The following is a 233,667-nucleotide window of genomic DNA, read 5'->3' as shown; positions in this document are numbered from 1 at the left end:
TAAAAAATATGATGAGTTTGGTACGTGTCTTCCGATTTTGTAGCCTTTCTGCAAGTGAAGGTCCTGAAAAAAGTGTTTAATTTGAAATTTAATTTTAAATAAATTACATAATGAATTTATAACTCTATTAGAAAAAAATAGTTTTAATGGATCTACTTTTATTTTTATTTCGTTATTTTGCTACATAGGCATTTAATTTGAAATTTAATTTTAAATACATTACATAATGAATTTAAAACTCTATAAGGAAAATATAGTTTTAATGGATCTACTTTTATTTTTATTTCGTTATTTTGCTACATAGGCATAGGTACAAATAAAAAAACTTAAAATAGTTCCCAATTACTTATTGCATTAAGCCCTCCTTTTGTAAACTTATTTCTAATATTTGTGCAATAAAGAATTCTTCTTCTTCTTCTTCCTTGCCTTATCCTTATTTAGGGTCGGCTTTGTTGGTCATAGGGTGCAATAAATAATTAAATCAATTAAATAAATAAATATTGCCGCAAAAGCTTCGCTCCGCTTTAAATGTTTCCTGAGAGAATTCCGGGATGAAAAAAGCCTATTTGTTAATCCAGATAAATAAGTCAGCAACCTATATCACAAAATTTCATGAAAATCCGTTCAGTAGTGTACGCGAAAGAAAATGCATGACACGATGCGAAAATCGTCTGTCATAAAAAATGCACCGAGACTCCACCAGGCATTGCCTAGTATGGGGGTCAGTATATCACCATCTCTTGTATATTTTTAAAGGAAATAATCATTTTTACTTTACTTTACTTCACGAACTAATACAGGAAAGCAAGAATTTGTGCACGTATGTACGTAAGTACCTACCGTTATTTACCGGTAGGTACTTACGTACATAGACGACGCAAACTCAGACTGCCGAGGTGATGAGAAATTAATATAAGTATCTAATTATTAGCTTATAATGAATGATATACTTGTCTCTGTGGCCGGTCCAGGTACTTGATCTGCCTCACTCATTATTCAGTTTCAAATTTTAATTTTCCTACAGAACTCAAATTCCCAGATAGGTAGATCGATAATTTGAACTGAAAAATACAAATCTACCTTTAGTTTACTCTTTTATAAATCTACGTATTGCTAACTTTGATCGAAGATAGCTAAGCATAAAATGTAATAAAAAATGTAAGTACTTACGTCATATAATACTGTTGATCCCTTTCTAGTAGGTTATGATTTGTTTGTGATTGGTTCAAACATAATCAAAACCAACCGGAATCGTTATTAATTTCAATCAACTAAAAAAATAAAACATATACGGCGTCAATAAGGGTAAACCAGCACAGCATCGCTTTGTTCTTCCTTATATAAGTTCCGGGCCGTATCTTTCTATATTATTATCACTTTTTAGAAATCGAAATTTTACTTACCAATTTCCAACGTTAGAGAATGAATTTTACCAGAAAAACACAGTTATAAAAAATGGCACATTTAATTTAACAGTCTAAAGTCTACACTACTACGAGTAAATCTGAGCACAACTCTTATTGTAGTACCTATCCTTATCATAATGTGGCCACGTCAGCATCACACGCAGTAGGTTTTCGCCTGGGCTTTCGCCGTCGTTGAAGTCCCGGGCGCCGACCACCACGAAGTCAGGGTCGAGGAAGCCGCGCCGGATGCCGTCCTGCATCAGCGCGTGGAACCTGGCCGCCTGTAGAGCCGTCACCACTGTGTTGCCGAAGTCTGGACGGTAGTCACCTGGGAAATAGGAGGAGTTTCTTTCACCATTTCTTTCCTCCTTAATGACGGGGCCTTTGTGAAATGGTGGTAGTGTAATATTATATTATGGCAATGGACAAATAATTGTAAAATTTTACGTCCAATTAACAATATCTCATTTTATTTCAAATAAAATAACAAACATCATCATCACAAGCCATCACGTCTCCACTCCACTGCTGGAGCACGGGTCTCCTTCTAATGAAGGGATGGTTAGGTCTAGCGAGGTGACTCACCCGCTTTTCGCTATACTTACCTACATTTGTAATACTCTCGTGATAGGTCGCGAGCCGTATCGCCGTTTTCGATTAAGTACAATGCGCTCCGAGTACACATCTGGAATCTAGATGTGAAGGTTTCCACGATGTTTTCCTATACAAGTGATAAGTAATTATATGCTAGATCGGGTGACGACTTGCGAAAGGTGACTGGTTATGATTGGATGCGGAAAGCTAAAGATCGCTTTCAGTGGCATGTTTTGGGAGAGACCTACGTCCAGCAGTGGACTGCTATAGGCTGATGATGATGATGAAGTATATGATAATACCTATAAACCCGACGCCCAAGCTGCAGGAGTTGAGTCCGTAATGGTGAGCCCCCGCGATGGCCCACCCCCTCCCCTCGTACACCCGCCCGTCGTTGCCGATCACGAAGTTGTAACTGCGAATTAGATCATAATTCCGTTTTATAATATGTTTTTTACCCTTTTAAAAAATAAGTTTAGTAACATTGTCCAAGGGGTACCTATAGTTTGTGAAAAGTACCTAGTAAGTAAGCAACTGGGTAGTGCACGAGTACCTATGTAATATGATCATTTACATGCCACGAAAACAATGGTTCCTATAAGTTTATCTAGATAGGAGCTTTGAATAAACATTTCTGGCATAAATCACAACCAATACGCTATGAACCAGCGACTCAAAACAAACTTTTTATGTTAATTTATAGAGATTTTAGTAGGTCTGTGCTGTTTATAAATTTTCAATCTTTAATGTAGACTTAATATCAATAAAATATTGACTGATTTGACTCACGGCAAATCCCATCCCTTGTGATTGAGGAAGTAGTCCTGAAGGTTGCGCATCTCCACGGCGCAGCGCACGAAGGAGTGGCACTCCGGGGACACGGAGTGGTTGATGATCACCAGCCGCAGCGGACGGAACTGAGGAAAGAAAGAAAGAATAGAAAGAAAGACTTTATTGGACGCAGACAGCATTTTTTTGAACATCCTAGATTGTGTCTCACTCAGTCTCACTGCTGAGCAAAGGCGTTCTTATGTTTGGTCCAGACAGCAATACTGATACCTACATTAATAGAGAGACGTAAACATCATCATCATCAGCCTATAGCAGTTAACTGTTGGACGTAGGCCTCTCGTAATGCACGGAACTGTAAGCGATCCATAGCCTTAAGAATTCAATCTACCAGCAACATTTCGCAAGACGTAAAAGTAATAATTAGAAATCATATGCATATAGGTAATAAATTTATTGTCATCGTCAAAAAGGTCCACTCAGCTAATGCAGCGCCTTTGTCTAGCTCAAAGGATAATGCTCTGGTATTTCAATGGAAGCCTTTTTAATGACGCACTACGTGTAGGTAGTTATGAAAAAAACATGAAACCTTCACGGGGTCGTTGACGACGTCCATGCCGAGCCACATCTCCCGAGTTATGTTCCAAGGATGGGGGGCTGCGAACAAGAATGAGATACTATTGGTGGCAGTGAATGGTGAAGTGTTTCTATAATTCATTAGACAATTTTTTTTTAAGTAGCCACTTCAGTGTCCCACTGCTGTGCAAAGGCCTCCCCATGTTTATTCCACACGTTTATTAGACAATAATAATTAAAAAAAATAAAAACCGACTTCAAAAATTACTAAAAAGTAAGACATAATAATAGCAGGAACTGTACTGCTACTCTTGATACGCAAGACGGTTATTCATATTACGTTAATATTGAGCTCGAGTCAGAACCAATTTCAAGTTAGATTTGGTACTCTTGACGACTATTTGGTTACAATTTGGTTTCACTTAAAATTTGGTTACGATTGTTTGAAACTTTTTTACTTGTCAGTGAATTCTGACAGCTACTTTGTGATAGAATGAATGAAAGAGAAAAAAAACAAAAAACTGTCGTGAATAGTGTCAAGTTGACACTATCGAAGAGTCTGTAGTCGAGCGGGCTTCAGTGATCGTAACTGATCACTGAGGTTAAGCAACAACTGGCACGGTCAGCCATTGGATGGGTGACCAATTTCAAGTGGTTCTTTTCTGGAGCAGTCCTTTATCCTAGTCAGAGGCCTGTACTGTATTTTATTTATGTAGCCTTGATGTATGTAACAAGTGTATCATTTGTTGGTCTTCAAATAAATAAATAAACTCTCTCAGCACAAGCTTGCTTGTGTTGGGGTCCACCAACCCGCACTATGAAGGGCTCTATGTCTCCACATAGTTCATCAAAAAGTTCTTTTGTGAGTCGGTAATTATCGACGAACTCCGCCTGTCCCATTTCCACTGCTTCGTCCAAATATCTCACCATTCACCGCTGATTTTTGCGCCTCCGAATATCTCTTCGCTGCGCATTGCGCAAAATCGCTATTCGTAGTGCTAAATAAGCCATAACACAGCACCTTTAGTCTCAAATACCAGTACCACACAAAACCACACAAAATCGCCACTCACAAGTACAAATACAAGTAATAAAGTTACTTTTTTCTTCTTGCCTTAGCGATTGCGTATATCCAGTATGTTCAATATTGACAACTGTCAAAATGGCGGTCAAGAGTACCAACTTGCGATCGTAACCGAATTTAGACTAGTTCACCCGAAAACCACCAAATACGGTAGGCAACTAGGCAAGGTGGCGCTACCATCGTGTTCCAGAGTGCCAAATGACTCGAAGGCAAGCGTGACATAATCGATTGCGCGTCGAGTGTACCACTACTGTTCTTTTTTTATGTTGGTGCGGTGACAAAGGAATCTGAAGAAATATGGCACCAACTTAAAAAAAAGAACAGTTCCTGCTATTATTATTTCTTACTTTTTAGTAATTTTTGAAGTCGGTTTTTTATTTTTTTAAATTATTATTTTATTTTATTGTTTTTAGTTTATTTGCAATTATAAATTGTCCCTCAAAAGTAAGATGGAAATGATACCATTACGTCCTACTAGTCAATACGAATCATTCAAGCCTAAGCACGAGGTAGTTGCTATACACCGTTGAGGAGTTTCCTTGACTGCCTTCCGTTTACATCATCAGATCAGGTCAAGGTCACCATCATATTTTTTAATTATAAGAACTATATTTACGTTCTAAATGTCATTAAAATGGAAATTCATACCCTGTTTTCACCCCTTTACCCACCCTTGGGGGTGAAACAAAATTCTGAAAAAGAAATGGGACCACCTGGGAGCTCATCCCAATAGATAAAAAAATAATTTTCGAAATCGGTCCATAAACGGCGGAGTAATCGGTGAACATACATAAATATATAAAAAAAAAGATCCCGACGAATTGAGAACCTCCTCCTTTTTTTGAAGTCGGTTAAAATAACTTATTAGGTACCCATATCTCTGCGCCTAGGTAACAGACGATTTATAGGTACTTAAAGGGTGTCTGTGAAAGTCTTGGTCGAAGGTGAAAGTATGGAATATGGATAAAACGAAAAAAAGTACCTAAGTTTAGGACTTCGGAAAAGTATTTTTGTGAATGTCCACCTAAATCATGACATCGTTAGGTACATTAATAAGTATACCATCGCAGATTAGCACGTCTGCATAGGATAAATTGCAATATGTACTCGCTGACTAAGTCTGATAACAATGTTGGCCAACTTATCATTATCTGATAAAGAAGGTCATTGGATTACAAATTGGTAACAAACAATTAGTTCGCACTATTCTAAATCTAAAAATAGTTTTTTTTTTTGTTAGAGAAATTAACACGTGTAAAGCCGTGTAGGTAAATTCATTATCAGCTTATAGCAGTCCATCGCTCTGGACGGAGACCTCACAGAGTACATTATTGGTAGGCCTCTTCTAAAGCATGCCATTGCATGCGATCTATAGCTTGCAAATTTCGGAAGTTGCGATTTAGCAGTATATTAATTACCTAGTTACGAAATAAATGCCTATGTAATGTAACACATCAAGTTACATGAGCCCTGTAATATGTCTCCGTATGTTTCTGGAAAGCTTAGGCCCGGTTTCGCGATACTCGGTTAGATGATAACAAGGGATTAGTATATTCAATTCTTGACAGATGTGTCAAAAGACCACAACTCATCCCTGGTTATGATCTAACCAAGTATCGCAAAACCGGGCCTAAGAGTACTTTAGACCTCATAATTAAGATATTACAATATCTTGAGAGAAAAGTTATGAGATGAAAAGTTGTTATTCTGACCAGCATCAGGCTCCACCGCCTCTTCCCTGCTATGGAAGACGGTGAAGTAGACGACGACGGCCGCAGCCCCGAGAAGCACCAGCGCCGACGCCCCGCACGCCACCCGCTCCGCTCTACTCGAGCTCTTCACTTGCTGGATCACGTACTTCCAGAACGGCACCTCTGGAACAGTGGACAAAGTCTGTTTGACGAGGAGTCATGGCATGCTTTTGCTTATTTCTAACACACGCCTGGAGGGTTACTCTATAGTGACGAAAAACGATCAAAGGAGAGCTGTCGTTTAATACAATGAGATAGAGTCGTGGCTCTGAAACTACGTTTTTTGTCATATAAAGTGACCCCCCTAGCGCTTTGTGGCCGTCGACGTTGGCATCATGGAGGATATCATCATCTTTGCGGATTGTTTGTATGTATTTCTTACTTAATACTCGTACTATGAGAAAGACTCTCTTTGTCATCAGAAAACACATTGAGCAATATGATCATACTAGCAGTTCCCGCGAGCTTCGCTTCGCCTTAAAAAGTTTTCCCGTGGGAATTCCGGGATAAAAAGTAGCCTATGTTCTTTCTCAGGGTCTAGACCATAGGTATACCAAATTTCATTCAAATCCGTTCAGTAGTTTTGGCGTGAAAGAGTAACAGACAGACAGACAGACACAGTTACTTTCGCATTTATAATATTAGTTAGGATTTATAAATTCGTGGCACAGTCGCAGTCATGTAAAGGCTATGGTGTCTGGCAATATCAGGCGCTTCGTAGTAGATCAGACAGCTAGACAATATTACCAGTAGTAAATTATTGGGCATTCTACTCCACCGAAATCAGCCAGGCCTCACTCCGTTCGGGGCTCCCTGCGGTCGCCCTCCGCCTGGCTGATTTCGTTGAGTAGAATGCCCAATAATTTATTTTAATAGGTAATATTTTGATTATGCATTTCTACTAATTTGCTCGGGAACTAAACTTCATACTTTAAATAATTTGCCTAAAATTTAATTAAACACTGACTTACATGAGTGCTTCCAACTGTGAATTAATTATTAAAGATCACACAAATATAAACTATCTGCACAAATGAATCTAACGAACCAACAAGTTTTTGTTTTACGGTTTAAGTCGTATATATCAGTTTTTGTTAAAATAATCATACAGCGTCAAGATCCGAAGACACTTAGTCCTCGTTTAAATCTAGACTGATCCCGGAATCGCTGAGTTTCCGCATAAGATCTAGCTCCTTAGTCCCGAAAACGCTGAGTTCTCGCTTAAGACTGTGGAACCTGTTTGATTATTTATACATAACTGATACCTCCGGACTAAACCATACTTGGGTTTGGCACGATCCCGGGAGCGCTGAGTTCCCGCGTAAGATCTAGCTTCTAAGTCCCGAAAACGCAGAGTTCTCGCTTAAGACTTAGGAGCCGCCACTCAACTCCGAAGACGCAGAGTCCTCGCTTCAAGTCGAGATATGCTTAACCCCAAAGACCTGCATGTGGTATGAGTCTAAAAACCATAATGAATAAAATGTCTGTTTCAATGTACGTAACGTGATTCGGGGTTCTCAACTTTGGGTATCATTTTGATCGTGATATCACTTTCTAAAACATAGCGTAAGAAATGAACAATCTAAAGAAACTACCGTTTCATAAGAAATGAGTATGATAAAATATCATAATTATATTTACCTAATAGGTACTTGAAGCCCAAATGGTCAGCGAATACGTTTTGAAATTCTTTTATGACAAGTAGGTATCAAGTTATAAACATACTACACTCGCGAGCAACCAAATCGACTCAAGCCTTGACGGCGCAAACATACATTAATACAAGTAAAATTATGAATAGAAATAATAAAAATGATATGTCATTTAAAAGCTTAAGATGTCAGCTTTAATTTGATATCATTATTATTGAAATCCATTCATCATTTTTGAAATAAATGATGTCTGAACGCAATTGTAGGAAAAACGGGAATTTAGGAAAAAAGGGTATGGGTATCGTATTATACAAATTAAACAAAAAATGTTAAGATAAAAATTTATTTATTTAAATCAATACTTTGTATTGCCCCCTCTTGCCCTAATTACAGCCTGCAGCCTGTTTCTCATAGACCTTATCAACTTTTTGACAGTTTCCTGAGGAATGCCGTCCCACTCCTCTAATAAAGCTGTCTTCAGCTCGTCCACGCTTGCAGGGACTGGATTCCTGGCCCGAACTCTTCTTTTGAGCTCGTCCCATAAGTGTTCGATGGGATTCAGGTCAGGACTGAGCGCAGGCCAGTCCATCGTGCGCAATTCCTTCTCTCTCAGAAACTGCCGACTGACTCGTGCCGTGTGGCAGCGGGCATTGTCGTGCATTAGCACGAAGTCTTCACCGACAAATTCTGCATAGGGCACAACATGACCGAGTAGAATGTCGGTGATGTACCGATCAGCTGTTAACCCGCCTCCTCGGCCGCCTCCAGGCACGAAAACAAGTGCGGTTTTTCCCTCTAGAGAAATACCAGCCCACATCATGCAGGAACCGCCGCCATATGCTACTGTTTCAGCGAAACAACATTGGGCAAATCGTTCCCCCGGACGCCGGTAGACCCGGCCTCTCCTGTCACTGCCATGCAGACACACTCTGCACTCATCAGTAAACAGGACCGACCGCCATTGCGCAATGCTCCAATCGAGATGCTCTCGAGCAAACTGAAGACGCGCTTGTCGGTGGCCTGCAGTCAATTTGGGGCCTGATGCAGGTCTTTTTGGTGTCAAGTTGGCTTCCTTCAAGCGTCTTCTCACTGTCCACTCGCTGACAGCCACTTGTCGTACACGTCTCAGTTCTTGCTGCACATCAACGCCCGTAAGGTGTCGATTGCGCAGCGAGGTTGAGACAATGAAGCGGTCGTCTCTCTCTGAAGTGCAGCGGTGGCGGCCCGTTCTTGGTCTTCGATTGAAGGCACCAGTCTCTTGGAACCGTCTGTATACTCGGGATACAGCAGACTGGCTCAAGTGGAGCTGGGCAGCGACTGCTCGCTGACTTAACCCTTGTTGCAGCAAGGCAACAACTTGAGCAGCTTCTTCTGGTGTGGTATCCATGGGTTTGCGAAAACAAGGAATACAATGCAACGAGATGTGTACCGGTCAACTTGCAACAAGCGACTGATAAGGTACACCGGATGTGGAAAGGTTTTATAGCGGGATCAGGTAGCGCAAGGCGTGGATTCCTAATGAGGTAATTAACACTGACGGGCAATTAAAATGCGTCATTAAATCTGCGCTTAGTTTTTTTTTATGGTATTGATCTTAATTGAAAGCCTAATTCTTCAGCTTTCGAATGACATATCACTTTTATATTTACCATTTATCGTTTTAGGAAAATCAATGTATATGTGCGCCGTGAAGGCTTGAGTCGATTTGGTTGCTCGCGAGTGTAGTTTGATATAAGTTAGTATGTCTTCAATATAAGTACTTATATCTAAATAGTTTTTTTTACATAAAATATGTTTTCTATAAAATGCATCTTATTTATTTAACTCAGATTATTTCAAATAAAATGTTACGTACTCCTTACCATGTTTTACCAAGCCTAATAGACCAGGAGCTAACAATATGAATATGTATGAGATATAATGTATATTTGAAAACACCGTGTCGTGGCTGTTTACCTGTGGTGTAGCGGTTAAGATGGTGGTTTTCATTCACAGGTTGTTGGTTCAATATAAACTTAAAGTTATAAATAAGTTCATTACACACTACATACCTACATTAAACGTTCCTTTACGAAAAAAGCTTGTGACTCAGCTTAAGGTCTTAATATTGGCGAAATTATACCTAGGTATGTTTAATATTAAAAACTATTGAACTCGCGCCCGGCCTATCGACTTTTCCACGGTTTTGCTTACGCTGCATCACGAGGCAGCGCGGCTGCGGCCAGTTCTTGATATATGATATTATTGTTTGTCCATATTCTATTCATTTATGCGATGGTTTAGTGGTTAATGAATTAGGAAGTACTAGATTCTATTTTAAAATAGGTTCATAAAATAAAATTACTTTCTATACTTTGGGTGTTAATAAACTTTGTTATTCAAGTAAATTTATATACCTACCTAGATATACGTATTTACAGCGAACAAAGTTGAGTTTTTTAAAGTAAGAAACCCATTTATTTAACTACCACATAAGTGGTAATAATAACGAATCGCATCATGCACTATTCGTGTTTGTGACATGCGAGTACCTAAGAACAGATCCTAGTATGGTTCTATGTATTCTTATCTGTTAACACTTGTACGAGTATAACCGTTCTTAGCTATAAGCTATAAGGTCTCATGTTGTACCCATAACAGTCAATATTATGTAGTCTGAGCCTATCTGAAACCTAGTTAAACATTGTGAGATATGGCGTTTCGACTTTCTCCGTGTTCGGCATCATAAGGGTCACAGTGATAGTTAAATAAAGTCCATTTTTCTCTCCACCTTTAGTTTGCAAGGTGCGGGTGCCTATATAAATAGAGTGAGTCGCCCGCGCGCCTCAGTTGGTTTTTGATTTTTGAAGTGAACACTTCGGCAAAATGGCTCAATGTAGCCACGGTTCTCGTCGGCTTCGCTCCGACGGGGAAAAATATAATATTGAATTTGCGGAGTCCTCGCTGCCGGGAGCTGTAGCGTGATGCGGACCAGGCGGCGCGGGGCCTGCCGGCTGCTACGCACGCAGCCATTGCTGAGGATTTCGCAACGAAGGTTTGAGTTGATAAGCCGTGAGTAAAATGCTATTATTTACTGCTTTTAAAAGCTCAGCCACTGGTCATAATGCTCCGGCGCTTGGGGTTTTTATCCCACGCAGTAGGGTCCGATTCAATAGTCGTGGTGATGATTGATCACATATTCCGGTCCTACTAGTGGCGCTTGAGCTAGATACTTACATTAATGACCGCTTTAAGTAAAGCATATGTTAATTTTATACAGGAAAAAATAATAAAAATATATTTTTCTACCCTCAATTTCTAATATTTTTAGAAAACAGTTGATAAAAACTTTGCTATTACAATAATGCACTTGATTATAGCTTATGTAAGGCTTTACAAAGAGGAGCTTTCCAGGACCGTCATAGGATTTTTTACAGGAAGCACGTGGCTCCGAGTTTCAGTATGTTGGGACATTGTGGCATGTGCGGCGAGTAATGTGATCCGCCGGTACCTACCCGCTGAGGGTAGGCAGGCCGATTCGGTGAAATTGAAGTTTCGTGTAACCTGCACCCGGCCCTGTGCTCCCGCGCTGGCCGCCGTCTCGTGGCACCTGCATCGCAGCGTACACCCGGCCCTGCGCTCCTGCCCTGGCCACCGGTTCGTGCCACCTGCATCGCAGCATACACCCGGCCCTGTGCTCCTGCGCTGGCCGCCGTCTCGTGCCACCTGCATCGCAGCGTACACCCGGTCCTGGCCCTGGCCACCGGTTTGTGGTACCTGCATCGCTGCATAGACCCAGCCATGCACTCCTGCCCTGGCGGCTGTACACCCGGTCCTGGCCCTGGCCACCGTTTTGTGCCACCTGCATCGCAGCGTACACCTGGTCCTGGCCCTGGCCACCGGTTTGTGCTACCTGCATCGCTGCATAGACCCAGCCATGTACTCCTGCCCTGGCGGCTGTGTTGTCCCACCTGCATCGCTGCGCACACCTGGCACTCCTGTTCTGGTTGCCAGATCCAAACGCCCCCTGTCTGGGAAGAAATTTTATGCTCAGCGGAAACGCCTGCACTATTGCTAGCACGGTCATCATCATCATCAGCCATCATTATGAGTGACTTATTTAGAAGGTATCGAGTAACGTGCGCTATTCATCAGTGATTTTGGCATATGCAGACGAACGTTTACTGCCAAGGTTGGTCATGTTAGCCATACAAGGGCACACCAACGAAGCCTGAGTAACCACCTGCAGTCGCCGTAGCCACATCGGCATGGATGACGACAAATCGGGTAACGTGCACCGCTTCTAAAAGTGTTATAGCACTTCAATTTGATGCCTCCGCTGAGGTAGGGTATTATATTAAAGCAGCCTTCTTCTGAACTGCCCAAAGTGACCTGTAGACTGCTCCTGGGGATAGTTGTGCAATCAATTTTTTATTTCGATGTCTCTGCTGAAGAAACTGTCTAATGCAGCTTTTGTTCTAAACTGCCTAAAGATCATTGGACTGCTCATGGGAATGGTGACGCACGGTAAGTACAGGAGCGTTACTCTATACTGATGAGAAACGAACGAATGAGAGCTGTCGTGCAATCGGCACGTTTAATACATACAAACAGATAGAGCGGCTCGCGCCGCAGTGCACTGAAAGTTCGTTTTTCGTCATATAAAGTGACCCCCCAGACACTATCTTAAGTGTCATGACACATCGGCAGATTCCAGCTTTGAGTCTTTTCTTTTCTCGGCTGTGAGCAAAGTGAATCCCACCGGCGAGTGTTCAACCTAAAAGCACTGAGCTAATTCCTGATTTCGTGAAAGTCGCTGTTGCTATACCATACCGCTTCACAAGTTACCGAATTTATTATGATCCTACTGTCGGGTGATCATGATCGGAGTGTCATCGCGGTTTCTGAGTGGCACCATATTAGCTGTCTTCCTTATGTCCCAGTGGATTGTGAGTGTGTATCCGAGCTCTTTGTTGAAAAATGCGTGAACCTCCTACGCAGCAGCTGTCTACTAGTTGTGTATCGAATAAATCGAGTAGGTAACGGTGCTCTTGCACGAGACGACTACCTTTTGGTAAAATTATAACTTCCACTATTCTGGGAACATGCATATATCTACTGTGTACTGTGTATCACATCACGTGTAGCCGCAGCCCTACTCAATGTACGGAGCTAGATAATAAACAATGGCAGTCGTCATTAAATTTCTATGAATTTCGAAGGTCATCATTTGGAGCACAATCCAAACCTATTCATGCCTAAACGGCTTCTCTAATATAAATGTATTTTTAATTCGATTCTGGCGCAAACGTTTCATAACTATTTTTCAACACTGTATCTGCTGAAACTACTTAGACTGACTGGTTAAGATGCAGACGTGCCGTTTTCACAATTCCATTTTGAGTAATCCTCAACTGTTTTATGGATCTTTCAGTTAGTTACGTAACTAGTTACCAAGTAAAAAATTACTTGTGTCATGCTCGTACTCGCGTCTCATTTAGGAGCTCTCTGGCCTCTAGCTGAAGGCTAGAACTGGTATATATATCTACTAAGCTAGTACAGAGTTATAACCGGGCAGCGGTGACGTGGCAGCTGCTTGATTTATTAGAGTTTGCTGAAAACTTTCTAAATAAGTAATAATTATTAGTCATAATATTAACTCTTTGCAGTTCTTTCAGAATGCAATACCAGGTCGCTGAAGTAGGTAACCTTCCTTAGCTGGACAACAACAACAACAAGCCTATTTGTTTTGAAGAATGTCACAGTTATTCGCCGTTCCACTGTCATATCGATGTCCAAGGACTTTTTCTTGGGTTTACCTATAGATAGCCGCAAGCTATCTGCTGTTGGCGAACTGTCAGTTCTGATTGATAAGTCAGGCTCGAGGTGGCTCGTCCAATTGTCCATGTTCCCGCCACCATGATTGTTGCTTCCACAGATTAGAGAGTCTATGTTGGCTGTCGTTGCATCAGGTCTGATCAGGTACAACTAACATCTTTACGTACCATCTTTATTTAATCGAGCTATTTTATTTTGTTTTATCTAGGTTGACTTAATGGTTTCAAAATCGAACCTACAACAATGTAAGTAGGTACCTACCTACGTACCTTTGAAGTTGCAACAAGGCGAAGCCTTAAGGTTTTAGCCGAGACCTGCCCTTAGTGTTGACGAACATACCTAAAGGTGACCTTGTTAATGTTTTTCATATGAAGTACTGAACATTTTACTTATCCTGGTGGCATGACTGATCATTTACTTACCCAGTTAAGACATGTTAGCCGGGTTTCATTTATCAACAACTATTATAATTGTTATTGTTGTGTTAATCAATCTTTATTAATTGATGTCATCTACCAAGGAATGCTGCCAGAGCTCATAATATTCACACATGATGATACAGAATGATAGTAGCCCACAAAATGGGTGCAAAGGCTTATAAAATAACTTTCCTTCCTAGTAGGACTGCACAGGAACTCGTTAACCGCCGAGTTAGTTAGAATACAAAATTAGACTGTGTGTTACTTGTCAATCTAGAATATGAATATAGTGACCTGCATCATGTTTTGAAAAACTGAATACTTAGTTATCCGCCAGTGTCACAGCCTTCATCTAATATTTTCCAGTAGCTGATGAGGCTGAGATATTTAGTAAAATTATCTTCCCTTCAAGCACCACTCCTCGTTCCAAGGACTAGATGCCGCGCCAGGTGTTGCAGGCCGTGTCGTCGTACAGGGCTGACTGAGCAGGTCCACGAGGCTCCAGGGTCGGCTACTGCATTTCTGAGGTCAGTCCAGAATTACATACCCTAGTCACCATGTGCTGACCTGAGCCCCAGCGGCCTGGACCGATATTCTACATTTTACAGCTTTTAAATATTGTTGCAAAGTATTTCACTGGTTCCATCCATTCGGCTAGTGTATGTTAAAAATATTGCCTTGACAATAACAAGATTTTGATCAATAATTACTTATAAGTATTGCTTTCGAAGAGGCACTGTGTGTATCCATATGTATAAATACCTACCTATATCTATAGGTACATACCTTCCATAACTTTCTGACAAGTCAGGAATAATAAGGAAGTACTTAAGTCTTATGTATACTTATACCTTTCTTTTTAGTATATCTATTACCTAGAAATCTATGCATTATAAATTTATAGATTCAAATATTTATCTACTGATATACTCATCAGTAGCTTATGGGTCACAGTTGGTTTTCTCTCCACCATGCGATAATAAACACATCTCACAATGTTTAACTAGGTTTCAGATAGGCTCAGACTACATAATAGACGCATTTTTCCTGAAATAAAAATGACATATTATGTATCTAGCCTATCTGAAACCTAGTCATTTCTGCATGGTGATATTACAACTGAGGCGCGCGGGCGACTCACTCTATTTATATAGGCACCCGCACCTTGCAAACTAAAGGTGGAGAGAAAAATGGACTTTATTTAACTATCACTGTGACCCTTATGATGCCGAACACGGAGAAAGTCGAAACGCCATATCTCACAATGTTTAACTAGGTTTCAGATAGGCTAGATACATAATATGTCATTTTTATTTCAGGAAAAATGCGTCTATTATTTATTTTAGAAAGAAGTATAACGACCGAATAGCGCACTGGTTAGTAACTCTAATTGTTATGCTGAGGGTTCGGGGTTCGATCCCCGGTCGGGGCAGAACACTTAATTGCACAACTGTTAGAGTTACTAACCAGCGCGCTATTCGGTCGTTTATTTCTTCCTTCATTAAATAATATCAAACACAACACTTCACCTATACAGATGTCAAACGTATAACACCTCTCTTTCCAATTGTGGGTAATGGTTGCACAAATGCATTTCAATAAACGTGTTCCGGTGTTATATTTCATTATTGCAAAATATGTCGGTTTACCTACTCGAAAACATCTATTTTGCAGAGATTGCAATTTTCACACACTGACACACATCTACATTGCACAGTTCACAATGTCATATGACTAACTCAATGAATACTTAAGTAAGCCTTAAAGTGCAGTGTTAAGGTTGAAAATTTAATATTATTAAGTAAGACTTATTATTTTATATAATACAAGCATAATGGTTTTTAAATAATTAATTATTTTTTGGCTGTCCTTTCTTCGCTCAGCCATCACCGTGCCTGTCTGTGCGCTCTGTAAAACCCTTCAGTTTTTCTTCAGTCATTCCTTAAGTGCTGTTCGTGGTTCCTGTGAAAATCTATCAACATCCTGAAACAATGTTAGTATTCGTGAGTACTTTTTTATCTTACAGTTAAGTTTCTTTGTTTTTCCTCGTGTGTGCTCCTAAATTAAACTTTAATGTTATAATGAAGTAAATTTCTATTTTAATATGTTGATTTATTATAACACATCAAGTAGTAAATTATCTGTAAAGTATCTCAAGTTAGTTATAAATGAATGATTTAATATAGATAGTTTAATCTTCCAATTATCTAGTGCAGATAATTTGATATGGAAATGCTAAAAATAAATATGTTTTACAGGTCTGACTCAGAATACGAAAGTGTCGTCTCGCTGCCGCACACATCCAAAAGCAAAACTGCAGTCGCGGCCCCGAACAAACGGAAGAATAACTCAGCAGAACCCCAAAGGTATGTACTCATATCCCTATTTTATTATAAAATTAGGTACATGATTCCAAATTTCACTTAATTTAATACCATAACCCTCTATTTTCGCTGTACTGTATAAAAATTTAGTAAGATAATGCATGATGCGATGGCTGTGTGAGCAGCGATGGTTCATGTACCGGGATCGACGCCTATACAGACTGATTAATTTTGGTTGTGAGGTCTTGAGGTCTACATGTTAGTTATAATTGTGTTGTGTGACCATTAAAGTGTTAGTTATTCTCTATATCTACAAAACTCGCCATTTACTGAACATACTTAAGGTCTAAGTCCACTTACACAACTCTTTTCTACCCAACAGAGAAATATAAATTAAAATTATGCATTTTATATTTTTTTAATATACTTTACATTGATTACATAAATAAGTAGACAGCTCGCTTGGTGAGTGGGTACAGAGATGTGTAAGTGGGCTAAGACCTTTATAAATTATATATTGTGTTACATCAAAAATCACTTTATCCTTTCAATATTTTAACAGTCGTGCCGTTTAATATACCTACACCACTGCTACTTATAAATTTAAACCTATATTTTATGTTTATTTAATTATAAATATATTGTTTACAGGTCTAATAAGAAGAAGAAGACCAGTGGCACAAGCAAACTGGACATATTCGGGATTTTGGATGAAGCTGAAAACCTAGCAAGCAGAGCAGCGCCGGACAACTACCCTATATCGTCTAGCTTCGTGTCTCGCGTGGCCAACGGCTCCGTACGAAAGAGCTTAATTAACGACGGTGAATTTTATGTTGAGCTAAAAGTGTACAACACACTTGACGCTAAAACCTCTAAGCCTGAGGAACGGTGGAAAAAAGCCCTGTTCAATCTGAAACTGCTGACTGAGCAGGACGGCGAGCCGTGGCAGGCGCTGCAGAAGTTTGTCAGGGAAGCGCACTCCGTGTTCGGAGACTGCGAACCTGTTTACTATAGCGAAAAAATTCATATTAAGTAAATTCATCAACTTACCACCGTTTTTTAACTATTGAAGTTTTTTAATAAATATTATACTTATTTCATTTAATTTTTATAATTTTTATTTTTTCCATTTTTTAATTAGGTAGGTTTTTCCATTTCCATTTTACTATAGTGATTTTTTATAAAGTAATTAACTTAACTCAACTGTTGAATATTATTTCATTTAATCAATATAATATTTCAGTCATCGTTTAACCATAAGTATATCGAAAATACATATTAAGTATTTATCAACTTAACTTTGAAGTACCTAATTTAAAAATATTACTTATTTCATTTAATTTGAATAATTATTTCCTTTAAATATTTCAGTTAGCTAGGTACCTATTTCCATTTTTTATTTCAAGCCGTTACCCAATAATGCCGTACTGTACCGTTTGTCGTTCATCGATTGATAGGAAAAAATGGATAGGGCATTTACGTAGTACTTTACATAAAAACATCGCTGCGATATCTGTATGCGATGGTGTCGAGATGATCAATTCAGCTTTCAAGTCCCGTATAGCCACATATAGGATTACAGCTACCAGCGAGTTTGAACAAAACTCTGTAGATAACTTTTTTGATTCAATTCGAGCCAAGATAAAGGACCTTTTTGATAAATGTTTACAACTGCATACTTGTATTAAAGTAAATATAGAACTCTTCTCATTGTTTTTAATGTTCAAAAATGATTGTCAGGAAATAAAATCATTTGGAACAAAAAATCAAATTTTATATCTTAATTATGACTTTGATTCGAAGTATTTAAACTTGGTAAATGAAGTTAAGAAAAAAATTGAAGAATTTCAAGAAAGGGATAGTGGTTGGACATTTCTTAGTAACTCGCATCTCGAGATTAATATCAACAAATATCAACCGCTGCGAGGTGCTAGCTACATAAATTTGCCTAAGTTTATAAAAAATAAAAAGGCATGTTTAAATATCGAGAACAATGACCCTTACTGTTTTCTTTGGAGTGTGGTGGCAGCCCTATTTCCCGCTCAGAAACATCCTGAACGAGTATCGTCTTACCCTGATTTTAGAAAAGTTTTCAATATTGAGGGGATGTCTTTTCCAGTAGGATTTTCGGATATAACTATATTCGAAAAAAACAACCCTACCATTGCGGTAGTTGTGTATGGACTGAAAGATGGGAAGACTATTTCAGGCCCCTTGTATAGATCAGAGACATTAACGGGTAAGACCGTAATCCATCTATTATATATTGAGAACGACAAAACATCTCATTATTGTCTTATCAAAAATTTAACTCGTCTAGTGAGAAGTCAAATAACTAAACACCATCAAAAGTTACACATTTGCGAAAGTTGTTTATTATTTTTTTCCACCCCTGAACAAGCTAACACTCACTTATGCAGTGGAGTAGCTACCGAAATACCAAAAGAAGGGAGTTTTTTGCAGTTTAAAAACTATGAGCGAAAACAAAACATGCCTTTTGTGATTTATGCCGACTTAGAAACAATGCTAGTCAAATATGAGGGCTGTGAGAATGACCCTAACATCGCTAGTACATCCACGTTGCAACGTCACGTGCCGATAGCGTTTGCGTACCAGATAGTTTGCACTCTTGATGACTCATATGACAAGTTTGTTAGTTACCGCGGTGTTGACTGTATTGCAAGGTTTATCGAATGTTTAAATCGTGATGTACGTAAAATTCATAAAGTGTTGAAAAAAACTGTAAGCATGATATTTACGGAAAAAGATCAAAAAGACTTTGAAAGTGCCACTCGATGTTATATCTGTAAAAACTTCTTATTTTTAGATCGTGTTCGTGATCATTGCCATATCACCGGGAAATATCGCGGTGCAGCACATACCCATTGTAATTTACAGTTTAAACAACCTATGTTCGTTCCCGTAGTATTTCATAATTTAGCGGGGTACGACTGCCACTTGTTTATAAAAGAGCTAGCTTTATCACCTGGCCCTGTAAAACTTATACCTAAAACGAAGGAAAACTATATTTCGTTTACGAAATACGTGCCGATATCCCAAGATGAGAGCATTCAAGTTCGTTTTATCGATTCCTTTAAATTTCTGGGGACCAGTTTAGATCAATTGGCGAAATCATTAACGAAAACTCAATTTCATCATTTGAGAAAACATTTTCATGACGATAGTGCATTTGATTTGCTGGTACGTAAAGGTGTTTATCCTTATTGCTATATGTCAAATATGGAACGCTATGAGATTACATCATTGCCTCCAAAGGAAGATTTTTTCAACTCACTTACGGGTGAAGATATAAGCGATGCCGATTATGAGCATGCGCAAGCGGTATGGTCAAAATTCGCTGTAAAAGATTTGGGTGAATACACCGATCTGTATTTAAAAACTGATGTTTTATTACTTACAGACATATTTGAAAATTTTAGAAAAACCTGTAAAAAGTATTACGAGCTTGATAGCTTATTCTATCTTACTATCAGTGCCCTATCGTTTGACAGCATGCTTCTCAAAACTCAAATAAAACTAGAGCTCCTCACTGATTTAGAGATGATTCGAATGATACAGAGTGGAATCAGAGGTGGTGTGTGTATGTGCTCTAAGCGTTATGCTAAAGCGAATAACAAGTACTTATCCGACTATGACTCATCTGAACCTGATTCATTTATTGTGTACATAGATGCTAATAATTTATACGGATATTGTATGTCACAGACGTTACCTCTTAGTAATTTTAGATTTCTAACGGAAGAGGAAATTGATAATTTAGATATTTCAAGTATTTCTGATAGTGCAGATACTGGTTTTATTTTGGAAGTAGACCTATTGTATCCTGAAATTTTACACCATGAGCATAATGACCTTCCTTTTTGTCCTGAAAAATGCATTCCACCCGGCGGCCGAAATCATAAACTTGTGCCTAATCTCTATGATAAATATAGATATGTCATCCATTATGTTCACTTGAAGCAGTGTCTAAAGCATGGCTTAAAACTAACCAAAGTTTTATTTATTTATTTATTTATTTATTTATTATTAAAGATACACCAACAGCATACATATTATTACAGTCTTTAAAAGATATGTTTATAAGGTCTTACATCTAATACGATATGCCAGTTATAGGCGTATACAACATTATTAAAATCAACAAACCTTAAAAGTAATAAAATTAAAATTTTATAACAAAATTAAAATATTGACAATAGAATTCAAATGTAGATATTAACAAATATTGTAAATTCGTTAATTAAAATTACTAATACTGAAATTAACTTATACTGAAAATAGTTGCAGTATTCCACTTTGGAACTTGGGTAAACTGTCACTAAAGATATCTATGTTCGGAAGCTTAGTACTAATTTCATTGTACTCCTGGCAGATTCTGTTCATTGGGGCGTGCAGACCAGTGTTTGTTTTGGACGTATGGATATGAAATATTTTGTTGATTGGTTTTCTAGGAAGATTATAAGGCACTGATAGATGAATTTTTTCGGAAAGATGAATACAGCTAATTTGATTTGAAATAAGTTTGTGTAAAAATACTAAATCCTGTAAAATACGGCGGTTACGCAGCGTGTTCATGTTGAAGAAGTTTAGACGCTGGTCATAGGTGTTCCTGTGCGATATCCCAGTAGAAGTGAATGCCAAGTATCTGGTGAATGCCCTTTGTATACTTTCAATCCTCTGAGAGTGTACCGTATACTGAGGGCTCCACGCCGCGCTGGCGAACTCCAGGTGACTGCGGACTAGCGCGTTGTACAGAAGTATTTTAGTTGTGCTATTATGGAAGTCCCTTGAATTTCTCTTTAGAAACCCTAGCATTTGAGCGGCTTTCTTAACAATATTATCATAATGAGAAATGAAACTAAGTTTGCTATCAATGATGACACCGAGATCTCTAATTTCATTTGTTTCTGTTAGTTGACTATTGCCTATAGTGTAAGAAGATGTAAGAGGACATTTCTTTTTTGTAAATTTGATGAAGTAGCATTTACTAACGTTTATTGACATATGGTTAAGATCGCACCAGTCTTTAATATTGTTTAGATCTTCTTGAATAAGTTTGACATCTGTGATGGAGTTAACGGCTTTATAAATTTTTAGATCGTCAGCAAAAAAGGAGAAATGACAATGTTTTATGTTAGTGGTAAGATCGTTTATAAATATTAGGAATAAAAAAGGGGCCCAAGTGCGATCCTTGAGGAACACCCGATTTAGCATGATAAGGTTTAGAGTCGAAGCCATTCACTGACACTATTTGAGGTCTGTTTGATAGGTAGGACTCAAACCACCTCAGTAACTTTCCGCTAAAGCCGACAGATTTTAACTTACGAATTAGTAATGTGTGATCCACCATGTCAAACGCCTTGGAAAAGTCAGTATAAATGGCGTCTACCTCTTTGCCTTTATCAATTTCATACGATATATCTGTAATAAAGTTAACAAGATTAGTTTGTACAGAGCGGCCTTTTATAAATCCATGCTGATAATCGGACAATATTTTAGTTATCTGAGGAGAAAAAACATCGAGTAACAGGGATTCGAAGAGCTTAGAGAAACAAGATAAAATAGAAATAGGGCGATAGTTCTTAACTTCTGCATCATTACCGTTTTTAAAAATTGGTACAATTCTTGCATTCTTCCACTCGTCTGGAAATTTCCCATCCAAAAGAGAGCGGTTAATAATCAGGACCAGTGGTAAGGCAAGCAAAAATCCACAACGTTTAATAAAAATAGGTGGTACACCATCAGGACCCGCGCCTTTATAAATATTAAGCATTTTTATTTTTTTGCATATATCTGACTCTCTGAAACTGATGCGGTTGAAGCATATTGAGTTATTATCAGGATTTGATGATATATAATTGATGATACTTGAATTTCTGGCACTACCGGTTACTTCACTATAGATAGATGAGAATTGATCTGCAAATAAGTTAGCGATTTCTGGTCCTGTGTTGGCAGATGTGTTATTCATTTTCATTTCAGAGGGGAGGGTCGATTTATTTTTACGTTTATCTTTTATGAACTTCCAAAAGGTTTTGGGATTGTAGGAAATAGCTTTCTCTATTCGCATTTTATATCTATTGTAGTCATTTTCTAATAATTCGTGACTCCGTTCCCTTAAAATATTGTACTCAAATTTATCACGTGGGTTTTGATAACGACGATACTTCTTCCGAATTTTTTCCTTTTCTGCAAGTAGTTTTATTAAAGCTATGCTGAACCAGCTGGGGTATTTACTTTTACGTGGGATGCGTTTCGGAACATATTTATCAATAATATTGTGAATAATCTTGTAGAATACTGAAACCATTTCATTAATATCATTACAGTTATTTAGCTCAGTGTGCCAGTCTATAGTACTTAAATGAGATCTTATGTTAACGTAATCAGCCTTATAGTAGTTGTAATCACTACGAACATTTGGACGGAGATACATGATATTTGTAGAAGGAAAAGATACTAGTAAATTAGGGTGTTTAGGATCAATTTTACTAATAATATCTAAGGGCTTAGAAATATTAATATCAGGTAATGTACATAAATCAAGATCTAATATACGATCGTCTTTGTTACATATATTGTTGCTTTGGTATAAATTATTTAAACTCATAAAATCTATTAATGCATAGCCTAAATTACAATTGTAGTTAGTAGGAACTGTATAGTTACAATCAGATGATGTCTTTGACCACTTAATAAAACCAAGATTAAAATCTCCTAGTATCATAACGTTATCGCTATTATTTATAACAATATCAACATTTTCCATGAATGTTTCCAAAGATTTTAATTTTACTGGTGGAGGTAGGTAGACAGCACACAGTGAGAGCTTTTTTATGTCATTGTTGATAGTGATTTGGACTGATACCCATAAATCTTCACATTCAGTTTCCCAGTTCTGTATACGGATGGAAGGAATGTCACGAGAAACAGCAATTAGAACTCCGCCTCCATCTAGTTTAGTATCTTTGGAACAAACACGGTCACGACGATATACTATGTATCGAGAGTCAAAAAGTTCACTATTGGCAATACTAGCATTTAACCATGTTTCTGTAAAAACTAAAATTTTGTAGTTACTTTGGAGTATATTCTGATAGAAATTTTTAACTTTGGTTTTTATTCCGTTTAAATTTTGGTAGTAAATATCGAATTTTGAAATAATAACTTATAATAATATATCACATAAATTTATATGGTAACCTAGACAATAAGATCTATAGACTCGAGATTGCGTATTTGCAGTGCTGGGCTAAATTCGTCCTTCCTAACAAAAATTCGCCCTCCGCGGACCCACACGAACTTGTATGAAGCTTCTTTAGCTTTGATGCGGGCAGCTGCGTGAAGAGCCTTGTTAGTAGGGGTCAGGTGCTCTGTGACGAAAACTGCAGACACGTCACCTCCGTAACCAAGGTGGTGGGAGTTTAATTTTTCTTTCGGATTCTTTTTGTTAAAATTAGATACTGCTGCGATGACTAAGTCACGTTGATATGAACTCCGGAGTTTCACTATAACGGCTCGTGGTCTGCTACTCTCTTTGTTCATCTTAGCAACTCGTGTCACGTGTAATACGTCATTCTGCGTTAATGGTTGCTCTATGATTTTACCAAGTTGGGCTACCGTCTGGGTCAAGTTTTCGGACCGATTCTCTGGTATACCATTTATCTCGAGATTGCTTTCCCTCAGATGCTGTTCAACCAGATGTAGTCTCCCGGATAGATCTTTGACAGTTGTTTTGAGGTTATCATTGTCTACTTGAAGATCCTTAATGATGGAATTCTTCTCCGCCAGATTTGTTTTCATGACTTCAAATTGCTCATTGAAGAAGGACATAGACTCGCGGAACTCACTTATAAGTGCATTCATTGATTTAAGCTCGGCTGACAGAGTTGCCTTCATAATATCTTTCAGAGCACCGTTTAGTTCTTCTTTTAATATATCCCGTAGTTTGCCCTCTGTCACAAAGTTATCATTGTTGTCTTCAACTTGGCGCGCTAGCTTGGCTCGAGTAGTGATATTGTTGTTACTCGGTGAGTTGGTTGTCGCGCTCGATTCCTTAGCAACAGATGGCGGTGGCGCAGTAGTTGGGGAAGGATGGGCTGGTGTGCTCGTATGGGCTATTTTAATTTTCTTAGAGATACACTCGTCACATCTCCAATTACGCTTGTGGTCTTGGTTCATTAATTGAAATCTTTTTTCGGATACATTGCCGCACTGTATATCGTAAGTCAGACCACAGGTTGCACATTTTATGTATTCCTTATTGAGTATTACTGTGCTACAACTGGTACATTTAATAGGTGGCATTTTCCAAAATAATTTATATCGTTGTTATTGTCGAAGCAGCAAAAACGTTCAGTAGGCGCCGCTAGACGCTAAAGCGCTGCAGCGGCTGTTGGAGCGCTGGGCGAAGTGCGTGTGTGTGCGTGAGACGCGCGACGGTTAGCGCCCGCGAATATTTTAACCGTTAGAAAATATTTTTGCTTCTTACTCACGAATTACAATGTTTTGGCGGAAACCACTTATATCACTGAAAAGCTTAGTTCACAGGCTTTTTAACGGTATAACTTTTACTGTAGAAATCACAAAAATTACTACTATTTTGATTTTTTATTGACAGAGCAAACTAACAAGGTGTTGTTGAGAAGAGGTCGCGCGCGCAAGTTCACAGAGTTATATCCTTTAGACAAAGTGCCTATTTAAAAAAATATATTGATCTTAATACAAAACTACGACAAAAAGCAAAGTCAAAGTTTGAGCAAGACTTTTTTAAACTGTTGAACAACAGTATTTTTGGAAAGACATTAGAAAATACTGAACGACGTACAAACGTGCAGTTAGTGAAAAAATGGAACGATTCTAATAACAAAACCAAACAGGTAACTTGTGCACAAAAACTAATCGCTCGACCAAATTTCCAAACTGTATCAGTACTATCAGACGATTTAGTTGCGATACAAATGAAACCTGAATGCGTACGGTTGGATAAACCAATCTACATTGGTTTCACAGTGTTAGAGTTATCTAAGAGTCATATGTATGACTATTACTACTCTGTAATAAAACCAGTGTATCAAAATAACGTGTCTATCCTTTATTTAGATACGGATTCGTACATACTAATGTTACAGACCAAAAACTTTTATAAAGATTTAAAAAATATATTTTTAGATAATTTTGATACGAGTAACTACGACGCCGACAATCTTCACGGTATACCGTTACAGAATAAAAAAATACCGGGCCTGTTTAAAGATGAAATGGGTGGAAAGATTATATCCGAATTCGTAGGCCTACGATCGAAATTATATTGCATTCGCACTGATGACAGGTCCATAAAAAAGGCAAAAGGAGTAAAGTCGGCTGTAATAAAGAAACTAAATATTTCAGATTACAAAAAATCATTGTTTGAAAAACAAATAATCCGAAGAAAGAATATTTTGTTTCGTTCGATTAAGCATGAAATATTTACTCAGACTGTTAACAAAATTGCTCTGTCGAGCAACGATGATAAGCGTCTATTGCAGCGCGACAACATCTCCACGTTAGCTTGGGGTAATTTGTCCATTATATTAGGGTAACGGCTTGTCTTTATTACTATTGTATATAAATTCGTTAGTTTAAACATTAAGCGCCTTTCATGAATGTATTAGCAATTATTGTACAAAAAATATTTAGCTAAATTAGTTTATTATGATTTATATATGATGGTTATACCTAATTGTATTGATGTACTTTATTTAATATTATATTCCTGACTAAACTTCACTCCACGCTGTAATATTATGGTGTTGTGTATGGTATCGGTAGTTTTTAATTTAGTTAAGTATTGAGTACACACTGTATTTCTGAAATAAATATGAATATTTAATTAATACTTACAAATTTATTTTATTTCATATACCCTACCACTCGTACTTATTTCATAAACAAATATATTTATTTCCACTTGTTCTCATAACTATTTGAGTTTATTCTTACTGACTTATTTTACCTATAATTTCAGCATACAGAAATAAATATTAGGTATTCATGAAATAAGCAACTAAGCAAAAACAGCTTATTGATACAAATTTTATTTAAGTACTTATTTTAAATTCTGTTGGTATGTAGGTCTTAGGTAGGTGGGGAGGGGAGGTAACGTGCCATGTGCAGTCAAATACGATTTACAGGCGAACTGCGGCGGTTGTTGACATTATAGTTACTACGAAGTTATTTCAAAAATGTCCCTATCGGTATGTACCTACCTACTTATATTTATTGAAATTATTTTATTGCAAGTTTATTTTATACAGGCGTTCCTAATTACATTTTTATTGTTACAGATCCTAGACGACACTCATGACCCCAATGATCCCTATTACTACGCCCAAAATATGTTGGAAGGATTAGATAGTGACGTTGAACTGGTAAGACCAGTTCCACAGCCGCAGAACATTGTGAAAAAACGACTGAAGACCTCAAGGAAAAGAACGGCTAAGGAAATGATGACATCATCCTTTGTAAAATGCAACACGATGCGAAAGGGTAATAGGGTCATTAAGATTGAGGTGTATGATCTCAACGAGTGCCAGGACACAACCAGTGAAAGTGCTGTAGTGAGTTGTCAGTGGGTTTGTGAAGATCCTATGGACGAAATATTGGACTTAACTGAAAATTTAATTAAAAAAATAACAAAAAAAATGTGTGATAATAATTTTTAAAAATAATATTTTAAGTAATTAGGTAGTTCTTAATTTTTTAATATAAGATATATTTTTAAGTTGTATATTTTTTTAATTTTAAATTTTGTACTTAGTAGTTAATTATCTTGTAAATACCTCAATAAATGTTAATAATTTAAAAATACTCTTTTTTTTGCTCACAATCTTATAGATAAGTATCGAATGAAACCAATAGGTATTTTAGGTATTTTTTTTATTCATTTCTGTAAATAGTTAACAAATAAAAATATATATTCAGTAGGTAATTAATTACTCATAAAAAATAAAATTATATAATAAAAATAAAAACGGTAAAAATATTCATCGTAATGCGATTTCATTACACAAAGCAAGATATTTTTCATAATTCAAGTAATTTTTTTCACAATATTTGAAAGAGGTTTATATTCAACAATACAATCGTTTAGTATGAGACAGTATGCAGATGTTTGATCGGGAATCTCTGAGTCACTTTCTAACTCTACACGGACGTCCACGGGACCCGTTTTCAAAGTTTCGTTTTGTCTGCTGCAATTAATCACCACCAAAGGACATAAGTCCTTAAATTCTTTTAAACTCAACAATGGTGCACAACGGTGTCCATAATAAGACTGTTGAAATTTAGCATACAATTCGTATAGTAGTAAGTATTTATCATCAGCAAAGTTAATATTGAGGCTTTCGTATGGAAAGTATGTTGAATTAAGAAAAACTTTTACGTCACGTAAATGACAATGATCAAACTGTGACATATCCCCGCTTCCAATGTTCTTTCTATGTGTTTGCAAACCTATTATTATGAACCGGGGTTTTTCTAATTGCGATGAAGTTTTCACTGACCAGGTATGTTTAGTGGTTCTTGGTAACATAGGGTATTCATAGAGATCCCAATTCCTAAACGCTAAGCTTATAGCTCTATCTTTTTCCAAATATCTAAGCAAGTTGACTCTTTCCCGATCTGATACTTTTATATGCGGTACTCTCCATACTATTTTATTTATGCTAATATCTTCTAACACTTCATTGGTATTTAATTTTACAGCATTTAGGTTCGTATTGCTACGTAGTAGTATCAACTCATGCTTACAATTCATTATGATTTTATTGTAATCCTCTGCAAAACCAAGTACTTTATTCAATGGTATACAAACAGAAAAAAAACCTTTTGTATTTTTTATTCCATCAGTGTCCCATCCCCACAAACGAGACATTTTTGTTTCATTTTCATTCATCGATATCAAAGATTTTATAGTGGTTGTTATACCGGCATTTTTTATTCTATCTACTTCTACACCGTTTAATTCATAACGAATGTCTTGAAATAGATACAAAATTGCATTGTTTACAAACTCTACAGCACTAACTCTTTCTTTTTTGTCTCCGTTTGGTCGATACACTTTTACTGAACCTTCTATGTATATTGTACTCGCTGAAGGCAATACGTAAAGGTCTTGTTGATTAATAGGAATACGAATTTCATCATTTGTGTTAAAACTGTTTATGTAAGGTTTATACGAATGAACTTGATAGCTTTCGATACTATTATCTTGCGTGATAGGATCTATGATGTTTAACATATTCATTTTAGAAGTTTAAGGTATTTTAAAAATTGCTTGTTTTCTTTCGTAAGCTTTTTCTTTTTAGTAGGTACTTTCTGCTGCACTGTAGGTGTTGTACTGACATCGTTACTTTTGGGTTCCAATCTTTTATTTATGAAATCTAGCATTTTCGCCTTAAATGTAAATATAAGTGCAGTTGTTCGTTTCGTAAATTTAACAAATTATTATTTTCATCTAATATTCTTACATTAATTTCACTAACTGTATTTTGATTTACTGGAAAATATATTAAATTTTTCGGAATCTCTATGATCCGATACCCTGGTGGTACATTAGGTGCGAATTCATAAATTATATGGCTAGGTTTTCCATTTATATATGATCCGCTCACTATATCACATTCGATTCGAATGATGGTTGAAGGTAGAATGCTTACAGGGAAGAGAGATTCGTGTAATATATTTGCTTTAAGTATTTCACTTCCGAAACCCAATATTCTACCGATAGAACCAATTTTCTCAAAATGAATATCCTTAGAACAAAATATATTTGTGTTCAAAGTATTATTATTGCACGTTAACTTAAACGTGCAATCTTTCAAATTATTTTTTAAATAGTCATTAATATCCGATAACTCATAAGATCCTTCGGGTATTTCTATTACTCCGTTATCACCATAAAAAAACTTATTATTGTTGTGGTCGATGTTAGGTATTGAGTTAAAGGTTGACAGAAAGATAAGTCCACATTCATATTCACCGTCAAGCTGAAGCGCTGGCGAATAATATGTTGATAACGCTGATTTACAACCAGTTACTGATAGTGTGAATGCCATCATATTAATGAGAAAATTTACTACTACATCTTATTTTAAATGCTTTATCCAGAATTTTTTTAGAAATTTAATACATAAATGACCACAATTAAATGGATTATTTTTTTGATAGTTTATGTAATTATAGTAAATATCAGTTTTTGTTGTTAAGTATTTAATCAGTTCAATTGGTGGTTTTAAATCTCCATAGCTATCAAAGTATTCACAATAGTTATTTATTTTGCAATAGGCTACCCAATGAGTTCCAGGATTCTCTGAACTGTCTAAATTTAAAATAGCACACTCAATGTTTTTGGACTTTGTCGGCAAAGTGTTTCTCATGTAAACACCTCGAAAGTATGGTATGTCATGAGTAAATTTTACTATATCAATATTAGTAAGTGCTCGCCTGGGTAACCTAGTAATTAGTTTTTTGAAGAACGCACACATAATCCTTTCCCCTTCTTGTATGGTTTAATGTATAAACCTTTACCTATAGCTATAGATTCCATCATTTTGTTGTGCCGCTCAGATTCAGCAAGATTTTTTTGAGCTGACTTATAATCACTGACTGCTTTGGCTATTCCACCAATACCTCCAGCTAAAGAGCCTAATGCGGATAGACCAGCGAAGATAGGAATTAGTGGAAGTATACCTCCTGTTTTCGGAATAGGAATAATTCTTGGAAGTTTTATGTTATTATTTTTATGAAATATTTTTTTTGCTGCTAAATATGCAAACTGTATAGCTTCTTTGTTATTACTCGGTTTAATTTTTTTCATAAGCGATTTTAACTTTCCTATTGAGGCCTTAAATGACTTAATACCAGATCCAGTTTTTAGTTTTGCTTTCATAACTTTGTTAACCAACCACGATGCAACCCTTTCACCTCTACTCGCATCTAATGATTTCAATCGGCGTTTTGCCATATTCTTTAACTCTAAGTCAGCCTTATGACGGTCTTCTAAATTAGAGTTCTTAGAATAAGCTATATCGTGTTGCATGCACGCACTGTCTAAAGGATTAATTCCTTTATCACCTCTATTCAATCGTTCTTGCAAGCGAGTGCCAGGACCACAGTAGTTGTACCCCGGTAAATGTAACTCAATTGGTAAATGATTGATGAAAGTATTTATTAGTCCTCTTCCTTTCATAACTAAGTAGATAATGAATAAAAGATAGGATAAACGTTTATTATATGCTTTATTTTTTAACAATATCAGTTTTATCAATCCAGCTGTTTTCTTTTTGACTTAGACCAAGCCATTTAACTAATAACTTATTGCCGCGCTTTCTTATAACCTTTTCCACCAAATAAATTTGAGGACACTTAGTTTTTTGAAGTTCTTGTTCATAAAAACTTCCTTTTATTGGAATACTATGTTGGTCTTTAATATGATAGGTGATAGGGACACTCTTGTTTACTTTAAAAATGGTAAACAACTCAGTTGACCAATTTGGTGTATAGCCTTTTTTAAAATCCCCTTTGTACTTGCTGATCCGAACGATATCACCTACGTGAAACTTTATTTTCTTTGATGTTGTAGAATTTTGAGATTTTTGTATATTCTTTGCAACAATTGATTCATTTGTTGAATTAATTGCAGATGGATTGAATTTAGTGGTACGGTGTACAGTATTATTATATTTATCACCTAAATCATACAATGGCAATCCAACCCACTTGTAGTTTCCAACCAAACTAAAATGTTTGAACATCTTTCCTTTTAAAGTTCTTATTAATCTTTCAACAATTGAAGCTTTTTTTGTGGAGTATGTTGAATAATGATTTATTTTATATTTATTCATAAGTTTTTGAAAAATATCATTATAAAATTCAGTGCCCATATCAGTTTGTAAATTTTTAGGTCTACGACCTATTTTTAAAATCTTTTCAAAAGCGAGACACACTTCAATTTTTGTTTTAGTCTTTAATGGAGCTACCCATGCATATTTTGAAAAAGCATCGATTACAACTAAAATGAACTTATAGCCCTTGTTAACTTTCTGATATTTTTGTATGTCTATCAAATCAGATTGCCATAAATCATCAATACCCTTTATAATTACTGATCGACGAGGAAAATTCCTTCTAGCTCCTTTATGGATTTCATCAACAACATTTTGTTTGCTCATAGTGTCCTTGTATTATCTCTCAGTGCCACAATGTGATCTTTTATCATATTACTGACATCTGTACTCGAGCACTTATCACCTAACTGTTTCTGTAACTGTTGTATTTGCGCCTTTATACTTTTAAGTTCAGTAAGACAATTATGCTTTTTGCAAAATAGTTTATTGTTTTGGTCAACGTATTCTTTATTTACAGCTTCATCTGCAGCAACCGCTAATTGTAATCCTTTCAATCTACTTTGTCTCAAATCATAATCACCAGATTCATTTTGAACTAGCACTTTATTTGAAAGAGTGAATTCAAATGAGTCCATCGCACGCAACCTTTTATGAACGTGATGACCAAATTTATCAATATTCATATTGCAATCAAACGAAGGTTAGGGATGAAATAAAAAAATATATAGTTTACATTTGTATTTATTCAATTTAATGCTCCACATTCTTTTAGTTCTTCTAAGATAGAAATGATTTCATTGTCCAATCCAGTGTTACCAGCATCTTTCGAAGCTATTAATAATTTCAATCTCTCAACTAATTCATTTGGATCGTCCCAATAAACATAGTCAATTTTTGGATTAACTTTTTTTAACAATGGTAATCCTTTTCCTTTAGTAGTCTTAACAGAACTTACTGTTTTATATTGAGAGAATAACGGTTTTATAATATGTAAGTACTTAAAACCCCTGCTGCTCATTATTTGTTGATCGGGCTCAAACCCACGCCGGTGAGCATTTGTGTTTATTAATATAGTCTTGTAGTTTTGTTTATCATTTTCAGTAACTATGCTTAAATCGGGCTCTTTTTTGTACAGTAATTCAACAAGTCCAGATGTTTTTTCGTACACATGACCCGCAATTTTGATTTTATTATCAAAATCTGAAACAAGTGACGTTCCCACCATTGGCTTACCTTTTACTAATCTAATTCCAAAGGGCACATCTTTAAAGATTTCTGATGATAATGACCATGAAGATACAGAATTTTTATTCGGAGTTGAACGAGCATCGGAAAGCGTTTCGAAAAATATATCATCTTTCGAATTTTGTGGAAATTCCAATTCACTTTGAGTACCATCATCAATTTCATTCCATGCCTCTTGGGATGTGTTAATTGGAGATACACTCGGGTCAGATAATTTTCTTTTTCGCGTAGGAGTCAATTCCTGATCTAAATTGACTTTTCCGCTATTAAAATATTCCGAGTTAGCTTCTTCATTTTCTCCAGCACCGCCAATATGAGTACTAGACAGTAGCTTAAGTGGATCCGTCACTGGTTTAAACATTGTTTCTAATGCTAATTCAGAATCAAGTTTATTATTTTTCATATTCTTGACCTTCTGTTTAACGGCTTCAGCAGATTTAATTATTTGCTGTTTTATAGATTTTTCACTCATTTTAACAAATTTCACAACTTCTCACACTAAAAGAATATATTAAAATGTTTATATGTGAAAGGCCTAATTTATTTATATCAATTGTCGAAACGAACGAAAGTGTCAAATTTCATTCTATAGCATCCATCGTTTTTATGACAGTCTTTGTTTATAACTAAATAGTTATATGTGTCTTTCCAAATTTGTGAACACATTTCGCGGAATTGGAGCCATGTCATATCACTGTTTACGTGTTCATCATACACGTGACGTAAATTGATGTCATCTTGTTTAAATACGATGAGCATATTAGCATTATCACGAATCAGCTGTTTTGGAATTTTGCTATACGTTTGGTTCAAATAAAAACAATCTATATTTTTGTGCCTGCCCATAGCAAAGTAATCACGAATATTATTTTGATTTTCACACGCAACATCATCAAAAATTATAACTGAATTTGGCGAAGCATTATCAGGACTTAAAACTTCTTCGTTATCACGGTATTTAAAGTAGCTTACACCAGGGACCAGACTTAATACTTTTTCTAAAAATAGGTACTTTGGTTGATGCAACGTTTTTGAGTAAACATAAATATTATGAAAATTTAATCCGTTAGGATGTAAAATCAGGCCAACAACTACATTTGTCTTTCCACAGTTTGATGGTCCACAAACTAAACAACGAATAGTCGTGGGCAGAAGTTTACCATGACGAAGTGGTAATTTGTCAGAACCGAAATCGATTTTTGTAAGATGTAATGTACTAGATTGTTTAACAAATTTCATTTTGCACAAAGTGTTAACAGTAGCGTTTCTTATGGTATAATGTTGAAAGCGTAACCCATCATCACTATTTATCTAATGAAGTTTGTTTTAGGAACACCAAACACAAAAAATAAATTATTGGGCATTCTACTCAACGAAATCAGCCAGGCGGAGGGCGACCGCAGGGAGCCCCGAACGGAGTGAGGCCTGGCTGATTTCGTTGAGTAGAATGCCCAATAATTTATTTTAATAGGTAATATTTTGATTATGCATTTCTACTAATTTGCTCGGGAACTAAACTTCATACTTAAAATAATTTGCCTAAAATTTAATTAAACACTGACTTACATGAGTGCTTCCAACTGTGAATTAATTATTAAAGATCACACAAATATAAACTATCTGCACAAATGAATCTAACGAACCAACAAGTTTTTGTTTTACGGTTTAAGTCGTATATATCAGTTTTTGTTAAAATAATCATACAGCGTCAAGATCCGAAGACACTTAGTCCTCGTTTAAATCTAGACTGATCCCGGAATCGCTGAGTTTCCGCATAAGATCTAGCTCCTTAGTCCCGAAAACGCTGAGTTCTCGCTTAAGACTGTGGAACCTGTTTGATTATTTATACATAACTGATACCTCCGGACTAAACCATACTTGGGTTTGGCACGATCCCGGGAGCGCTGAGTTCCCGCGTAAGATCTAGCTTCTAAGTCCCGAAAACGCAGAGTTCTCGCTTAAGACTTAGGAGCCGCCACTCAACTCCGAAGACGCAGAGTCCTCGCTTCAAGTCGAGATATGCTTAACCCCAAAGACCTGCATGTGGTATGAGTCTAAAAACCATAATGAATAAAATGTCTGTTTCAATGTACGTAACGTGATTCGGGGTTCTCAACTTTGGGTATCATTTTGATCGTGATATCACTTTCTAAAACATAGCGTAAGAAATGAACAATCTAAAGAAACTACCGTTTCATAAGAAATAAGTATGATAAAATATCATAATTATATTTACCTAATAGGTACTTGAAGCCCAAATGGTCAGCGAATACGTTTTGAAATTCTTTTATGACAAGTAGGTATCAAGTTATAAACATACTAGTTTGATATAAGTTAGTATGTCTTCAATATAAGTACTTATATCTAAATAGTTTTTTTAATTAAAATATGTTTTCTATAAAATGCATCTTATTTATTTAACTCAGATTATTTCAAATAAAATGTTACGTACTCCTTACCATGTTTTGCCAAGCCTCATAGACCAGGAGCTAACAATATCAATATGTATGAGATATAATATATATTTGAAAACACCGTCGTGGCTGTTTACCTGTGGTGTAGCGGTTAAGATGGTGGTTTTCATTCCACAGGTTGTTGGTTCAATATAAACTTAAAGTTATAAATAAGTTCATTACACACTACATACATTAAACGTTCCTTTACGAAAAAAGCTTGTGACTCAGCTTAAGGTCTTAATATTGGCCAAATTATACCTAGGTATGTTTAATATTAAAAACTATTGAACTCGCGCCCGGCCTATCGACTTTTCCACGGTTTTGCTTACGCTGCATCACGAGGCAGCGCGGCTGCGGCCAGTTCTTGATATATGATATTATTGTTTGTCCATATTCTATTCATTTATGCGATGGTTTAGTGGTTAATGAATTAGGAAGTACTAGATTCTATTTTAAAATAGGTTCATAAAATAAAATTACTTTCTGTACTTTGGGTGTTAATAAACTTAGTTATTAAAGTAAATTTATATACCTACCTAGATATACATATTTACAGCGAACAAAGTTGAGTTTTTTTAAGTAAGAAACCCATTTATTTAACTACCACATAAGTGGTAATAATAACGAATCGCATCATGCACTATTCGTGTTTGTGACATGCGAGTACCTAAGAACAGATCCTAGTATGGTTCTATGTATTCTTATCTGTTAACACTTGTATAACCGTTCTTAGCTATAAGCTATAAGGTCTCATGTTGTACCCATAACAGTCAATATTATTTATTTTAGAAAGAAGTATAACGACCGAATAGCGCACTGGTTAGTAACTCTAATTGTTATGCTGAGGGTTCGGGGTTCGATCCCCGGCCGGGGCAGAACACTTAATTGCACAACTGTTAGAGTTACTAACCAGCGCGCTATTCGGTCGTTTATTTCTTCCTTCATTGAATAATATCAAACACAACACTTCACCTATACAGATGTCAAACGTATAACACCTCTCTTTCCAATTGTGGGTAATGGTTGCACAAATGCATTTCAGAAAACATCTATTTTGCAGAGATTGCAATTTTCACACACTGACACACATCTACATTGCACAGTTCACAATGTCATATGACTAACTCAATGAATACCTAAGTAAGCCTTAAAGTGCAGTGTTAAGGTTGAAAATTTAATATTATTAAGTAAGACTTATTATTTTATATAATACAACCATAATGGTTTTTAAATAATTAATAATTTTTTGGCTGTCCTTTCTTCGCTCAGCCATCACCGTGCCTGTCTGTGCGCTCTGTAAAACCCTTCAGTTTTTCTTCAGTCATTCCTTAAGTGCTGTTCGTGGTTCCTGTGAAAATCTATCAACATCCTGAAACAATGTTAGTATTCGTGAGTACTTTTTTATCTTACAGTTAAGTTTCTTTGTTTTTCCTCGTGTGTGCTCCTAAATTAAACTTTAATGTTATAATGAAGTAAATTTCTATTTTAATATGTTGATTTATTATAACACATCAAGTAGTAAATTATCTGTAAAGTATCTCAAGTTATTTATAAATGAATGATTTAAAATAGATAGTTTAATCTCCCAATTATCTAGTGCAGATAATTTAATATGGAAATGCTAAAAATAAATATGTTTTACAGGTCTGACTCAGAATACGAAAGTGTCGTCTCGCTGCCGCACACATCCAAAAGCAAAACTGCAGTCGCGGCCCCGAACAAACGGAAGAATAACTCAGCAGAACCCCAAAGGTATGTACTCATATCCCTATTTTATTATAAAATTAGGTACATGATTCCAAATTTCACTTAATTTAATACCATAACCCTCTATTTTCGCTGTACTGTATAAAATTTAGTAAGATAATGCATGATGCGATGGCTGTGTGAGCAGCGATGGTTCATGTACCGGGATCGACGCCTATACAGACTGATTAATTTTGGTTGTGAGGTCTTGAGGTCTACATGTTAGTTATAATTGTGTTGTGTGACCATTAAAGTGTTAGTTATTCTCTATATATATCTACAAAACTCGCCATTTACTGAACATACTTAAGGTCTAAGTCCACTTACACAACTCTTTTCTACCCAACAGAGAAATATAAATTAAAATTATGCATTTTATATTTTTTTAATATACTTTACATTGATTACATAAATAAGTAGACAGCTCGCTTGGTGAGTGGGTACAGAGATGTGTAAGTGGGCTAAGACCTTTATAAATTATATATTGTGTTACATCAAAAATCACTTTATCCTTTCAATATTTTAACAGTCGTGCCGTTTAATATACCTACACCACTGCTACTTATAAATTTAAACCTATATTTTATGTTTATTTAATTATAAATATATTGTTTACAGGACTAATAAGAAGAAGAAGACCAGTGGCACAAGCAAACTGGACATATTCGGGATTTTGGATGAAGCTGAAAACCTAGCAAGCAGAGCAGCGCCGGACAACTACCCTATATCGTCTAGCTTCGTGTCTCGCGTGGCCAACGGCTCCGTACGAAAGAGCTTAATTAACGACGGTGAATTTTATGTTGAGCTAAAAGTGTACAACACACTTGACGCTAAAACCTCTAAGCCTGAGGAACGGTGGAAAAAAGCCCTGTTCAATCTGAAACTGCTGACTGAGCAGGACGGCGAGCCGTGGCAGGCGCTGCAGAAGTTTGTCAGGGAAGCGCACTCCGTGTTCGGAGACTGCGAACCTGTTTACTATAGCGAAAAAATTCATATTAAGTAAATTCATCAACTTACCGCCGTTTTTTAACTATTGAAGTTTTTTAATAAATATTATACTTATTTCATTTAAATTTTTATAATTTTTATTTTTTCCATTTTTTAATTAGGTAGGTTTTTCCATTTCCATTTTACTATAGCGATTTTTTTATAAAGTAATTAACTTAACTCAACTGTTGAATATTATTTCATTTAATCAATATAATATTTCAGCCATCGTTTAACCATAAGTATATCGAAAATTCATATTAAGTATTTATCAACTTAACTTAACTTTGAAGTACCTAATTTAAAAATATTACTTATTTCATTTAATTTGAATAATTATTTCCTTTAAATATTTCAGTTAGCTAGGTACCTATTTCCATTTTTTATTTCAAGCCGTTACCCAATAATGCCGTACTGTACCGTTTGTCGTTCATCAATTGATAGGAAAAAATGGATAGGGCATTTACGTAGTACTTTACATAAAAACATCGCTGCGATATCTGTATGCGATGGTGTCGAGATGATCAATTCAGCTTTCAAGTCCCGTATAGCCACATATAGGATTACAGCTACCAGCGAGTTTGAACAAAACTCTGTAGATAACTTTTTTGATTCAATTCGAGCCAAGATAAAGGACCTTTTTGATAAATGTTTACAACTGCATACTTGTATTAAAGTAAATATAGAACTCTTCTCATTGTTTTTAATGTTCAAAAATGATTGTCAGGAAATAAAATCATTTGGAACAAAAAATCAAATTTTATATCTTAATTATGACTTTGATTCGAAGTATTTAAACTTGGTAAATGAAGTTAAGAAAAAAATTGAAGAATTTCAAGAAAGGGATAGTGGTTGGACATTTCTTAGTAACTCGCATCTCGAGATTAATATCAACAAATATCAACCGCTGCGAGGTGCTAGCTATATAAATTTGCCTAAGTTTATAAAAAATAAAAAGGCATGTTTAAATATCGAGAACAATGACCCTTACTGTTTTCTTTGGAGTGTGGTGGCAGCCCTATTTCCCGCTCAGAAACATCCTGAACGAGTATCGTCTTACCCTGATTTTAGAAAAGTTTTCAATATTGAGGGGATGTCTTTTCCAGTAGGATTTTCGGATATAACTATATTCGAAAAAAACAACCCTACCATTGCGGTAGTTGTGTATGGACTGAAAGATGGGAAGACTATTTCAGGCCCCTTGTATAGATCAGAGACATTAACGGGTAAGACCGTAATCCATCTATTATATATTGAGAACGACAAAACATCTCATTATTGTCTTATCAAAAATTTAACTCGTCTAGTGAGAAGTCAAATAACTAAACACCATCAAAAGTTACACATTTGCGAAAGTTGTTTATTATTTTTTTCCACCCCTGAACAAGCTAACACTCACTTATGCAGTGGAGTAGCTACCGAAATACCAAAAGAAGGGAGTTTTTTGCAGTTTAAAAACTATGAGCGAAAACAAAACATGCCTTTTGTGATTTATGCCGACTTAGAAACAATGCTAGTCAAATATGAGGGCTGTGAGAATGACCCTAACATCGCTAGTACATCCACGTTGCAACGTCACGTGCCGATAGCGTTTGCGTACCAGATAGTTTGCACACTTGATGACTCATATGACAAGTTTGTTAGTTACCGCGGTGTTGACTGTATTGCAAGGTTTATCGAATGTTTAAATCGTGATGTACGTAAAATTCATAAAGTGTTGAAAAAAACTGTAAGCATGATATTTACGGAAAAAGATCAAAAAGACTTTGAAAGTGCCACTCGATGTTATATCTGTAAAAACTTCTTATTTTTAGATCGTGTTCGTGATCATTGCCATATCACCGGGAAATATCGCGGTGCAGCACATACCCATTGTAATTTACAGTTTAAACAACCTATGTTCGTTCCCGTAGTATTTCATAATTTAGCGGGGTACGACTGCCACTTGTTTATAAAAGAGCTAGCTTTATCACCTGGCCCTGTAAAACTTATACCTAAAACGAAGGAAAACTATATTTCGTTTACGAAATACGTGCCGATATCCCAAGATGAGAGCATTCAAGTTCGTTTTATCGATTCCTTTAAATTTCTGGGGACCAGTTTAGATCAATTGGCGAAATCATTAACGAAAACTCAATTTCATCATTTGAGAAAACATTTTCATGACGATAGTGCATTTGATTTGCTGGTACGTAAAGGTGTTTATCCTTATTGCTATATGTCAAATATGGAACGCTATGAGATTACGTCATTGCCTCCAAAGGAAGATTTTTTCAACTCACTTACGGGTGAAGATATAAGCGATGCCGATTATGAGCATGCGCAAGCGGTATGGTCAAAATTCGCTGTAAAAGATTTGGGTGAATACACCGATCTGTATTTAAAAACTGATGTTTTATTACTTACAGACATATTTGAAAATTTTAGAAAAACCTGTAAAAAGTATTACGAGCTTGATAGCTTATTCTATCTTACTATCAGTGCCCTATCGTTTGACAGCATGCTTCTCAAAACTCAAATAAAACTAGAGCTCCTCACTGATTTAGAGATGATTCGAATGATACAGAGTGGAATCAGAGGTGGTGTGTGTATGTGCTCTAAGCGTTATGCTAAAGCGAATAACAAGTACTTATCCGACTATGACTCATCTGAACCTGATTCATTTATTGTGTACATAGATGCTAATAATTTATACGGATATTGTATGTCGCAGACGTTACCTCTTAGTAATTTTAGATTTCTAACGGAAGAGGAAATTGATAATTTAGATATTTCAAGTATTTCTGATAGTGCAGATACTGGTTTTATTTTGGAAGTAGACCTATTGTATCCTGAAATTTTACACCATGAGCATAATGACCTTCCTTTTTGTCCTGAAAAATGCATTCCACCCGGCGGCCGAAATCATAAACTTGTGCCTAATCTCTATGATAAATATAGATATGTCATCCATTATGTTCACTTGAAGCAGTGTCTAAAGCATGGCTTAAAACTAACCAAGGTTCACAGAGTTATATCCTTTAGACAAAGTGCCTATTTAAAAAAATATATTGATCTTAATACAAAACTACGACAAAAAGCAAAGTCAAAGTTTGAGCAAGACTTTTTTAAACTGTTGAACAACAGTATTTTTGGAAAGACATTAGAAAATACTGAACGACGTACAAACGTGCAGTTAGTGAAAAAATGGAACGATTCTAATAACAAAACCAAACAGGTAACTTGTGCACAAAAACTAATCGCTCGACCAAATTTCCAAACTGTATCAGTACTATCAGACGATTTAGTTGCGATACAAATGAAACCTGAATGCGTACGGTTGGATAAACCAATCTACATTGGTTTCACAGTGTTAGAGTTATCTAAGAGTCATATGTATGACTATTACTACTCTGTAATAAAACCAGTGTATCAAAATAATGTGTCTATCCTTTATTTAGATACGGATTCGTACATACTAATGTTACAGACCAAAAACTTTTATAAAGATTTAAAAAATATATTTTTAGATAATTTTGATACGAGTAACTACGACGCCGACAATCTTCACGGTATACCGTTACAGAATAAAAAAATACCGGGCCTGTTTAAAGATGAAATGGGTGGAAAGATTATATCCGAATTCGTAGGCCTACGATCGAAATTATATTGCATTCGCACTGATGACAGGTCCATAAAAAAGGCAAAAGGAGTAAAGTCGGCTGTAATAAAGAAACTAAATATTTCAGATTACAAAAAATCATTGTTTGAAAAACAAATAATCCGAAGAAAGAATATTTTGTTTCGTTCGATTAAGCATGAAATATTTACTCAGACTGTTAACAAAATTGCTCTGTCGAGCAACGATGATAAGCGTCTATTGCAGCGCGACAACATCTCCACGTTAGCTTGGGGTAATTTGTCCATTATATTAGGGTAACGGCTTGTCTTTATTACTATTGTACATAAATTCGTTAGTTTAAACATTAAGCGCCTTTCATGAATGTATTAGCAATTATTGTACAAAAAATATTTAGCTAAATTAGTTTACTCGTATTATGATTTATATAATAATATTATGATGGTTCTATGGTGGTATGATGGTACCTAGCTGTATTGATGTACTTTATTTAATATTATATTCCTGAATAATTTTTTCACTCCACGCTGTAATATTATGGTGTTGTGTATGGTATCGGTAGTTTTTAATTTAGTTAAGTATTGTGTACACACTGTATTTCTGAAATAAATATGAATATTTAATTAATACTTACAAATTTATTTTATTTCATATACCCTACCACTCGTACTTATTTCATAAACAAATATATTTATTTCCACTTGTTCTCATAACTATTTGAGTTTATTCTTACTTACTTATTTTACCTATAATTTCAGCATACAGAAATAAATATTAGGTATTCATGAAACAAGCAACTAAGCAAAAACAGCTTATTGATACAAATTTTATTTAAGTACTTATTTTAAATTCTGTTGGTATGTAGGTCTTAGGTAGGTGGGGGAGGGGAGGTAACGTGCCATGTGCAGTCAAATACGATTTACAGGCGAACTGCGGCGGTTGTTGACATTATAGTTACTACGAAGTTATTTCAAAAATGTCCCTATCGGTATGTACCTACCTACTTATATTTATTGAAATTATTTTATTGCAAGTTTATTTTATATAGGCGTTCCTAATTACATTTTTATTGTTACAGATCCTAGACGACACTCATGACCCCAATGATCCCTATTACTACGCTCAAAATATGTTGGAAGGATTAGATAGTGACGTTGAACTGGTAAGACCAGTTCCACAGCCGCAGAACATTGTGAAAAAACGATTGAAGACCTCAAGGAAAAGAACGGCTAAGGAAATGATGACATCATCCTTTGTAAAATGCAACACGATGCGAAAGGGTAATAGGGTCATTAAGATTGAGGTGTATGATCTCAACGAGTGCCAGGACACAACCAGTGAAAGTGCTGTAGTGAGTTGTCAGTGGGTTTGTGAAGATCCTATGGACGAAATATTGGACTTAACTGAAAATTTAATTAAAAAAATAACAAAAAAAATGTGTGATAATAATTTTTAAAAATAATATTTTAAGTAATTAGGTAGTTCTTAGTTTTTTAATATAAGATATATTTTTAAGTTGCATATTTTTTTAATTTTAAATTTTGTACTTAATAGTTAATTATCTTGTAAATACCTCAATAAATGTTAATAATTTAAAAATACTCTTTTTTTTGCTCACAATCTTATAGATAAGTATCGGAATGAAACCAATAGGTATTTTAGGTATTTTTTTATTCATTTCTGTAAATAGTTAACAAATAAAAATATATATTCAGTAGGTAATTACTCATAAAAAATAAAATTATATAATAAAAATAAAAACGGTAAAAATATTCATCGTAATGCGATTTCATTACACAAAGCAAGATATTTTTCAGAATTCAAGTAATTTTTTTCACAATATTTGAAAGAGGTTTATATTCAACAATACAATCGTTAAGTATGAGACAGTATGCAGATGTTTGATCGGGAATCTCTGAGTCACTTTCTAACTCTACACGGACGTCCACGGGACCCGTTTTCAAAGTTTCGTTTTGTCTGCTGCAATTAATCACCACCAAAGGACATAAGTCCTTAAATTCTTTTAAACTCAACAATGGTGCACAACGGTGTCCATAATAAGACTGTTGAAATTTAGCATACAATTCGTATAGTAGTAAGTATTTATCATCAGCAAAGTTAATATTGAGGCTTTCGTATGGAAAGTATGTTGAATTAAGAAAAACTTTTACGTCACGTAAATGACAATGATCAAACTGTGACATATCCCCGCTTCCAATGTTCTTTCTATGTGTTTGCAAACCTATTATTATGAACCGGGGTTTTTCTAATTGCGATGAAGTTTTCACTGACCAGGTATGTTTAGTGGTTCTTGGTAACATAGGGTATTCATAGAGATCCCAATTCCTAAACGCTAAGCTTATAGCTCTATCTTTTTCCAAATATCTAAGCAAGTTGACTCTTTCCCGATCTGATACTTTTATATGCGGTACTCTCCATACTATTTTATTTATGCTAATATCTTCTAACACTTCATTGGTATTTAATTTTACAGCATTTAGGTTCGTATTGCTACGTAGTAGTATCAACTCATGCTTACAATTCATTATGATTTTATTGTAATCCTCTGCAAAACCAAGTACTTTATTCAATGGTATACAAACAGAAAAAAAACCTGTTGTATTTTTTATTCCATTAGTGTCCCATCCCCACAAACGAGACATTTTTGTTTCATTTTCATTCATCGATATCAAAGATTTTATAGTGGTTGTTATACCGGCATTTTTTATTCTATCTACTTCTACACCGTTTAATTCATAACGAATGTCTTGAAATAGATACAAAATTGCATTGTTTACAAACTCTACAACACTAACTCTTTCTTTTTTGTCTCCGTTTGGTCGATACACTTTTACTGAACCTTCTATGTATATTGTACTCGCTGAAGGCAATACGTAAAGGTCTTGTTGATTAATAGGAATACGAATTTCATCATTTGTGTTAAAACTGTTTATGTAAGGTTTATACGAATGAACTTGATAGCTTTCGATACTATTATCTTGCGCGATAGGATCTATGATGTTTAACATATTCATTTTAGAAGTTTAAGGTATTTTAAAAATTGCTTGTTTTCTTTCGTAAGCTTTTTCTTTTTAGTAGGTACTTTCTGCTGCACTGTAGGTGTTGTACTGACATCGTTACTTTTGGGTTCCAATCTTTTATTTATGAAATCTAGCATTTTCGCCTTAAATGTAAATATAAGTGCAGTTGTTCGTTTCGTAAATTTAACAAATTATTATTTTCATCTAATATTCTTACATTAATTTCACTTACTGTATTTTGATTTACTGGAAAATATATTAAATTTTTCGGAATCTCTATGATCCGATACCCTGGTGGTACATTAGGTGCGAATTCATAAATTATATGGCTAGGTTTTCCATTTATATATGATCCGCTCACTATATCACATTCGATTCGAATGATGGTTGAAGGTAGAATGCTTACAGGGAAGAGAGATTCGTGTAATATATTTGCTTTAAGTATTTCACTTCCGAAACCCAATATTCTACCGATAGAACCAATTTTCTCAAAATGAATATCCTTAGAACAAAATATATTTGTGTTCAAAGTATTATTATTGCACGTTAACTTAAACGTACAATCTTTCAAATTATTTTTTAAATAGTCATTAATATCCGATAACTCATAAGATCCTTCGGGTATTTCTATTACTCCGTTATCACCATAAAAAAACTTATTATTGTTGTGGTCGATGTTAGGTATTGAGTTAAAGGTTGACAGAAAGATAAGTCCACATTCATATTCACCGTCAAGCTGAAGCGCTGGCGAATAATATGTTGATAACGCTGATTTACAACCAGTTACTGATAGTGTGAATGCCATCATATTAATGAGAAAATTTACTACTACATCTTATTTTAAATGCTTTATCCAGAATTTTTTTAGAAATTTAATACATAAATGACCACAATTAAATGGATTATTTTTTTGATAGTTTATGTAATTATAGTAAATATCAGTTTTTGTTGTTAAGTATTTAATCAGTTCAATTGGTGGTTTTAAATCTCCATAGCTATCAAAGTATTCACAATAGTTATTTATTTTGCAATAGGCTACCCAATGAGTTCCAGGATTCTCTGAACTGTCTAAATTTAAAATAGCACACTCAATGTTTTTGGACTTTGTCGGCAAAGTGTTTCTCATGTAAACACCTCGAAAGTATGGTATGTCATGAGTAAATTTTACTATATCAATATTTGTAAGTGCTCGCCTGGGTAACCTAGTAATTAGTTTTTTGAAGAACGCACACATAATCCTTTCCCCTTCTTGTATGGTTTAATGTATAAACCTTTACCTATAGCTGTAGATTCCATCATTTTGTTGTGCCGCTCAGATTCAGCAAGATTTTTTTGAGCTGACTTATAATCACTGACTGCTTTGGCTATTCCACCAATACCTCCAGCTAAAGAGCCTAATGCGGATAGACCAGCGAAGATAGGAATTAGTGGAAGTATGCCTCCTGTTTTCGGAATAGGAATAATTCTTGGAAGTTTTATGTTATTATTTTTATGAAATATTTTTTTTGCTGCTAAATATGCAAACTGTATAGCTTCTTTGTTATTACTTGGTTTAATTTTTTTCATAAGCGATTTTAACTTTCCTATTGAGGCCTTAAATGACTTAATACCAGATCCAGTTTTTAGTTTTGCTTTCATAACTTTGTTAACCAACCACGATGCAACCCTTTCACCTCTACTCGCATCTAATGATTTCAATCGGCGTTTTGCCATATTCTTTAACTCTAAGTCAGCCTTATGACGGTCTTCTAAATTAGAGTTCTTAGAATAAGCTATATCGTGTTGCATGCACGCACTGTCTAAAGGATTAATTCCTTTATCACCTCTATTCAATCGTTCTTGCAAGCGAGTGCCAGGACCACAGTAGTTGTACCCCGGTAAATGTAACTCAATTGGTAAATGATTGATGAAAGTATTTATTAGTCCTCTTCCTTTCATAACTAAGTAGATAATGAATAAAAGATAGGATAAACGTTTATTATATGCTTTATTTTTTAACAATATCAGTTTTATCAATCCAGCTGTTTTCTTTTTGACTTAGACCAAGCCATTTAACTAATAACTTATTGCCGCGCTTTCTTATAACCTTTTCCACCAAATAAATTTGAGGACACTTAGTTTTTTGAAGTTCTTGTTCATAAAAACATCCTTTTATTGGAATACTATGTTGGTCTTTAATATGATAGGTGATAGGGACACTCTTGTTTACTTTAAAAATGGTAAACAACTCAGTTGACCAATTTGGTGTATAGCCTTTTTTAAAATCCCCTTTGTACTTGCTGATCCGAACGATATCACCTACGTGAAACTTTATTTTCTTTGATGTTGTAGAATTTTGAGATTTTTGTATATTCTTTGCAACAATTGATTCATTTGTTGAATTAATTGCAGATGGATTGAATTTAGTGGTACGGTGTACAGTATTATTATATTTATCAACTAAATCATACAATGGCAATCCAACCCACTTGTAGTTTCCAACCAAACTAAAATGTTTGAACATCTTTCCTTTTAAAGTTCTTATTAATCTTTCAACAATTGAAGCTTTTTTTGTGGAGTATGTTGAATAATGATTTATTTTATATTTATTCATAAGTTTTTGAAAAATATCATTATAAAATTCAGTGCCCATATCAGTTTGTAAATTTTTAGGTCTACGACCTATTTTTAAAATCTTTTCAAAAGCGAGACACACTTCAGTTTTTGTTTTAGTCTTTAATGGAGCTACCCATGCATATTTTGAAAAAGCATCGATAACAACTAAAATGAACTTATAGCCCTTGTTAACTTTCTGATATTTTTGTATGTCTATCAAATCAGATTGCCATAAATCATCAATACCCTTTATAATTACTGATCGACGAGGAAAATTCCTTCTAGCTCCTTTATGGATTTCATCAACAACATTTTGTTTGCTCATAGTGTCCTTGTATTATCTCTCAGTGCCACAATGTGATCTTTTATCATATTACTGACATCTGTACTCGAGCACTTATCACCTAACTGTTTCTGTAACTGTTGTATTTGCGCCTTTATACTTTTAAGTTCAGTAAGACAATTATGCTTTTTGCAAAATAGTTTATTGTTTTGGTCAACGTATTCTTTATTTACAGCTTCATCTGCAGCCACCGCTAATTGTAATCCTTTCAATCTACTTTGTCTCAAATCATAATCACCAGATTCATTTTGAACTAGCACTTTATTTGAAAGAGTGAATTCAAATGAGTCCATCGCACGCAACCTTTTATGAACGTGATGACCAAATTTATCAATATTCATATTGCAATCAAACGAAGGTTAGGGATGAAATAAAAAAATATATAGTTTACATTTGTATTTATTCAATTTAATGCTCCACATTCTTTTAGTTCTTCTAAGATAGAAATGATTTCATTGTCCAATCCAGTGTTACCAGCATCTTTCGAAGCTATTAATAATTTCAATCTCTCAACTAATTCATTTGGATCGTCCCAATAAACATAGTCAATTTTTGGATTAACTTTTTTTAACAATGGTAATCCTTTTCCTTTAGTAGTCTTAACAGAACTTACTGTTTTATATTGAGAGAATAACGGTTTTATAATATGTAAGTACTTAAAACCCCTGCTGCTCATTATTTGTTGATCGGGCTCAAACCCACGCCGGTGAGCATTTGTGTTTATTAATATAGACTTGTAGTTTTGTTTATCATTTTCAGTAACTATGCTTAAATCGGGCTCTTTTTTGTACAGTAATTCAACAAGTCCAGATGTTTTTTCGTACACATGACCCGCAATTTTGATTTTATTATCAAAATCTGAAACAAGTGACGTTCCCACCATTGGCTTACCTTTTACTAATCTAATTCCAAAGGGCACATCTTTAAAGATTTCTGATGATAATGACCATGAAGATACAGAATTTTTATTCGGAGTTGAACGAGCATCGGAAAGCGTTTCGAAAAATATATCATCTTTCGAATTTTGTGGAAATTCCAATTCACTTTGAGTACCATCATCAATTTCATTCCATGCCTCTTGGGATGTGTTAATTGGAGATACACTCGGGTCAGATAATTTTCTTTTTCGCGTAGGAGTCAATTCCTGATCTAAATTGACTTTTCCGCTATTAAAATATTCCGAGTTAGCTTCTTCATTTTCTCCAGCACCGCCAATATGAGTACTAGACAGTAGCTTAAGTGGATCCGTCACTGGTTTAAACATTGTTTCTAATGCTAATTCAGAATCAAGTTTATTATTTTTCATATTCTTGACCTTCTGTTTAACGGCTTCAGCAGATTTAATTATTTGCTGTTTTATAGATTTTTCACTCATTTTAACAAATTTCACAACTTCTCACACTAAAAGAATATATTAAAATGTTTATATGTGAAAGGCTTAATTTATTTATATCAATTGTCGAAACGAACGAAAGTGTCAAATTTCATTCTATAGCATCCATTGTTTTTATGACAGTCTTTGTTTATAACTAAATAGTTATATGTGTCTTTCCAAATTTGTGAACACATTTCGCGGAATTGGAGCCATGTCATATCACTGTTTACGTGTTCATCATACACGTGACGTAAATTGATGTCATCTTGTTTAAATACGATGAGCATATTAGCATTATCACGAATCAGCTGTTTTGGAATTTTGCTATACGTTTGGTTCAAATAAAAACAATCTATATTTTTGTGCCTGCCCATAGCAAAGTAATCACGAATATTATTTTGATTTTCACACGCAACATCATCAAAAATTATAACTGAATTTGGCGAAGCATTATCAGGACTTAAAACTTCTTCGTTATCACGGTATTTAAAGTAGCTTACACCAGGGACCAGACTTAATACTTTTTCTAAAAATAGGTACTTTGGTTGATGCAACGTTTTTGAGTAAACATAAATATTATGAAAATTTAATCCGTTAGGATGTAAAATCAGGCCAACAACTACATTTGTCTTTCCACAGTTTGATGGTCCACAAACTAAACAACGAATAGTCGTAGGCAGAAGTTTACCATGACGAAGTGGTAATTTGTCAGAACCGAAATCGATTTTTGTAAGATGTAATGTACTAGATTGTTTAACAAATTTCATTTTGCACAAAGTGTTAACAGTAGCGTTTCTTATGGTATAATGTTGAAAGCGTAACCCATCATCACTATTTATCTAATGAAGTTTGTTTTAGGAACACCAAACACAAAAAATAAATTATTGGGCATTCTACTCAACGAAATCAGCCAGGCGGAGGGCGACCGCAGGGAGCCCCGAACGGAGTGAGGCCTGGCTGATTTCGGTGGAGTAGAATGCCCAATAATTTACTACTATTACCTATACCTACATCGGTAGAAAATTATTATTCTTATTTAAATTAATTCAACATCAGTGATTTTATATTTCTTATTGGCTTTTTATATGTATTATGTCGCCTAGAGAAATGGTCATCTGAATAGATAGGTACACGGCAAATCAGTCAATCCAAATGGGAAGCCGATGGGAATCACGTTGTATGGACCCTTCGCCCGTGAAACTACATATAATAGTTATTATTTTCTAATATTATTTAACATATTGATAACAATGGTTAGTTTTGATTGTTCGGATTGCGGTGAAACTTACACTACTTACACACTGGTTTTTTATTAGTTCGCATTCAATATGAGGAAAATCATGCCAAGGTCTTACCGATCGATGTGCCATTGTTAGGTGTGTGTGTGAATAACAAACTTCGAGCCAACATTATTATAATCATTATAAAGAAATATATTTTTATGTGATTCATTGGCTTATAATTATGCAGGTATCTCTGTTAGCATAATTCTATTAGAGGCTTCATTTTCTCTTCAAAATAATATAAATTATTCATTACTCGTCTACAGCTGCACTTAGGAATTCCTGGAAATAGTGTATGAAATTCAATTCAAAATGAAACACTGGTTACAGACAGTATCGTTTAATAATATGAACTACTATCACATGCTTCTTCGAATTAAATCTTTAATTGCATCTTAAAATCCAAGACCAAGACCAGCACAACTATTGCTGATTATTTCATTCATTCTTTGTCATACTGGCTCTTTGGCCCGTTTCTCACTTGGGTAAATTTAACTTAGACTGAAATTAAAACCTACTCAACAACAATTATGCCAATCACAGCGCAGCATTCCATACTTCTGCTCTTGAAGTTCTCAGGAGTACAACTGATAGAATTCTTACCTTTTCTTCTACTATTTCTGTTGTTTGGTGGGTTTATCACCATGTTTTTGACTATGTGCAGTTTAAAGTGGTGCCTAAAGTTTAAAACTAACAAATATTCAGATGTTAGGTGATAAGTCTGTTTGGGGTAGCTTCAAAATAATAAGTCTAATATAATCAAAGAAGTCTACATGATATGTACGATAATACAATGTTCACTAAGTCTACTATAGTATAAAACCTTTATCGCACGTTAATGTCATATTATTATAGGTAAAGTATGTTTTTTAATACATAATATATTACCCATATACTACTTCTAAGTTTGTGTTGTATAGGCGACAATATAAATTAACAACAACATTTAGTCAAAATACAATGAGAGTATTTTTTTTAATCAGTAACAGACTGTAACTTGGTACTCGTAAGTACCTACATAATATTATGTAGTAAAAATATCCCATGTCAGTATTATAATAAGTCAATGCCCATGTCTATTTTAATGTAAGTATATGTAATACTTAGAATCAATCGAGACAATTTGAATCGAATATTTTACTCTTTATAACTCTTTCCAATATTCTATTTATGTTTAGGGTGGTCTTTAGATGACTGCACCTAGTTCTATTCTTCTATTTGTCTTTCTTTTCATTCATATAATAATTGAGATAGCTCAACAATAATGTAGCAATTACTTTACAATCACATAGTTTTATTTTATCCGTGAAGGTTTCAAGATGCTATACAACCTGATGCATTCATAGGGTTCCAGTGGGGGAATCTGTGCATCATTTTCATTATATTGGGACCAGGCGGTGATGTCTGACCCTGAAGTTGGCACATACCCATTATTTCGTAATCCTGAACCAAAACCCCTACTTTCGTTAAAGTATCCAATAGAGTTTTAACATTTTCAATTTGCTGTTCATCCAGCTCATCAATATTATAATCTCCTATGAACATTATACTGATAATCCTGCTGTTGCAACATCCGACCATGGCACCAACAATATTGGCTCCTCGGCCTTCAAACACGAGTCCTGACCCCCCAACCAGGAAGTTGGGTCCTATGTCTAGAAAGTCTCTTCTTAGATGTTGTTGCTGTATGTTCAACACGTGTTCGATGCACTGGCGCTTGTACGTGCACTTGGTCTCGGCGGAGTGGCCGAACACGACCAGTCGCACAGGAATGTTCAAGTGGGTCATCGTGTACGGCTGCATCGCCTGCCAGTCTCCTCGCCGAAGGTACCAGAAGACATTCAAACCTAAAACAAATACTCGTGAAAATTTCGGATGTGTTAAGATAAAATTATATCATACCAGCGGATTTTACACGGGTTTGTTATCGACGTTGATAAACAACGTTAAGATTTATGGTGCATTGCGATAATGTGACGTTTATCTACGACGGTAACGAACCCGTGTAGCGGCAGCAAGCGATCCCACAGACGATGCACATGATTCGATCGGCATGAAGATTTTGTGGATACACGCTCCATGCCGCGCTATCGCATCGCATGGATCGTCTGATGTGGATTCGGCATTAGTCACGGTATTTACCAATATCAAGGCGTTTGATGCTCGGCGTGATGAAGTACATCAACAGGCCGCTGAGACAGCAGGCGACCAGGAGGGTCCAGCAGGTGAACACGGCCACGCTGGCGCGGCACCGGCGAGGCGCCCGCGACGACTCCAGGTCCAGGCCGAGAATACGGCCTGCAACACCAAACACTGCACTCACTATACACTTCTGTGGTAGATAGAAAAACGCGGACTCGAGTGGACGAGTGGTGTTACCGCGGCAATGGTCTGTTTTATCGGGTTTAACGCTGTATTAACTAGGTTTGATTGACATAATGTTAAACGTGTATATTTTTTGTTGTACTTCACAATAGCCGCAAACCCTTTAAAATATTTTCCATGAATTCTTCACCATCGTCGAACAAATACCGCAAGAGTAACGCATCGCAAAGTATTTGCAAGAAAATGTTAAGCATTTTATACCTGTAGAAGAATTTGAATAGGTACATATTGATCTATAAATCATACTTGTAGTTACATAAAAGACATACGAGCGTTCTTGTATGTTGCCATGTAGAAACAAATGATAGTTATTCCATTAGCATGGTTATGGCAAAATAATCTACATAAAAACAAAAGTTTCAGATTTCGTGCTGATGATAATCAGACAGATTCTGCCGTCGCTTCAGCTTTAAACAATTATTTGCTGTTAGTCAATTATACCTATACTTACTTAACATAAATAATACTATTCTAGGATGATGTAGACGATGCACTGGTACATATTGATATTAAGTAAGTTTTATACGCCAGCTCGCAATCGCAAGTAAATATAAGAAATATGTATATGAAAACTTCTCAAGAAACAGAAAATAACAGTGTTCATTGCAACATCAAATAAGTAGATACTTTAGGTACTAAGAATTCTAATGTAAACAAAGTAGATAAACCGGCCGGAGTTATCAGATCAAGAATACTAAAATAACGCGACGGGCATCGAGCAAGTCGATACACAGGTATACATGTAGTCGCCTGTAACTAACCTTTAACAACTTCATTGTTAGTGATGTGTTGCGTTACTGAGATGAACTTGGGTCCCACTTGCACTCTCGAGGACTTGGTCACCGTGAGCTGCTCCACGCGAGGGCATTGGCTGAACACTTCGGCAGGAAACACTGCAGGAGCACAGTCAGCCCTGTCCACAGCATTGTTTGATTGCACCAAGTTAAAGTCTCCTTTGTTTTCAGAATCTGGCATCGCAAACACTGACTCTATGTGAACACCAAACTACAACAAGATAAGTAGGTACCTTATACTAAGGCCAGTGGAAAGTATTTACATGCTAAGGTATCAGATGTTTTTTAGTTTACTATGTTGTTAACTTGACTCGAGTGACACAATGGTAAATGTGGGATTTCCACGTCGATCGGCGCGCGCGCGCGACTAGCGTCGTCTTTTGACAGTAATTGACTGATATGAACATAGCCACATAACAATTATTGCTAATGTCGTTGTCCGAACGATTCCTGATAATCTAGACAGATACCTACTTCAGTCTAAATCTAGGTTACGGCCCCAGAAAGTCCGCATGAATTTTGAGAATTCACCGATAGGAACTACTCGTAACTCACCTAATTTGTTATCAATGAACTAGAGTAACTAATCAAATCTTATATACTTAATACTCACATAATTTAATGATACCTACATCATAATTATTTTCTATGCATCCGGTCCACTTGATAAAAAAGTTGAACGTATCAATACGAAGCACAGACCTATAAGAAGGAATAAATGTACTTTCAAATTTTATTCGTCACGAATGAATTAAATCAAAATAATATATTTACCTATCCATGGACATTTTTATTCGTACTCGTACATAGTCATGACAACTAAGAACTCACAAAGGACCCTTGTTCGTATAACTGTTGTAGTACATATATGTTAGTACTATTAGTCTATTTAGTACCAGAAGTCTATGGTTAGTATCGTAGTCGCCCTGGGTACCTAACGGATGAACACGGAATAGGCAGGTCAGTTGGTACCTAGGTACTTTCTGTTATTTTATTGCTACTAAAATTCATCGTGAACGTGTAGTATACAAGTAGTAAACAAAGTCCATAATACCTATACTCGTATCATACGTTGGAGGTTTGTCACGTTTTGGACATTACATATTGTTTATACTTAAAGTTTTTCCAACTCAGGTGCCCATATAAATATGTTCTGTTTGTCCTACAGCGTGCCAAATGGTAAGTGGCATATGGTTGATACGAGTTCAATACTGGAGATGAAAAGATAGGTAAGAAAGTTTGCCGTGGGACACCTTGAATATAATGATATGAATTTGATTATGTATCTTTTTGTGTGATACTCATAAAATTAAAACTAGGATGCCATAAAATATTAATTCTAAAATTAAATTCAACAATTGAATCAGATCACTTTATTTAATCCTCGAAATATAAACATTCAAAGACAAAACAGTTTTAAAATTTATTTCAATTAAGTGATAAAGGCTTAATTTAATTATTTATAATATTACATAAATTTATTGATAGAAATAATGTGTTATGTCTAAAAATAGAACAATTTTATTTACCTATTTATAATTCTAAATATATTCATCACTTAAAATCAACACTAAACTCGTAATAAAATAAATTCTAGTAATTAAACATTTTTAATGATTATTATCACGTAGTTCTATTTGTATTACCAATTAGTACTAAGTACCTTGTCAAAGTATTACAATCGTAAAGGCACGTACACTAATGCACCTTTACGCAATATTACAATTAAAAATTTATGACACAGTTTCACCAAACCTAAGATATCACTTAGCTTGGGCAGACCTTGAGATTCTACGGCGTTCGGATGTACAGTAAAAGTATCAGATATTGAAAAAGAAATGAAATTATATATTCATCTAAAAGACCTAAAACACCCAATCCACCCTGCTCAAAATAAGTATCAGAAAACATAGTTAACAAATAGCAAATTACTGATTGATGATGGCTCCATGAACAGAGTGAATTAATAATTAAAAATACGTATCTTAAATCGAAATGGAATAATTAAAGTGATATTATATATAATTTATTTTGATCTACTTAAATAAAAATTAGTACATTTGGTACTCAGATGTCAGTGTGCAAATCAATCACGAGTAAATTTCCTCTTTTACAAATTATCTACATTTCAAAAGTCGTATCACAATGGTGGAACTACTGATTAAATCTTTGTATTGAGATATAAAATTATGACGACATTAAAATTAATTTAATAATTCTAGTGCTAGATCACAGACCATATAACCTAGACAGCGCTTGTGAAGGGATATGCATTCACATAGGCACCTATATTCTACGGGGCTGAAACGTGGACACTTACAGTGGGAATGGTTCACAAACTGAAAGTCACTCAGCGAGCTATGGAAAAAGCTATGAAAGATCCCATCCACAACGAGGTCATGTGACAGAGAACTAAAGGTAGCGTTAGGTATAGCTCGAATTAGTACCTAAGCTGGGCTGTTGGTCTGGTAGCGATGGTAGGTATTAAGAAATCATTACAAAATAGACCATGAAAAGAAAACTACCGTGCCCAGCTATCTTTAAGCAATTTGGTATTCATACTGAAGTTTGCTTGTGCGTAGTCTTGGTCATATGGTATGTGGGCTAGATTGACCAAAAGCAGAGAAGTATAATAGATAAAATATTTTATACATGTGACCCTGCTTCATAGATAATTCAATTTAATAAGAATGTGAACAGTAACTACAAAATACATAGGTACATGTACTTATATAAAATCATAGAAAATTATACCTTTGTAGACAATTAATTCATCTGAATGGAGTTACTAATTTAATTATGCTTCATGGTTGCCTTTGCCTACTGGTAATATACTCTCCAATACTACGAGAATAAGTGGGGTTTAGACATGTTATTCATTAATTTAATAGGTTTCCATACCATAAATACTGACACCTATGACCCTTGATTGGGTATGCAGAGAAGCATGCACGATTCAATATCTTACTGACTACATAAATAAACAAATAAGTACGCATTATTCACTTCACAGATATTCGGGTATAATTAGGCCCCTGAGAAGTTTTACTAAAAATCAAGTATCATAATAAATAAATTTAGTTTTAGGCTGTTAGGTATCTGAAAAGTTATCAAAAGACAATAACATTAATATAACCCGGCGATAGCATAAAATACTCGGTACTCAAATATAGATTTTTCACTTTACTACAAAAAATACTATACAAAAGTAACTACGATATCGATTAGAATTGTTTTGTAAAATTATACATAATTGAGATTTCCGAAATCACCGAACGTTAACGTTTAAAATATGCCTCATTCTGAAAGGCTGTAATCGCAATAAAAACCTGTCATCACGACTATTAAGTTAATCAAATAAAAATATTTTTTTGTATAAGTACAAATTATATTCTTTTTTATTTAATTTGTAACACAAAAAGATCAGATTGCAATACTGTAATGAGAACATTTTCAAGATAAAACATTGATAAAACAATACGTAAGTATATTATGTTTACACAAAAGGGCATTATCTTACTGGTAAAGAACATCCATAAACCGAAGAAGAATATAGTTAAAGCTTAAGCTTTATTAATAAGATTTTAATACACTCGAACGCGAATAGTATACCTACGTAGTTGGGTGTTTGTTTCAACAGCTAGCAACAGCGGGAACCGGACACTGCAGTATGACAATGCCCCGGTGTCTTATACCGGTAGACACGCAGGAAGCCAACCGTCCATAGGCACTAAACATTTGTACTTGCAAGTCATCTAATTAACATGCGCTTCGAAAACATTCTCGAAGCAAATCTTAACTAAAATTTATTCAATTTGTAACCGTACCTATGTTTGACGGTTTGATCTCTGTGTTTGTACCAACAGGATATTTATGGCAAATGATAGTTGAATTGTTAGGTCAGGCTGTTTGCGGCCGAGCGAGCGGCGGGGCTCTCTACAGATGCGTGATGATGATTTCGTCATCGATCTCATCCTTCTCGTCGTCTTCTTCGGGGGGCTGCTTGGCTGCCTCGGCGGCGATCGCCGGGTCCTCCGCGATGGCCTTGAGCCGGCGAGCCTGAAATTTCATGGAAAATATATTTAAATTTTCTGCTTATGTTTTCCGTCACGTGACCGATACTAAATGAGACTAATATTGATTCGGATGTTCCTTAAATTAAAATCAGAGCTAGATTACAGTTTATGTCCGTGTAGATAGATTTGGGAAGTGTGAGCCCCTTCGACACGACTCACAACTAACACGAATGCCGGGTGGTACGAATTCAAAGAAAACACCAGTATTAATTTTCACTATTCACCTCGAGTGTCTCTGGAGAATTTCACTGTTCGAGCTTTCTATTAGAACTGAACTGTTCGACTGTTACTATTAAACTGAACTTAATGTGCACCGGACACCTCGCTTTATATAGGCCGGCGAGCGATCTTCCCGAAAGTTCCAGAGATGCTCGAGGTCACACTATTTATTATTATTATTACTAAGAAGGAAGAAACATTCCATTCTTATCTAGTAACTATAAGTACCTAACTTAGCATCTAGAAAGTTCGCGGACGTTGTGGAACATTCCCTAGCTATTGTTCTAGAAGCTTCCAGACTATTGTAGATCTATTAAATCCATACTTATCCTTCTAGAACATTATCGAAACTTCAGGAAAGTGATTGAATGTTCCAGAACGTTCACGAATGATCTACTCGATCTCTCGATTGTCGCGAACATTACTCCCGCCGCAGCTCTTGTAGCTGAACTATCCGCGGTCGCGACATCTTCATCGAATGGCAGCTCCTCGGTCATCTCCATGGTAGGCGCCCGCAGGATTCATGACGTCTCGTTGCTGCTGAGAATCTCGCACATACTTCTCCATCCATCGTGCCCAATACTTGTCCGTTAATCTCTTGTCTATGAGATCCAGTCTTCTAACTGCCAAGTCACACTTGCTGTTGGACACTACTTTCCGCAGCAGTTCGTTCTCTCCCGCCGGTAATACCTTAATTTTATCCTCCAGTAACGGCAGCGCATGCCGATCTAACACACTATCTGTCGGACTATCTATTTTTTCGGAGAGACGAACCATTTTTATGACACTCACACTCATCTCACGATTCTCTAGACTACGATCTTTGATCGTGTCTATGGATGGTGTGAGTGATCCGACGACTACAGCTGGGGGCGGCAGTGTAGGACCCTCACTTTCAGCACTGACTGGCTCACTTGTCGATGTTACACTATTTTCAGGAGCCACTCTATTTCCCTGCAGCGGTTTGTTCCGCTGTGGCTCCCGCCGGTTTTCACCGGCGATTATGTCTTCCGCAGGTTCAGGCGGCACATGCACCTGGCAAACTGCGACTTCTTTCGCAGGTTCAGGCGGGAGAAGGCAGGGCAAGGCTTCCACCACAGGTTGGCTGACGACGACATTTCCCGCAGAATCAGGCGGGACTTGGCACATGGCGACGTTTTGCGATGCTCGTGCGAGTGTACTTCTCCGAACCGGTGCTTGTTTAAACTCTTCTTCTAGTGCGGCGACCTTGGCTTCAGCCAATTTAGCTTTTAATTCTTCTTCCTCAGCTTTAGCTTTAGCTGCAGCTAATGCCACCAGAGCGTCAGCATTAGCCATCTCTTTTTGTCGCTCAAGAAGTTCCAAGCGGGCTTGTAATTCTCTGCGACATGTTCGAGAATCAATGTGGCGCGATAAATTTGGTGGATGTGAAGTTCCGTTCTTCGACGATCTAGACTCGTAGACACTTCTTCTATTTGCTCCTCTTCCGAGTCCTTCTCTAGCGCGGCGACCTTGGCTGCAGCCAATTCAACATCAAGCATAGCTGCCTCCGTTTTAGCTATGGCCGCCTCTTTTCGTCGCTCGAGAAGTTCCAAGCGAGCCTGGGCCAATTCTCTTCGCCGTGCACGAGAAGCAGTGGAGCGCGACGAACATGGAAGACATGATCTTCCCTGATTTGTCGATGTTGACTCGACACTATCTAATACTATTGCAGCGCTGACTGCGGCGGCGGGGGCAACGGCAGTTGTGACACCGGCAACGACTATAGGGCAGGGTGGCAACAATGGAGGGGACAGCGTCTCCGTCGTCGGCTCTGACGGCGGTTGTGGACCTGGTGTACCTCCTGTGGTTGCACCCAATGCCGATGCGTACTCCGTTGCATCTACAGATCTCTTCGTGGAGACGGCAGATTTCACGTCCGTAGTCCTCTTCACTGCGTACGACTTCTGAGACCTCGTTACAGGCATCTTCTTTTCTTCCAATCCGGATGTACGAAGGACCATAAATGTAAGGTCACTTCACGAACTAATACGAATGCCGGCTCGACTATAACTATCCGGCTCGAAGGACCATAAATGTGAGCCCCTTCGACACGACTCACAACTAACACGAATGCCGGGTGGTACGAATTCAAAGAAAACACCAGTATTAATTTTCACTATTCACCTCGAGTGTCTCTGGAGAATTTCACTGTTCGAGCTTTCTATTAGAACTGAACTGTTCGACTGTTACTATTAAACTGAACTTAATGTGCACCGGACACCTCGCTTTATATAGGCCGGCGAGCGATCTTCCCGAAAGTTCCAGAGATGCTCGAGGTCACACTATTTATTATTATTATTACTAAGAAGGAAGAAACATTCCATTCTTATCTAGTAACTATAAGTACCTAACTTAGCATCTAGAAAGTTCGCGGACGTTGTGGAACATTCCCTAGCTATTGTTCTAGAAGCTTCCAGACTATTGTAGATCTATTAAATCCATACTTATCCTTCTAGAACATTATCGAAACTTCAGGAAAGTGATGGAATGTTCCAGAACGTTCACGAATGATCTACTCGATCTCTCGATTGTCGCGAACAGGAAGTCAGATTAGCTTCAGTCGCAGATGCTGGTAACACGTCACCCGAGGAGGCTCGTGGTAATCAAACCACACGCAGCAAGTCTATACGCTCAAGCTCCGCCTAGCGCCATCTAGCGAAATCAGTACTCAAACCCACCTTTCTCTTGTGCAGTATCTCGACGATGACGTATCCGACGACGCCGACGAGCAGCACCACCATCATGACGTAGAGCTTCATACGCGCGCACAGGTGCGTGGAGTATGCATACGCCACCACAAACCCGGCGCTCTCCCACAGGCGGAAGTTGGAGAATGCGGCCTCCTTGTTGCGACGGAATAGCACCCCGTACAACCCTGCCGAGTTGGGATGGTAAGTGTGAACTTGGAAGACTCAATGTTTTGAATCAGAAGCTGGAGGTGTTATTGAGCAAGATACGTGAACCAAACACTTATGTGCGTTGCATTTCTAATCTATAATGTACCTAGATAAGTACTGAGAAAAATCAGATGGAACTTCCATATATATTTTGGAATTAAAGGTTAAAGGAGATTCTTTTACATAAAAAACCACATTCTCTTTTGTATGCAACTCACCGTTAACCTGCGTCTGCCAGACGGCATCACCGACGCCCCACAGGCCAGAGATGATGAAGAAAGTGGTCGGCGACTCAGCGCTGGGCCTCCAGATGAGGAGCCAGACGATCAGCCCCAAGTGCAGGGCCGCCCCCATGACCAGGATGGGGAACCTTCCGATGTACTTCATGGCCGAACCGAAGAGAAGGGAGCAGAGCGCGTTCACCACGCCGAAGCAGATCATCACGTACCCGATCGATCTTATGCCGAGCGCGCAAGATACGTAGGCCTGGAAAGGTGTTAAAGACTTTTTAGATGCCGTGGAATGGAAAAACGTTGAATTGTCTGCATCAGAAAGAATACAGTTTTATTTAGAAACACAAAAGGTTGCAAAAGTGGTAAGTAATGTAAGTCTAAAGCCTCTCAGCTCGTCATTCTGAATAATTTTATGAATTGGATTTGTTGAGTTGCTCATGTTCATAATCTTATAGTGATTGACCAAAGCGAACGATTTCAGGAAGTTATCATCTTAAACCGTGTTACTTCATTTATTTCTTAGTAACTATGAAAATAATTGCTACGTTTCCATGTAGTTCAAGTACAGTTTTTACCTAGGTAATTGTCTTCATTAAATCTTATTAAGTATGAAGTTACTATGACTAGTAGTAGTAGAGTAACCGTACCCTTCCGCATTCGCAATTTCATAACATTAGTTATAATGACAAAAAAGTCAATGTATATGTGTATACCTACAGCAACCAGCATGAAATATACCTGCGTGTAATCAGCTCCAATGAAGGCTTGCTCCATTCCGATCCACAGTGTGATAGGAATTAGGAGTTGTTGGTTCGGTTTCTTGAGCTGATACGCCGTGGCCGAGAGCAGTTGAATACCTGACAGCTCCTTTGATGGATCTGTCTGTCTTTGTTTCTCTCCGTACCTAAGTAGGTACAACAAAAAAACTCAATATATTAACAATCCAAACAAACCCATCATCGTTTTGGAACAAAAACAGTGTGACGGTAAAAAAATCGAAGAAAAAACTCGTGGGGATTTCTCGAATCGTCGTCACATCCGGTCATCAGTCTCATTGTGAATTGTGATACTAATAAGGAAAATTGGTGCTAATTTAAATTTTGGATTCATTCAACTTGTTGAAAAACTTCCAAGTACCTACGTATAAAGACAATTTTGTTATTGTGATACCTAACTATTTCGATATTCCTTGGTTACATCTTTGTGCAATCTCTGACAGACATTTCATGTGAAAAAAATTATTGCTACAAAGTACCTTACATTGTACCTGAGTGAAGTTTATTTATTTTCTTAGTTATTCTTAGATACTTAAGTGCCTAATTGCTGCTGTTCACGGCAGGATAATTTTATTAATCAGAGGAAATTCTGTCTGAGTCTGATTCTGATTACGTATGATGTAGAGGGGGAAATTAGTAGTAGGTATCCGACATTCATTACATTACAGAAAGTTCTTGTTTTTTTTTATTTCGTAATTTTTATGAACATTATTATTCCACACCTTCATTAGCCTCCCCACAAAAACCTGTCAAGTTCATCCCGCCAATATTTTTATATTTTTAACCGACTTCAAAACAAGGAGGAGGTTCTCGATTCGTCGGGATCTTTTTTTTTCATTGCTTTTTGCCGCATATTTTTTAAACACCTTATATTAGGTATAAATAAGCAACATAAATAGATTATCTCACCTAGACAGCGGGTCAACCAGTAGCGCGACCATAAGCACAGCCACAAACACGCACGACAGATAGATGGCGCTGATCTCGTAGATCTCCTCATCCGGGGGCCGGTGGAGGTTCTGGTTGTCGTGATGGCCGCCGCCGATCATGCAGAAGTTGGCGCCACATGCCGGCACCGAGCTGCTGGAGTTGTCCTTGGCAGCGCCGCCGGCATGCACGCCCGATGAGAATACTGGTGAGGGTAAGTTAATGTTATTAGCGAGTTTGGGGGCAGTGTTTTGAATTTAAAAATATTCGATGGTTTGATATGTGATCTTTTATATGATGTGATAGGTACGAATTAACACACTACAAGATCAGATAAACCAAAAAAATACTCGACAAACTCACCTAAACTAGAAATAAGATTTCCCCAGAGCTCAGCCGTTTGCCAAGCGAGGAAGAAGAAGCCGAAGAACCGCACGATGATGCCATCGACCGCTTGGTCCGTGAGCTTGGCGTAGACGCTACCCGCCTGCGTGAGGTAGGTGGCCTTGGAGGCCCACATGGGCGCGGCACCCAGCCCCGCCACCACGCCGGCCGGCACCAGCGTGTAGAACGCGGGGTGGAACTGCGCCGCGATGTACGGCGCGTAGCACATCATGGACAGACACAGCGTCCACTTCACCGTCAGCCTCTTGATTAGGAACGTGGGCACGAAGATGCAGGAGACCACGAGGGCCGCATAGATGGAGCTGAGCGACACGGTGCCCAGCCCGTCGCGCGCGTTGATCGACGACTGCAGGTTGGCCGTGCCCTGGAACGCCGTAAACTGAACCATGAACGCGCAGCTTACTGCCGCCACGTTTTTTAATATTCTCCATTTTTCGTTTCTGGGTAGTTTGACTTTGCCTGTGGGGTAGGTTTCCTCCTCGGCTATGGGCGGCGGTTTGACGATGTCGCTGTTGAGGTCCAGGTCGTGTTGGTAGGCATCGTTCTTGTAGCCGGTCTTCACGGAGTACACGGTGTCCTTGTCGGGACGGTCGTCTTCACGCCCGCCACCTTGAGTAGCAGTCATGCCGTGGTTGCTCTTTCTCGCCCTGGAAATAAAGATACGCTGTATGTTAATACATTTTCCTTTAAGATTCACGTTTGACACGTGTGATTCATTTTATACTACGTACCGTAAATGTATAATTATATTTATATTCTAATTATATATATTCTACTAATTATGTACTCTATATACTGTTCTATAACTATAGCTTTCCTGAGCTGGAACCTTCTTGCATGTTTCCTTTTTGCTCGTAATAACTTGCTGCAAGCCTCAATGTTTTAACATCTGAGATATGTTTTTTTGTTTAATGGATCCCTGTGTTGGGCCATCTCATCTAACTATTTGTCTTTTAGGTAAGTATTATCTTGTATATAAATTCAAGTCATCACAGGTAAAACAAGCAATTGTTTTGTAAACTGTGAAAGAATGCGTCGTTTCAGGAATGATACTCTGGGATGTAAAAACGAACCATAAAGAGCTGTTAAGCAATCGGTACGTTTAATACAACGATATAGAGTTGTGATTAACATAGTAGTATCCAGAGTGACCCCCAGTGCTCAACGGAAGCGAGGTTATGTTCAAGAAGACAGAATTCGATTCGCAAATGTGTCGCTAAACGACAGCGGCTGAACACACAACAACTAATGGGCTATTGTGTCTTATGACAACTCTCTCATCGCCCTGGAAATAAATACGGGTTACGATAAAACCTGTGTTTATGATGTGACATAAGGAGGCCTTTGCCCAGCAGTGGGACACAAATCAGGCTATTTAAAAAAAGTATGATGTGATAGGCATAATATAATAATATTATGTGTTGACATCTAAAACATGGCAATATTGGCCATCCGACCCCAAACCAGGCAGAACCTGAAATATTGGTATCTGACAGCTGATATAATGTACCTCCGCAAATAGCTCTACTTCCACAACACTTTGTCTGCGGTCTTCTTCATCCAACCACTACCTACTTAGTTAGCTATACATATAAATAAACTAAAAAATATAAACTTAGGTACCTAAGAAACAATAATTTTTGCACCATATCTAGTTCACAATGTATGTTTCTACACATTTATATTTATACGTACAAAACACCTTACTTTTTCTGATTAAAAATACAAGATAATCATTGCATAAAAGGTCATAATATATCTGCAAGCATAATTTTAAATTATGACGGTTCATTAAAAATAGAGGTGACATTTAATTAACTAATTAGGCCTAATTGGAAACCCCAACATGTCTAAATATGCGTGGCTAAAACTACAATGAATCCATAAATTAATATCGCATGTCTTATTTTTCTTTGTTAAATCATCAGGTGTCCACGTACATTATTGCAAAATGCACAAGTACGGTCTCTTTTATATTATAATAGGTATATTTTTTTTAATGTAGCCTGGATAGTGTCCCACCACTGGGCAATGGCCTTCTCAGAAATTAAATTATATATTGTATAAAAGAATAAAAAATGCGGTGTATAGAATATCCTGTTACACAACTTAAGGATTATCGTTACCTATGGGATAAAAATAATTCCGACCATTTAGAGTGTGCCGACTGGTCTCCTTTTTTTAGTTTTAGGCAATGATAACATGAATTTTATCACCACACAGATAACTTTATGAGACTCTTAATAGAAAAAACTATAATGTTGGCCTGATGCACAGGTGGACGGGAAAAAACACTGTTTTTCTCACCATGTAATATGGGCTACGATTACTTTATCAGGCAAAGGACATCGTTAATTGGTCATTAAAATTATGAGACTGCAGTTTTTTAAATAGTTGTTACACCTGTGTGCGTAATAGCTGGATTACTGAAGGCATCCTCCAACCAAGTACTTAATGTTTTAATGTACTTCATTTGAAACCACTTCCCACGTATATGACTGTGTAATCGCTACAAATTAAATTGCCTGCTTAGAATTAAAACTTTATGAAAAATAATTATAGGTACTTTATTACCTACATAAATTATGGTAGGGTACTTGGCCAAAGAAAAGTATATAAGTAATATAACTTATTATAAGAGTAAGCTTATGTATAATTCTGACGTAGATTGATACAGGATAGCCGTATCCCAAAGGAAGTAAAACAGATAAACTTTATGTCTGCCTGGCGGATAACACTAACTAGTATTTTACGGAACAATCTTAATATAATAATATCCTTTTCAATTACATCTTTGTTCGGAAGATAACGTATCTTCCCACACTTTACGTCTTATGTATTTATGGATCTTGATTTTATAAAACCACCGCTGTTTTGCATAAACGACATGTGACTAAACATAAATATATGGGTCTTGCATCTTTACACCGAAAGGGGGTGACTCAAGGGATCATCCTAAACAACTTTAGCTCTACAAATTTTGGAAATTCCCATAAAATATTCTAATCTCCATATTTTGACGTGCGTTCCCTACAAAGTTTCAATAGTTTTTATTTTTATTAAGTACGAGTTGTTGAATGAGTATGAGTAGTTTAGTGGTTATCAGATTACTACATTTACCTATTTGTTACCCTTCAGAAATGCGAGATACAATTTAACGAGACAGATATTCTTTTCTATTGTAATACAATCTTCTAATAATAATAGAATAGAGATAGATATAACTGATATGTTTTATTCCAAAAATATTATGTGTTATATCTACCTTTAGCAAAGAAGCTAGGCCAAGTCTAAAGACGAATGACACACTCAGTATATATTTTCCGCTATCAGCTATAACGTCATAGAAAACTAGGCTAAGTTATAGCTTATAACTTAGCCTAGCTTTTTATAAATTATTTATTCGTACATTTGTAAGTACTTATCTACAAAGTGCGTAATATGGATTATGTGAGAAAACATTATATAATGTATCTGTAGTTTCTATTAATGACATATTTAAACCAGATCTTGGTGTTATTACGGATGTAATTTAACAAATGGCATTAAAAATATTGCTTATTTTCATTTTGAAATCCGGATTTCTTTATTATTGATGTTGATGGATATTTAATAGTATTGTTTGCAAACATTTAATCCTAATACCTTTTTACAAATAATTAATGAAATTAAATTTACTTATATCTACAAATTCTATCTTAAGTTTTAGATCATAGAGATATGAAAGTTTTCACATCAGAACGCCCGTGCGGTTTCCGTAACTCCGCCCGCCACCCCGTCCACGATTTCAATCTGAATAAAGTTATTGAACTTTTTTGTCACTCTCTGTCAGAGAACGATTTGTACTTCCAATAACTTTTTTATGAATAAGGGTGAATTCGTCCAAACATCACGTTACACGAGAATAACTATACCGGAATTAAAATTATACGCGAGTAAATATCTAGGATAAGTACATTTGCATTCTACCAAGTTATACCATGATTAAATTGAATGAAATGAAAAATGAAATGAAAATGTTTTATTAAAACGAATGAACGAGGAACGAAACTGTAATGCAACTAAAATAAAAATAGCTGCGTTTCAAAGTATGCAATAGAAATGACATGCCAACTTAGTTTGAATGGATTATAAAAGTATGAAATTGTTTATGTTTTAATATTTTATTCGCTGTTGTTATTCTGAGACTTTGCCTTTTAACGTACTTTTGTTTATGTTTTGACAGATGTGTTTATATGTCATTATGACGGTTTTCTAATCAGCTGATGTGCTGCCGCCATTACAAAATTACTCTCGGATAAGCTCGTTACACGGTCAATTTTGGCGGTATAACATTTTATTCTTGGGATAAGCTAGTTATCTTGGTTTCAGGTTTGGTAGAATGCAAAATCTGCTTACTCGCGAGTAACTGGTACTTTACTCGTGAGTAAAAAGTTACTCGACGTTGGCCGAATCCGCCCTAAGGAGGCAAGTCAATGGCGACTTCGTCATTGAGGCAAGTGTATTAAATCTGACAGGTCCTGAAAGATTTAAAACGATAGTACGCGCATTTGTCAATTACAGCCCTATTATACCAAGTTCCTTCACAATGTTTTCCTTCACCGTGAACCAAGTGGTGTAATTGTACAAAACAATCAAAGGCGTAATAATAAGGCTGTGCTAATGTAATCTCCCATATACACAGTTACAGCCACATAGTGATTTCCGTATGTGATGCTATGTATGATGTTGTATTAATTTGAAGACAAGGTCACACAACAATGGGGGCAGAGGATGGCTAAACAATCGCACATGTACAGATACATGGTACCTAAATATAAGAGTTACACGTTTTCGCAATTCAGTTAACTATATGGCACTTGGTGGTAAACACAGTACTCAAATATTACTTTAGTTTGAAAAATTACTGAAGAATACAGTCATTATACAGAAGAACACGTGACTAAGGCTGCGTTTACCAGGAATGACCACGGGAAATCCTTTTGAAGGCAAATAAAAGTGCACTGGTAAAAAGTTAAAAGGAATAAAATAAATAATCATCAAAGATGAAGTTATGATACGTATCGGTGACCAGGAAGCTCAGTGTGTCAGTACCGGATCAAATCATCCCTGAAAAGGTGGTCAGAGGTCACGCGCAAACAACTGACAGTGGAGACCATAGAACTATATTATTCGTAGCCATAGAACAACGCGCGCTTGGGTATTCATACTAAATGGTGGATACCGTGAACTTTTTACTTAAAACTTTTGTTTTTATACGCTGGAAAATATTTTTAAAGTAACCGCAACTACAGACCGTCGTAGTCAACGTAGTGACCGTCTCAGTTAGAGGAACTCACGCTTTTCACTGTCGTCATTATACTGTGACCAGCCTCCGTCATCATATCACTCCAAACTCAATGAGGGCATTAAGTTGTCATCATTCTGCTCAACATCACGGCCTCCAGGCTAATGATCATTAGGACAATAGTATAAATTACTGACAACAACACATATTTAAGTAGATTTTCATTATGAAAATCGCTCACATATGTATATTGTACCTAGGTATAAATCGGAGTAAACTTGGTTTTATTTAGATTTTTATAAAGTGAGTGCATTTTTTAAAATAATAAATATAACACAATATACTGTATTAGTCTGTCTCTTTCTGTCCGTATACTGTCAAAGCAAGGCAGCAATTCATTTATGGCCGTTATTGGCAGTTCCTTTGTGCAACTCCGCGTTATTCTGCATACGGGAATCAAATACTGTACAGAATGAAAACACTAATCAGTGCTTCTTGTCGGAAATGCCGATATGCTGCGGAACTATGGAACTAGGGTTTACAAATTCTCGAGTGAAGACCACAAACTGGCAGACGTAGCGTGGGATGCCTTTCGGCCCGCTGGACCGACGACGGCTTTTAGGCATGAAGAGGGCCGAGAACAGAGTGTTGTGGCGCTATAGGGAAAGGTGGATTACAGGCTGATGATGATGATGATGCATAAACATCTCAAACATAAACGTTTGTATGAAAAAGCATGATTTTTTTCATTCCTCAACATCATAGAAGCAGATAGGTTGATTATAATTATAATAATGTTTCTAGCCAAGGTCCGTGGCCATTAGTGCGAAGATGTTCTTACTGATTGTAATTCATAGAAGTAAACTACAGCCGACACCGACCGATTTTAATAAAATTTATCACGCGAATCGCTAATCTACAATGTTTCTTACTAGGTGAAATATGGTTTATGTTAAGATTATGTAACTAACTATTATGATTCATGAAATTTTGACCTAAATAGTAACACAATATTCATAAAAGAAAAGAAATACACAGTAACAACCCGTACTATAAAAAGTCAACTAGTTACTGGTCCTCCTGTTGGCTACTGAAAGGCTTAAAGAATCTGATTACAGCTTCGGTACACAACACAGGCTAGAAACATAAACATACTTAATTACCTACGTTACACTATAATACTTCTTATTTATTCACAATTGTTTGATCTAAACCTCTGTGCACACGATGTTCGGAGCCCTAATTTTGAATTTTGAATATACCTACACTTCGTCATTTTATCAGTCGTGAAACTGAAAGTATAATGCCTATTAATAGAAGAGGCTGAATACTCTAGATGTGATCTCCATTTACATCGTATTTTGCTCCAACGAGAACTAGAACCTGCGCAAAAAGCGCAAAGCTGAAAACGAGTTAGAACGCCGCAAACTAGTCTAACGCCGCAAAGTATGAATTCAATTGAAAATAAAACGATGTGTCTCAGTGTGCGCGAGCGCAGCGGTAAAAAACAAAGGTTTCCGCGGACACCACGCCATGTGTCTTAATTCTTAGAAGCAATTACTGCACCGCTCCTAATAGGTCACAACCAGATCCGCCCGGCCTGAACTAAAGCGATCTCATTTATGTTTTCATATGGCGTTCGCGAAATTGCCATTTATTTTTAACATCGCACAGTCATCAGATTTTGAACAGCAGCAGTTTCAGCCGCGGCGTTTGTGACTTCATCATAGTTAATTTGAGTATGTAGGTACGTACATACCTAGATTCCTTCAATGAAATTGCATATTCGCAAAGTTTCATTGCATTAGATTAGATGATCAAAAACCATTTTGCGGCGACAAACTACTCAAGACTGACGGCGAAACGATAAATCTATTCATGTAGAGTACATGGTCTAACAATGCTCCGTTTGAATTTCAAAAGAATACCAAATGATTTGTTTAACCTAGGCACACGTAAACACTGTCTTGTGAATATTCCGTCTTTTATTTGTAACAAACGTCTATTACCATGAACAAAACTTACGTAGGTACGAAAAATATGCTTTAACACTGAAGCAACTGTCGAGGGTAACAAATTTCCGCATCGGCCGGTGTAAATGATCCCACTTAATGCTAGCTGTGATGAATTGATTGAGTTTTAATTCGGCCCGGAAGCAGGCACTTCCCGTGTGATGCGACAACGTGACTTGTTCACATTTAACTTTATTACAATAGCTTTACTTGTTCCGCCAGGTAAGTAACGTACCTACCTACATAGTACGTGACGTGAGCAACTAGCTAATGCTAAGGCTAAATCCTTTTAAACATTACATGTAAATGCGACTAACTATAACTTTTCCCTTGATAGTTTTCTCACAGGCACCACCGTGGTGGAAGTGGGCCACGTCACTCAGTATGATTTTTCGAAGTAATTCCGGATTTGGTTTTGGAAAATTACATGAAAAGCTTGAAGCGTGGTCGCGGTGGTCATTTGCCTGCTGATTTTTATAATGGAATAAACATAAATTATCATTTATATGTATTTTAAAAATGCATTTATCTTTGAATTTCCAAATGACACCTCTTATCTTTTTAATTTTACAGATATCCTCGTTAGTTATGAACCGATTTAAACCCAAAAGGGGCTAGCTCAGGGGTTCTATTCTATGTGTAATTAATGTGTCTAATTAATTTGAGAAGATTCCTGATTGATCGGCCATTCTGGTTGCTGAGAATATTACATTTCAAGAATGACATGAAAAGTGAACACGGAATTTCTTCAATCTGAGCCTCGCCTAGCGGCTGCCTCAGCCGTTAAATTTTCATCAATTTAAGATACTTTGAGTAACGATATCAGAGTCGCGAGCACAAGTTTCGAACCTCTGTTAACGTTGCGTATCCTCAACTGTCACTGTAAAAATGTAAGGCAAAGTTAGTTCCAAAAGTGACATTTGTTTTTTCCATATGTTAGGTGGAATTTCACCAAACGCTAAAAGTATTTAGTAACCTGTCATACGTCTGTCAATTAGTACAAAATGTATTTAAAATTTGATTTAAATACGTTTAGCGTTTGGTAAAAGTGGCCCTTCGTGTAGATTCGAAAATAGTATCGAATCCTGTGCTCGTTGCACAGTAAGCTTTTACCTTATGCACGAGACATACCATGATTAACTCGGTAGAAATCATCACTCCAAATCGACCAATCAAGAGCTCCATGATTACATAAATATATGTGAGATTGTGATTTTTATAATTAAATTCGTATATCAAATAAACTGTTTTCTTCCAAACCTAAGTCGGTCTAAGCTTAACTAGATAATATGTAGTTAGTGTAGTTATTTAGATAAGTTATTTGCAAATTAACACACGACAAAAGACGTAGAGTGTTCTGATCTTTGTGGAAAAAGCTTTTCTTGTAATCTTTGGTGCCTTGCGTAGATATAATCTCACTAGAATCTCACTCTCAATTCTTATTGTGTATTGTTTATAACGTACACCAACAACTTGTACCTCCCTTGTACCTATATTTTAAAAAACAGTAAGTGGATTTATAAATTAATAAATATTATAAATTAAATTAAGCGAGAAGAGACTATCTATACTTCTAGTAATCTAATCTATGTCATATAGAAAAGGCACTAAAGATTACATGAAAAGCTTCTATGCGAAGAATACCCATAAAGTAAAGTCATCGAAATCATATCCAAATAAACTTATGCTTTTTAATTTTACGATACAAAACACAGAAGCTCCTAAGGTTAAGAGCCACCAGGCACTCGGATGAGTCATCGTCAGCAGCCCGCCAGCTGACCGCTTGGAAGCGGTTCTAACTGGTTATCTTCGGACATACCAGAATGGTCAGAATCGCATCGGCCAATACAGGCTTGAATCGGCCCTTCAGCAGCCTGAGCCCGATGTTATGATTAAGTCCTCATGACTTATTGCAGCACAGGGTTGGGCGCAATTGTTTCAATAAATTCTTCATTGATACGGGTTTGTTCGGAGGATGTACTATGTACATAATTATTATGCACACTTACCAATAAGTGCAATGAGCGATAGTACAGCTATTTAACTAACATGAATCCTTTACTGTTCAAATATAAACATAAGTGCACAAAGGGTGTGAGGGAAACGTAGGTAAATCTCTGATATGAGTGCCGGAGAGAAATTGGAATATAGACTTAAGATGGTATTTGGCTAGCGGATGCTAGAGAAGAGAAGACATACGATGCTCAGGTTCTTACGGCCACGGATGAGGAGGCATTTAAAATTGAATTGAGAATTCGATCAAAACGCAAGAAATAAAATAGGTAAGTACTTAGACTAGGCTAGCCCAGACATAAACAAGACAGGCATAATGATGTGCTAACACAGCGCGCGCGGAGAAGCGCCGGCAAAAAGCCCGTTTACGCACAATCAGGTCATCGACATGGGGATGCATCAGGAAAGTGGAACCGCCTTGTGGGAGACTGGATCCAGGTCGGCCTTTAAATACCGCTATGTACACTATGGAGGTCGGTGGCTTGCCGCTTTAGGCTGTGGCTAAATATACCCAGTTGACATGAGAATGTGTGCCTAAAGATAGATGTCAGGCAGAACGGAGATGCCTACTTGATCGCAGAGTTGATTTGCCTCCGCTGGAGCCCGTCAGATGGGGTCAGACAGGTAATGGTGTGTCTTTCAAGCTGCTAAGATTGTGAGCGGTGTCAGAGGTTACCATTGATAGAATTATTTTTTCTTGTAATCATTTTCCTACGTCCATCTGTTAGATGTAGGTGTATAAAAGATTGATTGTATTTGTTGGACATTTATTTCATAGTTGTTTTGTTTCGCTCTTTTTATTAAATAGGAAGAAATAAGGTTAAATAGAAAGAAATAAGGTTAGCTGGTATACTTACCGCCCAATAGTAAAAAAATATAATTTAAAATAAATGGTTATTTGTTGGTTTTAGATTCTCAGCATCTATAAACGGGTCATCAGATTTTACGCAAATACGTACTATAGACATTAGTTCTTACAGCAGGACTAAGTAAAACCCTAATATAACAGGAAAAACTACTATGAACCGACAAGTTTCGCAAAATGTTGCAAAATATTTGCCGTTCATTGGTCAAATAGCTTTTAAGCCAATCATGTCCTTGACATGACACCAGTTATTTTATAAGATAGCCAGCATTCCGATCACTATTATTATATATTTATTAGTGCCCCAGTTTTTAAGATTTCTGATTTCTTCGGGGTGAAGAGGGAAAGCAACAGTCCAGTCGGCTGCGGCCCCTAAGGTGATGATGATCCTACAGAGGATGTGCAAATTTAATTCTTCACGAGTTTGCACGATGCCATCACGAATTCACGACTGTTAGAGGCCAAGGTGGTGGTTTCGAGAAACGTCGCAAGCTTCACTAGCTATAACATAATTTATACCCGTAGCATATTTCCTAATACATAGGTATATACAGCGACTTCTCTTATTTAAGATGTTCCTTTGTCAATCAGTCCTTCTACAGGCCACATATACGATACGTGTCATATAACAGTTTGCGGCTTTTTAGTATATAAGACTATAATTTATATTTGATGATTTGATGACAATTTAGGTATTTGATAAAGATATCCCATCAAAAACAATACTTGTCAAAAAAACCAAGTCTCGTAACTCAGTTGTTCTACGGTAAAAAGTTGTGAGATCCATGTAATACCAAGTCTAATCCACGCACGCATCTCAATCTTAAAAATCTTTAATCCTAATCCTAACTAATATTATAAATGCGAAAGTAACTGTGTCTGTCTGTCTGTCTGTCTGTCTGTTACTCTTTCACGCCAAAACTACTGAACGGATTTGAATGAAATTTGGTATACATACGGTCTAGACCCTGGGAAAGAACATAGGCTACTTTTTATCCCGGAATTCCCACGGGAAAACTTTTTAAGGCGAAGCGAAGCGCGCGGGAACAGCTAGTGTTTTATATAAATATATAGACTCGGCCATCGCATGGAAACACGTGTTAATTAAATTATTTAGTGCGATGACCAAGTCAAGTACATTAAGAAAATTTTACTATATGTAGTAGCCTGATGTGCTTTGTCCGTAGGTAGGTAATCCATCCTTTGCGGATTTAATTTGCATGACAGGAATTTTTGCTTGATTTGGCAGGGGCACTGCCGTGCGCCTATATTTACTTGGTGGGGGCACTGCCGTGCCCCCAGATATGTGATTATGAAATTATTTAAGCAGTTATGTACCTATCTAGAAAACTGGACCAAAATTTAAAAAAATTACACGAGTTGGTGCTACCGTGCCCCCAAATATTTTAGTTTTTCCTGGATTCATACACCAAACACTACTTATATTCCAAATTTTAAGCTTCTAGGTCTGCCAGATTACAAGTAGGTATATCGAATAAGCGCGTTATCGACTAAGAAATAACATAATGTAAATACAAGGCATAACAATAAATTGAGAGATTTATACAATATAGCTGTTCCCGCGCGCTTCGCTTCGCCTTAAACAGTTTTCCCGTGGGAATTCCGGGATAAAAAGTAGCCTATGTTCTTTCCCAGGGTCTTTACCGTATGTATACCAAATTTCATTTAAATCCGTTCAGTAGTTTTGGCGTGAAAGAGTAACAGACAGACAGACAGACAGACAGACAGACAGAAAGACAGACACAGTTACTTTCGCATTTATAATATTAGTTAGGATAATGACGGTAATTTAGTTTCAGAAAGCACATAATTCAACAGAACTGTTCCTTATGTTTCAATGTTCAACCGGGCACCCTAAGCAGGCAGAAGCTAGAGCGTAACGCTAAATCATTTCACACCGAGGTGACTGACAACCCCTGATCCAAATTTTATATTCAATACAGGATGATACAGGGTGTTGCAAAAATGGTACACTAAGCCGAAACCTACATGTACAGCATGTTATATCTTAGTCCAAAAATAAAATTACAATTTTTAAATTCGCGAAAAAAGAGAGAGAAGATTTTGTTTTCTCGCGAATTTTGAATTTCTGATTTTATTTTCTGACCTAGATATAATTGGCTGCACATGTAGTTTACCCTTTTAGCAACACCCTGTATACCCGCGCGTCCATTAGGCGTCCATAATATAAGATACAATATAATGATCTGATTCAAAATATTTTTTTGTAGGTCGTTGCTCTAGTCGGTGGCTCTGATGCTAAATTAAGGTTGATTGGAGTATTTGCGAGAGATGGATTCATTTATGTTTACTTTTTCATAGTCGCTTTATGCCTTAAGTATTTACAGTGGCGCATGTTTGAAAGATTTTTACCTTTGCATTACTGTCGAACACAATAAAAATTAAATATTTGACTCGTGTGATAATAAAAACGTAGGTTGCGTGAGCACTGAGTTCCTTCGGTGATTGTTAATGTACAAATTGCTGCAATTAAAAAAAACAATAGTCTTGCTTGGGAGCCTGGGACGCGGATCAGAGCTAGTTCGTAGCGATAGAACCGCGTTATTAAGGTACCATGTAGTTTTGATTACCAGACGACCATTGCACACGAAACTGGGAGTGCGATGATAAATTAAAGGGTTGACAATTTTGTTAAATAGAAATCGGTATACTCATTGTATTTGCTATTCGCGCAATCTTTTAGCTTAATCTGGCAGTGAGCCGGCTATACCGGGTCGGGACTCAAGAGGTTATTGTGAAAAACTTTTGTTCCACTAGGTAATTTTGAAAATTCGCGAAGATTCACTGGAGAAACTTCGTTAATCACGTGACTGTTAACTGTGGAAAAGGTTTTTTTTTTCTTTTTTCAAACATCCTTTATTAGTAGAAGAACCCATGCCGTCTGGTAAATGAGTTCTAGAGTGATACTATCCGATAATAGCCAGGGACGTCCTCCTCCAGACGTGGACAAACAACCAGTGGCCACACCAGCAGGAAGACCAAGGGCAGAAAGTTGTGGCGCTCCTTAGAAAAGCACTACTACGTTCGACTGACACATTTATTAAGTACAGTTTGTGGCACATAACGCTGGGTGTTTATAGATTTGAAATTCGTCGAAGGATACACGCCATTCATCATGAATAGCCGACCGCACTGATACAATACAAAATAATTCGCCGAACAATACAACTGTGCGTTGCCTTGCACAATTTAGATAATGACGTGTTGGCCTTTCAATGAATCTCTGTCCCATCATACCACCTTTAATTTAACATGGGCCCTACGTGATGATGATGACATCCTGTAGCGATTTGAGTTGAAAAAGTGTAACTACATTTTCTTCTGTCATCATCATACGTTATAATCCTTTAAAAAAATCATGATAAGTAATGTGATAGTATCTACCACAGTACGAATGGGAAAGGATAGGAAAAATTAGGGATAACGTAATTTTTCAGTTTACACGAGCTATTACAAACTGCGCTAGGCAGGCAAGGCCTGATTAGAGAAATGTTTGCGTTTACATCAAATATGTCATAGCATATAGTGACCGCTAGAGGCGCTACAATGATATCGATTCTGAAGGCAGAAATTCTAATTTTAACGCTGTCAAACTAAAGAATTTGCTAGCATAAAATGACATTTACGGAAACAATCATAGAGTCGAATTTTAAACAAAGAAATTAAGGTTTTGATAGCTCTAAATTTAGAATTTCTGCCTTCAGAATCGACATCATTGTGTGCATAAATACTACCTACGTACTCATTTTCGTCTGCGAAAATTATAAAGCCTTATAGGTAAGTAAGTAAAAACTATGGGGCCAGACTTATTGTGGGTGGATTATTATTCGTCCCAATTTTCCTAATTCAGTTTCTACAATTTTTTTACCTACCTATACGAGGACAAATGATATGTAGGTATATCTGATTTCAAGCAACTACGAACGCCAACATAATAGTGTTCTAGATTTTGGAAAACCGTGAAGCAAGTGTTTTTTTACAATGCATAATATAACTTACAGATACCTTTTATTTAAATATTTTAAAGTAGACTCAGGCAAGCACCATATTCACTCATTCATGAAAAAAAGATAATATTCATGGTTCGGGTGAATTAAAGTACTTATTACGAATAAGTTATAAATAACTAATAACTATATTTAATTTTAATTTATTATCTCGGCGTTATCTTCATGTTAATCATAACTTGTTTGCTAACCGACATCGCTCATTGGGAGAATAAGACAATAAACCTGTCAACAAAACAGTTAGTCATGGATTGTGAAAATAGCTAAATTGATGTGATACAGTCAAAACAAGTGCTAACAACTTTTCATCTGCTAATCTCGCATTCAGATCACGGAAATGTTTCTTAAAGTATTTTTCCTATAGCCTACTTCGGCAAACGTACAGGATTTGTTTGTGCCTTACACTTTCGCCATTAGCATACGCGATAAGTATGACTTACTATTTATGTTCTTACTAGCATAATTACGTGTTACGTTGACAACTCTAATGATCTTTTATGGAACTTACTGCCAGTAAGCAATGTATTAGCTGAGATTAGACAAGTAAGTAATTAAGTTCTTGCCACCAGATAGTTAAACATAGTAAATACTTATTGTTAGTTCTTCTTAATGCAAACATAACTTTATATCTCATTGAACCGATAACCACTTAATACCCACTTCAGTTATGTAATAGCTAAACTTAAGTATGCTGGCATAAAAACTATTAATAATGTAATCATTAAAATATAAATAGGTAAGTACTATCAGGGAATCTGTGGCCAACCTCTACCGTGTTCATTGCAAACACGCACGCACGGCGAGTTGCGCGCAGGATATTGGTTTTCAAATCAGCCTCAGCCCTCCCCGATGGTACAAACCTACATACGTGTATTAGTCAGGTATGCTTACTACGTGGTGGTGGTGGTGGTGAAGAGGGAGGCAGGCGGCGCCGTGGCGCGAGTCCGGGAGAGTGGCAGGCCAGGCCGCGGGCACTACAAGTAGACCAGACCACGATCAGCACTGGTTCTGGACGCGCAGCCATTCGCAATGCATGTCGCCAGCAGTCACAAGCCCACAAGCTACGTAATCTAACCGCGGAACTCCTCAGCTCCTAAGGGGTCACTCTCTAAGACGAAAAACGAACTTCCGGAGCGCTGTTGCGCGAGCCACGGCTGTATCATGTTGTTTTAAACTTGCCGATTGCAGTACTTATCTCGTTCCTTCGTATTTCGTCAGTACAGAGTAACCCTCCAGCTCCATTTTTCTTATGCAATCGTAATCAGTAATTACACGACTCAAATTGGAATCCGAAATAAACGTCGTGGTAGATATGGTCACAAAAAATTGTACCTAACTAATAATTTATTGGTTAGATCAATTAATAATACTACTTTATGTTGGGACAGGACAAAGAAGTATGAAGTGTATATTAGGAATTTCAAAGCACCGCACGGCGATAATGTATTATAAGGAACATTTGCATATGGTTATATGATGGGTGTGGTTATAAAAGGTATCAAATCTAAGTATAACTAGTAAAAACTTTATGAAAAAATAAAAACTGTATAAGAAAGTTACTTTCCAGTTTTGTAAGTACCTTACAAACACATAAATTCTATACTTATTAAGTAATTCTTTCGAACATTAACGGTTTGTTATTTTGAGTCCCATTATGTAGGTACAAACAATATACGGGGAAAGAGCGGTGGTAGCTCAGTCGGGTAAGCGCCCGCTTCTCACGCAAGAGATGCGGGTTCGAATCCCGGCGCTGACATGTACCAATGAGTTCTTTTAACTTAAGTACAATGTATACCATCGCTCTTACGGTGAAGGAAAACATCGTGAGGAAACCTGCATATCTAGATTTAGCACATCAATCTAGATATGTGAACCCACCAACCCGCAGTGGACCAGCGTGGTGGGTAATGGTCCAAGCTTAGGAAGGCAGTTTAGACCTTGGGGATATGCACAAAGGTTCCACTCGAGAGAGCCAGGTGCAGGTACTTACACCCCCACAGAGAATAGAATAGAATAGAATATACGGGGAATTTCAAAAGTGGTATACTAAGCCGAAAAAGGGGTGACTCGTAGGGTCATTATGAACAATTTTTAATCTAAGACTTATGAAAAATTCGGTTCTCCGTAGCTCGTAGTAAAAAGTGTCGTGATCGTCAAAGTTACAAAAAATTTTCATATGGACCCGATGAGTCTCCCCCTTTCGGCCACTTGGCAACATCCTGTATATACAAAAACATAATAGTGTCTATATATTTTATTATTGCAATACGCACAGCCAATAATCATCGAACAGATTAATATTATATAAAAATGTTCAAAACGTAAGGAAGCATCACTTATACAATTGTAACCGCTCAAGAAAGGGGGCATTTTCTCGCTTGCCCTAAAATCTCTAGACCAGCGGCAGCACGTGGGGGACTTTTCCTTTAGGTACTACCTATAAATAATGTTCTGACGGGCGCATACTTAGAAGCCTTTGCGGTGTAGTAAGAAAAAATGGTAGCTATTTTTAAAAGACTGGTTAATTTATTGACACCATATAGGCTAGGTACAACACCAGAGGACGGGCCGCCATAAAACAATAATAAAAACAACAAAACAATACATATTTCCTAATTGTAGTGTTTTTTGATGATAACGAAGATGTTGTTATTATGAAGAATCTTCTATTGGAATTATCTTGCATTATTATACACTAATTATGCCCATCAATTTTCCTCAATTATCCAAGAACCAGCCACAGATTTTGTATTGATACAATTAAATATGTTATTAAGATATTTTTTTGTTTTTTTACTTTACTTATAAATTGGTATTTGTATAGGTACTAAACCTATCATTTAAATTTTTCAAAGTTTTTTACAGACCTCTCATTTCAGGTAGGTACTTACTAAAGGCCACTAGCATAAACATATTAAATTTATATGGACTGACATTTCTTGAATCGAGATTAGACACTAAACCTAGATTTAACACTTTGGTGTATATCACCCTATGTAGTACCTATATTATTGGTGTTAGATTACCTTATGCAAATACATACGTATATTAGGTAAGAAAATGGATACAGCGTTTTTACTGTATTTAAGTAATTTGGGGCGCATTAAAATTATTATGGTATCGTTAGTTTTATGCAAAGTTAATTTTAACGTTTCGCCAACATATCTGTGGTTATAACATTAATTGATTTTTAATTAAAGGTAGTTTCCAGATACTGTTAATCATACGTCAGATTTCCTATTTTAATTAGATCAATCACTCTTAAAATTTGAAATAAACTTGAGTCATTCATTATATTTTTGTAAGTAAGTATATTTATACTCATATCGTACATATACACCGATACTATGTATTAATTTCAGATTATAAATATTAAAGTAATATTTTTTATTAAGTGGAGATCTCGGCTCGTTAAATACCTCTAAAGAACCCGGATACACGCGCTTGTCAATGCCCAATCAGCAGCCTAAAACTCACAGGCATGCAACAAATAAAGTAATTATTTTAATGTCTCTATAGATAGTTTATTTACAAAAATACATACTCAATTTAGCATTTGTGATGGTTATAATTCTATACAAGTTTACGATCATGTGTTGCGTTGTAAGTATACAGATTGAAAAAGTCGTATGGTATACATAAGCCGAAAAGGGGGTGACTCAGGGGGTCAATCTGAACCACTTCTGTCCTGAGAGTCCTGAGTCTCATCCCTTTCAGCTCAGTATACCACTTATAGAACAACCTGTTTATTTTTTCATATATAACGATGTTAAGAATATTATATTTCAAATCATTTATTTATTTACAATCCCACATGAATGAACTGGTCGATGAATTTCTTTCAGAATCGCCTATCTGTTTGCTTATATGCTTGCAAGACAAGGCTAAATACATAAAAAAATGTCACCATCATGCGACAGAAGTATAGGAAGAGCAGACAATGCGTTCATGTAATGATCAACTATGTTATAAATATAAACTGGCAGGATATCTCTGATACAATCGCGCGGATCTCCTACTACCGTGTTCTATTTACGTCGAAATACTCAACGTAATAAATAAGCTTGTCAAAGCATGCGTGACACTCTTAACGAAATCATAAAAAAACAATGAGGAACGGGCGAATACCAAGGATTTAATGTTTGTAAGGTGTTACCTAGTTGACAGTTAAAGCACAGAATAATAACTAGTACCAGGTACAGAAGTCCATCTTCGCAATGGCTATCAAAGAAATATGACTCCATCCCATAAGCAATAAGATCTAATTTAGATCGCGCTCCAGCCGCACACGTTTTTATTTACTTACCTACCAATTTATTTTTGAGGGAATATGCGCCTTATTTCACTGGACTACGGTGCATAATAAGTTATACGTGGTTATACGCATTGAAAAAGAAGCCACCTTAGGGTTGCCTCAGCACCACAGACTACAACGTTTACTACGCAACGGACTGAGTTTGTAAAAAGAATGTCATGATATTAAAATAAAATAATTTGAATTTAGAATACAAAGCTATTCCAAACTTTTTTTCTATTGGAAATAACCAGTAAAAACAATGACAATTTCATAGTTAAGATATTTTGAAGTACATAAAATATGTATGAATCTAAGTAGGTACCTAAAACATTTAATTTTGTGAAAACATGTTTTTTTTCGTTATATTTTATATTATGGATATAATTTATATTATGATACAGAACGTGTTAGTTTCGTTAAGCACTAATCCCACTCAGCGCACATTTTATAATCGATTCATTAATACATTTTGAAGGTAGTTGTGTCTGTAAATTTAATACTTTAACGAAAAAAAAATTGGAATAGACTTTGTTCAACATGGAGAAAAAAAGGGTTTGTAGTTCGGATTAATTTCATTTGAAATAAGGAACGTAGAAGAAATCAATAAAATACTTCGATTAGTTTTACCTGTCAGCATCTTTTGGTAATCAAAAAAAAATTAAATTTAGATCACGATCCGTATTTAAGCAATTAAATACGGCACAGTATTTTTTTGCTGCTTTTTTTTTTAATGTCCATTTTTCTATTCATAAATTTTAATAAATATGTACCTAAATACGACATTTATAAACTAGTACGAAATAAGAACAAATAGCGCGCGCGTGTATCGTCTTCCGCTTGCGGCAGCCGACTAGATTCGCCCCCTCGAGGCGGCAGGCGCCAGGCTGGCGCCTGCGCCGCCCACGCGCGGAGTGACACAGGCCTGGTTAAAGTATTTAAATTTAGAGAAACAAAAAATGAGTTAATTAGGATATCATATCACTTAAAAGTGCTAACAATTTAATATAACAATGGAAAAAACACACACACGCACTCGCGCCTTGTACTAATGTACTCCCTTGCGGGGTAGGCAGAGGTGCATTGCTGCACCCACTTTTCGCCAGAGTGTTATGTTAGTCCCAATGTAATAGGGGGCGGGCCTATTGCCATTTTACGGGCACATCCAAGACCCGAGAACAAATATCTGTGTTTAAACAAATATCTGCCCCAGCCGGGAATCGAACCCGGGACCATCGGCTCAGTAGTCAGGTCACTAACCACTACGCCATTCGGTCGTCAACAATGATAATTGATAAATGATAATTGATATAACAATGAAATAATTCCTTATAGCAAACATATATAAAACGTATCCTACAATGAAAAAAAACCGGCCAAGTGCGAGTCGGGCTCGCGCACAAAGGGTTCCGTAGCAGCAAATATAATATTACAGTTAAATCAACCTATCTCAAAAACTATAAGAGATACTTTGATCAAACCAAAAATCGTTGAAAGAGTTAATTAGCATGCATCACCTCTATTTTTTTTAGAATTTTATACCCCGTAGTTATAAAAATAGAGGGGGGGGGACATACTTTTTACGACTTTGAGAGCTGATATCTCAAAAACCGTTCACTTTAAGAAAAATGTTTTTTAGAAAACTTTATATCATTTTAAAAGACCTTTCCATTGATACCCCACACGGGTATGTACATCGAAAAAAAAAATTTCATCCCTCAGTTACATGTATGGGGGGCCCCACCCCCAATTCTTTTTTTTACTATTTAGTGTCATATTTTTGTAGCGGTTCATACAACACATATTCCCATCAAATTTCATCACTGTAGTACTTATAGTTTCCGAGTAAATCGGCTGTGACAGACGGACAGACGGACAGACGGACAGACGGACATGACGAAACTATAAGGGTTCCGTTTTTGCCATTTTGGCTACGGAACCCTAAAAAGTGATTCGCTAAATACTGAAAGCGCCATGATAGTTTTCCACCTATCGTTATCGATATGTTTATGAGTATAATATAAAGTGTTGTATCTGTGTGTCATGTTATGTGTTTCAGTGGTATTATTTACTTAGGTATATGAAGCTTTAATTCAAAGCTCATAAGCGATTTATTATTGATTTTACATGACATTGTGTCAGTCATTAGTTCATTATATATTTCCGTCAAGCCCTTCTCTAATTTAATATAAATAATCATTATTATTAAATCGAAGTTTATCGGATAAGATAGATTTAATGACGGGAAAATAAGACACATTTGCGCTAGTTAAACAAATGTGTCTCGTGTCAAATAAATAAAGCTATTTAACCCTTACAAGTAATTAAACTATTATACAGCCTACATGCCTGCTTTTGTAATTAACTATGTTAATTATAATAAAATTCATCAGTTCAAATGAATAATATAATAGTAGTATCTATGTGGGCACCGCTCAGACACGGCCATCGGATCCCGGGCCAACCGCTGCTTTGAGAACTTTGGACGTATTTTTTCCCACTTTTCTTATATGAATGCAGTGTGCACCGGGCGAAGATCGTTACACCTCTTTATATACTTTTAAATAAAACCGCAAGCTACCGAGAAAAATTTAAATGATGGTGTGTCCTAACGATTAGATTACATTTATTCCTTCCAACCGTAAATACAAAAATTGAGCTCTTGTAAGTTGTTAATATCTAAAAAAGGAGATCTCAGCAGCACTGAAGAAATATAATACAATAATGTCATTGCGATTATTCAAATATTTGCGACTCTCCCAGCCGTAAAGCACCTGCTAGACAAGACGGAATGTTTACCCCGATAGTACATAATATATATTCAAGTCGAGGTTATGCTGTATTCAAATGACGCGTGCCGTTCACTAACCTAGTCTTTTGTGGCGTACGCAGGCAGCAGCCTCGCAAAATACATAACTCATACCCGTTTCTCTATTTGCAACAAGTCCTAGTGGACTTACCGAAGTTGTTCTACGAATTGGGGGTTTAAATCTAAGTTGAAAAACATTCATTTCACTTAAAACCCGGATTTAAAGTAATCCCTTTTCCCTTGTAGTCAAGTGTACAACTGTACACCCGAAAACTGAGCAACGGCACCCTATACATAACTGGGTAGTGGTCCTCATATTTACAATAGTGGACAATTTAAATAAGCGATACATAACTATCGTCGTACATTATTTATAAAATCATGGGGCATCCCAAAGATTTATCTTGATCACTATCTTGGTCCGGTGAAACCCGCACGAAGTTTTAGTGTATACGGTATATGTATAATTGTATATACCTACCTACCTACGTTGATTAACACCAATACTCAGTGAAGTAAAGCCTCCTTGTGGCCGCGCCATCGCCATTGCAAAACCCGTTCCAGGAACAAAACTGGTTATTTTGGGTTTCTGAGCCAATAAAGTTTTTTTAATCGCAATATAATAATTTGTTACATTTTTTAAGTAATAAAGTTAGGTATTAGTTTTATTACTTCACTTGATCCTATTCGGAAAAGTTTTTGTAACACTTTATAAGTTTTTGATAATGAAGTCATCCATGGTTCCTTGGCCTACACTCAGGCAGAGGAACCTCTGAAAATCTAAATTTTCAGTGTAAAAAATGTTTTGTCATCTTACTTCTTGCAAGTATTTTGATTGGAAATATTTAAAAGTGCTATGCTCAGGCAGCAGGCCCGTCATGACGTCACCGGTCCCAAGCGGTATTGTATAGTTTTTGCGACGGCGCGCGTGTCGCCGCAACTTGTGAGCTTTTTGCGCCAGTTCCGGCAATAAATGCTGTGTCTTAACTCTTGGTGTGTTGTCTTACATTGAAAAATAATATAAGTAAATAACTATCCTATATGTAGATATTTTGGACGCTTTATTCTACAGGGTTTTGCTAAAAGGGTATACTAAGCCGAAAACCACATGTGCAGTATGTTATATCTAATCCCGAAAATCGAATCAGAATTTCGGCATAGTATGCCCTTTTTGCAACACCCTGTATATACTTATACCTATATACATATATTTTTTACTCTTTCCTATTTGTACCAAATTAAAATTTTCGGGTAAAAAGAAGCCATCGAGGTCTATAGCGCAGTAATTTTTTAAGTACTTACAATAAATTTTATTTGTAATGAAGTCGTAGGACCATTCTACATTCGAAACGACTAAATTTAATATGCATAAAATATTATTTACAGAACTACAAGTAGGGAGTTGATCTGGTCATAAAACTCGTCCTTGTTGATAAACCACTATCGACATAAATGTACTTAGCAGCTTTCACTACTTTGACTTACGTTCGCAAGGTATTTCAAATCTATTGTTTGTTTTACTAAAAACCAGATAACAGGAAGGTCTGAAAGCGGAAATAGGTTTTTTTTACGTTGACGTGATACGAAATTCATCTAATATAAATAATATACATAAGTATAACGATATCTCACTGAATATAGGAAGGACGGAAGGTACTCACACACGTTTGACTTTGACTAATAATTCGTTACAATCTGCCAAATTTTATGAAATTAACGAGAAGTCATCAAGGCAAGGATAGTTCTTGAAACTGGCCACAGATAAATAAATAAGAAATAAAATGAACACTGAAATACTTCAACATTAAAACATACATACATAATTATGTACAACAACTAATTGGCTCTGACGTCATTCAGTACCCCTTTCAGTACTTTTGAAATGTGTTGCGTCTGTACGAGTTATCTTCAAAAGCGTTTTACCAAAAAGTATACCTAAATACAAATATTATGTTCATGTAGTTAATGCCTACTTTGAGAACCTAGAAACATTGTTCTTGTTCTGCCTACAATTTAGAAGTTACTTTGAAAAAAAGCCGCAATAGGTTGTTTTTGGCGGAAACTAAAGAAAATTCTACCTCTTCATTCTGGGAACATGTTCTTGTAGCTTGGTTCTAAAATAGGCTAATAAGATAACTATATACTAATTTATCTTGATGAACATTTTAGTAAGTTTATTTTTTTATTTAACTCTTTATTGTACAAATATTACAATGTTTACTATTTGTAAAAACTCTTTCGAAGACAAGTTATTACCTACTGTTTCAATGTTGACAACGCCAGACAGAATAGATGCAATACATTGCCTTTCAAGAGTAGAGGGGTACAGGCTGAGTGGCTGACGAGAAAATTGAAAAATGCCCACCAGGTTCTGATTATCTTGACGGCAATCATAATAATTAGCTGGTCGGTGTAGTGAATTGAAGGAAATAGTCAGACAGGACGTGTCGGCCGCACAATGATGAGACGAAGCTAAACAATCGCCGTAATATGCATGCGCTCCACCGTACGTTTATAAATAAGTATAGTAAAGTTGTTCAGTTTTAAACACTACATTAATTGAGCATTCTTATGCACTACTTTTGGGACACATTTTGGGCGAATGAACCGAACTTTTTAACTGAATTAACGACCAGAGTATGCGATTTCAGAGCTAACCCTATCTGGCATGACATTATGGCAATACGCCGCTATTAGTCCTTTTCTAGGGTTTGGTAAAGCCAACCTCCAGTAGTGGAGAGGCACTAGAAGAAGAAGAAGGGCTTGGTACCGATAGTAGTAGGTACACTAGTGATGATTATAGAAAATCAAGCCGTTATGTTAGAATTATTAACCACTTTAATCTATCCCGGGCCTTCCATATCCCATCCCACCGCTACGTTACCGCGCTTCGCTACCATGGCCGTCCTACGTTTGTCTGTTATTTAAATTAAATTAATTTAATTGCTTAGTGAATATAGCGATACGAGTACGACATGATGTCACAAGGCGGAACTTCAGTGCTGGTCAGAATGATAATAAGCATTTCCGTGATTATCTGAACGCAGGACAGCAGGACAGGTGAACAATGCAACGCAAATTTTTCAAGTTTAATTACAGATTTTTCTATATTTGTGTAATCATATTGTGGAATACACAGGCGTCTACTCTAAGTATAGTTAAATGTGAGATATATTATGACTGGGTACTATCATGCTGTATTGTGTGTTGTGTATACGACGACGCTACGATACCCTCGTTTCAGCTAGGATGAATCCTGTAAAGAGTGTAAAGTGTAATGTTATTATGTGTTATGGAGTCTTGCGTTTTAGAGATTTCCCATAACGTAATTCTATGAATTTTTTATCGACTTATTGTACGAGACGTATTACATATAGCGTTCCGATGAAATGCAATAATTTATAAATACATATTTTGCCATGATATTTGTTCGTAATTCGGAAAATTGTTAACTGTCACAGGAACCATCTTAGATAAAAAAAGTAATTAGACGCACTCTAGTGTTTTTCACCCGACAAAAATTTAACGTATTAATTGATAAATTCGTATTCCAATTTGTCAGGTTTAAAAAAAAATGCAATAACTCTTATCGCCTCTTGAAACAACAGCGTGTAACTTTACTGTGTGACATAATAAAACAAACCATAACTGCAATTTACTGTTTTGTATTACCCGTGCGTGTAATATTAAGGCTACGCTACATTAGTACTTACAGTATATTTACTGGTCATAAATATATAATAATATTTAGACCCGAACCGGTTAAATCTTCCTTTATAGGGAGAAGCTTCGTTTGATCTACATTAAGAGAAGATATTAAAGAATGTTGAATATACTAACTATACCTATGTAAATGGGTAATTCAATACATATAACAGATACACAAATTTAATGTACTTTACCTACAGATAATTCAGTCACTTCGAAGATTATCGTCTAGCAATTGAGACCACTACACACACAATATTAGTCTATGATTGAGACGGACTGACGCTAGAGCAACAACTAACAACAAATAGTTATTAGAAAGAGTCATTTACTACGTGTATTGTTGGCATCGTTATGTGATAATGGGTATTCTGCAAGGCGATTATAAATTCTGCGCACGCGGCGATCAGCCGAAACAGCCTTGCAGCGAGGCTGGCGGTCGCGCTACATTCGGCCATGTGAGAGACATTCCACTTCCGATGATGGACATCGCGCCGCTGATCCCCCATTGTGCCGCTCAATCACCGCCGTAATCACATCCACTCTCCATACCGCTGTGGAGCAGTGTCTCGATACAGGAAAACTTTAACACTTCGAAACAACAATGACTTTTATGACAAACTGAATAGAGACAGAGTAGGTTCTAGAAAACGATAAAATTTTAACAATAAACTCTGTAGGTAAGTGTTGTTAATTTTGCGCCTATGTTAATCAATTGATCGATAAGTTTTAACTTGAACCTTCTTAAATATAGTTATTATAATCTTCAAAATAACATTATAAATTACAAGTAGGTTATCTATATCAAGGTCACCTCCACCTTCCTATTAAAAATGACATAATGCAAGGACTATTTAGATAAAATTCATAAAATGCATAGTGTCACGTAAGCTGGAGTTGCTAAAGACAGGCCACAACAAATAGTTCACTTTACTGATAAAATGAATAATATGTACAAAGAAATAGACACAAATAATTACAAGTTATCAGTGGTTGGCGCTATCCGAAACGTGGCCACTAGACACGTTTGTACAATATTTCGTTTTAAATGAAATATGGTGATGGCATTTATTGCACATGCTGGTAGATAGGCATTTAACAAACACCAATAAATCTTACGTATTTCTAACTGTAAATTGACAAAACGTTAAGTGTAGAACTTTAACAATCTTGAGACAACGTATTGTATGAGTAAGTACTTACTTACCTGAAATTACATAATGATAAAATATTACACTCACAAGCAATGAAAATGTTCCAGTCACATTATCGAACTTCAATGGCAGGTCTCTCTCTCTTTCCTTGCTCGCGAGAGTATTATTGTAATAATCACCGAAACGAGAAATATTAACAATCCTGAAATTAAATAAGCGATTGTTTGATTTTAAATGAATTCAAATTAATGATTTATGTATTTCCTATGATATATTATATACATACTTAACTATAACCTATGTATTTCTTTCATGTAAACAAATCATACTTACAGGAAATACACATGAAAAATAAAATGTCGTAAATTCAAATATAAAATGTGTGTAACTACCTAAGACATGATAGGACTTTTATTATGGAAACTGCATGACTAACTGTAGAATAATATTCGATTGAAACAGTGTATCGTTTACTATTATAGGTAGTGTATAAATTTGGTTAAAGTGCAACTTTAACGGTTCTACCTTTTTTGGTCTAAGATTTATTTGCCTAATCTCGTATTGCATAGTAACGTTTGGTCAAAATCTCGTTTCGCCAAAAATCGTATTGCATAAATCTCTTTTAGTAAAAATTTATTTCGCATAATCTTGTTTAGCCTAATAATGGTATAGCCAAATCTTGAATAGCCTAATTATGCTATGGGATAGGTTATATATAAAGTAATAATATTCGTTTGGCCTTAACTTTGATGGAGCGTCTCCCTACATAGCGCAAACTGGTGCCTTGTATTGTGGCCGCTAAGTGGGAAACGCTCCGCTCCGCTTCGCTGCGCTCCGCTGTGCTTTTGACGAAAATGTGCACCTAACACGCTCCTCCTCGCTTTGCTCGTCGTCGCACACTATCATTAGGTTTCGATCCCATGGGGTTTAATGGCGTTTGTAATAATTATAATGGTCATTCACTTTCGATATTTTAATCATTTCATATCGTGATTTTTGGGATGTAGGAGAAAAATACCACAATTTGTACATTTAAAACATACTTAATATAGTATTCATTAACATAATATTAGGAGAAACAAGATTATACCAATACGAACAATTAGAGCAAACGAGACTTAGGTGTTTCAAGTTTGTGCCAAAAGAGTTTTAGACGAAACGAGCCTTATGCCACATAAGACTTGGCGAAGTGATGATTCTACCAAAAAAGTTTAGACGTGACATGTGACATGTGAGTTAAGTTTCTATAAGAGAAAACATTTTTTTACCAAAAAATCTTTGTTTTAAGTCATTGTTTTTTTTTGTTAGAATGTCAAGTTGCATGATAACTTATGTATTGGAGACACCATCTACACATAACCCTATGTAAGTAGTTTCAGGGTATAAAGTTTATAGGATGAGGACATATTCTTTAAGAGCTTATGAGTTTTCAAAGAAATAGTTATATTTTACGATCTGTAACATAAATTGACAAGGAGGGTATCGTGTGGGTAGCTCCTGTGATTCAGTATAAATTCCTCCTACACGATAGCAGAAGTGAAGCTCTTTTTGCAACACTAGCGCTACGGTAGGCAATGGAACTGACTGAATACTTTTCTTTGCTCTTATCCTCGTATTCGGCAGTTTTATGTATAATTTACGCATCGTGTATACCAAAAACGTGAAAATACCGACAGTTTCTTATTAAAACCATTTCAAAAAACAGTAATAAAAATAAAAACAATATCTTTGAGGAAAAGACTTTTTTAACAAAGACAGATCTGCGAGTAACTTTTGATCCTATAAGGTTTTCGTTTTTTTATTTGTGTACGGATCCCTAATATAATTATATACTAAATATACTTAGTAGCTGATTGTACGTATATGTATATAAAAGTACATTAAAAAATATATTGTTTTTCAGGAAAGTGTCGTGATAATGATGGTGACTCAAAGGTGACACATAAAGTGATTTACGTACCTACTATAATAATATATTTAATGTACCGTTATACTATCATATACAAGGTAAGTCGTAGAGCGAAGTGGTCCAGATTGACCCCCTGAGTCACCTCACCCCCCTTCGGCACTTTTGCAAAATTCTGTATACGTACCTACAAATTAAACTATCGTATATCAGTATACCACTTTTGCAACACCCTGTAGGTATGTAGGAAGGTAGGTAGGAAGCGTCCGTAGTCGAGCGGGCCCCAGTAATCGTAACTGATCGCTGAGGTTAAGCAACAACTGACACGGTCAGCCATTGGATGGGTGACCAATTTCAAGTGGTGCTTTTCTGGACGCTTCCGTGCTTCGGACGACACGTTAAGCCGTGGGTCCCGGTTGCTGCTTCGGCAGCAGTCGTTAAGCCTAGTCAGAGGCCTTCGGGCGGCTTGAAAACATCTGACAGTCAGGTTGCCCACTTACCCGACAACTCTCTCAGCACAAGCTTGCTTGTGTTGGGGTCCACCAACCCGCACTTGGCCAGCGTGGTGGACTAGGCCTAAACCCTTCCTTCATTGGAAGGAGACCTGTGCCCCAGCAGTGGGGACGTAATGGGTCGTGATGATAATGTCGGTATACGTACATACAAATTAAACTATCAAATATCTGGAATCTAAGTTTGTACGTATTTCATAATAGTGTTATTAACTTAATAGTAACTAGCTGTTCCTGCGCGCTTCGCTTCGCCTTATAAAGTTTTCCGTGGGAATTCCGGGATAAAAAGTAGCCTATGTTCTTTCCCAGGGTCTAGACCGTATGTATACCAAATTTCATTCAAATCCGTTCAGTAGTTTTGGCGTGAAGGAGTAACAGACAGACAGACACAGTTACTTTCGCATTTATAATATTACACTGAGAGAAATTTTATTGTAGAAATAAAAAAATCGATTTGCAATGCCCGTTAATACTATTTTAAAATAAATCCAACAGAACTTTACTTTAAAATAATAGTGAAACATAATTATTAAAAACTTTTGTTATTTCCATATTGTAATATCTATAACATGACTTTTGTTTTTGAGGGTATTATTAAAAAATCATATGATTTACAATGCCTATTGATTTCAATACAGTATTAATTATTTTCACAAAGGCTTGTTTAATTACTATAAAACATCCAAATGTAATAACAACAAAAAACGTTTTAAAATTATGGCATTACTACATTAAATAAAATTTACAGTTCCCTCATAATACCAAGTGTATCGATTTGTGAAGTTGAGTGTCGTTGCTTTGTAATTTCTTCTCTGTGTATTTTCTAACGTACAATGATAATTCCGAGTATTTCTTAATACTAAAAATTAATGTAGCCCTGATGAAAAACATACATTTGTGAAATCTAACAAAGTTTGTAATGCCAAATGAATATTTTGTTTTTACAAGTGACCACAATGATTATTCCGAGTATTTCATAATACTAAAAATTAATGTAGCCTTTGTTAGTGTTTAGTTCAAATGCCCGCTAACAGATGTCACTATGCAATAGTCTACATCGCGGTATTAAGTTTTCTTGTGTAATAATGACTTTCTGGTACGTACTTCTACGCTGAACAGTGCTCAGATTAGGACTTTTACAATTATCATATCGTACTTTGGTTCACAGTTCGTAGTGAGATCCTAAGTACGTATAGAGCAGAGACTAGTATTGTTTGTGGTATAGAGACGGTAGCTTCGACTCCTTTCTTACGCTTCATTCCCGGTGTGGCCTGCGCTATGGCTATTGAGATCACAAAAACGAGTACTTGAAATTACAAAACACCCACAATATATTTAACTTCATCAATGTATTTCCTAGTCAAGACAATACTAAAGGATTATTAGAAATTACAAATTTTATGTATAATTATCACAACACAAATGTAGAATATATAAAATAGTTAGCTGAAATTACTAAACACACTACTGAATCTCAGTATGCTATGGTATTCCCTAGTCTACACATTACAAAACGAAAAATATGTTCAGTAATAATAAAAACACAAACACTAGTATCACAAAACAACGTCTGTAAGTAACACAAAGTTTAGTAATATTTACAGAGGTACTACTAAAAGACACTATTTTGTTAAACTTAAAATGACAAAGTTTTATAAAATTCGCTATATCTATTGTGTAATGTCTACACATATTATTTACTTATTTATACAAAACTGAATTTACAAAAGTCCGATTGTAACAGTAACAGTAAATTTGTTGTCCTGGGAATAACACCCATTTTAGTAACTTCAACACTATTTTTGTACTTTTTTCTCTCAGTGTAGTTAGGATTAGATCTATAATGTAGTTGTAGAAATATCTTCCGGCTTTCAATGACGGTTCGTGGCAAAGGCGTTCTAAAAAAATCACTTAATTAAAATCACCTCGCATGTATAACTATTAGTTAATACTATTATGTATGAAATATAGGTGAAGAAAGGTAATTAAACATAGATATAACATAATATATCGTGATGGAGCGTCTAGTTCATAATTTAAATAGAAATATACAGAAGCGTCTATGTGTTCAAATATGTATCATATTATTTCATACAATCATTTTTACCAACACCGAAACATGTACTAAACCGAAAATTTAATAATTTGACAAGCAGAGCCATGTAGCACCGGAAACAGAGAATCGGACAGATTATAGGTTACTCTGAACCACAATAATTGGTAAGGCCTCGGTGTCGTATGTTGGTACATGTACAATATGTAGAGTACATCGAGGAGTTTCTATATACAGGCTGATCACGGCTGATGCAGAAATGGCATGGTGAGCGGAAAACGGGTCTTATAGTTGGACATTCCGAAGATCTTTTTCGTCGTTTTGTGAAAACTAAGTTATTATTGTATATGATCACTTTGTTATCCGTCCGTCCATTCATCTGCACTGGGCTTCAAAAATAAGGAGGTTAGTACTAAGCTTTTAAATTGACTTTATCTCGTTGTTACTAAAGAGGCATTGTACGCCGAAAGGGGGTGAACCAACGATTCAGTAAAGAGAAAGCTATTGAAACTGGCCATTAGTTTGTTGTACATAAGTTACTTTTTGTGAATGGTGTGAAAAATAGGAAGGAATTTTCTGTTATTTATGCAGTAGGTATTATTTATTATTGTAGAAATTTCAACACGCTGTATACAAAGGTACTCACTGGGCACATAGCCATCTATTTCAATGTCGGTTGCACGGATTCTGAAAAATTTTAACTTCCAGCACTACGATACAAAAGCGAAATTACAGGTAAAATAAAACATAATAAGGTATAGATTACTTGGAAGGTCTTCGTCCTAATGAATGGGAAACCCGTTAAGGTAAAGATTAAAAATATTAAAACAATTTTTAACAAGTTTAGTGACACAAGCAAAAGAGAATGAAATTACTTAAAGCGATTCAGAAACTCACTTTATGCAGGGTTAGTCATGGTATGTATAAGTAGGTACGTAGGTACACAGATTGGCTCAAGGATTTTAGAAGAAAGTGGACGAATATCCAGGACAATGGCAAACATGATTACACTACAAACATGGCCATAGAATACATTACATAACTGTGCTTTACTGAGATTTGCATATTAAAGTGTCAATGATCATTCAATGAGGTATTTTCCTATTGTATTGATGGTGTAAGTACCAGAATTTTTGTGTATGTTTTAAAGGCAGACTGATAGGTATTCCTTATGAAGTATTTACACGTATTTTAACACAAATATTATGGCCCAAGAGCGGTGTGACAGTGCTCCGCTGTTGCACGAGCGCATTCGTGACGTCACTGCTAAAAACAATAGCCCCCCTGACGCAGAGAGAGAGCAACAACTGTAAATTACAGCAATTATGCCACGAGAAACACTTGTTCCAATCAATAAAGCAGCGCCCATGTCTTTGTGACGATTTTAACATGTTATACACAAGCCTTAATTGTGACTAGGGTTTCTGATTTCTCGACCTATTTTCGTTCTCGAGCTTCGAGAATTCTCGAGCCCAAATTCTCGAATCTTCTCGAGTCTCGAGCCTTTCTAAGAAATCCTTTAGAAAAAAGCCTTATTTTAAAAAAAACCCTCTCCCTTTTTTTATACTTTGTCAACTTAAACACAAAGAAAATACTTTACTAATACTCATAATTAGCTGTCTAGCTGGCTACTAATCACTAGTACAAGGTTGGCCAAAAGTAATCACCCTATTGGAAGATGCTCTCATTTGTGGAAGCCCTTAAGGACAACATTCGACACGAGTGCTAGAATCTCTCGCCAAAAGTTCTCACTGAAGTGATGAGAAATGCCATTAAACGAGCCCGTATGGCAATCAATTGTGACGGCGCCCATTTGGCCGTTATTATCTTCTCGACTTAACAATAATATTGTAAACGTTCAAATAAACATAATCGAAAAACAGAATCGAAATTTTTCATTTACAAAAAAAATAGAGGCAAACACCATCGGATGACTTCTTTTGGTCCACCTGAACTAAGAAACAGTACGTAACTATTACTACGTTATCATTTAATCATTCATTGGTATTATCAGTACAGCACTAGCTTTCTGTAAATGGAGATGAAACATAATAAATCATAATACACGCGCATGGTATGATTGGTAGGTATGCGTCTGTGTTGTTAAGCGGCGGCGCAGGAAAATAAGAATTGAAAATTCTTAATTTTTATCTCAAGGCTCGAGAAATTCTCGAGTCTTCAGATTTTTTTCTCGTCTCGAACCAAGGCGAATTTCTCGAATCTTCTCGAGCTCGAGAATTCTCGACCAGAAACCCTAATTGTGACGCAACAAAAACTCTTTTCCTCGGACTATTATTAAAACGGCCATGGGTATGGAATGGACTGCAAGAATGACCGATGGAAATCGCTTTTTTCCTATTATATACTTAACTCTCATCAATAATTCATTGTACTTTTTATTCAACACGCGATCAAGTTGATTGCTAAATTAAAAGGTCACAAGCGCCCGAGCAAAATCGAAATGTACAATGTACATGTTGTTGGCTGTACGAGGTTTGAGCAGCGCCGTGGAGCCTCGGCGGCGGCGGCGGCGGCGCGGCGCAGGCGCAGGGGGCATCGCACCAACTGATCGGCGTTACTAATTCTGTGCCACTGATAAAGGCCAAGAACCTAACACTGTTGCTCATCACATGCCTACAGCTTAACCAGTTTCGCGCCATCTTGATAATACCAAGTGGAAAATAATTGTAATCACTATTTTTTACCACTGAATTGAGCACAATTATTTTTAGAAATAGGATTCTACAACGATGTGTTTATTACAGGCAATCACAATAAAACGACACGGCAGGTTATTTATGGCAGCGCGATATCTTTGTGATGGTTTCCTATTCATAACTATAAAGTAGAGATCAATGCAAGCCTTTTTATGACAAGCTGATGTTATTGTTCAGGGCATTCTGTCTGTCTACCACGAAACTATCTCCACTGAAATCACCATATCCTTACTAATATTGTAAACTGTGTCTGTCTGTCTGTCTGTCTGTTACTCTTTCACGCCAAAACTACAGGACGGATTTGAATGAAATTTGGTATACATATGGTCTAGACTAGAGATGCCACGAATATTCGGCAAGTATTCGGTATTCGGCCTATTCGGCCACTTTTTTCACTATTCGGTATTCGGCCGAATAGTAAGTAATATTCGGCCGAATACCGAATACTTAAAAATGGAATAAAAAAAAAACAATTTAATCGAAACATTTAACTATCAAACAACAATTAATTACGAAAACCTGAATACAACATCGCGCTTGCGACGATTGCGCTTCTTCATAAAATATACAATACCTGCAACTGATACACGGGAATTTTTAACAAAATATATAAGGTTTGGCTACTGATTCGAGTTGGTTGACCACCGGTTGTACGGATCTCCCGTAAGATTAAGAAAAACACTCTTTAAATAAAACTTCAACTTATTGAATTATACTAGATCACTTGCCGAATATTCGGTGGCCGAATATTCGGTATTCGGCTGAGAGCACCGGCCGAATATTCGGTATTCGGTATTCGGCCAAATCACTATTCGTGGCATCACTAGTCTAGACTCTGAGAAAGAACATAGGCTACTTTTTATCCCGGAATTCCCACGGGAAAACTTTTTAAGGCGAAGCGAAGCTCGCGGGAACAGCTAGTGTACCATACAGCAAGGTCAATAATTTATTAATAAACATAATTGTTTTTGAAATAATTTGGAAGAATTAAGAAAACATAATTGTTTAGAATAAATGGAAGGCATCTAATTGCTCTAAGATGAACCGACTATAACTGGAAGAAGCGGTTATTTGTTATTGTGTCAACACGCCGCCCAGTGAAGATTGTGCTACCAATTGCTATCAAAATAGCTCCTCAAAATTTATTTTTAAACTGGCAGGTACATAAATTACTAAACTAATATAAATATTATAACCTTCTATAATACATAATATTATACAGTCGATCGTGGCTGTGACCGACAAAGGCTGTTGGTGTAACGTACCCTACGTAGCTGGCGTAACGTATACTATCTTACAAAGATTCATGAAAATTCTAGACTTTAGGAACATACAAGCCCAAGCACGCATGGAAATTTACCTCATTTAAGGAAGTCCTTTTTCGTTACATTGCCTGCATCTTAATATGAAAGGAAGGAAAATATAGACATTATTCTTATCAGCTACTGATAGACCTATTGGTTATACGAGCCATGTGCTATATTTATAAGGACCCTTATTCTTTCCTTTGGATGTACCTGCGCAGTAAATAAATATAATTTACTTCGAGATGATGTTCATTTCATCTTGATTGTCATCAGTCATCAACATCAACCCTCCATAGCTTAGGGACTAATGTAAACAAAAAAAACATACATCACACGGTAATAGAACCAGTCGCCGCCGCGCCGGTACCAACACCCCCACAGAGAATAGAATAGATTAAAATATACTAAGTACAGTAAGTACGTCTACAAATTATAAGCTGCATTGTAAGATTCTAAGAAAAATACTTAGGCGTGTCTCACCTATGTGTTTTATCGTCTTCCAGACGTTTAATTTTATTGAAAACAAACAATAAAGTTCAATCGATTTTGCCGTTAACACTCTATTTTCCTCATTTAGTTTGTATGTTTAATTGCATTCAAGTATGAATAATATCTGGGTGGTAAAATTGAGGCTCATTCATGATTTTGTTTGTTTATTATTAACAGTCGTAGTTTTAGATGGAAAATCCAAACGTTAACTTTTATACATCTTCCCTGAATATGCAATCTTATCAACATACACAAGCTATAAAGTTAAAGGCACATGCACGCATGAACCTACAACCAAACCGAAAAGACATGAAACAAATTTTAATTCGAAAGCAAAATATACTACGAGTCCTATGAAAAATAATAAATATGAATAAAGATGTTATTGTTATTGATTAAGTAGACTGGGAAAGTGTGCGCAATAAAAACAAATAAGTTAGTTCCTCAGTACCACTGAAAGTAAGACATACCTATACATATTACTCGTATGTGTTCGGATACCCATCGAGTTTTAAAGATCAAGATAAACAATCTCTCATGTGTCAAAGTAGCATTAATGGCGTCCGGCTCATCAGAATCCGTCATCCAACTAAACGATGTCACCGTCTACATACAAATGTGTGCCAACGTAACGGTGCCACAAGCTCCTTCCTCACTAATTTCGTCCATTGAAAATGAATCAACACATGTCGTTTACATGTTTGGGTAGAACATTAGCACCTCCGTTGTGAATGTGAATGACATGAAAAGCTAAATATTGAATACTACGATTTGGCGACGCTTTTTTGCCTTGCCGTTTTCTGTTTCACGTAACTTTAGTAACTATGATGTTTTTTGTGGACGGAAGTTAGATAGTACTGTGTGATCTGGTATTTATCAGTTTGGCTAGACTCAATTAAAAAGGCATGTGCTTAAATAATAAAGTAAGGCAGCGAAAAATTAATCTGAGAATATATTTTTTAAAACTATATCTATTCGGTAACAATAATAATAATGTTGGTTGGCGGCTTGCCATAATATCTCGTCACCCTTATATCTAGGCTTAATCTATATTTTGAAAGGGCAAGTTTTTATACAATTATTAATAAATTTCAGCAGCCTCAGAGTGTAGATATTTAGCTTATGTAAGTATACATGTTAACCGTTTAACTAGACCAGTGGACGTCGAATCATTCTGCTTTCGAACTTTCCAAGTGTTCACCCACACCTTCCATATAACAAATCCTTCCGTATTACCTTTAACCAAAATTAAGCATATTTTTTAGTTCGTGTTTATTATTATTATAAATTCTCTATTGCACATAAAAACATTGTACAAAGGCGAACTTAATGCTAGTAGCATTCTCTACCAGTTAACCTTTGTTGGTGTCGAGAAAGTGGTTGGTAGTGCGATAGGCTGAGAGGAGAGAACTTTATTTACTGAAATTGAGACACAGAGATATACTTACTTATACATAATAACTATACAAATTATATATATAGTTTAGTGATTCACTTCTATAAGGATGCGTTGCCTTAGGTAGTTACGACACGAAGAATTTACGTGGTTTGACAGCATTTAATTTTGTTACCTACCAAGTTTTTATTTTTTGATGAAAATATGAAGCTAAGATAGCAGCACGGGTCGGAATACGATGCCAACTTTAGAATCACATTATCTCACATAATTCATCAACTTGAGCAGCACTGCCGATCTGCCCGATCTGGGGTTCCCCTTATCTGACCTAATCTTTATTGTCCAAAACTCATTTCGCATAACTCGTATAGCCTAAACTTTTTTGGTCGAATTATCACATACCGATCTGACATAACGTGTAGATCGGCAACACATTTTTTATTTATTTACTCAGCCATGTTTATGAAACTGACTTCATGTACCCCCATTAAAATACAGCACAGAAGGCTAGGCTGACTGAGATTATAAACGCTATAAAACTCAGAGTGGAGTACATTAAAAAGTGCCGCACACCTGACACTGACTCTGCTTCCCGTTAATTAGGATTAAGATTATTTCTAGAAGAGTTGACGTTTACGATGCGACAGCCGGCTAATAACTTCATTTAGGTATTAGTTATGTATTATAGTTATTTCTTGGAAGCAGGAAGTACTTGTTCAGATTATATTAGAACGACAGACGTTGACCTCAGTCAGTGCAGAAGATTCAAAGGATAGATGCAAAGTAGCACAATATCCTTAATGTAAAATAGGTAAACGACATTGTCGATATTCAACTAAGAATAGCTATAAATTATGTCGTTTATCAAGAAACAATCTGACCGGTAACTGTTAAATGAAAAGACACGAATTAATTTAATTTGCCAATGTTGCGTCTAATATACGTCTGGGTAACGAGCGGGTAAACCCAATAATAATATAAGGACCACGAAAAAGAAAATTTAAAAAAGATGTATATAAATCCTAAACCACGTCATATTTTTTCCTCATTTCTCCACCGTACCTATATAATACAACCTGCGCACATGTCGACCTGAACTAACGAAAACTACACATACCTACACATATTATAAAAAATTTAGTTGGGTCTTCTTTAATTTTTTATTATTATAATATTACATATTTCAGTGTTAATTCGGTTCAACAGTGAGTTTTCAAACTAAACAGTCCATCATTAAATAAACTTATTTGTTACATTAAATTGCGATAAGATAAGAAGAGAATTACCGCTACGCCTGACTTTCCCAAGTCAGAGCGATAAATCGTACAGTTTCAGCTCATTGCTCACAATATTTACAGAAGCCCGATGAATGAAATGACTAAGAAAATTATGACTAAGTTTAGTCATGGTTACATTATAATGAAAAACAATTCACGGAGGTGTTTTATAAGGTACTGTTCAAATACTGGAATATAAATATGGGCCGAAGACCTCGTGTTAAACGGGTGAACAACCGAACTTTATTTATTTCAATCATGTATATTATGTATGTAGTGAGTACGAGCGCAGAATATTAGCCGGTTTCGAGTGAATTTCGCGAGAGCAGCGGCGAGAGCGAGACTGCCCGCAGCGGCCATCGCTGACACTTGCGAGTGTGGCGCCAGGCATGCGTCTGCGCAAGGTTACCGATATAAACTACAATAAAAGATTTACTTACTAATCTACAAATAATTGTGTTATGATTCGGACTTGTGTTTACTACAAAAATAAAAAACCGGCCAAGTGCGAGTCGGGCTCGCGCACAAAGGGTTCCGTAGCAGCAAAATTACAGTTAAATCAACCTATCTCAAAAACTATAAGAGATACTTTGATCAAACCAAAAATCGTTGAAAGAGTTAATTAGCATGCATCACCTCTATTTTTTTTAGAATTTTATACCCCGTAGTTATAAAAATAGAGGGGGGGGGACATACTTTTTACGACTTTGAGAGCTGATATCTCAAAAACCGTTCACTTTAAGAAAAATGTTTTTTAGAAAACTTTATATCATTTTAAAAGACCTTTCCATTGATACCCCACACGGGTATGTACATCGAAAAAAAAAATTTCATCCCTCAGTTACATGTATGGGGGGCCCCACCCCCAATTCTTTTTTTTACTATTTAGTGTCATATTTTTGTAACGGTTCATACAACACATATTCCCATCAAATTTCATCACTGTAGTACTTATAGTTTCCGAGTAAATCGGCTGTGACAGACGGACAGACGGACAGACGGACAGACGGACAGACGGACAGACGGACATGACGAAACTATAAGGGTTCCGTTTTTGCCATTTTGGCTACGGAACCCTAAAAATGAACTTTTTAGAGTTTTTAGCAAAGAACAACGCGGACTCGAGGACTATTCATACTCAATGCTTTTTAGTGATTTTGAAAGTCGGTTTTATAACTAGTTGATAATTAGTAGAAAATTGGAAGGTAGTTCTGAAATAGCAACGTTTTCAATTGTTTTTTCATCGATATGGATGTAGGTATGTATTAATAATGATAAATGCTGCATAAGTACTAGGTGCTAGCCTTCCCTAAAACTGGCAAAATTCCACCTAGGCTTGCATATTTTGTTGAAATCCTAGTCTGCAGTAAAGTTGTTCCTGCTACTTTCTCAGATTGAACGTCTTCGATGAGTTACCGTCACAATAATTGACATTGATTGACATATACATCTATAACTCATCGATTAATTTCAGAATCACCTAGCTGAACTTATAGACAGTCAAGTCCGTACATAATAATACAAACGGCTGTTCAAAGAAAGGAAATTTACAAAACGCGAGCTATATTTGCTTCACATACAAGCAACGACTACACATGTGTGTAAACTTCTATGCAATTTCTTACCCTTTCATACCTAAGTAGGTAGTTAGTATAAAAAACGGAGACACTACGTGATAGCCACAATGAACGCTGATTCGCTAACAGTGGAATACAAAGTTTGTTGGTAGGAGTCGCGGGCTCAGCTGGCACCAAGATTTCACTTGACCCACATAGAAATTGACCAAGTATTTTTGCGCGCACTTACATAGGTGCCTACACACATACTCGTAACAACATCTCTTCGCTAAATTGCGTATGCTTCCCTGTGCCTAAGGCCCAGTTGCTCAATTTCAACAAAGCTTACTATTAACCATGAACTTAACTCCTGATCAATGACCAATCAGCTAATACAACGCACCATTGTCTAAGTTAAGCTAGACATTTTTATTTGTAAAACGACCGTGAGTTTTCTTTTAGATTCATATTAACTTGGATGACCCGAACATTAAACTGAATTGTGGAGACTGCTTCCGAGGCAGAGCATTGCATTGATATCGTTAATTTTAACACAGTACTTTACTTTAGAATCATTCAATAAATGTTACCTACTTGAGAGGGCTTAACCACTTTCTTAATTCCGCCACTTCAAACACAAGAATATTTTGTGATAGCACAGTATATGTGAGGTCAAAAAGCCCAGATAGATATGCTAATACACTCGCGAGCAACCAAATCGACTCAAGCCTTGACGGCGCAAACATACATTAATACAAGTAAAATTATGAATAGAAATAATAAAAATGATATGTCATTTAAAAGCTTAAGATGTCAGCTTTAATTTGATATCATTATTATTGAAATCCATTCATCATTTTTGAAATAAATGATGTCTGAACGCAATTGTAGGAAAAACGGGAATTTAGGAAAAAAGGGTATGGGTATCGTATTATACAAATTAAACAAAAAATGTTAAGATAAAAATTTATTTATTTAAATCAATACTTTGTATTGCCCCCTCTTGCCCTAATTACAGCCTGCAGCCTGTTTCTCATAGACCTTATCAACTTTTTGACAGTTTCCTGAGGAATGCCGTCCCACTCCTCTAATAAAGCTGTCTTCAGCTCGTCCACGCTTGCAGGGACTGGATTCCTGGCCCGAACTCTTCTTTTGAGCTCGTCCCATAAGTGTTCGATGGGATTCAGGTCAGGACTGAGCGCAGGCCAGTCCATCGTGCGCAATTCCTTCTCTCTCAGAAACTGCCGACTGACTCGTGCCGTGTGGCAGCGGGCATTGTCGTGCATTAGCACGAAGTCTTCACCGACAAATTCTGCATAGGGCACAACATGACCGAGTAGAATGTCGGTGATGTACCGATCAGCTGTTAACCCGCCTCCTCGGCCGCCTCCAGGCACGAAAACAAGTGCGGTTTTTCCCTCTAGAGAAATACCAGCCCACATCATGCAGGAACCGCCGCCATATGCTACTGTTTCAGCGAAACAACATTGGGCAAATCGTTCCCCCGGACGCCGGTAGACCCGGCCTCTCCTGTCACTGCCATGCAGACACACTCTGCACTCATCAGTAAACAGGACCGACCGCCATTGCGCAATGCTCCAATCGAGATGCTCTCGAGCAAACTGAAGACGCGCTTGTCGGTGGCCTGCAGTCAATTTGGGGCCTGATGCAGGTCTTTTTGGTGTCAAGTTGGCTTCCTTCAAGCGTCTTCTCACTGTCCACTCGCTGACAGCCACTTGTCGTACACGTCTCAGTTCTTGCTGCACATCAACGCCCGTAAGGTGTCGATTGCGCAGCGAGGTTGAGACAATGAAGCGGTCGTCTCTCTCTGAAGTGCAGCGGTGGCGGCCCGTTCTTGGTCTTCGATTGAAGGCACCAGTCTCTTGGAACCGTCTGTATACTCGGGATACAGCAGACTGGCTCAAGTGGAGCTGGGCAGCGACTGCTCGCTGACTTAACCCTTGTTGCAGCAAGGCAACAACTTGAGCAGCTTCTTCTGGTGTGGTATCCATGGGTTTGCGAAAACAAGGAATACAATGCAACGAGATGTGTACCGGTCAACTTGCAACAAGCGACTGATAAGGTACACCGGATGTGGAAAGGTTTTATAGCGGGATCAGGTAGCGCAAGGCGTGGATTCCTAATGAGGTAATTAACACTGACGGGCAATTAAAATGCGTCATTAAATCTGCGCTTAGTTTTTTTTTATGGTATTGATCTTAATTGAAAGCCTAATTCTTCAGCTTTCGAATGACATATCACTTTTATATTTACCATTTATCGTTTTAGGAAAATCAATGTATATGTGCGCCGTGAAGGCTTGAGTCGATTTGGTTGCTCGCGAGTGTAGTAAAACAGGTTGTATTACTTACTACGTGATTAATCCGTTAAGTTCATTAGACAAATAAAAGCGTATATATTATTATTTCCACTTTTACTACCCATGCACTACATATGGGTGAAATATTATTAGTGACAGGGCCAATGATAAGCACATAATTATATACGTAACCAGCAGTGAATAAATATATTATTTGCAAAATATACTGTTTTACTTATTGAAATACTTAGGTGGTATACGTTTATACTAAACCGAAAGGTTTTGGCACTACATTAACGCCTAAAAGCACAGGTAATTTTTGAGAATCAATATCTTCGTAAAGTATTTTACTATCGTGTAGGATATTTCCAAAATTTTTCTTATATGTTTTAAATTGATACTTTTTTATTTGTCCATCCATACTTTTCCTTATGACTTGGGAATCCTGGGGTCTAATAAATACCAACAAAGTCGCGTTATTTTCTTATATTATGCCAATTATTTTTCCTTTAATAAATATATTAAATAATTATCGAATAGTTATTCAGATAAAAGTTTTCAATTTATTAAGTTAAGGGTGTTATATAATAACGGTTAAGGTAAGCTGAAACGCGGGTAGATCATTATATCATTATAGTACACAACTTTAGTTGTATTTTAGAAGTAGGTAAGTAAGTTAGTTTTGGAGAACGGTTGCTATAATAATGACTTATCATATTAATTATTATTATTTTCTACACCATACTTCCTGAAAAAGACTATACCCTGTAACATAATTATTATATACTACCTACCTATACAGGATGTTGCAAAAAGGGTACTTATAAGTACTAAGCCGAAACCTACATGTGCAGCATATTGTATCATTGTGTCTAAGCCCGAAAATGAAATCACAATTTCGAAATTCGCGAAATCGTTTATCGCTTTTCATAACTAGTTGCCAAGCTTTATTGTTATTTTTTACAACTGTTCTTTGTACAGAATACAGAAGGATAACACCGAAAATATCAGTAATTGCACCGCCATCGCCAGCGACATGCCTCGCTAAGCGCGCCTTCGCCATTTTCATTTCTCCTCAAGGTCGTTGAAAGAAGTTTACCTAAAAGCGAGGTCAATCGCCCAGCGGCGGTGTCAATGTAACATTTAATTTGTCGCGATGAGACTGAACCGGAAAAGCGTGCAAGTAACAGTAGTGGTCCCACAGCGTCCCTCCGTGGACCGGCGCGCCTGCCGCTGCAATAAAACGAGTCTGGCGCCGCGGGCTCGGCCTGGCGGGTCGGGGCTCCGGGCTCGCGGCGTGCAGACGTACATACATATTGCACAGCCTCCGCCTGCCCAACTGCTGACTGCGACGCCCGCCGCCGCCGCCGCCGCCGCCGCAGTGATGCTAAAATCGCTCGAGGGCGGTCAGCTGCTCCAAACTGGTTCCTTGCTTATCTTGGAATCCGTTTTCAAAACCGGTTATTGGCAGTTCTTGGTTCTCGCTTAAGACTATTTATAAGCTGAAAAAATAAACAACAAGCAGCGCAAAAACTCCTCTAAAATAGTTACCGGATCAGCAATGGCAATCGAGCGTTTAAAGCGGAGAGTCACCGGCGGTCCACTGTTTACCCACCCATCAATGGCATCAATATTGCTCTGAATGCTTAAGTACTTTCCGAAGTTTTCGAGGTCAACAAACAATGTCAAGTATCGCGAGAAATCATCGTGGGCACAAAACATGCTGCAAAATTGCGAAGATATGGAGTCTCGTTATCCTCCGGCGCGACGGCGACACGGCGAGGTAGCATGTACCAGCTACGTACGAACGAACATGAATCCGAATTTCACGGTAACATTCAGACTGAATCCCGAAGATAATGGGCTTGACAAGACAGATGGCCGGTAGACAACTGCAGGCATAAAATAACTTTTTGAGTTTTCGACATGTATTTTGTTTGTCGCAAACTAATTTACCGTAAACTTTACTGCTACTTGAGTGTTTTTTTAATGATGCTGTATTGGATTAGATTTCAGTAACGCACGGAGCACGGAGTAACGCGTTGACTGTTGGACCTACGCAGCTGCACGTAAGCCCATGTATAAATAGGGTAGGTATATAAAACAAATCGACTTTCATTCTCCGACGAATACAAAATTAAGTGTTATTTAAACACAGTTTGAACGTCCCCGGTGAGTTATGCAATGCTTCGTCCACCGTCCACGTTTCTCCATACCACCTGAGAACCGATGCTGACTAGATCAAACTAGTTATACCAGTAAAGCCAATATTAACACTACACACGGACTATGCACCACTACCAAAGTTTTCATTTACTTTTCTCAATATTAATATGTGTTGCATTTTTCAATATTAAGTAAGTAAATGTTATTGTGCTTTCGGCCAACATCTGACCCTCGGTGCATCGTCTCTTAATTAAGTATTCCTTTTACCTGATAAAATTATAGCCAACTACAGAACTGACTAGCAAATACAACCTTGTGCACCAATATGCTTAAATGTTATTGCTGGATTTACATAAATATGTGATACGTAATTTAGGATTGCAGACGCTTATTGACGAAGAATTATTTTGTTAAATAGCTGTATTCATGAGTCCCCAAGTAAATGTCAGCCAAATATTAATTAATCTACCAATGTACGTATACCTGAAAGTGTTTGTTAAAGCATGTTGAATATAATTTACTTCAACTAAAATGTGTTCCGAAAAATCCGGATAACACCACTTCGTTCTGGTTTTCGGTCGCATAGGTACTTAGATTTATTCTGTAAGAAATTCATCGAAGAGTTTGTCGTCAAAAACTACCTCAGATCGAAAGAAAAACTTAACTACGCGCCTCGACTCTTGCTACTGATGTGATCTGGGCGCACAGACCGCGAAGCTGAAGTGGGCCTGGAGTCTGGAGGGTTACTCTATCTATACTGACGAAAAACGACCGAACGAGATCAACGAGAGCTGTATAATCGGCACGTTTAATGCAACGAGATAGAGCCTTGGCACTCCAAAACTTCGTTTTTCGTCTTAGAGAGAGGGCAGGCCACGTCTGACGCATGCACCTAGACCAGTGGGCTATTAGAATCACCACCGAGTGGATGCCCAGAGATGGACGTCGGCGGTGCGGAAGACCCAGACGGGGATAGCGCTACTACACCGAAAGATTTTTGCGTGAATGGACATAAGAGGCCCAGGATCGGGAACCGTAAGGGCAGTTTATAAGGAGGCCTTTCCCAGCAGTGGGACAACCACAGGCAACATAAGAAATAACAATAATAATAATGTAAAAGTCGCATTTCGACATAGATATGATTGACGTCCACAGTGTGAATGTGAACTGGTTCGTGAATTTAATACAGAATCAGTCAGTAGATAAAAAAATATCATAATTACTCAGTAATACTTACAAAGTAATACATTAAACATTAACATAAAATATTTCCTATCCTTTTTTATATTTACATTTTAAATATTTTTCCTCAATAAACCCAGAAAGTAGACACCTGTTAGTAAGTGCCACTCCGTGCGTAAGTAAACGAACTAAGTTGCAGAACAAGAAATGTTTAGGTACCTATACAAAATGACTGACATTTAAAACTTCATACGAAACGGTTTTTTACAGTAGGTGCTACACGTGACTTACTTTTGGGGTTCGATAGTAGCAGGAGTTTTTACGAATTTTGCATCATGTGATTCGTGTCATAAATACATAAATTATACTTCACCACTATAAAGAAGGATGTATATATTGTATATAAGTTTGTATTTGACGAAAACACTAAAAACCTACTGGACCAATAATTGAAAAAAAACTTATAGCCTAGTTCATGCAAAGCTCGCGCGAAAATGCTAGTTTATTATTTTTATTAAATATTTATGTTAGCACTAAATACCAACGACCTCCAGCGATTGGTGAGAAGCGAGCTTGTCTACAGGTAGAGTATAGACCTCCACAAATTATAAGGAGATTGCGAGAGGATGAGAAAAATTGGCTTAGAAAAACTGACCGACAAACTGACATAGGCTCAGTTTTGCACTTGAGTTTATCTACCTACGAGCTTCGCAAGAACTTAAGACCTACCCAACAGACAGCTTATCTAAAAATGTCGATGTAAGGTTTTATCGGAACTCAATAGTACCAGACGTATGAAGCATTATCCAGTCGAAGTTTCCCTTGTTCTACCTCGAAATGCAGTTTTTGATTCTAAGAACTTACTCTCAATATCTTATCGACCTCTAGTTCCATTTTGGACTGTTAGCCTCAAAAAACACTTAAGTACCATTGTTTGGATTCAATAAAATTAAAACATCTGTAGCTAAGCTTTCTTGTGCTTTATAAAACATAAAATACCTAGTTTTGTGTAAATTTTGAATTTATAGTGACCTATGAAAATAGTATGTACTACATCTACTTTTTCTTTTCTTCTTTATCATCTGTGGTTCTCTGTTCAAATACCGGTAATATCTCTGACTGGACCTATTTACCACACCATCCAAGCTTAGCAGTTTTGGAGATAAAGACAAACAACACCGGTAGTCAATAATAAAACGTTACCGTCACAGAGCTCCGATAATTTGAATGAACGAAACGAACGGGCACGAAGCAATCAGCAAATTGTGGTGCATTACTCACCGGTCACATATTCATTTTAACTTACAAATACAAAGGTTTGAGTAGATAAAAGTTGTGTAAACAGTAATTATCGTAAATGTGTTACTGTTAATGGTAGCAGGCGGCCTATCCGTCCCTGTCTAGCACGTGCCTGGCCGTTTTCTGACCACTACAATGTACCTTAACAGATGCAGTTGAAATGGCAGTGTCTTTACTATCTACGCAAAATAATAAAAATAAAGTTCATAAAATATAAATCAAAATATTTACTACTTATGTTTTTGTTCCTTGCCTGTAAACTCGGGTGTTAATTAATACTGTGGATAAAATGGGTGAAAAACTTTTTTTTTTCGAATATAAAAATTACGTTAAAAAAAACAAAGTTACAAATATTTTACCATCCCGCTATTAAAGTTTCCGAATAACGAAAATGATAGGTAAATGAAATATGTAGTTCATACGAAGATTCAGACAATAGATTTTCTGAACATTATAATTTCAATACTGAGATAATCCAGAATCTAGAAGTGCTATAATATTCCTAACTAGTGGCATATTTCACATGGAATGGTCAATTTGGTTTTGGCGAATTGGAAAATGACTGTTTAGGAAAATTATATCCCCTATCACACTTTTTATTTTCCGTTGATCCATACGTTTACGGATGCCCTATATATAAATATAAAAACCAAAATAACTCTCTGGTTTCGGTCTCTTCAAGGATAAACTATTCACAACAATAAACGTAAGCAACAACCTTTTGTGCCAAGTAAGAACGAATGCAGTAAATATAGGGTACGTACTCGTACAAGTAGGGTAGAAAGAAACGTTTGATTCTCAAAACAGATCTTAAATTTAGAACTGAAAGAAGAACGAATGTAGTATGCAGTATAGTTGGATCTGCTTCAAGCCTGCCGCAGTTAAAATGTCGGGAGGTTGGTAGAGTGCAAATTAATACTCAATAGATCAAGTACAACTATTATAGGCCAATTAAAACGTCGCAAAGCTGTCAGATTTAACTAGCCTAATTACCTGCATATTTATAACCGAATATTTATTGGTGGGTAGGTATATCGAATTACCGGTTAACTTGTAAAGATTTCATTATACTAGCTTCGATTATTCATTCTTACAGAGTATCTATCCCGCTTACGTACCTACGTACGTACGTACGTTAAGTTAGTCAAATATACATATTGGTCCGCAATAATTATGTTTTAATAATATATTTTTTCATTTAAATTGGATATGCCTAATATGCAATATTAGAGGTACCTAAATTAAGTTGTTTTAGACTGAGGAACCGATCACATCCGCATCAAAACCGCCTTTGCCTCAACCAGTAAGTATAGTTTATTGAAAACTATGGTACATAGGTAGGTATCTTATTTCAGCACTCTTTTTATTTATATTGTAGGTATAAGTATGTTAAATTTATAATGTATTTTATAAGTTTTAATTACAGACTAATTCATTGTTTTCGTACTAAGTGGTTGAAGAAATTTTACGGTTTTTTATTGCATTTGCTGCTAGGATATGATTTTAGACATCAACTGCATTACATTTCAGAGTACTGAAAAACTGTATCTACTTACTTACTTAAATAAAAAAAACTAGGTACTTATTTAAAATAAAAAAAAATACCTTAAAAAATATTTTACTGATTATTAAAAATACAGACGATTTGAGAACCTCCTCCTTTCTTCGAAGCCGGTTAAAAGCCAAAGGAAGCAAGCACCTTTCTGTTTATTAAAATGAGCTTTCTTTTGTTGTTGAGGTATATAATACCTCAACAACTTATAATAGGTATAATAGGTCATTAGTATCAGAGAAGATTCATATAGAATTATTTAAAAACTCGTACTTTATATTAAGTAATTATGGCGATAATGTGTTACAGTTGCCAAAAAATAATAGTGAAATCAATGTTTTATTATATTTTATCCTATATTCCTTTATGTTTAAATTCTGTACATATAATACATGAATTATATTAAAAGTGGAATATTTTTGAGCTAGTTTTTACCAGTTTCTAGGTAAGTAATCTAAGTTTTACCAGTATGCTACCTATTTATTTATTTATTTAAACTCTTTATTGCTATATGTACATAGTTCCTGCTCCTACCTAACTATGCTGCAGTATGCACGATTTTACAGTAAAAAGTTACACATAGTGAGGTATTCAGTATTATTGTTTTTTTGTTGTTTGTGGTTCAGAGTAAAAATGTTAAAATCATTGGATATTTTAAAGTAATTCGACGGTACGAGAAACGGGAAATTAAACCGGTTAATAAAATTGCGTTTAAATAAACTAATCAGACTAATCACTTGTTGGTTGGTCATTTGCTAAATGTAAAAAATATGTCAGCCCCTATACCTAAAATACCTATGCATTATGTGGTAGGAAAGAATTATTTAAGTTATCATTATCAGTCGGTAAATGTTTATTATTCTTGGTTTGGTTTTGTTTAGGTAATAGGTAGGTAGTTACACTATAATTTTATGTTATTTTAAATTTCACTCCTTCAATAGTGTGAAATCGCCTTTTTACATATTACTCAACTATTTTACGGCGTTCGTAGGTGATATTGGGTTTTTGTGTTCCATAACAGTCGGTGCTGAATAACTTACGAACAAAAGAACCAAACACACGCGTCGAATCGACACATACTCGTCGACAACCTAAGTACTTGAAAGATATGTTAAATACGTTCATTACCGATCCTGAAAATATCATAGAAGCCCCAAGGAGGCACGGGCAGCCTTCACCGCCGCGGCGCCGGCCACCCAATATTTACAAATACCCTCTCATTAAACTGTTAAACATGGTTCTCGCTCGCGGCACTCCAATGTGGTATCGACGGCGACAGTTCTGCGAAGTTACAGCCCCGACAGCCTAGTCCGAGCCTCCACCACCGCCGCCGCCTGGAAGGACCACTGTTTGGAAAGTAACCGTCACTGTGTCATCGGCCAGAACTCGTCTCGACACCAGCTAAATCGACGGCAACTGTCATCTGGTACGCTCTTGCAAAATTCGCTGGGCATAATAATAAAATGATTCTCAATGCTCACCTGTCGAAAAGTTTGAATGGTCCAAACGGCTGCGTACTGCTGGCTGTGTAGTGTTAAGAGAGTAGGGGAACCCGGGGTAAGACGGGGTCGCTAAGGGAAAATCAAAAAAACAACAGGTATTTATAACCACAACGTTATCAATTATTTATGGCTCATTAGGAACTTAATGACGAACACTTTGGCACAGCTTTTGCCAAAAAAGTAATCATTACAATTGACTTATTTTAAGAAATGTAAAAAATGGGAAATAAACCATCTTGCCCCATGTACGGGGTAAGATGGGGTAAGTATACTATGTGGGGCACAAAACAGACAAACAATACTTTTTCTGTGATGTTATCGTCAACACCAGCACCTTCAGTGTGAGCCCAACGCCTGCACCTTTGAAATCCGACCCACTTTTCCTTAGATTTAAAGTAGGACTGTTGATATCCTCACAGTAGAGGTAGACACAGTCATCTTCGCTCTTATTCTTCTTCGTAGGCAGTATTTGCTTGGTCTTTTAGCCAACTTCCCTGTAGCCCTTTTAGAGCCCTTCTACAATGTCAATTATCGAGTTGGAGAAAAAAAAATCTTAACTAAGCTAGATCCGTACCCTATCTTGCCCCTCCAAAAATACCCCGTCTTGCCCCACGTTATATTTTTTATAAAAATAATTCATAAAAAAAATATTTTCAATGTTAAAGTGATTTTGCACATATTTAAACAAAGCGTACCAAACCTTAAATAAAATACACAATTACCAAAAATGCCACTGTTTTACTTACTGTGTTGTGACGTTGTTTCTACCGGTCAAAAATAACATGGACACTACGCAAAAACAAACAATTGAGCTTACACAAAAAACGCATGCGCTCACACCTGCTGACACTGGCGCACTAAAGGTCAATCATTTAAGCCTTTCTATTGGCTCATTACTCAGATTCCTAAGATGTATAGTTTTGCATATAAGTGGGGGGTCCCGTCTTACCCCGCGACCCCATCTTACCCCGGGTTCCCCTAGTCCGGTTTTGCATTCACGAACGCGGCACGAACACTGCGCGTGAGAGAAAGGGCGCACGCTCACTAGTGGACACAATCGCGTGTTGAGAGTCGTGGAGTGTGCGCGGTGGCGGAGCGGCGAGTGGCGCGACGTGTCGGCGGGTGCCCGGCTCGTGGTGGACTGAAGGCCGCGCGCGCGGGGGCCGCTATATGCCGCGCTGCACCCCGCCGGCGCACGCGCAGCACCAGAAGCATCCTCATCATCAACCCCCGCAGGAATCCCCTGTTGGATATGAGCTGTGGAGCATTGGAAAGCTTTTACCACCACGTATAGATCGTGTGCGATGTACTTACCTTACAGTATTTCGGTTTACTGGTAAATTTCCGCACAGGGATCACTCGAGTGGAATATGCAACCTTTGCACGTATTCGATCTAAGTACCTAAATCCCGTCCTCCAAAGCTTAGACCATTTCCCAAATTGGTTTGCTGCGTTTGTACATATTTTTTTTCTGATACGTTCATGATACTTGTCTGTATACAATACAACTAAACATTGTACATCACGTATAGTCCAAGCAACTCATTGGCAATAAATATCACTGAATTCAGAACGACATGACATCTCTCTAATTTGCGTTGCTAAAGCTCGATGACCCTTCCGTCCAGTGGACAAAGCGCTGGCCTCTAGTGCTAAAAGCCCTCTCCAGTTAGTTCCAAAGGACTAGGTATTATGGAGTTGCAGTTTTGATGATTATGACGTGCAACACTAACCAAAAACTATCATTCCGTGTACAACAGATGTTTTTTTTTTAATTTTATAAATATTCTGAAAAACATAAGTAGGTAACCTAACCTTATTAAATAGTTAGCAATAGCTCCCCAGTTTGAGACCTGGAAGTCTTCAAATAATTAAAACGTTTATTTGTAATCGGCAATGAGTAAGACGTCTCGTATATTTGGATTGGTGCTTAGACAAACAATCGAACAATCATACCATTTTTATCGACGGGGGAGCAGTTACTTTGTTTATTTATAAAGCAGGGCTTAACTGCTAGAGGTAACTGGTACAATTTAGCATTCAAACACAATCATAATTAGTCGCTATGCTAGACCTCCCGTCCATTCCCTAGCACTGAGATAGGTATACAGGGTATAAAATAATGCGAAATAACATTTTAAGTTCAACCTTATGATAACCATTGTACCAATAAGCTCGCTTGGAAAGTGAGATGTTATTAAATTTGTCGAGACGTGTTTTTTGCTCTGACACTCCTTCTTGTTTGTATATTGTTTATCAAAGAAATACTAATACATGTTTAGTAATATTTTGTAACTATACTTATAATAGCTATTTCTAAGTCAATTTCGTACCTACCGCAGACACAACCAAGCATTTTAAGCGCAATGCTGAGCAACAGCTAATTCGCAATACCGATATCCTTATCCATTATTTATATTGGATAGCCCTCGGTATGCATCGGAGGAGATAGTACCTGTTCTAAGAATAACTTTTACAAGAAACTTAATCAGTAATGCAAATATTACCCGCATGCTTTGGTGAATGTAATTGATAGCCTAATAATTATTACCCGCCCACCACATTTTCTAATAAAATATGCTATTTAGTTGTAAAAGTTACGAAGTAAGGAATTAAAAATTATGTGACAATATGTTATTTTGTGCTTGGGGACGTTGGGGTCCACCAACCCACACTAAAAGCCTTCCTTCATTGGCAGGAGACCCGTGCCCCAGCAGTGGAGTCCTGCAGATGTGTTGTTTTGGTGCTTCTGAATCATTCTTAGGTGTTAAATCATGCTTTCGTCTACGACTACAACAATTAACACTATGGCATACCCTACCAATTGGTAAAAGATGCAAGCTTTCATATAATATCGAATTCGCAGCGCTACTAATGCCCGTTAACCCTTTTTTAATGGGTAGCAATAAAACGAGTGACTGTAAATTACAGTTCTAAGTGTCAAAATTAATTAATTTGGGTTATAGAATTACTAAGTGAGCGACTGACTGCGAGTGACGAGAAATCAACAGAACAGCAACTTACAAACATTAATTTGAGTTACTTAAAATAAAAAATGAGCTTCATAATATTTGAGCGACCTAATATTTGTTTGAGTGTCAACGTTACGTCCTGCATTTTTTTCAATATTTGGCAAATGTATTTTTTATACTGAGCGGCATTTTATCTTAAAATGAAGTGTTTCCAATACAAAAACCACTTTGAAAAATACACTAATGAGCAGAGTATAATGAGCTCACATTTAAAAAATAAAAATAATATGAAATAACTATTTGAAGAAACACTATTCTATTAGTTGAGAAATTTTATTATTGAAATATAAGGGTAATTAAATAAAACAATGTACTCCATAAAAATAAAGTAATATGCATGCATTTATTTCAATAAAATGAACAAAAATTTAAATAAGACGCTTCAGTCAACTAAAAAAAAAACTTGTTATAAATACTAAGAAACATTGATAGGTATGAGGAGCCCTACTACTCATCGTCACTGGTAAATAAGTGCGGGCTTGGACTATTGGGCCGGCCTCGTTTTCTTTTTTGTCCAATGGGTATCATTTTGCTTCCAGTGGTGGTGTTGTTAGTTTGAGCCGAATTGATAGCCCCAAAACGTGTTTGCATACATATCTATTGAAAAATCCGGGACAGTCGCACGATCCTTTTTGCCAGTGCATTTAAAAATCTGTAGTTTTCATTAAAAAGCGTATCAAAATAAAAAACATACGCCCTCAAATAGAATATCAGTATCCAATAATAATTAATAAAGCAGCATACAAAACTTTGCTCAAAGTGAACTTTTTAGTAGTTCGCTAAGTATAACCTCACTTAGAAAAATCGAATATATCTTAATATTGAAGTTGCCCTCTCTGTATTTCCAGTCGCTCACTTAGTAATTAAGTCGCTCGGATAAAATTTTAATATCTGAAATGGATTTATCACAGTCCACTTTTTGTAAGCTCGTTCTGGATTTTATTATAAATCAATATTCGTCGTCAGTTTAGTTAATTTTTCGCTTACTCAAATTCATACCGCTCAAGTTATTAAAACAGTATGTCATCATCAGTCGCAAAGTTTTTTTTTGTTCGCTCGTTTTATAATTCCCCTTTTTTAATCATAAAAAATATAGTCTTTTAAAAAAAAAACATTTGTTTAACTTTTACTATATAATCTAGGGATTTATAATATATTTTTTAATTAATTATAATAAAATGTATTTGAAATTTCATCTATGGCAACTTACCATCATAGAGGATTCAGCAGCCAATCTAATTGCTAAAGTAAATTATACCTGTGCAAGCAATACCTACGTACTAAATTTTACTTACTCCTTCCTCTTGTTTGTCCAGTATACATGTGCTCCATCATCCAATGCGATGCGACAGACACCGATGACTGAAAGCACCACGCAGACAGTCGACCAATGATAAGTATGCATGGACTGACTGTTTTATATGTATGCTCATTCACATCAGCAGCACAGGCGAATCTTCATTATATAGTATTCTAAAGGTCACAGCTCATCCAAGCCACCCAGCACCCAGCACCAACCCCGCGACCGAGCTAATTGTTGAGTTTGTGGAGTTTTGACCGAGTGGTCCACCGGCCGACTGCCCGTCCGATGACCTAGGCGTTCCGGTGATGCTACGGAGTCGATATAGTGAGTGTATACAGTCCATTATTATAAAGAATTCTAGCCACAGGAGGCGAGACGGTTCTGAGTAGCTGCCGGGTTCTGACTCTTCTAACTGTCCGGACGTCAGGTAATTAGTTTTGTTATGTGCTAACCAAACACGGTTCACGGTAAGCAATAGTATGCAACAAACATGAAAAAACAATAAAGTTATGTTGACCTCTGCAATTAAATGAGGTGAGGTTCATCATCGTACCTTTATCCTTCTTTATTTAATTTATTATTTTGCGAAGTCGATCGCTGACATTGACCACGGCCGTGGCCACAAACATCTATGCAAATATGTAGGTACATTTTGATAACATAGAGCTGCCGTAGCTGTAATGTATATTATTATTCTTAAACACATCATAAAATGGTAAATATTAAATTAAAAAAATAAGTTGAAGGTTGTTAGAATATTTCGTGGTCTTCTGCTTCTATCTCTAGTCTAGCTAATGCGGTGGTCGTATAACCAAAACAATAATAAATCCTTGGAGTTGGTCAAGAGTGGTTTGAATGAACATCGACTGAAACAATTTAATACTTAAAGTACCTTAGGTATACAATACATATATGTAAATAACTAAACCCGGGGCTCCAATGAATGAAGGGTTTTAGGCGTTGTTAGTATACCACGCGGACTAGGCCCGCGGGTTGGTAGACCGTAACATGAGCAAGCTGGTGCTGAGATAATTATTTGTCTGGTAAGTGGTAAATCCGTCTGAAACAACAACCGGGATCCACGACGGCTTTATGTACGGTTAGGTGCAGAGAAACCTGACCCCCCTCTCATAGTAACAATGCTTCTGAGAGGGATCAGGTTTTTCTGCCCCTTACTGTACCTACCATCCGAACCATGGAAGCGTTGCTTAACTTTAATTATCAGCCCTTTATTACTTTATTCTTTGATGATCAGCTACGATCACTGAAGTGACTGAAGTTAGCTCGACTAAGATGCTTAATTAATACTGCTTAAATTATAAATATATAAACAAACCCACATGCGGTATAGGTACGTCGGTACATTCTAAGAATGCCTAAAACGAGTCAAGAAATTGGTTAGTTCAAAGCAGCTAATATCTAAAATACCGACACTTTTAATGAGAAGATTTGATAAATTTTAATGTTTCTGCGAAATTCCATAAAATAAATTGTTGCTAATTAAACAGGACCAGTAAAAAATGCTTAGGAAGTTTTTATGTGAGATGCGGCGTAACTTGTTGTGCGTAGGTAGGCAGATACACTCGTATACAGGGTTATTGGTAAGTAGACCAAATCCTTTCAGTATCACAGGAAGGCATTTCCAGTCGATTGAACTCAATAATGCATTAACCGAAACTTAACCATTTCTAAGATATTTAATATTTAAGTTTTTCCATATCTTGGTGATACCTAAACTGGCCATTTTTTTAGGGTTCCGTAGCCAAAATGGCAAAAACGGAACCCTTATAGTTTCGTCATGTCCGTCTGTCCGTCTGTCCGTCTGTTCGTCTGTCACAGCCGATTTACTCGGAAACTATAAGTACTACAGTGATGAAATTTGATGGGAATATGTGTTGTATGAACCGCTACAAAAATATGACACTAAATAGTAAAAAAAAGAATTGGGGGTGGGGCCCCCCATACATGTAACTGAGGGATGAAATTTTTTTTTTCGATGTACATACCCGTGTGGGGTATCAATGGAAAGGTCTTTTAAAATGATATAAAGTTTTCTAAAAAACATTTTTTAAAGTGAACGGTTTTTGAGATATCAGCTCTCAAAGTCGTAAAAAGTATGTCCCCCCCCCCTCTATTTTTATAACTACGGGGTATAAAATTCTAAAAAAAATAGAGGTGATGCATGCTAATTAACTCTTTCAACGATTTTTGGTTTGATCAAAGTATCTCTTATAGTTTTTGAGATAGGTTGATTTAACTGTAAATTATATTTGCTGCTACGGAACCCTTTGTGCGCGAGCCCGACTCGCACTTGGCCGGTTTTTTATTTAGAACTCAAAACGGGACGTCCATAAACCATAGATACAATACCTATGTATTATTATAAATCTAATATATACCAATATTCCCAGTGGGAAGGTTAACAATAAAAATAAACAGAACTTTTTAACCTTATTTATTTTGTGCTCAAATAAAATATTTTTTAGTATTATAAGTAGTTATGAAAAATAAGAAGCAATCACCAGCTTCATTAAAACACCATTTATATGACAGTAATTATCAAATTATATGCAACTTACATTTATGTGCGACTTATTTTTAGTCGTATTTATATTTCTGGGAGGAACAAATTTGCTTTAATAAAGATGGTGATGATTTTAAATAAGAGTGAAATTCTTGTCACGTTTTGTTTATATTAACCTTCGTTATCAACAGAACCCTGCCATCAGAACTGAAACCAGCAAGTGATTTTTTTCAGACGTCCACAATTTATTCATTAACGAAAATATTCTCTCTACTGGAGCATTTGTACCAGGTAGACATAAAATATCTACTATTCAATTAAAATACAAATATTTTCATGTTGCAGATTGTTGGTGTGACAGTGTTTGAATACTCGTACTTCCACCCAACGAGTTTCTGTGTAAACTTTTAAATTACGCCAATCCATATATTTTTGTAGATTGACGTAGTTTACAATTAATGAAAATTCGTAAAATACTTCCGTATCTTTAGTACTGTAAATATACTGAAAACAGGACTATATTGAGACTCTGATCATTATTTAGGGACAACGGGACTTGTGGTCGAATAAAGGGACAGTCCCGTTCAAAACGGGACGTCTGGTTACTTTAGTGATACCTTAATTGATTTGATATTGAATTATCTTGTTTGAAAGCTTATTAGTTGACCATGTTTTTATGCTAAAGTGCACAAAAAAATGTCATATGAAATTCTTTTTTAATTTATTTTTTTGTTTTTGCGTTTTGAATATTTTTTTCAAAATGTTTAACTATTTTGAGGTATTATGTCTAATTTAAGTCCAATAATGCACATTTGATTATTTTAATTAGTTTATTAAGGTGTTACTTATGCAAAACAACCAAAAATATTGAAATAAGGCCAGTTTTTTTATTTTCGGTTTTAAGCATAAAATTTTGATTTTTTTTAAAACCTTAAATATTAAATTATCTTAGAAATGGTTAAGTTTCGGATAACGCATTATTGGGTGCAATCGACTGGAAATGCCTTCCTCTATCACCTCCTGAAAGGATCTGGTCTACTTACCAATAACCCTGTATAAAGTGATACACTTCTAAATTATAACAAGTTTATATATTTCTTATTTAACTACAATTATTATTCACATGCGCTGTTGGGATGCGTATTGAAATGTTTAAGTACTTACTTAAATAAAAAGAATAAAATTTGAGTAAGTACCTAGTTTTCATGGTTAATTAAAATGTTAGCCCACGACGCCACAGTAGGGTAATATTGACCATCGAATGCCATCGAAATAGAATCGATGGTTATTCACATAAAAAATAGTGATGTAGCACAAGGAGGGAAGGAAAGAGAAGATATCTGTGTTTAAACAAATATCTGCCCCCGCCGGGAATCGAACCCGGGACCTTTGGCTCAGTAGTCAGGGTCACTAACCACTACGCCATTCGGTCGTCTTGCTTGTGAACAACATGTCCTTAAATACGGGCAATACTGGCAATATACTTAAACATTTGGCGACTTTTAACTGTGACATGTGAGTGTTATTACTTAAAGGCCGTATATCAGTCTCGTAGAAATTACCTTATGCTGTGTGTACTTAGGTACATATTTCTTTTTATAATTTATGTACATCATCATCACGACCCATCACGTCCCCACTACTGGGGCACGGGTCTCCTTCCAATGAAGGTAGGGTTTAGGCCTAGTCCACACCACGCTGGCCTAGTGCGGGTTGGTGGACCCCAACACTAGCAAGCTTGTGCTGAGAGAGTTGTCGAGTAAGTGGGCAACCCGACTGTCAGATGTTTTCAAGCCGCCCGAAGGCCTCTGACTAGGCTTAACGACTGCTGCCGAAGCAGCAACCGGGACCCACGGCTTAACGTGCAGTCCGAAGCACGGAAGCGTCCAGAAAAGAACCACTTGAAATCGGTCACCCATCCAATGACTGACCGTGCCAGTTGTGGCTTAACCTCAGTGATCAGTTACGAACATGAAGCCCGTTCGACTACGGACGCTTCTATAATTTATGTGTTTGTGTGCAATAAAGAATTATATATCTACCAGTTCTACACCTGTATTTCATTATGAACCGACAGTGGGTACTTTTTATTTTCAATCACGTGGCAAGCCCGTGCTGAAACTACAAATAGGATTAACTATATTAGGTACACAAATGAGGGGTACATACCTACAAATGAGTCAAATGACAGTCAAAATGTATTCAATTATATTGTCTCCCAGGCTTGGTGGGAAATTTCCGCCTAGCTGCACAACACAATACCTACTAGTTTTGTAGCTTAGCACAGTCGTCCGTCATTATTTTGTATCTATTGTTAATCCTAGCACATTTTTCCTGTTCGTTTCATAGTTTCTTTGGTTCTCCAACAGTGATATGTTGCAGCTTAATAAAAATAAATTCCATGTGGGGGTTTTCAGCAATATTTTTTTATTTTATAAGTTAATTCGGTTCTTGTATACTTATTAAAGTTTAAATACCTGCCTACTAAATTGATCCCTGTAGTGAAGTACTTCAGCTTTCGGTAGATTTACCTGCCGAGGACTGGATCATAGACAAAAAAACACTAAGTACATTGACTGGATGTTCACGGAGATAAATCTACTATATATAGGTTGTACTTATTTATGTTCCTTGGGTATTGGGTAAGTACCACAAATTTGGTAATATCCCACAAAATTGGATCCAAAATAGCAGGTTAGGGTGCTTACATAAAGAATCGGGTTCCCTGTATCTACGTGTACCGGTAACTTGATTAGGTATCGCTCACTGAGAGATCCGGGAAATGCTCTAGCGCACTGGGAGAAAGATAAACAGCAGGTTACCGGTACGGGTACATACAGGGAACCTACTCTCTCTATGTAAGCACCCTTATGGAGACAATTTTTTCATTTAAAAGAAACCATTTAAATAGTTCTAATGATAGGTACTTTATTAAAATATTTATTTTAACAAAATATTTCCATAACAGTAAATAAAAATTAACGTAACGACTTCTGGTCATTAAAATATGACCCACCTATATGTACACAAAATAAAAAAGATTGCATCCTAGTACCTAATTGCATCTATAGGCAAGGTACTTTTACATAATATATTCAGGGTAAATTGTGGTACCTATCACTGTTTTTAGTTTTGTGCAATGTCATATTATGGCTAAAAGTACCAGACAATTACCTGAAATGCAACCTTTTTTATTGTGATTACACACCTTACTATACATAGTAAAAATACACTATCAAAAGGAAAACGATACACTTTACTAAACAACATCATAGTTTTGCGAAAATATATTATATCATACATTATTGTTTCGACAAAAAGCACTAGAATGGGTATGTTATGTGATATTCCCAACAAAATCCAGAAAATTATTTTACCCAAGCACTTGAGTCATGTAAATATTTACGACTAAATCTAATACGATAAAGTATTTAATCAAAATGTATACAATCGCAATGTTTTATACATAACAAACAGACGTAAGTAGGTAAGGTAATATCTAAAAAGATAAATATTATTTCTTCCGACAATAAATAACAATTTTAAATTACAAAAGAATATAGAACTTCCGACTAGGCACTTGGTAAATTATTATTTTCGCATAGGTTAGGTTGGTTCAGTATTTCAGTCGGCAGTTTACTACATAGAACAACGCGGACTCGGGTGTACCCTTGGGAAGCGTCATAGCGATCTTTCTTGATACAAAAAAGTCTGCCAATTTTTGCGGGGGGAAATTTTACCGTTTACCATGATTATGTCTCATGGGACATATCATTATGAGTTTTAATTCAGAGCAATATAGGGTTACGTGAAGTGACATTTAATAATGAACACAGTGTCTTCATTTTTCTTGCCAATGGATGTAACAATTATCGATAAGTGTTATCGATGAATTCGAGAACATAGGTTAGAAATACTAATTTCAAATTAATTAGGTATAGTTAAATTTAATAAGGAATGATTAATAAACTAAGTCACCCGCTTTTCGCTGTACATTTATACTCACGTGATAGGTCGCGAGCCGTATCGCCGTTTTTGAATGAGTACAATGCACTGAAGTTGTCGAGTAAGTGGGCAACCCGACGGTCAGATGCTTTCAAGCCGCCCCTTCGGGTGGCCTCTGACTAGGCTTAACGACTGCTGCCGAAGCAGCAACCGGGACCCAACGGCTTAACGTCCCGTCCGAAGCACGGAAGTGTCCAGAAAAGAACCATTTGAAATCGGTAACTCATGCTGTACCTACCAATGGCTGACCGTGTCAGTTGTTGCTTAACCTCAGTGATCAGTTACGATTACTGAAGCCAATTCGACTACGGACGCTTCCCAACTATGACCTTTTTTGTCGATTAATACATATCTATATACCGGTACATCACTATTGCATTTTTTTCACATTGGTTGCTAGGAAACAGCTAATAATAATAAACCATGACCAAATCTGTGATCAAATCCGGAATCCGGATATTCTATGAATTGAAGCTGTCATTTTAGTATGTAAACAAATCATTTTCTATGAAACGAACGCTTTGCCAACTAGATTGAGTCTAGTGAAAATTGAGACTGCAACTAGTTTTTATAAATCGGTGGGCCTTTTTGGCCTACCACCCCGCCAGAGGGGAACGTCTGCCTATTTCGTCTCCAGACCATTCATACTCAATGGTTTACTATTTTAGTCGGGACTTACTGTCCCATCTGAAATTCAAACTAATACAGATAAGAACATTGAGTACCTTTTAAATGTAACTAACATAATAAATCACATTATACTTACTTTTTGGTTTTAAGTAGTTTATATTTGAAATTTAATACACATCAAATATCTATTTAAATGCCCAACACAAAACTATCTGTACGCAAAATGCACATAAGTATTACGTGTATAAGTACGTAAAATATCTCTTTTAAATTTAAATAACTTTTCCGCGCAAGCTTTGCATCGCCTTTCTGAACCCTTTTGCATATTTCCACTCATCTATTTCCACAAAGAACCCTAATAAAATATCTGTACCGATTTATTAGCTGGACCAAAATAAACATTAAAATTTATAAGTACTACAGTTATGTAGGAATCGCTATTACATCATTTACAACTGTGTTCAAAAGGCACCTACTATGTTTCAAAATAGATACTACAAAATATATTTTAATCTCTCGGTTTTTAATTTATCGTCACAGAATACGTAACACTAATATGTATAATATTGCCACTGAATATTTTAAGTTGCAAAGTTTTGTTAACTAACCACAACACATCGTGGTAAGTAATACTATATTTTGGTTAAATTTAACTGTTAACAATAATAAAAACATGTCTACAATCTATTCAAAACTGATCAACAATACAATATAATATATTTAACAAGTTATTGCAGTATCAATTCCTTACGTTTGCTAGTGCACATACAGCCAAATTTATGATACGCCTCAGCCCGTCAAACTTCAACTTATCTATCGTTTAATTCTACCATAGACAATTTGTCTATGCTTCTACTATGTAAAGGATACTTGACACATTGATTAGAGCGAGTAGAGTACCTACGTAGCTTCAAAAGTTACGCAAATATTATAAAGAATGCTGAGAATGCCTGCAATGTAATCTACTAAACATTATAATAATCTCTCGCTCTCGTGTTCTCTACACACACAGGCATGCACGAGTTGTGCATGGGATAGTTTTAGTTTAGATTTGAAATTAGAATGCATGATTTTATTCCTCGATAGTACTTACATTTTATAGCATAAACTAAGCCTATTTATTTGGCGACTAGAAGTTTCACGGGCACCACGACCATAAGCCAAAATATAATTAAACAAGTATTTGTGTAATTTAATAGTGTTAAACACCTGCTAAATATGGTTTCAACGATTAACATTCAAATAACGATTTTGTGATATTAAAACAAACTTTTAGTTTAAAAGACATACCTAAACTGTCTTGCCATATTGTAAACGTATTGCACCATGTAACATAGAGTTGTATTAACATTGACAGCTACAGTGAACAGAACACGTAACAATTGGAATGTGGGCAAGGAAGGCTGACATCAGATACGTATATTTTTCTGGATTTTGTCGCAGTCTTCACTGCAGATGTAGTAAGCGTATGCGTATTGCGTAGTCTATGTTGGTGTTGAGAAGTCAGCAGTGTCCTGCACTAGCTAGCGCCGCAGCGGGGTCGCTGGGCGCTTGGTCTTCTCTTTCAGGATCTGTTTTTGACTCGGTGATCTGAAACAATAGGCTTCCGTAATACATGCACTCTCAACAACGTCAGCTATTACTATTATGTGATGCTTCAGCGCCGGCGCAGTTCAGTGATAATTATTCTTTCGTACCTTCTTTCATAAGTGTGAATACGTTCAATGTTCATAGATAATGTATGAAAGAACCGGTACTGAAGCATCATTGAGTGAATGGGTCTTATGAACAACACTTGTTACTTATTGTACACTTCATAGGACGATTTTTGCACATTTTTTGATAGCCCGGTGGATAGGCAGCCCCTTCTCCCACTACGCGACTGCATCGCAAGCCTTGTTCACATATTATGTAAGTCAACGACGCGTCGAAGACTCGTTTTTTATAGGCGATCATGGGTTGCGACGCTTGAGAGTCGCGTAGTGGGAGAAGGGGCTTACAGATTCTGTCTTATTTGGGGTCAGATGGTGAGATGTCCTCACATTTATTTATTGAATATCCAAGGCTTCCAGGGTGTACTCACTATTCCTGGGCAGGATCAGCGGCTGGGTGTCAGCCACCGTGCACGAGTGTAGGCTGTTGTGGAACATGTAGCTGATGCTCAGGTGTTTCTCGTCGCCCATGCACGGGTCGTAGAAGCCTGGCAGCTCCGACTGTGGACGGGGAAATCAGTTGTTAAGCGAGAACATTAGTTTATACAGGGGGTTGCAAAATTGGTATACTAACCTGAAAGGGGAGGACTCAGGCGGTAATTCTGAGCACAAACCCCCTATGTCTCCTCCTTTCGGCTTACTATACAAATTTTGCAACACCCTGTACAAAGTAAACTCTTATTACTATTTACCACATACGCTGATTTATTGGTAGTATGGATGCTTGCTCACGTAACTAATGACTGGAAGGATGGATAGACACAAGGGCCGTAACAGGTAACTCCCTACCAGGTGCTACATACGGATCGGCTGGATCGACGACCTTAGATAGGATACCGGTACTGTCTGCACGGCTAGTATGGCCATAATAAGACAACATGTGAAGTGACTGATTAAATTGAGTCACTTTTTGATATCAGTCTTAAATGCTAGCATAGGGTGTACATGGGACTCGTTTTATTTGTGTGATTCGGCATTAGTCCCAGTGACACTGTAACTTTTCTGCTCTGTGCAAATAAGTTTTTCAAATGTTATTTTTTTCCGAAAACCTCTCATTTGTGGTTGTTGTTTGTATTGTCTATGGTTTTTTGACAATTAAAATGTCACCAAACGTCAAACTTGAAGAAAATTTTGACTGTTTGGTGCTTTCGAGAGTTTCGAGTGTATTATTTTGGTAATATTACTTTGCTTTGCGCTACCCCATGGATTCATATTGGCTCATTAAACTACTTTATTGAGTTTCTTGGACATCGTCTCATCAAATGATATACGACCAAGCTTGCTCCCGACCAAGCACGCTCAGATTCCTTGGGAGCTCCTGCTATCGGCAGCCGTCGATGCATCGGATCCCTGAGACGAAGAACAAAAACAGCATGCCACCTGACTGATGACCCACCCACTGTCTACCCGGACCCAGGAGCTAGAAGGCCTTGAGAAAAAAGCCCGGGCAGGATCCTGACGGGCGCAGAATATCATCTTCGATGCTTGTCCCACGGTCTGACTAAATAATATTTATATAATCAATGGAAGGAAAAAAACAGTAGGTAAGTGCCAGTACCCGTGACATGTTATTATTATTGGGCATATGCACACAAAACAACTCAAAAAACTTTTTTCACATGGCACTACTTGGTCGGCTAGGCCTAAACCCTTCCTTCATTGGAAGGAAACCCCTACCCCAGCAGTGGGGACGTGATGGGTTATGATGATGATGAAGCGGACAATAGGAGTCATAATCTTAGTTCATAAGTATAACTAAAATCTAATGAAACATTTTTGTTTGTTACAGAACATTGAAATTGGTTTGTAGGCAAGACGGAAGATGGTCAAAACCGGTCAGAAATTGATGCCCTAGACACGGTTGGAGAGCTCTTGTTGACAGAAACCACCTGAATGGTGAATGGTGGTGCTGAATGATGGTCAGATGACATTAGCAACCTTGTGGTGAAACAATGAACTGGAGCGGCACCGAACTGAAAAAGTTGAAAAACTTGGCATTCATACTATGAGACCCATTTGATGACTGATATAAGCAAAGTTCAGACTGATTATTGTGATAGTTGATAACTAAGAATACCTAATATGCTTTTATGGTGTGTGAAATAGTATACTTTTTATAATTTATTAATTAAAAGTTTAATAAATGTTTTACTTACCAAAAGAAAATATTATATTTTTATAACCATTTAAAATAGTTGTAAGTACATGCTAGCACACCCACTTATTTTTTTATAGTTAGTGTGTAGTTGATAAATAATAAAGCCTGACTAGGGTTTGTCACTGTGGTGAAAGGATTAGTCGCTGACTACCCGGTGTGCTGGATGTATTCAATGTACAGTTTATATGATTTACACTTCATGAACTCCACATTTCAAACTATTCAATTAGCCACTTCATCTCAGTTAGTGTGTTGTTGATAAATCATAAAGCCTGACTAGGGTTTGTCGCTGTGGTGAAGGATTAGAATGAGTCGCTGACTGCCCGGTGTGCCAGATGTATTCAATGTACAGTTTATATTATTTACATTTCGTGAACTCTATATTTAGCATTCAAACTATTCAATTAGCCACTTCATTACCTACATACTTTGACGTGAATAGGCAAACTTAAAGTATAAGTATGGGAGACAACTGAAAATCTGTGGTTTGTTCCTAAGGGCAAATATATGCGCTGCGTTGCTTCCCTTTTGGTCTGCTTCAACACACACTTTTCGCTTCTTAATTTAAGTGTACAAATGTTTAAGTGGAGCAAATTAATGTCTATCTATCTAACTTATTAGCACATGTCAGCGACAGGATTTGAATCCACATCTCTTCCGTGAGGGGCGGGCGCTTACCCGTCTGAGCTAACACCGCTACATATAAGTAATATGATATATAATTTTAGTCAAATAAAAAGAGGATGTGTGTTTTGACAAATGTTGTTTTTAAAGCATTTTCAACGGGTTATTAGAGTCCCGGGTCATCCTCCTTATAAGTATTATAGTAATTTTCCTTTCCTGCATCTCTTCTTGTAGAGCAAGGATGAAATTAACAAAAACTAAACAAATAATAATTTGTGTCCACAGGGGTATAATCGTGACAGTTCTGACATTGCGAAAAAGAGACGCTTAGCTACATTAAGCGTAAGAAAGAAACGTTAAGCTGTAAATGTTTTTTGTCCTTTTTGCTGTGGCGCCTGTTTACGTCAGTTCTCTGTGCCAAACAATGAAACAAATGAAAAATCTGTGCCAAACAAAGGCTGACAGTTACAACAAAATTTTCTAAATGCTATTTATTTTTGATTTGCTAGTGATTTGTGGGTGTTTATTAAGTTTATTAGACTATTATCATCACTTAACGAGTGTGTGACATGGGTGGGTGGATTTTGTTCGGTTGTACAGAGTATATTGAACGAAAACACGATGGAATGATGGATGAGATATATTTTCACATGTAAGTAGATACTATCAAGTTTAACAAGCTTACATTCATCATAGTACTATCTATTGGCTCGATTTTAATATAAAACGATACTAATTTTAATACTGTAAGGTCTTTTAGTATCAGTTTTAAGTAAAAATTACGAGGTACCATATCATAACAAATCACATGGGGTTGCAAGTTATTGAAAATTTATTTTACCCACAAATATTATAGTATGCAAAGAAAATACTAGAAATTGTAACGGACTCGGGTTGGGTTTACAAATGGGGCGCACGAATTCGGTTTTTGTGAAGATTGTATTTTGTAGAAGTCATTCTCCTCTTTCAAATGAGGTGCCTCTCATTGTGAGGAATCGTTCGTTTCTTTTTTTTTCTTCCATGTGTGATTTCTTCTGTATAATATAAAGTTTATTGTATTGATACGAAATACGTGTTTCCTTTAAAAAAAACCCCATCACATATTTGGCCCACGATTATAATGCTCATGCTCATCCATTTATCTCTTTCATAGGTTTCCGACAGAAAAAAAAATATCAAGAAAATGGATAGACATTACCGGTCGCCAAAATTGTGTTCGGCACATTTTGAAGAGGATTGTTTCGATTGGACGAAGACAATGAATTATACAATCCACTCAGTTTGTGTATATTAAATAATTATATTGAAATCAAATAAGTATGAGTAAAGTTTTTTTTCTTATATCGTCGGTTGACAGGAAAAACTCACTAAGGCTGATTTTTCAATATTCAGATAAATGTTATCTGGGTAATACAAACATTGAGAAACATTGAGACGCAACAGCATCAAAATTATTTCCCAGCAAAACTTTTGTCTGGCTATTGAAAAATTAGCCTTTAGTGTCTTTTTCCTATCAACCGACGATATACTCAAGTTTTGTTTTTGTTATTATGATAAGTTAAATTTCCCCATATTTAGGTTTTATTTTTTTGTCGGCAACATCTATGGTTTGAGTGAGAAAGAGAATAGTGCACACGGCGATTGCGAATCTATTTGTAGTTGATCTGCGTTTGTGTCACATGTTATCACCACCTTCGAATTTGAGTGATAAAATGCTACCTAAACAAATGTCAAACTGAGACAAGTGTGGACAAATTGGTACACCCGTGTTAGGAAATAAGACAAATCTTCCAATCTCGCTGTCAAAATTGTAACTCACATCTTGTAGTGATTATTTCGTGTTGGCCATGTTAGCGTTTGTGAGGACAACTGGTATCACACAATTTGTTGCAACTAGCTGTCATTTATATCTTGTCGCAGCCATACTGTGCTACGCGTGCTGGATGAGAAAGGCCCAGGACACAGTATTGAGGCGCCTCTTTCGTGAGTTCTATGTCCAGCTGTGGACTATTACTCTAAAGCAATATTCCAATAATAGCTTAAGCCCGCGAGCTACGTATCGCCTTAAAAATATCCTATGAGTTAATGAAGGGTTTAAGCTTCCGCTATACGAAATTTCATACAAAAAACCTTGTCGTTGTCTTGTGAAAGAGTAACCAACATCCATGCTCACATACATTTCGCGTTTATAACATTAGTAGTAATACCCTAATTACACCTACAGAGTAGAGTGGCCGACATAGTATCCTCGGCCGAGTCGAGTCGGTCAATTGCTCGCCGTTCATTGGTCGACGATCGGCCTATACTGGGCCTCTACGGTACGAGATTTGCTATTTTTGAGAACTAAAAAGGTTTACGTTTTCTCCTGTCATCTGCATACATTATCTGTCAAAAGTTTCATGATAGTTTCCGCTAGAGGCGCCACTTAGTATGCGAGAAAACGTAAACGTTTGTAGTTTTCGCCAAACTATCAAACCTGTACTAGACCCCCTGTACTCAGTAGGTGTAACAAGGGTACAAGGATTACCTTGCTAGCCTCAAGCAGCTCGAGCCTGGAGTCCTTGACGAGACACTGCACGGGGATGGTCACGTCGATGACCTCGCACGGGCCGCCGGGCGACAGCGGCGGGCTGCCGTCGCCGACTGTCTCTGACGACATGTCGTGACTTGTCGCGCCTGGAATACGGGGTGTGGTTTAGATAGAGAGATAAGTCTTTACTGCACACAAATCATCATCATCATCATGACGATAAGTCATTATTGCACGCTCATCATCACGACCCATCACGTCCCCACTGCTGAGACACGGGTCTCCTTCCAATGAAGGAAGGTATTTAGGCCTAGTCCACCACGCTGGCCTAGTGCGGGTTGGTGGACCCCAACACAAGCAAGCTTGTGCTGAGAGAGTGTGGTCGCGTAAGTGGGCAACCTGACTGTCTGATATTTTCAAGCCGCCCGTAGGCCTCTGACTAGGCTTAACGACTGCTGCTGAAACAGCAACCGGGGCCCACGGCTTAACGTGCCGTCCAAACCACGGTACAATTTGCACGGATTGCAAACACAATAGAAATGAAATCCAATGCGGGTTGGCGAGTCGCCAGCGCCCATCCGTTGAGCAGAAGGGTGCATTGGAGGTTGGCTTGGACCCGATGATGTTATTGATTATCTTTTTACGATAATGACTGTACTTATACCTACATACGCAGGATTAAGGTATATGATATACCTTGAGGTAATTTTCCATAAAGTGCCTTCAGAATTACGAGCCCTTTCTTCTTTTCTTCGTCACTTTTGATTCTAGAATGTGTTTCCCTCATTAACTCTATTGTAGCCAACGCTTGTCGCTGCATCTCTTGTATTCTGGAATGAATCATACAATTTTAATTAAATTATTTATGGGGGACATAGAAATGGCAGTAAGGGTAGTCCCGTACCTAATATACCTACTTGGTAGTGATTTGGACATTCGAAATTGTTTTAAGCTTTACCGTTATATCTAAAGGTTAGCGTTACATTCAGGTAAGTTGTTTTTTTTTCCTTTTCAACAGCAGACACATGAATAAAAGTAATATTTCATGAACTAACAGCTTGCATCGTCAATCATAATATACTGTAGTACTTAAAATATACCTGTGCTACCACAAACTTTAAACACTGTTTAACAAGTGTTTAAAACAAAATTTGACAGATTTTGAAGGCGTTTGACAGCGCTAAACACCTGTTAAATATTGTCTAAGTTTTTGTGGTAAGGCTACGTGTCTAAGGTCCTATAACAGACAGACAATCATCTTCTTTCGGCTCATCCTTCAATTTGAAATCATTGGATGTAATGTACTGACCGTTCAAAGTTAGCCTCCATAGACCGCTGCCGCTCGCGGTCCACCCGCTCTCGTTTGATCGGCTCCAGAATGAGTTTCTTCAGCACCAGCCACGACACCAGCGGCACCACCGTCGCGTAGAACACGGGGGAGGGCATCACCTCCTCGCAGAGATGGATGGGGAGAACGATGGTTTGTGATGCACATGTCCATCTATGTGGGAGGGAGGGAGATGGTATAATAATTATACTAGACAATGGTAGCTATTCTGAAGGCAGAAATTCAAATTTTAACGCTGTCGAACTAATACATTTTACAGGTTTTGACAGCTCTAAAAATAGAATTTCTGCCTTCAGAATCGACATCATTCTATGGTCAAAGAAGTGTCGGGATAGAATGCATGGTGTGTACGAGGGCGATACCGAAATGATCGGGAATAGAAAAAAGTACAAAGATATCATAATATTATTTACTTTTATTGTTTTTCAAAGTAGTCTCCGTGACATTCAATGCACTTTTTCATTCGATTAAACCAATCATTGAAACAGTAATTCCAGTCTGAAGTGGATACTGTCAAAACAGCTGATTTGTAAGCTTCGACCGCCTTTTCTGGGCCGCTAAACCGTTGACCACGTAGCATATCTTTAATTCTTGGGAATGTAAAATAATCATTGGGGCTCAGATCAGGGCTATACGGAGGATGGTCCATCAACTCCACGTTTTCCATATTTAAAAACGTTCTTGTTTTGCGAGCGGTATGAGAGCATGCATTATCGTGGTGAAGGATTATATGACGATTCGGGTTAGTTTTACGAAGTTCTCTTACGACTTTCGGCAAACAAACTGTTGTGTATCAATCAGCAGTAACCGTCCTTTGTTCTTGTAATGGAATCGTAGCCACATGGCCAGTTTTCGATACAAACGAAGCGACCATTTTTTTCGACACGCTGCGTGAGCGAATAACTTTTGTTGGCTTGACCTCACCTTCGAAGACCCAAACTGCCGATTGATGTTTTCTTTCGGGCTCATATGAATAAATCCTCGATTCATCACCAGAGACGATATTGTAGACAGCATTTGAACTGCCTCCATTGAACCGTTGCAGAGCAGATCGACACCAATTAACACGAGCCGACTTTTGTTCCTCGGTCAAACGGTGGGGCACCCAGCGCGAAACTAACTTCTTGACACCCAGTTCTTCATGTAAAATGGTTTGAATGGCTGTCATACCAATGCTGAGAGAAGCCCGAATCTGCTCGTATGTCACATGTCTATCTTCTTTTATTAACTGGCGTACAGCATCGATGTTATCTTGTGTTACCGCTGTTTTTGGCCGACCAGTAGAAGGGACTGTGGTAAGAGAGGAACGTCCACGGCGAAAGTCAGAATACCAACGATATATAGTCGTTTTACTTGGTGCTTCAAGTTTATAAATAGAAACAAGCTCGGCGAGACATTGTTCTTGAGATAAACCTCGACGAAAGTTGTGAAAAATTATTGCACGGAAATGTTCCCGCGTAAGCTCCATTTTTTACACCGACTTGTCAAATTCAAATGGTCAATACTCTTTTATTTTTTACTTTTTTTAAAATTCGAAAATGGAATTATGTTTGAAAAAACACTACATTTGATACACCAAAAAGGTTTCACTCTAATTTATTCCTAAGTATTCTATTCCCGATCTTTTCGGTGTAGCCCTCGTAATCGCAGTGGCTTCTTCTTACTGTTATAGATAAATTTAACTAATGTAAGGCCAAGACATTGGTGAGTTGCGTCGATGCAGCGTCGTCCCTGCCATATTTTATGACCGTTTCTTCGTTACGCAGCGCAATGTACCAATGAGGTTACCCTAACGTTAAATTTTGACGACGTTTGGACCAACAATGTGTATATTTTGCGTGGGTATAGTGAGATCACTCTTTCCCGGACACCGGAGAAACTTCAAACGCAAAGCTCGCGGGCACATCAAGAAAATAATAACAAAAATGCAATGCAGTAATAGAATAAGTAGATATATTCAATCGCTTGAGTCGCTATAGCTGTAGTGCAATAATAAGTTATTAAATATGTCTTTTTTTGTAATTTTCATAATATTATGCACCTGCAGGAAACTCAGGGGGACGTTTTACTATGAGAATATATTTTTTTTTATTCTGAGGAGACTTTTGGACTTGAATTACTATGTCTATGAGGACTTGAATTTTATTAAGACCATCAAAAATTCGTAGAACAACATTTCTTTAGAATGACTTCGAGATTTCCTTTTTACAACACCCTCTATACGTGCTCATATTAAGAAAACCGCACTTACTTGAGTTTGAGCATGACGCCGGTGGGCACGCCGACCATCACCGCCGCCGATATGTTGCTGTGCTGGGACACCTTCTTCTCCGCGCCGTACTCCACTATCGCACCGAACGTGCCGGCTCTGTGAATAGAGAAACAAAAGAGCAAGTGAAAAATGTGTTTTAAAAATTGCACTGCATTCAAGTTAATGCACTTGTAACAGTTCGCTTTAGTATTTGATAGGTAGTCTATTAAAATGACGGGTTTTACAAGGCCTACTTATATTCCTGTCCGTACGGGTCGGGTACGTAATCTACATAGATAAACACAACTATACTGAGATTTGCTATAAATAAGGCGCTGTGATTAGTTTCACATTCACGACCTGCGCCGCCGTGTTGGTGTGAGTGTGCCGGCCGGGGGTCGAACCCGGGCCGCCTGTTGCACAAGCCAGAGAGACACTCACTTGAGCGCGAGACGCAGCTTCATATCGTGCTGGGGCATCTTGTACATGAGGCTGAAGGAGAGGAACGAGTGGGGCGAGCCGAGCTGCGCCGCCGTATTGGTGTGGAAGCGCTCCGAGTGTGCCGGCCGGGGGTCGAACCCGGGCCGCCTGTTGTATAGTATAAGGCAGAGACATCTGGCCCCTCTCAGAAGCATTGTTACTATGAGAGAGGGGTCAGGTTTCTCTGCACATGACAGAGCGACTTACTTGAGCGCGAGGCGCAGCTTCATATCCTGCTGCGGCATCTTGTACATGAGGCTGAAGGACAGGAACGAGTGGGGCGAGCCGAGCTGCGCCGCCGTGTTGGTGTGGAAGCGCTCCGAGTCGCGTACGTAGGTTGTCGTCATAGACGAGCCGCCTTGTGCGCCGGCGCGGTAGGTTAGGTAGCCAACGGAGTGGGCGTCTAGTTGAAGTGCCATTGCTGCGGGTTGGAATAGAATAGAATAAATGTTTATTCAAGAAAACAACTTTTGAAAAAAACGTACAGTCAGCTGCATAAGTAGCTATACACTTTTGTACCTTGTCAATCTGAAACCGTCTATCCATTCATTGAAATGTTGACGGTTCGTCAGTTTGACATGGTACAGAAGTGTATAACGACTTATGCAGCTGACCGTACATCCCATAAAACCAAATGTTAATATGGTTTAAATGGTAAGGAGTCACACTACACAACAGAGGGTGTGTTATAGATGCTGTTAAGTGCTCAAAAGTGATATAAGTATAGTAGAAAGAGATGAGGGCGAAGGAAAACATCGTGAGGTAACCTGCATATCTAGATTTAGCCACCAAATCGCATTGGACCAGCGCTGGTGGGAAATTATCCAAGCTTAGGAAGGCAGTTTAACATGTACAAAGGCTCCATACGAGAGAGCCAGGTGCAGGTACTTGTGATGAGTGCTTAAATGTAATTAAGGTAAAGCATAAAGATACGAAGTTTTCTTATATGCAACTATTAAAAAGGAAACAGTACTCACTAGAAATAAAACTCGGCGAGACCCCTCTTGGCGTAAACTGCAGTACAGTTCCACAATTCAGGAACATAAGTCGGGACAACGTCCTGAACAGTTTGAAACCTAACAGGGGCCCATTGCCGATACCTAGTTCGACCTCAGTCCAACCCTTTTCAGAACTAAGGTGACGGTTCGATAAATTGACTGCTCCGGTTCCTGAAATACAAAGAAATGAAAACCTTAATAAATGTCGATAGACTCTGCTGGAAAGTTGATCAATCAATTCAAAGTTTGTCAGTGTTATTACCATTTCAATAGCAATCAATAGTGAAAGATGCAAAAATATTTCGTAAGAAACATGATAGAAAGTCCATACCTATTCCATTCTGTGTAGAAATATTCCCAGACAGCGTCATAGTATCTCGTAGGGTTATAGGCGCATCTATGGACTGCTGGATGGTCATTCCCGAAACTTCTATTGTTGGTAATATGGACGGTTCCTCCCTAAAATAGTAAAATAAGACTTGAGACCTTTTTTGCTGATTTACAAAAACGTTACGTGAATCATTAGAAATTAAGTGTAATGATAATGACGTAAATCTTTTGTGTAATAATTATACTTACGGTCGGGATAACCTTTTTGGATTGCGAGGAAAACATACCGAGATTATAGAGAGTATAAAAGTTGTGGAGAGTAAAAACTAAAAAATGAGGCACAGCAATGGCGGCGACATGAGAGAGTTTGGGTGCGTAGGTGCGTCGTGATTGGCACGCGGCGGCGGACTGACTTACTTTTAGTGTGAATGGCTCGTCGCAACAATGAAATCTACTTACTTTTGGTGCCTCACTTTTTAGTAAGCGAGATTCCCTCCGTCTTTTTTTCTACTTCCATGCTTGTATTGTACTTAATTGTGTTTGATTACGTAAATAAATAAATAAAAATACTCACAAGATATCATACTCATCGTAGTATTTCATGAACATGTCCGTAGCATTGATATTGAGGGTGATGGTGCCGCGCGGGTTCGCACTCTGCTGCAGTCGGCGGTCTTCTCTCTCTCTTTTTAACCTGAAGTTTATTACAAAACATTTAACAGAAACACACAATAGGGAAGAAAACCAAGTGAAACTTTGGCAGCACAATCGAGTGTGCCTTTCAGTTTCTGACCAATTAGATCTGGGGAATCGCGCACAGTCGCCTAAGGAGCCATCTGTAATTAGCTTTTATATTTTCTCCCCATTAGAGCAGAGTAGATTATGACAGATTAGACATAGTCCATGAACGTATGCGAGAGCAGAATCTGTTTGATACTGTGCTGCGCGACCTGGGTCCGAGCATTAGCCTAGGCTTAAGGGATGATTTAAGGGCTTAAGGGCCGTGTCCGAGCCGGGGCACTTTTGTATGATGTTTGGCACGAGCGAGCCACGTCACGCATGAAACTTCATACAAAAGTGCCCCGACCCGTACACGGCCCGGCCGGTCTAATATAAATCATCCCAAACCCATGACGCAATCGAACAACATTGTGTTAATCGCATAGTGAAACAAACATATTCTAAAAAAACGTGTGATAATAAGTATTCAAATTATTTCACAATAAGGTTATTTATCAAACTATAAGAAATAAATGATATGAGGGGGTAATTACCTTTCGTATTCTTCCCTTATCTCTCGGGGAGTACGTGTTCTGAATATGACCTCCCATCCGTCTACTTCTAGGCCTCGTTTTCCTGAATTATTCAAATTCTAGTTTAATAACAATGCATTGCAATACTTATATTTATTTATACTTTTAATGCAAAATTTATAAAAGTAATGATTACAATCAAGGTGAACTTAATAATCATAGCATTTCCACCAGTCAAAGTATAAAAAGGTTTTTTCTTCTTGTAAAAAAAAAACACTAGAAAAGACCTTACAAATAACGTTTTTGATACTGTAGTTAAAACTTTTAATATCACAGGAGTAACATAAGTAGCATGAAATTGCAATTCACCTACCCAAAGTATCGTAAATGGCTCTTTTATGCTGATCAGACAAGACTTCGTAAGCCTCCTTGACCTTATTAAATATTTGTTCTGCCCATTTTAGTTTGGTAGGGTCGGTACTATGCTTGTCAGGATGGAACATGCGCGAGAATCGACGGTAGGCACTGTTGATTTCTTCTGGAGTCGCCTAAAACATATAATGTTATGAATATAAAGAATTAGAAGTGGTTGTGCACCACTATTTTAATAGGCAATGAAATGCAGTAAGTCTGAATGGTTAGCAAGCCCAGAAAAGTTCATAGTTTTAATATGAGTGATGTGGTATCTGATTCTAGATTTCAAAATCCTTTACAGAAGGTATCATTTTACATCTAATCTGAGCCCCTAGTAAAAAAAATTTTAATTAAAATACATCCTCATAATACAGAATCACATCAAAACTAAAATTTTCATTGTGACAACAACAGTTGACCTGTATCGTACACCCGAGTCTGCGATGTTCTATGCCTGTATTGCATAATTAATGAGCAGCAGTTTTATTGGAACTAACAATACAATTAAAAGTATATTTGTGTTAATTTAGAGTCATAAAGTAAAAATAAGTGCAATTCATAAAAAATTCAATATGATGAATAAAAGTATTTGAGTTGAATTTCATTCAATATAGTCTGGTTTCATTGACTCCCACCATGGTGGGTGGTCAGCCCCTGTATTCTGTAACTCCAGTGGCACTGGTTCAAAACCAATGGCTGTCAATAATAACTTTTTAATGACTAACGTAACTTTAAAAATGTTTGTGTTAAATTTAAGCATTTATCATTAAGTTTCTTTAATATTTTTTTCATTAAGATTGGTTTTTGGTTAATTTGTTGCTATGTTGATTTCAATTATCATTGGTACCACCAAAAAGCTACAGAATAGGTACAGGGGCTAACCACCCAGTGTTTATCACCAACCAAAAAGAATGAAGACTACTCTCCGTCCGTATCAAAAAATGAACATAGAACATGCAGTTGTTACAGCCCAACATAAGAGATGTGAATAAAATTATTTTTTATCACTACTTATATTCCATTCCACGGAGAAAGACATCTGATACGGACCAAAACTACCCTTATTCGAATGTAATAAGGGTTCTGTCAAATGTCTTTCCCCATGGAATGGGATATAACCGATTAATTTTACTCAACAATGATAAAAATTGAATAATGATCTTCTGTAATGAAAAGTTCATCACCTAAATTGCGAAGCTACTAATTAAATCTACTATCACCCTATTAAGTTTGGATCTTATCTCACAGGGCCAACCAGTATAAGTAATAATAGAACACCGGCTAAAATCATTAGACTAGGATCCAGCCATTACATTTGCATCTCTTTTATGTTGGGCTGTACTTGGGCTGTGTAACTATTGGTATAAAATGGGTACCTAGTTATATACAATTTTAGATTCATAAAAAAGTAACCTAAAAATCATATCTTTTCATTTTATTACCAACAATGGCCTATGAAGAATAAACCAATGGTTATATCAAAATTCAATCTTTTTCTTATCATTACCGCAAAAAATACATGAAAATCCTATGCCGTTATATAATAATCATGCACAATACAAAATGATGAAATGAGTGTGACTAGACTTACTGATTTGGACACATTTAAGAGCTGATAGTAATTATCTTCTAGCAAAATAGCATCCCCTTCTTCTTCCATTTTATCTCATTAATTTAGCTCCAAATTTATTAAATAAAACCGACGGTTTTGGCAAAATAAAGATAAATTAAATTTTCTTCTTTACCGCGGCTGCGTTTCAAAAGTTATAACATGGCTGCGTTCCAAAAGTTGGTAGGTATGTACAGATCAAACGACAGTTTGCGAGACTGTTTTTCGAGTTTTCGAATGCACACTATACAGCCTGGCAAATAAGTTTAGATTTGTGCATTTGCATTTGGCTAAAGCTGCGTACACACCGGGCCAACGAAGGCCAACGAACGGGTTTCGTTGGCCTTCGTTGGTTCAATCTGGACGACTTAGCGAATGCCAACGATCGCTCGTTGGCCTGTGCCAGCGATCCGACGCGTGGCGGCAACATCAAAGAAATCGAGCTATTTGAACAAACTCTGTTTGGACGGTCGCCGAAGGCCAACGAACGAACGCTCAGTTGAAGCAAGTGAGCGTAGTGTGTAGACGTCCAATTGGATACCTAATTACTTGGATATTTCCCACCAAATCATGGAGAAAAACAAAGAATGGAGCAACGACAAAATGTTTTTATTAATATGTCGATTAATATTGATGTCGTCGTCGGCCATGATTAAATTGCGAATGAAAGAGAAAAAGAACCGGAATCCAGTGCCAACGAACGTTCGTTCGAGCACTCATTGTATTTGGACGTATTAACGAACTCCAACGAACATGCGGAGCCAATGCTAGCGAACGATAAATATCCTTCGTTGGCCGTTCGTTGGCCCGGTGTGTACGCAGCTTAAAGCAAGGAACAGTTTCGGCATCGGACCGAAACGGATGCCTTGGCACCCGACCCGAACGCAAACCATTCTTACTATAGGTTATAGATACAGTGAAACTATAAAGTCCTGAAATTAAATGAGGGCACTGCTATCTTTCATGTAGCAACCCTATATAGCGAAACATAACTGACTTTGATACTTGAAATTTTGCCTGTTAACTTCCTACCTATTTATGTATTTTAAAAACAACTTACCATCCACAAAAAAGCTCTTATACAAGCTAGAAGGTGTTAATATGGAGGCTAATAGTGAAACCAATAAATATTTATTTAGATAACGTTATTACAACTGTATAAAAAAACTGGATCTGTTGACGAAGGGCACACATAGTAAAGACATCAATTTCTCTTTTTGGACGACCAGTTCTGTTTCTTCCAGGAGTTAGAAATATTCCATATTTTGCCCTCTTTGGCACGCTGGTCCGATATAACTATAAAATAAAATAAAAATCTTTTTGAGTTACACAATGCCCCCCAAATTCACACAATGTGAATTTAGTAAGTAAACAAACATATATCTTCAAGTATCAAAATGTTAAGGTTTGACTAAACTGAAACCAGATGAAACCTACAATCAGTGGTATGTAAACAATGTTCGACTTGGGCTCTAAACCTAGGTTTATCGATAAATGAAGCGTTGGTACTAATAAAAAATGAGTTATTACAATTTGTACAATGCTACATACCCGTCATAGACGCTGTACGAGCGTAAACATCCTCCAAATTCGACAAAATGTGTCCAGCTTGATGTTCCGCTAAACATAGTATTAAAACTCGATAAATAACTTCACTAGCTTGACTACGTATATTTTTCTTCATCTTCCTAATTGCAACCAAGCGTAAATTGTTGCTTTTATCTTGATTATCCTTATAATTCTGAGTTATAATTAATAAGAAAATTCAAAAAAACAGCCAACCGCCTATTGACATAAACAATTGTTATGACTTTTATGTTTCTTTTCTAATGGTGCCAGGCTCCTGAAAATTTTAGTTCCTCTAACATTAATTTCAGGACTTTATAGTTTCACTGTACCTTACATTACATTATGCGTTGCGTCGTCGCTGCCATACATTTTGGACGATCGTTCCATTGTGGCGACGCAACGCAACGCAGCGCAACGTACTAATGTGGCCTCGCTCTAAAATGTTTGGTTACTGCAGAAGTTTCGCGGCTAACGCGGAGCCGCGGATAAAAGCAAGTTATCAGCAGACGACCGATGTCTCAAGCCCTCAGAATAATAGTTTTGGTCTCTTCTGTCAGACTGTCATACTTAACAGTTTGACAGTTAATTTACGAACGCACGTCTGTATTATTTGTGTGCGTGTGTGTAGTCGCCATCGCCAAATTTTTCGATTATTTCGGATTTTTCTTTGCCAGCTGGGCGGCACCTTTTCTTTTACTTGTTATACCGTGTGTTTAACCTTATCAGTAAATGTAACTAAGTAAGCTGTGCCCACCAAGCGTTATTTCCCTGTGTTTTATGAAATCGAAATCATGTAAGTTGTGTTCAAGTTACTTTGTTTGCTACGTGGAAAGTTGAATGCTCGTATCTATCTTTCAAATCAATATTTTACAGCCTATCCATTATTGTTTATATGAAAACTAAATATTTTAGCTATCCAATTAGAATCCAAATCTTATTGATAACATGTTGGGAAAAATAAGTAAGAACTTAATTGTGCTGGCAAAGTGGAGCAATATTAGCCCCCACATTTATTTATTTACGTACCTGCGTACTGTTTATAACAGTATCTTAACAAAACGACTGGTCTACAAATGTTACTCAATGTTTAGTGTAGTTTTATTTAGAGTCATAGTCAATTTAAAATAGTTGGATCTGCAACCTCATTTCACCTTATTTCCTGCAAATATTATGTACCTACCACCAGATTATGTTGAAGCGAAATGATTTATGCATGAATGTTTGTTTTATTCACAAAAAAACATAAATTGGTAATCTGGCTTTATACTTCTACAAGATACTTCACTGAAGAGTGTTTCTAATCTCTAAAAATCATGATTATTACAGTTCAAATGTTGCTGTTATGTTATGTTAGCTATCTGTTAAAACAGAGAGAAGTTGACTGGATGTTGATCATTAGGAGAGTCCTATGTCCAACAAAACCAGGCTAAGTTGAGAATCAACGAGTAATCAATGATGACTGTATGGTTTATTATTAGATTAAGGCATATAATATTAATAGCTATGCGAATGAAATATTTATTGGTATCAATGCACTAACAACATGTAATATTAGATAAATTACTAACAAACAGCACTGCTACATAATAAAACTTATAGCAAAATTATGATTTCAGCTGTTGCGAGTTACACTTGTCTTTATTGCATTAATATTGTTTTAATATTATGTTAGTCTTACAGTACAAAAGAAAATTAGTACTAGTATAATTTTGGTTTGTTAACAATCTCCAGTCCTACTTACTCTAGTTTTTCATTTGAGTTTGATATTTTATACAGTAATCTGCATTTGAATTTAATTTAAAACTTTTTAAATTAAAGCTTATTTTTGCCAATGTAATATTTTCAAGCAAACTTCTTCTTAGTGTATTGGTGACAAACAATAAAACTGATCTAGGGTCTCTCATCATACGAGGGCTACACCGAAAAGATCGGGAATAGAATACTTAGGAATAAATTAGAGTGAAACCTTTTTGGTGTATCAAATGTAGTGTTTTTTCAAACATAATTCCATTTTCGAATTTTAAAAAAAGTAATAAATAAAAGAGTATTGACCATTTGAATTTGACAAGTCGGTGTAAAAAATGGAGCTTACATGGGAACATTTCTGTGCAATAATTTTTCACAACTTTCGTCGAGGTTTATCTCAAGAACAATGTCTCGCCGAGCTTGTTTCTATTTATAAACTTGAAGCACCAAGTAAAACGACTATATATTGTTGGTATTCTGAGTTTCGCCGTGGACGTTCCTCTCTTACCACAGTCCCTTCTACTGGTCGGCCAAAAACAGCGGTAACACAAGATAACATCGATGCTGTACGCCAGTTAATAAAAGAAGATAGACATGTGACATACGAGCAGATTTGGGCTTCTCTCAACATTGGTATGACAGCCATTCAAACCATTTTACATGAAGAACTGGGTGTCAAGAAGTTAGTTTCGCGCTGGGTGCCCCACCGTTTGACCGAGGAACAAAAGTCGGCTCGTGTTAATTGGTGTCGATCTGCTCTGCAACGGTTCAATGGAGGCAGTTCAAATGCTGTCTACAATATCGTCTCTGGTGATGAATCGTGGATTTATTCATATGAGCCCGAAAGAAAACATCAATCAGCAGTTTGGGTCATCGAAGGTGAGGTCAAGCCAACAAAAGTTATTCGCTCACGCAGCGTGTCGAAAAAAATGGTCGCTTCGTTTGTATCGAAAACTGGCCATGTGGCTACGATTCCATTACAAGAACAAAGGACGGTTACTGCTGATTGGTACACAACAGTTTGTTTGCCGGAAGTCGTAAGAGAACTTCGTAAAACTAACCCGAATCGTCGTATAATCCTTCACCACGATAATGCAAGCTCTCATACCGCTCGCAAAACAAGAACGTTCTTAAATATGGAAAACGTGGAGTTGATGGACCATCCTCCGTATAGCCCTGATCTGAGCCCCAATGATTATTTTACATTGCCAAGAATTAAAGATATGCTACGTGGTCAACGGTTTAGCGGCCCAGAAGAGGCGGTCGAAGCTTACAAATCAGCTGTTTTGACAGTATCCACTTCAGACTGGAATTACTGTTTCAATGATTGGTTTAATCGAATGAAAAAGTGCATTGAATGTCACGGAGACTACTTTGAAAAACAATAAAAGTAAATAATATTATGATATCTTTGTACTTTTTTCTATTCCCGATCATTTCGGTATCGCCCTCGTATTGATGGATTAACCAGTCACAATCATGTCTCTCAATAACTTGATAACTTCATAAGTTTAGTGTTCTACAAGTGTAAAACTATTTTTTTTTTTACAAAACTTGAATAGCCTAATGTTTTTAAGTATAAAATTATAAACTCAAACTCAAATGCCTTTATTCATCTTTTATAAAAACAATATTTTCTGATTAACATATATTTTTACTAATTACTCTCCACTCTGTGTCTATTATGCCTGTTTTTTTTTGTATTTCAGCTTTTACTTCTTATTATTAAAGTGTTTTGGTTTTTTATTTAAACCTTCAATTAATAACACTATAACTATAAGTACAATATGTAGATCTAGATTAAGATTATTGCATTCTAATATTGGTAATCAATTCTTTACAGTTAATGTTTGAGCCAGCTACAGCAATTTCAACTTATCATTTATCAAAAGGTATGTGTTATTATATTTTAATTCACAAATTAGGTAAAAAATCACATTTTTATTTGCCAAACTATACTATACCTAAATGAATACTTTTTGAATCTGCAATTTTAGCCTTGTTTCAGTAATCTTATAAATATGTAGTATTGGAAGTTATATTGAATGGAATTTGCAATTGTTATTATTAGTTTAAGCTAGATCATAAAAACAAACTACTGGTCGAATAACCACTATTTCTGCAATACTTGGCTGTAGCTATAATTTACCTACCTAGATGATAATGTTTGTAACAAAAAGGCCTGACTCAGACACATACACAAGTGGCAATAAGAGTTGTTAGATGAAAATGGCCATAACTTTAGATCAACAACTTATAATTTTAATTTTAAACAGTCATGATCGATGAGAGCAACATGCAGTTAAACACCTATAAAATCTCATTTATTTTTAAATGAATAAGAGAAGGAAAATGGACTGGGAAAGGGAATAATACAGGGGATATATTAGAAAAAATATGTTTTAAAATATCAAAAATATGTAAGTGATATACAGAACACTTATTATATACAATTATTTTGTACAGTAATCAACTTCAAGTTGACCAGACAGTGCATTGGTTAGTAATGCTTTCAAGAACCCCATTTTTAATCCCTGTTATAGAACTTATTGTATCTGGAAAAAAACATAGGCAGTACCAATTATTACAATGATTTTGGAAAAACGCAACCCCTACAAATCATCAAAGTTGTTGAAGCGGTGCACCATTGCCTGGTATATATTAGAAGGTGTGTTATCGTTATCACAAGATCTTATATTTCGCCCACTGATCTACTTTATTACTAATAAAAAAATAAAACCAAAATGATAGATCGTATCTGGTGTCCAGTAATCTTTTAACGATAACAGCAGCTCAACAATCATTGCGAACATACATATCGTGCACCAAAAACGTGCGTTAGTCGAGTTTAGATTAGTGTGATGAGTGGATGAGCGCCTGCGCCGTCTGTATAGTGCCTGGTGTGTGTTCGTATGTGCGGCCTTCATGCTTCGTGGGCGGATGAGCGCCGCCGCACCAACTTTCACTTAATTATACTCACCAGTCATGAAATCGACCACAAATAAAGTAATCCAGCGGCTAAATACGTTTAAACACCTAACGCGGATGGAAAATTAGGTCACGTTCAGTAATTTTTAAGATTTATATCGCGTTGATCAGTTGAACTTGGAATCGGCTTTTTCATTGTCACTGTGTATGTATCGACATCAGCCATGGACACGGTCATTGTGTATCTCCCATTATCATAGATGTGTATTAGTGGCTATTGTGTTGTTGTTATTTACGTGCTAAATCAAATGTGATGTGATGAAAACCAAGGATATGAAGCAATAGTGTGTAGTATTTACATTAAACTCAATGGTAGTAACTCAATCTTATCCCATTTTACTTATACGCAATGTGTATTGTGTACATGTCGTGTTGTTATTTTTGTAAGCTAGGAAGTATAATAATTACATGTATTTATAGGTGAGGTTCGGTCATTGAACATTTATTTATATCAACTCATGCATGTGCGGTGTGGAACGCCCACTATTTAAGCTGTCATCATGCGTGTCGATTTTCGTCACCTGCTCTGCATGGTTCAATGCGTTATTGACTTGAACATAATAGTGATTCCTATTAATAAACTTTAAACCGAACATGACATTAAACGCATGTAGATTACCTAGCTAAACATCTGAATACCCTTTCCATAGAGTCCAGTTGTTAGTTTAAGAGGTGGTAATGGCGGGTTGTTCTGGAGGCCGGTGTCTGTGAGTGCGTGCTTGATGCAGAGAGGAGCGAGGCGCTGCGCGGGCGTCCATGGAGGATCCTGACTCACCATGAAGGTGGACGCTGACCCACGAGCTTCGACCCCGGCGGCCAGCGAACCCAACGCACCCACTAGTAATACAGAATCACCTGTCTCATCTCTCGACGGTTTGTTTTGGTTTAACAACTAATAAACTAATGCTGCACTGTGTATAACAATCGTCCGACACAATCATTTACCTCCCGTACCTATACATTTTTTACTAACGATCTGTGCTATATGTATAGCATTGTGTACAGTTTAACGTTTAACACTCACTGCCATTCTAACATACCTAATTGGTTTAGGTGGGACGATTACAAATGCAATAGTCCAGTACGAAGGTACACATATAATACCTTCATTAAACAGTACTACGACTAAACTTTAATTTCTTTTTCATATTGCATTTGTAGTTTGCCCAGATTCCATTTTCGAAACAGAAATTACGTAATAATTTTTTAATACGTAAATGACGTAAGTAAGTTAAAGAAAGCTCTGATATAAAACACTTTATAGTACTTATTATTTTTTTCATGATCCTATCGAATTTCAAATGTATAAATGCCCTCGATAAAGATACTTCAATCCATAATTTATGATTAAGTCGTCGTAGGCTACGAAATTTCACTTCCGATTTGCCCTCTACATCTGCTAGCTAGCTACTGATGGTGTTCAAGTAATCAAGACTAATGGATGATAAAATATCTATAAATAAACAGTGAGTGCACTCAGGCCCTTTGAAGTCTTTACGGTTGCACTCCATCGTCTCTGCTAAAGGAATGTTACTAATGGTGATCGTATTATTATTAAGAAAATACTTAAGTAGGGCCTTTACTCGCTTATGTGCACCTAGATATCTAGGTTTATGTATTATGTAGCAATATTTTCTCTATAACGATACGATTACTTTAATCCCATTTAACTGGCTCGCTGTCTTATGGTTTACAATACCTACGTAATTAAACTAAGATTAAACTACAAGTAGAGCCAAGGCATCACTGCATACAGTCTCATTAGTTCAGAAACTGCTGTGCCATGAGAGTTACCCTATACCTATATACTGACGAAAAACGAAAGAACGAGAGCTGTCATGCAGGTTTAACACGGTGAGATGCAGTCGTGGCTCGCGCAGCAGCTCTTCGAAACTTCGTTTTTCGTCATAATGATAGAGTGAACTCCCACGTTCAGCGCAGTCGACTCGGTCGAACGAGTGTGTAGGTTCCCTAATTCTCAGTACATAATGTAGATCAAAAGGGCTAGTAAGGGGCGCATTTAAGACGTGACAAAAGTTTAGCATCGCGTTCACTCACCTTTCACGACCTTTACACGCAGCATCAAGAGCGAGCGCGACCGAGAACTTTTGTCACGTCTTAATAGCGTCTCGTGCTACATGGCCAGCGGCTTGCTTGCAGGTTGCCCGGTGCTGCAAGCGGCAGAGATCCCGACGCCCGAGCGGGCGCTACTCGCCAAGCTGGAGGAGGCTAACCGACTGATCGAGGCGGACGCCAAGTGCCCCTCGCTGCCGACCGTACATAGCCGCAAGAACTCGGATACTTCGCAGATATCGCTCGCCTCAGGTAACTATAAGAGAGATATACCTAGGGTTTTCTAGAGGGTTGGTGACAAAAGCTAATGTTTGGACTAGGGTTTGTCCTTGTGGTGATATGAAGGGCATGTGAAATTACTGAAATTAGCGCTCGCCTCAGGTAACTATAGAGGTTTATCTTAGAGTTGGTGGCAAAAGCTTGAGGCTGTACTAAGGTGGGTCTTTGTCGTAAACGGGATATAAGATTGACGTCAATTGTCAATCGCCTAGAAAATGCGTCGTACGTATTTTATGAGTCACAGTAGGTCACTTGGTGAGGATCTTTTGAGCATTCCAGGTAACAATAACAAATCTGCAATTCACAGTCGTTAGTACTTTTGCGTCATTGAGCAGAAACTAATGCTGACGCGTTCATTCTGAAAGTAAAGTCCAATAGACAATAAGATGCTGGTGGAAGCGCCATATAAGCGTTTTTTTGTACAACATAAATTAATGAGCCATCAAATCTTACGTTGTTTGAAAAATATTGGAAGAAGGGTATTGAGCACGTACTTAACTAGTCCCAAACCATAATATTTTTACAATTAGTTTATCACAATTCATAATATCATATTCTAAATTCAATCTCTTATCGCAACCAAATACCTAACTAGAAACCACCATCCAACCAGCAGCCTCCAGCTTGTCACAACACCCAACAAAAGCAGCTATTACAATTTATACCGTATTATTCCCCATTTAATTAAAAAAAACTTCCAATTTATGAATAGCCCTATTGCTTAAATAAGTATCTACCAGACAACCTTTGGTTGGAAGACACACTTTTAACATAACTTATGCCATTAGTGATAAAAAGATTTACCACTACTGTTCCTCACAATGACTTCCATCACCAGCGACCAGCTCCAGCCGTGAGACTGAGGCAAAGACCATCCAACCAGTAGCCACCAGCGTCCAAACCACGTTGCTCATAATAATTAAACTTCCTTCACCAGCGACCAGCTCCAGCCATGAGACCGAAACCCGCACTACCAGTTCCGCCGGTGGCGAGGAGGACCTGTGGGTGCTCTGGGGCCGGCTGGTCAGCAACTGGGAGACAGAGTGGAAGCGCCGCAACCAGTTCATACGAGACCTGGTGAGGCAGGGCGTGCCGCACCACTTCCGCGGCATCGTTTGGCAGCTACTCGCTGGGGTCGACTGCTCGCCTGAGAAGAAGTTGTATGCGTCGTATATTAAGGTTGGTTTTGGGTACGGTGTGGGTGGGGATGTAGTCATTTGGTTTATGGTCTTTTTAAAGAATTAGGCAGTAAGATTAATGAGAGTTGAACAAAATTGTGGCGTGTACAATAAAACTATAAAAGTTCACATCATAAGTATAGCTCATGAACGAATGACAAAGGTCAGTGAGCGTTAACGCGCTATTGTTGAATAGTCTGCGAGCGGCATAAAGAGCATCAATGGCGTGGTTCAAACTTACTACTCCATTCCACCCACGCTTATCCCTTGCAGTTTTGAGGATACTTAGAACTACTTTAATACCAACTTCATCAGAGTCGCGAGCACAAGTTTCGATCCTCCGTTAACGTTGCGTATCGTCAACTGTCAAAATGTAAGGCAAAGTTAGTTCCAAAAGTGACATTTATGTTTTTTCCTATGTTAGGTGGAATTACACCAAACGCTAAACGTATTAGTAGCCTGTCATAGGTCTGTCAGTTAGTACAAAATGTATTTAAAATTTATTTAAATACGTTTAGCGTTTGGTAAAAGTGACCCTTCGTGTAGATTCGAAAATAGTATCGAATCCAGTGCTTGCGGCTCAGCAAAACTACAGCGGCAACTAGTAACCCACCACTCAATTCACAGGCAAAATCAGCATGCGAGAAGGTGATCCGGCGCGACATCGCTCGCACCTACCCCGAGCACGAGTTCTTCAAGGAGAAGGACGGTTTGGGCCAGGAGTCGCTGTTCAACGTCATGAAGGCGTATTCGCTTCACGACCGGGAGGTGGGCTACTGCCAGGGGTCAGGGTTCATTGTCGGGCTGCTGCTTATGCAGGTGTGTATGGTTTATGTGGTACGGATAGTTGGGTCCTTTAATACAATTATGAAAACATAATTAAGTTAAGCTAGGTATCTGTAGGTATACAACAAAGTCTTAAGTCCTTATACATCATCATTTGTAATCATCATCATCATCATCGTTTTTACAAAATCTCTTTTCAATAGTAATAATACCATTATCTTGGATTGGCTATTAGCTAAATATTATTGTGCAAGTAAAAAAAAACCTTGCAGAAAACAAAAGCTATCATATTAACTAATTCATTATAACGACTTGCCTAAAGTACAAAAATATTTTGCGATTAAAACATCACATAGAAAGCACAGTTTTCGCAGTGAAAGTCAGGGATCCTCATTATTCGGACTGTCTTCGACTAAACCTAAATATCTCCATAATGCCAGGGATTTCGGTAAACACGACCATAGTTATTTTGTAAAAGGCCAGAGACAATTGTAGAATTTGACCTAGGGAACACCTCCCATAGAAAATACCGTTACGAACCACCAATTTTTTAAGCCACAAACTAAAAACCTATATGCTATCAAAGAAAAAATGCACTCTATCTTGTATTACAAGACTACATTCAAGTATACTTCATTTTCTACAGAAGAATTCAAACAAATAAAATTGATTTTACAATTATTTCCCAGATGCCCGAAGAAGAAGCGTTCGCCGTGCTTGTGAAGATAATGCAACAGCATCGAATGCGGGACATGTTCAAGCCGAGCATGGCAGAGCTGGGTCTCTGCATGTTTCAACTGGAGAACCTGGTACAAGAACTGCTGCCTGACCTGCATATTCACTTCCAGTCTCAGGTAAGGACGCTTAGGGTGCTAAGTGGGAGTTTAGATAGTTTGCGCGAGTTTGTGTACTCTTATACGTTTATTAATTATTATTTGGGTTCTAACATTCTGATACGAGCCGTAGTATAAGCATTTTAGCGTCCCTAACGGCACACTTATTATGGAAACGCTTTATTTCTCTCTGTGTAACATATCCAATCTTATAATTAATTTCATTTATTTATAGGTAATTTTTTTTTTCTGAAATTAAGGTTTTTAGGAAGTATTTATTTATTATCTGCACATGTCTTGGCTCAGACCAATGGTAATAAACAATCGGCGATAATCAGCGTACAATGCAATTACATTATTTACGTTACTGTTTCAAAACAAACTGACTCACCAATAACGGGCTGTGGTGAAATCATATAAGAATAAATTGAGTCATATTCCGTTATCATATTTTTAGCCAAAAACAATCGTAACAAAACAAGTAAATCTTGGGTCACCACGCTGTCATGTTACGACAAAGCATTCTTCTTCTTAGCGTGTCGGTGACAAAAACTACAGCTGTACCTACTAGGGTTGTCACCGTGGTGAAAGTAATCTCTGTGATTTTTGTGATGCAATGTTATAATTAATCAATAATTCTGTAAAATAATTTGATAAATAAACAATAACAATAAAAAAAATAGATACTTAGATTTTTTGTTAGTCGATGACTGCCTAGACTTCACCGGACTTATGTAAGGTACAGTTAATACGTCACTAGAAGAGGTTCGTTTCATGCAACCCTAAAGGCTGAAACTGCATTACGCGGACATCCGTACTCACGCTAGACACTACGTGTCTACAACATGTCTTTCACGTTTTCCCACTGAACTCAGTTTCCAGCCTAAAAACCACTAACCTCTCCCTTCCCCACCCCAGGGCTTCAGCACCTCAATATACGCGAGCAGCTGGTTCCTCACCCTCTTCACCACGACCCTGACGCTGCCGCTGGCCTGCCGCATCATGGACGTGTTCCTCTCGGAGGGCATCGAGATTGTGTTCAAGGTCGCCCTGGCTCTGCTCACGCTGGGCAAGGATGATCTGCTGTCTTTGGACATGGAGAGCATTTTGAAGGTGAGCTGTATGATGGTTTGTTTTGATAGTTGGCGAAAGGATATCGAAACTTCTTGTGTTATTTATGTTGTTGAGTCTGGTACTGGTGCTGCAAGCTATGGAAGAAAACGGTCATAAACTCGACTTTTATGAGTCACGAATACTGTCACAAGTGCCTAAACTGGCCTGAACTTTACACGTGAAAAGTAATTTGAATAGTTTCTGCCTTTTCTAGTGAATTATACCACAGTTTGTTTAATACAAGTACAATAATAGCTAAGCTAGTGTTTACATATATTATAACAACTGTTTAACTGTCTATATAATTAAACTATGACCTAATAGTGCGGTTACTTCTGCGGTGACATTCTAGGTCCGGCGTTTAGCACTAGACCGCAAGCATTGCAGAGTATACCTACTATGTGATGTAAACAGTTTGCAACCTATATCCGCTGTCATGTCGTATACTACCCTAATTAATGCGGTTATGAGGTATAACAATATCTTTTAAATCATATCTATAGAAATTTGAAAAAGATGTCCCACAACTCATCACTCTGATACACTTAACATATTTGGCCGTTTATCGGTGTCTAAATTTCTATGAATGTCATTTCTTATGAGTAAGGTATAATAACTCCAAAGTTTTTGTTTACAGTACATACAAAAGGAGCTGCCTCTGAAAGCCGAAGCGGACCCGGATGCCTTCATGAACCTCGCATACTCCATCAAAGTAAATCCTAAGAAGATGAAGAAATTGGAGAAGGAATACACTGTTATTAAAACTAAGGAGCAAGGCGACATTGCTGTTTTACGGGTGAGTGTGTATAAATAGTGCTCGCAAGACACGGCGAAAGTTGAAAATACCTATCTATGTAGGTACTTTTAACCTAACACAAATATTTTTATGATGTACCTACCGCCTCGCAATACTTTTCTCGCCAGACCCTAATAAAGCAGAATAAAATTATCATAATAAAACACAACGTTCCAATATCCTCCTATGCTGTGAAAATTGTATAGTAACTCCCTATTATTCAACAGCCTAGTCACAAGCTTATATATTTGAATCTTAATAACAATGTGTTGTCTCTACCCCAATCCCCAGTGCATCCGGCAAGAGAACCGCCTTCTCAAACAGCGAGTGGAGTTACTTGAGAAGGAGTCTTCAGCTCTCGCCGAGCGTCTGGTCCGAGGTCAAGTGGACAGAGCTGAGGGGGAAGAGGACAAGTTTGCACTAGCACGTGAGGTGCAACAGCTGAGGAAGGCGCATATTGACGCGCAACAACGGCTGGCGTTGGCCCAAGATGAGATCCGGTCGCTGGAGATGACTATTGCTGAGGTTTGTTACTGTTTTTGTTGAGGTGGATTAAGTTGAATGAAGAAGGCATATTTAGAAAGCAATGCTAAGGTTTCCGACTTCAGAAGTCAATTAATGTATCAGCAAATAACATGAATGATAATTACGCTGCAGCTCGAAGCAGTTCAAGTATGAATTTATAACAGCCCGCTTATAATAAAACCCGGTTTGGTTGGCTGTTACTTAAAAGCATTCCATTTTAACATAAATTTGCTATCTTAATAATTTCATCACGATTTAACATATTCTTCGCACAAGTCATTAACTTATGTGCCTAAAGCAATTATAGGTGTCTTCGGAAAGAATTTCCTACGGGTCTGGGAGTGGTGTTCTTACGCGTAAGAAACAGACCGACAGAGGTCAAAGAACGCCCTATAATCCAATGTTCACCCCACTTACCCCTACCCACAATACAACCCCTCATTGTAAAACCCCATTCACACTAAAACCTAACCTCAAAACAGAACAACTCGCGGCAGTCGTCGCTAGAGGGCGCTGACACCAGCGGTCCCAAGGGCGAGGAGCTGGCGCGATGTCTTCAACGCGAGCTGGTTCGGGCTAGACTCCATGCGGCTGAAAGGGAAGCGGCTGAACGGGAGCTCACGGCCAGGATCACTGAGTTGGAGAACGAGAACAAGAGCCTTAGGAGGCAGCGGGTGGATAACAATGTGGCGCATTTGCAGGTTTGTAGTAGTTCTGCTTATAATTTGTAAAATATAGCAAGAAATCTACGACGTTTGATTGACAGATGCTTATGCCTGGTGGAATAGGTCTCATTCCATATTTTACAATGTATTATCTAAAGTAACAAAAGCAATTTCCATATCGTGGTTTAACTGTGCCTGCAGTGTAATGTTGATTTTTTATCCAAATAAATAGTCATTTGCAGACGCCGTAATTGACGTAATTAGAGTGACCTGTGGAGACGCTGGTTTCAATCTGATAACTAAACTTGCCGGTCGGGCAGTGGGCACTGGAAAATGTATGCTTTATCATGTCGGGGTTACCACTGAATTGCGCTGGCGTTACAGTAGCTATAGATAAATAAAAGCCTGCGCGCGAGCTTACTACAAAGTTCACCAAACACATGGACAATAACATAGTTGTATGCACGTTTCTAATCGGTGTACAATTTATCACGTCACATGGAATAAAATTTTAATCGAATATAATTTCGTCAGGATGAGCTGATAGCGGTGAAGCTTCGCGAGGCGGAGGCCAACCTGTCTCTGAAGGATCTTCGCTCCCGCGTCACTGAACTGTCAGAGTCGTGGCAAAGACATCTGCAGGTAAACAAATCATCCAATAGATATTCCTTATTTTTTGTATGCTGTGCGTAAGTAACTGCGATTTCTATAGCACGATAGTTGTTCTTATAGAAATTGGCCTGTAGTTTTTTTTGTGTTGTTAATCTACTGGGAATAACAAAACCTATAGTTCTACTGGTAAGACGATGCGGTCATATAACTGGAATTCTCATTTCCACCCTTTTCTGTTGCTGCAGGATTACATTACATTGTTAAAGACTCTGCAAATCTGGGAACAACAAACCATTTTATATTGAATATTCAAATATCTATTTTTCTTATTTTCAAATCTAAATTATTCTATTCAACCAACACACTATCCACACAGGAGCACAGGCAGGAAGCGGCCCCATCACCCGTGCCTTCAAACGTGGTGTCAGACATCATGGCGACGCCCAAGAAGCTACTCCGGGCGTGGGAAAGCCGCTCCGGTGATGTCCAGAAACTGGACGAAGAGCTCATGTCAACTAGGATACGGGAGGTGGAAGCGCTGACCGAACTGAAGGAGCTGAGACTGAAGGTTATGGAGCTGGAGACTCAAGTGCAGGTGAGGATGTTAGGCTTTTGCTAAAGGGGTTTGATGAAAAGTGTTTCAAGCTTTCAACGACAGTTTTCCACCACTGTGGCAGCAGCCAACTTTCATCATCATCCTCTGCCTATAGCAGTCCAGTGCTGGACGTAGGCCTCTCCCAAAGCACGCCACTGGCTGCGATCAGCTTTCCGCCAACTTTACATCAGACCAATTCATTCCAACTTCCCGCATCTCCGTATCGATAGAGCGGCGCCGAATCTTAGGCTTTTGCTTAAGGGGCGTGATTAAGACGAGTGTTTTAAGCTTTCAACGACAGTTTTCCACTCATGTCTGCTGGCAGCAGCCAGCTTTACATCGGTCCTAGTCATTCCAACTTCCCGCGCCTCTGTATCGACTATCGATAGAGCAGCGTCGCTAATTTAGTAAATTACAAAAAAGTCACATAACCACCAATTTTTCCACCCAGGTGTCGACGAACCAGCTGCGCCGCCAGGACGAGGAGACGCGGCAGCTGCGCGAGGAGCACGACGCGGCGCTGCAGCGGGAGCGGGCGCTGCAGGCGCGCCAGCGGGAGTTCCAGCACAAGTACTGCGACCTGGAGAGCAAGGTGACGTGTAGCACGAGCTGTCCCCGCTGCACGGGTGTGTTATCGACGTCGATGAACTCGTTTGATGTACGTTCCAGCGTCGTATTTATGGCGAATATGTGTCTTGCACATTTCCGCCAGAACAACCCCAGTGCACCAACCTGGAGAGCAAGGTGACGTATAGTTCACAGACGACGCATTGTCACTAACTAGCTGAGCCGCCAGGACAATACCAGTACACTGGGACCAGACATGGAGATAAAATGTTCACCTGCTAATTAATGTAGTCTTGCTTGCTAATAATTTTAAATACACTGCTAACAGGACCTTCGAATACGTTTAACAGCGCTTTGATCCCACGATAATGTTTAAGGACTTTTGTTTTAAATATTTATTCTATCGTGTTTCAGACCAAATTCGCGTCTATGCAAGCGAACATAAGAAGCATGGAAGATGCGCAGAGAATAGCCGAACTGGAAACGGAAGTGTCGGAGTATAAATTAAAGGTACGAGCCTAAATTTATTGTAAAAAAAGATTTTTTTATAGAGAATTCTGGATTAATAATTATTGAGTTAGCTGAAATTGACAAACTGAATATAATTGCCATTGCCACTTTATTAATTCAACCTTCTTTTTATAGATTTAGCTATGAAATACTTAAAACATGTTTATAATAACAACAGCACGAGGTGATGGCCACCGAGGGAGAGCTTCGTAACAACATCTCCGACGATTCGGAGAAAGTGCGCGAGCTGCAGGAACAAGCCGCCGAAATGAAGGCCGAGGTGAATATCCCACTTTACTATAGAGTGGCCATTAGTGCTGTGAACTCCCTTAGGCATGCGCGGTGAGGTGCGGGGAGTAGAGATCGCCACGCGCGTGTCAGAGACAGAGATAGAGACGTGACAGAGGCAGAGATAGAGACGTGACAGAGACAGAGATAGAAATGTGACAGAGCGCAACAACCGATTCTCCCCCCCGTCTTGCCGAATCTATACCTCAGGGCGTGCACAGCAGTTATGGTCACACACCAACAAGATACATCATTGGCACATATTGGTATTTAGTCTGTGGATTGGTCTCTTGAAAAATATTTTTTATAATCAATAAAAAAATCAAAAGAAAAGGTGCGATCCATATTCATACTGCCTTATGACGGTTAAGCTTTTTATATTCTTATTATTGAGTTGCACAAAGGAACTTTAAGCTTATGACGGTATTAAATCTATTGCTGCCTTTCTTTGACAGAGACAGACATAGATTTAATGCCGACATTAGCTTAATGTTCGTTTCTCCAACTCGGCATTAGTAAACTTAATGAACAATTATTACTCATATGAAACCAATCCGTAGATACGATATAAGTATGTGCCATATTACTTCAATGTTATCTAAACAGATCTCCCTAAAAAACAGTTAGGAAGAGAACTATATCATCATACAGTACTAAAAATAGTTTTTTTTATTAATACAACTTATCTACGAATATGACAGAACTAACATAGTACTACGTACATATCCTAAAAGAAAGCGTCTCTAAGTACTTATAGGTTACATATCGTCATAATATTAGTATGAGGGTTTGCACTCTGAAATAGTATCACAACACAAATCACAAACCGCTTAGCTTCGTCTAACACTATTTTGTGTGTGGAAGCATTGCTCACCTAACACCCTGACTAAAATATTGTACAAACATGTATTGTATATGACGCAACTGATATGGGCTTATAAATATTGATTATTTACTGAATGGTTATTGTGGCATTCTATTGTGATCATCTTTGATACTAACTGTGTTATCATCATCCGTTCATTGCTTAGCCTTTCAACATTTAAAATATTAACAGCCATGCTGTCCATGCCTGTCCAACATAATCAAACCAATGAAATGCCATATCATTTGTAAGAAATCCCGCACAGCTCATTTCATCACCGTGTGATTACTAACAGATATAAAATATAACAATACAATCCTTAGCACAAGTCATTTAAAATTTCACATGATTTCACTGCGATTGCTTTCTAACTAAACAACACTTGTGTGAAAAGGGTGAAAATACCTTTGATTTCTAATATTGCTTTGTACATAGCGAAAGCTTTATGTAAAGTGCATTACTGCCGCTGCGTTTAAGAAGATAATAATATTTTGAAGAATACATAACAGTTCAACGAAAGCCAGCTCCAAGTCCTATAAAAATATTGCCAAAAGCTTTCGCTGTGTACACAAAATATAATATACACCGCATTTCACATAAACAGTCCCCTGTCAAGACCCTTATATGGGGGCAAAAGTTTTGCGTCTCGCTCACTCTTGTCACGAGGATTCGAGAACGACTGCGACGGAAAACTATTGTCGCATCTTGCGCCCCGTGCATCTTCTGTTGATATCAAATGTGGTAATGGCTCAGCACAGGGGCCTTTTCATGTGATATAATGATGAATCTATGACTGTGTTTGACTGAGTTTGTTGGCACCTCGCAGTTGCCCACACCCATCATCACCCCGGACACTGAGCCCTGGAAATGGCTCGAGTAAGTGCAACATTCATATCGAAAATTGAAAATTTCGCTCATTCCCTTTTGTGGACATAACGCACGGTCAGCTGAGATTTTAATGGAACTTGCTTGTAAAAAACTTACCCCCTTATTCATAAAAAACTTACAGGACGCTTTAGCTATTGAGAAAGAACAAATTATTCTCGGTCAGAGAGTGACAAAACAGTTCAATAGCTAAAGCGTCCTGTAACTTTTTTTATGAATAAGGGGGTTATTGTGTAAATTGTACTCAAAGTTAACGAAATAAAATTGCTAGTATTTTTTAATCTCACCTAACCTAGGTTATATGTTATATGTTTTCTTTATGTGTGTGTGTGATTTCTTTTAATGATTTTTACAGATATTTATTAACGTGTAGGTAATAATAATTTATTTGGTCAATGTTTTTTATACAACAATCTATTAAAACTGCCCGAAAGCTATTTACAAGGTTATGTTTTAAGTAGTTTACTACGACGTATATAATTATAAGGTGAAAGTATACTTAGTTTATTGCATGGCGTGATTGGTGTCGCTTAGATAATATACAGGATGCTGAGAAAGGTTTAGTAATCTGAAAGGAAGTCACATTACATAACCATAGTTTTTAATCTTTCCAAAAACATTACATTATGTTGGTTTTTTGTTGCTACTATGATGGTGATTAGTGAACTTCTTTCAGATTATGTACTTTACTTTTTATGTATCTCTATATATTCGCTTTGTTTATAAGTATGTAAATATGGACCTACTTACTAATAACTAATCCAGACATACGAAGTGACTGTCTTTTCCATTTTCCTAATCTATAAGTGTAAAACATGGTAGATAACATTTTCTGCTATTTGTAAAATGTAATAAAGTGATAAACTATTTATTAAATTTTAAAAATATTTTAAAAAAAACTAGGTGAATACGTACGTAATTTCTTGCATGATAATGTTTATTCGCTAATACTGTTGTAGACGTAGAAAGTCCTACGTTATATTCTGCTAGATCCCTATTTGAAAATGCTTAATCCACCGTAGTAGGTGGATAAAGGCGACTTGCATTAATATCACTAATGTATTTCGACGATAACATATTTATTACCCTCACCGAATTAATTAACCACGCATTACCATTACCAATACCTGAATTTAATAGGCAGGTAACGTTTAAAACCTCTAAACTATTAATATTAGTGCAAGTCGCCCATACCGTACGCTCGTCGACGTAATAATGACCACAAACAACCTCACACAGATCATGAGGCTAGAGGCGTGGAAGTCCCGCGCGCTCGGCCACACCGCCATGAGCCGAGCCATCTCGATCGAGGATGACCTGTTGGAGGAAGATGAGAAGCTCAAACTGACCTTCCGCCGGGAGTCGTCCGCATCCCTCGACTTGCCGGCTGATAAGCGCCCCCTCACGTAGCGAACGATAAGTGGCTAATATCATCCCCGATCAGACATTTTTAGGTACCCCCTTCTTGCACTCAAACGCCCTGCGCACCAACCCCCAAATTCATAGAGCTTTTTGACACTTTACAATAGGTTTAAAATTGACGTTGTGACATACGAATTCTAACTTTCTGTCTGACGTAAAGAGAAACTCGTGTGTTTCAAAGTCAATTTTAATTTTAACTTTGTTGTGAATTTACAATACGGTCTATGAATTTGAGTGCAAGTCTCTATCGTCTGTTTTTTGTAAATTGGGACTGGTCAACTCATCTGTTTAAATGTCGAGGCGTTACGATTGATGGAAAGGTAAAAGACATTCGTATTATAATATTTAAAAAGTACACATTTTCATACTAGGTCGTTGTCACGTGTCGTGGATATGTCAATAAAGTTGCCGAACTATCTGAACACAGATGTTATTCTATAGGCATAGCCTGGTTCTACGAAATCTGAATTCAACAATCTTAAATATAAATTAAAATGAATGTTGCGTTAGTTTTAAAAATCCTTAGGAGTTCGCTTCGCGAGGGAATAATTTATATCAACGACATTATGTTTTGTTTATTTCGTAAAAAATATAGTAAATACATACAAATACTGGGTAGATTAATTATGTCCTAGACTTAATTTATACAAATAGTTCACTCTTAGTAACATGTATTGTATATAGGACTTCGTTATGAGCGAACTATAACTTATTAATTTATTATATTATTATTCTCTGGGAAAATTGGATTTAGATTTCTGCATCCAAAAACAATTATAATATTACTATATTTGTGCAGGATAACATCTTGAAATCATTATCTTGCAAGTTATTAATCCTCATCGAAATATATTAGTAGTTGATTAAATGGGTACAGTACCTCCATTAGAAAATTCAATAATAGCTGATTTATGGCCGGTCTTAACATTATATCTTTACCGATATGTATACCATAAGAATCTATAATTTGCTTTTATGCATTTTTAAAACGGATAGCTGACCCCTTTGTAGAGGACTCCTATTTCCTGCTGACATCTAAATGACTACAGTTCTTTTATTTGGAAAGCGTACGAAATCTTTTTTCACTCAGAATTAATGAGCTTCTCAGCTCAATAGTAGATTAATTTGTAGACAATTCTTGATATCTTTGTAGCCTTCTTCATATTTATACAACCTCCTACAATATTAGGCCATAGATTGGTAGTTTTCATAGAATATTAGGCCTTAATCTTAGTAACTAGGTATACTTAGATTTTTATAGAAGAATTGGGGCGGACATCCTCTTAACATAACATATTTAAATGTAAGTTTTGTACGTTTATTGTGCCTATTTGGTCTAAAGATATGTATCACCTTAGAAAAGCAAAATTTCACACTTTTGATATATTTTGTACCGTATATTTGCACCTACATATTTGCATCTATTGTGCTTATCTTAGGTGATGCTTGACTTTAGTGCAATTTAGCATAATTATGTAGAGTCGCTGTAGGATTTGATGTTAGCTAGAGTAGTACGAAGTTGCTCGAAATGTTATACAACGTTTTTTAATGATTTGTAGGATAAAAGTTAGAAAACGTAGTTTAAAATATTCGTTGCTTTTTATCGATTTTATGATCACATTCGATTCTTGTCTTTGAACTGTCACAACATTAGTAACAATAAAAAATTTGTGCTATCTTTTGGATTACTTCGCACAAAAATATCTGTTATATAATTATGTTTGGATTCAGTTGGTCACCACAACTTTTTATAACTCTCCTTCCTTGATCTGACCATCAACTTACTAAGTTTCTGTTCAGTGCATCAATTATACGTTATCTTCGTATAAATTCTTGACAGATGAGTCAAAAGACTCAAAACTCAAGCAATAATCCCTGGTTATGCTCAAACCCACTATGGCGAAATTGGCACTAAGTCTGCCATTGTCAGATCGGTGCATAGACTTGTGATAGAAAAGTGCTTTTTAAATAAAAGTACGTCGAATCACACTTTGAAAAAGAAAATCTATAAGCATCGCTCGAGAAGTTTTTGGTATTATTGTACAGTGTCCGTGATCGCGATTGCGTTGGTACCACATAGTGATTATACATAAAGGATCTTTAAGCTAATGTCGTCATTAAATATATTTGTGCCTTGCTTTGACATTATACCGACAGAAAGAGACAAACATAGATTTTATACCGACATAAACTTAATTTTCCTTTCTGCAACTGGACATAAGACTTAAATACAAATAGTGCCAATTTTGTCTAAAACGCCCCAATCAATAGTTTGCCATAAACTACATATTCATGGTCAGAATTGTATATTGATGGCACTTTATGACATTTATTGACACCCCGCTTATAAATGTGGCTGGTCACGTAGTATAAATCTTACTTTATGAACTTGGTACCTAGATATTGACAACTACAGTAAGGACCGATTGGGATTAACCAAGTGGGATGAACCCATTTCTGTATCCGTTGTTATCACTGTGCTACTTAAAAAATAGTATAATAAAATAACCTCTTTTAATGAATGCTTAGTGCATTACAACAAGTGGAATATAATTATTAGGTCAAATAAAACAAAAAAAAATTTATACTACCTATACCTATGCATGCCAAAAATATGTGATGATCAAATCGTTATAAAATATTCTTACACCTTTTACATTCCATATAGGTATTACGTTCAGTTTTAAAATCAGAAATATTTTCTCGAGAACCCTAACAAATAAGTATAATAAATATACATACTTATCTTACCTAGTATAACTACGTGTTCTGTCGATTTACCTGATTTTGTAAACTTAATGGTGTTAGACCTGAATTTTATTAATTTAAATTTTATTAATTTATAACGACTGCTTGATAACGTTTTATATTTTGTTCCAAATAGCTATAGAAATAAAATATCATATTCTGGCGTGAAAGACTCTAAAACATTGACATATATATTACTGCGTATTTTGAAATCATTGCTCTAAAACGGTATCGTCCAAAAGTGACAAATTCACATTTTACTTGCCTAATTTGATCTTTATATTCCCTATTTGGAACTCAATTTTGTAGAATAATATTAATAAAAATCTAAGTACTGTTTGACTTTGTTATAGTTTAAAACTCGGATTTAATTTTGATGTTTTACGTTCAGTAAATCTACTTGTATTATTTTAGCCGCTGCTAGCAAGGCTGAGCTTTGCCTAGTATTCAATTTAGCAAACTCATTTTAGAAAAAGTAGCTTTATTTTACATTAATATAAGTTTCCGTATTGTACTGACTAATGCATCTATGCACTTGAAATACCTATTTCATTAAAACAACACAAAGCTATTTGCAGATGGCGCCACCAGTGCATAAATAAAGCCTCTTGGTATTTAGCATATTCACTGAAATCTTATGTTTTATAAATTAGTTTCGCCGAAATTAGTATAAAAATATTATTTACGAAAAAATATTTAGCTATATTTTGATAACTATTTAAAATCAGTGGTCTTCAATTTTGTTTGTTTATTGTTTTTAGTTCATAATTGGACACTCAAAATATAAAATCAGTTGAAGTAAATAGGTTTGTCTAACCATTTCTGAATGAACTTTAATGTTATGTAGGTATAAACATTCCATTGTATTTCCGTAAGTATTATTTTTATCAATGTGATTAGTTGTATTTCATAAACCTTATTTAGTAAATGATTATGATTATTAAGTATCATTAAGTATTATGATTATTTTATTTTGGTTGCTTGCTCACTTATGGGTTAGGAAGATTCATTTCAATGTATCTCGTTAAGAGCATACCTACATGATCTGAATCTACTATTGTGCGTACTTATAAAATAATATTTATTAGGTTTCTAAGAACAATATTTTTTAAATAGGTTACTGATTACCCGTTTTTTAGACGTCGAATTTACTGTGTGCAGTCCAACTAGGCTATTATTATTACCTTTATGTTAAATATTAAAAGTTATTATTGCTTTATTGAAAATATGTAATATTTGTTAATTTATATAATATTAATTTTGCGTTAATTTGTCATGCTCTTGTACATATTATATTACTATGCTTTGCACATTACATTTTAAATATATTTATAATAATTTATAAATCAAAAGGTGTTTATTTTAAATTATTGCGACTATACAAATCGAGTAGGTATATCCAAAAAATGCTGATATTTTGTAAACATATGCAAATACGTGCTTATCTATACCTTGTGCATAAAATGATGTTCATTAACTTCGTATCAATAAAATAGGAATATGTAGGGTGTTTCAGGACAAATGCCCTTTTTAAATTTAAAATAAAGTTAATAATTTGTTGTTTTACAGCAATATTTATTTGTGTATTTTAAAATAAGAATGTGCACTCGTACTGGGATACCCTACATCTATTTGTAAAAATAAATACTTGAGTCAACCCGATTGTATAAGCCTTTCAACATAACTACTGCTATGGCATATTAATTGGTACACAAAACTAATTTTTACATAAATTATACTTATGTCAGCTCATGGCCACACATGTCGAGTCAGTTATTGTTTTTAAAATTGGTTCATTCCTACATGTAATTTAACCTTGTACTTACCTACTATTTAACTGATAATTACTATTTTGATATTAATAATTATTACTTATACTTACAGAGTGATAAAATCAATAATCATATTTTCCTTTAAGAAACTAAATTTTGTGCGATGTAAAAGGTTATATTAGGTACGTTTAACACCCTATACTTATTTGTACGTAATTTATTATGCAGGTATTTTTAAAATAAACAAATCTAATGATTTATATTTTCATTGTTTCTTTTCTGTAACACCTACCGACCTATATAAAGTTTGTTAGACGCCTAAACTTTTTTTATTTCCTTTTTAAACACTGATAATTTTAGGCTGAAACTCATAACTTCGGTTTGAAAGCGTTTTCCTCAAAACTTCCTTCACTAAACAGAGTTTCACGCCCTCTTCATGATAATTATTAATTTTAAAACCTACCTTCCAATACCAAGTAAGTACCTACATAATATTTATACTACTCTGTGCCCAGTACCAATATAGAAATTTAAGTAAAAAACCCCAAAACATTGCCGTTTCTGGTGGAAACAACACACGCAAACTGCTTACTGTTATCTGATATTGACTGGTACTTACCTATTTGTCTTCAGGATTCGGTACTTTACATAAATCACAATGGCAAGCAAGAGTCAAATCCAGGGACGGTCATCAATGAAATAAAATGCTGTGCTGTTTGTATGAAGGATTTACTCCATCTATCGTCGGTTTTTAGTAAGAACAGCTTCTTACTAAAAACCGACGATAGATGGAAAAAAAATCCCTAATTTCCATATAGTTAGGTACTTTACTATTCTATTCTCTGTGGGGATGTAGGCACCTGCACCTGGCTCTCTCGAATGGAACCTTTGTGCATACCTCCTAGGTCTAAACTGCCTTCCAAAGCTTGTAGTTACCATTTCCTACGACGCTGGTCCAATGCGGGTTGGTGGTGGGTTCACATATCTAGATTGATGTGCTAAATCTCTATATATAATGCAGGTTTCCTCGCGATATACCACCAGCCCCATGCTAGGCCAGCGTGGTGGACTAGACCTAAACCATTCCTTCATTGGAAGGAGACCTGTGCCCCAGAAGTGGGGTCGTGATGATCATGATGCTTTTTAACGGATTTGTCCTAAACTAAATATAATGGATCGATTAAATACAGTGTTAAACAATTAGTTATAATCCACTCCCGTTTTCAGGACTTAGTTGTACTGTGCGCCATCACATTTTTTTTAACGCTGTTTCTAGATTTGTGTTTAGTACTCGCGGCGAATATTTTTTGTCTTCTATCGATTGTTAGTTAAAGTCGTATTGACTGTTTTCTTTGACTATGCACTCGGAATTGACAACATTTCAAATAAAATGCTCACCGATTTTATTTTATTTTCGACGAGATATCACAAATTTAGATGACCCGTATTTTTTTATTTCTTAATATTTCTATGTTTTAATATATTTTTTTAATTTCAAAGTTCAAAATATTTATAGTATGAGTGACGTCACGTCGAGGCTTTGGATAAAAATATTTTCGTTGCCTGCCTAACCCAGGCCATGGAAGTAATAATACAACAGGAATGCGCACTCACCAAAATGATGCAAACAAAAATAGACCTAACGAATTCACCTTAAGATTTATATTTGAAGTGAAAGAGGCCGCGAGCCGATAGAGAGGGTTACCACAGAGCCCTTCCTCTCTTTCTAACAATTGCCAGGATTTAGTTGTGTAAACTTTAGTAGATTTTGTTCGAAGAGAGCTATGCAAAAAAATATGAAATTAACTCATAGACTACTGTATATCATATCATTTTCAAAAACAAATTTATAATAAATCATTATAAACATGTAATTTTAATGAAATATTTGGTATTTGTATGAATAATAATTTCATAAAAAATATTGGTAGTTTTACTAAATATAGTGCCACAATCTTATCTGTTCCGGTGGCGACATCGCTGTGATCGAATCCAGTGTTGCTTTCGATTAAATTTTGCCTATTTCTGGTTTAAACGACAATGCATTTCTGCTATTACCTATTGTAATAATTAGGTACATTCATAATTGGCCATGCTACCAATTTATGATATGTATTTTTTATAATTTATTTTGAAAATATAGACCATTTTAAGATACTAATTTTGTTATTTTTGATTTTTATTCATTACAACTATTTTTAATATAATTTTAAAATTTGGTCGGCTGAATGGATGTATGACGTCACAGAACGTACTAAAATTTTGGTGCCTTTGCCTGCGCCACAAAAAAAGCAAGTGTCACTTAACGTCAGTGAGGTAGAATGTCATTGTCATCTGTCATCTAACTCTTAACCTACAAATAATACTCTGTGAAGCAATAATACTCACTGAAGAAATACTATTTCTGTTCTTGTTGTCATCGTAGTATCCACTGGTTATTATTTATTCGTAGTAGAGATTCAAAACAAGGTAGAAAATAAATAAATTAAATCAATAAAGAGAAATAAACACACGGGCACCTACTCTCTGCACACTGGTGACACGGGCTGTGAGGTTCACAGAGTACATGAGGTTTGCGTTTATTGACGTTTGACTTTTACTTTTGTTTTGTAGGCAAATGCATTCTGTGCATATATCCTAATCAGTATGTATATTATACTCTATGATCCTAATGTGACGTCATAGAAAGGACAAATGAAGGTTATTAGTTTTTATTCAATAATTAAAAAAATAGAGACCTAATTTAAAATCTGATGACCAGAAATTGTACTGGAAGCATATTCCTCGAAACGGTTTTAAGCATTTAATTCTTGTTCAAAAAGTTAGCATGGCCAATTATAGTACTATAGATAAATCAAAATATAGGGTCGATAGTAAATGAAAGTGGATATAATATATCAAACGACATTTGTTTCAGTGTAGTTCTGATTATGTTCTGCTTCTGATATAGGAGATTAAATCTAGATTACAATGCTATAGGTAATATATGTGGGTCGTGGGAATAACGAGATAGATAGACTTAAAAAAAAACAATTAATTAAGTATTATTATTATTTTTGAACACTTTATTTTACATTTTCTAAAGTAACAAGAAACAATAGCATACAATTAAAATAAATTCAGACAGTGTGCAAAGGCTAATACATCATCGTCATCATCATCTTGACCCATCACGTCCCCACTGCTGGGGCACGGGTCTCCTTCCAAAGGCTAATTGCCAAAAAGCAATTTCTTTCAGCCAACTCTTGATTGGTTGGGAAAACAATGACATGTCATAAATCATCATTATTTCGTCTAAAATCGCTGCAGGTGCGCGAAATTCTTCTTGGTATACTGCCTAAGATTTAAAGTATCATGTCATGTCATCACACCTGTAATCAAAGAAAAATAAAGATTATATAATTTTCATCACGAGTATCATCACGACTCATCCCGTCCCCACTGCTGGGGCACGGGCCTCTCTGGAAAATATTACATAAAATTACATGGAGTATATGGGTAAAATTATTCGTCATATTTGGCAACACTAACCTGTAGCCGCTGCAACTCGTTCTTCCAATTTTTCAAACGGAATTAAAGGCGCCTGAATACGTTATTCTTCCTGCATAAAAGCCAATATATATAGTACTACTTTTCTTGCATTACATTACAGCGCTTTTGGTAGTATTTCACCCAGAAAATCACAAAACAAATTAAATAACAACAATTGAAATTGACAACTCAAATAACGCACAGAGTATGAAATGATGTTTGACAATGACGTTTCGTTAGTTGCACATTTTGACCACCGGAACAGATAAGATTGTGGCACTATACTTTACGACAAGACCGAAGTTGTCAAGATGACGGATGACGTTTATACTGTTGTGAGAGACGTTATGGTTAGGGTGACCATTCATTCGTACTTTTGAATCACTTTCCATTAATTAGGACCTGTTTCATTCAACTTTTTGTTTTATTTTATACCTAAGTATCATTATGTATTATTGTGGCTGTTATCTTATAAGGCTGGTAAAGAGTTATGAGCTGTTGATTTTTTTGGTATAGATATGAGTATTATAAGATAATTTATCGAGCTTAAAACCGGCGGAAGCACTTGAGATTTTTTTTTGAAATCTTATGATTTTCATCAACTAGACTAGACTATGTAAACGGAACACCCACAGAGTAAACACGTTTTAGGAACATTACATAGAGTTGCGTTTAATGTTTACCTGTTTTGACACTTTCTTGTCAACACTACACCCAACTTAATTTTATTTACTTAAAATTATATTTTCCCAAATTTCAGCTTTCCTTCCAATGAAGAAACATATGTAGCAAAGGTGGTTCCAAGTAATTCCCACAAATTTTCATCATTTTAAACCCGATGATAAATCCCGATTCATCGCAAGTATTTATTATCGTTACAGTCGAACTATAAAGTCCTGACAATAAAGAGTGCGATTTTGCTAAGACTTTTTATCATTGTCAGTTATTTAATTACCTGTACATCAATTTTAAAAATTAAATACCGATTGATAATGGCTTTTTAACGGATTTATCTTTTAATAAATATAATAGATCGATTAAATACGGTCTTCAACAATTAGTTAGGATCCACTTCCGTTCCACACACTTGTATTATACTTATTATAAAAATGTGTGTTGTTTGATTTCACTCATCTTATTATTTACGTCAATCCTAACTCTCTAATTAAAATCAGTCCATCTTAGTAGAATTTGGTAAAAAGACAGATTGTTGTTGCTAGTTCAAACCTTGGGAATATCTAATTGATATGGAAAAAAAACATATCAATATTACAGTGCAGTTTGCGCTGCAACAACACATCTATACAAATTTTACCTTCACCCCATTTGTTTACTCAATTGTCATATCACCAAAATACATTCGTACCTACATTGCAATCGAATTAAGCTGCGTACACACTGGGCCAACGAACGCCCAACGAACGCCAACGGTTATCCCAACGATGGATATTTATCATACATAATACAGGGCAGATTGCAGCAACGAAGGCCAACGAAACCCGTTCGTTGGCCTTCGTTGGGCCGGTGTGTACGCAGCTTTATTCGAATAATAGGTGACTTTGAGACCATCGACACCTATTCGCGAGATGATAGATTAGAAGTGATGTCTCATGAATTACCTAAAATTATGGTCACCAAAAATAGAAAGAGATGGAGGGCTCCGTGCTGACTATCTCTGTCGGCTCGTTTTTTTGGTGCAGTGCGCATTCCTGTTGTATTATTACTTCCATGGCCTAACCTAAAAAAAAAAGTTGGATGACATTAACTTGACATGAACAAAGGACCAATCAACATCAACTTCAACTTTATTTTGTGGCAAGGACCAATCACAAACTTCCGTTATTGACAAGGACACATAAAAGTGACAGTCATTTCAGTGACGTTTGTCATTGTCATTGTCAAAGTGACATAACATGTTTTTTTTTGTTCATGTTTTAGAAGTAAAAGCGCGTTTAATTTTTATGCCACATCGTGATGTCACGAATGATAATTTAGATTTTTATGTTTTTCTCTGAAATAAATCAATAGAAAAATCGGAAACATTTTTTTTTGTGAATATTAGAGCCATATCTCTAAATGGTTTTCGAATTTCAAGTGTATAAAATTTTGAAATGTTGTCAATTCTTGCTAGAAAGTCAAACGGTAGGAAAATATTATTTGCGGGTTATGTAGAATTTAATACAGCAAATTCGACGGAGATGTGTGGAAAAAAAATCGAGAAAAGATTTTGCACTACGATATTGCGCCTTTCGCCCAAGGATCATCATTGTAAATTATTTTTTGTGCAAACACTCAACAAATACCACCGAGCATCCACCATATTAACCAGATATGACTGCAGCTCACGGGTCTAGCTTTTTTTTTTTCCTAAACTCAAATTCGACGTTGAAAGGGTTAACAAATTCACTTACCTGGGGGGAGTAGTAGATCCAACAGGTGGGACAGACTTGGACATAGAGAGTCGTCTGAACAAGGCAAGAGGCGCGTTTGCCCAGTTGAAACCAGTGTGGAGCTCCAGCGTCATCACCCGGCGAACAAAAGTGAGGATTTTCGAGTCTAACGTGAAGTCAGTCCTGTTATACGGTTGCGAGACATGGTTCGTTCGGAAAGACCTATCCAGCAAGCTACAAGTATTTGTCAACAAATGCTTAAGGCGAATCCTGCGGATTTACTGGCCACGAACCATTTCGAACGCGGAACTGTGGAGACTGACCAAGCAGAAACCTATCGACCAAGAAATCCTCATTAGAAAATGGAGGTGGCTGGGGCATACCCTTAGAAGACCTGGAGAAACTCCTTCGAAGCGCATACTCACCTGGCAGCCACCTGGAAGCCGTAAAAGAGGCCGCCCAAAAACAACCTGGCGACGTTCTGTGGAGAGTGAGGCAAAGGTTATGAGGATGGAGTGGGAGGATCTCGCAGCCGCTGCCCAAGATCGAGTCAGATGGAGAAATCGTCTCAAAGCCCTTTGTCCCTGCTGAGGGACGTCAGGATGGATGTATGTATGTATGTATGTAAACTCAAATTACCACTTCGAGGCACTGTTTTCAATCGATAGAAGACAATAAGGATAAATCGCCGCGAGTACAAAACACAACTGTGAAAACAGCGTTTAAAAAAATGTTGTGATGATTGGATAATTCGTTGGCGTATGTGTATCGTTTCTGAAGGAGTACTTCGAAGGTGATAAAATAAATTTGGATGAATAACAATATTTTTTTGTTTTATGGATATAATCCCGATACTTTTTACACATAATGTATATTATCTATTATCTCTCATGGCACGCGGGCCACTGATAAAGGCCCGGCGGCGGCGGGCCACATGCGGCCCGCGGGCCGCAGTTTGAGTATAGCTGTTTTAGAGAAACGTTATACCCCATTTACACTCTCGCACGAGTGGCGAGGCGAGCGACAAGGCGAGGGGCGAGGCGCGAGTGTGAACAGACGCTCGTGGCTCGCCTCCTCGCTCGCCTCGCCACTCGCGGCGCTCGCGTCCGGAGCGGTTTTTGGGGCACGAGTCAAAGGAGCTCGTGTCGAGCTCGCGTCGCACGCGAGCGGGTGTTTACACTCTCGCGTCCGCTTCATTCTGGCTTCTACATCGTGCCGCGCAGGTTGTGTTCGTCGTCGTATAATTATAAAGTAGTGTTTTTTCCTCAGTTGTATAATGGATTGGTCGCAAGACGAAACATTTAATTTCATATAAGTAAATATTTCAATAAAATAATAATAATAAAAAAACACTAAAACGTAAGAAATAAAAGCAGTACTTACCTGCTTAGATATATTAGTACTGTCACATAGAATAGGTCTAAAGTCTAAACCATGTCTAAACCTTAAATTATTTCTTACGTTTTAGTGGTTTTTTGAAGTCGTTTTTTTTATCATTATTTTATTACTTATTTATACTTAGTTTATTTGCAATAATTGACAATCAAAATTAAGAAGCAAATGATATCTATAAGTCCTACTAGTCAGTAGTAAACATGAAGTAGTTGCTATATACCTACCGTTGAGGAGTTCCCTTGACTACCTTCCGTTTTCATCATCAGATCAGCTCAAGGTCACCATCATATTTTTTTAAATGTTAAAAATATAGGTATGTACCTATGTACTTTCTAAATTTCATTAACTGCAATCGGTTAATAGGTACCCAAAATGGAAATTAATAGCCTGTTTTTAACCCTTTACCCACCCTTGGAGGTGGAATCAAAATTTGAAAAAAATGGGATCTCAACCCAATACATAAAAAAAAGAATTTTCAAAATCGGTCCATAAACGGCGAAGTAATCGGTGATCATACATAAATTCTTTATTGTTGCGGCTAAAACTTCGGACTGGACCGCTAAACAGGAGCTGCAGGCTACACACCAATTCGTATGGTATAAGAAAGGCAAAATACTAGCTCGGAACAACATCAGTAATAAAGTATCCAATATTAGATCTATGGAAGATATAAAAAAACTAACAAATAGCTCTTCTTAAATCATAATACTCGTATTGTTATACTATACCCATTATATGTACTAATTTAACAGAGATATCCAATGGCGGTTGTCAATAACTCAATCACAGAAGTATTTAATTGTCCTAACACCAATACTTTTCTTCACCATAATCTATCAAAAAACAAAGATAATTTAACTTGTATGCACATAAACATACGATCATTAATAAAAAACTTCGCAAAGTTAGAACAATGTTTGTCTAACTGTAAACAACTAATAGATATAATTGTACTAACTGAAGTCGGAATATCAAATTGTATTAGCTCGTTTTATTCACTAGAAGGTTATACGATGCAAACTAACCTGCGTGCAAATAGAAAGGGAGGTGGTATAATCGTCTATGTAAAAAATAAACACAAATTCAACTTAATTACCATCACTTTGTTACACGCAGAAAGCTTGTTTCTAAAAATAACCACTTCATCCAACTATTGTTTATACCTTTGCGCACTTTATAGACCACCTAAACTAAGTAAACACTTATTTATACAGGAAATTAAAAAAACTTTGCAGCATCTAGCTAACTCGTCTGATATATGTTTTCTAGGGGACATAAACATTGATCTGAAAACTAATAACTCAATAAGGGACCAGTATCTAAACATGATGTCGGCGAGTGGGCTCGAGTGCGGGATAACTGATTACACTAGGATCGAAATGAGGAAGAACAAAGTTACAAAAAGTTGTATAGACCATATTTTTATCAGATCACGCACACGAGTTACCACCACGGCGGCATTAGGAACCGTACTGGCTGATCATCGCATGACGGTATTTACTTGCTCCGGGCAATCGACTGTACAGGATGTTCCAATATACAAAACCATTATCGATAGCAAAAAAATGATCCAGTATCTTCATAAAATCGAATGGGATACAACAAATAGTATGAACTGTCCAAATGAAATATATAATTATATAACAGATAATTTTACCAACTGCTATAATTCATCTAAAAAAACAATCAAAGTACCAAACTCAAAGAGAGGACATGAACCATGGGTCACATTAAAAATAGTTAATTCTTGTAAAAAAAGGGACGAAACCTTTATAAAATGGAAAAAAGATTGCAATAATTTATCTCTTAGACTAGAATATAATAAAATAAGAAATAATGTGAATAAAATCATAGATAAAGCTAAAAATGAATATTATAAAAATGAAATTAAAACTAATAATAACAATCCAAAAAAAATGTGGGAAATATTAAACAGGATATCCGGTAAAATCATGACATCCATTGATGAAACAATACAAAAAGCATTTCATGACCAATCTGAGCAAGTAATAGCAGATAGTTTTGCTAAATTTTTCGATGAGAATGTAAAAACAATTGTGCCAAACTGCAACGTACCCCTTATCAATAAAGATAAATATGTAAGACCAGCAAATGTATCAATATACTTTAAAAAGGCATTTAAATCTGACATCCAGAAAATCATAAGAACCCTCAGCATAAAGAAAGCACCAGGAGTTGATGGCATTCGATCAATAGATATAAAAAAAATAAGTGATAAAATATCCTCGGCTATAGCAAGATTAGTAAACTGTAGTGTAAAAGAGGGCATTTACCCAAAAATGCTTAAATCGGGTGTAGTGAGGCCTATACATAAAAAAGGTTCCCTCAAACAGCTCGATAAATATAGACCAATTACTATTTTACCAATAATCGATAAAATAGTCGAAAAATTTATATGTCGCCAAATACACGAGTTCTTCCGGAAAAATCAGATACTTACAACTAACCAGTATGGATTCCAAGAAAATAAAAGCACTACTTTGCTTCTATCAAAATTCACCGATAAGATTAATACATTGTTGAACGAAAAGAAACACATATTTGTTGTATTCATTGACTACAGTAAAGCATTCGACACCCTGCAACATGACATCCTAATAGAAAAGCTACATGATAATGGCATAAGGGGTAACTTGCTAGACTGGTGTAGAAACTACCTACAAGAAAGGAGCTTTTCTGTCAAAATAGGCAGACAATTTAGTGACAAGATACCAGCTACGGTTGGCACTGCACAGGGTTCTGTGTTAGGCCCGTTGCACTATCTCACTTACGAGTACGTTAATGATATGACTAACATGGTAGATGATTGCGAAGTGTATTTGTTTGCGGATGACACTTGCCTTGTATCGTCCGACGTAAATGCTGACGCTGCTATGCATAAACTTCAAAACGATTTCACAAAAATATGCAAATGGTCACATGATGCGGGGCTCGTACTCAACGCCGATAAAACTAACCTTTTACATATCCACTCTTGTCACAATAACTCGGGAAAGGCACATACTGGACTACTAGCTCACATCCACCACTGTCTACACAGCGCCCACGTAACTTGCGATTGTCCAACAATCAAAGAAACTGATAAGCAAGTCTATCTGGGTCTTACTATAGACAATCGTTTTAACTGGGATCCCCATATTGAAAACATATGCACAAAGTTACGCGCATTACTGGCAAAACTATACTTAATTAAGAATAAGGTACACTTTCCGGTCCTCTTACAAGTATATAAATCATTAGCAGAATCGATTATAACATACGGATTAAGCAGCTATGGCCGAACATATGTAACTTACTTAGATAAAATACATGCATTACAGTTGCGTATGCTTAAATTAATAGTGCCTATAAACATCAAAGAAAAATATAGTAATAACCCCATTTCATTATTCAAATACTGCAAAACCTTACCAATCCACCTTCAAGTGAAATACATGCTCCTTAAGGAACAATTCTTCCGTACTGACATTCAATCACAAACAGACCACAAAATTAAAACAAGAAAGATTACCAATAAAAAACTAAATATTCCAAAAGAAAAAAATTTATACGGCCGGAGAACGTCGGAATACTTAATCCCAAAATTAATTAATAACCTTCCTATAGACCTCCGGGACTCATTAAATATAAAAAATATAAAATACAAGCTGAAATCATATCTTCTAAGCACACTATAGTTTTATTATTCCCTAGATACGAATCAACTTTCCAAATTTACATAACATACCTACATATACTACTTATATATATATTTTTTACAGAATAGATAAATAGGTTTTTATTTTCAACAAGTTATACCTACTACACTACCTCTAAAATATGTTCACATTCACACCCTGTAGATCTAACACACAAATATTGTTTACGCTTATCGCTATACCTACACTGTTATTAGTAATCTTACGGAATTCTGACAGTTATCAATTTTAGACAAATCAGAGATCACAAACCTTTTTGGGCTGGGCACTTTTTCAATACGAGTCTGGACATCTGAGACTATAAAATATTTTTTTTAGTCCCTGTATCCATTTTATTAAGTGCGGCGCTCCAAATTAAAAGGGGATTTACCTACGGTGAGAAATAATTACCGTACCTACCTAAATATATTACAAACAGTGAAAAATACAATTAACGATAATCTCAATTATCTTATATAATTATCGCTGTCGTAGAAAATATATCTAAAAACAACTAGTTAGTAATTATTTTTGAAACGGTAGCCGCGCCGATGTCAGGGCGATGTTGCGTTCGTATTTGAATAGAGGTAAAAAAAAGAGATGTCGCTCTATAAAATTGTTAGGTTATACAAAGTAATAATATTCGTTTGGCTTTAACTTTGACGGAGCGTCTCCCTAGTTACATAGCGCAAACTGGTGCCTTGTATTGTTTCCGCTGTTTGGAAAACGCTCCGCTCCGCTTCGCTACGCTCCGCTTTGGTTTTGATGAACATGTGCACCTAACACGCTACTCCTCGCTTTGCTCGTCGTCGCACCTATTTTTAGGCTTCGATCTCATGGGGTTTGTAATAATTATATTGGTCGTTAACTTTCGATTTTTTTATCATACAATATCGTGATTTTCGGGATGTAGGAGAAAAATACCACAATTTGTACATTTACTACATACTTAATATATTATTTATTAAGATAACATTAGGAGAAACAAGATTATACATAGGTATAGACGAACATAAATTTGAGCAAACGAAACTTAGGTGTTTAAAGATTGTGCCTAAAGAGTTTTAGACGAAACGAGCCTTATGCCACATAAGTCTTGGCAAAGTGATGGTTCGACCAAAAAAGTTTAGACCATACGAGTTATGCGAAATGAGTTTTGGTCAATAAAGATTATGCCAGATGAGCGGAACCCGCCTCCAGCATCTCCATACTGCCTTCCTAAGCTTGGACCATTTCCCACCACGCTGGTCCACTACGGTGTTGGTGGGTTCACATATGATCACAGATGTTTTCCTTCTCCGTAAGAGCGATGGTATACATTGTACTTAAATTCAAAGAACTCATTGTTACCTACATGTCAGCGCCGAGATTCGAACCCGCATCTCTTGCTTGAGAAGCGGGCGCTTACCCGACTGAGCCAGTTGGACTCGCGTAGTGAGTGTTCCGTACAAGTATACTTAATTACCTGAGGTAGTTTTCCTTTTAATTTCATCATAATTATGTACATCTATACGAAATATCAGCTTGATATCTTTACCCGATTCCGAGAAAAAAGGTGGTGACAACAAAGTGTGATCTTATAAGGGTTCCTTTTTTTCCTTTTGAGGTACGGAACCCTCAAAAAGAATAGTGACAATCGGATCAATCGTTTCGGAGATATGCGTGGACAAACATACATACCAACAAGCATAGAAACGTACATAGGTACATAAACATTTATAAAATTTTGAATATTTGTTTATTAGCCCTAATACTTGTATATTGTCATATGTCAATATGGTGCAGTTCCAATAATCTTACATACATACCGAACATATTATATGTACTTACTAGGGCATGCAATACCGCAATACCGGTATTCGTAATACCGGTATTAGGGACAAAATTCACGCATTTTTCAATACCGGTACTGAAAGTTAATACCGGTATTGAAGTAATACCGGAATCGGACTTTTTTAGACTATAATAAAGCGATTAAGATATAGTATTCCTATGTACTGTGAAAGCGCACTTGTTTCCAACCGTTTGATGCAGTTTTCGGCCGTTTGATATCTGCTGTTGTCCATGCGTAAACGGACACTGGATGTAAAAAAAATAATTTATTGTAAAATTTAAACTACTACTCAATTCTCTTAAAAATCTATTACAAAAAACTGAATTTCATTGCTTTTTCTCGTTTTATTTTGACCTATACGACCTTTAATCACAATATATGCCATTTATTACAAGGAAATCTAATACCGGTATTAATACCGGGATCCCGGTATTGAGTTGCAATACCGGAACTCAATACCGGTATTGAAAATAGTTCCGGTATTGCATGCCCTAGTACTTACCGAATAGACAATCTTTTTTTGAAATTGATTAAAAAGGTTTATTATCCCTGAATTTAGTAGGAAGTGATGCCATGCTAAAGAATAAAATAAAGCAATTAAAATTAATTCGATACATGGGTCGTGAGTCGTGATCCTACTTCATATTATAAATGCCAAAGTTTGTAAGTGTATATGTGTATGTATGTATGTATGTATGTGTGTATGTTTGTTATTTCTTCACGTCAAAACGGCTGAACCGATTTTAATGAAATTTGGAATGAAGTTAGCTGACACCCTGGATTAACACATATGTTACTTTTTATCGCGGAATTCCCACGGGAAAACTTATTAAGGCGAAGCGAAGCTCGCGGGAACAGCTATTATATTGAAATATTTGTTATTTTTGTATTAGTTTACTTGAGCAAGTAAATATTTAGATTTATCTTTTTGTATAAAAATATTAAGAAAAAATTATTGCCCAGAAATGGATCGCAATTTTTCATTTTTTCGGTAAAGAACTTTTTTAGTAGCATCACTTATAAAATGTCAGAATTCTTTCCAATTAAAAATCAGAGAGTACACCCAGTGTACCGTAATTAATACCTGTTTTTTACATTCGCGCCTCCGCACGAGTGACGAGGCGAGCGAGGAGGCGAGGGCCGAGGCGAGAGTGTAAATGGGGTATTAAAATTCTCTACTTACATAGAAATAGCAATTTAGGAGAAAGGATCCAAGTGCATATTTTTTATTAATAAATGCAATAATAAAACTAAATAGTATAGGTACCTACTAAATAATAATAGTAACTACAATAGCAATAAATATGCATAATATAAGATAATAATATGTAATTTCCACAAATAAGATTTTTTTTAAACCGATAGATTGAGACCGAGATATTGAAAAATACCGATTAGAACTTTAAACGTGTATAGGTATCTCAGATGCGTAACTACGTCCAAGTAATTTCCTGTATAACTGTATAAAGTGTAATATTAGGTCCTTACATATGAAATTGGCGTTTTGTCGTACTGGCCACTTTGATCTCAAATATTACCTTTATGGTTAGGAATTCCAAATTCAAATTCATACAGCTATTTACTCATGCATTTGTGTTTCAAACCCCCTAATTCATTTGTTTTTTCTTCTTTTGTTTTTTTTCTTTGTGTCACTCTGTTTACAAAATGGAAAACTTGAAATATCGCGTTATTTACGAGTATGAGTTCCACCGTGGCACCAGTGCTGCAGAAACGGCTCGAAGGATTAATGATGTGTATGGTGACGGTGTCGCAAAAGAAAACACAGTGCGTTTTTGGTTCCAACGTTTTCGTTCTGGAAAGTTCGACCTGCAGAACAAGCCTCGTGGACGGCCGGAGACCAAAGTTGATAATGAAGAATTTAAGGCTATTGTGGAAGCGGATCCATCGCAAACCACGTCCGAGTTAGCTGCAGGCTCCGGTGTTAGTGATAAAACTATTCTAATCCACTTGAAGCAAATTGGGAAGGTGAAAAAGCTTGAAAGGTGGGTACCTCATGAATTGAGTGAAGCAAACCGACAAACGCGCGTCGACTGCTGCGTTACGTTACTCAACCGGCACAATAATTAAGGAATTTTAAATCGAATCATTGCCTGTGATGAAAAGTGGATCCTCTACGATAATCGGAAGCGCTCATCGCAATGGCTGAACCCTGGCGAACGAGCCAAATCCTGCCCTAAGCGAAAATTGACTAAAAAAAAGTTGCTTGTAAGTGTTTGGTGGACTAGTGCCGGTGTCGTTCACTACAGCTTTCTTAAATTTGGCCAGACGATTACGGCAGATATCTATTGTCAGCAACTGCAAACCATGATGGAAAAGCTAGCTGCTAATCAACCGAGGCTGGTCAATCGCTCTAGGCCACTGCTGCTTCAGGACAACGCTAGACCACACACTGCACAACAGACGGCTACAAAATTAGAGGAGCTTCAATTAAAATGTTTTAGACATCCATCGTACTCTCCGGACCTTGCTCCAACAGATTACCATTTTTTTCGCAATTTGGATAACTACTTGCAAGGAAAAAAATTAAACTCCGATGGGGCAGTCCAAACCGCCTTCAAAGATTTTATTGATTCCCGCCCGAATGGTTTTTTTAGTAATGGGATCAATGAACTACCTATGAGATGGCAAAAGTGCATACATAGCAATGGTACTTACATACTTTGATTAATTTAATATATTTCATTTAAAAAAAAAAGACTTTATGTTCCTCCTATAGAAAACGCCAATTTCATATGTAAGGACCTAATATAATAGTTATTATAATTTAATGTAGTTATCTGGTGATATAATTATTATTATTTATAGTTTTATTCTGGCGAACGAATCTGAGTTTGTACCTACGTACGCGCTGCGCACGCGGCACCAACTGTCGCATAGACGCCAGTCCTCTCCCAATGTACTGAAGCGACACCATTCCAACCGGTCCTATTTATATTATTCACGTTTTCACGCAATATCCTTCTGGATATTACAGCTTAACCACCATAAACCGCTTCATTGCGATTCTTTTGAATTGTTTTATATCACTTACGAGGGCTACACCGAAAAGATCGGGAATAGAATACTTAGGAATAAATTAGAGTGAAACCTTTTTGGTGTATCAAATGTGGTGTTTTTTCAAACATAATTCCATTTTCGAATTTAAAAAAAAGTAAAAAATAAAAGAGTATTGACATGGAAGTATAATAATACAACGTATTATTACTTCCATAATACGTTGTATTATTTATTATTATATTAATACGTTGTATTATTACTTCCATGAGTATTGACCATTTGAATTTGAAAAGTCGGTGTAAAAAATGGAGCTTACGCGGGAACATTTCCGTGCAATGATTTTTCACAACTTTCGTCGAGGTTTATCTCAAGCACAATGTCTCGCCGAGCTTGTTTCTATTTATAAACTTGAAGCACCAAGTAAAACGACTATATATCGTTGGTATTCTGAGTTTCGCCGTGGACGTTCCTCTCTTACCACAGTCCCTTCTACTGGTCGGCCAAAAACAGCGGTAACACAAGATAACATCGATGCTGTACGCCAGTTAATAAAAGAAGATAGACATGTGACATACGAGCAGATTCGGGCTTCTCTCAGCATTGGTATGACAGCCATTCAAACCATTTTACATGAAGAACTGGGTGTCAAGAAGTTAGTTTCGCGCTGGGTGCCCCACCGTTTGACCGAGGAACAAAAGTCGGCTCGTGTTAATTGGTGTCGATCTGCTCTGCAACGGTTCAATGGAGGCAGTTCACATGCTGTCTACAATATCGTCTCTGGTGATGAATCGTGGATTTATTCATATGAGCCCGAAAGAAAACATCAATCGGCAGTTTGGGTCTTCGAAGGTGAGGTCAAGCCAACAAAAGTTATTCGCTCACGCAGCGTGTCGAAAAAAATGGTCGCTTCGTTTGTATCGAAAACTGGCCATGTGGCTACGATTCCATTACAAGAACAAAGGACGGTTACTGCTGATTGGTACACAACAGTTTGTTTGCCGGAAGTCGTAAGAGAACTTCGTAAAACTAACCCGAATCGTCGTATAATCCTTCACCACGATAATGCAAGCTCTCATACCGCTCGCAAAACAAGAACGTTTTTAAATATGGAAAACGTGGAGTTGATGGACCATCCTCCGTATCGCCCTGATCTGAGCCCCAATGATTATTTTACATTCCCAAGAATTAAAGATATGCTACGTGGTCAACGGTTTAGCGGCCCAGAAGCCCGGTCGAAGCTTACAAATCAGCTGTTTTGACAGTATCCACTTCAGACTGGAATTACTGTTTCAATGATTGGTTTAATCGAATGAAAAAGTGCATTGAATGTCACGGAGACTACTCTGAAAAACAATAAAAGTAAATAATATTATGATATCTTTGTACTTTTTTCTATTCCCGATCATTTCGGTATCGCCCTCGTATATCAATTATCTACAAATCGCAAAAGTCGCTTAAGTGCCAATTGTACCATTAAACAGATTCAGGTAAAGATGTATTAACCGCCAAACTCCGCGAGTAAGACTGACCGGTAAAATGGTTTAAGTGCCAGTGCAGTGAGGCTTAAATTACAAACACGTCAAATATATTAAGTGCTTTTATGTTATTTTTGACAAGAAGGCATTTTGTTTTATAACCATTATTTTTATTACGCAATCAGGTAAGTAGGTCTCTTAAGTAACTAATGATACAATTTCACATTCATTCAAAATGAATTTAGTCACAGTATTTTACTGTTTTAGTAAGGGTAAAATGTTTAATATAACTTTTTTATTGATCATGTATGTTTGAAAATACAAATGACTAAAAAGTGGCTATTAAAACAAGAAAAAATATTACGATTTCCAAAATTACCGGTGCCTTAAGCGCCATAAAAGTGCTCAGATCGAAACGAGACCCGCACCATTCGATTCGAAAGAGAAAAATCAGGCGATTCCAACGATGTATATAACTCATATTCGCCAAAAGTGGCGGATCAAACATTCTGTCTTTCCACCGTCGAATTATGTGATATGTCTTCAATATTTTATTGTTTGCTTGGTTGTTGTAACTATAATATTGTTCTTTTCTAATAATTTATGAATAATAATGACATAAATAATTATTTTAAACATGTGTTACAGAATTGCGAATTAATTCCGCGCGGAAAAATATTCGAGGTGCGGAGACGGCCTAAACTAAAAGTATGTACTTCGCGGTGAAAATCATAGACAATATTATAAACGAAAACGGGAAGCATGGAACATGGAAATAGTACCTTATCTCTATTCTATTTAGTCTATGCTGTGTGCTGTTGGCTGTTGCTGTGCTCTAAAGTTTAACGAAAATGGAAAAGTAACTGGAAAAGTTTAGTTTATTTCTCTCTTTAAATTTATTTTATTGTTAATGACTTGGATGAGTAAGTTTCTTTCATTCTTTTATTTATTATTATTGTAGGTACTTAGATAATTTGAGTAGTAGTAACCGGTAGGATCTGGTTCTTGTCGGCCAGGATCACAGTTTATTCGTACGTATTCGTAATACTTAGTTGAATTTCATAATGGCCTGGCCATTATGGAAAACAACGTGTAATGCCCATTATTAAAATGATCGTCGATAAGTGACTAGCACTGAGGGTGTTTTTTTAAATATGGTGCAGATTTCATCAAGCATGCGGTCGTACGCCATTTTCCCACGTCCGCGTTGGTTTTACAAGTAAGTTTTTGCCGAGTAGTTTTGATAGGAAAGTGGGCGAAGACTTAGGCCTATAGTTAGAAGGGTTCTCTTTATCACTGGCTTTATGTATTGGTGTAACAGCTGCAATTTTCCAGATCTTTGGGAATATTCCAGATGAAAATCTGAGATTACAGATGTGTTCAAAAGGTATAAAGTTGTCAAGATCAGTGCACTGTCCGCAGTACTTTCATCAGTAGGGAGCATGAAGAAAGAATATGATGGTGTAATGTGTGATTTGGCTATATAGCATGGTTAATTTCTGTTCTTGTGACGACCGAATGGCGTAGTGACGACCGAATGGCGTAGTGGTTAGTGACCCTGACTACTGAGCCGATGGTCCCGGGTTCAATTCCCGGCTGGGGCAGATATTTGTTTAAACACAGATATTTGTTCCCGGGTCTTGGATGTGCCCGTTAAATGGCAATAGGCCCGCCCCCTATTACATTGGGACTAACATAACACTCTGGCGAAAAGTGGGTGCAGCAATGCACCTCTGCCTACCCCGCAAGGGAGTACATTAGTACAAGGCGTGAGTGCGTGTGTGTGTGTGTTAATTTCTGTTTCATTTTGTTTTTCTACGATATTGTTTGCTAACTTGGTAAAACTTTTACAGCGTGCTACCTTAAGGGGGGTTTAGGGGTAGGTGGGGGGAGTGTAGGGGGGTTTACTGTACCCCCCTATTGCATTAAAACATGCCGGAGATGCGTAATTTTTTTAAAAAATCTAAAAATAAAAAAACTAACCTCAAAATGTATGTAAGTCATCCAAAATTTTGTGTCGCAACAGGAAGGCTTTCTAAACTTATATAAAAAAAAATACCTAACACCCGAATTCGAACCTATTTTTTGAATTTGAGGTTATTACTGTGTTTACGTATTTGGCGTCGTCGTCCCAAGACTCATAAAAAAACACAATTAATAAACAAATAACGAATAATTATCAAAATAGGTTAACATTATCTAGAATGGAACGCAAATATAACGTGTTTACTCTGTAAGTGTGCCATTTTCATACTATGGTTGACGAAAATCGTAGATTTCAAAAATTTATTTAAAATACTGTGTGTGTCGCCGGCAAATAAAAATGATTGTAAAGGTATCAGAAAGACATCCCCTAATACCCTAAATGGTCAGCACACTCAATTTAAGGTAGCACTCTGTAAAAGCCAACCCGGTAGTTCGGTTGAAGAGGTGGCTTTGGCTTTTTGAGAAGTCATAAACTTCACGAATAAAATTCCAAAGTTTCTTTGTATCATTCTGATGATGTCTTCTGTTTGTGATGATGTGCAGATTTCCTCACAAAATCTTTGTTCACTGTAAGAGTGTTGGTATAAAATTGTACAAATTCTAAAGCATTCATTCGTCATCGGCTTGAGAAGCGGTTTATGTTGACGGGTACCACTGTTTTAAAGATCAATTATTTATTATTAATTAATTTTGCATGCTATTAAGGTTTCATTAAAATTAAATGGCAACTAATAGCAAGGTAAATAGTAACAGAGATAGAGTAAATTTTTGGATAGGTACGGTCAGCTGCATAAGTACTTAGCTATACACTTTTGTACCTTGTCAAATTGACTACATAACAAACCGTCAACAAAATTATCTATTCTTGGACCAACAGAGCGCCTACCTCAGCTATTGCAACACCCAGGCTTGCTACTCCAGTTTACTCGGGAGCTAGGCTGGCTGAGCTGAAATCAAGGGAATATGTACAAAGGTTCCACTCGAGAGAGCCACGTACAGGAACTTCACCCCCTATCAGAATAGAATAGAATAGAAACCGGCAATGTTTGAATATGCAGTTAGTGAGTTTAACAAGGTACAAAAGTGTACAGCTACTTATGCAGCTGACTGTACTTGATTCTACTTGAGTATATTTACCATATTGACTGATAGCCACTTGCATAGAGTATAATATACATATATACTGAAAAGCAACTGAAAAGCCACTTGTCACATGCAATAAAATTGTGATTTCAGTGCTTTAAAGTTTAAGGAGGTGAGGTGTTTTATATATATACACTCACGGGCAATGAAAAGGTTCCACTGAGAAAAGCACCAAAATATTTCTAAACGGAAAAGGTGAGCTTAATGACGACTTCTGCAACATTGAAGTACATTTAACAGAGCATCAGGATATTACCAACTGAAATAGAAAGTATTTTGTTACAATTTTAAATTAAATATTTGAAAAAAATGGGGTCGTTTAGTGTCGGCATTTTGTGAGTGGAACTTTTTCATTGCCCGGCAGTGTATTATAGTCAAATTATTGGTGTATTTGATGATTTTGTAGTATAATTGTGTTTATAATTGTATGATTTGTACTTTAAAATTTCTTTTTGTTATTGCATAATATTCCACTAGAGTTTCAAAGAAAGTAAGTGTATACTATGTAAGTCTATGGTACTTACCACTGTAAGATTATGATCACAATGGCTATTGGGTCATTGCTACCTGGCTAACCCTTCCTCTTTCTTTCTTTCATTCATATAACTAGTTATTTACGGCATCACCGGTGCAGTAGCCGCCGCCGCAGCTGCCCGGGTGTGTACAAAGTACCTTAACACTTCATTTCTCACATCCACATGTTTGGATGACAAACAATTTCACAATCACGCAGCAAATTGCTGGCTAACCGCTTGCGTTATATGGGTTTACAGGGCCATGCCTCGGCTGCCCAGTATGCCCAGCCACGACGACGCCGCCGGTGGTGCCGCCGCCGCCGGGTGGCCAGCCAGCAACGGCGCCGCCGTTAGTGCCCCCGCCGCCACAGCCCCGTTTACCACACAGGTAGCTAACTAACTAGACATTGTGAAACAGGGCCTAAATGTGACTACCAGTCATCGGTAGATAGTACAGTTTTATACCTACTGGCAGTGGCAAGACAAGTATAGTGGATATAATTATGTCAAATTAATCCGTATCATAATTAATTATAATCATATATTTTTTATTAAATTTCAGATATCAGTACCGGTATGTTCCGGTGCCGGCACGGGCGCCGCACCCCCCGTGGCCGCCGCCGCCATATGCGGTGCCGCTGCCGGCGCCGTATGCGCCGTGGCCGACCACGGAGGTGGCGCCGCCGTTCGCCGCGGCTTGGTATGTACTGTACTAACTTTAACCAACTCACTGCTATCGGGATCTCGGTGTCTTTAAAGAGCGTGCCTCCGCTCTTTAAAGACACCAATATCCCGATTAGCACTAGTATTATTTATTACGGAGAATTGGTCATAAACTTGGTTTTTTTTTTAAGAAATTTCAGCTATACGGATCCGCCTGCGCCGCAGCCGGCTCATCCGCCTCATCCGCCTCATCCGCCGCAGCCTGAAGTTTGAAAATACGTTATTTTAAAACAATTTCGTAAATGTAATGCTTATGATCAATTTTACAAGTTCTCACTTTACTATGGCACACGTCCGATTACAAATTTGTTATTTTTCTACAGTATAAAAGTAGTTAGAATTTGCCCTTTTTAAATCATTTTACCACTGCAAACTCCTCTGATGTGATTTAAAACGGAATTTTCTTGTTTTCAGTTCGTAGAGAGCCCGCGGTGGTGGCAAGGGCCGCTCGTGGCGTGGTCGGGGCGCGGCGGGCGCCATGGCCGCGGGGCGGGGCGGGGGGGGGCTCGCTCGCAGTCGTGGGCGCAGTCGCGGCCGCGGCACCTTTGGTCGGTAGGTTTACTTAACCTTTCCTATGCTGAGAACCGCGCACACATGTAAAATATGTATTATACTATTTATTATTATGTATTATATTATTATTACTATTCATAATGGTAAGGTGATTATAATGTAAAAAATCCCCATATGTGTATGTGTATCTGGATCGTAACATTTACAATTTTAATTTATATTCCCCTTTTTGTGACGCAATAGATATTAGTAGGTAATTCAATAAGTTATAACGATATACCGATCAGAACGGTATTTATTTCCTATACAAATGAATAATATATATCTAAATTAATTGTGTTATAGTAATCACATATTTCTGTAAGTAATATGTGCTTATTTGAGGGTAAATGTAACATTAGCCCTGAATAAGTAACTTGTTTTATGCCGTGTATCGTATTAGTTACGTATATCGTTACGTTATAAGTATTATTATAGCCCTTCAGCACAAAATATGTTTTAGTATTGATTTTATTGATTATTTATGAATTGTTAAATTTCAGATATCAGTACCGGTATGTTCCGGTGGCACCGGCGCGTACCCCCCGTGGCCGCCGCCGCCATGTGCGGTGCCGCTGCCGGCGCCGTATGCGCCGTGGCCGACCACGGAGGTGGCGCCGCCGTTCGCCGCGGCTTGGTATGTACTGTACTAACTTTAACCAACTCACTGCTATCGGGATCTCGGTGTCTTTAAAGAGCGGAGGCACAATCTTTAAAGACACCGAGATCCCGATTAGCACTAGTATTATTTATTACGGAGAATTGGTCATAACCTTGGTTTTTTTTTAAAGAAATTTCAGCTACACGGATCCGCCTGCGCCGCAGCCGGCTCATCCGCCTCAGCCGCCGCAGCCGGCAGCCGCTCCGATAATATGTGTAAGTTTGAAAATACGTTATTTTAAAACAATTACGTAAATTTAATGCTTATGATCAATTTTACAAGTTCTCACTTTACTATGGCACACGTCCGATTACAAATTTGTTATTTTTCTACAGTATAAAAGTAGGGGAGACCGGGGACAAAAGTAACAGTTTGTACTTTCTGTCTGATTTATCGTTATTAATAACATTTACGATAAAATAAATATAGTCACATAAAACTTTCGTCTATAGTCTACCAATATCCATTATTGCTTTACTTAATGCATCTCGAATTTTAGCAATTGTGAAGCCTCAAAAAAAAAGGGAATTCGTTACTTTCGACCCCATGGTCAGGACGAAAGTAACAAGGTATGGGTCGAAAGTAACAACCCATAAATTCTGCCCAATGTTATAAATACGATTCAAAAGAAAGAACAGAAAAAACAATCAAATTATTTAGTTTAGAAAACTTCTTAAAAAACTATCGAAACTAAAAAAATCTTATGACTTATTGACAAAACTAAAAAAAACTTCTTAATATAAACTGTAAATGAGATCCATCATTTAAACTGACTAACTGATAAGAAGTTGAAATATCAGGCGATATAATTTTAAAACAGCCCGTGTTATTCGAAAACCTTTTATGACATGCTACAGACAATCTTATAATGAATCAATGAAAAAATAGTCATATGGTTCTTGGAATCTTAATTCTACGTAAACACTAAATGAATAAATACCAAAAAACTTACTTTTGGTGTGTAAAATCACGAAATGCTCACTAAAACAACCTTGCACCGCGGCACGGGCGTGGAAAATGATATCAAGCACGGAGGGCATCGCATGCTGACAACCAGCGGTCGCTTGGGACGTTAAGGCTATTGGGGAAGTCCACAGAGTCTTTGTTACTTTCTACCCGCTGTTACTTTTGTCCCCGGTCTCCCCTAGTTAGAATTTGACCTTTTTAAATCATTTTACCACTGCAAACTCCTCTGATGTGATTTAAAACGGAATTTTGTTGATTTCAGTTCGTAGAGAGCCCGCGGTGGTGGCAAGGGCCGCTCGTCGCGTGGTCGGGGTGCGGCGGGCGCCATGGCCGCGGGAGCGGCGGGGGGGGGGGGGGTGGGCGGCGCTCGCTGTCGTGGGCGCAGTCGCGGCCGCGGCACCTTTGCCGTGCCGCCGCCGCCGGGTGGCCAGCCAGCAACGGCGCCGCCGTTAGTGCCCCCGCCGCCCCAGCCCCGTTTACCACACAGGTAACTAACTAGACATTGTGAAACAGGGCCTAAATGTGACTACCAGTCATCGGTAGATAGTAAAGTTTTATACTGGCAGTGGCATGACAAGTATAGTGGATATAATTATGTCAAATAAATCCGTATCATAATTAATTATAATCATATTTTTTTCATAAAATTTCAGATATCAGTACCGGTATGTTACGGTGCCGGCACCGCCGCCGCCGCCATATGCGGTGCCGCTGCCGGCGCCGTGTGCGCCGTGGCCGACCACGGAGGTGGCGCCGCCGTTCGCCGCGGCTTGGTATGTACTGTACTAACTTTAACCAACTCACTGCTATCGGGGTCTCGGTGTCTTTAAAGAGCGTGCCTTCGCTCTTTAAAGACACCGATATCCCGATTAGCACTAGTATTATTTATTACGGAGAATTGGTCATAACCTTGGTTTTTTTTAAAAGAAATTTCAGCTACACGGATCCGCCTGCGCCGCATTCGGCTCATCCGCCTCAGCCGCCGCAGCCGGCAGCCACTCCGGTTATATGTGTAAGTTTGAAAATACGTTATTTTAAAACAATTACGTAAATTTAATGCTTATGATAAATTTTACAAATTTGTAATTTTTATACAGTATAAAATTTGCCACTTTACCACTGCAAACTCCTCTGATGTGATTTAAAACGGAATTTTCTTGTTTTCAGTTCGTAGAGAGCCCGCGGTGGTGGCAAGGGCCGCTCGTGGCGTGGTCGGGGCGCGGCGGGCGCCATGGCCGCGGGGCGGGGCGGGGGGGGGGGGCTCGCTCGCGGTCGTGGGCGCAGTCGCGGCCGCGGCACCTTTGGTCGGTGGGTTTACTTAACCTTTCCTATGCAGCCGCGCACTCATGTAAAATATGTATTATACTATTTATTATTATGTATTATATCATTATTACTATTTATAATGGTAACGTTATTATAATGTAGAAAATCCCCATATGTGTGTGTGTATCTGGATCGTACCATTTACAATTTTAATTTATATTCCTCTTTTTGTGACGCAATAGATATTAGTAGGTAATTCAATAAGTTATAACGATGTACCGATCAGAACGGTATTTATTTCCTATACAAATGAATAATATATACCTACCTATATACAGTGAAACTATAAAGTCCTGAAATTAAATGAGGGCGCAGCTATCTTTCAAGTAGCAACCCTATATAGCGAAACAAGACTGACTTTGGTACTTGAAATTTTGCCTGTGACTACCTACCTTATTTCTGTATTTAAAAACAACTTACCATCCACAAAAAAGCTAATTATTCAAGCTAGAAGGTAGTTATTAATATGTAGGCTAATAGTGAAACCAATAAACATTTATTAAGATAACGTTATTACTACTGTATAAAATATACGGATTTGTTGACAAAGGGCACACATAGTAAAAACATCAATTTCTCTTTTTAGACGGCCTGTTCTGTTTCTTCCAGGAGTTAGAAATATTCCATTATAGAGCCCTCTTTTGCAATATGCCAGACGGTACTGTCCGATACTCCTATAAAATAAAATAAAAAATTCTTATTTGAAACTACCCTTAAGTTAAGAAAAACAGAGTTACAGAATGAGAATTTAGTAAGTAGTTAAATAAACAACAAATATAACTTCAAGTATCAAAATGTTATGGTTTGACTCAACTTAAACCACCTCAAACCTACAACCAGCGGTATGTAAACAATGTTCGACTTGGGCTCTAAACCTAGGTTTATTGATAAATGAAGCGTTGGTACTAATAAAATATGAATTATTACAATTAATACAATGTTACATACCCGTCATAGACGCTGTACGAGCGTAAACATCCTCCGAATTCGACAAAATGTGTCCAGCTTCATGTTCCGCTAAACATTGTATATAAACTCGATGAATAACTTCCCTAGCTTTTGACTACGAATATTTTTCTTCTTCTTCCTAATTGCAAACAAGCGTAAATAGTTGTTTTTATCTAGATTATGCTAATAATTAATAAGAAAATTGAAAAAACAGCCAACCGCCAACTGCCATAAACAATTGTTATGACTTTTATGTTTCTTTTCTAATGGTGCCAGGCTCCTGAAAATTTTAGTTCCTCAAACATTAATTTCATGAATTAATAGTTTCACTGTACCTAAATTTTTGTACCTTGTCAAATTGACTACATAACAAACCGTCAACAAGATTATCTATTCTTGGACCAACAGAGCGCCTACCTCAGCTATTGCAACACCCAGGCTTGCTACTCCAGTTTACTCGGGAGCTAGGCTGGCTGAGCTGAAATCAAGGGAATATGTACAAAGGTTCCACTCGAGAGAGCCACGTACAGGAACTTCACCCCCTATCAGAATAGAAAAGAATAGAAACCGACAATGTTTGAATAGGCAGTTAGTGAGTTTAACAAGGTACAAAAGTGTACAGCTACTTATGCAGCTGACTGTACTTGATTCTACTTGAGTATATTGACTGATAGCCACACGGTGTTTTATATATATATATATATATATATATATATATATATTCCTTAAACTTTAAAGCACTGAAATCACAATTTTATTGCATGTGACAAGTGGCTTTTCAGTATAATTATATGTGAGATATATATGTATATATATTATACTCTATGCAAATATATATATAGTCAAATGATTGGTGTATTTGATGATTTTGTAGTATAATTGTGTTTATAATTGAATTATTTGTACTCTAAAATTTCTTTTTGTTATTACATATTCCACTAGAGTTTCAAAGAAACCTTAATTTTTTTACTTACTATGCACTATACTTTGATTATATACAACCCTAGATTCCCCATAGAAGAAGCAATTGCTGCCATACATAAACTGGGGCACTACTGCCCCACTACAAATTTCGCTCTAGCAGTGTCTATTGTGTCATCGCCGGTGCAACACATATTTGACAGTTAGCATTAATTTCAGTTTTGTCCTTTTAAAATGCGTGTATGTGCTTTAAAAGTGTGCAGAAACTACAAAAGTCGACTAAAAACGCCATACAAGGTCACCTACCATCTGTAAATAATGTATTAATATAAATAATTTAATAAAGTAAATATTGATATAATTTTCGTCGGTGTTGCCAGTTTTTTCTTGAAAATAAATACCAAAAAGTGATGATAATTTATATGAACCGCTTGAATGACCTGTCGACACCTGGTCGACATGTACCATAAATTGTTTCGTGATTGGATTCTTAAAATTGGAATTAGGTACTTACCTTGAATTCATTTAATATAAATTTTCTTTAATGGTGCAAAATAAATAGTATTCTATTCTATTCGGCGACTGGTGTAGTGTAGTGGTTAGTGACCCTGACTGCTATGCCCAAGGTCCCGGGTTCGATTCCCGGCTGGGGCAGATATTTATTTAATGGCAGAATATATTTGTGCTCGGGTCTTGTATATTTTTATTTAGTATGTATCTATCTATGTATTTGTGTATGATATATTAGCTGTTCGACACCCATAACACAGGTTCTGCCTAGCTTGGGGTCGGATGGCCGTGTGTGAGATGTCCCCACATATTTATTTATTTAGTATTTATTCTATTCTATATCGCCTTCAATAAAGGATGGAATTTGCAAATCCTACGCATTTATTAAAATATTTTATCTATGGTTGTTGGTTTTTCAATTTACGAAAACGAAATAAGTTTCGGTATTCTTTTGTCAACTGTATAATAAAGTACCTAGATCATCTGTTAAAATATTCGTGATAGTTTCCGCTGAGGCGAAATTGTATTCGAGAAAACGTAAACATTTACACAACTAAATCTAACATAATTTATTATAGGTACAAAAGGTAATTTTATCACTGACAGCTTAAATTCTAATATACATGTATTATCAGGATACCGAATGATCCTATTATACGAAGCAAATGGATAGAAATAATTAGAAAAACCCGCGGAGAGGACTACTGGAAACGTATTTTAACTAATTGAAATTTCCTTAAAAATATCACCACATTAGATAGATAGATAAATCATTTATTTGTTCCACATAAACATAACACATAAGTACAACAAATAAGTACCACATTATTATACTGTTTCCATTTTCTACCAACTTAGTAACAATTTACTTACGTTGCCACATTTTTTCATGCACTCGATGACATGACAGGAGGGAATGACAGTACAGTCACGCAAAAAAGTAATAAAATATTGGCCTGTTTACAATGTAGGCAATGTATGAGATGAGTCCGTCTAGGGTTGTAAATGGTCTAAGGCACTATACTAATCTTTATTTGTCTCAACAAACTAATGTATATTTCACATACATTTATCATCTACAAAATCAAAGTTACCTACCTACCTAAAAGAACAAAATTGAGGTTAATAACAAAATAAAATAATGGTACAGTGCGATAAACTTATCTGTTCCGGTGAGAGCGAACTAAATTGATCCATATCTCATTATTTACTAATGAATTATATATTGATATAGATTAGTTGGGTTTATTGAAACCACAAGAGCGAATTACCACTACTGGCAAACATAAAATCTTATAGAATGAAGAAATATTACACATTTACGTGAGCTGTCACCGGAACAGATAAGTTTGTGGCACTGTACTTACTTTGACAGTGCCAGTTGACACTGACCATTGAAAGAATAGTCTATGTGAAGGCTCCAGTACACACAGTGGCCGGTGATGTGCCATTCTTGGCAATGTACTTACCACTGTAAGATTATGATCACAATGGCTATTGGGTCATTGCTACCTGGCTAACCCTTCCTCTTTCTTTCTTTCATTTATATAACTAGTTATTTACGGCATCACCGGTGCAGTCGCCGCCGCCGCAGCTGCCCGGGTGTGTACAAAGTACCTTAACACTTCATTTCTCACATCCACATGTTTGGACGACAAACAATTTCACAATCACGCAGCAAATTGCTGGCTAACCACTTGCGATATATGGGTTTACAGGCTCATGCCTCCGGCTGCCCAGCTTGCCCAGCCACGACGACGCCGCCTAAGGTGCCGCCGCCGCCGGGTGGCCAGCCAGCAACGGCGCCGCCGTTAGTGCCCCCGCCGCCCCAGCCCCAACCACACAGGTAGCTAACTAACTAGACATTGTGAAACAGGGCCTAAATGCGACTACCAGTCATCGGTAGATAGTAAAGTTTTATACTGGCAGTGGCAAGACAAGTATAGTGGATATAATTATGTCAAATTAATCCGTATCATAATTAATTATAATCATGTTTTTTTATTAAATTTCAGATATCAGTACCGGTATGTTCCGGTACCCCCCGTGGCCGCCGTCGCCATATGCGGTGCCGCTGCCGGCGCCGTGTGCGCCGTGGCCGACCACGGAGGTGGCGCCGTCGTTCGCCGCGGCTTGGTATGTACTGTACTAACTTTAACCAACTCACTGCTATCGGAGAGCGGAGGCACGCTCTTTAAAGACACCGAGATCCCGATTAGCACTAGTATTATTTATTACGGAGAATTGGTCATAACCTTGGTTTTTTTTAAAAGAAATTTCAGCTACACGGATCCGCCTGCGCCGCAGCCGGCTCATCCGCCTCAGCCGCCGCAGCCGGCAGCCGCTCAGATATTATGTGTAAGTTTGAAAATAGGTAATTTTAAAACAATGACGTAAATTTAATGCTTATGATCAATTTTACAAGTTCTCACTTTACTATGGCACACGTCCGATTACAAATTTGTTATTTTTCTACAGTATAAAAGTAGTTAGAATTTGCCCTTTTTATATCATTTTACCACTGCAAACTCCTCTGATGTGATTTAAAACGGAATTTTCTTGTTTTCAGTTCGTAGAGAGCCCGCGGTCGTGGCAAGGGCCGCTCGTGGCGTGGTCGGGGGCGCGGCGGGCGCCATGGCCGCGGGAGCGGCGGGGAGGGGGGGGCTGTCGCGGCCGCGGCACCTTTGGTCGGTGGGTTTACTTAACCTTTACTATGCTGTATTATTATAGCCCTTCAGCACAAAATATGTTTTAGTATTGATTTTATTCATTATTTATGAATTGTTAAATTATAAAGGTATAACGTACAAATTCCAAACATACTCTTGTGTTTCTAATCAGTAATATTTCTAATATGCCGGCTTCCGATTTATCGTATGTTTTTGAGGTTATGTTTTTGTTTACAATAAACACGCCAGTGTTTGACGTAATGCTATCAGAACGTAGGGTTGACAAAAACGATACAGAATAAAATGTGGATTATATTTTGTATGGGATGATAAAAATGTCGTGCGCCTGATTTCAACATCGAAAACGTTATCTCCGGGACTAGTTGTGTGGACCCTTTTCGGCTTAGTATACCAATATTGCAACACCCTGTATATATATTATAGTCAAATGATTGGTGTATTTGATGATTTTGAAGAATAATTGTATAATTTGTACTTTGAAATTTCTTTTTGTTATTGCATATTCCACTAGAGTTTCAAAGAAACTTTAATTTTGTTACTTACTATGCACTATACTAATCTTTATTTGTCTCAACAAACTAATGTAGATTTCACATACATTTATCATCTGCAAAATCATCAAAGTTACCTACCTACCTAAAAGGACAAAATTGAGATTAATAACAAAATAAAATAATGGTACTTACTTTGACAGTGCCAGTTGACACTGATAATTGAAAGAATAGTCTATGTGAAGGCTCCAGCACACACAGTGGCCGGTGATATGCCATTCTTGGCAATGTACTTACCACTGTAAGATTACGATCACAATGGCTATTGGGTCATTGCTACCTGGCTAAGCCTTCCTCTTTCTTTCTTTCATTCATATAACTAGTTATATATTTTTTGCAGTAACGAAGATTCGTGCACGGCCCCGGCATCACCGGTGCAGTCGCCGCCGCCGCAGCTGCCCGGGTGTGTACAAAGTACCTTAACACTTCATTTCTCACATCCACATGTTTGGACGACAAACAATTTCACAATCACGCAGCAAATTGCTGGCTAACCACTTGCGATATATGGGTTTACAGGCTCATGCCTCCGGCTGCCCAGTGTGCCCAGCCACGACGACGCCGCCGGTGGTGCCGCCGCCGCCGGGTGGCCAGCCAGCAACGGCGCCGCCGTTAGTGCCCCCGCCGCCCCAGCCCCAACCACACAGGTAGCTAACTAACTAGACATTGTGAAACAGGGCCTAAATGTGACTACCAGTCATCGGTAGATAGTAAAGTTTTATACTGGCAGTGGCAGGACAAGTATAGTGGATATAATTATGTCAAATTAATCCGTATCATAATTAATTATAATCATATTTTTTTTTATTAATTTTCAGATATCAGTACCGGTATGTTCCGGTGCCGCTGCCTCCGACACCGAGATCCCGATTAGCACTAGTATTATTTATTACGGAGAATTGGTCATAACCTTGGTTTTTTTTAACGAAACAGCTACACTATGGCTACACGGATCCGCCTGCGCCGCAGCCGGCCATTCCGCCTCAGCCGCCGCAGCCGGCAGCCGCAGCCGCTCCGATAATATGTGTAAGTTTGAAAATTCGTTATTTTAAAACAATTACGTAAATGTATTAAAATAACGTATTTTCAAATAATTGCGGCGCTCGCGGTCGGGGGCGCAGTCGCGGCCGCGGCACCTTTGGTCGGTGGGTTTACTTAACCTTTACTATGCCGAGCAGCCGCGCACGTTACGTTATTATTATTATTTTATCTTTTTTCTTTATAAGTATTATTATAGCTCTTCAGCACAAAATATGTTTTAGTATTGATTTTATTGATTATTTATGAATTGTTAAATCGCTTATTTTTTTTTTATAATCTAATTTATTTTATAAGCCATACATCTTAAGATTAAGTCGGCTAAATCGCTTATTTTATTTAATAGAATAAATAAAAGCTTGTTACTGCAGTGTTTCTTTTACTGGTTTATCCGCAAACATCGGCAGGGTAAGACAAGGATTGAAAATTTAAATGACGACCGGATGGCGCAGCGGTTAGCAGCGCTGACTCTTGTGCCGAAGGTCCCGGGTTCGATTCCCGGCTGGGGCAGATATTTGTTTAAACACAGATATTTGTTCTCGGGTCTTGGATGTGCCAGGCGTGCACAAGAGTAATACAAGGCGTGAGTGCGTGTTTTTTTTTTCTTTTTTTTATTAAGAGACTGATCATGTATATGTCGCAGGCAACTAGTTTAATCTCCTGTTTGATTGAACCACTAGCCCGTTCATTGGATGGCGCTGTTCAGTTGTATGACTAGGCCGAACGTTGATTGTACAAGCGTCACAAAACGTCCAACTAGTTCCAGTCCCATAGTAACTTATTCTAAGACTTAACTTACGCTTACAATGTAAAATCTAATCTTAAGGGCAAGAGCACACGATGAGTTACGGTGGCGGTGCGGCGCCGCAGCGGTATCGCTGCGTCGTTTTACTTAGAAATATCTGTGGCGTGCACACGATGCGCTCCGGCGCCGCACTGGACTTGCAACCACCAAGACGAGACGGGTGAATGCGTTGCGATGTCGGAGCGGCACCGCTCAGTTCTTTTCCTCACGAGGAAGGATACACGGGGCGGCATAAGAACGTTGCGACGCCGCTGCGGCTAAACAACGTTGCGGTGCCGCACCGCTCGTGTGCCCACTGCGACACCGCACCGGCGACGCACGCCCCGTGTGCTCTTGCTCTAAGGGCCGCGGCACCGCAACGTTGCTATGTTGGATAGCAGTGTCCTTCCTTGTGCGGCAACACAACTGAGCGGTGCCGCTCCGACGTCGCAACGCATTCACCCGCTCCCCCCGCTTCGTCTTGGTGGTTGCAAGTCCGGAGCGCATATTGTGCACGCCACAGATATTTCTATGTGAAACGACGCAGCGACACCGCTCAGGCGACGCACCGCTGCCGCAACGCATCGTGTGCTCTTGCCCTAAGGATGTACAGTGTTTAACATATTTATACACGTACATTGCTTCACTACTGCTAGGCTCAGTGACAACTACCTATTTAAAATGAAAGTTAGAGCAGTTATTTATTTTGGTTTTCGTATTTTTTATTCATTACCAATATGCTACGACCACGTAGATACCCTACTAAACTAAACTAGTATTTATTACACGCAGCAAGAGACGTAGATGAGGGGGGTAGCCCAGAGGCAAAATTTACAAAAATTCATGGGAAATGTAGGGTTGTGATGTGTGTGATTGAAAATCGATGGCGCTGTCTGGAGCAAGACCATTATACAACTGTTCAGTATCATTGACATATATATTACTATTGTTCAGTATGCAAAATCTATTAAGTACAGCGTGCCGTATGTTGCATTACGTGACCCTCGATTAGATATAGATATGTCTGCAGCTCACGGCTCTAGTTTCGTTTTTTCCCTCAACTCAAATTACCACTTCCAAGCACTATTTTCAATCGGTAGAAGACAAATGACAATAAGGAAAAAACGTAGGTAGTTTTTGCCAATACCTCAGTATAATAACGGGCTACTCCATGATTTCGATATATCACACTCACAGAGTAAATGTTTTCTGTGACACTCACAGAGTACTATCAACATTGTTGTTTATTGACGTCAATGTCAACTCAAGTTGAGTGAAAATATTACGAGAACGAACACGAAGAATAAAGAAAAGTAACAAAATTAAAATTCATCTCTTTCCTCGAATAGTTCGTACCCATATCGCTGGATACAACTAAATACTAGCTTACCTGGATTCAATCAGTTTTCCCAAATCCCAAGGTGAAATACGATCAACAAACTCTAGTATTGATTTTGTTTAAAGTAATTAATTTTCAGCGGAGATTGCGTAGTAAATAGTATCGTTTGCTGCGTTCATTATTATTGTGAAATTTACTAAGTTATAACGTTACTTGTTTCAATATTCTCATTAGCCATGTCAACACCAGCCGGTGGAACGTATAATTTCAAAGTGGTCTTGTTAGGAGAAGGATGTGTCGGCAAAACATCCCTCCTACTGCGTTACATTGAAGATAAATTCAATGAAAAACATCTGAGCACTCTCCAAGTAAGTACACATTTTAAATAACAAACATTGTTTGATTTTCTCACTTCTAAATAATATCTGATCATAAGCTGTTGGTAAGATAGAAACCTATAAATAATTTTGAGTTATAGAAATTTTAAAGCAAGGTCACCTATACATTTCTGTAAACTTGTATAACTGTTTTAGGAGTGCAGGTTATTATCATTGACTATTGTTTACCTAAATGATAAGACATAATAAATCTTTCAGGCCACATTTCTGAACAAGAAGCTAAACTTTGATGGAAAGCGAATCAACTTAGCAATTTGGGACACAGCTGGACAAGAGAAGTTCCATGCCCTCGGGCCCATCTACTACAGAAACTCCAACGGTGCCATTCTTGTGTATGACATCACTGATGAAGATTCTTTTGTAAAGGTATCATGTTATTCTGATTTTTATCTGTGTCTTTTGTTCTGCATAAAATATTGAAGTCATTGAGATTCAATTAAGTAAGATAATTTTATTAGTTTACTACATATGAAACACAAATATACTATTTGTAATGTTTTTATGATGACTTGTTTTGTTCTTCTTCAACTTTATTTGTAATTAAAATTTACCCTATACAGCTAAACTATGCAATAATATTTCTAATCTTGTTGTTTTGGCCTGCCCAGAAATCAATGGACAACATTTCAAAAAACTAAAGCTGCTATAAATCGAAAACCATTTCGAGATTTAGCTCTAAAGGCCACAAAAAAAATGTTTTTGTATTTTTTGGATGTATCATTTTCGAGAAAATCATGAAATAGTAAAAAAGTGCTGATGACGTCATGCATCAGGTGCGATGCATTTTGATGATCAAGTCTATAGATTTAAAAACAAAGTAACTGTCACTTTCATTTTTGATTGACGTTGACGTTTTATCGTGAAGTTTTTGTTTATTTGGGTCATTTTCATAAATTCTGTTCTGACACTTTCTGACTATTTGTTTATTTATTATATATAATGGTTAGTATGTATTAAGAGATGACCTCTATATAATATGTCCCAGAGCATGCCACCGCCTACACAGCTGAAAAAATGCTTCTGAAAAATGCTTCTGGTTATTTTTTTACATGATAAGTACTTTGTATCATCAATGTCATTTGAAAATGACCCATTTATTGGTTGGCATGTAAACAAAGTTTAAATGTCACTTGTCAGTGTCATTTATGTTTTTTTTCGAGACTAAGGCAATAGACAAAATTAAAAATTGAACCTAATATGTGACGATACTTCCGGTTTTAAAATAATTAACTTTAAAGTTAAAAATAACATGCAAAAATTAATGTATATACAAAATAAAAAAATACGGGTCCTCTAATTTTCTATAAATTTTCCGAATAGCTAATAAAAATATAGGGTAAAGAAAATGAAATGTTGTCCATTAAGTTTAAATAATTGAGACATTATTTACAGGTTAAGAATTGGGTAAAGGAGTTAAAAAAAATGCTTGGGTCAGACATCTGCCTCATGATTGCTGGGAACAAAATAGATTTAGAACATGAAAGGACAGTCCCACTGGAAGAAGCAGAGAAGTAAGGCACAACACTGCTACATTCTATATTGAAGTTTCTTGAATTTTATTAATAGATTACATAATCCTAATTATAAATGTACATATTCATTACAACATTTAAAAAAAGCATTGTGTCATAGAAACTGGTTTCTATTAAATTACATTAATAGCACTGATAGAATAATAATACTAACCATTAAAAAATCATGTTTTTTAATTAGACACCTTTGGGTTTCTGTTTGCAGCTATGCAAAGATGGTTGGCGCCAAGCATGTCTACTCGTCAGCGAAACTGAACCAGGGAGTAGAGGATCTATTTCTGGAGCTGACCAGGGAAATGATGGAGAAGTATGATGATAACTCACAGAAAGATGTAAACAGGACTTCCCGCGTCCTGGTTGTTGATGACGAAGCTACTACACCTTCTTCATGTTGTTCAGGCTTCAGGAGTAATTAAATATTTCCTATTTTTCTAACTGAATTCATCCGGCTCCTACGTAGCATCGAAACTCAGTGCTTGTTTGTTGTCATGCTTAATATTTGTCTGTACCTACCTGTTGCAGTTTTAAACAAGTCATAAATCAGTTTTAGCAAATGAAATATTAGAGAGCATTAATGAGTGTTATAGTTTATTTACAATAGTAGCAAATTAATTGTTAAAATTATTTTCTATATGTTTTAAGTGATGATTGTGATACCTGCTTTTTCGGTGTTGTGAACTCATAAATTTATTGATGTTAGGGAAACCAGACCCATGCATTTGCGAAAGGTATTGTCTGATGTTCGTATTATAAATGTGCATTCTTTAATTTGTTACAGTTTCCAGAACTTACATTATGATTGATGTTAACATTACAATACATGTTCTCATTTGTTATTCATTTTGCATTTACAGGAGTGAAGGGTATGTTAATGAGTATCAGTATAAAATTATCTCATGCAGTAATATTTGAAATACTTACCTAAATAACAAACAACGTTCGTATTTAGACTTTGCTCTTCACTAACCTGCTTACTAATCTTCTCATTTACATCTAAGCGTCAGCGCACACCGAACTGCAAAATGCTCGCGCATGGTCGAGCAAAATGTAGAACGCATACTCGAACATTTACTAGAAAGCTCGAGCATGGTCGAGCATCAAGTTGGGACGTGTATTCAATTTTGAAATGTATGGAATTATCATAAGATTAATTTTTCAATGATTTCACAATATGCTCTGCTCTGCTCTGCTCTTGGTGTGCGCTGAGCCTAAATGAATAAATCTCTAGTCCTGGAATAACGAATAAATACGACAACCAGGCATAGGTACTAAGTTTTAAAACACGGTCAACTTAACACCCCACTTTTTACGTCGGGGGTTAATCATACAGCCCAGTCGTTATGAATTTTATTATGTGTAACTTTAGTAATTATTGTTTTAATTGACTTAATTTTTAAGAGCCCTATTGTATGATTTATGTCGCAAAACAAGGAAGTATTAAAATGGGAAACTATTTCGTCCATCATTATTTTATTAGTGACGTCATTTTGCTGTTTTATTTGCCAACTGCTCATTTATTGTAACTGTTTTTAAGATTAAATTTAGGTCAAGGGCGTTTATTGAAATGTAACATGAACGTGTCTCAAAAAAGAGATCTCAGTACGACATTTTATGCAGGGAAATTAAAGACATTGTTATTAATTATAACAGCTATTATTGGGCTACAACTAATGTATGACAAACACAACAATAAACAACATTTTGATGACTTATAAAAAAACTAAGAGAAATATTTTCTGAACAAAATACGATATATTATTGTGCTTTATAAAGGAACCAATGAAGTGTTTTACCATGATATTGTTATCGTCTATGTTCCCAAGATGGATAGACAGACGCCAATCAAATGGTAAACCACCTTAGTGGCCGATAGTATAACATGTGTAAATGAAATGTATAAACTGTTATAGGTAAAATTTTATTATATTAATCATTTTGATTGTAATAAATGTTTATCACCTATAACTGGTTTTATTATCATACCATTGTGTATCCAGATAATCCACACACAAAATGCTGTTGAATTAAAGATTTACTTTAATCAATTATATTTTTAACTAAACACTAGTTTGGATAGACATGTTTTGGTTTAGGATGTTCTGAAAAATAATATAATTTAACTCTAGAGTTAAAAATTACCGCTTAGGTCAGCTTCAATAGTTGCTCTACACTTATGTAACTTTTTGAAACTGACAAACCTATAGACCCCCCGCAGACGGCAGACTTTTAGTCGGCCGATAGTTTGGTCGGGCTCTTAATCAGTATGGAGATGTATGGTAGTGCGCACATTCAACGATTATGTGTCGGCCGATACTCCATACTGATTAAGAGCCCTACCAAACTATCGGCCGACTAAAAGTCTGCAGTCTGCGGGGGGTCTAATCTTTAAATGAATAGGCCAAAGGCGGATTGTTAGTTTGACAAGGTACTTATAAAGCTGACTACATCTTAATAATAAATCTATCCATCCATTCTCTTATGGCTTAAATTTACAAACTGGAACTATCAACACAGCCAAATACATACACGATACAATGCTTTTAGCATTAAGTCCACCTAATTGTACATAATTACTTTTATATATTGTGCAATGAAGAATAAATAAATAAAAAATAAACCTTGGTAAAGTATTCATGCGTCAGTCATTGAAAATAATCTATATTATGTAAGGTGCAGGTTGGTTATTCCGAAAGGTTTTTGGGTGAGTGGGTTACATGTTCGTATTTTGTCAATTTATGAGGACTGGTTGGGTCATTTTATTCATGTAAGGACGCTTTGTATACTTGAATATACTACCTAAAACTCTGTTTAACAGACTTCTCTAAATACCCACAGAATTCGTAAATATTTTAGTTTCAAAAGCTGATATTTTTTTCTTTGCACGAGTGTAATTCCGAATTAATGCGAGTTATTCCGAAAACATTTAAAATGAGTTTTAGGTAATTTAATCTAAAGAACCATATGTATTTTTCGATCAGCTATAACCTCGCAAAAACTTATTTCTAAATATTGCCTAGAACTGCCCAGAAGTACTTATACACATTTATATGATATTTATAATTCGGAATTGCCCGATCCACAGAATTTCATAGTAAAATGTTCCAACATTCGGAATTACCCTAGTTCGCTCATTCCGGAAAATACAGCTTTTAGAAGAATCGTAAATATTGGCTGGTATTGTTAGTTCCTCATTCTTATTAATAAAAACACTCCAAATAGGCCAGCTATCATCTAAAACAGTCATTAACCATAATTCACATTCATACAACAATTATGTATTTCTCATACATAACTATGTATTTTAGGAGGCAGTGTATTGCAATCAGCCATAAGCTGATAATTACATATAAAATACATACATAAATGCAGCACATACAGCCTGAACCCAATTAAGGGGTCTGAGTTAGTTTTTTTACAAGTTATAGTGCGAAGCATAACTGAAGAATTCCAATTTTTGTTAAGTGTATTGTTTTACATATATCTTGAGCGTGTAAAATTACGAGATATTGCATGTATGGCTTCCATATCGCGGTCCGACAAAGTTATCATATTTTTCTTAGGTTTTTCCACTTTTAAGTCATACACAATCTGTTGTTTAGTATCACAGTTAGAATTTGTGTTGTCTGAACATGTACTATTATAATTTGTTACTTTATAAAGTTGTATAGTTTCTGTTTCTGGTACATCATTAATTACCCGGGGTCACTTTTCTAACTCAATTTCCTTGGTAACCTTCTTTTTGGGCTGAGATTTGGTGGTGGGGACTTCCTCTTTGGTCTCAATCTCTGTGATTTTCACCTGGCCTGGCTTTTTTTCCATGCTCGGCAAGTCTAGCAGATAAGGCATCATACTTCTTGACTTTTCTTCGTTGGACAGCCATTCCATCTGTAAATAAAGTTGAGAGTTAGTACTATCTGGTACAATTTCTTCTTCACTAGAACTTCGATAGCTGCATGTTAGTTGTAAGGGTATGATTATTGTTATGTTTCGGGCATAAATCCAAAATCTGTGTAGCAATAAACAGTCAAGTATTTTTTAATACTTTATTGCACAAATAGTATCTTGGATGGAATCAAACCCAATGATAAATGCGTCAATTATTTGGGATACGATAGTAGCTATCAGAAGCTCTGCCTGTTGGGTATTTTATATAAAATTATAGGCAATTATAAAACATGATAATTAAGACATCAGTATCATATCCAGAACAAACACTAGGTTGTCTAGACTTTTGTGTTATTTCAACCATTTGTCTGTCTTGGTGCGCATTTTTCAGCGCAGACTCGCAGATTCGCGCTCGCTGATTGGTTGTTGGTGGCGCTGATCTCAGCGCAGTCTTGCCAACCTCGACGATCGAAATTGCACCTTCCGCTGCGTTCTTGTTGCACACCACGATGGATAATTTGCGTGGAGCTGCAAGATGGCGCCCTTTTTGAACTTGTATGGCGCGAAGCTCGAAAATAGTTCGCACGGATTTTGCGTTTGTCGTACTTCCCAGCTTACCCCTCGATCCGAGAAGGACCATGGAGCGGAGTGGACTGTATGTGGTTGGTTTGTAGGCCCTGGGGGTGCTTGAAGCTCGTGGGAGTAATAATAAACGGGAATTGTGATTGATCCGTGTATTTTCGTGTGAAGAGCAGAAACGGAAGAGGAAGTTGAACATAGACAATGATATGAAATATAGAAATCATAGATAGATAATAATCATAGACAATTAATGTTGCTAGCCAACACATTACAAAACAACATCAATCGTACCTTCTGCTGGTGATCGAGCACAGCGTCATCACAGATCTCTATGCACATCTGCTCGGTGAGGCGGCCGTCATCCGAGGCGTAGGCGGCGGCCTGCCACGCCACGCCCAGCTTGCTCAGCGCGCGCCCCGACATGCCCGCTGTGCGCGCCGCCAGCTTCGAACACAGGGCGCCGTAGTCGAACTGGTCCACGGATAGACGCCTGCAGAGAGGTTAGCTTGTAGCACATGGTTGGTGATAGATGTGACTATGAATCGACACAGAGTAACAGCTGGAACCATTGATTTATTTCCTGTCATGCGTATTTTCGCCCTTTCTCAGGGCCATACTCGTGCTACCCTCAAGATATGAAAATAGGGTGCGAGCAGCTCTGAGTGCAAAATTAAAAAAAAAACCCTTGGAATACTGACGAAGTGGGAGCTGGTCCAGCCAGAAATAACTAACAGTCGATGCCAAAAGAAACGTCTTGGATTTAGATTAAAGATATATACCAGACAAATACATTATTGAAGTTTTCACATATTATTTACCTCTTGCCTTCCGACGCCGGTTGCAGCACAAACTTGTCGAAGTACAAACGGATCAGCCTCTCGCGCTCCTCCAGGCCGGGGAGGCCAAACTCGATCATTTTGTCCAACCGATCGTTGATGGCCGAGTCGAACTGCTGCGGCGTGTTGGACGCCAACACCAGCATGATCCTGCTGCTCTGGTCCGACGTCCTGTATAAGAAAGCATTGAGGGCGGCGCGCAAGTCTTCGCTAATCCGTTCCGAAGAACGCTTTCGTAGGAACGCGTCGGCTTCGTCGATGAACAGTAGCACTCCCTTCTTGCTGGTGTTGGCCCAGTCGAACACCTTGTGTATGGCGGCCACGGCGTCCTTGCCCATCGGAGCCACGTCTCCACCCGTCAGGATGGCGTATTCCATGCCAGAATGTTTCGCCAGTTTCTGGAAATGGGAATGATTCTCATAGACTTCGCAAGGAATACTCATGATCGTCTAAAATTATGAGATTCAGCGCGCTAGCGCGAATTAAAGGATATGTAATGCAATTAGTAATAAAACATCATAACTCTATACATACCTTAGAGAACAAGGTCTTTCCGGTACCAGGAGGCCCGTACATAAGCAAATTCCTGTAGAATCCTTTGTTGATGCGGGTGTTCTTGGTCGCGATGGCGATGTCTCGGAGCCTGTTCTCGAGGGTTGGGGCCAGCACCACTCCCGCTAGAGCATCAGTCGGCTTCCTGAACGCCTGGATGGCCTTCGACACGGTCAGTATCGGGTGCTTTGCCGCCTCCAGTAGCGAGAATCTTGATGTCTCGTTGACGAGTGTCGGCTTTCCTGTGGTAGGCAAGTGATGGAGATTTATTGATGTGGTAGTTAGTCAAGTAATTTTGTTTGCAGCGAAATGATGAAGGTGAGATAATTATGGTGTTGTGGCGCTCCTCGGAGGTTCAGAGGTCTATGTCCAGCAGTAGACGATTGCGAGATGATGAAGACGGTAAACTGGAGTGCTGATGTTCTATGTATGGCTGATTATAAGTATTAGCGATTAACATAACTACCATGCTTATCACAGTACAATTTACTTCACGAACTATGAAGCATTCAAAGTACTAACAAAAATATATTCATTTTTCTTATAATGATTTTGAGGACAGTCCCGTAAATAGACTCTGAATCTGCTGAAACTACATGTACGGAAACTCTGATCTGCAGACATTATTATTCCTTCAACTCACCAATCCTGGCCTCAATGAACCGTGCGGCCACCGACGTGGCTCCCTTGGCGGTGTAGACCCCGAGCGCCAGCAGCGACAGTCCTCCGGCGGCCGCCAGCGTCTTGTCCCAGTCTGTCACCAGCGCGTTGAGCCCCGTACCGAGCACGCTGCCCGCTGTCCTGGGGAAGAAGACAACAATTAGCAGGTTATCAATGAGTGTTTGTGTGAATATCTTCACAGGAATTCGTAAAAATTTGCCGTGTGGATCAGGCAATAAGAAAACTACAACAAACAACCATTCCAATGGTAAAGGAAGAATTGTTTTAGTTTCCAATTTGAATTTTTATAAGTTGTAAATTGCGTTATGCACTGTGCTGACGTACGAGTTATTGAGTGAAAATGTTGAAAATTTTTTTTCTTGAACATGGCAGATATGTAGCAAGATTACTCAATAAGTGTAATGAGATTTTACTTACTTGATTCCCTCTAAGATCGTGGTCCTGTTCTCAGCAGCCTTCAACCGGATTTGTTCCAGGGTGATGTCTCTGTTCTCTCGGTCAGCTTTGGCCCTGGCTCTCGCTTCGGCTTCTATTGTCTTCAACTTATTCTTCTCCCGGAGTTCCATCTCATGTTCAATAGTTTGCCGACGAAGAGCCTCTTGTTTGGCCACACTCTCTTCTTGTCTGATGAAGAAATCAATGTACATATTTATTAATACTTTAGATATAATGGTTTTGTCCTTAATTGTGTCTACAGTCATGTACTTCTCATATAAATAAAGTCTTGTGTAAATCCATCCAGCAAAGGACTGTTACAATATTCCATCAACAAATTATTTCTCACTCACACAGCATACTACTGTTTACTTACTTCTTCAGTATTTCTTCTTGTGATCTCTGCTGCTGCACCAGCTGCTCCTCGTACCTCTTCTTGGCAAGCTGGTCCTGGTATTGGGCCCTCATTTGGTGTTGCTTGGTTTCCTCCTAATGAATGGGATCAGACAAATTTAATTTTAGAAATAATAAAAGGTAAGTATGAATTTTTGTTCAAAATAGATCTTTTGTCTGTCTGATTTACCAATCTTCAGTGCATAATAACTTCAATACATAGTTTTGTTAAATCTTAGTAAGTATAATTACTTAAGTTTAAGGCAAATCTTTAAACATTGCTAACTTTGCAAAAGATCAAATAAGTAAGTTTTTAAAGTCCAGTATTTACAATATTAGATGGTATTTATATAGATGGTACCTGCAATGTTTTCCGTCTCTCCTCATAGTCAACCTTCTTTTGTTCAACCTTGGTCTGCTCGATGGCGGCTTCATACTCCTTGATCTTCGCCATCTGCTCCTGTTGTCTTGTAGCCTCTTGGAGCTTGCTGAGTTCCAAAGCATCTTTTGCATGTTCTGTTTAGAAACAAAACATGTAAATGATTTACGTCCAACTTTGTTTATGTTCAGAGTTTACTTTGAACAGTTAATACAAGGTTGATATAATAGGCATACAGTTTTCAAGTCGGTTTTCAAATATACATGATAATATACTCCCCTTAATAAACAATGCCTGTAGTGTGGATCTAACATAACATGTAAAATGAAGATTGGTTTAGATTTCTCTTTGTAACTGTTGATTTTGGTAAACTTGCAAGCAATTAAAAATTTCAGTGGCATATCACCAAATAAAACCTAAACGGAAAATAGCTTAAACATTTAATTTAGTACATTTAACAGTGCATTAGTATAGTACCTACCAACAAAAATGTAAATAGTGTTAAAATGTAAAATTAAATATTCTGAAAAATTGCAGCCACTTGGTGACAGCATTCTGTGGGTGGAACTTATTCAGTTTGCGAGTGTATAATTTAGTTAGACAATAAACTGTTTCATGAGACAATAAAACTGACCTGTCATGTCCTTTAAACAATTTTACATCGAGGTAGTTTTGCACTAAAATAGCAATAACTTTTTTGTTAATTAAAACAATAGCAAGTTTCATACCATTTTGGAAACTGCATTAAATGAGCAGTCTTTTTAAATAAGGTGCCAGGTTTGCGTGCTATATTTTTTTTACAGTATGTAGAGTCAAAGTTGTTTAAAATAATAAAATATGATTACCTTTTATGACTTTGAAAACTGTGTTTTTTTTTAAACATACAGCATTACTCGATATTTTATTTGATTGTGATCAATAGCAGGGCTATACAGGTGATGCAACACCAAACAAATTCTAACAATATGGATTTTTGTACCGGCAGCACGCAAAAAACTAATCCAAGGTGTTGATTTTCAGCAAATTTATAAAACTATATCTCGAAAATTATCGAGTTTTTACTAAGGTCATATTATGATATTCTGGCCACTCATGAGCTGGTCTATCAGCTCTGCAAGGCATTATCGTTGAATTTTGGGACACCTTGTATTTGGAGCCACATTCGCTCACCATCAGCATCGACAGGCAATAAAAAAGCATAAACATTGTCAAGTAATAGAACTACTCTGACTAAATGTTGGGCGGATAAAAACTTAAATGGATAGGGCAAATTGTTTTATGAATTTATGTCTATACTTGGTACAGATCTGTGTTCAGGCATCTTAGTACATGAGGGTAACTAAGCTTTGGAAGTTATGTATCACCCGCCAGATCAATAAAAAGAATAGCCGCAAACGAAAACCAACTAGAATCTGTTTGGAACATGATATCAGTCATCCATCTCGTACTGATAAAGCAGAGTACATAAGGAGGTAAGAGGTTATACGGTCGCATTATGCAATAGTGTGAAACGTGATTGATAACTTATACTTCACTTACTTGATCTTTCTAATTCTCTGGCAGCTTGGGCCGCCCGCTCCAGGGCACTTGAATCGAAGCGGTAGGCCTCCATGGCCTTCTTTTCTGCTTTGGTAAGGTTAGTCGGGGGTGCGGCGGCCGCACCACCCTCGGCGGGCACTTCCTCTGCCGGCGGCTGTGGCGGCTTAGAACTATATCCAAATAACCAAGACATGTTTGTTGCCTGAAATTTAATTTACAACGAGTTCTAATTCTAACACTTTTCTATAGTTTTTGTAGGAAAAGGAAAGATGAAAAACTCCGGAGCTGATAAAGATCACATCGAAATTACTTCACTTCACTTCACTCACTGAACGAACGAAACGACAGTCAGTTCCTACCGTTTCTACTCTGTGTAGTCATTTAAATGAAATTTGTGCTCTTAAAATAAGGATCTTTTTAATACTCGTTTACACGCATGGTTTATACAAATACAAAAACATTACCCTCCTCCTTCGGTAGTCGGGTAAAAATATCAAATAATAACGTAATCTACTGAGCTAGTGTATTTACGTGTTACGATAAAACTGCTCAGTTGTACCAAGATTTTTTACTTTTTTATTGTTGAGTAAACTATGAAGTGTTCTTGTTAGAGAAGTATTAATGTTCTTACTTAGATACTCGGTTAGATCATGGATTAATTGTTGACTTTTGATACATCTATGAAAAATTTAGTGTGAAGACGACGTACAATTTATGAAATAATCCCTTTTTTGATCTAACCAAGTATGATGAAACTGGGGCTAAACAGCACCATGAAAATATTTGCGAAATGGTTACATCTGCCGATTATACCCTTGGTTATACATACCTATTTACAGTTTTTTTGTTGTTTCGCAGCCACATACGAAGAACGATCGCGTCGGTGAACAGTCGGAACGTGAACGGAATCGAATGAAATAACACCCTACTTCACATTCACAGATGCTAAAATTTACATTGAAATGACTTTTTTATTTTTCATGACAAATCATTCAAAATTTCAATTCTCAAATCAAAATCTCAAATTTAGTGAGGGAAGAAAGGGGGCATTTTACACCTATTTTATTAATATTGTTTGCTGAAATGGCCACATAAGTAAGTATATTTTATCTATTATTCAAAGAAAATTTTAATGATTAAGTATTTTACGTGACTTATATTTAAACACGCCTTTTTATGTTGTCTTTAACCTTCTGTAAATACGTCCTTCGCCTTTCGCCATTGTCCTTCAGTCTGCTGAAGTGCTGAAAATCGTGTAGGGTTTGTGTTAAAGTCTTTAATTTACTGTTCAAAAGATTACGTTTTGGCTATCAACGGGTTAAAACAAACCTGGGTTTCACAAACAATTTAAAATAAGTGATAATGTTAATAGCTACATTGCTTGGTACATAGGACAAAAGAAAATATCTTATATATTTTAGACTGAGAATGAAGAGTTGGTCTTTGGCTTAGACTTTTAATTACTGCTGTGGTTCTGTACTGGCCTCAAGTAGGTAGAGCTAGAGCTAGATAGTTGATATTTACAATAACTTGCAGATTACATCAAGAAATGCCAATAAAATAATTAGGATATTCCTGTATTTTAAATTTCCTTAATGGACACAGGCCTTCTCTCCCCGATAGACTCTGGTAGATCTCGGAAATCAAAACATGAAGTTACTCTTTTAATTGAGCAACTTGGAGGTGTGGCTACTCACAGGAAAATGATCCGAGTAAGTGTGTTATAACTTTTTAGTATTTTGATGCTCTTGCTGAAACTATCACAATGTTATTAATTTGGACTTCATTAAATTCACCCATTTGTTTCTTCAGTGTAATGTATGCCAAGAATTTCATATCTTAATATTGTTATACAACCTTAACTTCTAGACAGATTCTACAACAAAGCATGTGGTGGAAAAAAAATGAATGGCAAATTAGTTTAGATTTCCTAAAATAAAATGATTTACCATTTACCACCATATTATAATGATGACAATTATTTCAGAGATGGAATCAGCTCTCACGACTACAAAGATCTCTAGTATATGCAGTGATAATAATTGCAATCACAGTTATTGTGCTGGTATACTCCTCAAACAACCAAAGTAATGAAGATGCTAAAGAGGCACGGGCTAGCAAACTTATTCAGGTATGTAAGTCTTAGTTATGGATACAATTATTTTTATCTAATGAATTTTTGAGGATAGACACCACTGGACATATAGACATTTATGGAAACACTGAACCCTCGTTTCTAGAAACATAACATCCCTAACAGAGATGTTTTAAATAAAAAACAAATCTAATTGTGTTATTTCCATTTTGCACTTAAACTTTACAAATATATTACGCTACGCTCACATGTTGTTATGTTGTAAGGTTTGGTCAAAGGTATACCAGAAGTAGAATACTACAATTATTAGAACATTTGGTTTTTCAGAAACTCACAAAAAATACATCACTAATCCATGAGCCTGTTAAAAATAAACAACTGAAGAAGTCCGCAGAAGAAAACAAGAAAGATGAATCTGAGTTTGAATTACCTACCTTTTCAGGTAAGTAACTGCTCAGATAGAGTTACTTAATACATCATATTTTTTTAAGCCGCAGTGATAATTATGTGAAATACTGCTTTCCTCATCAGACTTTGACTTGATCATCTTAGTATGATCAAGTCAAAGTCTAATGAACATCATTATATTTTAGAGTCTTCAAGCTGTGTGATTTAGTCATCAATAATTATTTTGTGAATACCATGTGTCTTTGAGCCTCAAAATGATTTCTATAAACCCTCTTTAGGGCCAGCCAACAACCGGCAGCAAGCAGTGGTGTCCAGTTTCCAGCATGCATGGAAGGGTTACAAGGAGTATGCATGGGGCTACGATAACTTGAAGCCCGTGAGCAAAGGAGCTTCCAACTGGTTCTCCCTTGGTCTGACTATTGTGGATGCCCTGGATACCGCTTTTATCATGGGCCTGAGTGATGGTATGTTCATCATTTATTCTACAAAATATAGAAAAAGGAAATTGTTTATGGCACTAATCTAAACATTAAACAGAGGTATGAATTTACTAGAATAAGTCCCAGAATTCAAGTATATGTATAAGGCAGGTTACGATTTGGATTGTTTGTAAATTCTCCTCACAAGTGCTTAATAAATAATAATACAAGTGCAGTATTGATCGATAGTTCTAGAACATTTCCATGTGTGTCGCATAGTTGCTTCCCACGCCTATGAATTATTCCCACTTTACGTGTTGCATCATTTGTTAGTTTTATTACCAACACACGATTGTCTTGGTAACTATGTAAGTAGTTGAAACAATAAAAAAATAAATACATTAAATATTTTTACTTGAGTACTGGTAATAATAATTTATGTTGTTTTTTTAGAATATGAAGAGGGTAAACAGTGGGTGGAAGATAACCTTCATTTCACTCGGAACAAGGATGTGAATTTCTTCGAAGTGACCATCAGGGTTTTAGGAGCGTTACTAACAAATTACCATTTTACTCAGGATAAAATGTTCTTGGCAAAAGCGGTAAGTGTTCTTAAGTTATGTAACTGTGTGAGAACTGGCCGTGTGTGAGATGTCCCCACATATTTATTTATTTATTTATTTAACTTTCGTAAGGTTACACTTAACATAACAAACTTAGAATACTACGCAATTCTTCGTCTTCTGATTACGAAATACCTAACTAATTTACGCGACTACATGATAATTATTATAGTCATTAAGTACAGTCATGACCATACATATCTAAACAGATAATTATGAACTACAATCAATAAACACCTTTGCACGTTTGTAAGGTGACATGTCTTCAACAAAACGTGAAGTAAAGACTTAACTTCCGTTTTGGTACAGAAGTTTTTGCGTTTTATAGCAATGGCTACCATCATTTCATTATAACATCGTCAGGAGGACCTGGGCAAGCGTCTGATGGCGGCGTTCTCGTCTCCCTCGGGCATCCCGTACTCGGACGTGAGCCTCGGCGCGCAGACCGCGCACGCGCCGGAGTGGTCGCACTACAGCTCCACCGCCGAGGTCACCACCGTGCAGCTCGAGTTCAGGGAGCTGTCGCGGGTCACTGGGAACCCAGCGTTTGAGGTGAGACTGCTGCTGTAGAACGCGTGTTAAGATATGTTGACAGGGTGTCCACTATCTGGAAAGTCAGGGAAAGTCAGTGAAATTGATGGGCCACCTGGAAAGTCAGGGAAAAAGATAAAATAAGATATTCTTTATTTGCACACAAAAATATGGACAACAATACAAAACTTAATCTAACACATATGTACAAATGGCGGTCTTATCGCTTAAAGCGATTTCTTCCAGACAACCTTTGGGTGGAAGGATATTTAGATGTAAAGGGTAAAGTGTAGCAGGAATAAAGAAATATTTATGGTATTAAATATTTATATACCATAAATATTAAAAAAAAACTACATTTCTCTAGCATAATTTTTAGTACTTTCCTTTACTAGTAATACTTCTTTTTTACGTGAAAGACATAAGTCATAAAATTAAATATCGTTTAGTTTTGGAATATTTTTGACTGAAACTTAAAATTATACGATTATGTTTTTTAAATCTACGTGATTTAATCAAATATGACAGATGGAAAAAATAGTAGGAATTCTAAAAGATTAGCTAGATCCCAGACTCAGCTGGTAAAATTATGTCCCGTATATACAGATTGATGCAAAAGAGGGTGACCATCTCACCAATCAAAACAAATTTAGTTTAAAGACTTTTATAAGTTTGTGATAAAAAAAAAAACGTGATTTTGTTGGTGCAGATGCGCTCCAGCCCCCCTCATTAACAGACTTTGAAAAAAGAAGGAGAAGGAAGGTTCTCAATTCGCAAATTTTTTTATACGTCAGCGAGACCGCATACGTTGCCTCCGCGCAGCATCTATTAATCAATAAAAAAAAATTACTAACTAAACTTTATTCTATTTTGTACTGTATGTTTAATAAAATTTCATAAAAAAATACTTACACAACTAACAACTTAGTCAGTCAGGAGAGAGCCATACAAAAAAAATGGTTCTGTTTCTATTTCGGTTTCAATTTCTACTTCGATGTTAATCAGTTTAATTTTGGTCAGACTATTAAACTAGGCAGTATAGCAAGGACTAAGGAAGCTGCAAGGCGGATGCATTTTTTTTTGCGGAAATTTAATACTCGCACAACAAAAGTTGTTTAGAATGACTCTTAAGGCTTAAGAGGGAACCTCGAGAAATAGTTATTTAGGAAAACATTTGCTATCGTTTGTGCACTCTTGGCCCGGGGCTCGGGTGCTGTAGAGATAAATGCAGCTCGTGACGTACTTTCCTTGATAAAATTTCGGGAGAAGTCGTTATTCACCAAGTAAATTTCAACAAATCTTTTTGAGTTTGATGTCAATCGCTTCAGCATAGTTAATAATTCTAAATAGAGCTGTAGGTTTCTCTTTAAAAAAATAACATTGCTTTTGTTTAACAACGGCGTGATTCAGCGCAGTTTTGATCAGCGTTGCTTGAGGTGCCTATAAGTTTGAATCTATAGCAAATTTTGAGAAAACAAAAAACTATACACCTAGTAATTTATTGTGTCGTTAATATCCTAGAAAATCATGGAGATTGGATAATATTTAGAAGTAGAACAAAGCTAGTGTGTTTTGAGTGCTATACTATTAATATACCTTTTTTGCCGACCCTGTATACATACTTTACGACATCAAGTTTTAATAAGAGTCAAACAAATCACCGACCCTGTATGCATATTTTACGAAATCAAGATTTAATAAGTGTCAAACAAATGAACTTTGAAAAATTACTTAAATTACGTTTATATTTTGATCTTTGGTCAGGGAAATTTTCTGAAACGGTCAGGGAAAGTCAGGGAAATGTCAGGGAATTATTTGGAGCATTCTGAGTGGACACCCTGGTTGAGTAACGTCAAGGCCGGGCGATGCCTTTGGTTCATTACAAATCATGAACCTTGAGAAAAAATATAGGGTTAAATGTGTCGGCGTAGCTCGAGTTCAGGGAGCTGTCGCGAGTTACCAGGAACCCAGCGTTTGAGGTGACACTGCAGAAGGAAATTTTAGGCATTTTGAGATGTGTGGAGTAACGTCAAGGCCGGGCGATGCCATTGGTCCATTACAAATCATGCATCTTGAGAAAAATGTGTCTGGGAGACAGCTATGGTAACATTGTGGGGTAGACAGCATTATTAGAATTGCTTGAACTAATAATGCTGTCTACCCCACAATGTTACCATAGCTGTCTCCCAGACACATTTTTCTCAATTATGGCGGCCACACACAGTCCAGTCGGGCTATGCAGGAATGCCACCGTTTGAGGTTTGTACTCAATGCTCGTTATCTTACCACTGCCGGCTTATACCTACTATCAGTACCTAATGAATATAGTTTCCGTTTAAAAATTGTGTTGTATAATCAAATCTCTGATAGTAGGTAGTTACAACTGATAAGAATTACTAATAGGCACGCTAATTAGGTATGAAATAACAATAAATTGCTATTTGCTGGACCCGCTTAGCTTTTCCTGATTTGATATCTAAGAATTCCACGACAAAAATTGCACATACCTCTTGCTCATCAAATCTTTATCAAATACTAACAAACACCCATTCATCCCTGACAAACATTCCCGTTTATACACTCACGTGCAATGCCAAAGTTCCACTTGCCATTGACGTTCGATATATCCCTTAACTTTTCACTGCCGTGATTGTAACATCGGTATGATTATGCGCCACGCCAATACAAACCTCCTCACCACACAGGACGCGGCGTCAGCAGTCTCGGAGAAGATCCACCAGTTGCCCAAGAAGCACGGGCTGGTTCCCATCTTCATCAACCCCAACACGGGCCAGTTCCTGCCGCACGCCACCATCACGCTCGGGGCTCGGGGGGACAGCTACTACGAGTATCTGCTCAAACAGTGGATCCAGACCGGGAAGACTATCAACTAGTGAGTATTATACTACATCAACTAGTGAGTATTATACTACATTTATATCCCATTCCACGGGGAAATATATCTGATACAAACAAAAACTAACCCCATTCAAATGTAAAAAGGATTCTGTGAGATGTCTTTCTCCGTGGAATGGGATATAATAAATTATAATTATGAATAAGATATTAATTTTTCAACCAATAAGGATCAAAGTGTTAGTAATACAAGTGTAAACAATCACACGACTTAGACTCACAATAGATATTGTTAGTAAATAAATATCAACTAATATAAAAATTATATGTTTATTGTAGATTATAGTCTATTTTTCTTAACAAACGAATACTGAAATTGTTTTAGTGCGTTGCTATTGCGCCTAACAATGACCCATCTCACTCTGTCAATATCTGAAAAGTGCAAGAGTACCTACCCGTTTGTAAAACCTTGGAATGAGACAGTAGGTCAATCGATGCTACAGGTACATATGCACCAACATTTAGTAAGTAGCAACCTTATGAAATGAATTTGGTATTGATCGGTATCGTTCATGTATTTGACCTTTTGTCTAATCGTCGGTACATGAAATATAAATAGGTACTGGTAGGTAACGCTGCTATGCAATGAGGATATTATTTACAACGTGGTCTGACCTGAGAGAATCTATATGTAAACATAACGTGCTCTTTCTTTTTTCTACATAACATGAAAAAATGCTTATTACGCATATGCGATAGTACCTACTGTATAAAGTGTATATTATAAAAACCTGTTTCAGTGTTGCTATTTAAGCGAAAGAATTTTATTGATAATGTAGCTACTTGGTACTTTATATATTTATAATGGCGAGTTTTGGCTGAGCGACGCTAATATTTAAATTTTATAAAGAGAAAAGCACGCGTAGCTACTCATATATTTTTCATTCTGTTAAGTTGAATCAAATTGTAAATAACTGCTCAATTTTTTATAAGTTTTTTCAAATAGAAAATGTTTGCGCAGTTGCTTTCTCATGAAATTATAAAAGTAATGCTCATGCGATTGTTTAAAGTTAATTTGAATCCATTCACTCGATGTTTTAATGTTATTCATTCGAACAACGAGAGTCATGGTGGTGTAACGGATAATGTCTAAGCTTTCATTCGTGCCGTGGGTTCGAATCCTGCCACCAATTAATTTGTATAACTAAGGAATTTAAGTACTGATCTTACGGAAGCGAAAATCGGGTGGCTCGCTAGCGAGTCACCTCTAATTACCCCTTCGGGAATTACAGGCGTGAGCATATACGTATGTTTTATTATGTATGTATACATGTAGTCAATAATCCGCATAATGCAATAATATACGATTGTGCGTGCGCTTTTTGTGATTTAAAAAAATTAAATCAAATTATAAGCGAAATTACTATTAAAAATTGAATGAAATAATTTACCATTGCGATTTTTCAAATATTATAATTTAATAACTATTAATTTCCCTTGCGATATTCATAAGTTCATTAATTATTATACAACAATAAGTGCTGTGCGCTTTTTGGATTATATCGTATTTGCTGTGATTTTTATATTGTTATGTTTTGTTGTGATATAGGTATTCAGTTTGCATATACATAAGTACATATTTTAATGTTTCAACCGTGCAAAAACATAACATAGCGATAAGCGAATGTTCCTTACTTTGTATTTTACCTATTACTCCATATTCATATGTATATATTTTTAAATAGGCTAGTCTGAAACTGCTCTAAGACGCTCCCCCTTAATTGTAACAAAATTATATTTTATATTTGATAGGCGCGTAATTATGTGTACTTTAAGATGTTAGACAAACACCAACATATCCTATTTTAGTAACATTATAATATTTTTACTTCTAGCCTTCTGGATGACTACATGACGGCGATGGAAGGGGTCAGAGATTTCTTAGCAAAGCGATCTTCTCCGAATAAATACTTGTTTATCGGAGAACTATCATCTGGCTCAGAAGTAAGTATTAGTATTTCATAGAAATTTTAAATTAAACAAATATGTTTATACAAAATAATGTGCCATATCATATGAATGAATACGCTTCATCTTCAGCGTAATCGTTTCTATTTACACAGAGGTAGTAAAAACTAACAATAACATTGTTACACACCCCTATTGATATGCCTGTGAAAATATTTGTTCAAGCTATCATGAAAATTTTACGTTATTGCTGAAATGTGTGTAAACATTAACCTACTTACCCGAAAACCACACAACTCTCAAAACCGCAATGCAAAAGCCACTAACTCCATGCAACATTCCAGGCATTCAACCCGAAAATGGACCATCTGACGTGTTTCCTTCCCGGCACCCTCGCTCTGGGCTACGCCAACGGCATGCCCGAGTGGCACATGACCATGGCCGAGGAACTTCTCTACACCTGCTACTTGACTTATGCGGCGCACCCCACGTTCCTAGCCCCAGAGATTACACACTTCAATATGGTGAGTCGGTATCGCGTTTTGGTTTCGTACCTGCGTTAATTATGTATCGTTACAATAAGATTATAATAATTAGTAGTTACATCGTAACGTTTAATCGCGATATAGTGACGTTGATCTACGTCGATAACATATTATAAATGCGAAAGTGTGTGAGTATGTATGTGTGAATGTTTGTTACTTCTTCACGTCAAAACGGCTGAACCGATATAATGAAATTTGGTTTGGAGTTAGCTGACACCCTGGATTAACACATATGCTACTTTTTTATCCCGAGATTCCCACGGGCAAACTTTTTAAGGCGAAACGAAGCTCGCGGAAACATCTAGTAATGTATAAACCCAACGTGACTGTTCCAGGCGAGCACGACATCAGACATGTATACGAAGAACGCTGATGCGCACAACCTGCTGCGGCCCGAGTTCGTGGAGAGCCTCTGGTACATGTACCAGATCACCGGCAACACGACTTACCAGGACTGGGGCTGGCACATCTATCAGGTAACCTATTATTTTATTATGTTATTGCTAGAGCGTTTTAGTTTACCTGTGATGTTATAGTAACTTGTATGCCATTTGAGTGCCGTGCCGTATCGCGATCGCTTACGAATGTCGCGCATGCAAATGGTTGTACTAATAATTAAAATAATTGTGCAGTGATGGCCAAATAAAGTCATGCTATTAGAATTAAGTTCACCTATGTACATATTTATTATATGCAATAAATAATTTAATAATAATAATAATTGCATTGACTATTTTTATTGATCCCTGAATTTAATTATTTTGGAAAATATGTAACACGAATATTGTAAATTCGTTACACGAATATTGTAAATTCGTTAGCTTTTTCATCTTTTCCATTTTCATCGTCTGCATCTTCGTCCATCTTTTCCTAAAAAGTAAACTCAAAGGACTGTAACATTTTCATGTACCTACGTTACCTTCCCAGGCGTTCGAGATGCATGCGAAAGTGCCGCATGGCTACACATCTCTGTCCAACGTGCGCGCGACCGACCCTAAAACTCCCCCCCGGGACATGATGGAATCCTTCTTCCTCTCGGAGACACTCAAGTACTTCTACCTGCTCTTCAGCGAGGACCGGTTCCTGCTCGACCTGAGAAAATACGTCGTCAACACAGAGGCTCACCCGCTACCCATTCGAAGCAATTGAGCAATTAGGTTAGGTAGGTAGAGTCAATTTTACACTTTCCAAAGGAAATTTGAATGTTTAGGCTGAACTTGTGTTAGTATATTAAATTATTTATCTGCATTCAATGTGGTCATTGAAGAGACTTAGTATGTGAGGATATTATAGTAATTCTCAGAGGTAACAAGAGTGAAAATGGTTGTTCTTTCCTCGAAATTGTTTAGTTAAATAATATCTATGTCAATAGCTAAGTAGCGGTTTTTAATAATTTTAATTATTGTTATAATTTGTTATTTATATTTTGTCATATAATTTTTGTATGTCTATGAAATTTATATAATAATACAATTATGCGTCATATTGTAAGTAGGTAATCTGACTAGTTAATCACGTTATTTTAGATTCAGCAGTGATATTTTAATTGATGTTTCTAATATTTTACTGACACTAGAGTCAGCGGGATCAATGAATGGATTGGGCAATTCCATGGAAAAGCAGATTGCTTTATCTTAAGTTATAATTTGTGGCATACAACGTGTCACGACCATGCCATCAATGCCTCTAATGGTACACTATAGAGTAGTGGTTAGCATCAAGGCGTTGCTGTGTAGATTAAGTTTTAGGAGGGATTCAATGGTATTGCAATTTTATGGCGTATATGCCGCCCCCTGGCTGTGTAGGTAGATGCGATTGTAAAGGCTACATAGCGTTATATCGGAACTGACGCCGGAAAATGATTACACAAATGGTGGTAAGGCGGCTTTTTACACAAGTTCGGTTTTACTAATTGTAAATATTTTTTAACTCTCACAGTAATACAATCATTACAATTTTAAATTTCATATTAATCTTTTATCTAATATTTAAATTGTTTTTCTTTTAATATTTAAATGTATTGACTGAAGAAATCTTAAATCATAGTTACCAAAACTAGTTTATATCATTAAAAGCTTTTATTGAAGAAAAATTATCGATATAAAATATGTAAGTACATAGGTAATTTGTTTTTATGTCGAAATTATTTGTGTACACGTATAATAAGCTAAATGCTATCAAAATGTAACTGAATAATTTATATTTAATGTCTTCTTATTACTATATTATACTTTTTATTAGTAAACTTAGTTTCTGGTCAAAACCTAATGTCTCGTGTCCAGTTGATTATATAAATATTATTTAGTAATGTAACACCGTGAAATAAATAAAATGGACCTTCTAACCTAGATTGTGGCGCGTTTCCAGCAAATATGTGTGGAGCGAGGAATACGTTAATTATGGGATTGATCCAGCACAGGCTTATCACCATCACAAAAACTCTATATTATCTATTATTATTGCATATAGGACATGTGTAACGCTTTTTTATATCACAGTAGTCATTTATGTTCCCTAGGCATTCGTTTTATTCAATATGTATTATGCTTATTATTATTTTATTCAAAATATCTACGTACAATTTAAGACTGCTATACTGTAATACTTTTCGTAAATCATTGAACTATTTTATCGATGTATTTAATCTAACTTGTCTTTGCACTTGCTATTAGTTTTTTTTATAAAATGTAGGTAATACATATTTATAACGTAGGTACGGATGAATAAGTAGGTAAATCCTTTGATTAAAATGTTGTGCACTTTCTTAAAACATCACATTTTCTTATACCGATGAGTATTTCTGCAATTTATAAGTAAATTTATTTAGTAGATGAAACTGTTGCATTACAATTTGATAATATTATTGATACATATTGGTTTTTTTATTCATTGCTTTATGGAGTTCATTATATTTTTAACAAGTATCATGTGATTATTGATTGAATTTTACACTATAAATTTATAACAAATCTAATTTATCAAGCTATGTGATTTTTATTATTTAATATACTCACCAACTTAAAAATTTTACAACTATACTTACAGGGTGTTTTTTATACTATTCCTCTGACTTAGGGTATTATTCATCTAAACTAATATTGTAGCTGTATGTATTGTGCGAAGTCATGAATATACCTACATAATTATAAAATGTATTCTGTAAGCGACTCGAACGCACTTTTACGATGAATGTTAATGTGACAAAATAATGTGTTTATCAATTTCATAGTATTTATTCCACCTCTAAGTAATACATGTTATACTTACTCGATTTTAAATCCCACTCAGATTGTAGCTGTCCACATTCTAATTCGTAAATTAACATTATAAGAATTTAAAAGTACATAATTAATTACCTAAAACAAAGTAGCTACAGCGTACTTAAACATAAGGAATTAGTGTAGGTAATACATATTTTATGAAAAGGACCGATGCAGTATTTATCCATCAAAGTGAAAAAAGTACGAATAAAATTGGTACGAGGTGTTAAGTGTTTGCTAATGAATGATAACTATCACATTAATATTATGTTGAGTATTTCAATAAAAAATCTAATTGCATCGTTTTGTTTTATTATTAAATTTCTACTTATTTGTATATTTTCTTCAGCAGAGTATAATAAATATATAATATAGTATAGTATAATAAAACTTAGAAAATGATTTCTAATATTAAAAGGTTAATGGAAAAAACGCTTTAGCGAGCTTGAAAAAGTGTATAATTTACTAAAAAACATTTAATCTAAAATCGAATAGATAGGTACTTATTTACGTTTTTAATTGTTGGTAATATTTTACAGCTAGAGCCTTTTCCGATTAAATTTGGTGCTATCACTAGAACTTTTTCATAGCTTGCGAGTAGCAGTCCACTACTGGACGGAGCCCTCTCCACGCCACTGCATGCGATCTATCTCGAGGTCTGTTGAAACTATCATCATCAGCCTATAGCAATCCACTGCTGGACGTAGGCCTCACCCAAAGCACGCCACTGGATGCGATCTTTAGCTTTCCGCATCCAATCATAACCGCAGCCACCTTTCGCACGTCGTCACCGCATCTAGCCGGAGGGCGTCACACAATACGTTAGTCTAGTCGCGGCCTCCACTTCAGAACACGTTTACCCCATCGGTCATCGGTTCTTCGACAGATGTGACCAGCCCACTGCCACTTAAGCTTACTAACTCGGTGAGCTATGTCGGTGACTTTATTTCTGTCTAGTCTAGTGGTTGAAATCATAGCAAGTTGGATTCCCGGGTCGTATTTGATGCGGATTGTGGTCGATACTTGACATGGAATGGAAACCCTGGGAAGATGATGGGGATAATATACGCATCAGACCGACTGGACATTTCTCCACATTAGAGGAGTTACGTTCGTCCTCGTTTTTCTACTCATGATCTGCTGGTAGTAGCTGGAGCTGCTGCTTCTTGTATTCGTTGACTGACACGCCATTTTCCCAGAATTACAGTCATTGAGACTCGTGCAAGGAACATAAGTAAGTACTTCTCTAAGAGAAGCTCATCGTGAGTGTAGAGTTGTAGACGAAAAAAAAGATATCAATTTTAAAGTTGACACGTTTATTTTCTAGTTTTTTGCGAAAGTCGTAGGTACCATAAAGCTGGGTCCAGGCATGTATCATTTCCACGATCCGATCACCGTATCCGTATCTTCGACGCGGATCATGATTGCATATGTGGACGGTTAATGATACTCGTATAGATACGTCGTGGTTTTTGTTCGATCATCAAATGAATTATGACTATTGTGAAGATAAGGATAGAGTAAATCGAAGGCGGCCACAACTTTATACGGCACTTGAAACAATACGCAGATACGGTACGGTGATAAGATCGGGAAAAGGATACATGTCTGGGCCTGGCTTAATATGAGAACCTCCTTGTTTTTAAAAGTAACATATATTTATTAGTTGCTACTTTTGCGCTCACTGTACCTACCCAATTTACAGCTTTAGTAACAGGCGAATAGTAAGCCCACTGGGAATGGGAAAGCAGTCTTAAACCTTCTACAGTTTAATAAATTGAAACGGTCTTGTAATAAGATTAAAATATTTTTGGATTATAGTATACATTTAATAATATTCTTACAAGAGATGGTGATAACACTAGGTACCATTGGTTAATGTAGGATATTGAAATGTATGGCACACTATAAATTCGGTATGCAAGTTACCTAGTAAAAAGTATGATATTTTTGTTTATCCAAAAATCCGAAATAATTGTAAACAAACTATTAATACTCCTGTATCAAAATAAATCTTATCCCTTTTTTTTATATAAATCTAGGTACTTATAAAAGTTCATTATAAAAATATTATGTAAGTATATTTAATATAAATTATTACCTAGGCATAGTACATATTTGTCAAATCAGTTGAGTCTTTCGTGGGTTATGAGTGGACATAATAAATCTAATAATAGACCCTGTCTTAGTTTATATTTATGTTTTTGTTAGATGTATACTAAAACTTGTATAATCTAATCAAATGTTTAGTTAGTCAGTCAAGTAGTCTATGCATAAATCAGCCGTTTATCCCAAAGTTTCGTTGGTGTGACATTAATTTTTGTCTCACTAGCGGCTATTGCCATTATTGTGTTGCGATTTATGGTCAAGTAACTTGAATCGCAGTTTAGTAGGCACAATATTTTAACTTTAAAATTTGCATTGGCAAGATTAGGATTATAATGGTGAGGAGTAATTTATAAATTTGTATGACATATTTAAAAGTAGTTAAATTTACAATTAAAATGTAGATACAATTATTTGATAGAGAACATAAAGTCTGTCATAATAAAATAAGATAGGGAATGTATATAATGAATCAGTAAACACAACCCAAAAAGGAATGTTTCTTAGAGATTACAGATGTGAAGGTAAAAAAATGTAGTCAAGATATAAACAACTAGAAAGAGTTCCTAAAAATAGCACTAGTGAATGAGCTCATATCACTCAGAATACAAAGTGAAATGCTTCAATTAAGGCTAACAATTCATTGTTTTTAATACCACCAAAATTCAAGTTTTGTTTTATCTTAACAATACCTATTATAATTTTATTGGATAAGTTTTGAGTAAGTTATAAATTGTTAAGTATAAGTCTACGTCCTATTACTTTTATAATATAATCCTACAATATAATATAAAACTAATACTAAACACTGTATAATTCATAAGGTCATTGTTTATAAACAATTTTTACCTTAATTAGAGGTATGCCCCTATAATTTGAGATTCAAAAAAATATACTCCGAAACAGTCATCTAATGAATGCCTTATCTGTCTTATGTTTCAGATAAGGATTTTTTTTTTCCAATTGAATGTTATTATTAATGTACTGGAACCAAATTCTGTTAAGCATAGTAGACAGGTCTAAGAATAGTAGCAAGTTAAGCACAAACACAGATATTTGAGTACATGGTTACATGAGGACACAATCACAGCATTGTAAAGTGTAGTAAAGACATTTAATACCACAGTCTTCTTCATCATTGGCAGTGGAAGTGGTGGACCTGACTTTGTGCGGCGGTGGGGGCCTCAGGTACACACTGTCTACCTTGTCTCCAATTTTATTCTTTTCATATTTACATTCCCCGTCTTCTGCATCCATTTTATTGCTGTCCTTATTGTCCAGGTATTCCTTCTCATCTTTATCATTGGAGTCTCCTGTTGCTTCCTAGAAATAGATAATAAAGTATATCAACTAAAGGTAAACTATACAGTATATTTTAAATTCTGTCAGTAAAAAATATACCACTCATTGGTGACCCATTGCTAAACCAGGTTAATCTTTTTTTAAACATCTTCTACAAGAAAGCTCATTCAAATAATTATAATAAAAATGTTTAAATACAGAGTCAGATGTAAGAATAAAATCATAATAAATATCTTACTTTGCTATCACGTTGAATAAACTCTGTTTTCTCATTTGGACTGGTTGATGCTACAGAGTCAGTGACAGCGGCTTCAGCTGCAATAGTTCCTGTGGTCACCAAGGTAGGTACTGGGGTGGGCTTCACTTTATCTGGCACGAGTAATGCAGGTTCTTCATCTCTCCTCTTGTGATGATCAGAATCTCCAGACATACTGCAAATTAAAACATTGACTTAAAATTATCTTTAACACACAAAAAATCGTCATCACAAATTACGAAATCTGTTCACTGTGGGTGGACATAACAATATGCTCGCACGTTCTATGCTAAGCCAAGCCCACCGTTTATAAAAAGTGTCAACAAAAGCGTTTGAACGATGTTAATTTCACGTTCTCAAGTTACATTTTGTACAAAGAATGTTTTTATTTCACCTTGCAAGTGTTGAATCTGTTTGAAGTTCTCCTGATAGACGGCAGTCTGTAGCAACTTATAACTTCAAACGAGCTTCAAACACAAATGTATGGAGTTTGGATAGTTTTGTTTATGGTGGAGTCATTCTATCTCACTCACTTCCTCTAACCTTTCATGTCTCATAAAATTACCTACTCTGTATAAAATGTCATCTGTCATTTACCTACTCTGTGCTATATTACCTACTCTGTGGTCTGTGTCACTCACTGCTGTCAGTCGTTTTGTTCAATGTCGGTTATATTTAAATTTTCAATTTGTTATAAGTACAATAATACCATGTTAATGAAAAAGTGGATAGAATCAGTTTCCTTTTAAGTGTATGTGGTGTCTAAAACAATAAAATCACTACCAAAATGTTAACAAGAAAGTGCCAAATATGTGGACTGTAATCGAATTGTAAAGACGGCCAAAGACGTTTTTTTATGGCCAGATTTCCTTTGGACGTATCTCGGTAAGTAAAAAATTAGTAGCTATAAGTAAAGCAACGTATCTTCCTCGATATAAAGGGATATTTCTGTAAGAAAACATAATTTGCCCCGTTTTATTTCAAAATATAGTTTTGGGATGAGACAATTTTAAAACTATCGATATTTTTCTCAGGTGTAAAAAATGGGTAATAGCTACGGGCTAGGAAGATTTAGTACATGTTCCCATTGAAAAACTGCACCAGCTAAAATTTATATGTGGAAATCACTTCAATGCTAGAGATTTTAATACGAAGAAGAGTCGGTTGAAAAAAACTGCGGTTCCAAGGCTAAGACTAACTCTAAAGCCACTCTCTGATGAAATACTAAAAGAATTTCCTTTGAAACTTATGAAAGAAGAGTAGATATTGTTAGTAGATTTTATAATACACATTATGTACACCCAGGGGCAGAGAAACCTAACCCCTCCCAGAAGCATTGTGAATATGTGGGGGGACTGTACAATTACAATTGAATTTGTTCCATTGAGTGGCATTTACCTATGTTTTTCTAACTATTTCTTAATTGATTATTTTACAGAACAAGGTGCATCATGTTCTACAGATAATAATATGACCAATATTCCACCAGTACAATGTGCTGTAGAAGTACACACGACACGACAGGACTTTGCTGAAATCAAGGGGATATGTCCAAAGGTTCCACTCGAGAGAGCCACGTACAGGATCTTCACCCCCTACCAGAATAGAATAGAATAGACATCAACGTACAGGCCAAACGGCTCAAGCTACAATGGTGAGACTTGGCAAGTAGGTTCCTTAGGTAGTGTAGGTGAGCACTAAGAAAGAAATTTCCGAAATTCCCACGGGGACGGAAATTAGCCGGATAATATTTTTGTATGAAAAATCTAAACCAAATCTAAGTTAGACGCTTGAAATTTGGCATGCAGGTACCTTAGTAAACTTAAAGCTTAGTTACAATAGGATATTGCTAAATTTCTACAGGAATTGGATTTAATAACAGGAAAAAATATTTCCCACGGGAAAATCTTTCAAGGTGAAGCAAAGCTCGCGGGAAATGCTAGTACATATATACAAATGTATTATATATTGTTAAATAAAAAAATGTTTTTGTTTATATCAAATCTTTTACTAATCAAAAACTGTTTTACTTTTTGATTAACTTCTAATTTATAAGGGGATTGATGACGTACCTACATACTAAAACAAGTCGTATAGGTACTGCATAGTAGTTAAACAAAAAGAAAAGCATTTAAAAACTGACTAGCATTAGCCATATACAAAAAGAGAAATCGTTACGGCCAGACTACACAGTTCTAAGAGCACCGATAATTCGTTGTAAATATGTTAATGTACAGTTTTACAACATACATGCTACGAGTTATCGATACCGTTCGAACTATGCAGAATGATCGTAACGATTTCTTGTAGTGTATACCTACGTCAACCATTACAAGAGGCGTCGATTATCGATATGAAATAATACCTAGGTACATCACTATTTTGGTACATCACTATTTTGTGTTTGTAATGTTGGCAGCACTGACTGGTTTAAGTGACATAGGTTGGTAATGATTCATTATCCAAACTTTGTGTTTTTATTCTTAGGAAGTCCGGTCTCTTACTACTATATTACCTACTCTGTGATAGACGGCGCCATGTGGTTATGATTGTCTCAAAATTTGGGTTTTCTTGCATTTTGGCATAAAGGTAAATAATAAGTATCACATTCAACAACCAAAAAGTTTCACACTCAAACAAAATCTCGCACAGCAAAGATAAAGTCCATAAAGTCAAACAAAACAAAGAAAACATCGAATGAATGAAAGAAAAAATCTAAAATTTGAGTGAATGAAATGAACGAAATGCACCACAGTCTATGGCTTTTCTATGGTATGGTTGTGTGAGCGAGTTAATACTTATTCTAAGGATTATTATATGTTGATTTATTAGTTCTGTTTAATATTTTTAAGATTCTTCATTCCACTAGCAAGATTCTGCATCAAGGAACAATCTTAAGAAGGGCTACACGAACCATACAGCAAAAGTCATTATAGTATGTCGAATGGGAGTGGGATCGAACTCGAGGATTCTTCTAACAACTTTGGTTTTACGCCTTTGGATACTTTGTGGATATTATTATGTAACTTAAAGTAGCTTTTAATGCAGCAGGTAGGTATACACCTAAGACAAAGGCACCTAGTTTAAACAGTCATACTCAACTTAGCCTATAGCATATACCTGTAATAAGTATCTAGTTAACTAAGTAAAATAGGTAACTAACTAACTAACTATATAGGTACTTACAGATTGTACATAGAAGGCGACCGCTCTCTCATGCGATCATCACGATGTGGATTAAAGACCATGTCCTTCTTTTTATTGTGGCGTTTGGTTGGTATCCATATGATCCCGAATTTCGTTTTGCTCTTAGGGCTACTGTAGCTACTGGCTGAAACATATTTCGAGGAGCTGCCAAGAGGGAGTGTGCTGGTTGAATTACTGCTGGATGACAGTGATCCTAGGGTCACGGGTTTCTTGCTTGATGACGAAGACTTTCCGTCGAATCCCGCGGATGAAGATTTGCCGAAGCCTGAGGAGCCACTCTTGCCCCCGGATGACTTGCCCAGGCCACCGCCGCTGGCGCCCCGGCCGGGCGTCGAGCCCAGCTTGGGCTTGTTGCTTATAGGAGCCACGATGGTATCTATACAGAAAAAAACGGAAATAGGTAACTAATAAATTCGTCTTCAGCATAAACAGCACAAATTAGATCTAAGTACATCTTATACAATAAGTTAAGTAGGTACAGGGCACGATAGCAATGGCTGCCAACTTTCATACCATGCATGATGAGTTTACTAAATTTGTACAGTAGTAAGTACACTTATTTAATATTGGTAACAAGTAGGTAGTTATCCAAGAGTCAATACTAATATATTATATATATAAAGATTTCATATTTATACTGAATTTACAGGATATACCTAGTAGATGGGATCTGTATTCAACACCCACCTTTACCCAAATGTGAGTTTTTTTAATTTAACTTTATGGTAGGTAGGTAAGTAGATTTATCATTAGTAGGAAGCGTCCGTAGTCGAGACCTGCCTTTAGTGATCGTAAATGATCGTTGAAGTTAAGCAACACATGGCACGGTCAGCCATTGGACGGGTGACCGATTTTTTTAAAGAGTTTCTTTTCTGGACGCTTCCGTGCTTCGGACGGCATGTTAAGCCGTGGGTCCCGGTTGCTGTTTCGGCAGCAGTCGTTAATCCTAGTCAGAGGAATTCGGGCAGCTTGAAAACATCTGACAGTCGGGTTGCCCATGTGCAATTACCCGACAACTCTCAGGAACAAGCTTGCTTGTGTTGGGGTCCACCGACCCGTCAGTCATTGGAACCGTGAACCCGTGCAGCAGCAGTGAGGACATGATTGTTCGTGATGATGAGATAATCATTAGATAATTAAGTATTTCGTGAGATTAACACAAATAGGTATCCAATTGCACGCTGTAGTATTCCAGAGGCTAGAATTTATAGGTAGTCTAGAGGTACCTTAGTTCTGTTCTAAACCGGTCTAGTTTAATCGCCTATAAACATTAGCCTTCAACGGAGTTAGGTTCACTTTAGCGGTTAGGGACATTCTTCTTACATTTCATACGATGGTAGGGTTGGGCATATATAAATAAATGTGACCCTTGATGATCGTATTATTAAACTACAACTATAGTGGACGGCTATAATCAAATCATACGGGCAATATTTAACGTTACAAACACATAGGTAGGTACGTATCTAGTTAAGAATATTGAATGTTGGTAGATAATGCTAACACTAGGTAAGTTACAACCAATGATCCATTAGATCCAGAATTAAGGACTAGAGCCAAAATGTACTACACATATATACAGTTCTACAGATTAGAATCTTTATCTTCAAAGAAATTGTTAAAATTTGGCTGGGTAAAATTTTATCCGTGATCTCCTCGACGGCATGAAAGTATAAGTAGGTACTTACATGTGTGACTTTTGGAACACCTTGTTACACAATACACAAGATTGGTGGAAAATTGGAAATATACCTACCTACTTACCAAAAACTGGTACTTAAAAACATTACTAAATTAAAAATTGCCTATGTTATTATTACAGACTTCTGCTAGGTGAAGTCTTGTTTCGATAAGGTTAAAATACAGTCATAGGTATAATATGTTATAAACTTATAAATAATAATAAATTGTCTTGCGTCAGAAGATAGACATCCGATGCATGTAGAGGTCTTGTGGGTCACAAAGGATGCTTCAATAATATCTTGACCTCTTAAACGGTCTCAATTAAATGAAAATAACACATACATAACTACTTACATGTTCGATCCTTCGGCACTAATTCGCTAAACAAGCGTTAATTTGTGAAATCAGTCGAAAAACAAAAGAAAAGTCAAGTTGTTTGATCTTGCTAACAAATTAAACACTGCATAAAGGTAACCGGTGGGTGATAAGGTTTGTAATTGTTAAAGTGGTGATTTTATTAGAGAAACGTGACGAATATCGAGTGTTATTTACTCTATGGAGAGTGGTGTGACCGCCACGTATGCGTGTGACCGACCAACAGTGCGGTAGAGTACTGTTGCTCGCGGCTGGCGTGCACACATGCCGGATTCTGCAAGGTTACTCTATACTGACGAACGAGAGCTATCGTGCAATCGGCACGTTTAATACAACGAGATAGAGTAACTCGCGCAGCAGCGATCCGAAACCTGTTTTTCTTTTTGTAGAGTGACCCCCCTGTTCCACTCTCTCTATATAGTACAAACCGTGCTCAGTCATCATTCGCGGTCTCATAGGTGGATTGTAGAGAAGCAATTTGTAGAGGCCTATGGAAATTACACAACATTTTAGACAATTCCGATGAAACAGAAGATAATATTAAGTAAGTATATACTGATGTTATTGACGTAAGCTCACTTGGTAGGTAGGCAATAGGAATAACTTTTCTTTTTATTCCACTACTTTTACCGAGGGAGAGATGCCTGATTTTGATTTGACCGAGATGGAACAACGTCAGGGCATAGTACAGCTTGATCGGTACGTCGGTGTATCAATACCCTAAAAAGATCAACAGGCGTGAATTCATGACGACATCAGGCTGTGGGTACAACGACTTTCACCACATAATAAGTACTTACCAAAATTCAAGCCCACGATACTGTGACAATAATAATAATATTTACCTTTTGCGTCATCTACTGAAGTAGGTAGGTAAGGTACTATAGCAATTCGCTTTGTGAATAAGAGAGAATCGGATGGTGTAGTACTGTAGTAGGTAGGACTATCCAAAAGCTCGTGTTTTAACGTAGTAAATTAGTACGTAACGTTACAAGGAGCTATATTTTTTTTAAACTAAGATCTTTTTTTATTGGTGTCATATGGATTTATTGTGCTCAGTTTGATTTCGATACTACACAATATAGGTACATTTACTGAGATTATTTTGTATGAAACATTCTGACGCGATTTTCAATAATGCAGAAAATTTAAAAACACCGTGCTCACCAAGATATGGTGAGCACTTTGTGAGAGTCTGCTCCATCGTATCCCAGTGTTCGGATGTGGGTAGGATTTAAAGTGCGTTCACGGGAGCATTGGAGAAGATCCTAGGAGTGGAAGGCCTTCAACCTACCTCTACCACGAAGGAAAACATCGATAAAATTTGTGATCTCGTACTGGGTGACCGACGTTTGGCCATTAGTAAAATATTAGAGATAAGTTATGGCCGGGTGCAACGTAAAATAAATGAAAAATGGGGTTCCATGACGGTAAGCACTCCGATAAATTTCCTACCATCTTGTATAAAATTCATGATCCGGCAAAGAACTACATATGATTAAGTACCTTTGTAGCTATTATAGAACATGATTAGGTAGGTAGGTACTTGTGTATTGTCAACTAGCTAGTAAACTATGAGTTGCATAAATTATTTTACCTTGATAATGTGGGTAGGTGCATTCATAGGTACTTAACTACTTACATATTTACTGAGTAAGCTACACGTAAGTAGTCGTATATTATTTTCAATGTCAAATGTTATCAAATTGTTGCTTAGTTTGATGAATGTACGTAAACAACAAGTACTTGCTTTTCTCGCGATCTTAGTTTCGCCCTACACTACAAGATTTTCCCGTGGGAATCCCGGATTAAAAGTAAATATTAACCTTCCTCTTGAATCACTATATTAAATAATCTAAATTCATTGTGTAGTTTTGAAAATCTAAGCTATATACCTACTTACACTAAGTATACATACATAGGATACCGACAGATGCAAAAGCGGCTTTGCTTTTATACTATGTATAAAGTAAGTATAGTATCTAACAAGTAATAGTAAGTAACAAGTTTTGGCTGGAAGAAATTGCTTTATGGCAATAGGTAAGCCCGCCTTTGTACATTGTTAGTTTTTCTTTTAGGTAATGTTCTTCTCCTTTTTTATTGTAACTTTATAATGTACAATAAAGTATTTTTCAAATTTCTACTACATTATCCTGTAATCCTTATTCTATTCTCTGTAAGGGTGTAGGACCCTGCACCTGGCTCTTTCGAAAATAACCTTTGTGCGTATCCCCTATCTGCCGGTCTAAACTGCCTTCCTAAGCATGGATCATTTATATCTGATCATTTCCCACTACAGTGTACCACGGCGGGTTATTGGTAGGTTTACATATTTAGATGTGCTAAATCTAATATGCAGGTTTCCTCACGATGTTTTACTTCAGCGTAAGAGCGATGATGATATTGGTACTCATCACAACCCATCACGTGCCGGGTCCCGGTTGCTGCTTCGGTAGCAGTCGTTAAGCCTAGTCAGAGGCCTTCGGGCGGCTTGAAAACATCTGACAGTCGGGTTGCCCACTTACCCGAGAACTCTCTCAGCACCAGCTAGCTTGTGTTGGGGTCCACCAACCCGCACTGGGCCAGGGTGGTGCACTAGGCCTAAAACCCTTCCTTCATTGGAAGGAGACCCGTGCCCCAGC

At 36.9% G+C, this 233,667-nt stretch overlaps 11 protein-coding genes and 2 long non-coding RNA genes across 25 annotated transcripts; 7 read left to right on the top strand and 6 right to left on the bottom strand.

Annotated features, from left to right (window-relative positions):
* Positions 1-1,449: 1,449 nt before the first annotated feature.
* Positions 1,450-53,601, bottom strand: LOC105388777 (peptidoglycan recognition protein). 3 transcript variants are annotated; one of them, XM_011559744.3, is made up of 6 exons: positions 53,158-53,599; positions 6,162-6,323; positions 3,379-3,446; positions 2,790-2,917; positions 2,303-2,415; positions 1,450-1,734 (listed from the first exon to the last, which is right to left on the bottom strand). In XM_011559744.3, the coding sequence occupies exons 1-6, from the start codon at positions 53,369-53,371 to the stop codon at positions 1,493-1,495; spliced, it is 927 nt and encodes a 308-aa protein (XP_011558046.3). In that variant the 5' UTR covers positions 53,372-53,599; the 3' UTR covers positions 1,450-1,492. The 3 variants fall into 3 exon arrangements, with proteins under 3 accessions (XP_011558046.3, XP_037977854.2, XP_011558047.3); XM_038121926.2 differs by lacking the exons at positions 1,450-1,734; positions 2,303-2,415; positions 2,790-2,917; positions 3,379-3,446; positions 6,162-6,323 and adding exons at positions 51,024-51,858; positions 52,154-52,324 and having other exon boundaries at positions 53,158-53,601; XM_011559745.3 differs by lacking the exons at positions 1,450-1,734; positions 2,303-2,415; positions 2,790-2,917; positions 3,379-3,446; positions 6,162-6,323 and adding exons at positions 51,024-51,858; positions 52,154-52,309 and having other exon boundaries at positions 53,158-53,601.
* Positions 26,561-27,162, top strand: LOC119692574. The gene is made up of 2 exons (XM_038113620.2): positions 26,561-26,668; positions 26,759-27,162. Exons 1-2 carry the CDS (start codon positions 26,657-26,659, stop codon positions 27,134-27,136), a joined length of 390 nt encoding a protein of 129 aa, XP_037969548.1. The 5' UTR covers positions 26,561-26,656; the 3' UTR covers positions 27,137-27,162.
* Positions 36,260-37,841, top strand: LOC119693690. Of its 2 annotated transcripts, none has more exons than XM_038117922.2 (3): positions 36,260-36,401; positions 36,667-36,774; positions 37,387-37,841. In XM_038117922.2, coding segments are annotated over exons 1-3 (495 nt in total). In that variant the 5' UTR covers positions 36,260-36,399; the 3' UTR covers positions 37,772-37,841. The 2 variants fall into 2 exon arrangements, 1 of the variants encoding a protein (XP_037973850.1); XR_007268216.1 differs by having other exon boundaries at positions 36,285-36,411.
* Positions 53,602-54,548: 947 nt separating the features above from the next.
* Positions 54,549-113,326, bottom strand: LOC105388774 (UNC93-like protein). Of its 2 annotated transcripts, none has more exons than XM_011559743.3 (8): positions 113,152-113,326; positions 112,149-112,213; positions 62,703-63,391; positions 62,322-62,544; positions 61,375-61,540; positions 60,622-60,889; positions 60,185-60,381; positions 54,549-57,249 (listed from the first exon to the last, which is right to left on the bottom strand). In XM_011559743.3, the coding sequence occupies exons 3-8, from the start codon at positions 63,367-63,369 to the stop codon at positions 57,127-57,129; spliced, it is 1,644 nt and encodes a 547-aa protein (XP_011558045.1). In that variant the 5' UTR covers positions 63,370-63,391; positions 112,149-112,213; positions 113,152-113,326; the 3' UTR covers positions 54,549-57,126. The 2 variants fall into 2 exon arrangements, with proteins under 2 accessions (XP_011558045.1, XP_011558044.1); XM_011559742.3 differs by lacking the exon at positions 113,152-113,326 and adding an exon at positions 77,862-77,944 and having other exon boundaries at positions 112,149-112,218.
* Positions 113,327-123,687: 10,361 nt separating this feature from the next.
* LOC105388773 (dnaJ homolog subfamily C member 11) lies at positions 123,688-139,540 on the bottom strand. The gene is made up of 13 exons (XM_038122011.2): positions 139,353-139,540; positions 137,721-137,895; positions 137,369-137,450; positions 136,669-136,788; positions 136,096-136,223; positions 135,744-135,935; positions 134,974-135,187; positions 134,287-134,403; positions 131,997-132,188; positions 131,384-131,517; positions 130,685-130,833; positions 125,747-125,876; positions 123,688-125,253 (listed from the first exon to the last, which is right to left on the bottom strand). Exons 1-13 carry the CDS (start codon positions 139,419-139,421, stop codon positions 125,228-125,230), a joined length of 1,728 nt encoding a protein of 575 aa, XP_037977939.2. The 5' UTR covers positions 139,422-139,540; the 3' UTR covers positions 123,688-125,227.
* LOC125491316 lies at positions 126,225-127,532 on the top strand. Its single transcript, XR_007268221.1, has 2 exons — positions 126,225-126,919; positions 127,165-127,532. It is a non-coding gene; the product is annotated as an uncharacterized LOC125491316 (long non-coding RNA).
* Positions 139,541-145,442: 5,902 nt separating the features above from the next.
* Positions 145,443-164,447, top strand: LOC125491181 (ecotropic viral integration site 5 ortholog). The gene is made up of 15 exons (XM_048632487.1): positions 145,443-146,546; positions 147,834-147,998; positions 148,963-149,204; positions 149,831-150,022; positions 150,679-150,843; positions 151,741-151,935; positions 152,573-152,731; positions 153,023-153,256; positions 153,739-153,957; positions 154,456-154,571; positions 154,906-155,128; positions 155,580-155,720; positions 156,110-156,205; positions 156,384-156,485; positions 159,483-164,447. The coding sequence occupies exons 1-15, from the start codon at positions 146,450-146,452 to the stop codon at positions 159,651-159,653; spliced, it is 2,517 nt and encodes an 838-aa protein (XP_048488444.1). The 5' UTR covers positions 145,443-146,449; the 3' UTR covers positions 159,654-164,447.
* Positions 164,448-182,455: 18,008 nt separating this feature from the next.
* Positions 182,456-196,426, top strand: LOC125491246 (ras GTPase-activating protein 1-like). Of its 5 annotated transcripts, none has more exons than XM_048632761.1 (10): positions 182,456-182,745; positions 185,429-185,558; positions 185,733-185,870; positions 186,308-186,489; positions 186,949-187,082; positions 189,240-189,380; positions 195,359-195,421; positions 195,538-195,665; positions 195,837-195,848; positions 195,952-196,426. In XM_048632761.1, exons 1-10 carry the CDS (start codon positions 182,681-182,683, stop codon positions 196,081-196,083), a joined length of 1,125 nt encoding a protein of 374 aa, XP_048488718.1. In that variant the 5' UTR covers positions 182,456-182,680; the 3' UTR covers positions 196,084-196,426. The 5 variants fall into 5 exon arrangements, with proteins under 5 accessions (XP_048488718.1, XP_048488720.1, XP_048488719.1 ...); XM_048632763.1 differs by lacking the exon at positions 195,359-195,421 and adding an exon at positions 193,793-193,913 and having other exon boundaries at positions 195,952-196,067; XM_048632762.1 differs by lacking the exon at positions 195,359-195,421 and adding an exon at positions 193,793-193,913 and having other exon boundaries at positions 195,837-195,976.
* LOC125491247 lies at positions 189,978-190,585 on the bottom strand. The gene is made up of 2 exons (XR_007268204.1): positions 190,347-190,585; positions 189,978-190,072 (listed from the first exon to the last, which is right to left on the bottom strand). It is a non-coding gene; the product is annotated as an uncharacterized LOC125491247 (long non-coding RNA).
* Positions 196,427-198,086: 1,660 nt separating the features above from the next.
* LOC125491188 (ras-related protein Rab-21-like) lies at positions 198,087-201,037 on the top strand. 2 transcript variants are annotated; one of them, XM_048632513.1, is made up of 5 exons: positions 198,087-198,261; positions 198,414-198,547; positions 198,776-198,943; positions 199,970-200,088; positions 200,315-201,037. In XM_048632513.1, exons 2-5 carry the CDS (start codon positions 198,416-198,418, stop codon positions 200,523-200,525), a joined length of 630 nt encoding a protein of 209 aa, XP_048488470.1. In that variant the 5' UTR covers positions 198,087-198,261; positions 198,414-198,415; the 3' UTR covers positions 200,526-201,037. The 2 variants fall into 2 exon arrangements, with proteins under 2 accessions (XP_048488470.1, XP_048488469.1); XM_048632512.1 differs by having other exon boundaries at positions 198,087-198,547.
* Positions 201,038-201,743: 706 nt separating this feature from the next.
* On the bottom strand, positions 201,744-209,711 carry LOC125491187 (ATPase family AAA domain-containing protein 3A homolog). The gene is made up of 9 exons (XM_048632511.1): positions 209,392-209,711; positions 207,835-207,989; positions 207,457-207,569; positions 207,063-207,269; positions 206,608-206,765; positions 205,947-206,206; positions 205,395-205,810; positions 204,868-205,066; positions 201,744-203,994 (listed from the first exon to the last, which is right to left on the bottom strand). The coding sequence occupies exons 1-9, from the start codon at positions 209,582-209,584 to the stop codon at positions 203,812-203,814; spliced, it is 1,884 nt and encodes a 627-aa protein (XP_048488468.1). The 5' UTR covers positions 209,585-209,711; the 3' UTR covers positions 201,744-203,811.
* Positions 209,712-210,336: 625 nt separating this feature from the next.
* LOC125491206 (endoplasmic reticulum mannosyl-oligosaccharide 1,2-alpha-mannosidase) lies at positions 210,337-222,396 on the top strand. 4 transcript variants are annotated; one of them, XM_048632616.1, is made up of 12 exons: positions 210,337-210,486; positions 210,928-211,103; positions 211,379-211,522; positions 211,814-211,928; positions 212,173-212,358; positions 212,767-212,915; positions 213,300-213,488; positions 216,173-216,360; positions 218,219-218,327; positions 218,636-218,815; positions 219,172-219,312; positions 219,764-222,396. In XM_048632616.1, the coding sequence occupies exons 2-12, from the start codon at positions 210,987-210,989 to the stop codon at positions 219,983-219,985; spliced, it is 1,740 nt and encodes a 579-aa protein (XP_048488573.1). In that variant the 5' UTR covers positions 210,337-210,486; positions 210,928-210,986; the 3' UTR covers positions 219,986-222,396. The 4 variants fall into 4 exon arrangements, with proteins under 4 accessions (XP_048488573.1, XP_048488576.1, XP_048488574.1 ...); XM_048632619.1 differs by having other exon boundaries at positions 210,342-210,486; positions 211,025-211,103; XM_048632617.1 differs by having other exon boundaries at positions 210,342-210,486; positions 211,015-211,103.
* Positions 222,397-223,395: 999 nt separating this feature from the next.
* LOC125491292 lies at positions 223,396-230,069 on the bottom strand. The gene is made up of 4 exons (XM_048632877.1): positions 230,003-230,069; positions 228,947-229,343; positions 225,743-225,935; positions 223,396-225,525 (listed from the first exon to the last, which is right to left on the bottom strand). The coding sequence occupies exons 1-4, from the start codon at positions 230,067-230,069 to the stop codon at positions 225,271-225,273; spliced, it is 912 nt and encodes a 303-aa protein (XP_048488834.1). The 3' UTR covers positions 223,396-225,270.
* Positions 230,070-233,667: the final 3,598 nt, after the last annotated feature.

The sequence above is a fragment of the Plutella xylostella genome, chromosome Z, assembly GCF_932276165.1.
Source record: "Plutella xylostella chromosome Z, ilPluXylo3.1, whole genome shotgun sequence".
In the NCBI taxonomy this organism is placed as follows: Eukaryota; Metazoa; Arthropoda; class Insecta; order Lepidoptera; family Plutellidae; genus Plutella; species Plutella xylostella.
Note: the sequence above shows the minus strand (reverse complement) of the source record. Positions and strands in the feature narration are given on the sequence as shown.

Bases quoted from the DNA above. Each gene is read 5' to 3' on its own strand.
- LOC119693690 (XM_038117922.2), top strand. The intron at 36,775-37,386 runs GTATGTACTCAT...TATTGTTTACAG, and splicing joins AACTCAGCAGAACCCCAAAG to GACTAATAAGAAGAAGAAGA.
- LOC105388777 (XM_011559744.3), bottom strand. From the start codon at position 53,371: ATGCCAGATTCTGAAAACAAAGGAGACTTTAACTTGGTGCAATCAAAC. The intron at 2,416-2,789 runs GTGAGTCAAATC...TCTAATTCGCAG, and splicing joins CACAAGGGATGGGATTTGCC to TTACAACTTCGTGATCGGCA. The intron at 1,735-2,302 runs GTATTATCATAT...CCTATTTCCCAG, and splicing joins CTTGGGCGTCGGGTTTATAG to GTGACTACCGTCCAGACTTC.
- LOC105388774 (XM_011559743.3), bottom strand. From the start codon at position 63,369: ATGACTGCTACTCAAGGTGGCGGGCGTGAAGACGACCGTCCCGACAAG. The intron at 61,541-62,321 runs GTGAGATAATCT...GTACCTACTTAG, and splicing joins CTGGTTGACCCGCTGTCTAG to GTACGGAGAGAAACAAAGAC. The intron at 60,382-60,621 runs GTGAGTTGCATA...CCAACTCGGCAG, and splicing joins CTGGCAGACGCAGGTTAACG to GGTTGTACGGGGTGCTATTC.
- LOC105388773 (XM_038122011.2), bottom strand. From the start codon at position 139,421: ATGGAAGAAGAAGGGGATGCTATTTTGCTAGAAGATAATTACTATCAG. The intron at 130,834-131,383 runs GTATATCATATA...CCCGTATTCCAG, and splicing joins TTATGGAAAATTACCTCAAG to GCGCGACAAGTCACGACATG. The intron at 125,254-125,746 runs GTGAGTACACCC...CTATTGTTTCAG, and splicing joins GCTGATCCTGCCCAGGAATA to ATCACCGAGTCAAAAACAGA.
- LOC125491181 (XM_048632487.1), top strand. From the start codon at position 146,450: ATGAAGGTGGACGCTGACCCACGAGCTTCGACCCCGGCGGCCAGCGAA. The intron at 150,023-150,678 runs GTGTGTATGGTT...ATTATTTCCCAG, and splicing joins TCGGGCTGCTGCTTATGCAG to ATGCCCGAAGAAGAAGCGTT. The intron at 156,486-159,482 runs GTGAATATCCCA...AACCTCACACAG, and splicing joins CCGCCGAAATGAAGGCCGAG to ATCATGAGGCTAGAGGCGTG.
- LOC125491246 (XM_048632761.1), top strand. From the start codon at position 182,681: ATGGTGCAGATTTCATCAAGCATGCGGTCGTACGCCATTTTCCCACGT. The intron at 185,559-185,732 runs GTAGCTAACTAA...ATTAAATTTCAG, and splicing joins CAGCCCCGTTTACCACACAG to ATATCAGTACCGGTATGTTC. The intron at 186,490-186,948 runs GTAAAATATGTA...GTTAAATTTCAG, and splicing joins GCTGAGAACCGCGCACACAT to ATATCAGTACCGGTATGTTC.
- LOC125491188 (XM_048632513.1), top strand. From the start codon at position 198,416: ATGTCAACACCAGCCGGTGGAACGTATAATTTCAAAGTGGTCTTGTTA. The intron at 198,944-199,969 runs GTATCATGTTAT...CATTATTTACAG, and splicing joins ATGAAGATTCTTTTGTAAAG to GTTAAGAATTGGGTAAAGGA. The intron at 200,089-200,314 runs GTAAGGCACAAC...TTCTGTTTGCAG, and splicing joins CCACTGGAAGAAGCAGAGAA to CTATGCAAAGATGGTTGGCG.
- LOC125491187 (XM_048632511.1), bottom strand. From the start codon at position 209,584: ATGTCTTGGTTATTTGGATATAGTTCTAAGCCGCCACAGCCGCCGGCA. The intron at 206,207-206,607 runs GTGAGTTGAAGG...TGCCTACCACAG, and splicing joins GTTCATTGAGGCCAGGATTG to GAAAGCCGACACTCGTCAAC. The intron at 203,995-204,867 runs GTACGATTGATG...CTTTATTTACAG, and splicing joins TGCTCGATCACCAGCAGAAG to ATGGAATGGCTGTCCAACGA.
- LOC125491206 (XM_048632616.1), top strand. From the start codon at position 210,987: ATGGACACAGGCCTTCTCTCCCCGATAGACTCTGGTAGATCTCGGAAA. The intron at 211,523-211,813 runs GTATGTAAGTCT...TTGGTTTTTCAG, and splicing joins GGGCTAGCAAACTTATTCAG to AAACTCACAAAAAATACATC. The intron at 212,916-213,299 runs GTAAGTGTTCTT...TAACATCGTCAG, and splicing joins AAATGTTCTTGGCAAAAGCG to GAGGACCTGGGCAAGCGTCT.
- LOC125491292 (XM_048632877.1), bottom strand. From the start codon at position 230,069: ATGTCCTCACTGCTGCTGCACGGGTTCACGGTTCCAATGACTGACGGG. The intron at 225,936-228,946 runs GTAAGTACCTAT...TTTAATTTGCAG, and splicing joins TCGCCTTCTATGTACAATCT to TATGTCTGGAGATTCTGATC. The intron at 225,526-225,742 runs GTAAGATATTTA...ATCTATTTCTAG, and splicing joins TTATTCAACGTGATAGCAAA to GAAGCAACAGGAGACTCCAA.